Here is a 288,358-nt window from a genome sequence, read left to right as displayed (position 1 = left end):
GTGACAGACTGGGACTCAGAAGGCCTGGGTTTGAATCCCTGCTCAGTCATGGAAACTCACCTCGGGGTACGAAATTGGTAAAACCACTTCTTAAGTATGTCACTTATGTTGAATGCCCTATTAGGATCACTATAAATCAGTTTTGACTTGACAGCATATGACAACCATCCACAACATCTAGAATAAAAACAGTAACAACAAACTGTGAAGATCTATGATCCTATAAAAATTCTTATCATAACTGAAACACTGTACATTATGCCCCAGGTCTGGCTCAGTACTTCATTAGTGTCAAAACAGTACCCAAAATGAATGAATGATGGTTGGTTGGTTGGTTGGCTGGCTGGCTGGCTGGCTGGCTGATCCTTTCTCCCCATAGAAAATCTGAGGCAGCTCACAACAAGCAGAACTATAAAACAAGCTAAAGTTTTAAAATGCTATATAACTATCATATTAAAAACAATTAAACATATATTAAGGTTTAAAACTAAGATTAAAACCAATGTTAAAACATGTAAAAATCTATGAGTTAATAAACAAGCATTCCTGAGACACTTGCTGTTTAAAAGCCTGCCTGAAGAGGAAAGCCTTTGCCTGTAACAGAAGGCAGTGGGAGGACCAACCTGGCTTTTTGAGCAGCGCATTCCAAAGCCTGGGAGCAACCACAAAGAAGGTCTTCTCTCGTATCCTAACCAAACAAACTCGAGAAGGTGGTGTAACCAAGAGAAGGGCCTCTCCAGAAGTTCTTAAAAACTAATAAGTCTCATACTAGATGATATGATCCTTCAAATAGTCTGAACCCAAGCCACATAGAGCTTTATAGGGAATAACCAGCACTTTCATTTGGGCTCGTAAACAGACTAGCAGCTAGTGAAGGTGTTGTAGTAAAGGAGTCACATGTGCCCTCCTAGCAGTTTCGTGTAGATGTTGAATAACTTGGGGAGACAGGACTGAGCCTCGAGTTACACCACAGACCAATTGCCAGCATGTCAAACAGGATTTCCCCAATACCACATTCTGAGTTTGGCCATCCCAAAATGATCAGAACCACTGTAAAACAGTACCTTTAAGACCCATCCCAGAAAGATATCACAGTCAATGGTACTGAAAGCTGTTGAAAGGTCCAAAAGAACCAATCAGGACACACTCCCCCTGTGTAGATCATCCATCAATGTGAAAAAAGCTGTCTCTGTCCTGTAACAAGGCCTGAAGCAAGACTTCATCCAGGAACCTCTAGAGCTTTTCCAGAACATATTGAAACTATGGATAAAACCATGACAATAAAGCCATATCAGTCTGAACACACCAATATCATCTGATTGCATAGCCTAAAGAAGGTCAAATCTGGTTATTAAGGAGAGTTATTCAAAGACAGACTACGAAGGATTAGTAGGGACAGGGCTAAAAAAGAATCCAGCTGCTGATAGTCAGAGTTAACATTGCTGGGCTGGATAGACCTACGCTCTGATTCAGCCCCCTATATTCTTGTAATTTTATCTGCTCACAATTGCATAGTTGGAAAGGCAATCATGAGATGATTCCATAAGAGCTGAACGTTTCGGAGGTCACTCATTCATAGGGTTGCCAAAGTCAGAAAATAAGCTGTTGCACTTAAAACACATAGCAGCCTCAAAAAAAAAAAAAAAAAAAAAAGCCCTATGTTCATTTACCTGTATGCTGATTTATTTCAACAGCTCTGCTCTAAGTATGACTACATCTTGATACAGCCTATTGTGATAGGAACAAGCAAGCATAGTATTTATATTCGCCCATATGAAAAAGGAGGTCTTATTTCAGTCAGTCCAGAGGGATGTGTTTTTGCATAGAACCCAATTTGAGCAGCAAATTTTCCTGGCACCCCTTCCATCCCAGGAACTTGAGACCAGAGAATGCTTCAAAGTGTTGTTCACAAAATACAGTTTCTCTCTGGAACAATAAACTCAATTGCAATGTTACAAGATGAAGCTGTTTCATTTGGTTTCATTCCTCCCAGAAAAAACCCATATTCTCCAGAAAGCTACTAAACACTTAAAAAGGCATCTGTGCCAAAAAAAAAAAAAAAAATCTTTAGGAAGAGCCCTGGGAGGCCACCTCTCCCTGTGCCTTTTAATTGACAATATAAACTGGTGTAAAAATACATTTTCTTATAGAAGCAAACAATGTAAAAAGACTGCAGTTCACACCATATTCACAAATACAGAAAAGAAGTCAACGTAAAAAAGTTACACATTCTGGATGATCATATACACCACTTACGGAATCAGGTGCATGGAGCATATCTTTTGGGTTTCAAAGCAGCTACGCTGACTCAGACTATATTCCCAAACAAAAAAGGATTCTTTTTTATTTGTTTGATTGTGGAGTATGTGTGTGTTTACTTTTGAACGCTAAATAGTTGGGGACGTGGATACTTAACAGAATGGTTTACCCACGTGGTCCTGTCTGCATACAAAGACTTTCTTCTGAGGCCTTTCTTTTGAATTCCTCTGACATCAGAAGCAAGGTGGTTGGTAAGAGGGAGGCCAGGTCAACAGCATCCTATGCCCTGAGATCTTAAGGCCAAAATCGGAGACCAAGGATCTGGCCTTCCTGATGTCATGGCATGTATCCTTGTGGTATCACAGGAAAGGGTTGCAGGGCGGAATAGAAGAGTCTGAGAGGGATCCAGGAATCTGGGTCCACAATCTAGAATGAACCCCAGTTAACTCGGCAACTTAGAATCGGGAACAGTCTGTCCCTTTTCCCCCCGACACCCAGACAGGGACCCAAGTACACAAAATAGTGTAGCAGTTGCTACCATTTCTGTTTGGGCTTGCATGCGGTAAGGCCTTACCCTACAGCACACCAGTTATGTGGGGAGTTCCACAAGGCCCTATGTTACTGTTGGAATTTGCTTGCAGCACTTGTGCAACAGAAAGGCTCCTGAACTGCTAAGCTGATACTCCACTCCTTGCTTTGCTCCAAATGGCACAACAGGTCCAAGGGCAGGTGTAGGGATTTTTTGGTTCAGCCCAGTGGACAGAGAGATTCCTAGGAAAGGACTGTGATTGTAAGATTTCAGTTTAGGAAGTGAGAGAGAATACTGGAGAAGAAAGGAACTTCAATTCCACCTGCATTCTCTCATGGTTTCTGTCACTGATATTTCTGCTTGATGGACAGTTTCACTTAGAAAATCTGGAGCCAGCATAGGTAGTTGGGTGGATTCAGCCACACATCTGGATCTCCACACATTAGGATCTTTTTTGCTTAATGCATTTTTTAAAAGGATTCCAAAGATAGACACTCTGCCAGGGTCTGGTACTGATTTTCCTACAAGCTTGAGGGAATAATGCTTTTATTTTTCACAGGGAAAAATGGAGCTTCAGGTGATGGTGGCCACAGGGAGTGACAGGAGATAAACTTTTTCCTGGGTTGGCATTACATCAAGCAGATAATTGGCTCCTGGAATTTGCAGAAACCGTTGCAAGTACAAAGAATTTGGAACAGAAGGTAAACAATATTGATATTTTTAATCCCTACAAAACAAAGAAGGATTTTTAAAAAGCAATAATTTGACATATTCCTAACAGCAGAATATATTCATAGGACTAGCGAATCTTGTTCCACAAGGCACTGGAATTTTTTGAATTAGAATTTTTGCTTTCATCTTTGCCTACTGGGAAGAACTGCTGCCGAGGCAGTGTGAAAGTGAAGTCCAGAGGTTTGATGCATCAGACATTTTTGTGGTGAGGCCTGGGTTCAGCTCCAGGTCATGTATCCTATCAATGTACTCAGAAGTTTTCCTGCTGCATGAAAATCCAAGCCAAAGCTTCCTCAAGAATCCATCTGTAAGGGAGACTGGGGCATCTTAACATGCATAAGCCTTGAGTGATCTCTTCTGGGAATTAAGAAGTTTTTTTAAAAATTGGGGGGGAAAAGGTTCTGCAATTCAACACTGATTTAACTGCCAAAACTCCACCCTGGGATTTATATCATATCATATCATGCCTATTTACTTAGAAATAGTTCAGGGGGTTGTACTAGGGCTCACTATTAGGGACTTCTAAGTGCTTCCTCAAACTACACATTCCAAGACCTCATATGATGCAAACTATGGTGGTTAGAATGGTGTCAAACTGCTATAATTGTGCAGATGTAGTGAGCATGTAATGTTGTTTCACACAGGAAATATGGGAAGGAGTGACCCTGCAGAAATAAGGAGGATGTTCTCTGCTTGCTGGTGCTTGCTGTAGCATCACAATCTTATGAAAAAAAGGGGGTGGGTGGGAAGAGAAAGAGCTTCTTTAGGTTCTCTTATGTCTGCTCCTGTTTATGTCAATCAATTTTCATATGCTCATCTCTTAAACTGACAGGAAGTATTTTGCTCCTCTTCTGCAGGAGTCTCCTTGCAAAGTTAAGAGAGGTGCAGCGAGCCTTGCTTGAATTCATTAGGCCCCCATGTTATTCTGTGGAGTGTTTTATAATGAGAGACACATGAAAGTTTTCCCTTGCAGCCATTTCTGCTTCATCACTGAATACTACAGGTCCTGCAGAGTGTTAAAGTAAGTGCAGCAATACTGTACTGTATTTAAAAGAAAACTTGGGGGGGGTTTACAAAAGACAGCTAGAAAGTTGGGTGACACTGGGCATCTTGCCCCCCATAGGTTTTCTGTAAATGATTACTTGTGTACTGTTATGTTTAGATCACTTCCTCTAGATCAGTGGTCCCCAACCTTGGACCTCCAGATGTTCTTGGACTGCAACTCCCAGAAGCCTTCACCACCACCTCTGCTGGCCAGGATTTCTGGGAGTTGAAGTCCAAGAACATCTGGAGGCCCAAGGTTGGGAACCCCTGGTCTAGATCACTTCCTCCTTCTTCAGGGGAGTAGCTTGTTCCTTATTCTCTTTTGCTTACTGTTGAAAGGTAACCAAGGAATAGAAGGCTGCCTATGTAGGTCTCTTACTGATGGTATTTTACTCTGCTAAGATAATTATTACGAATTCCTTACACAAAAGAGATCCAGCCATTGCAAAGCTTCTTTGAACACACTGTCAAGCTAGGTTTTGTTTTCTGGTTTGGGTGTTGTTGTGTTTTTTTTGTAAGGTTTTTTACCAAAAGCCCACCTACACAGAATGCATTCATTCAAACTTTCCCATCCATGTTTCTGTGTGTGCAACATGGATAGTCACGAGTTGACTGGAATGTTTGATGTTGCTCACGGGTTTCTTCTACATCTGTCCTCAAAGAATTTTATGAGGCTGAGTCATTTGTGCCTGAGTCTCTGTGCCAAAACACATATTCAGGAACTGCATCTTTTCTGCTCTTCCAATGTTTTTTGCAAGGATAAATGATCTCCTGTATTATGCACATGTCTCTAATTAGACACACAAAGAAAACAGGTGCCTGCTATGTTTTCCTAATTACACCTTTTAACACTCGAGAGAGCACTGCTTCCAAATACAGGACCAGTACAGTGGACCCTCGACTTACAGGCTCCACTTACAGACTTTTCAAGTTACAGACTTCTCTGGCCGCAAAATTTAGGTTCGACTTGCAGAATCGACCTACAGACCGGGGGGGGGGGGACAAAATGGAACAAAAACAGCCGGTTACGGATTAATCGGTTTTCAATGCATTGTAGGTCAATGGAGCCTCAACCTACAGACTTTTCGACCTTCAACCAATATGGATTAATTCCGCAAGTATTTCATCTAGTGGGGCATTCACGCTTTCACTCTTGTCATCATCATACCCAGAGGATTGTATGGGATAGGGGATATCTTTGTCACTGTAAATGGATTAGTACCACCTCTAAGTGTGTAATGTGCTGGCGCCTTTGCCACTGTACCCCATGATTTGGGGGGGGGGGGGTGTTGCAAAGAATGCTGGCAATCCAAAGCTGAGTCTTGGGACTTTGGTCTTTCCACAACATTATTTCCCTCTGTTGTGTGAATGTATAGGATGCAGTGTATGTTATACTATATTGCAGCAGCATGCATCCTTTTTCCAATATTAAATGAACTATACTATTACTCTTCCTACGATGGAAGAAATGTGTGGTTTAAAACAGTTTCTAGTAACTTTCTAGAAGTCACTGTCTGGCTAAAACGTTGTCATAAAAATGTAGGAGAGAATCTGGATTCAATAAAAATCATTGCTATACTGTACAACCTTTAAGCCTTTGCTGTTGCGAATATCATGCAAAGTAGCATTTGGTTTTTATTTTTCAGTGCTTGCGGTGAACCAGAGATATCACTTCACGATAAGCAGATGGATCTTGTTTTGATTTTCATACATAAAATCACTTCTTTAATGTGTTACAGTGGGAAGTAAAACAGGAACACAAAGCTGAAATCTCCCTACAGCATTATCTTACTGCTGTGTGATATTGTGTATTGTGTGTACCTTCCAAAACAGTTTGTTGCTCTGTTATCAAGTATTACCCATGTTATGGCACTTCACATGTTATGGATTTTCAAGGTATGAGAGATATTTCAGTGGCAGTTTTACCAGGACTCAGACTTAGGTCTCCTGAACCATAGTCTGTCACTCTGTCAACCACACAGCACTGACTCTCTTCAAAATGGTGTCTGCCTCTGAAGAGAACAGATTCCTAGTACTGCAGTGTAGGAATGCCCAAGAAATAATATTTCCTATTTGTGACAATGCTTCAGAAAGTATTTGAGACACAAATGTTTAATTATTAATCATGCCCTGATGGCCTCTTGGATTCAAGTCAATTGAAGCACAGGCTTAAAGGAAAAACATGTTTTTTCTGAATAACATTTCTTGGTTGAGTCATGGTGTAAGTCCTTACCTAGCACCTGTCACTGGCATGCTTCCTAGACTATAAGACTATATTAATCCAACTTCTCCTTCTAAACTGTTTAATATTAAGTTCAGTCTTGTATCCACAGTGGAGCTAAGGGATCAAGATAACGAAATTTGGTAGTTATTTTATGTAGGTAGTTCCTCATTTGTATTAAGTGGTTCTCCTTTAATATTTTCATTTATATCCCCTTTAGGGCAATAAAAATTTTAAAAGCATAACCATTTTCCTCTCTTGACATTATCATCATCTTGCCTGTCATAGCACTTATTCCTTTCTGAGCCTAGATAGAATAACAGCAAGGGCTTGTAAAAATTACCCTTTTGAACTGCAACTCCCAGAACTCCCTGCACAGCATGGCCACAGCTGGCCCAGCCAATATGGTTCTCCCAATTCTGTTATTGAACATGATCTTATTAACAGTCTACAGAGAAAGCATTTCCTCAGAACCTGAAAGTAACCAACCTCAGAGTCAAATTAGACAGGATACCAGCTGCATGTGGAGAAGGTGATAGATCATCTCCTCTGTAGTGTTGCGGTTCGTTCAAAACTATATGGCTGAATATTCAGACATGCAAATTAAGGCTGTGTTTACCTCTGGTGTCCAATCCCAAAACAAAAGCAAGCTGACATGAAACATGTGGAAGTGAGGGAACTAGTGTTAGGATAAACAGAAATCTTTTTCCCCCTTTTAAAGGATATCTGCTCTTACTTGGATCATTTGGTTCGATTCTTGAAGCAGCAAACTATGAAGCTCCTTGTAAAGTTTACGTCTAAGCAGTGGCTGCAGATCTTGCATTCCTTGGAGATTAATACATGAAACTGACAATAGGACCTCCATTCTCCCTTGACTACTAGTAAATTTCAACTCCCTACTCTCACCTTTAATGGGCTGGAGCGCACATTAGCAGGTTTTACGAAGGAAAAGGAAAGCTGCAGCAAGGCTACTGCCCTGCAGGCAAAGCCAATTCCTGTCAGTAAGGCCACCTTCCTTTCCCTCTGTGTCTTGGCTCTACATACTCTTGCTTTTCAGACTGAACTTGCAAGACCACCCTCAAGTGTGAGAGAAATCTTAAACCCACATTCAACATCATGCTAGTGGGCATGTACTGGTGCAGCAAAACTTTATTCTCTTCCACCATCCCGTTTACATTGTTAGCTGAAAAGTGGCTCGAAGGGGTTTCTGCAGCAGCAGCCAAAAGATTTTCACCTGATTCTGCTGGTAGAAGCAGTTCCATCAGGGGAAATACTTCTCTGGATCTTGGCCAGTATGTAGGTACAGTATTGCTAAGAAAACCTTAGGAAGGGAAAGGCATTTGTAGAGGAAAAGAATAAGGTTCAAGACTCACCCCTTCTTCCATACAAACCCTGCCCCTACTTCATTATCAGAGCCTATATGCTGGGGACAGATGTGCCAAAAAAGGGGGGAGGCAGAGGGGTTTGCTTCAAATTTTGTACGGGCTTGAAACAATCATCTATATATATTCAATTACTGATGCCTCTTCCATTAATTTTCATTCCTCCTTCATCAGAATCTCATCCATTTTTCCATATGATGTATTCTGCATAAACACTGAACAGACGGGCAGATAAAATACATCCCCATCTGACACCTTTACCAGCGGAAAACTATTATTTTTCATCATATCCTGCCTGAATAGTAGACTTTTACTTAGAGCATAGACTATGCAAAAGGACAATGAAATATTGTGGCACTCATATTTCCTTTAGATTGAGCTGAAGCTTTTCACAGACCATGCAGTCAAAAGCTTTGATGCAGTGTATAAAGCATAGTCCGATGTTCTACTGTAATTCTCTGGTATACTCTATATTTACAACATGATCTGTGGTGCATCTTCCTTTTCTGAATCTAGCTGGAATTCTGAGCTTTTCTCCCTCTGTATATATCACTTCACTTGTAAAGGAAATTAATGCAACGGTTCTTTAGTTACTCGATCTTTGGCATCTCCTTTCTTTGGGAATGGAATGTATATTGAATATTTCCAGTCTTGGAACATTGTTTTATTTTCCCCTTCCCCATATATGTTAGCATACTCTTGTTAAGATATCAATAGACTGAGTCTCTGTGGCTTGATATACTGTAGTCTGTTTCTATCCCATTCGTTCCTGGTAATTTATTTCTGCTGAATACTTCGAAAGTGGCTTTCAGTTTGCTTTCTAAAATTGGACGTTTGTAATTATCATTTTGCTTCTCATGTGTCACTAATATGAGAACTAATAATTTTAACAGCTTCATCAGTCATATCCAAAATGTTTCTTTTCTTTTGACTACAATAATAGTCTATTTACATTTTCCCCTGATTTTACCTCTCATTTCAATCCACTGTTCTTCTGATCTGTGGTCAGTTGAGTTTATTCCAGAGTTATTCAAATAAAAAAAAGTTAAATTCAACAGAAATTTTATTTAAATTATATTTTGGCTCTAAGATTGTTGTAGTGTTTTATTTTTTGACATTAAAAGTTCTGGTCTGGTTTTGTTCTGGCAGAGAATAAAACAATTCCATTTTTATTTCTAACTGTGTTAGCTTTTGATTTCTGTATTTGTCATCCATGTGTATAGATACCTATTTGGTTTGCAATAAGTTGCTGTCCTACTTCATTTCTGACTTCTGCACCAAGTTCTCTGATGATGTTTGGTTCTACTTCGTTTCTTATTTTGCTTTTCTAGTCACCTATGATTATCAGCATAGCTGTTCTGAAGTGTGATCAATTTTCTTCTGGAAACTTGTATTAGAGCTTTAGATTTCTTCTTCAGCATCTGTACTTGAATTACAGTTATTTTGATAGGTTTTCCAAGAAGTCTGGTTGATATTATTTGGTCAGATATTGCATTGTAGCCCTTACCTGCTTGTGCTACACCTTGCTTCACTGTTAAGAGCCACACTATAACAGCCACACGAAGATACCCTTCTTTTGCCCATTTCCTATCTTACTTCCTTCCCTAACTTGGTGCCCTCAAGATGTTCTGGACTTCAATTCTCATCAGCCCCAGCCAGCATAAAGATAGGGAATGATCTTGGGATTTGTAGTCCAAAACATTTATAGAACACTCAGTTAGACAGCCCTGCTCTAAAAAATTGTGGGAAGATAGAGCCTTCCACTGCTGCTGCAGTACTTGCAGAATGCATTTGTTACATACAACTTATACAGCTTATATGAGATATAGAGACACAGAAACACACACATTTTTTAAACAAGCGAACAATGAACAATTTCGTTCTCTGGGAGCTACAGATGATCCCCGAATAGTATTTCCAATTGTGGAAGACAAAAATCTGTGTGTGATTTCATATTCTTGTATTGTTTAGATCCATATGTCTGTGTAAGTGGTATTACCTGTTTCCTGGACTGTACATCATGTGCCTGATCTTTTCCTAGTACTGTAACTAAAATGATTAGGGGATCAGTTGTGTCCTTGGGCTCATGACCTGCATTCCAGAAAGAAGAACAACCATTTGCCTTTATGTGCATAGTTTTCCTAAAAGAATGCTGGCCGCAAATCTAATCTTAAGGTATCACTCTCCAATTTGGGGGATTTTTAAATGATATTCTACAAATTCGGACATGTTATGACAGTATCATTATCCATGGATCTCTGTCAAACATTTGGTATGCAGATGATGCACTATTACTAGCAATTTTGGTCGCAATCCTAACTAGCCAAAATGACTGAAGGCTGGCTGAGCTGAGACGAAGCCAGCTGAGACTGTAGAGAATCCAAACTCCTCCCAGGCTATGGATGCTGGAAATTACTTAGGACTACCCTGACCCCAGTCTAACTGTATGCCAGCATACTGGCTGTGAGTCTAGATCAGGAGAGTTTTGGATGTTGAACTCAGCTCCTCTCCTGCTCCTTCCCTTCTCCCCCCCCCACCGCCTTTTTTGGCTCTTCTGCTGGGAGGATCTCAGCCAGCACAGCAGCTGTGGTAACAGATCCAATTGAGCTAGCAGATCTGAGATCAGCCATGACAAGGGAGTTGTGCCAGCCAGCACAAAGGCAATTCTGCTGGCACAGGAGGCTTCTGCCCATTCCAAACCCACTGCAGCCAACATATCCTTGAGTCTGGACTGCACTGTCTGATGGCCTGCATAGATTACTTGATAAAATCAACGAAGTCAGTGAAGAACATGGTGGTAAAATGTACGAAAATCATGGCAATTAGTGAAAAAGTAGCAATCCAAGAAATACAGCTGAAGATCCAAAAAGGAAAGTGTGAAAGACGTTAATAAAATATAAGTACTTTGGAATTGGCTCCGTAAATGAACAGTGAGAGCATAATAACGGTCAAAATAGTGATGGCCCAGAGCAGCTTCCTTAAGACGAAGAATGCAATATGAAACAAAACCTTAACATTGACACTGAGAATGCACATGGTAGAGTGTATTCTCAGTGCTACTGTATGGCATGGAATCATGAAGTGTAATACAGTATAGGCTGTTAGATATCTAAGTTGGGAGTTCAACTTCACACTGTACCTCCTACAAGTAGAACCAGCCTGTATGCCCTTGGGCAAGCTGCATAATACTAGGATACCCTCAAAAGAAGGGAATAGTAAACCACTTCTGAATACTGTGTACCTAGAAAACCCTGGAAATGATGACCTTAAGTTAAAATCGACTTGATGGTACTCTGTAAAGAACTGTGGATTTATTGCAGGATGCTAAGCATGTCTTGTATCAAGAGTGTGGCCAATGAAGATTTCAAAGTGAAATAAATAAAGACCAAGACCAGTATCCTATTTACAACTACAGAGCAAAGGTCTCCACAGGCATAGTGGCAGCAGAACTTCTCCTATGCCCTCCATTGCACAGCAACATTCACAGGGAAAGGGAGAAAGAGGAAGAAAAGGATAACAGCAGAACCGTTTTTTCCCCTCAAATTTCCACCTGCCCAACTCTATAGGATGGCTGTGTCTTGGCTGGATATCTTGTAATGCCTGGTTTGTGGAAGCCTCGAGGCTAAAGCACTATGGGAGCAGCAGCCCAGGTAGCTTTTTTTGCCCACCCACCACCCAACAATGCCTTGGCCCCCAGGATACTTGAAGGCAGGTGTTGCCCATGTAGTGAGTGCAGAAGCCGTCATGCTATGGAGAAGGCAGTTGAGATTCAGAAAAGAAAACACAACTGCACATGTAACCGATGGGTTGCTTGCAAGGAGAGAGCAAACAGAACACTGGCCCAAGAAATCGTGAGACTGGTAGGCTGCAGAAACGTAGAAGCCTTTGGTTATCGAATGAGACATGGAAAGTACAAACTGCTTCAGCTGATCCTGCAGGGTAAAATGAATGGGAAACAGAGTGCAAGAAGGAGAACTTGGGTGAGAAGCTGTACAAAATGGTTTGGGATGCAGCACAATATCACTGATTGGAGATGCTGAGTCTGAAGTCAGAATAGGCATAGCTTCCAGGATGAGAAGAAGGAAGAGGAGGAGACATGCTAAACAAAGTTACTGTAAAGTTATTTATTGGGGATTTTATTTTTATTTTGCAATCCTTGCTGCAGTGGCCTCCTTGGGACTCATCTGGGGAGCAAAAGTTAAGTTAGTCATTTTATAAGATAAATTCAATAATATAACCACTACTACATTAATTAGCAATGGCTTCCAACAATAGTATGATGTACAGTATTCTTTATTCTTTTAAAATCAGTTTCTGCACATTTTTTTTCTGTTTCTTTTGTTTAGACTCAGAATTTCCAACATACTGCTTTGGTATTTCCATTAAACAATGTATCAGCACTTTTATTTGTTTTGCCAAAATAGAGAAGGAAAAGAAAAGATTTTTTAAAAGGGTACCCCCTCCTTCTTTTTCTTTTATCTTTTTCTATTTTTCTTTTCTTTTTGTCTCTAATTTGTTAGTTCTCCCCCAGGCTTGGAACAGGCTTGAATAAAACATTCCAGAGAATAGGGAATATTGTTAACCAATTAATTTGAGCAATCAGATCCTATGTATGAGTTTCAAAACAATTACTCCTCCTCTGTGGCCTGTCTGCCCATCTCCAATTTCAGCTACTATTTTTACAATTCCCAATAGTTCAAATTTAGGAGGACAGATTTAGTGCCTTCCTTCCTGATGCAGGAGGCCCACCATGTGAAAACTTTATGAACCCAGACACATATTCTGCTCAGTAAACAAAAACAAATGCAAATGGTGCTGGGGAGGGAGACCATCTCTCAGAGGATTCAGGCATACATATGGCTTTTACCATCTGGCACACAATCCTTAAACACTGTAAATCTTCCCAAGTGGAATCTCTTTTATGAACACTAATACATAAAAACACATATGCTAGTGGCTCTTGGAGGCAACCTCATCAAACTCTAGAGAATGCTTTACATCACAAGACCACAACATAGCATTAGAGTATATAATGTGATGTGATGATAAAAAAATTGATGTTCAAGCACACAAATTTAGATCTAAGTCACTTGTAGTGGCACTTTTTCAAGTTGATTACTAGCTTTCAAAAACCATAAAGAGAGAAAGGAATAAATGAAGACTGAATAAGCAAAGGATTTAAATGAAGAAGAGTCCGAGACTCTTGGTGAGATACAATTTACGTTTAATGCATAAGATGCTTACTTATGATTGGTTGTTATATGCCATTATGACTTTTGGGAACTCTATGAATGAGAGATCTGCAAAAGGTCCACTCATTAACAGCCCTGCTTAGCTCTTGCAAACTCAAGGCCATAACTTCCTTTATGGACTCAATCCATCTCGCATTTGAGTGTCCTCTTTTCCTGCTGCCTCCAATATTTCCTAGCATTATATTTCCAATGAGGCCTCTCTTTTCACATGATACGTACAGATACAGAATATAGTTCAACCCATCTCCCAGAAATGCTTGGATATACTGTAGCTAGTAATGGGAAAGACATATGCAAAATGTGTAATTATCAGCAAACTTTTCTACATAAGTCTAATCAGAAGTTGGGTTCATTGAGACTTTCTGTTCAGTAACCATATGTGAGATTGCAGTCTTTGAGTCTTTGAGGACCTTTTCCAACATTTAAATATCTTTACCTTCTATGACTATAACTTTAAAAGATTTAGATTTTCAATTCACAGCATAAAGTGCATGTCTCCAAAGAAAACTATCCAGTGTCATGGACAACTAAATAGCGTATCACTTCCATAGCGCCAGCAGTATCGTCTAAAACTGACGTTTCAATTGATCTCAGAAAGTTCAAGCTAGGAGTTGCTTTCCTTCGCGGACATGGTCTGTTCATAGAAGATACCGCTATAAAGTTTGAAGGGATTCCTTCTGCCTCCTTACCCCCATATTGCAGCTCATTTCATTCAACAGCATCCCCTGCCCCTCTGAGCAGGATTTTCATGAGGCTAGAAGGGCTGCCATGAGCAGGCAGCTCCATTAGCCTAGACATACCTATGGTATGAACCTTCTTCATGTGGTTGGATGTGTTTCAATCACATATGATTATGTCTCACTCCCTTTGTTAACCAGTATGACCGAGACTTCATTCACATCCTATTAAATTCTTCATTCCACCCAAAGAGGATACAACGAGGAGAGAGCAGCTACAAAGAACCTGAGCTTGAGGACTCAAGGGAAAAATTTATTTCTTTATAAAGAGTTTGAACTCTGTTTTTGAAACATTATTCTCTAAGTCTTCCAGCCAGCATGGCCATGGACCATGCCATTTGGGGGATTTTTTTTTTTTTTAGTAGTTTATAAGCCCAGGAGAGTAACATTTCTAAGTATTTGTATTTTTTTCCAGTTATATTCTGCATTTCCCCAGTGATCCCAAGGCAGACACAGTCTGCTTTCTTGCTTTCTTAATCACAACAACCCAACGGGATAGATCAGACTGAGAAATTGTCCCAGTGGGTGTCAGAGTCAAGTGAGGATTTAAACCCAGGTCTCCTGAGTCATAACTCAGTTGTACTCTCTATGGTACCCTGCATTTGAGTCTATTTCTAGCAACTGCATCACACTGGAATCAACAGTACACGTTTTATACACTAAAATGCATATTTTCCCACGTTGTTGTATAAACTTTTGCTATCAGTGTTTGTTTGTTTGCAAGGAAAATTATTTGGAGAGCATAACAGATGATGATATGTTGGTGGCAACCACACTGTGTGTGTGCACACATGTGTGTGCATATATAGCAGTGTTCCAAAACAATTTCCTCATACAGTCTCCAGGATATTGGGAAGGTTACATTAGATGAATGCCACAACTAATGACAAACGTATTAAAATGTAAATCTGAGCTCGGTGGCTTTTGGCATGCACACTATTTGGATGTTGGGTGCCTCAAAAATTCTGGCAGTGATGAGCAACATGCCTGTAACATTCTGCAGCCACAAATATATCTCTTAAATTATTTCTCCACACTTCTCCCCAGCTACATATAAGCAAAGATTTGTGGAGAGTTGCACTTTCTGTTGCAAGGCTATGGATCATGTGCCAGTGTTGTAGGAACCCTCTGCCTATTCAGGCGTGAGTCAATATAAATCTGAAATTTCCCACATAGAGAGGGAGGGCAATTGAAGACACTTTAGCGGTAATCATTTGTAAAGGTCTTTTGCATGTACTGAATGCTGCACAATCTTTCCTTTATTCAGAGCCACCCCACCCTCTGTGAAAATTCATTCCTATTTTCATTTTGCTGAAGATAAACAAAGGGTGTGCACTATCTGAGAGCTACATTTTCAGCCCTGAACATAACCCTGTAGGCAAGTCTCTGTTCATGACCAGAGTTTGATCCTGACAGTTTCAGGTGGCCAGCTCAAGGTTGACTCAGCCTTCCATCCTTCCAAGGTTGGTAAAATGGAACTGTATATAAGTTGAAACAACAATAACGTGCTGTAGCAATCCATTGAGAAATAGTGGAGTGGGAAGAGAGGATACAGAAGGCTGCTGAGTGAAAGATGGGGTCGATTGGTTCTATGTTGTTACACAAGGCAAGGTGAGAACTGATGGGTAGAAACTGCATGGCAATGTTGGCCAAACTTTAGGAGCCATATCTTAACAGAAAATATTTTAAACAGATGGCTTCAGGAGATATCGACTTTCCTTCACTGGTGATACTGAAGCCAAGGCTGGGCAGCTACCTGTCAGGGTTTTGTACCTGAATCATTCAATATATAATTCTGTAATAAACAATGGTTGGCCTTTGAGATTCCTTCCAAACCTGTAATTCTACATTTTCCCCACTTCCACTATAATAACCAGTAGTCTCAGTAGAATTCAGTGGTGCATACATCTGAGCAAATTTTCATAAAATTGGGATGAGACCCTACACTTGGATTTCTATCTTGAACTTTTTCTGCAGAACTTGGGGTAGGGTGAGGGAGGGACTTCTGAAACAATTAACAATATAAGCAAGACAAAACTTTGGAAATGCAGGTAGATATAATATCAAACATTAAAATAATACAATACAATATTATTTACCACAATGGTTGAAATTCTGTTGACATAGTTACAATTGTACAAGTGTGATGATGTTATCAGCAGGTGTGGGTTTTAGTAATTAAAGATCTCCCTTTTTCTCCTGCACGTTTCTGACTTGGAAAGAATCCCTTCCATCAAGCGGAAGCTGTGGGTACTGCAGGATTGAAGGAGGAAGTCTTCCACTACTGAAAATCTACCCCAGTAACATAATCTAGTTACCAGTAACTTAATCTAATGGCTGTGGATTTCAGAAATAAAAGGATTTCTCTTCTCATCCTGCAGCTGCCAGGCTTCCACACAATGGAAATGGTTCTTTGCAAATCAAAAAAGCCATGGGAGAAAAGAAAGAAGACCTTCATTACTTAAAATCTTTCTACTGTTAATATTTTCATCCTCCCATAGGCACATCTACAGCAACAGCAGTTCAGCCAATACACAATAATGTAGTATGTAATACAAAGTATCTTAATAATTGTCCCAATATTGTCAGTACGTTGTTATAAGATTAATATAACATGGAGACTGAAATCCAGGTAGCGCAAGTTAAACTGCAGAACTGTGGAGATGTTATCCGGTATGTACCACTGCATTCAATTGCACTTGGAGGAACAGAAAGGTTCCCACATCCCAAAGACAGAAAATCAGCAACTCCAGTCCCAAAATGGCTGCAGCATAACTGCAGCTTATGACATCCCTAAAGGGGTGTAGCATAAGTTGCACAACAGGATTCTGGCCAGTATGTAATACATAGTTAAAACATTTTATTTTCCATTAAAAAAACAGTGGCAGGAAAGCTCCTAGGGAAGATATATAAAGACTGCAGAGTATATTGTCAAGGAGAGGTGTTTTTTTTTAAAAAAAAAAAAAAACCTATCATACCACTCAACATCTGTTTATATTGTGAAGGGTAGTGCCTCTGAACTCATTCCACGGGTAGTGGTATCACATCTTTTCTTTATTTGTCAAGAGCACGGATGAATGGCCCTCTCATCCCCCCCTCTTGATGATCCTTTCTTTAAAAAAATCATTACACATAAGATGTTGAAGCTTGTTTGATACATAATGAATAGCTAAGCCACACTGCGTACAAGATACAGTGTGGGATACCTACCTGTCTATTTGGCATCATACTAATTCCACAGGATGTAAACAAAGCTACATGGTTAAGGGAAATTTGATGACAGGGAAGGCAGCCTTGATGCTCAGTTCAGGTCATCATCTGTCACCTATTCTTTATTTGTTTGCATGAGTGATTGACTGATAGAAGAGACAGAGATGTGGCGTGCTTCTCTTCCCGCTCTTCTTCCACAGTAGAATCCTTTGGGGCAAATTTGCATAGGAGCCTGCTAGTGTAATGTATGTGCGGAGTCTGTGTACTTTAAAATAGTATGTTTAGGATTCCAAGAAGTAAACCTTCTCTCCTGTCCACACACCAATACTGAAAGGAAGCCTATGGAACACATTTCATCTTCAAGAGCAGTAACCTTTTTAAAGCAGTACAACTTCTTAAGACTCCCAAATCAGATGATTTTAGCAATGAAACTTTAGCTGAAATTTCTTACTGTGTTTAATGCAAAAATACTGGTCATCCTTTGACCTTTCAGGTCCAAAAACAACAACTCCCTAATGAGCCCTCATCACCCTGTAATGGGGCGGGTGGGGGAGCAGGAAGAGAGGGGAAAAGCAACAGGGAGAAAGGCCCTCCAAACAACACTCAGCACCACCTAGTGGCAGTAAGGTTGAAAAGTCTTCAAAGCTGCATTCGTTGCATTTTTAAAGCACTGCAGAATTTTTCAGGAAACGAAAGACCATTTGGTCTCCCCTAAGGAACTGATTGTGTGCTGAGAATATCAGTCCTGACTATCCAGGTTTTTAAAAACCACCACCTTTCTGTGGATTGTTGTTGTTGCTGCTGCTTCATTTGTACTGGGGGGAAAGGTCAGGGGCAACAAGCTTCTCAAATCATAAATTTTCAATACGATGCTAATCTGTTAAACAACAACAATCTAGCAGAGAAGGTGTTTAATGCTAGTAGTAATTTTCTAAATAAAGATTTCCAAAATTAATAAGCAGGGTGTGTCCACTGCCAAGGGCTCCCACTAGAAAATTTCAGTTTGGTGCTAAACTACTAAAGCAAGCAAGCAAAAACAAACAAAATTCACCGGCGAAGATCCTTTTTAAAGCATTTCTTCAAGATTTTTGAAATACTTTTGAACCATATCTCAAAGACAGGTTGATTCCTTAAAGAGAGGAGAAGTGGGATTTTAAGATATGTGTGGACAGAAACTACAGGTACAATCCGCCCTTGAGGCATAAAGGGAAGTAGAAATAAATGTTACAAGATAGGATTTTCAGATTAACATGACTGGGGGAAAATCCAAAAGAGACACTTGTTTTCAATTTTGGATTCTTTTGTTAATTTCTGAAAGACAGCTTCCTAAACCCAAATGCTACATTTTAACAAAAGAGAGGGATATGAACCCTTCTTTCATGTTTTCTTCTTTTGTTTACTTCTTCCTTCTCTTCTTGTCTGTCAAGTCAGTCAGGAGATGTTTAGTCACATAGTGTTACAAAGGCTGCAGTCAGATGTCAATCAGAATGTTTGGGGGAGAAAGGAAATTTTGAGTTGTAGAACCCAATAAAAACATTTTTTTGCTTCAGTCCTTCTCTATAGGTGGGATCTGTGTGCCTTTCATCTTGCTTATATTGTTCATCTGTGCTGTGGATCAGTTTTGCCTTTTTTTTCTGGAATTTGTTTTGGGGGGGATTTTCTGCTATTTGTTTGGATTAAGATTGCTGCCGACACCAGACAGCCTGCTTGTGGTGCCAGCATGCCCCTTGGAATTATGTTTTTTTGATTCTGACTCCCAATTTATTGGGAATTTCACACACACATTCCTTTCTTGGTTTATTTTTGCTGCTTGTTGCTGGGTGCTGATGGGGGGACTGAAGAGAAGACATTATTGGTATATTTTAGTCATTTTGGCAGGGGGAGATTTGACTGAATTTTACCCTTTGTTTCCTTGCAATGAAAGGGTGTTTTTGTTGTTGTTTTTTAATTTGGGGGGGTCCATGTGTATATGGGGGAGTTGTTTCTCTAATCAGCTGATTTTTAAAAAATGTGTTATTTGGTTAATTTATTGTGTATTATTGCCCCCTTGGTCTGCCTTTTTGAAGTAGATTTAAAGGGTTCTTTGGGGCTTTTCAATTGCTTCTCTGGTGCCTTCCTTGTCTGTGCTCCTCTGTTGTATTTTAAATGTTCTTTAGGGCTTTGGAGACAAGTATGAGAACATGAATGAGGAAAAATGAAATGAAGGAAACTGAAAAACTGCTCCCTTTCATGTTTAATTAAAAGACTGGTACAAACAAAATACAAATATAATAATTGTATAATCTTAGAACTGCAGCGTTAGAAGGGACTCTATGAATCATCAGTTCCAGCCCCAGTCAAGGAAGAACAATGGGGAATCGAACTCCCAAGATGCCTAAACCACTGAGCTAGTCAGCAGTTATATAAGAACATAAGAAGAGCCCTGCTGGATCAGGCCAAGGGCCCATCCAGTCCAGCTTCCTGTATCTCACAGTGGCCCCACCAGATACCTCTGGGAGCACACGAGACAACTAGATCCCTGTCTCCTTATACTACTCCCCTGTATCTGGCATTTGGAGGTACCTTCCTTCTAAGCCTTGAGATTATACATCCCCATCATGGCTTGTAACCTGCGATGGATTTTTCCCCCAGAAATCTGTCAAATTGCCTTGTAAAGGCACCTAGGCCTAATGCCATCACCACATCCTGTGGCAAGGAGTTCTACAGACTAACAACACGCTGGGTGAAGAAATATTTACTTTTGTCTGTTCTCACTCCCCCAACATTCAATTTGAGTGGATGTCCCCTAGTTAAATCGATGTGAACCCCCCCCCCCTGAAAGAACCCAAAACTAATAAAACCCCAGGGTTTCCCCTCTGCATATTCCTACAAAAGCTCCACCTGAATGAGCCCTAAGATCTTGTGCTTGATTTTTGTCTCTCGGGGTGGGGTGGAGGATCAACTTGCCCTTTCTTTCTTTCTTTCTTTCTTTCTTTCTTTCTTTCTTTCTTTCTTTCTTTCTTTCTTTCTTTCTTTCTTTCTTTCTTTCTGGGGGTAAAATGAAAGGAATTTATTAGTAGCTCATGATGATACAAGCAATAGGATGACAAAAATGAAGGTAATTCCCTGCCTTATGAAGGAATGCTATGTTGCTTTAAGATCTTTTTTCGGAAATGGGCTGTCCAGAGTAGGGCAGTGGCTGAGGTCTCAGTGAATCACTATGTTTCTGTGGGTATTCTGGGTGGGAGAACAAATTTCAGTACACCAGAACTAAGAGGAGAGGACGTGGAAAAGAAGCAGCCCCGATGGTCCCCTTGGGCCAATTGAAGCCAGCCAGGCACTATAGTTATGGTGCTGCTGATTGTGAGCCTCTTATTGAACAACTCCTGGCATTAGTGGTACAGGATCCTAGGGGTGGACTCCCCACAGTGTGACAAGTATACTCCAAGAAGACCATGCTTATTCATTCATTTCATTTCCGTGCTGCCTTTCTCCCAGAATTGGGACCCAAGGCAGCTTACAGAACTGTTTAAAACAACAGATTAAAACATAATGAAGTCACAAAGATTAAAATGGAACTGCATCCAATTATATCATTAAAATGCAATTAAAATTAAAACTCTTTAAAATTGCTTAATTAAAAGTAGTAAGAATACTTGACCTTAAGATCATGAAAACCAGCACATCAGATGAGATCTTATAATTGGAGGCTCTTAATTGCCAAAGGTCTGCCTAAATAAAATGTTGGTGGAAAGAAAGCAAGGAAGGGGGAAACCTAGCCTGAGCTTCAGCATCCAGCATGTGAAATTTGCCCACATGACATGTACAATATAGCTCAGACCACTTGAGAAGGAAGCACAAGTGGCTAGAGCTGTAGGAAGCATCTTGCTACCTGTTCAACCCCTCATAGCTACTTTTACCTCTGCTTCTGGCTTCTCATATTATTACCTAATCAGCCAGGCTTTGGTTCTGGATCCTTCTACCGGTGCCTCTCCAAACTCCTGCCTGCCCATCAATGACATCACACTGACACACACACCCCATGACATCAGAAAGGCCTGCCATTTCATTGGGTTTTTTTCCCTCAAAACAGCATTGAATAGGATATTGCACACCTGCAACCCTATTACAGTGGACCCTTGACTTACAGACGGCTTGACTTACAGACTTTTTGAGTTACCGACTTCTCTGGCCGCAAAATTTAGGTTTGACTTGCAGACTGAGATTTGACTTACACACCAGAAAAAAACCAAAATGGAACAAAAACGGCCTGTTACGGGATTAATCGGTTTTCAATGCACTGTAGGTCAATGGAGACTTGACTTACAGACTTTTTGACTTGAGAACCGCCTTCCAATACGGATTAAGTTCTCAAGTCAAGACCCCACTGTATAGAGATTTGCAACAAGGGAAGGTAGAGACCTTATAAATAAAAGAGAAATGCCTGAGTCTTGTGGCACCCTGGAAATCCATTTATTTCAGGTCTGGGAAAGTTACGTTTTTGGACTGCAATTCCCAGATTCCCACAGCCAGCATGGCCCATGCTAGTGCTGGTTTGCGGCTGCTAGAACTTGTAGTCCAAAAATAATCTAAGCTCTACATTTATTGTCCCATAAACTGTCATGATATATGAGAGTTTTAAACAGTTACTGTTTTGGATTCTAATCCTCAGAATTCTGCAATGAGCTGTTTAGCATCTGGGCAGTGGAGCCAAATTCCATATTATTCCTATAATCATAATGGTGATCATCAGCTGTTTCCAACCCCCCAGTTTTCATTTAAAAATAGAAGTAATTCTCCAGCCTTAATAGAAATGGGTGGTACAAAGCAAAATCTACAGTCACTGTTTTCAATTAGCTAACAAGTGACGCACTCCACAGTTTGACAGGATCTCCTCTTATGGGTAGTGTTTCAATTGTGGGAACTCCTGCTCCTAGCTGGTTTGCAAACAGCTGAAATGATGAGTGCTGGCTGGATACTTATGGAAATCGAAGGAAGGAAGGAAGGAAGGAAGGAAGGAAGGAAGGAAGGAAGGAAGGAAGGAAGGAAGGAAGGAAGGAAGGAAGGAAGGAAGGAAGGAAGGAAGGAAGGAAGGAAGGAGGGAAGGAAGGAAGGAAGGAAGGAAGGAAGGAAGGAAGGAAGGAAGGAAGGAAAAAGAGTATTTCTAAGCTCTGATATCATTTATATAACTGGTCTCTTAGACTTTTTGCTTAGCTGTACTACATTTAAATGGTCTTTACAGCAAATGTGCATAGGAGATTGATGCATGTTAACACATTATGCAGCAGAGATTGGCAAAGTTACTTTCTTGGTCTATAGTTCCCAGAACCCCCTAGCCAACAGAGCCAATTGATTATTCTGACTGAGGGACTCTGGATGGTATAGTCCAAAAAATAAATTGTCTAAGCTGTACTATTCCCTGCTAAAATATAGCCCCTGGAAATGAGACAGAACAGATGTTGGGTGGTGGGGTGGGAGAAGACAGTTTGGAAGAGTGTATACTGAAGAGAAGTAAAAGCCAAATATGATAAATTTCATATTTGGATGGTACTTACTGAGAGAGAATGAGAAAAAGTCAAATATGGCAAAGAAAGTTAAGCTAGAATACAAAAATATTCAGTCAGTGTATCTGGAGGGAAATGACACTTCTCTCCCCCCAATTTTTGAAAAATGCCCTCACCTTCCCCTGTAAATTAGATGACAGTGTATCAGTCAAGGGGATTCCTGTACTAGGGTCCTGTCATAGATCTGTATAGATTTCTTTCTTTCTTTGGCCTGAAGTAAAAAATGATGGAGAAAGTAACAGCCACCTATCTCATGAGAATATCACCAGAAGCCCTTGTTCATAACAGAATGTTATTATTTATTTATATGCACCAGCAACGTCTATAGAATCATAGAATGACTGAGTTGGAAGGAGTCTATAAGGCCATCAAGTCCAACCTACTGTGGCTCCTTTACATGGTTCCTGTTACATACAGCTATGACATCACCTGCCTGTCACTGCTGAAACTGTGTGTCATCTGCCAATGGCGTGACGGAGGATGGGACATAAGGGGTGGAGCTGTTGTATATAAGGGGAGTGAATGGTGTGAGTGATTCAGATAGGGCTAGATAGGGCTTTGAGATAGGGTTGAGATAGGGAGATAGGGCTTGGAGATACTGTGAGATAAGAACTGTGCTACATAGTGAGAGTCTGTGAGAGTGTGTGTGTGATTGTTTTATTATTATAGTGATTAAAGTATTGTTTATATTCAAGTGATTTACCATTCCTTTTTATTTGTACCCAATAAACCTAAGTTTTTATTTTGAAATCATACTTTGGCCTGAAGCTTTATTTGAAGGAATGGTTGGCGGCAGTGGGAACAAGAGTGATTGAGTGTGACGTAACGGCCCCTTTGTGAGGTATAAGGAGGCTGTTACAATGAAATTGGTGTCCAGTGGCGGGATACGAGTATTCCAGTAAAGCCTTGGCAAAATCGTGCCCAGAGCAAGGGTCTTCAGTTAGGGTCATCTGTAGTGGAGAGTGTGGGTCACCTTCTAGGGCTTGGCTCAAGGGGAGCAAAGCCTAGTAGAGGGGCACTGAAGCTTCAGAGTGAAAAACTGTGACAGGGGAGCTCTGTGGAGTCCATTTTGTGCGTGTGTGGAGTGGCCCAAAGCAAAGGCTGTGGTGGATTGGCCAGCGTGTCCTGAGTTTAGGGAAACTCTGAGGGGACAGAGCGAAGGCCAAGGGCAGCAAAGCTGAGGGATCTCCATTTAAACAGCTAAACCTAGGTCAAGGTAGAGCTGTGTGAATTTAAGATTGTGCCAAAGGCAGAATAATAAAGTGAACTTTGTTTGGCAAGAGGTCCAGCTAAAGGGGCAGAAGCATAGTTACAGTTGCTAGCTTACAGTGCTGGAGAAGGCTGCAACTTTATAACACAGACCAATAGCACAGGAAAAAAGTTACTTTAAACCAAGGCTTGAAAGTTAATATAGGAGCCTTTGGTGAAATAAAATGCCCTTAACCCGAAGTAGAAAAACTGAAATAAGACCATCTGAAATGGCAGCTAGTTCAGACGAAGAAATTAGTGGGAGAGAGGAAAGATTTTCCTCAGCTCAAGAGGAAAGGTCCTCTAGAGAAGATTTAACAGACCTCAGAAAATTTGAGTTAGTGCAAGCACATGAATACAGAATGAAACAGCTAGAATTAGAGAAGGAGGAAAGAATGAAACAGCTAGAATTAGAAAAAATGGAAAAGGAGGAAACAATGAGACAGAGAGAACTTGAGGTAGAAAAAGAGAGGATGGCTTTTGAAATCAGGAGAATGGAATTAATGAACCAGAACAATAACAATAATAGAAATTCCAACTCTGAAGGGCAGTTGTCAAAAGCAGATCTAAAGAAATTCCCTACTTTCAAACAGGGAGACTGTCCAGAAGCATTTTTAACTCTTTTTGAAAGAGCATGTGCTGATTTTTCTGTCAGAGAGTCAGAAAAAATGATTATTCTGAGATCTCAAATTAGTGGAAGCCTCGCTGAGGTTTACGCTGAAATGCCAATCGAAATGATTAAAGATTATTCTGAATTTTAAAAGTTGGTGTTTGCCAGGTATGGCATCAATGCAGAACATCTGAGGCAAAAGTTCAGAACACTAACCAAGAAACCTGATGAGTCTTACAGTTAGGGGCCAATTTGGCTAAATATTTGGATAAATGGTTGGCGCAGGAGAAAGTGGAGACAATTCAGCAATTTAAAAATATTATAGGATTGGAACAGTTTTATTCCCTTCTACATGGTGAAATTAAATATTTGGTAAAAGACAAGAAACCTCTAGATTTGAAACAGGCAGGGGAAACTGCAGATTTCATCTCACAAATCAGAAAACCTATGTATTCTGAGGGAAAGAATATGAGAAAAACATGGGAGGACTACAATAGATATCCCAAGGGACAAGTTAAAAGCCAGCAGAAAGTGAGTGGCCATTTTGTGGGAAAGCCTTCAGAACAGGGCCAAGCCAGAAGCCAGATTTTGGAGGGAAAAGAAAAAGGGGCTGGAAAGGGTCCATGGAGTGATAGAATTTGCTTCATTTGCCATGAAAAAGGCCATATTGCTTCCCAATGTTATAAAGCTAAAGAAAATAAAGAAATTTTACCTCAGAAAATGAATTTAAACAAGACTAAATCTGTTTACTGTATTCAGAAGGGACAGATAACTCCACCAAGGGAGGAGGAGTCTGTTATCATAGCAACGCCAACAGAGGTTTCTACTACAGATGAGTTTAATGAAGATAATATTCCTGTGGCTGAAATAAGACATTATCTACTTATAAGAACTGATCCCCAATTATTTGAAGCAGCTGGTGATAATATAGGAATTTTAGACCACAACTATTTAGCATTAAGAGACACATGCTCTCAGGTTACACTGTGTCACCCTGATATCATACCACAAAATCACATTATACCAAATGAAAGTATGACAATTAAAGGAGTAGTTGAAGAAATAGTTTTTTTGCCTGTAGCAGAAGTGTTAGTTCGTTATAAGGGCTGGCAAGGAAATTGGCGCGTTGGAATTTCCTCGCAACTGCCTTCAGCTGTACTTATTGGGACAGACCTCTCTGAGCATGTTAAGAGAGTGTTAATTCTTACACGTTCACAACAAGACCAAACAGAGGCAGCTGAAAAAGTTACTTTCAAGAGGGAAATGAAAATATACCACAAGCTGAGGCATTTTCACTTGAAATACCCCAAAGCGGTATATTTTCCCAGGAGGAGCAAGCAGATCCCACTTTAAAATGTTGTTTTGAGAAAGTGTCAAGCAAGGAATTATCCCCTGAATCCCCTGAAAGATTCCTTATTAAGCAGGGTTTGCTGTATAGAGAAACACTGATGAACATTTCAAAAGGGGGACATGAGATTCGAAGCCATTTGGTAGTGCCTGCTAAATATCGCCCAATGATTTTAGAAAGGGGACATTCTGATATATTTGCTGCACACTTAGGGATAAATAAGACCAAGCAGAGAATAACTCAAAACTTCTATTGGCCAGAAATAGGAAAACAAATTAAAAATTTCTGTCAGAGATGTGATGTGTGCCAGAGACAGGGTAATAACCGTGACAGGACTAAGGCTAAGCTGTGTCCGTTACCCGTAATCTCTACACCTTTTAAATGCATTGGCGTGGACGTTATAGGACCGTTGCCTAAGGTCACAAAAAGTGGAAACAGATTTATTCTCACCATTGTAGACCATGCCACAAGATACCCTGAAGCGATTCCTTTGAATAACATTGAGACCCATACAGTGGCTGATGCACTTCTAAGCTATATGAGTAGAATGGGTTTTGCTTCAGAGATCGTAACTGACTTACGTAGGACCATCGTTTACTTCCAAATTTATGAAGAGACTATGGCAGATTTGTGGAACCCTTATGAGAATGATTAAAGCCTATTTAGCAGAAAACCCAAATAACTGGGACCAGAAATTGCAATTATTGTTATATGCCTACAGATCAGTCCCACAAGAAAGTACCGGGTTCAGTCCTTTTGAACTGCTATTCGGGAGAAAAGTGAAAGGACCACTTGATTGATTAAGCAAAATTGGGAACAGATTGTAGAAGAAGATCCTCAAAATGTAGTCGCATACATAGACACATTAATGAACAACCTCAAAAGAAATTTAGAGTTCACTGCTGAAAACCTGCAAGCCCAGAAAGTCAAACAAAAAGTTTGGTATGACAAAAAGGCTAAGGAATGACAGTTTAACCCTGGAGATGAGGTGCTGATGTTGAGGCCCATCAAGGGGAACAAACTACAATTGAACTGGGCAGGACCTTATAGGATCATTTCTAAAATGAGTGATCTTAATTACATTATTGAAGGAGATGAACACCTAGGCAGGAGGGTAGTTCATGTAAATGCCATCAAGCCATATTATAGAGAGGAAAAGAGAGTGCTTTTTGCAATGAAAGCAGCTGATAAAGAAGAACATGATTTGCCATACTGGGAAGGAAGGGGTGAAATAAAGTTCAACCCAGAGGAGGTGAAGATCAGCCCTGCACTCACCCTAGAACAGCAGAGGGAAATAAAGATGTTGGTTACTAAGTATCAACAGGTCTTCTCAAACAAGCCTGGTTTAGCCAAGGGAGTGATGCATAGAATCGATACTGGAAATGCACCCCCGCAGGCAGTAACCCCATACAGAGTAACCGGACCATATGTGGACAAGGTGCGCAAGGAGCTGGATGAGATGCTAAAAGAAAATATTATTGTGCCATCGTCTAGCCCTTGGTCTGCTCCAATAGTTCTGGTGGACAAACCGGATGGAAGCATTAGGTTCTGTGTGGATTACAGAAAATTAAACCTAGTAACCAAACCAGACGCTTACCCCATGCCCAGACTTGACAACCTGATTGAAACCATTGGGGGTTGTCGATACATTTCCTGTTTAGACTTGACTAAAGGGTTCTGGCAAGTGCGGATAGACCCTAGAGATCAAGAAAAGACTGCTTTTTGTAGCCCTTTCGGCTTATTTGAGTTTCGTGTCCTCAGTTTTAGCCTTAGGAATTCCCCAGCTACATTCCAAAGGCTGATGGACAAAACTCTGCAAGGGCTCAGTGCATTTACAGTTGCCTACATTGACGATATAGGTATCTTTAGCAACACCTGGCAAGATCACCTGTGTCACCTAGAGTTAGTACTGCAGCGGTTGAAAGCAGTGGGGTTAACAGTAAAAGCAAGTAAATGTCAGCTGGGTAGCCCCGAGATGAAATATTTGGGTCATATGGTAGGGGGAGGTGTAATCAAACCCCTAGAAGCAAAGGTAGAGGCAATATGTAATTGGCCTAGACCCAATACCAAGAAAAAAATTAGATCCTTTCTTGGTTTAGTGGGATACTATAGAAAATTTCTCCCCAGGTTCAGTGAAATTGCAGCACCGTTGACCGAGCTGACAAGGAAAAGGAGTGATAACTGCATCCCATGGTCCAGTGATTACGAGGAGGTGTTCGGGAAGCTGAAGGAGGCGTTAACCAACCACCCTGTGTTGCGTGCTCCAAACTTTGATAGAGAGTTCATCATATACAGTGATGCATCCAACGCCGGGGTAGGAGCCGTGATGTGCCAGTGTGATGACAACGGAGACCAGCATCCTGTGTCCTACCTGAGCAAGAAACTTCAGAAAAGTGAGAAACACCTGTCGACCATAGAGAAAGAATGTTGGGCCATCGTGTACGCAGTCCAGAAGTTGAAGCCTTACATCTGGGGGAGACACCTCATTCTGTGTACAGACCACTCACCTCTGATGTGGTTAAAGACTATGAAGGCCCAAAACAGCAAGCTAATGAGGTGGGCTTTACTTTTACAGGACTATGACTTCGAGGTTAAGGTGGTCAAAGGGACTATAAACTGTTTGCTGTCCTCTGAAGATGCCAGCCACAGAGACTGGCGAAACGTTAGGAAGAACCACTTTCAGAACACGGCCAAGAAGCCCGAAAAACCCACAACAACCACTATAAACTGTGTTGCTGATGCCTTCTCCCGAAGACCAGACGACGACAGATGAACAAAAATTGGACTCTTGAAATTAATAACTGTGTTTAATAAGTTATGAAAATATGTGGTTACTGGAATATTGTTCTATATATATATGCAATTGGTTATATAAGTGTAAGTATATGTTGAATAATATAGTTATGTAAGAATGTGCCTAATATGTTAATGGTAAGTGTTAAAATGTGGGGAAAATGTAATGATTGATTTTGTATCCAGTTGTTTTGGGTGAAAAGCACCTTAGCTTTCCCCCACAAAACAACTTTTAAAGGGGGGAGGTATTGTTACATACAGCTATGACATCACCTGCCCATCACTGCTGAAGCTGTGTGTCATCTACCAATGGCGTGACGGAGGGTGGGACTTAAGTGGTGGAGCTGTTGTATATAAGGGGAGTGAATGGTGTGGGAGATTGAGATAGGGCCAGATAGGGCTTTAGAGTTAGGGACAGTTAGAGTTTGGAGATACTGTGAGATAAGATCTGTGCTATATAGTGAGAGAGAGTGTGTGATTGTTATATTATTATAGTGATTGATGTATTATTTACATACAAGTGATTTACCATTCCATTTGTTGTACACAATAAATCTTATTTTTATTTTTAAAATCATACTTTGGCCTGAAGCTTCATTTGAGGGAATGGTTGGTGGCAGTGGTACAGAAGAGTGATTGAGTGTGACGTAATAGCCCCTTTGTGAGGTATAATGAGGCTGTTACAAACACCAACTATATTTGACACTTATTAAAAAACAATTTTAAGGTCCTTCGTGAATAAAATGTTAAGGTCATTAATGCTTGCATATTTCTGACATTTTAGGTCACAGAAATACTCACCTTAATGATAATAAAGTTAAACACATTGGTAGAAGAATAGTGCAAAATTAAATGTGTTTAATTTGCACAATATAAATATTTACATAATGTGCAAAAAAAAAGGTTACAGATACCTGGAGATCTAGACTATGACAGCCCTAATATCAAATGCAAAACCCACCATTGTTACAGTACTTCTTTTTTCTAATCAGGGAAAATTAGTTTCTTCCCTTCTTCCATTTCTGATATGTTAGAAGTGCTTTCAGGTAAGTAAGTCCCAGATATGTAATTTTCATGATGGAAATTCTAAAACATGCTAGCTTTGGAAGAGAGGTCACTGAACACCAAAGACATTTCTGAAATAATTTGGATTTTAAAAAAATATACGAACCAAAAGTGCTTATATACCTACAATATTACACTCCTACAAAGAGTAGAACAGCTGTTTCACACTAGGCACCTGTAGGTCTTAATTCTCAACCAGAGTGTTCACTCTCTGTGACATTTCCCAGATGCTTCTGTTGCTCTTCATGCAGGGATGTTAGTCCGACCTTTTACTCCATGGGTCGGGGAACAGGGGTAAATTGTAAGTGGGGTAAAAGTGAAAATCCTGGGGGTAATGAGCAGAGTGCTACCCCCTCCCTCCCTTCGCTAATAGGTTACAGCTGGAGATTAGCCCCAGGCAATCAGCCAATCCAGGGCTTCTAAATGACTGCTTCCTCCAGAAGTGAATGCCAGCAAGCAGAAGGTGGGAAAGGAGCAAGCAAGGGAAAGAGGGAAGAAAGAAAGGTGCGAGAGACGGAGGACTTCATCAGGCTTATTTAAATGTATGTAATTGGAGAAAATGGAGGGAGAAAATGGAGGGAGGGAGGAAATGGAGTGTGTGTGTGTGTCTGTGTGTATGAGAGACAGACAGACAGACAGACAGACTCAAAACTGAAAATGAACAGGCAGTCATTCTGAAAAGAGAAACTGAATTAAGGTGGGGGGGAGGGTGGCTTTTTAAGGTGTTGTCTGGGTTTATCATTGCTTTGCTTCCAAGAAGCAGGCATCTTTGAATTTTGTGGCTGCTGTCACCCTCTGCAGTGATCATGCAGCTCAAGAAAGTAAAATCTGTCACTGCCTCCATATCTTCCCCTTCTATTTGCCAGGAGGTAATGGGACCAGTGGCCAGGATTTTTTTTTTTTATGTTGAGCTTCAGAGCATTTTTTGCATTCTCCTCTTTCACCCTCATTAAGAGGTTCTTTAAATCCTCACTTTCTGCCATGCTTTTGTGTAGTCAATGAAGTAGAAGTAGATGTTTTTCTGGAACTCTCTGGCTTTCTCCATAATCCAGCGCATGTTAGCAATTTGGTCTCTAGTTCCTCTGCCCCTTTGAAATCCAGCTTGTATTTGTGGGAGTTCTTTGTCCACATACTGCTGAAGCCTGCCTTGTAGGATTTTGAGCATAACCTTGCTAGCGTGTGAAATGAGTGCAACTGTATGGTAGTTGGAGCATTCTTTGGCACTTCCCTTCTTTGGGGTTGGTATATAGACTGATCTTTTCCAATTCTCTGCCACTGCTGAGTTTTCCATTGATGATGATAAAAAAAGCACACTGGTCCTTTGATATTGGGCTGTGGCACCAGGGTGGGTGACATGACCTTTATTTAGCCTGGTTTGTTCCTTTTTGCACACCACACACAGAATGATTAAAGTGGTAGGGAAAGGCCCCCCCCCCCAATTCTGCATTGGCTGTCTCTAGCAAGCATGTCATTGCTAGCACCACTATGGCAGCCACCTCTGCGAGCTAGCAAAAATTTAATGCAACTTGCTAGGCACGTTGGACACCTTACTACTCCCTATACCACACCATTGCTGGAGTGCAATGTGTTCCAGCAAAAATAGTGCACATCTTTACTGTATCAAATTTGGTGCAGCCTGCTAGTTTGGTACACAGCCTCTGTAGATTCAATAATATTTTTAATTCAAATAATGTATGATTTCTTTCCTTTCGAATCAAGGGGGTAATGTCGGCATATATAAATTTTTTGCGGGGTAAAAGGTAAAAAAGCTCCCTGATCCCTGTTTTACTCAGATAGGGGCAGGGTAGGGGGAAGGACTAATCATGTTTGTCAAAGCAAAGCAACATGGATTCATGTGACACCTTAAAGAGTAACAAGTTATATTTTTTTGTGGACTGTACTCCATATCAGATGCATCTGAGGGAGTGGAGTACAGTGTATAAAAATCTGTGCCAAATAAAGCATCGTAGTCCCTAAGGCAATGTTTCCCAACCAGGGGGCTATGATCCCCTAGAGGGTTGCAAAGCACTTTCTATGGGGTCACAGGTCAACTTATATGGGCTATAGCCCTTGTTAAAGAATTTCTTCCTTGACCTTTCAGAGCAGGATATTAAAGTTAGTGTATATGTGTATGCATGAGAAACAGGCTGTTTGGGAGAGAAGGAAGCCTCTACTTTCTTAGAAGGGATGACCTGGACTGTTTAAAAATAAAAAATAAAGGCAGCAGAAAGTTCTGCCAGAAAAGGGTTTGAACTAAGAGGCATCACTTCAGGAGAGCCTAAAGAAGAGGAGGAGAACGAAAGGGGGGGGGGAGGAGGAATCTCCCTCTCTCTCTCTCTCTCTCTCTCTCTCTCTCTCTCTCTCTCTCTCTCTCTCTCTCTCTCACACACACACACACACACACACACACACACACACACACACACACACAAAAACCCCCAGGAGTGGGACACGAAAACAAACAGACTGCCTCTTCTGTCAGGGGTGCAATTATAGCTTCATGGCAGTTTCTGAGGGGGGATGCCTTTTGGGTGAAGGGTTTGTCATGAGGCCCTTCTACCCCTTTGAAGTTATTTGCCTTCTCTTCTCCCTACCTTTAATTTCCTGCAGCCTGTTCCTTCCCAGCTTTGAAATGGTAGCGATGGACTCAGCAGCAGGAGATTCAGGTGGGTGAGCAGCAGCAGCATTGACGGCACTGCCATGTTCGGGAAATGGCCTTTTTATTCAACTGTGGGTGGGCATAGGTTACTTGGCAATTATAAAAGGGGGCATCTCAAACAATGTTGGGAACCTCTGTTCTAAGGTGCAAAGACTCTGTGTTAGTTTTGCCGTAATAAACTAATATCATTTGCTAGCAATCTGCCTAAATGGCTCTCATTTCCCAGAAGTGTCTTCTGCTTTTTGCTTGCTATTTTGGGCCACTTACCTGTATTTTTCATAATAGTAAATGTAACTGGCAGCTCAGCCACTGTCAGTTCAGAAATTTTTAGGTATCATTGGGCCATTTTTCTGTCCACATTCAGACGTGTTCAAAGCAATTGTGTAATCATCCAGACCTCTTCACAGACTTTTGCCTTATCGTATCTTTGCCAAGAAAACCGCATGGACAGAAACAAAAGACTAAAAGATATGATGCTGGAAGATGAGCCCCTCAGGTCAGGAGGCATCCAACATGCCACTGAGGAAGAGTGGAGGACAAGGACAAGTAGCTCCAGAGCTAATGAAGTGTTTGGGCCAAAGCCGAAAGGACGCTCAGCTGTGGACACGTCTGGAAGTGAGAGGAAATTCTGATGCTGCAAAGGAAAATACTGCATAGGAACCTGGAATGTAAGATCTGTGAACCTTGGTAAGCTGGATGCGGTCAAAGAAGAGATGGCAAGAATAAACATTGACATCCTAGGTGTCAGTGAACTAATGGGAATGGGCGAATTCAATTCAGACAATTATCATATCTACTATTGTAGGCAAGAATCCCATAGAAGAAATGGAGTAGCCCACATAGTCAACAAAAGAGTGGGAAAAGCTGTGCTGGGATAGGATCTCGAAAATGATAGCATGATTTCAATACGAATCCAAGGCAGACCTTTCAACATCACAGTAATCCAAGTTTATGCACCAACCACCAATGCTGAAGAGGCTGAATTTGACCAATTTTATGAAAACCTACAACAGCTTCTAGAACTGACACCAAAGAAAGATGTTTTTTTCATTATAGGGGACTGGAATGCTAAAGTAGGGAGTCAAGAGATCAAAGAAACAACAGGTACGTTTGGCCTTTGAGTTCAAAATGAAGCAGGGCAAAGGCTAATAGAGTTTTGTCAAGACAAAAAGCTGGTCATCAGAAACACTCTTTTCCAACAACACAAGAGGCGACTCTACACATTGACATCACCAGATGGGCAATACCAAAATCAGATTGATTATGTTCTCTGCAGCCAAAGATGGAGACACTCTATACAGTCAGCAAAAACAAGACCTGGAGCTGATTGTGGCTCTGATCATCAGCTTCTCATATCAAAACTCAAGCTTAAACTGAAGAAAGTAGGAAAAACCACTGGGCTAGTCAGGTACAATCTAAACCAAATCCCTTTTGAATACACAGTGGAAGTGAAGAACAGATTTAAGGAACTAGATTTGGTGGACAGAGTGCCTGAAGAACTATGGAAGGAGGCTTGTAACATTGTACAGGAGACAGCAACAAAATCCATCCCAAATAAAAGGAAATGCAAGAAAGCAAAGTGGCTGTCCAACAAGGCCTTACAAATATCAGAGAAGAGAAGGGAAACAAAATGTAAGGGAGATTGGGAAAGTTACAGAAAATGAAATGTGGACTTCCAAAGAATAGCAAGGAGAGTCAAGAGGGCCTTCTTAAATGAACAGTGCAAAGAAATAGAGGAAAATAACATAAAGGGGAAAACCAGAGATCTGTTCAAGAAAATAGGAGCTATTAGAGGAACATTTTCTGCAAAGGTGGACATGATAAAGAACAAAAATGGTAGCAACCCTACAGAAGCAGAAGACATCAAGGAGACCTGGCAAGACTACACAGAAGAACTATACCAGAAAGATCTGGATATCCCGGACAACCCAGATAGTGTGGTTGTGCACCTTGAGCCAAGTATCCTGGAGAGTGAAGTCAAGTGGGCCTTAGAAAGCATGGCTAACAACAAGGTCAATGGAGATGATGGCATTCCAGTTGAACTATTTAAAATCTTTAAAAATAATGGTGTTACTACACTCAATATGACAGCTAGTTTGGAAAACTCAGCAGTGGCCAGAAGACTGGAAAAGATCATTCTACATCCCAATCCCAAAGAAGAGCAGTGCCAAGGAATGTTCCAACGACCATACAATTGCATTCATTTCACACACTAGGAAGGTTATGCTCAAAATCCTCCAAGGCTGTATATTGTCTCCCTGCTTATTTAACTTCTATCCAGAATACATCATGTGAAAGGCTGGACTGGATGAATCACAAGCCAGAATTAAGATTGCTGAAAAAAATATCAACAACCTCAGATATGCAGATGATACCACTCTGATGGCAGAAAATGAGGAGGAATTAAAGAACTCTTAGTGAAGGTGAAAGAGGAGAGTGCAAAAAATGGTCTGAAGCTCAACATAAAAAAAACTAAGATCATGGCCACTGGTCCCATCACCTCCTGGCAAATAGAAGGGGAAGATATGGAGGCAGTGACAGATTTTACTTTCTTGGGCTTCATGACGACTGCAGATGGTGACAGCAGCCACGAAATTAAAAGACAACTGCTTCTTGGGAGGAAAGAGATGACAAACCTAGACAGCATCTTAAAAAGCAGAGGCATCACCTTGCCGACAAAGGTCTGCATAGTCAAAGCTATGGTTTTTCCTGTAGGGATGTATGGAAGTGAAAGCTGGACCGTAAAGAAGGCTGACCACGGAAGAATTGATGCTTTTGAATTGTGGTGCTAGAGGAGACTCTTGAGAGTCTCCTGGACTGCAAGGAGATCAAATTTATCCATTCTGAAGGAAATCAACCCTGAGTGCTCACTGGAAGGACAGATCCTGAAGCTGATACTTCAATACTTCGGCCATCTCATGAAAAAACTCCCTGGAAGAGACCTTGATGTTGGGAAAGTGTGAAGGCAAGAGGAGAAAGGGACGACAGAGGATGAGATGGTTGGGCAGTCTCATCGAAGCGACCAACATGAATTTGGTCCAACTTCGGGAAGCAGTGGAAGACAGGAGGGCCTGGAGTGCTCTGGTCCATGGGGTCGCAAAGAGTCAGACACAACAACTAAACAACAACAAAATCATCCAGACTTGTAACAACTAGAAACCCCTCCATATCTGCTGATGCTAGATTCAGCAGTAAACATCAGCAGACTTCAATGACTGTCTGATGTTTCTGGCTGGGGAACGGTTTTGCCTCTAAATTCTTAGAATGCCGGTAGGCATGTGCCTTCACTACTACTACTCCACCAGAATCTCAGACCCCACAAGGAATCTGTTCAGTAATAAGTCCTGGAGTAGATTTGATTCTATATTTAATGCATTGATTTTTTTTTGCCCCAGTACATTTGATCTAGATGAATTTCAAGCTGCTTGCGCACAAATCTCAAGCAGAAAAAGAGGCAAATTTGTCAGATAAATTATTCATAGTGAATTAATCACTCATCTCTTCTCCAGACGGTCATAAAGAGAGTTCCTGTTGAATCTATGACAGGTTACACCCAAAGCTCTAAGCAGGAAAAGACCTCTGAGACCTATTGTACTGGCTCTGATATGCAGCATATTACTATACCATGCTGCCTTTGCTTTCTTTCTGTTTTTAGTCTGCTCTCGTCTTTCCTTCTCCTCCAGATTTTACCCTTATTGCACAGAGTTTGCGTTCTCCCTTTCTTTTCAACAAATAACAGTAACAAAGCCTAGCAGAAGACAGATCATCTATAGAGGGGCGGAAAGCCTGACACAAGATGGGCAAAAGGTAGCTGATAAAAGCAATCAGGTGCTACCTGTGCCTTATTTTCCCTCTGAGCAAAATGCACAGCAAAAATGACATGGCTGCTTCACAGGCTGCCTTGACAATGCCGGTGCCTGTTGTTATCGGTGGATAAATTGCCGCAACATGGTGGAAACAGCTCTTCTCTTCTATTCTAGGCTGTAGATATACCACACTGTAATTTAGCCTTCCAAATACAATCCTTTTCACTCTGTCATTCTTGTCATTCTCTGCAGAAGTGGATATTGGGCAGGCCAAGGGAAACCCTAAGCTCTAAAAAGAGGTGCTTTTATGCCACAATGGGAGTTTAAGATACAAAATAATAGGAAGAAAATGTCAGGTACTAAAACTGAAAGATTAAATGTAAAGCCAGATGAAAGGCAAAAAAAAAAAAAAAAACAAGGAAATGGGAGACACTCCCCAAGATGTAAAATATGAATTTCTTTAACAGTGAAAATTCAGAAAACAAAATGCTGAAAATGGGAAGTTTAATTCTGCTTCAAGGCAAAAAAGGATATTTTTAAGGGGTTGGTAAACAAGTTAAATAAATGGCTAGAAGCGGGGTATGTGACAGTATGACCTCACACATAAGAACAGTTGTGTTCAGTCTAGGTATCCTGGAAGAATCCTATGCAGCAAATAGTTGCATGTCAGGGATAAATTCCACAAGTGACACTAATTCTCTCATTGCATCTTCATTCTGGGCTTTTCTTCCTATTGACTGCTGATAAAAGCACAGACGCCCTACTAGGAAAAGTGGCAACTCCAATTAAAAGGTTTGGTCTCATTTTATTGTTTTTATTGTTTTAATGACTAATTGTGTTGTATTTGTTATACTATGGTGCCTCCACTTACAACCATAATCCGTTCCAGAAGATGGACATAACTCGAAATGGTCATAAGTCAAAACACCATTTCCCATAGGAATGCATTGGAATGCAATTAATCCATTCCAGCCGAAGAAAAAAGTCTCTCTCTCTCACACACACACACACACACACACACACACACACACACACACACACACACACAAAATTACTGCAAGACTCATTGGAAATGCGATTTATCCCTTCCAGCTGAATGGGGGGGGGAGAAAAGCAATCAAGCGTGCAAGACCCATTGGAAATGCACAGAAAACAAACGGAGCAGATTGGAAATGCACAGAGATCAAAGGGGGCAGGTCAACAATTCAGAGAAAACAAAGGAAAAAGCGAGGGAAGCAATGGGTACTCATCGGAAATGGGGGGGAAACCAAAAAAGCAGCCAAACCCCCCAAGACCCATCGGAAATGGGAGGGAGCCAAAAAAACCCTAAGACCCATCAGAAATCGGGAAACCCCCCCAAAAGCAACCAAACCCCCCAAGACCCATTGGAAATGGAGGGGAACTAAAAAATAAACAAACCCCTGAAGACCCATTGGAAATTGAAAAAAAAAACACTCCAAAAAGCAATAAAACCCTCTAAGACCCATCAGAAATTGGGGGGGGGGGGAACCCAACAAACAAACAAACCCCCAAAGACCCATCACAGCTCAGAAACATAACCCCCCGAGTTCAAAACCACACAAAAACACCCAGAACAATTTTTAAAAAACAGAAAACAGCACCTTACCTTACAAGGCAGCCCGAAGCCTCCCTGCAAAAACACACACACACTCTCAGAAGCAGAAGGAGGCAGTCCCAAGCCTTCTCTGATGCACACTCTCTAACTGTTGGGGAGAAACAGCTACAAAGAAGCAGTATCGTTGCCACCTACAGTTAGCAATTTGAATTTCCCACCTTTTCCCCCTGCCTTTTTCTGTTCGTAAGTGGAAGCTCCGGTCGCAAGTAGAAACAAAATTTTGCAGCTTGAGCTGGTCGTAACTCAAAATTGTCATAAGTAGGGATGTTCGTAATTCAACGCACCACTGTATGTAAAACACTCTGGGATATCCACATGAAAATTGTACAGGAACATTCTGGTATTTAAAAAATAAATTACCCTAGGCAATACCAGTTAAAAGGGTCAGGCAGCAAGCAATGAAAAATACTAGACCTCGTCTGAATTATTTGATCCTTTGGTTGGGAGTGTTGACGTAACAATCTTACACTAACACTAAGGGGGCTTCACAGCCTTTTTCCTTTGCCACTAACCTATTAGAAAAGTTCTTTTCCCCACATCTGGCATTTGAGGCAAGCCCTCACCCCCTTCCTGTTTTGCTTGCTTACATTTACATTTTGTGCCATTGATAATCCTTTCTTTTTCTTCTGGCCTCCAACCATGCAACAGACATTGATGGATCTCTCTTCCACATGGTAGAGATTCCATACTCTTTCCTTTTTATTCCTCTGAATGTAACTGCAGATTGTAAATGTAAGTAAAGATGCCTTTTTTCCTATTAAACTGTATGTAGAGTGGTTTTTATTACATAAAGTGCAGGTCACTGTGAAAGGGGAGTGTGGTGCTGAGATATGGCCTACTCTCTCACATCCTCCTCCTCCTTTTTTTAAACCTTGTATTCTACTAAATATTTGTAATTCTCCAACAGGGATGAAAAACTTACCTGAAAACAGTAATAATCTTTGGGCTGCTGAATGAAAGACATTGTTTTCAGTAGAGAGGAGCAGTAAGTGGTTTAAAAGTATAGGTGAAGCAATAGTTTCTCATTTGCTACAAAATGGCCTAACAGGAACAGTATTGTGTCATAACATACTGTAGTTCCCGGGGGCATTTTTGGAAAAGAAAACTGTCAATAATACAGAAGCCAGAGCTGAACCTCATGAAGAATTCATGGTCTTATCTTTTTACATTCTAATCTGTCTTGGATAGATTTTCCCCCTGTTTTGTTCCTGATTGGCCTAAAGAGAACCTATCTGCTAAACTCTGCTACAGTTGTTTACTGGAAGCTTTTCTACCTCCAATGATTTATAAAGCCTCAAATTTATTTTCAAAATTGTTGCAAATACATATTGCCAATAGAGTTTCTGAGGATGTGGTGTATACTAAGCATTACATTTTTGTTTGTTTGTTTTCTCTCCAGCTAAACATGTCAATGTGAAGTTGTAAGGCAGAATTTTGAAGCTGTTTCCCCCCCCCCTTTTTTTTAGCAGTGGAAGTTGCTACAACAAAAGATAATCACACCAGCTCTCTGCCTCTTCACCCACCCCCGCTTCCTTCACCTCTCCCATCTACCTCCACAAACATCAAATGGCCTTTCCTTCAGGCAGTAGTAAGATACCTACAAGCAGCTTCAAGTCTCAGCTGAGGCACATATCATAAAATCCCCTATCTATATCAGGACATCATTCACCTAGTAAATATCTACCCGAGGGATCAAGATCTAAAGCCCTTAACAGCTGGGATCAAGAACACTTTCTCTGTATGCATAGCCCTTTTCCTCCTAGCTGGCACAAACTACTATATATCCTATAACAGCAGTCCCCAACCTTTTTGGGACTGCGGACTGGCTGAGCTTCTGAGGAAGGCGAGGCACAACCCCCCGTGTGTGCGCGGGCGCAGGCACACTCTCAGATGCATTCATGAAGTGGTGGGGGAACGTGCGCCCACCCGCCAGCACCAGCATGAGCGCTCCCCCACTCCTTCGTGCATATGCAGAAGCGCTTGCACACACAAACACCCACCCCTTCGCTCGGGCACTTGGACGCATGTGTGAAGGGGTGGGGGAGCACTCACACCAGCACTGGCATGCACAAGCATGTGCAAAGCAGCTGTGGGGAGGGGAGTGTGTGCGGGGGGCAGCGGGAGGTCTGTCTCCATGACCTGGTCTGGCTCTGGCCACGGACCAACACCAGGCTGTGGATCGCGGGCTGGCAATCTCTGTTCTATAAGACTGCTCAATTTATTAAGTGAGCCATGGAAAAACAAAACTTACTGCCTGTTTCATAAGTTCTTCAAATTAATCTCACATCTTGATTAATTTTTTTTAAAAATGCTTATTATATGTTATGACTATTATTTTATCATTTTATGTTTTTATGCTTGTTTATATGTACTTACATGAGATGCCAAATACTATGATTGGTTTAATCTATGTGTATAGCCTGACCAAAGCAATGAAATATTCATTCATATCATCTACCTGTACAGGTCTGTGTTGAGGGTAGCCCCATGAATCTACACAAGTTTTGTTAAACTCCCCTGTCTGAACTACTGTAATATGATACATTTCCTAGAAAGTGCAGTATAAGAATTTCCTCCCTCCTTTTTAATTAAGCCACATATGAAAATGGATTTTTTCCACATTTCCACAAATCTATGCAGTTTGCCCTTTTCAACATTTTAAAACTGGAGGCATAGATTTTCTGTTCCTATTTAAATGAATAGGAATGGTTTGATTTATTCTCATGACAGTAAAAACAGAAGACAGTAGACAGCCATTAAGCCAGATATATTAAGCCAGATATAAAGAACATAGAACATATACTTTGTTCTTCACCGGGGTGGGGTATGTGGAATCTTCTCAGGCACTGAATAGCTAAAGGTGGGAACATATTGTCTATATTTCAGGTATGAACCCAACAAGACTTGTGACAATAGCCTGCTGAGCAGATACTAAACGGTTAGCTTCTCTGGTTCCCCTCTTGGTATGTAGGCTACACGCCTAACAAAAATTCTGTGAATTATCAGTTGAAACAAAAATAACAAATCTACACACAGTTTGTTGCCATTGCCATGAAAGAGAAATAAAGAACAGGAAGAACAACCTTCAGAACACGGCCAAGGAGCCCGAAAAACCCAGAACAACCATTAGATCCCTGCCGTGAAAGCCTTCGCCAATATAAAGAGAAATGACCTCGACTCATTTTTAGCTCCCATGTCCTTTTTTAAAATAATAATAATAAGCTTCCCTGTTTGTACAAATACAAAACAGTAGCTTGCAAAAGCTAGGACTGTCATTTGCTTAAGAACCAAGAAGCCAAATATATACTGAATGCTTCCACAGGACCTCACCCAGAGGATGAAATGATAGTGTGATAGTGCACCATTCTTCAGCACTACTGGTAAAACAAGATAGCCTGAACCTAAATATATAAATATTAATGAAGAATGTCAAGCACTTCATATATCATCAACTCAATTATATTTTACAGTCTAGATTGAAGAAGAGATCCATGCAAAGATGTTGGGGGTCAGAACAGGCCATACAGTTAAAGAGGAGGAGATGTCTCTTAGAGCAGCGGTCCCTGACCTTTTTTGGGCCACGGACCAGTTGGAGGGTGCGGGCTGCATGCGCGGGGGGGGCACCCACATGCTTGCAGAGGGCTGTGTCACGCTTGCAGGTGAGCGTTTCGCACTTGCGCGCATTTGCCCAGTATGTATTTTGATTGGAGGAATATTTGGGTCATGAAAGTGGGATGTGAAGACACAAATAACAGCTAGTCTGACCCAAATTACAAATGTGATTTGTATACGATTCTGAAAGTTTTTCTTAGTAATTTGCAAACCTGATTTTTTTTCCAAATTGAAGGAAAAAAAAAAAAAAGGAGTGCTGCTAAGACCTGAAAAATTGAAATGACAATTTAGATGTAGATGACATTGATAAGGTAGTTTGCAAATAGAATTATATATGATCTGAAAAAAAAATGCTTGGACAGAATGCAAAAACTGTTAAATAAGAGCTTGTGAGGGTTCGTCTTTTGTCTCCATTTTTTTTCTCAAATAAATCAGAAGATTTACGTAACTTTGAAACAGGGGAAAGGTTTATTGGAGTGTTCAACAGAAAACCCGTATCTATGAAATTGTCCCGTAACTTCTCGCCTGCCGCCAATGGTTCCGACAGTGGTTTGCAAGCTTCATTCAGTAACGGGTTAGTCTTGGTGGTGTTCCACGGACCCAGTCAATCCACCGATGCATCTGGCTTCAGCGTCTCTCTAGTCTCTCCTTCCAGCAGGGGAATGACCTTGTCATTTCTGAATTCTGTCCACCTGACATCTCCTGCTGGTGTGAAGGTCGCCCAGCGTCCTCCCCTCCTCATCTCGCTCACCCTCCATGCCAAACGCTTTCTCTGTTCTCTTTCCACCCTTTCCTTCTGTTCCCTCAATATCCTCCACCACTCTCGGGCCTTGGCTTCACCCCAATAGGAGGGTCTTGGGGGAATTTCCCTCCTTCACCGGTAGTCTGCCCCCTCCTTTGGCACACTCAGCCTCTCCCAAACTCCTGTCCATGGGTTTGTAGCCAGACCCACTCCCAGTCTGGAGGCAGCTGACTGTGTCTCCCTTTTATCTCTGCTGTCCCTGCCTCTATCTCTACCCTCTTTCTTCTTTCTGTTCCTGCCAACTCCCCTGGGCTCTGTTCCTCTACTGTTAACCCACACACTTTTCTTTCCAAGTCCTGGATGTCTGTTCCCCGCTGCTCTGTTTTTTGGGGAAGTGGAGTGGGCAAGGTTTGTATTTTTCTCTCCACTGTTTGTGGAAGGGACGGCACTCTGGTGAGAGGTCCTTTACTCTCACCCCTGGTCTCACACAGCTTCCCGGTGAAAACATCCTTCAAACAATTTTGTACTATCGGAATATAGGCATTTTGGCTGGATTACAAGAAAAAGAAGAATTCTTATGGGATCAGAACAAACCTAGAAGCAAGGTCAAGAGCCAGGGAGAACATAGGCAAGTCATGTTATTGTTGTTATGCATGTTGAACAACCACAAGAAACAGAAGAGGCAACTTAGAGCATGCACAGAAGCATACATGGAAGTGAAGGATGACCAGGAAAAAGACCTATAGTGCACTGGATCCCTTTCTTCATCAGGAAACATCTGGAATCACCACTAAGAGATGAAAGGCAAATGCAACTTTATGGCAAGGAAAGAGTAGGATTGGACAGATTCCCATCCTACCAGAAACTGTGTTGTAATCTGAAAGGACCAAGCAGCCGTAGTGGTCCAAGAAGCTACAGCAACATTATTGGTAGCAACAGTATGCTCATGCAGAAGCCACTTATAGTAATGTGGTGTAATGTCACTTGTACAGTTACAAACATGTGCATGGCAATAATGTATTTATTTCCATGTACATACACATACAGACTAGAAGTGCAATGAGTCTGGACAAAAATTATAGCATTTCGATGATATAATTTTCCTTAGCCATACATCTCTCACACCATCATAGTACCAAATAACTTACAGTAATCTAAGAAGATGCCTTGTATCAAGTTAAAGACATCTGGAGAACTTGGCCTTGAAGAAGAACTTATGTAGACTCAATGGACACATTCTTTCTACATCCACTGGAAATACTGCAGAGTATTGCTTTTCATGAGCAAACGACATGGATAATGGAACTGAACTTTCTGTCTGACTTCTGGTTTCTACACAAGGGGTTTCCTTCTTCTTTTTCTTTATTTTTCCCTTTTTCTTTTTTCCTTTTCTTCTTTCTCCCTTTTCCCCCTTCCCTCCCATTTTTTTTAGCCTGGCTGAAGCAGGATTTGTACATAAAGGAAAATATGCAGTGACCTTTTATAATATTAAGAGAGCTGTCCAAGCTGCATGGAAATGTCAATATCATAGAGACCAGATCTCACTCCCTCTTATTTTAATATTAAGATATCCATTAGTTGAACAGGTGTTGTGAACTGAAAAGAAAAATGTTGCCAAAGTTAGACCAAATCAGGAAGGAGTTTCTGGAAGTCACCTACAAGAACAATACAGGGCCTGTTGGATCAGTTTCAGACCAATGAGATGTTTGGAGAATAAACATATCGGAAATTCATCTGTGAATGGTCAACAGATGCAGTAAATACTGCCTGCCTACCTCCACAAATGTGTGAGTGGGCTCAATAAATTATTTGTAGTGTGTGAATTGTAGATGGGTGTCTTATCTGAACCACCAATATAAAAGTGCTGCAAGCTGAACTTTTAAATATGTAGGAAGTGAAAGGGAATATTTCTAGGACTCATTTATGTTGCTGTATACTATTCATGGATTGTTGAACAGACTGAATGCTATAAAAATACTTTAGGCATCATTTACCATAGTCAAAACACAAAAACATTCCTTTTTTTCTATAAAATCCCCAGCCAAATTTGGAAGGAACACAGATTACAAGCTGTGGTCTGAAAAGACAGAGGTGCTCCTGACACACTGTTCTTCCTTGATCCAGTTCATCTGATGATGCTTGAATTCCTCATAGAAGAAGACCTAGAGATGCCCTCCTCTTTTGCTAATGTTGGTGGGAGGTCTGACTGTCCTGGCTGAGATAGTGGGAGAAGGAGAAAACTTAACATTTTCTTAAAACTTAATTTCCCTCCCTCCCACCCTCCCTCCCTTACATAAAGGTGAAGGTTCCCCTTGACAAATATCCAGTTGTGTCCGACTCTAGAGCCAGCATTTGTCCGTAGACAGTTTCCATGGTCACGTGGCCAGCACGACTAGACACGGGACACCGTTACCTTCCCACCGAGGTGGTACCTATTTATCTACTTGCATTTACATGCTTTTGAACTGCTAGGTTGGCAGGAGCTGGGACAAGCAACTGAAGCTCACTCTGTTGCATGGATTTGATCTTACGACTGCTGATCTTCTGACCTTGCAGCACAGAGGCTTCTGTGGTTTAACCTGCAGTGCCACCACGTCCCTGTACTTACTTATATACTTATTTAATAAACATAGTGAGTATATTCCATTTCACAAGAGACCATTCCATTTCTAAACCCTCTCCTTTCCATGCCTTTCTCCTTTTTTGGATCGAGAAGCAGAACTCCATCCATCATCCAATTCCAGGTAACTATACCATTGAATTCTCTAATACTTGCCACACATTCTTTGAAAATGTGGAGGAGAAAGGAGATGCATATATTAATTCCCAGTGTTTCCATAGACCTAGATATATCACATTGTATGAATGTATTATGTGCTCTACATGATTGAAAATTCTTTTTTCAATCAGCATTGAATGCTCTTAGATAAGGAATAGGCAAAGTTCAACTCTGGGATACATCTGGATTTTGAAAGCAGCTTTAATGGCACCTGGTCCCATCAGATTCCCCCTTGCTCTACCCAAAATATTGGTTTCCCCCAACAACAAAAATGTGATTTGCCCTTCCTGGAGACTTCCAAGAGCAGTTGTTTGAGTTTTTCGATGGATGGGTTACAGGGCCTGACTGCAGCATTTGAAACCTCAGAAGTGAGTTGATGGCAAATAGCAATAACAGCAAACAAGGACATGCATGTTATATGCAAATATGTTTTTATGATCTCATCTGGTTTGTTTCAGCAAGCCCTGCTATATAGAATCAAGCTGACCGCAAAACTACAGATATAATTGGAAATATTTAAGGCATAATTTACATTGAGTATGCCATGAATCATAACTACAAGATTTCATTGTGACAAGTAAAAATGGAAACAAAACGTCCCACCAGATTGTCTTGGTGTCTGGCAAATCTATATCATATTATGTATCTTATAAAGTAACGGTGTTCTAAATCAATAAGAACTGATTCACACAGATAACTTTCCTCCATGGAGACAAATCTCTGTCTAGGAATGAAAAGATATAAATTTGTCATTTCTAAAGTTCAGCTGAGCTCCGTTGCAAGTATGTCGGAGAAAAGAAGAAGAAGAAAGCCATATGATCCTTGTACACAATCCAAAGACAAGGGTAGTGATACCTTTATCAGACCACCAGAAAATCATAAAACATGTGCTAATTTTTGACCTTGTACAGATCTTGAATAGGCTGGGCACCACAATGGGAAAAACATGTAGGTTCCAAAAATAATGGCCAGATTTATCTGCAAGGCTCCTTTGTTAAATGTAAATTTCAAAATCGGGTCTGCATTTTGACTCATATTAGAGGTGTAGACTTCACATTTTACCTCTGGTGGTATGGACTGGAAAGTATCTCTCAATCTAGTTAGACCACTGGTTCCCAACCTTGGGTCCCCAAATGTTCAAGGACTAAAACTCCAGAAGCCTTCACTATGAGCTATGCTGGCCAGGATTTCTGTAGTCCAAGAACACCTGGGGACACCAGCTTAGGAACCACTGAGTTAGACAAAGGGTTGCCACTCATTCAGTATTCTGCACATGAGATGGGAAGATGGTTTGCAAACATATCAAACAGATATGTTCTACAAAATAAAATCGCATTTCTCCTCAGAAATGACCATGTAAATATAGTTGTTTTGTTCTAAATTAGCTTAATGTAGAAAAAGAAAACTCGTGTGAAAGGCTGGACTGGATGAATCCCAAACCGGAATTAAGATTGCCGGAAGAAGGATCAACAACCTCCGATATGCAGATGATACCACGCTGATGGCAGAAAGTGAGGAGGAATTAAGGAACCTTGTAACGAGGATGAAAGAGGAGAGTGCAAAAAATGGTCTCAAGCTCAACATAAAAAAAAAACTAAGATCATGGCCACTGGTCCCATCACCTCCTGGCAAATAGAAGGGGAAGATATGGAGGCAGTGACAGATTTTACCTTCTTGGGCTCCATGATCACTGCAGATGGTGACAGCAGCCACAAAATTAAAAGACACCTGCTTCTTGGGAGGAAAGTGATGACAAAGCTCAACAGCATTTTAAAAAGCAGAGACACCACAAAGGTCTGCATGGTCAAAGCTATGGTTTTTTCTGTAGTGATGTATGGAAGTGAGAGCTGGACCATAAAGAAGGCTAACTGCCAAAGAATTGATGCTTTTGAATTGTGGTGCTGGAGGAGACTCTTGAGAGTCCCCTGGACTGCAAAGAGAAAAAAACTATCCATTTTGAAATAAATCAATCCTGAGTGTTCACTGGAAGGACAGATCTTGATGCTGAGGCTCCATTAATTTGGCCATCTCATGAGAAGAGAAGACTCCCTGGAAAAGACCATGATGTTGGGAAAGAGTGAAGGCAAAAAGAGAAGGGGACAACAGAGGACGAGATGGTCAGGCAGCGTCATCAAAGCTACCAACATGAATTTGACCAAACTTCGGGAGCAGAGGAAGAAAGGAGGGCCTGGTGTGCTCTGGTCCATCGGGTCACGAAGAGTCAGACACGACTTAACAACTAAACAAGAAAAAGAAAACACATTTTTGTTATTAAATCAGAGTTGCTTCTAAAGTATTAATAATAAAATGAGGGCATTCCAACATCACACTTTAATCAGAGACATATTAAAATATATCAACATTCATTTTTCTAGACTAGAAAAAAATCAACAGCAGCAGCAGAAAAGAATCTTTATCTTGGCTCTGAATGCTATGGACCATTTAATTTGTACAAACAGAAGTATAATAGGGAAATATAGATGAGTGTACCATAGGTTCAAGGAACATTCACTTCCTTTGCTATTGCTAAACTTTTATTATATTTTTGGAAATGAATGTTTCCATTTTGCTAGCCTTTGCTCAGACACACTCTGCTTACAGAGGTGGTTTTCACTGAAGTATACGATAGTCAAAAACATTCCATTGGATGGAAAGAAAATGTATATGAGGTATGGATTTCCATGACTCCTTATTTTAAAATCCATATAAATTAGCATAAAACTGTTCAGTTGATGTGGCTCCCACAGACCTAAGAGAATTAAAACAGAGGTTTGGCATGACACAAAGAATGTTTCTCGACTTGGGAAACTGATTTCCCACTGAAGTTGTTTAGATTCTCTTGGAGCTTGCTATTATCATCAATAAAAATAATACTGTAATAGTAATAATTGTCTGGAGTCAAGTCAATTCTGACATATGATGACCTTTTTAAGGGTTTTCTAGATATACATTACTCACAAGTGATTTATCATTCCCTTTTTCTGGGGTCATCCTGGGACTATGCAGCTTGTCCATGGCCACACAGGCTAGCCATTCTGGGATGCACAGTGGGAAACTGTTCTCCAAACTTCTGGCTTCACCAGCTAATACATATATAACATAGCAAAATCCAGAAAGGGTCTTGTGGCATCGGAGTGGCTAAAACATTTTTTAAAAATTGGCATGAGTTTTCAGAGGCTGCAGCACACTTCTTGAGATGCATCTGCACTGACATTCAAAAACGTGGGCAGCAGACAGCAACCCCTTATATCTGATAAAACTTCTTAGCTTTTAAAGTTATGTGTCATCAAATCCGAACCAGCAACCCTAATGGGATTTTCAAAGAGACTGGTGGAGTTCTAATGTTGATAGCAAAAGACTGTTGAATATCTAATTTAGGAGATTGGCTAGATTAAAACATTTCTATATATCAAATCAAGATGACCTACAGGACCCATAACAACTCTGTATAGGGAGATATAGAATGCAGCTCAGTGTTAACATAGATGCCTTCGGTGCAGAAGATTGCCAGAATCTCTAGTTAAAAGTGTAGTGTTATTTAGTCTCAGGGTGCCAGCTAGAGCCTCAAGAGATGCTATCCACCCTCAGTTTGCAAGGCAGGGAGTGATATATCAGGTAAGCAGTTATGCAAGATGGAAAAGTGTTGATTTTTTAAATATATATGTAGAGACATCTTTAAAGCCTGTTCACCCATCCCCACCTGTTCCTAACTGGTACTAGGGCTTATTGTCTCATGTCTTGAAGGTGTCTGGATGTGTGTTGCACTTCCCCAATGTCACTGCACTACAAAGGAAGATAACAGGGTTAGTGAAAGAACTGAGGAGTCTATCATATCATTTGAAGCAAGGTAGGAAGTGGAGCAGCTGAAGTACAAGATCTCAGTCTGATACCATGGACATCTGCTGCCCAGCTGAGTGGATAATGCTAAACGGACGCATAATCTTGATCTGGTTTTCAGTTTGTTTCCCCTATACCGCCTCAAATTCTTGAATATTTTTGGGAAGCAGAAGTAGCAATATACTGTACAACTGTATAATCATCACTGACCTGTCAATAGCAAGGGTTTTCATTCATTTTTCTAACTGAAGCATTTCAAATGCAATGTACCTTCAGTTCAATATACCAAATTAATCCTTTTTTTCTGCAACACAATGTATTTGCCAAACAAGGTTTAAACATTTCATTTGTTACTTTAAAGAGTTTACATTAATCACAAAATGTTTTTTTTCTCCCTGCATCTTACTCTTATTCTCTCTCCTCATTCCCTCATGCATATTGCTTATACTAATGAGAACAGAATGACTGAGAAGGATGACTGTTACTAGCAAGCCAAGGAGAAGCCAATTCTGGGGAAAGCTCCAGGAAACCTAGTAAATATGGTCACTGTCCAAGTAACAGCCACTGTCAAAACCCTGCACTAGGTTTGGGGTTGCCATTTAAATTTCTGAACAGGAACTCCCTTCTCATGGATTATCCCTATCATTAATCCAGGCAAACGGCCAGTGTTCCATTTGACACTGCAGACACAGCTAAACACAGACTTTGCACTGCCCTTTTAAATATAAGAATGCTTTTGGTCAAACACAGCCTTGTTTACTTTGGTAACACTATATAAGCCATGTGTCATAGCAATGACTGGTTGTAGACAAGGGAATAATATTGTAACTGCTATCTATAAAAAATAATAATCAGAGTTTGAAAACAAAAAAAGAACAGAATTTCAACCACTGCTATTTAAAACAAAACAAAATCTGCACAGGAGCAAAAGGGTTCAATGAACAGGTAAAAACAAAACTCTGATTATTATTTTTATAGATAGCAGGTACAATATTTGACCCAACCCCGGGAGGCAGTGGAAGACAGGAAGGCCTGGCATGCTCTGGTCCATGGGGTCACGAAGAGTCAGACACGACTTAAGGACTAAACAACAACAAAAAACTTGCCCAGCATTACTGTCTTTTCCAGAGATGTGCCCAAACAGGACAACCGCCTTTTCTTAACATTTTTGCTTCCAGAGATAATTCTGATTTGACTTGATCCTGGACCCACTTGTTCATCTTTCTGGCAGTCTGTGGTATCTGCAAAGCTCTCCTCCAGCACCACATTTGAAATGAATAATTTTGCCCGTCAGCTTTCTTAACTGTCCAGCTTTCATATCCATACATGGTGGTCAAAATTATGATAGTGCGGATGATTGTTTTCTTTGTCTCCAGTGACACATCCTTACATTTGATTCTGCATGGTGTCTCTCTCTCTCTCTCTCTCTCTCTCTCTGTGTATTATGTATGGTGGGGAGGAAGGGAGGGAGTAAGAGATATGTGTCATTCCTGCAATGATGCGCACACAATGATATGCAGGCTTCTGTGTGCATATCATCTTTGCAGAGCAATTACTTGCAGCAGGATTAACGGCGAGCTATATCATAAACTGATATAGCCTGAAGTAGGTGAGCGCTTGCATTACGTACAATGTTTAAATGGACATGAAGTTTGTCACCGTTTCTCCCATCTTGTGTAGCAATTGTACAAATGAGCATGGGAAGAAAAAGGAGGAGATCACAAGGGCAGCCATATTATGGTTCTTTTTTCCTGTCACTCCTATAGGATGGCAGTGGGAGGATTTCTCGCAGACAAAAGCTCTCAGGCAAACCAAACACATGCTATTAATCCCTTCCTTTTAGATCTGGGACAGTCTCGCTCTCACATGGGTGAGCAAAATGGTTTGGGTGGATCAGACTGCCAGATGAAAGATAATGTGGAAGCATTTGGTGCATAACAAAGCACAGTTGTTGCATTTGGACATTTATGCTGAACCCCTTCTGTTTTTAATGTCTCCTTTATTGTAAGTTATTGGAGAGCATATCGGTGTGATCTGGGGAGTTTCCTGAGTACAGGTTACTGCTGTTCTTTGGAAATAATGGTACCAGAACTACACTACTCTTTTTGTACAATGGGGCAGAGGCATCACTGGCTCGTTAGCTTTCATCTACAGTGGTGTTGAATAATTCATCATGTATCCCCTGCCATAAAATCATCAGAGTTGCCTTAATGTAACACTTTTAATTGCCTTGAATCTATTTGACAATGTAAGAGGCATTTGGCAAAATGTAATGTTGTTTAGGCATCTCATTTATGTGTCTCCTAGCGTGAGGCTGCCTTCCTGCCACTTGCATATTGGCATTTTCACATGCAATTGCCAAGGCATCCTGAGCAATGGCAGGGTTCCCTTCACAGGTGAATTTCCCATCGGGCACTTGATTTGTGCTGTAACTGTAATACCAAGTCCTTAGGTTAAAAAACGATTTCAGCTCCTATGCAAGTAAGCAAACAGAAAATTTGAGAACCAATGCTACTATATCTTTGGAACCAATTTTAAGCTAAGTACTGTGAAGTCAGGATAGCTATGCTTTCAGGAATTTGAGTACAATTCTATCTAGCCAACAGCTAACCAAGCTAACACCAGGCCCACTGGAGCTGTGCTCAGTCCAACCCATTCTAACCTAGTCATGTTGGAAATTACTTGGCTTTATATGAGGATCGTCTATCTAGCCAGTTGAGTGGAGTACCTGGCTGCAGAGCCAGAGATTAGCAGTTTGATTTCCCACTATGTCTTCTGGGAAAAAAGCCAGCCTGTATAGCCTTGGGCAAGCTGCACAGTTCCAGCTGCCCTCAGAAAAAAGGAATAGTAAACCGCCACTGGAAAACCCTGGGAATGATTGTCATAAGGGACGTGCCCTTATGTTTTTCTATTTGTTCTGGACTCTAAATCCCAGAATCCTCCATTCAGGGAGTTCCACCTGCCCAATCCACACCTAAATTGTGCTCACCTAGAGATAGGCTGGACTGGAAGCCTTCATGAAGAACTCCCAGCAAGCACTGAATCACCTGGGCAGGAATTCATCTTGTCCTAGGCCATAAAGCATTCCTGCCCAGCCTTCCTCCAGGTAACCATGATTTAGGTGTAGATCTGACAGGTGGAACTCTGAACATGGGATCTGGAGTTAAAAGAGAAGAAGAAAGAAATGCAGATGTCTACTATCCCTTACTTGTTCTTATTACACAGGCGGGGGAGGGATCTGCTGCTGCTCCTCCTCCTCCTCCTCCACGCCCTCCCTCCCTCCACCCTGATCCTCCTGGGTCCCTGCTGCCGCGATCGGCGGCTTCGGAGCTCTCAAAGGGCTTTCCCCCAACATCAGAGGAAGCCCTCTGAAAGCTCCAAAGGCAGGAAGGAAGGGCAAGAAATTCAAATTTCCCGCCCTTTCTCCCTGCCTTTTGGGTTCGTAACTCGATCTGCGTTTGCAAGTGGGGTCTACTACTTGCGATGAGATCAGGTTCGTAACCCGAAATGTTTGCAACTAGGGCCGTTCGTAAGTCGAGGGCCCACTGACTAATAATCTTAGGACTGCTGATACCACTTCTTCCCTTTCCTCCCCCCCTTGGGGGTCTGGACGTGAGAAGATATCTTCATTTTATCCTCTAGAGTTGAGTGGCAAACAATGGTTTTCCACAATTCTTACCTTAGTTAGCTAGAATTAGAATTCTTAGTACCTTTCCTATTTGTATTCATTCATTCATTCATTCATTTATGTTTTTATTTATTACACCTCGTTTCTCCTTAAAAGGACCCAAGGCAGCTTATTCTCTTAATATGGATATCCTTGTTTTCTTCAAACAAGCACAGTGAATATGATTTCTTTCCAAAGTGTGCACTGCTAACCATGTTGATACTCACAGGCTAAATCTCCAAGTCAACTTAGTTGAAACTTACTCTAGCAACAAAAGTTTTCCTTTTCAGACTGGCGAAACGTCAGGAAGAACAACCTTCAGAACACGGTCAAAGAGCCCGAAAAACCCACAACAACCATCAGATCCTGGCCATGAAAGCCTTCGAGAATACAAATAGCTAAGTTGATTGTTCTTTTTCAGAGTGGTGGGAAACAAGCTTCCTGAAGCTTTTCCTCTTCTGATCAAGGGGCAGGGTATAAGTGGTCTTCCTCTTCCATGGTGTCCATCCTGGAGGCCAGGAAATGTGAACTTCTGAGCAGCTCATGGCCTCTGGTCAGTGGGACATTCCAGTGTGCAGTTCCTTTCCCAGATAGCTTCTGCATGTGGAATGTGCATGATTAGGGTGTGCAAGACAGCAAATTTCCAACATGTCATTATTAAGTGCTATAATTATACATACTTATTCGGTAAAAGATGGTGCTAGTCTACACTGCTTTGTGTGACATGTTCTCAAATTATCCATACCCAAAGTGATGAGAAGGGGGTGAAATTAATAAAGAATTGTGATGTGGGAAATAGTTAAAGGCACTCAAATGGAAGATGCTGCATAATCATCTACAAGGCAAGTGTAAATAGCATTGTGGAAGGCAAAAAAAGGAGCACAGGCTGTTGCCTCCAGTAACAGGTTTCTCATATGCAACTCAATGTAAAGCTCAAACAGAATTTAAGAAAGCAGTATCACTCATACTGCAAAAATGCCTCAGGCAAAAAAGCTTAGGGTATAGTTGGATAAATGAAACACTAGCTATTAATGCAGGTGAACTAATATTCCATAGAAAACAGACATATTCTTACTCTCTTGTTGAAATCCAATCACAACTAGAGTAGGCCCATGGAACCTGTGGGGATATGGTGAGTCAACTCCTCCTCCATAAGTTCCATTGATTCAATGGACTTACTCTAGTTGCAGCTTAATACCAGATTTCAACCAATGTATTACACTCAAAGCAGACCGCCGAAGAATTGATGCTTTTGAATTGTGGTGTTGGAAGAGGTTCTTGAGAATCCCCTGGACTGCAAGGAGAACAAACCTATCAGTTCTGAAGGAAATCAACCCTGAGTGCTCACTGGAAGGACAGATCCTGAAGCTGAGGCTCCAATACTTTGGCCATCTCATGAGAAGAGAAGACTCCATGGAAAAGACCTTGATGTTAGGAAAGTGTGATGGCAAGAGGAGAAGGGGACGACAGAGGATGAGATGGCTGGACAGTGTCTGCGAAGCAACCAACATGAATTTGACACAACTACGGGAGGCAGTGGAAGATAGGAGGGCCTGGTGTGCTCTGGTCCATGGGGTCACGAAGAGTCGGACACGACTGAACGACTAAACAACAACAACGATGATTACACTCAAACAAACTGCAACCAACAAATGTAGATTTAGTTTTAGATTTCATTTAGCACTTACCAAGTGAATCTTGTCTGCTTCCTGTACACAGAAGCAGTATACATATCTTCATTTGTTTAGAACAGGGGTGTCCAACCTTTCACCTTCCCTGGGCCACATTAGAAGATGAAAATCTGGTTTGGGTCGCACATACATTTGGTTTGGGCTGCATGGGGGGGGCAGCCCTAGCCGTCCTCCGCAGCCCCGCTCCAAGCGTGCTTACCGGCAGCTGTGATCTCAGACAGCAGAGGCTGCCAGCTTCGACTGATGGGGACGGCGCAATACAGTCATGCAGCCCCCCTGTCCCCTTCCCTCTCTCCCCCTCTACTGTTGTGACGTGCCCTGGCCACATTCCGGCCGCAAGCACCGACAGTATAACTTGAAACTTTGGAATTTCTTTAAAAATAAAAAATTGCACTGGGCCGCATTACGAGCTGACCTGGGCCGCATGCGGCCCTTGGGCCGCAGGTTGGACAAGCCTGGTTTAGAACGTGATATTTGTACCCCAAGGCAGTGGAACCATACAGAACTGGTGTACAAATCTGATTATGTTATAGATGAGTATGTATATATATGGATCAAACCAAACAAATATGATGTAATCCTAAACACATTTTACTAAGAAATATACAACCCCTTTCAAATAAAAGTAGAATTGTTTCTATATAAACATCCATACAATTGCACCGTTAATTAGGAATGCCACAAAAATCAAATATACAAGACAGTTTCAGAAAATAACATGCAGAATCTGTAGTGAGATTGTGACTAGACAGTGAACATCCCAAGCTGAATCAGGCTCAACAGTGCAATCTGACATTTAGAATGCTCCTTGCATCCATACACAAGGATCAGCTGGTTTCAGAACAGGAAATCAGACTGCAACTCAAAGTGATCCTGTTTGGTCTGTTCTTCTTTCTCATCCCTGCATCTTCTCCTGTTGCCCTCTCCATACAGAGCAGGGAAAAGCTGGGTTGTGGGTTTTTTTTTTACTTGCCACTGAATTGACACAGCACTGGATTATAAAGAAAAAGAAAGACTCACCTCTACCTCCTTTTCTGTGGCCTCTTCCATGAACAGTAGAAGAAAGCTTAATTTTATTTTATTTTATTTTTATTTAGTGACAAGTGGCATGCAACTTCATTATTTTGCCACTCAAATGGCCCAGTGCATTGTAAATATAAAGAAAGAAAATTGGGAAGAAAACAAGATCATTATCTGCATCCTCTCCTCTCACTTCCTCTGCAAGCAGAAGACAAGAATACGCAGAATTATACCAGAAAGATATGGATGTCTCAGACAACCGAGATACTGTGGTTGCTGACCTTGAGCCAGACATCCTGGAGAGTGAAGTCAAGCGGGCCTTAGAAAGCATGGCTAACAACAAGGCCAGTGGAGGTGATGGCATTCCAGGCAAACTATTTAAAATCTTGAAAGATGATGCTGTTAAGATACTACAATCAATATGCCAGCAAGTTTGAAAAACTCAGCAGTGGCCTGCGAATTGGAAAAGATCAGTCTACATCCCAATCCCAAAGAAGGGCGGTGACAAAGAATGCTCCAATTACCGTACAATTGCACTCATTTCACACGCTAGCAAGGTTATACCCAAAATCCTACAAGGTAGGCTTAAGCAGTATGTGGACTGAGAACTCCCAGAAGTACAAGCTGGATTTTGAATGGACAGAGGAACTAGAGACCAAACTGGATTATGGAGAAAGCCAGAGAGTTCCAGAAAAACATCTACTTCTGCTTCATTGACTACGCAAAAGCCTTTGACTGTGTGGACCACAACAAACTATGGTAAGTTCTTAAAGAAATGGGAGTGCCTGACCACCTTATCTATCTCCTGAGAAACCTATATATGGGACAGGAAGCAACAGTTAGAACTGGATATGGAACAACTGATTGGTTCAAAATTGGGAAAGGAGTACCACAAGGGCATCTTCAAATTGTCTCTATATTGTCCCTTGGCTTATTTAACTTATATGCAGAATACATCATGCGGAAGGCTGGACTGGAGGAATCCCAAGACGGAATTAAGATTGCTGGAAGAAATATCAACAACCTCCGATATGCAGATGATACCACTCTGATGGCAGAAAGTGGGGAGGAATTAAAGAACCTCACTAAAAGAGGAGAGTGCAAAAAATGGTCTGAAACTGAACATAAAAAAACTAAGATCATGGCCACTGGCCCCATCCCTTCCTGAGAAATAGAATGGGAAGATAGGGAGGCAGCGACAGATTTTACCTTCTTGGGCCCCATGATCATTGCAGATGGTGACAGCAGCCACAACATTAAAAGACGCCTGCTTCTTGGGAGGAAAGCAATGACAAACCTAGACAGCATTTTAAAAAGCAGAGACACCACAAAGGTCTGCATGGTCAAAGCTATGGTTTTTTCTGTAGTGATGTATGGAAGTGAGAGCTGGACCATAAAGAAGGCTAACTGCCAAAGAATTGATGCTTTTGAATTGTGGTGCTGGAGGAGACTCTTGAGAGTCCCCTGGACTGCAAGGAGAGCAAACATAATCCGTTGTGAAGGAGATGAACCCTGAGTGCTCACTGGAAGGATAGATCCTGAAGCTGAGGCTTCAATACTTTGGCCATCTCATGAGAAGAGAAGGCTCCCTGGAAAAGACCTTGATGTTGGGAAAGTGTGAAGAGGAGAAGGGGACAACAGAGGACGAGATGGTTGGGCAGTGTCATTGAAGCTACCAACATGAATTCCACACAACTGAACATATCCCAGCAAGCAATTTCCTGCCACACCCACAGGACAGCCACACAAGAGACAATTATTGGCTTTCAGCTGCCATGGAGAATTTAGTTTGAAATTTTCTTTTAGAAATTTGCATTTAGAGCAAAACTGGAGTTTCTGACCTCAAGTGGAGTATCAAGCTGGGAAAATTTATACAGCTTTTTCTGGAGAAACAAGGTAGCTTTTATTTTATTAGCTTGGTTGCAAAAAGAGTAGAATTCTCTGCCACTTTTGAATATTTAGCAAGCTTATTAATGCATAAGCTTGAAGTTTGTTCTACCTTTATTTCCTTTGGAAATTTCTCTGAAGATAGTCATGCTTAGGGAAGGAGTCATGCTAATCATCCCAGCTTAATCTTCTGGCTGGGTCAGATGCTGGCTTTTGCTTAGTGTGCCAGACCAGTTAGTGCTAATATTTAATGGGCCAATCATGTATACCCACATGAAAATATGTTGCAAGGAGGAAGATACTACTGAAGTTACTCAATGGGTGTTAAATAAGCTCCCTTACGGGTTTTTGGAGTGTAAAATCTGTATTCTTTAGAAGTTATAAGATTTCATGGTATCCTAATATTATGTGGCTGTTGAAACTTTGTATTTGCTAAGGTTCACCTATTTTATTTATTCATTTCTCATTTTATTCTTTGGCAGGATCCAGGTCAGCTTACAACGTGAATTTAAAACAGACAACAAAAATAAAAGCACCCATGCTGCAAAAATTACAGTAATAAAATGACCTGAACAAAAAGAAACACAACTTATTTCCTTCATTACTCAATCAGTGCCCAAAGTTCTATATGAAGAAAAGTGTTTCTGCCTATTGATGGAATGACAGCAGAGCGCAGACCAGCCTAGCCTCGTCTGAAGATAGTTCCATAGCTTCTGTCAAGAAGACCTCACCAAATGTGCCTATTTGAAAGGCCTTTTCCAAAGATTTCTCAATTGATGTACAAATTATTCTTGTTTTATTTAGCTGAAAACAGCCTCTAGTCTTTGGAATGGTAGAATATACACATTTAAAAACAAGATGAATGCTATTCATTATTTGCATTGAACAAGAATAGATTATTTTAGAACATTGTGTTATAAAATAGATAATATAAAGCTGCTAGTGCACTTACCTTGGCATTTCCTTGTTTAAGAAGAAAAGAATGGAGGTATATGTATGGAAGAGTGTGCATCTATGTACACCTCTCTCTCTCTATCTCTCTCTCTCTCTCTGTATGTGTGTGTGTGTGTGTGTGTGTGTGTGTGTTCACACATAAATCAGTTTTGCCCACTCTTGCAATTTTATCACCAAAATCGTTCTGGGAATTCACAATCTCCTGCACAACCTCACTGTCACCTCTGATGTCTTCCTTTGAACTTGCATGCTTCAGTTTTCACGAGGTTCCCAGCTCAGAGCATTTACTTAGGTGGGCTGAACTTTCAGCTGTTTAATGAAACTAATGGTGCAGAATTACAGATCACAAACTAGCTTCTTTAGTTTCTGTGTAAATCTACCAATGATATCAATATGCAGTGGTGCCTTGCTTAACAATTGCCCCGCATTACGACGAATCTGCTTTATGACAATCTTTTTGCGATCACAATTGCGATCGCAAAACAATGATCTAAATGGGGGAATTTCGCTTTGTGATGATTGGTTCCCTGCTTCGGGAAGCGATTCTTCGCAAAATGACTTTTTTTAACAGCTGATCAGCTGTTTCAAAATGGCCGCTGGGTGATTAAAATCGCTCCCCGCTGTGTTTAGGGATGGATTCCTTGCTATACAGGCAGTGAAAATGGTCGCCGTGTGGAGGATCTTCACTGGACGGTGAGTTTTTACCCATTGGAATGCATTGAATGAGTTTCAATGCGTTTCAATGGGGTTTTATTTTTGTTTTATGATATTTTCGCTTAATGGCGATTTTCCTGGAATGGATTATCGTCGTTAAGCGAGGCACCACTGTATTTGAGGAATGAGATCTTTTAATGAATTACGCATGCAAGTTGCAGCCTCAGGGTCCCCATCTTCTCAGTCTTCAGCCTCCCTGTGGTGAGAGGGAAGTTTCTAATCACATCTGTTTGAACACATATAGGCCCTTAGTTACATGAGGGTTAACCATGAAGAGCAGGTATGGGCACATACATGCATGTAAGCCTTGTTCCAAGTATGTTTGCTTGGCCCCCAAGCATCTTTGCTGAGAGGAAAGCATCGAAGGGTATTTACATTCATTTAAACATAGGCAGAAGCCTCTTGCATATCTTTTCCTTGATGCAACAAGGGCAGGGGTGTTGGGAGCAGTGTCTGTTGTCTGTGTGCATTTCCATCTCCCATCCCAACTTGCTTCCCTCATATGAGTCAGATGCACAGCTGCAAAGGGGTAAAGTTATTGGGAACATATGTAAGATCAAGAATCAGAACAGGAAGGAACCTCCCCTGAGTATCTCATCCCACCATTGCTCCAAATATTTTGCTCCAAATCTTTCAAATACTTCCATACACTGTGGCCATGATTTGTTTATAACAACATGACCCTGGCCTTATAAATATTATCACTTTGATGTAGGAACTGTCATTACTCAGCAACAAAAGAAGAGAAAGAAAATACAGTAATCCCAGACTATGTACGCTACAAAGTGTACACTACAAAGAAGACATAAAGTACTGTAAAGCATACTGTAGCTGGGCATCGGTGACTCTCTAAAGGGATGGTGGTGGTGGTAGAAGAAAACGAAAAATACATGAAGCTTTTCACTTTTCTGAATCCTCCCCCTTGAACTGAAATATCTTAGCTTAACCTGAGAGCAGACTTTGGAAATTTTACTCTGGGACTAGTCTCTGGATGTAACATTTCCAAGCTTTGACTGAAAAATAATGGCAACAAAATACAAGACCACCAGCATGTCCCATGTTAAATGATTTTTTCCCAAAGAAAGCTAATTCTGAGATGCATCTAATTCTGCAACATGGCTTTACAGTTCATAATCCTGTCCCTGCTTCAGTTTGATGAACTATTTTATCACCCATTCCTCCTTTAAATATGTGCTGACATATGTGTGAACGTTGGGCACTGTTGCAAACAAGGCTTTGTTAGAGACAAACAGCTGCCAGGTCTCTTTACTTTCCACCTCGCCTCTTGGGGGCTTGCTTCTTCCCTGAGAGCTAAGCAAACAGGCATTGTGTTTGTTTCTAATATTTCCTGTCTCTTACTACTCACTCTTATTTTTTCACCGGGCTGCAGTTCAGATGTTCAATTCAATTGGGTTTTTATTCCTCCATACACAAATCTCACCCCCCCTTCTCTCTCTGTTAATTATTTCATATCCTTGTGTTCCTTTGGAGAAATGTTCTGTTTTCATTCAGACAAGGGCAGGAGTGGTTTGACAGGAAGATTTACCAATCATTTGGAAAGATTCAGAGACTGATAATATGATTGGGGACTGCATTTGTTAAGACCAAGGCTTAAACACACACACACACACACACACACACACACACACACACACACACACACGCACACGCACACACACACAGAGAGAGAGAGAGAGAGAGAGAGAGAGAGAGAGAGAGTTTTATGTTCTACCTTTAAAGAGACAGTGAAAAGCTTAGGGAAAAGGCAGAAGGTTGGTGTCTCTGAAAGAGTTATCAGGACTTAAAATGTTAGCTGACAGGCAGTGTAACAATGTATGAAGTGCCCTGATGCATCAGAAGCACTCCGGCCTACAGCGGTCAACCACATGCAGAAGGAAACTTATGTTTCTACATCAGACTATCAGAGGCACATTGCATATAGAAATATTCCATTCTGATGCCAAATAGCCACTGATAATCAAGTTCTTCATAAGCATTTGTCTGTTGCTTTTGGCAGGGGTGCTATGGGAATCCTTCGATGTTTGGTTGCTTTGGATGACAGGGGAACAGGACATGGATAAAGGTCAAGGGTGGAAAACCTCTTTCACTTGAGGACCAAATTCAACTTCAGATCAATCTAAAGTATTGTGTCTAAGTGCCAATACCATGGCAAAACAGGGGGACAACAATGCTACCATATTTTAATGGAAACTATTAACAAAGCCCTAGAAAAGGTACCTTAACTTTTTAGAATGGGGAAAAACTCACTAAAGAGCTGAGACAAAAAAAATGGAGATGGTGGTGTAGCCATCTAGAGAAAGACAGGAGGGCTGGATTGAATCCTAGCACCTTGTTCCCACATTATTTCATAAGACAATTCACAGCTAGTGTAAAACAAATGTACTTAAGAAGAAGAGGGGATTGGACCTTCTGATTTATTCTATTCTAGTCATTCACTGTGTAGAGTCATCTATTGATTCACATATTTTCTTGTGTTATTTTAGGAAAACGTTTTCATCAATTTTTAGCTCACTTTCCTACTGCTGCTCCAGCAGTACCTACTTCTCAAGGCACCCAAAGAAGCACTTTATGAGATATAGTGACATTTCAATAATTAAGACAACACTAATATCATTTATAGTTCTTCCTTTTCAGGCTTTGCCTGAAAAACAGGGTCACCTGTTACATAAAAAAAATGTCAAAAAAGATGCTTTCTTGGGAAAGCTTTATGAATCATTTGTCAGAGGGTTGATATTCTGAAATCAGAAACATTTATTATAGTGTATTATCTGATTGTTTAAAAATGAGTTTTCTTGCAACCCATGAGATAAAGAAGGAATGGGGAGAGTCAGCAGCCCATGTATTACACAGAAAAGGGAAAACATTAATCTGAAGCCATAGGTATTTGCAAGAGCCATGCTTGGATGTGTGAGCCCTCAGGCCCTTTACAAAAACATGTCCTTTCTTCTACTTCCCCCTGCATTTAGGGTGCCAAACTAGACATTAACAGGAATGTGTATTTTCTCCAATTAAGGTTGCAACCACTTTAGCAATAAATAAATAAATAAATAAATAAATAAATAAATAAATAAATAAATAAATAAATAAATAAAAGAAAATTTAAAAAGTGGGAAATACTATAAATTTGGAGCAAGTTGACTTACATTTTTCTGTTGATCGCATCACAAAATGAGAAATGCAGATCAGCCTGGAATCATCCCCCAGCTCTACGAGTAAGGCTTCTGTTTTTTAAAAATACAAATCTTTTGCATCAGTTAAGATAGGTGATAACGTGAACCCATGTAGAAAGGGTAGACAAGCTGTGCACACACATGCACACAAAGCGCCTTCCTCCTTATTGCTTGCCTCTTACCTCATGAGAGAGGTCAAGCACATTCACACACAAGGCAGTGCCAGCACATACTCTCCCCAGCAAAGCCTCTCTCCGAAGACTCTTCTTTATTTTAGTTTATTAAAAGATTTTACTCCCAAGCAACATTCCTGTTTTTTTCACAGTTCAAAAACCAAGAACCAAGCTCTACGTGGGAAGCAACAACTAAGGAAACGGAAAGAGGAAAAAGCCTTATCACTGGTTGTTAATGCAGTTCTTAGAACAGTGCCACCTGCAAGGCTTTGAGTAGAACTGCAAGCGAGCAGTTTAATTTAAGCGTGGCCTCTTAAATCAAACAGACCCAAATTTCTTGGTGCAACTTCAAGGTAAGTAGGTATGAGTGAATTCATATTTCTCTCACTGTGTAGTCACACCACAAGCCAGGGGTTTTGTAACTGTGTACCACAGCTCTGTGGGATGCCTGGGAACCAAGCTGGGGCACCATGGGAAAAGGGATGGGACACAGAGCTATGAAGGCTATAGAGGAGGCTATTCATGACTCTTTGTCAAACAAGAAAAGGATGTGAAGGCTATGTACCTGCCTCTCCTTGCCCCATCTGTTCAGTCTTTGGTGGAGGCACTAGCCAGGTGGCCTTGTGAGTTTCCTGCACCAGGACCTGGAAGGAGGTTGGCCCTTTGGGATATTCAGGGAGGGGAGGAGATGGAAAGGCTGGGATGTCAAGATTCTGCCCCTGGTGGCAGTGAGACCTCTGGTGGTCCCTCTGAGCAAGGGCAGCTGTGGCCAATAGTCAATAAATCAAGGGAGCCACAAGTCCAAAATGTTTGGGAACCACTGCTGTAACTCACTTCTATCCCACAGAAGGAATGGCTCAGAGCTAATAAAAATAATTATAAAAATTATTACAAAATAACTGGTCTCTTGAACAACAGGGTCTGGCTAAATCCATGGAGTGGAGAGGGCCACAAACTAGCTATCTTTAAGAGTCCTACCTAACTGAGCTGTTGTGAATTCTAAGGAGTCACAAAGCCCATGTGTCTGTATTTGCAAAGTACTGGGTAAAAGTAAAGTGTTATTTTAAGGTCAGAATTGTTCAAGGGACTTACGCTATGCACTGCTGAGGTCTTGGGACTTGCCTCAGTGCAAAGGTAGTAGGTAAGTGACCTGTTGAACTCTCTGACTGAGCGTTAAATGCTCCTTAGGGAGGCCTGGGGCACCACATGGTGGCAGCATGCGAGACATACAATCTGAGCTGCTAAGAGACCATTCTGTTGGAATCAGTTTTGCATATTCAAAGAAATACAAAATAAAGTGACTTTTCCCTAAGTTGATATTTTGCTAAGGTAGAATGGCAAGGGAGGAATCCCAAGCCGGAATTAAGATTGCCGGAAGAAATATCAACAACCTCCGATATGCAGATGACACCACTCTGATGGCAGAAAGTGAGGAGGAATTAAAGAACCTCTTAATGAGGGTGAAAAAGGAGAGTGCAAAAAACGGTCTGAAACTCAACATCAAAAAAACTAAGATCATGGCCACTGGTCCCATCACCTCCTGGGAAAAAGAAGGGGAAGATATGGAGGCAGTGACAGATTTTATTTTCCTGGGCTTCATGATCACTGCAGATGGAGACAGCAGCCCCGAAATTAAAAGATGCCTGTTTCTTGGGAGGAAAGCGATGACAAATCTTGACAGCATCTTAAAAAGCAGAGACATCACCTTGCCAACAAAAGTCCGAATAGTCAAAGCTATGGTTTTTCCTGTCGTGATGTATAGAAGTGAGAGCTGGACCATAAAGAAAGCAGACCGCCAAAGAATTGATGCCTTTGAATTGTGGTGATGGAGGAGACTCTTGAGAATCCCCTGGACTGCAAGGAGAACAAACCTATCAATTCTAAAGGAAATCAACCCTGAGTGCTCACTGGAAGGACAGATCCTGAAGCTGAGGCTCCAGTACCTTGGCCATCTAATGAGAAGAAAAGACCCTGATGTTGGGAAAGTGTGATGGCAAGAAGAGAAGGGGACGACCGAGGATGAGATGGTTGGACAGTGTCTGCGAAGCAACCAACATGAATCTGACACAACTCCGGGAGGCAGGAGAAGATAGGAGGGCCTGGCGTGCTCTGGTCCATGGGGTCACGAAGAGTCGGACACGACTAAACGACTAAACGACGACGAGAATGGCAATCAGGAGAAGCTCATCCATGTCTAAGCTTCCATTACCTGAAGGAATTGACTTACTTTTGGACAAAGAACTGCAACGCGTTACTTTGGATGAGTCCTTAGGCGCGACAGGAGGCGCCTGACCCCAGATAACTGGGGTGTCCCTCCTCGAGCCAATGCTTAGCGATGTGGAATTGTTTGACATGACGGTCAGAATGAGGCACTGCCAGGAGCGAACCATTCGAGACGCCGTGAGAGCTCAAACAACATGGGCTGACTTGCCAGACAACAAGGAGGATGAGGGAGATGATGATCCAAGTAAAACTCCAAGAATGCCTATTCTTCAAGACGAGACTGGAGAGGATGCTACAGATGGTGCCACTGGGGGAAGCCCAGCTCCGAGGCATTGTACCATGAATCAGACAGACAAGCTGACTTTGTTGATGGCTGATTTCTTGTCTGCCCGGAGAGAGCTGATTATCACCCAAACCAGAAAAGAGAGACAAGGAGAACTGGAGGTGGCTTTCCTAAGAGAGCAAGCAGAAAGAAAGGCTGAGGAAAAGAGTGCTAAGCGCTCCTTAGGGTGGCCTGGGGCACCACAACAGTAACCATAAATAAATTAATTATAATACTCCACAACTATATCTTGTAAAGTCTCTCATCTAAGGCAAAGATTAGGAGTACACGACCTTAAGTGACATCTTTCCCATGGAACCAATGATTGGAATTGTATTTGAGGTATGTAAGGTAAAGTTAAAGGTTCTCCTTGACATTTAGTCCAGTCGTGTCCGACTCTAGGGTGCGGTGCTCATGCCCGTCTCCAAGCTATAGAGCCAGCGTTTGTCTGTAGACAGTTTCCATGGTCACGTGGCCAGTGTGACTAGACATGGAACACCGTTACCTTCCCACCAAGGTGGTACCTATTTATCTACTCACATTTACATGCTTTCAAACTGCTAGGTTGGCAGGAGCTGGGATAAGTGATGGGAGCTCACTCCATCGCATGGATTTAATCTTACGACTGCTGGTCTTCTGACCTTGCAGCACAGAAGCGTCTGTGGTTTAACCCGCAGCGCCACCACTTCCTATGCTCATTTGAGGTATGTACATTTCCTTAAAAGATGCCCTGATACAGACACTGTTAATTATTGCCCTTTGTCACCGACATCCTAATCTGACACTAGGATTTTGTATAATCTTTGGGATTTAGTTTGAGAGGAAATTTCATAGTCTGGTAGTTGCCATAATTTATTAGGCTGTGATTCTTTTGTATGTTTGTAAGCATGCAAATATCTGCAGTTACAACATGTGTGCTGCCTTTTGAACTATCACTCAGAATTTGGAAGATGCTGATTTTACCACAAGCCTTAGTATCCATATTTTCTTTGTAGGTTTTTTTCTCGATACACAGGCTGTATCTATTCTGGATAGTATTTCTCTCAGGCCAGGGGCCTTTGCTTGAACAGCAGTAATACCCAACTGATTTAAAGCCATCTCCTCTACAGTCTTCTCCCAGCTCAAAAAATAGCAGATTTTCCTGTACAGATGGCAAAGCTTTGATTCTGCATCCCATCACGATGTGTGCTGGACTAATTTGTCATCCATCTTGGGAGCAGAGAGGAAATTAAGCATCTGATTCTCAGGTGACTGCTTTAGGCAGCAGATACATAGCCCTAATTCGGGGGGGGGGATGCTCCGAAGGAGGACGTTAGTCAAGTTCCCTTTGCTGTGAGGATACTCTGAATTCTCCACAGATATGAGGGACATTAATGACTGTGTTGCCTAAAATCTGTCTTTAGCTTCTGAATCACTTCTCTGATTCCTGTATCCTTCTGATAAAAATTTCCCAGAAGTTTTAGTACAGTAGTAGAGTTATGAGGTGCTGCTTTTTTTAACAATATTATCTTTCTTTAAAAGTAAATACAGTACCAAAAAAAGGCATTTTGTGCTATAAATACCTCAGTACCAATCTTTCTCCATAGCTGTATGGTTAAAGCATCTGTTGATGTTTGTCTCAGAAACAGCATATGTACAGTGGTGCCTTGGCTTACGACCATAATCCATTTCAGAAGATGAACGTAACTCAAAATGGTCGTAAGTCGAAGCACCATTTCCCATTGAAATGCAATGGAACATGATTAATCTGTTCCGCCCTGCCCCGCCCCCCGAAAAAAGCACACAGCAGCCCCGTTGGAAGGCACTAGGGCTTGAAAAGACAACAACCAAAAATAAAGCACACAGCAGCCCTATTGGAAGGCACCAGGGCTTTAAAAAATAACCAAAAATAAACAGCACAGCAAGGCCCATCGGAAGGCGCTGGGGCTGAAAAAATAAACACACAAAAACACACAAAAAACACAGCACAGAAACATAACCCCCCCAGCCCAAACCCACCCTGCAATGCCCTGTAAATGTACTTACTCAGAACCAGAAAGCAGCACCAGGCAGTCCCAAGCCTCCTCTGATGGACACACTCTAACCATTAGGGTGAAAGAGCTACAAAGAAGCTCTTCGGCGACCAACGGTTAGCCCTCTAATTTGAATTCCCCACCTTTTTTCCCCTGATTCTTTTGATTGCAACTCGAAGCTCTGACTGCAAGTCAAAGCAAAATTTTGCAGCTGGCGCTGGTCGCAACTCAAAATGGTTATATGTCAGGACGGTTGTAAGTTGAGGCACCACTGTATGCCCTAATCTGTGCACTCATTCCAGGCCAACACATCCACTTGTAAACCTAACACAAGTGCCTACCAAATGGCATGTGAGGCAGAAAGGTTCCCTATGACTCTAGTGTGGTGCAGTACCCTGCGTGGCGTAGTGGACAGAGTGACAGACTAGGTCTCCAGAGAACAAGATTCTATTCCCCCTATGACTATGAAAACTCACTGGGGAAGTGGAACTGGTAAAACCACACTCCTTAAATACCACACTTACCTTGAAAGCCCTGTCAGAGTCACTGTAAGTCAGTTTTGACTGACAACAACGTGACTCTGGTGCAGTGGTTCCCAACCTTCGGTCCACAGGCGTTCTTGGACTAAAACTCCCAGAAGCTGGGAGTGCTGGCCAGGATTTCTGGGAGCTGAAAGATTGGGAACCACTGCTCTGGTACAAAGAGGCTAGAATGACAAATATCAGGCTATGACAGAGAAGCCAGCCTTGGATCCTGAATTTTTCCTAAAACTCACTGTATGCATCTGCTTCTACAGGCACCTGGTTTCATTAGTAGAAATCAGAATTATCAGCCTGAATCCAGAATTATTGGCTTGACCACTTCCATCTCTTATAAGATCTAAGGTAAGATGATTCTCTCTCAGCAGTGTTTTTGCAACTGGTGACCCAATAAGCCGTAGGCAATTTTGATCCACAGTCTTTTAGCTCACCAAGAGTACATCTGCTGGTTAAAGTTCACAACCCTGTTATCCATCAATTTGCTTTCTCCTTCCTGGTACTTTCTTGAAAAGAATTTATATCTCCCCACTGTGTCAGTCTTGTTGATATGGCTGGCCCTACATAACTGAACAAAGATATTTATTCTGACCTAAAGTCTGGAGTTGCTTTACCTTTATGAAACACAGTAGCTCTGCCCCTTTAAAAAAACATCTCTGAAGTAATTTTCACAGCAAGCAAACATGAGCAAGCAAGCAGACATGGAAAGGAGCAGCTCAGTGGTTTAGGTATCTGGCTGCAGAGCCAAAGGCTAGGAGTTTGATCCCCCTCACTGTGCCTCCTTGACAGGGGCTGGACTTGATGATCCACAGGGTCCCTTTCAGCTCTGCAGTTCTAACGGTCTAAGGTTATTATTATTATAGCCACAAGATTCTCCCAGTCATTTGTCCTGATGTCTCACTCATATTAGTCAAGCAGGGTGCCTTGGGATATATCAAAGCTGTACTAGATTATCTCTTTTCCAATTACAGCTCTCAGGATTTCTAGCTAGGGTTGGAGAATTCTGAGAGTTGTAGTTCAAAACAGTAACTTCCCCAAGTTCTGCTGGGTACAATCACAACAGCTGCTTTGCCTGGATATTGTGCAAAATCAGGTACTACCAGTTCTCATAAGAATGCATGAGACTGCCTCAAATTTGAATCAGGTCATTTGTCTGTCTAGTCCAGTGGTTTCTAACCTTGAGTAACCCAAGTGATCTTGGACTGCAAGGTTTCTGGAAGCTGCTGTCCAAGAACACATGAATAGCCCAAGGTTGGAAACCAGTGGTCTAGTTCAGTGGTCCCCAACCTTGGGCCTCTTGGACTACAGCTCCCAGAAGCCTTCACCACCACCTCTGCTGACCAGGATTTCTGGGAGTTGAAGTCCAAGAACACCTGGAGGCCCAAGGTTGGGGACCACTGGACTCTAGTTCATTCTGGGCATTGACTGGCAGTGGATCTTCAAAGCTTCAGACACGTATTTCCTAGCATTACTGGGAGATTCTTGCTGGTTTCCCATTCAAGTAATTATACTTACCCGTAATAACCCTCCTCTGAAGAGCCTGTGTGGCATAATGGAAGCCTTGTCAGACTAGGACTCAGGAGACATGACTTTAAGTCTCCTTCCAATGGGAACTCCCCAGGCAGTCGCAATAGCAAGCAGCTCCTGGAATATCTCACATACTGTACCTTGAAAAGTCTATTAGGCAAGAGACTTGTTATGTAATATCAAGATGCTGCTGACTTACAGAGAATTCTGTAGATATCCCATAAATCTGAAGTATCCTACATCCATACCGCCCGTCCAGTTGCTATGCCATTCTGGAACTGGAACATAACTTTCGCCAGTATCACCCAGGGCACCCTGAAGACAAGTCAGCCCAAGGAATCAGACAAGCCAAGGTTCTGTGCACGATGGCTTAAAACGAACCGCACGACGCCTAAACAGAGGTTTCCCAACAATGCAGTGAAGGCATTAAAAGTATCCGGAGGCTCCGCTTTCCCCTTGGTGACTTAACTGTCGGGAGTGGACCTGCGGAAGGGAATGTTCTCCAAGACCTGCCAATGTCTCTAGTAGATTATACGGGACTTAAAGACTCCGGTCGGTCAGTCTCGGGGCCTCTAAAATCTCCGAGGCGAGAGCAGGGGATGGGCCCAGCGCGAGGTGAGAGGAAAAGCGGGGGCGGGGACGAGCAGGAGGGGGGGGGAAGCGGCAAGCGCCGTAGGGCCCAAAGCCGCGGCGCTTTTCCTAGTTTCGCTAGACTAGAGAGTGAAAGGCTTGGAAGGGGGCGGAGCGAGGCCTCCAATGAGGGCCAGGGAAGGGAGCCGTGGGCGGAGCCGGGTGCGCCGCTGTCCAATGGCGACGAACGAGTCGAGGGAGGGAGTCGAGGCACGAGAGCTGGGAGAAGTCGGGGACGGCCAAAGAGTCCGGAGTCGGGCTGGAGAGTCGGTGGGTGGAAGCGTTGTGGCTTGTCTCGTGCTCTCTCTGGCGCCCGTTATAGGAGCTGCGTAGTCGCCGCCGCCGCCGCCGCCGCCGCCGTTGTTGCCGGGGTGCGCGCGCGCGCGCCGCCGCCGCCGCCGCCGAAGGGAAAGAGAGAGAGAGAAAAAAAAAGACAGAGAAGAAGGACCGAGGACTTCTTAGAGGGAGCGGTCGAAGCAGGCAGGCGGCCGGCACCGTGAGGAGAGAGAGGCGCTTCCTCACAGGGGCGAGGAGGGAGACGAGCGAACGAGGAAAGGAGCGGGAAGCTGCCTGGAGTAGCAGAAGTTTGGCCGGAGCCGCCGCCGCCGCTGCCGCTGTGAGGAAACTTTTCTTGAGGGGCCGGAGAAGGCGGCGGCGGCTGAGGCGGCGGCCCCCTCCCCTCCCCTTCCCTCCGCAGTTGGGTCTGGGTCGCTTTGCCCCCTGCAGGACCCGAGGACTGCGTTGGCGGACAGCCGGGGCTGCTTCTTCGGCCCTGGCCAGGATGTACCTGGCAATGGTCTCCGCGGGTCGGAGGCGCCGGGGCGGCGGCGGCCGGCCTTGGTCGGTGGGGTGGCTGCTGTTTCTGGCGCTGCTGGTCTTAGGGGAGACCGGGACGTGGGCCTTCGTCTGCCTGCCTTGCGACGAGTCCAGGTGTGAGGAACCCAAGAACTGCCCCGGCGGCGTCGTGCTGGACATCTGTGGCTGCTGCTTCATGTGCGCCCGGCAACGCAACGAGAGTTGCGGGGGGTTCTTCGGGCTCCACGGCGCCTGCGACCGCGGGCTGCGCTGTGTGATCCGCCCTCCGCTCAGCGGGGACTCGCTCACGGAGTACGAAGCGGGCGTCTGTGAAGGTAAAAAAGAAAAAAAGGGGGGGGGGAGCCGATCGTCGCCTCTTTCCTCTCTCTCCGCACCCCCCCCCCCGACCCCAGTCCTCCCGGCGATCGAGCCAGTTTGCGTCTCCGTCCCTACGCTGACTGCAGAAAGAGAGAGTTGAAGGGGCGCGTGTCTTCGGAAGTCGGGGACGACTGAGAGTTGGCTGGCCTTTCCAGGAGAACAGGGGGCGGCTGTGATGGTGGCAGTGGTGCTGGAAGGAATCGGGATCTCCTCTGAGATCTTGCCGTGTGCTGGTTTTCACTCCCCTCCCCCAGATTGCGGTGCTGCGCGGTTTCCGTTTCTGGCCAGCCGCCGCTCCATGTTTCAATACGTAGTTGGTGTGAAAGGAGGTTGCTAACTACCTTGCAGTCTGGCAGCTGAATTCCAAGGAAAGGTGGAGGCTGCCTAGTGTGGTGGTGTGTTGATTCGGCTCTGTGTTCTGCCCCTTCTTGCGCACATACCTCACCGCGTACAGTATTCTCATAGTTCTTTTCTATTCTTGCCTCCATCGAATGGATGTTCTTTCCAAGGACCCATCGTTGGGGAAAAATTGTGGAGAAATACCTCTGAACTAGTGTTCTAGTTGTGGTAGTCTGAAAAAAATAACTTTCCCAAGTACTGATTGTGGACTTTCAAGGACCAATCCCTGCTCAACTCAGAGTGTCAGACAGTCCTGTCAGAAATGAGGGTAGAGGTGGTATGGAACCACTGTCAGCTTTGCTTGCTGTCCAGGTGGTATAAGGAGAAGATACCACGCTGGGAGAAGGAATCCGCCAAGTGCTGCAGTGACCAGAAGGCGCCAACAAGTGAATGTGTAGGTTTAGCAGAAGAGATCTCTGATAGCTGCCCTCTTGCTCTCTGTCCAGGCAGTGACTCATTTGGGGAGAAGGCAGGTGAGAGGCTTTTTCTCTGTTAAGATGTTTCTGACTTATGATGAACCAGCAGAATTCACTGTAAGTCAGACACATCCACAGACAGAAGCCGTGGTTCCATCCTTGCACTGGTACAAAAATATAAATCCGCCACAAATCCTCATAGATCCATATATGATTTTTATGTAGGATCATCACTATTAAATCATAGCCTTCTATATGTGACCACAAACTGCAAGACAGAAATCATAGTTCTATCAGCACATTTTTGGAGTGATGCAAAAACACTAAGGTCTGGATCCACATGATTTTTACATAGGATCATCCCCAAACCACTGTCAAATCACAAATCCCATCTGTGCCCATTGACTGCCTGACAAAAATCATGGGTCCTTCAGCACATGGTTTTGCAATAGTGGGAAAACCCCAGTAGAAGACATGGATCCACATGATTTTTATGTATGATCAACCCCAAACCACTGTTGAATCACCATCTGTGCCCACAGACTACAACACAGAAATCATGGATGCATCAGAACACTGATGTACATATCCACATTATTTTTTATGTAAGATCATCTCCAAACCACTGTTGAATCATAGGCCTCTCTGTGCCTACAGATTACAACACAGAAATCATGGGTCCTTGAATGCATGGCTTAGCAGTGGTGCAGAACCATGGAACCTCATTGATCGGATGCACAGATCCACATCATTTGTGCATAGAATCATCCCCTACCACTGTCAAGTCACAGGCCTCATTTGTGCTTACAGACTACAAATAAATAAATAATAAATAATTTATTTATTGTCATTGTAAGTCTATACATAGTATATAGATGCAACAAAATTCACACAGACACCCAGAGACCAGACCCACATGCACACACATAAAAAAATCCCCACACTCCCCACCCATTAAAGAAATCATCAAATACAAAAACACCAATCCAAAGTGTTTGTCCTCATGGATCCACAAATCTCTCAAACTATACATCACACCTGTTCACACACACTGAACCAAAGGCATCACAGAGCCTTCATCTGTGAGGCAAAAATATGGATCCACATGATTTTTATGTCAGGTCCTCACCAAACCAGCATCAAATCATAGTTTGCATCTGTGCCTACAGAGTGCACCACAGAAACCAATTCTCTGTTCTGCCACTGTGAAGAGCCAGTCTGTTTACCTTGGATAATCAGTACAGTCCCGGGGTGCCTGAGAAGAAGAAAATGGAAAATCTTTTCTGAACACTGCATCCCTAGAAAACCTTGGAAGTGATCACCATAAGTCAGAATCAATTTGACAGCATGCAGTTATTACTAATGTTTACTATGGTGGAGGAACATGTGGCCAAAAATGTTAATTGTGACTTGGTTCTGATCTCTCTAGTATTAATTGTAAGACTAAAGGGAACTCCTGCAGCCATGTCCAAGTTCTAGGTCTTTGCACCATGACATTCAAATTAATGTCAAGTTTCCAAATTTGCAACCATTGTACCTGAGTCCATTGGCATGAAAGTGTGCTCTGATTAACTGTGGTGGCTGTATGGTGTCATGGTTGCACTGGAAAAGTCCTCCATCAAGAATAGAGTGACTACATGAATGGAGGACAGGACACCCATTCCTTTAATAGTTATTTAACAGCATTTTCACCAGGTGTAGCTGAAACAATGGAATCTGTGTCCCACATCCATATTTTTGCAGTACAGCAGTGCTATGAATTGAGCTATTTGTGATGTTTATACTTAAGCCTATTGGCACAGAAGTGTTCAGAGAGTTAGCAGGGTATCTATATTAAAATCAGTTAGGATGCCAGCCATGGAGCTGTGTTTTTAAAGCATTATAGAGTTATACAGCAAGGAATAGCCAATTTGTAAAGTTCTATCTATGGGCCCTGCTAAATCTATGTGAAGGCCTCATCAGGTGGGTCCCATGTAAAAATCATGTGGGAATTCATGCCTTGTGACCAATGTTTGTGCTGTGAATGAAGAGGCCGATGGTACAGTGGATCCTCTACTTACGAACTTAATCCGTCCCAGAAGATGTTCGTTAGTTGAAACGTTTGTAAGTAGAAGCAAAATTTCCCATATGAATGCATTTGAAACCATTTAATCCATTCCGGTTGTTTTTCGTTCTTATCTACAGTGGAGTCTCGACCTACGGACTTAATTTGTATTGGAACGGTGTCCTTAGGTCAAAAAGTCCGTAGGTCGAAAATGCATTCCCCATAGGAATGCATTGAAAACTCATTAATCTGTTCCAGCCCTTTCTCCCCCACCGGGCAGCTTCTCCACTGCTGAAACCACCATCGGGGAGCCCTTTGGGAGAAGCCGGGTGGTGGGGAAGAAAGGCAGGAGCCGATACGGTCTTTTCCCCCCACCGCGAGGCTTCTCCCAAAGTGCTGCGCCCGATGGTGGTTTCAGCAGCAGAGAAGCCGCGCGGTGAGGGAAGAAAGACCGGATCGGCTCCTGCCTTTCTTCCCCACCACCCAGCTTCTCCCAAAGGGCTGCCCCGATGGCAATTTCAGCAGCGGAGAAGCTGCCCGGTGGGGGAGAAAGGCCAGATCAGCTCCTGCCTTTCTCCCCCACCACCCGGCTCCCTCCCTTTTCCAAACCGTTGGGGCGAAAGAGCTAAAGAAGCAGCCTCTTCACCACCAATGGTTTGAATTTCCTGCTCTTTTTCCCTGCCTTTTTCGTCCGTACGTTGAAGCTCCGGCCGCAAGTCGATCCAAAATTTTGCAGCTGGAGCTGTACATACGTCGAAAAGTCCGTAAGTGGGGCCATTCGTAGGTCGAGACTCCACTGTAGAGGCGCCGTTCTTAAGTCGAAGCATTAGTTCCCATATGAACTAATGCAGAGCCGGTTAATCTGTACTCTACCACTAGGGGGAGAATTTTTCTTCTTTTGACTTAAGATGAACTTGGGTCAAAAAAAGGGCAGGAAAGGAGGGAGAGGGAGGGAACACCTTCTAAACAGAACACCTTTAAAAACAAGCACCTTTTAAAGAAAACCAAGCACCTTTTAACTTTAAAAAAGGCAGGAGAACACCTTTTAAACAGAACACCTTTAAAAAAAGCCACAGAATCCAGCAAGCATTATTCCAGCACAGAATTCCTCATCAGAAAAAGAGAGCATAGAGGGAGAGAGAGAGATAAGACAATGGGGGGGGGGGGGGAAGAGCCTTGAGTCTACAGTAGACTCCATTTTAAAACTCCATTTTAAACTCCATTTAAAAGCCTGCCTGCCTGCATCAACAACCAGCAACCATTATTACAGCAAACAGATCCCCAAAGAAAAAAAGACTTTGGAGTCACATTTTAAACCCACACATTTTAAAACAACAGAGAGGTCACAGTACACAAACCCTAGAAGCCACAAAATGCAAAAATAAATAAATAAAATTTACATTTTTAAATTACAGTCTAATTTTCACATTCAATTTAAATTTAATATTACAGTCTACATTCCACATTTTAAATACACGGTGAAAGACCCATAAGGGCACAGAAACATAATGGCTCATCTAGCCCTACCCCCCACCAAGCTGCAAAAAAACCCTGTACAGTGTATGTACTCACCCAGAACAGGCAGTCTCTGTTTTTTTTTAAAATTCAAAAATCCAAAAATTAAAAAAGCCAAAAAATACAGTCCGTACAGTACAGTACCAGGCAGTACTGTACCAGGCAGTCTGAAGACTCTCTCCCTATCGACTCTCTAACCACTGGGACGAGCCAGGTAGCAGACAAACAGCCTCTTTGTTGGCCAACGGTCAACTGAAAGTTTCAAGTTTGCACTTTCCCCACCTCCCCCACGGTTTTTTTTGTTCGTATGTTGAAGCTCTGTTTGCAAGTAGAAGCTAAATTCTGCGAATGCAGCTGTTCGTAAATTGGATTGTTCGTGGGTAGGGACATTCGTAAGTAGAGGTTCCACTTATTTGCTGTTTAGCCTGAAGATACAGATGGGACCTATAAATGTCTGGTTGGTTTCAGTTAAACACCTACAAAAACAAACAACAAAAAATCTCATGAAGATCCATGACAATCTGTCCCCTAGATCTATGTTTCTATGCCTTGGTGATGTGGTAAAGGGGGGGGGGGGGATCTCTTAACTTGTGGCAGTGCCTATTGCCATGGAGAAGATTTGTGAATTCAGACTTTCTTGTATTCTCTGTAAAGTCCTTTAGATCCAAGGGGATCTGTATCTCAGATCCATGTATTGTACGTAGATAGCACTTTGAATGACTCTGTGATTTTGTGGTTCCATTTTTGGGCACAAATACGATCAAACATTTGAGAGTCCTGCTTATGTGAAATTCGCATAGCTCCAAGAGAATCCATACCTAAGACCCATAATTCTTCTCCTTTTTTCCTTTTCTTTTTTCTTTTTCATGTCTTTTTGGTTGGTTCTTTTGGTTCAAGCTGGTAGGCACAGATGGGGTCACAGACTGTGAATAGGGCTTGGGTAGACAGAAACAGGAGTTTAGGGATCCATATTTTTTTGCTGTGTTGTAATGTGAGTGCCAGGTAACAAGCATGCGGATGTATAAGGAATCTGTACCTCGTATCCAAGTGTTTGCATGTTGATAGTACTGTGAGGTGAGGAATCCATGTTTTTTTAATTCACTCTGTGATTATGGACCAGATGTATGATTCAATTGTGGTGTTCTGTGGAAGCCCTTTAAAATTCCAATAGATCCAGGAGAATCCGTGCTTGAAATATATGTTGCCGCAACAAAGCAGTGTACTACAGCAGGACAAATGTGATTGCTATGGATCATTCTGTAGACTAAGGCAAAATCTGTGATTTGAAAGTGGTTTGGAGAAGCCTTTATGGAAAAATCTAGTGGACCCCTGATCTTGGACCTCAGTGGTATCATACAGCAAGGGATCAGTGATGTTTGTGGGTTCGCTGTGTACACCAGAGAGGATTGTGATATACATGGTTTGAAGCAGGTGCCAAATAAAACAATGCGGATTGATGAGGATCTGCGATTACAATCCATGTTTTAGAGATGCAGCGGTGTGGGTTAACCTTTTTTTGCCATAGATTTGGAAAACACAGATGAAATATATTTTGAGAAGATCCTTACTCAGATCCATGTGTTTCTGCCACAGTAGTGCCATGAAATAGTGGATAGGTTGTTTTCCTGCTTCCCTGTATATGGATATCATACTTTCGCACTATTAAAGAGCAGGCCGGGTAGGTGGAGCTCGTCAGCCATGGAAGGCAGCCCATGTAGGAGAAGGAAAACTCCGATTTCAAACCTCCACTGCCTTGTGGCTATATCCACTCATGGAAAAGGCTTCAGGAGTTAACCTTGAGGCAAAATCCGGAGCTGGAGTCCCGAAGGCAGCTCGTGTCGTTCTGCCAACTCCTGCGACATTGCTGGAACCAGTTGTATTGGCTCTTGCCTTTCCATTGGACCATTTCAGCAATGTGGAGAGGGGGGAATCTGCTGCTTGGGTAACAGCCTATCCTCCATATTACCTTACCCGGGTTTCATGCTCTGGAGAGGACACTCCTCGATTCAGAGCATGTTACCATAGTCTCTCGAGACTGAAGGATGCCTATGACATGACATGTATATGGATGAGATGTTTAACGTAATGGTGAGTACCTATGAGTGTTGCATAAATAGTACGTTGGCCTCCTTGAAACCTTACCCAGAACCCATGTTCAGCTTCCCCTCTAAGCTGCGGGGTGTGTAGCCATACAGCACTGCTTGGGTGCCACACACCTGCAGCCAGTATTGCTCCCCATTTGGTTCCTGGGGGGAGGGACATTGTCCGTGTTCATGTTGCATTGTGGCAATTTGAGTTTTTGATGGTTTAGTATTTTGGCAGATATGGGATATATATCTTGATAGCTTGGAGATGACCCCAGTTTAAACTCGTATGGTTCTCAAGGATCTGTGTTTCAGGTTTGTTTGTTTGGTTTGGTTTGGTTTTTTGGCATCCTGGATATGCTGTGCATTGAGGCTGTGTGTTTTATGCTTCAGTCTATGAAAACAGATGGATCAAGAGTTTAGCTATTCATGTGGATCTGCAGTTTGGATCCATGAGTTTGGATCAATGTTTTTCGGTTATAGTGGCACCTTGAAGTGAGTGAGCTGTGATTGTTACAGTTCAGTACAACACAGGTGAAACATGATTTTATGGTGATTTCAAGAGGATCCATATCTTGGATCATCTCATTGTATCATGCCATTTTCTTGAAATATGGAATTTATGCATTTTGTATGCATATATGAAACCAGTGCTTTGGCAGTTATTCAGTGAGGGTGACATAAAAGAATCACATGGATCCATGAAGAAGCATTCATCATAACCATATTTTACACCATATCTTCTTTTCAGACATCCTGGGACTGTGCTTGTTGCCTAAGGGTACATAGACTGGCACCTTTAAAATAGACTAGAAGGCGGAAATGATTTGTGTGCTGTAGTCTGTGGCTACAGATTACTTAACACTTTGCAGATATATTCTCACTTAAAACGTAGATAGAGGCATGAAGATGCCTTGGATCCATGTTTTCTGCCGGTGCTGTGTCATGCACAGAAATAGGACCTATGAATTGATAGTGGTCTCAGGAAATTCCATGAAAAATTAATGAGGATCCATGCCTTGGATTGGTGTTTTTGCATCACTTCAAAGTCATGGGCCGAAGGACATATGTTTCTGTCTTGTAGTCTGTGAGCGCATATGGGATCTGTGATTGGACCGTGCTTTGGGGATGATCCTATGTTAAAACTTAAGTAGATCCACGAGGATCTCTGCCTCCTGTTGGTGTTTTTGTGCCACTGCAAAGTCATGGACCAAAGGACATATGATTTCTGTGTTGTAGTCTCTGAGCACAGAGAGGATCTGTGATTTGATGATGACTTGGTAACTATCCCATGTAAAACACATGACGATCCGTTTATTATTTCTTGGACTCTCCTTTACCCCACACCCCTCTACTAGGTTATACGAGAATAAAAGTCTGTTTAAGTGCAAAGGGAACGGATGCTGTGCAATAGATTTGCACCTTTACACTCCAAAACCCCGCCATCTCCATTTCTTCCCGATCAGGCGGCCCTGTATTTAAAGGGGGGGGGTTTCCTCCGACCCATGATCACCTCTCCCAAACTGGCAGGGCATCCCATTTGACCTCCGGTCGGTCAGTCTCGGGGCCTCTAAAATCTCCGAGGCGAGAGCAGGGGATGGGCCCAGCGCGAGGTGAGAGGAAAAGCGGGGGCGGGGACGAGCAGGAGGGGGGGGGAAGCGGCAAGCGCCGTAGGGCCCAAAGCCGCGGCGCTTTTCCTAGTTTCGCTAGACTAGAGAGTGAAAGGCTTGGAAGGGGGCGGAGCGAGGCCTCCAATGAGGGCCAGGGAAGGGAGCCGTGGGCGGAGCCGGGTGCGCCGCTGTCCAATGGCGACGAACGAGTCGAGGGAGGGAGTCGAGGCACGAGAGCTGGGAGAAGTCGGGGACGGCCAAAGAGTCCGGAGTCGGGCTGGAGAGTCGGTGGGTGGAAGCGTTGTGGCTTGTCTCGTGCTCTCTCTGGCGCCCGTTATAGGAGCTGCGTAGTCGCCGCCGCCGCCGCCGTTGTTGCCGGGGTGCGCGCGCGCGCGCCGCCGCCGCCGAAGGGAAAGAGAGAGAGAGAAAAAAAAAGACAGAGAAGAAGGACCGAGGACTTCTTAGAGGGAGCGGTCGAAGCAGGCAGGCGGCCGGCACCGTGAGGAGAGAGAGGCGCTTCCTCACAGGGGCGAGGAGGGAGACGAGCGAACGAGGAAAGGAGCGGGAAGCTGCCTGGAGTAGCAGAAGTTTGGCCGGAGCCGCCGCCGCCGCTGCCGCTGTGAGGAAACTTTTCTTGAGGGACCGGAGAAGGCGGCGGCGGCTGAGGCGGCGGCCCCCTCCCCTCCGCAGTTGGGTCTGGGTCGCTTTGCCCCCTGCAGGACCCGAGGACTGCGTTGGCGGACAGCCGGGGCTGCTTCTTCGGCCCTGGCCAGGATGTACCTGGCAATGGTCTCCGCGGGTCGGAGGCGCCGGGGCGGCGGCGGCGGCGGCCGGCCTTGGTCGGTGGGGTGGCTGCTGTTTCTGGCGCTGCTGGTCTTAGGGGAGACCGGGACGCGGGCCTTCGTCTGCCTGCCTTGCGACGAGTCCAGGTGTGAGGAACCCAAGAACTGCCCCGGCGGCGTCGTGCTGGACATCTGTGGCTGCTGCTTCATGTGCGCCCGGCAACGCAACGAGAGTTGCGGGGGGTTCTTCGGGCTCCACGGCGCCTGCGACCGCGGGCTGCGCTGTGTGATCCGCCCTCCGCTCAGCGGGGACTCGCTCACGGAGTACGAAGCGGGCGTCTGTGAAGGTAAAAAAGAAAAAAAAAGGGGGGGGAGCCGATCGTCGCCTCTTTCCTCTCTCTCCGCACCCCCCCCCCCGACCCCAGTCCTCCCGGCGATCGAGCCAGTTTGCGTCTCCGTCCCTACGCTGACTGCAGAAAGAGAGAGTTGAAGGGGCGCGTGTCTTCGGAAGTCGGGGACGACTGAGAGTTGGCTGGCCTTTCCAGGAGAACAGGGGGCGGCTGTGATGGTGGCAGTGGTGCTGGAAGGAATCGGGATCTCCTCTGAGATCTTGCCGTGTGCTGGTTTTCAGTCCCCTCCCCCAGATTGCGGTGCTGCGCGGTTTCCGTTTCTGGCCAGCCGCCGCTCCATGTTTCAATACGTAGTTGGTGTGAAAGGAGGTTGCTAACTACCTTGCAGTCTGGCAGCTGAATTCCAAGGAAAGGTGGAGGCTGCCTAGTGTGGTGGTGTGTTGATTCGGCTCTGTGTTCTGCCCCTTCTTGCGCACATACCTCACCGCGTCCAGTATTCTCATAGTTCTTTTCTATTCTTGCCTCCATCGAATGGATGTTCTTTCCAAGGACCCATCGTTGGGGAAAAATTGTGGAGAAATACCTCTGAACTAGTGTGCATGCTCCTGTTGCTGATGTTATAAGTACTTTTCTGTCATACTGGGTGGGGTATGGTTTCACTGTTCTATATTCCTTTAAGATTACTTCCATTTTTCTTGTTTGTAGTTGTTGGATTGGGCATTCCAGGTGCTTTTGACTTGTAACTGAAAAATAAGGACATGTTAATGTATCTGAGAGGGGAGAAGGGGAGAAGTTTATTGTATGTAATGAGGTGTTTTTATGTTCAGTTTTTTTCTTTGCTTTAACTTTGATATTTTTCAGTTTTCTTTTGTATGCCACACCGAACTAGTATTATATGGGTCTAAGATGCGTTGAGGTATTTGTTGGCAGTTGTATAAATGGCTGCTGCCTTAATCTAGATATGCAAACATATGGCTATTAATGACCTATTAAGTAGCAACTAAACTTTCTTTTATTTTCAGTACTGTACCATATAATGGCCTGATTATTTCTTTTAATGAAATAAGAATGTTCAGAACATTATAGACTACTAATAAGTCGGATGGTGTACGTTTTGTGCAGTATCTTAAAGCACATTGCTTATCTCATCCAGCAAAAATGTTTAAAAAATGTCAAATTGGCACCAGTCCTTTCAGTCTTTACATTTGGACTGAGCTGTGATGGCTCTTGAATCTCTTAAGCAAAGCAGTGTGATTCTATACTGTCAGATTTCCACGTTATCATCACAAATATGTGGAGTAGGGAGGCCTACTCATTTTCGTTTTCATATACAAAAAAAGGTATCCTATTGGTCATTCATATTTTATCTTAATTCTTTCATGATGTGGTGAAGTTGTATAATTGGAAGTGTATGCATATTTGTCTCATAACTGTCAGCACAACTGGCATGAGAGAGTTCAGTCTTTTCATTACCACATTCACTCAATGGAAAAGTTTGAGAGAATACAGTGCTGATGAGAATGAAAAAAGTGTATGGAAATTTTCCTCTCTTCCCCCATTATTCAAAATAAGGGTGATTATTTTATCCACTAGAGGGCCACACAAGGCTCAAATGCCTTTGAATAATTGAGAACACAGGCAGCTAAAGCTAAACGCATACAGTACAGTACTTTACAAACCTTTCTTTTTATTCTTGTAATTTATATTTGAAAATAAAGTTTGTAGTGTAAATATGTCTACAACTGCAGTATCATTACTCCTGGTTATGCAGCAAATAAGATAATACAGTTTTGTGTATATTTTATGATTTCCCCTCCACCCATTTGGGTTTTATAGATATAGTGAAAAATTACTATAGACCTACTATTTTTGCTCTATCATAAATAAACAGTCTGGCATTGTATTTTATCTGAATATATGTAAAGGGCAAATTTAGACAATATAAAGGTGCTGGATGAAGTAAATAGCTGTCGAGGAAAGATATTCCACCCTATTGTTGCATGCAACATGTCATCTTCATGACCGTACCAAAGGGAAATTATGTAGAAAACCTATTTCAATACTTTGATATTTTGCCTCCTTGAATGATTACACCCATTGCGTAGGAGGACTTTGAGGTGATGTACAACAGGACATTTAAACTTGAGTGGGAAAACTTTCTATCAGTTTTAGGACAATTCTGATTTTTTGCAAGTGATGCAGGTTATTGTTAGTGTTCATTTTCAAATATATCTGATATTCTTTGGGGAGAATAATATGGAGTGTCCCTGAAGAAGCGACTTCAGTTAGTGGTGGGCTTGCTGTTCTCTTTTAACAGAAATATAGTGTAGGGCAGGGGTCAGGGAACTTTTTTACCTTTTACCCTCTAAAAATTTATATACGCCAACATTACCCCCTTGATTTGAAAGGAAGGCTCTTGATCACAAATGGCCAGTCAAGCGCCACTGCTGAAGCCTCACTGCCCAGGCCACCGCCTCCACTGCTTGGCAGAGCCGCACTCAGTCCATGGCCCCGCAGGGGCAGCTCCTGGGCAGCCTTCAAAGAGCAGCAGGTGGCTCGCCCTCCGGGGGCACTCGATGCCGCCTGCTGCTCCGGCTCTGGCGGCTGCTCGCCGGGGTGGCCGTGAGCCTTGCGATCGAAGCACTGTGACAGCTGCCGCCTGGAGGGGAAGAGGCTCCTCCAGGCCTAGCTGGCCAGCGCAGAGACACTACCGAAGGAAGCTGCAAGGCCAGGTGAGCCCTGCTGCCACCCGACAGGCTCCTCTGGGGATGAGGCATGGGGCAGCAGCCCAGCACCAGGAGGCTGAGCCTGGCCTGGGCTCCTGTCATGGCCGCGCCCTCCCTCCTCTGCCACAATCCACCTCTCCATGCACTGAAAGAAGAGGCTCCTCCTGGCTGGGGCGCTCCAGCCATTTGCCCCAGCCTTGACCTCCACCATGGCCAGCCCTGCCGCTGCCTCGGCTGCCGTATGCCACCGGCTGGGGTCCATTGCCGGCCACCATCCACCGTGGTTTGGTTGCAGCCAGGCTGGAAAAGGGGGTGGGAAGGGGGCGATTGGGCTGCTGAGGACCCCCCTCCAGGCAGAGGAGGAGGAGGAGGGAAGGGGGTTAGGGTCATGTCCTCATTACCCCCAGGATTTTCATTTTTACCCCATTTGGGGTAATTTACCCCTATTCCCTGACCACTGGTCTTGGGAGATTAGCTAAACTGGCTAGACAAATTACCTAGCTGGAGAAGTGTATGTAATGTTGTAGTTAAAGCTTTTTATAAACAATTTTGCCAAGTTATTGGATATGTTCACAAGATTGTTGTCAGCTTTCAAATAAGAACATAGTTTAATACTCCAAGTCGCCTTGGCCCTTTGTAAGGAGAAAGGCAAGATAAAAATATTTTAAATAAATAAATAAAATAAAAAGTTCCAACAAATGCCATGTTTTCCCGAAAATAAAACAGGGTCTTATATTAATTTTTGCTCCAAAAAACGCATTTCAGGGGATATTTTATTTTACAGTCATGTGATCTTCTGCACAATGGTGGAGGGCGGGGTTTCATTTAACTAGGGCTTATTTTGGGGGTAGGGCTTATATTATGAGCATCCTGAAAAATCATACTAGGGCTTATTTTCAGGTTAGGTCTTATTTTTGGGGAAACCGGGTAAATTGAGATTGGTCATGAGTTATAACTTGTTTTATTCCATCGATTAATTAAAGAAGGTTTGATGGGAACAGTCTTGATGTAAAAGTTATTTGCATATGAAAGGTTATTTGGTGCAAAATCATAAGTACTGTATTAGTATTTCAGCTGATCCTTTCCTCCTTGAGTCAACATCTTCCAGCACAATTTTTATACTGAAATGACCCCTACTGGCCATTATGTAGAACTGTCTTTAAGCTAAAGGTTAATGGAACATTTTTGGCAGCATCAAAAATGTTTTTCCAGCAACATTCCTTTTAATTTTCAGTCCCCTGGGTGTGTACAATTCCAGCCTCCTCATTGCAGAACCAAAGGGACTAAAAACAAATCTGTGGGTAGGTGAAGGAGAAACATTGCACGGAAGGTGGAGTCATGCAAAGTTTAAAGGGAATCTTGGTTCTCAGTCCAATTAGTAAACAGCTTATTAGTCAACTTTTTCATGTTGCAATTGGCCATCAATCACACAAAGTTTTTAAAGGGTTAAAAATAAATCAAGCACAATGACAGACATGATTGTTGTAGTTTTTTAATGTTCTGTTTATGTGCTATGTGTTACAAAACATTTCACATGGTAGTGTTAGGTGTGTACACAAATCTGTCATGGTGTCTATGACCTCTTGTCCCTGCTGCTTTTTAGCTATAGATGTGTGCAGCTGTTTAAATTTGTGATCTTATCATTCTGTCCTTTTTAAGCATTTCTTCAGCTCTGGTCAATAGAGCTGCAGTTCTTCTAATGTAGCTACAATACCAGTTTTATACTTGCTACGTAAATATTTAGATTCATAGAAGCAATGGGAAAGGAACAGTTTTTCTAAGTTTTCTGAACAGAGTTGATGGGGGACATTCCAATAGAAATAAAGCTTCGCACACAACGTTGTTAGAAGCAAACAAACTCCAAAGTGATCTGGTTATATATATGTATGATAACTTACAAGTATATACTTTATACTTTATATACTTTTAAAAACATGTAGTTTAAAAAAGTCATTCTCCAAACCCATTCTCCAAACCTTCACCTGGAATGAAAAGCAAAACAAGCTGCTCAACTCTTGTGTTGTTAGGGGCTTTTGTGTCAATAATTTATTAGTTGTTTTCCAAGATGGAGAATGAAGATTTATCTTCCCCTACTGAGGAAGGGTGCTGCACTAATTGCTATGTTGGCTTGTTAATTAGTTGCCTGGAACTGTGAATAAACATCTTTGAGACATGTCCTTAAATATATTTAAAGGTAAAGGTTCCCCTTGACATTTTTTGTCCAGTCGTGTTCGACTCTAAGGGGCAGTGCTCATCCCAGTTTCCAAGCCGTAGAGCCTGCGTTTTGTCCGAAGACAATCTTACATGGCCAGTGCGACTTAGACACAGAACGATGGTCACATGGCCAGTGCGACTTAGACACAGAACGATGTTACCTTCCCACCAAGGTGGTCCCGATTTATCTACTTGTATTTGCATGCTTTCGAACCGCTAGGTTAGCGGGAGCTGGGACAAGCGACGGGCGCTCACTCCGTCGCATGGATTCAATCTTATGACTGCTGGTCTTCTGACCCTGCAGCACAGGCTTCTGCAGTTTAGCCCGCAGCGCCACCACGTCCCTTAAATATATTTTAGTTTCCATTTAATCTGATAGATGTTTGGCTTAGTATAGTGTCATGAATCAGTCTTCATCTCTTCTATAAAAGTAAAAGTTTCTTGTGCATGCATGCTCCTGTATAAATGAACCATGAAAACTAATATTGTAATACTGTAAGTCTTTAAGATGCCACAGGACTCTTCGCTGTTTTTACATTTGTATTTAGTAGTGAATTTCTCAGAACTGGATTGTGTTGATTCACTGTGGAGATGTTTGTGATTAGAATTCCATATGAGGACATATTCACACTGTGTCTGTCCTTTCATACCACTCTGCCTTGGTTTTCCTTGAGGAATTCTGGAACCTGCAGAGATGGAATATGCTGAAAAGTATACAAGATCTTCAGGAAAAAGGATTATTAAATCATGAATGTTCAATTACTCTAATTATCTAACTTTGTTTTCCTTGTTAAATTTTTGTGTTGTTTTTATCACACATTTCTAAATAACCACAAGGTGAATGTACGTAAATATCACATGGATTTCAAAATGCTAACTATGAAATTTTGTAACTCCGAATGCAGTGTGCTGCAACTGGTTATTAATACTGCTATTCTTGAGAAAAAACACAGATAAAACAATGTTTCAGAAAATTAACAAGATTATTTGGCAGCCTGTTTGGGTAAATCCATTTCCTAGGAAATCAGCCTTGCTTGCAGTGTTCAGAAATGCATTGCTTGCAGTTATCGGAACTTAAGTACGCAACTATGTTTAAGAACAGTCCTTTCTAACTTTTCTTCAGAATTGCTGTTATTAGCCGCTTTGTGTTAGGACAGCTATGCAGATTTTCTCAAACACACCATGTTCCCATGTATTCATCATCATCTTAGAACTGCAGACCTGGAAGGGCCTCTAAGAAAACATTTAATCCCTTTCCATATAGTTATGCCAAAAATAGTTTATAATAAAAAGTTGCACAACTAACTTTTTGACAGGCTGAACTTTAAATATTGTGTTGTCAGCCCCTCTTATTATTGGAATTGTGCTTCAGATGAGTATTTCTGTTGTCTCTGTCTTTTTCTACAGCCCTAGTCTAATAACAGTTGTATGCTGACTAGTCAATTCTGATTTAGGGGAACCTTTGCCAAGATTTTCCAGGTATAAAATACACAAAAGTGGTTTCCCAGTTCTAAAAGCTATTAGAATAAGATCTAATGGGTTTCTTGATTCTGTTGCAAGTACCTGTATAATTATGCTCTCAAGGTACCATGGGAATCTACTTACATGTTATATGTATTATTTTGAGTTGAATGTTTTGTTATTTGTTCTTTTGTAAGCTGCCCAGAGTTCTGGTTTGCCACTAGATGGGCAAGATAGAAACATACATACATACATACATACATACATACATACATACATACATACATACATACACACACACACACACACACACACACACACACACACACACACACACACACACACACACACACACAGAGTTATTGTTCAGTCGTTAACTCGTGTCTGACTCTTTGTGACCCCAGGGACCAGAGCACGCCAGACCCTCCTGTCTTCCATTGCCTCCCAGAGTTTGGTTGAATTCATGTTGGTAGCTTCAATGTCACTGTCCGTCCATCTCATCCTCTGTCGTCCCCTTATCCTCCTGCCTTCACACTTTCCCAATATCAAGACATTTTCCACGGAGTCTTCTCTTCTCATGAGATGGCCAAAGTATTGGAGCCTCAGCTTCAGGATCTGTCCTTCCAGTGAGCACTCAGGGTTCATTTCCTTCAAAATGGATAGGTTTGATCTCCTTGCAGCACAGGGGACTCTCAAGAGCCTCTTCCAGCACCACAATTCAAAAGCATCAATTCTTCAGCGGTCAGCCTTTATGGTCCAGCTCTCACTTCCATACATCACGACAGGAAAAACCATAGCTTTGACTATGCGGACCTTTGTCAGCAAGATGTCTCTGCTTTTTAACATGCTGTCTAGGTTTGTCATTGTTTTGCTCCCAAGAAGCAGTTGTCTTTTAATTTCATGGCTGCTGTCCCCATCTGCAGTGATCATGGAGCCCAAGAAAGTAAAATTTGTCACTGCCTCCATATCTTCCCCTTCTATTTGCCACGAGGTGATGGGACCAGTGGCCATGATCTTAGGTTTTGCTGGATGATGTTTTCGCTTAACAGTGATTTCAGGGGGACGAATTATCATCGTCTTGCGGGGCACCACTGTAGTTCAACTGGAATGCCATCACCTCCACTGGCCTTGTTGTTAGCCATGCTTTCTAAGGCCCATTTGACTTTGCTCTCCAGGATGTCTGGCTAAAGGTCAGGAACCACAGTATCAGGGTTGTTCAGGACATCCAGATCTTTCTGGTATAATTCATTTGTGTATTCTTGCCACCTCTTCTTGATGTCTTCTGCTTCTGTGAGGTCCCTACCATTTTTGTCTTTTATCATGTCCATCTTTGCACAAAATGTTCCTTTAATATCTCTGATATTTTGGAGATATTAATATAAAATCTCCAATTTTCTTGAACAGATCTCTGGCTTTTCCCTTTCTATTATTTTCCTCTGTCTTTGCACTGTTCATTTAAGAAGACCCTCTTTTCTCTCCTTGCTATTCTTTGGAAGTCCGCATTCAATTTTCTGTAACTTTCCCTTTCTCCCTTGCATTTTGTTTCCCTTCTATTCTCTGCTATTTGTAAGATCTCCATGGACAGCCACTTTGCTTTTTTTCAGTTCTTTTTCTTTGGGATGGTTTTTGTTGCTGCCTCCTGTACAATGTTACGAGCCTCCGTCCATAGTTCTTCAGGCATTCTGTCCACCAAATCGAGTTCCTGAAATCTGTTTTTCACTTCCACTGTGTATTCATAAGGAATTTGGTTTAGATTATACCTGACTAGCCCAGTGGTTTTTCCTACTTTCTTGAGTTTAAACTTGAATTTTGCTATAAGAAGCTGATGATCAGAGCCACAATCAGCTCCAGGTCTCGTTTTTGCTGACTGTATAGAGCTTCTCCATCTTTGGCTGCAGAGAATATAATTAATCTGATTTCGGTATTGCCCATCTGGTGATGTCCATGTGTAGAGTCACCTCTTGTGTTGTTGGAAAAGAGTGTTTGTGATGACCAGCTTTTTGTCTTGACAAAACTCTATTAGCCTTTGCCCTGCTTCATGTTGAACTCCAAGGCCAAACTTGCCCATTGTTTCCTTTGATCTCTTGACTCCCCAGTTTAGCATTCCAATCCCCTATAATGAGAAGAACATCTTTCTTTGGTGTCAGTTCTAGAAGGTGTTGTAAGTCTTCATAGAATTGGTCAATTTCAGCCTCTTTAGCATTGGTGATTGGTGCATAAACTTGTATTACTGTGATGTTGAAATATCTGCCTTGGATTCGTATTGAAATCATTCTGTCATTTTCGAGATCGTATCCCAGCACAGCTTTTCCCACTCTTTTTTTTTACTATGAGGGCTACTCCATTTCTTCTACGGGATTCTTGCCCAATATGATAGATATGGTAATCGTCTGAATAGAATTTGCCCATTCCCATCTGTTTTAGTTTACTGATGCCCAGGATGTTAATGTTTATTCTTGCGATCTCCTGTTTGACCACATCCAGCTTACCAAGGTTAATCTTATATTCCACGTTCCTATGCTGTATTTTTCTTTGCAGCATCGGACTTTCCTTTCACTTTGAGGCATGCCCACAGCTGAGCATCCTTTCGGCTTTGGCCCAACCACTTCATTAGCTCTGGTGCTACTTCTACTTGTCCTCCACTCTTCCTCCGTAGCATGTTGGACACCTTCCGACCTGAGGGGCTCATCTTCCAGCATCATATCTTTTAGCCTTTTGTTTCCGTCCATGGAGTTTTCTTGGCAAAGATACTGGAGTGGTTTGCCAGTTCCTGCTCCAGATGGATCGCATTTAGTCAGAACTCTCCATTATGTCCTGTCCATCTTGGGTGTCCCTTCACAACATAGCCCATAGTTTCTCTGAATTACTCAAGCCCCTTTGCAACGGCAAAGGAGCAATCCATGAAGGGGACATAGATAGATACACATCCTGTTTCTCCACAAATAAGACCTAACCTGAAAATAAACCTTAGTATGATTTTTCAGGATGCTCGTAATATAAGCCCTACCCCCCCAAAGTAAGCCCTAGTTAAGTAAAACCCCACCGTCCACCGTTGTGCAGCATTGTGCATCAACCAGAATATGACATGAATGTAAAATATAACATCCCCTGAAAATAAGCCCTAATGTGGGTTTTTTTGGAGCCAAAATTAATATAAGCCCCTGTCTTATTTTCATGGAAACACCGTACGTACGTATGTACACACACACACACACACCAAATGGGTTCAAAGAGGTTTTGTTTCTTGCCGATATTCACTTTCTCATTTTTAAAAACGTAAGAAGTTCACTTTAAAGAAGACACAGGAGACTAACAACTTGAGCAGCCACTCCTCCTAATGTTGGAGAAAACTCAATCCACTGAGTTTCAGCCTGGCAATCAGCTGATACGTAATACAGCTACACAGTTTAAAAAAAGATGATATTCAGAAATATCTGAATTGTAATTTCTATAACTGAAACGTAGTTTGTTCCATCATGCCTAGATATTTTTGTTTAAGTTCTGAGTGATGGGCATACATTTTCTCCTGGACTTCGAAGTGGGAACAACACCCATTGAAGTTCTGGCTGATGTGCTGCTGAAGGACAGTAACTGCTATCTCTCTGAAGTACAGGCAAAACAAAGGAATCAGGTCCTTATTGAAGAAATGTTCTCTTTTCGCAGTGGTTGAGGAAAGATGTATCAGATCTTTGCAGCTCTAACATAATCTCTTGTCAGCCATTTCCAGGACCAGAGATAAAAAGGCAAGTACTGATTGCCTCCTTTCTCTTTGGACAGATTTTTTAAGAGGGAATAATTTTTTTTCCTTCTCTGACATACCATATTAGAGAGCATGAAAGGAGGCTGTTATGAAAGCAGCTCTAACACTATTTCTGTGGCCTTCACTCTTCTTGTCTCCACTCTTATGCAATACATATTGTTAGTCATGCAGGGACCTGGAAGTGATAGATTTCTTGAATTGTTTTTAATCAATCTGTTTTTAGTAATTTTAATGAGTTGTGAAATGAACTAGCTGCCTACATATATATTTCTCAGAGAGCAGCAGAGTACTACCGATGTCATAATGGACCCAACCATTGAAGGAATGTTTTTGCTTTTGTAAGAAACAGGTTTATACAGTGGACCCTTGACTTACAGACGGCTTGACTTACAGACTTTTTGAGTTACAGACTTCTCTGGCCGCAAAATTTAGGTTTGACTTGCAGCCTGAGAATTGACTTACAGACCAGAAAAAAACCAAAATGGAACAAAAACGGCCTGTTACGGGATTAATCGGTTTTCAATGCACTGTAGGTCAATGGGCGGCTTGAGAAGGGTGGGCGGCTTGAGAAGGGTGGGAGGCATGGCCGGACTCCTCGCCAGGCACCGCGGCTCCGATCCGATCTGAGCCGCGGTGCCTGCCAAGGAGTCCGGCTATGCCTCCCACCCACCCCACCTCCTGCGGCTTGAGAAGGGTGGGAGGCATGGCCGGACTCCTCGCCAGGCACCGCGGCTCCGATCCGATCTGAGCCGCGGTGCCTGCCAAGGAGTTCATCGTTAAACGGGGCACTCGTTGTATGAGGCACCACTGTACTCATGAACAGAGTGAATGCTACAGGTCCACCTGATCCTTACGTGGAGGAAGGAAGTCTAGTTGTGTAATCTTAGGAAAGTAGAAGGTTTCTTGTAGGGATAATGCCTGTATTATTCACTTGTTAGCAGGGTTTTGGATTGATTCTGATCTGGGTTTGATCCCACCTCAGAGCTGTTCTGGATGCTATTTTAGAGCTGTACAGTATTCTGAATGGACAAGCTAGTTGCACTTAGTACAATTGTACTGATTAGTTTCCAGCAACTTTGCCCTTGTCTCTTGCACTATAGCAGACTGCTAATGCAGGCCCTGCAGACAAGTCCCCAGAAACCTCAGGTGACAAAATACAGTAGATTGTTAACCAGTCTGCATACAGAAACTTGTGATATGCCAGTACAGAAAAAAGGAGGGGAAAATATTTGCAAGTTTTACAAGTTTCCTGCCTCATCACCCACATGTTAATCCATATTTAGCGGAGTTGACTACAAGGGTGGCTTCAAACATTTGTCAATGAAATCTGCTTAAATGAAAGAGTGGCTGAGGCTAAGGCAAACTGATAGCTGGTACTTTTCTATTCCTCCCACCCTCTACAAGATTCCTATCCAGAAGTGAGTAGGAAACACTAAATTCAAGGGCATGAACCCATTGGATTTTGCAATATTGGACAGCTTAGCATTAGGAAGGGCTATCCAGGCTATTGAACAAGAATGATCTCTCTAAATTTCTTGATGTTTGCAGATTCCAACATGTTTGCAAAGTCTAACATAAATACTGGGCTTCTCACACCTCAGATGTTTAGTATCTGTGTATGACGTGGGTGGGTGGATGTGTTCTCAATATGTCTGAAATTTGTTCTTGCTATAGTCAAGTGAAATTCTGTGCAGTCTCAGTCTTCCAGATCTGTCAGGATTTAGTCCAGTTTGATCAATCTGTGAATTAAATTCTTCCTTCACAGTCACTAGTCTATTGTCTATTCAGTTCTGATACGTTGCATGATTTCTGATAATTTTTTAAAATGTATTAGATGATTTATTCCTTGCATATTCCTGTTCACAAAGATTTGAAAATTTTCAGTTCATTGCATATAGGTCCCATTGAAATTATGAGAATTGTTAGCTATGAGTGAAGTCATATCTGTTTTAGTGTGAATTAATTGCAAGTGTTGTAAATTTTTGGATTGGTGAATGAATGTAAAAGTTGCTGTCTAGGATGTTTAACAGTTACTATGCGAATTAAAATTACTATGGTGTTAATGTCTTAACTTCCCAGAACCTTCAGGAAAAACACTTACAAATTCTAACTGCCCCTTTCAATCTACGTCAGAGTGGATAAAAATCAATGATTTTTTTTTAAAAATCAGGATTTAAATAAAAATGATTTTTTAGATTTAAATTGTCAAAAAATCCATTTTAAAAAAATTTAACAATGATTTAAATTGATTTGCTTTAAATCAAAGCCACCCTAATCTCTGCTAAGTTTTTTTAGATACAAAAATTTAATACATAATATTTGTAATGAAGGATTTTTTTTCCCAGACTTTAGTACAGTAGTTTGTTTTATATGTGTCTACATCCAGAAGCATTTCCATGACTGTCAGTGACAGATGACAAACCTACCGTATTTTTTGCTCCATAAGACGCACCGGACATTAAGATGCACCTAATTTTTAAATACCAAAATTTAAAATAAAATAAAAATAAATAAATAAAGTCCCATACTGGGACTGCCAAAAAAAATAATCACTAAAAAACAAAGCAACATAGAAACATACCCCCCAGCCCAAATCTACCCTCCAAAACCCACCCAGAACATTTTTTTAAAAAGTAAAAAGCAGCAACTAATTTTTAAATACCAAGAAATAAAATAAAAATAAATAAACAGAAAATCCCACGCTGGGACTGCAAAAAAATTACCAAAAAATAAAGCAACATAAAAACATACCCCCAGCCCAAATCTACCCACCAAAACCCACCCAGAACATTTTTTAAAAAGTAAAAAGCAGCATCTAATTTTTAAATACAATAAATAAACAAAGAAACAAACAAACAAACAAACAAACAGAGCAAGTCCCACGCTGGGACTGCAAAAAAATTTACCAAAAAAAACAAAGCACCATAGAAACATACCCCCAGCCCAAATTTACCCTCCAAAACCCACCCAGAACATTTTTTAAAAAAAGTAAAAAGCAGCACCTTACTGGTCCAAAGCCTCCTGGAGGTCCTCGGAAGCCAGCGATGGTGGTGTGGGGACCTCTGCGGGGCCTTTGGAGGCCTCAGAAGCCAGCAATGGTGGCCTGGGGGGACGTCCGCGGGGCCTTCAGAGGCCTCCGAAGCCAGCAATGGTGGCGTGGCCCCCCCACGGGGCCTTCGGAGGCCTCAGAAGCCAGCGATGGTGGCCTGGGGGGGACCCCTGTGGGGCCTTTGGAGGCCTCAGAAGCCAGCGATGGTGGCCTGGGGGGACCCCCGCGGGGCCTTTGGAGGCCTTCTGAGGCCTCAGAAGCAAGCAATGGTGGCCTGGGGGGACCCCTGTGGGGCCTTTGGAGGCCTCAGAAGCCAGCGATGGTGGCCTGGGGGGACCCCTGCGGGGCCTTTGGAGGCCTCCGGAGGCCTCAGAAGCCAGCGATGGTGGCCTGGGGGCCCTCCCGCAGGGCCTTTGGAGGCCTCCGAACCCAGCGATGGTGGCGGGGGGACCCCCACGGGGCCTTCGGAGGCCTCTGGAGGCCTCAGAAGCCAGTGATAGTGGCCTGGGGGGACCCCCACGGGGCCTTCTGAGGCCTCCGGAAGCCTCTGAAGCCAGTGATGGTGGCGTGGAGGGGACAGTATTCGCTCCATAAGACACATACACTTTTCCACCCAATGTTTTTGGGTAAAAAAGTGCGTCTTATAGTGCAAAAAATATGGTAAGTATGCTATGGTATGCTGTTTGACTTCTGGATAGTGCTGTATGCTGGAGACTGTTCAGATACTTTTTTGAGTGATGTTTGATTCTGGAAGCACCATATATCATTAGGGTCACTTATTCAGCATCAGTGTTTTTATGTAACTTTATAATAACTTCTTTTTGCATCTCTGGCTTCCGTCTGAACAACTTCAGTTTGTTTATTCCTTGATACTATGGCTGACATTCTGTGGATGCTAATGTAAAGTGTGCACAATTTGCTAAGGCTAATTGAGGCTAATTAGTATCAAGGTGCATCTTTGTTTTAGAATTATTTGCATGCTGAAATACACTACTGGGACACACCTAACATCTTAGCAATTAGCCATAATTAATTGCAGCAAATTATGCATTATGTGATCCCCAAAAAGATTTGAGCAGTGATAAACTATTATGGAGGAATGTCTGAGACATTTATTTTGGGAAGTATGTAGAACTGCATTTGTATTAATTGGGTTACTCAGCTAACTGTGTCTCAGAACAGAAGTCCTAGTCTCCATTAGAAGTACAAAAGAATAGGGAAACTACAGCTTACTTAAGAGAGAAAACATGGGCAGTACACAAAAAATTACTTTGTGTAATTAAACAAAAAGACAATGCAACCTAGTAAACATTAGTAAGCCCAACATATTTTGAAACTTACTTTTACTTCATTATTTTCATTAAGCCATCATAACAGACTATACTAGATATGGGCTATTCGTATCCCCAGAGATATAAATATGACCTACAACACCAAAGGTGCTGTGAAGGCCCAATTCCTTTGCACAGAACCAGCTGGCTCCATGTGACACTGGGGTCCTTCATCGTTGTCATTGTGGCAGGAGCCTGGCTGGCTTTCCCCATCTCCCTGCAGAGCTGACCACTTCAGCGAGAAAGCAGGATGGGGAGTCTTAAGTGGTTGGCTGCGTGGGGAGATGGGGAAGACCGGTCAGGCTCCTGCTGTGATTGGCCTGACAATGACAAATAACCCTAGTGCCAACTGGAGCCTGGTGTGTGGGTTAGCCAGTTCTGGGGGAGGGACTGGGCCCCCACAGCACCATAGGAGATATGAATAGCCCTTGTCTATTCTATACTACTGCAATGGGAGCTCTCTTTTTTTAGAAATTAGAAAAGAATATAAGATTAGAAAAGAACAATGCAAGAATATAACATTCAAAACAGTGTTCATTGTTTCCAAGACTTATCTCTGAACTTCCCCCACCTATTAGAGATACAGTGGTGCCTCACTTTACGATTGCCCCGCATTACGATGAATCTGCATTACGACGATCTTTTTGTAATCACAAAACGGTGATCTAAATGGGGGAATTTCGCTTTGCAATGATCAGTTCCCTGCTTCGGGAACCGATACTTCGCAAAATGATGTTTTTTAAACAGCTGATGGACGGTTTCAAAATGGCCACCGGGTAAATAAAATGGCTCCCTGCTGTGTTTAGGGATGGATTCCTTGCTATACAGGCAGCGAATATGGCCACCGTATGGAGGATCTTCGCTGGACGGTGAGTTTTAAGCCCATTGGAACGCATTGAAAGGTTTTCAATGTGTTTCAATGGGCTTTTTATTTTCGCTTTACGATGTTTTCGCTTAACGGCGATTTTCCTGGAACGGATTATCGCCGTTAAGCAAGGCACCACTGTAGTGTATGCACAGAATTGTCTACATCTTTCTCTTTTATTTTCATTTTAATATTGAACCTACTGGAGCAGTACGTTTGTTAGCCCTCCCCCGCAAAACAGAAGGCTCTGTGGAAGCTTTCAAGATTACTGGACTCTTTTTTCATCAGTCAGGCTGTTAAAGAGCAGGGTGAAGAAGAGAGGGAGCACAAACAGTGGCTGAAATCCAGTAATACAGTGGTGCCCCGCATAGTGAGGTTAATCCGTTCCGGATTAACCGTCGCTATGGGGAAACATCGCTATACGGAACGGAAAACCCATTGGAACAATTAAACTTCGTTTAATGCATTCCAGTGGGGCCCAAAACTCACTGTTCTGCGATGTTTCCCCATCCGGCCACCATTTTCGTGCCCTCAGTAAGCGAGGGCAGGGCGTGAAAAAGCTGCGCGCGGCCATTTTGGGCGTCCGGCGGCCTTTTTGGAACTGCCGATCAGATGTTTTAAAAAATCGCTATGCGAAAATCAGTAAGCGAAACGCTTACCGATCGTCGCAAAGCGATTTTCGGCCATAGAAAGCATCGGTATGCGATCGCATTAGCGATCCCAAAAAACGGATCGCTATGTGTATTCGTCGTTAAACGGTGCGCTCGTTGTGTGAGGCACCACTGTATGTTAAAAGAAGAGTGGACCTGTAGAATCAGTGGAATTTTCATATGTGTTGGCTTTTCAAATCCCCACTGTTTCCTATTCCAGTTGTGACTAGAGATGGGAAGGGAGTGCGGACCCAGCTGCAGCAGCGGACTGGCAAGTGCAGGGGGCTGGACCCTTGTTATGTCCAGCTGTGCAGGGGTATTTGAATACTAATACCCCCATCTCTAGTTGTGACTTACTGTTGGATTTTACCCATTAGATCTTGTCATCAGTTTTCACCCTGTCTCTTTTGTGGTCGATGAGAAGAAACAGCAGGTATACCAAAACAATCTCTCAGATGACTTGCTGCTGCTGTTAGATTTCAACAAGAAGCAGCTGATGTATTGGCCGAGAAAATTAATTACCTTTTTAAAAGATAAATGCTAGCTGTTGATACAGGCTTGTCTCTGAGTAAATGAATAGATGAGAGGAAGGTTATACTTGAATGACCCTATCTTTAGTGTGGAAACAGCATGTGATGTTACAAAAAAAGCAGATTAACAAAATTAAACAAATTTAAAAGACATTTATTTTTTTCAAGTATTGGGGAAAACTAAATGTCAAGGACATGTTAAAACAGGTTTCTTCTCTTTCTTGTTCCCCGTACTGTAAGTGTCATTGACTTGACTAAGTACTATTTGGTAGTACATTTTACCAACTTTGTTGAAGTAGCTTTTTCAAGCTTCCATCTATATTCTCATCTATTCTGGTTAAGTGTACAGTATATAGAATTGACTCCTGGTCATATAGCAGTAATGCAAAGGAACCCAGTTCATGAAGGCAAGAGAAATCTTGAAGTCTGTGGTCAGGATCTCCTTCATGTTGTATTGAAACACTGCAGCGTAACACATTTTTACTCTGTTCCTTGAAGTAGCAAAAAAAAAAGGCCAAACTGGAGATTAGTGAATCAACAGTGCTTTCAGACTTACTTTCATTTGCATAGCCCAGCAAAAAGAAAGGAAAGAAAGAGAGAGGGAGAAAGAAAAGAATGAAGAAGAGAGAGAGAGAGAGAGAGAGAGAGAGAGAGAAAGAGAGAAAGAGAAGTCATGTGGGCCTGTACACAGTCTGGAAACAAGGATGGTCAAGTAAAGGTTTTGTCCACATTTATTTTCAGTGTTTCTATATGTTTGAGAATTATATACAGTACCACTAATGCAGAGGACTATATGTTGTGTTCGCCACATTAAAGCCAAATTATTTGTTGGTTTACAGACACTGAACCGCTATATATTTTGCCAAGTGTGAGGGAAAAAATGAAATTGGGAAAATATTTGCAGTTTGAAATATGTCCAGTATGCTTCTAGAGGCCCTTTGCCAGTAGTGGTTCAGTCTGCTATTGATCTTTTCATCAAGGGACAGAACTGAGAAGTCAGTAGGTAGGTAGAGTAGTATATTACAGAGCGGATTTGCATAAAGGCATCTTTGCTTGATGTCTATGTTTCACTTACACTTTTGAGGTTTGTGTAAAATATAATTGAAGCTACAATAATAATGGGGTTTTTCCAGCTTTCTGGGATATTGTGAGCAAGGATGTTCTAGAAGGTAGAGAATTTCTTTCCTTTTTCTTCACTGATTGGCCTGAAGTTATCCTGTGCAAATTCTCCCTCTCCCTCCATCTCTCTCTCTCTCTCTCTCTCTCTCCCCCCCCCCCCCCCCGTTCTTGTTCACTGTAAGCAATATATTGTAGCATTTTACTAGATTAAGGTACAGACATACAACCAATGTAAGGCTACTGGTGTGTTTGTCTGATTTGTCTGCTTGCCCCCTCATCTTGTGATGCCTGCTGGCAAACATAATGCCCAATTATTTGTCCACTACCTAGTAAAACATATCTAACTAGGGAAAACTGAAAACATGATGCAATTTAACATTTTTTCTGTGCCACAAATGATGCAAAATTTTGAGGTGAGAATTTACCCTTCCCTAAGAAATTGAGGTCGGATTTAGCGTAAATTACTTATATTTAGGGTCCATGGGGTCACAAAGAGTCGGACATGACTTAACGACTAAACAGCAACAACTTATATTTAATAAATAAGATTTTAATGATACTTCATGTTATTTGTAGGAACTGGATCAGTACCTGAAAAGCAATAACCAGACTTGTTAATCAAATACTGGAGGAAAGCGATTCATAAAATTTAGTGCTGCTTACGCTGGCGACCTTTCCAAACTTATTGAAAATTTCCACTGTATTCTGTTAGATTTGTTTCTGTTTAGACATAAAACATTCATCAAATTCAACATTTTCGTGAAGTTTATTTTTATAGGAATCCTTGTAAATATTTGAGATACAGTAGTTCAGGTAACACCTGCCCACCTTATCTATCTCCTATATGTGGAACAGGAAGCAACAGTTATAACTGGATATGGAACACCTGGTTGGTTCAAACTGGGAAAGAAGTACAACAAGGCTGTATATTGTTTCCCTGCTTATTTAACATATGCAGAATACATCATGTCAAAGGCCTGACTGGAGGAATCCCAAACTGGAATTAAGATTTCCAGAAGAAATATCAACAACCTCAGATATGCAGATGATACCACTCTGATGGCAGAGAGTGAGGAGAAATTAAAGAACCTCTTAATGAGGGTGAAAGAGGAGAGCGCAAAAAATGGTCTGAAGCTCAACATCAAAAAAGCCAAGATCATGGCCACTGGTTCCATCACCTCCTGGCAAATAGAAGGGGAAGATATGGAGGCAGTGACAGATTTTACTTTCTTGGGCTCCATGATCACTGCAGATGGGGACAGCAGCCATGAAATTAAAAGACAGCTGCTTCTTGGGAGCAAAGTGATGACAAATCTTGACAGCATCTTAAAAAGCAGAGACATCACAAAGGTCCACATAGTCAAAACTATGGTTTTTCCAGTAGCGATGTATGGAAGTGAGGGCTGAACTATAAAGAAAGCTGACCACCGAAGAATTGATTATTTTGAATTGTGGTGCTAGAGGAGACTCTTGCGAATCCCCTGGACTGCAAGGAGAACAAACCTACCCATTCTAAAGGAAATCAAGCCTGAGTGCTCCCTGGAAGGACAGATCCTGAAGCTGAGGCTCCAATACTTCGGCCATCTCATGAGAAGAGAAGACTCCCTGGAAAAGATCCTGATGTGAGGAAAGTGTAAAGGCAAGATAAGAAGGGGACGACAGAGGACGCGATGGTTGGACAGTGTCATCGAAGTTACCAACTTTCATTTGACCCAACTCCGGGAGGATGTGGAGGACGGGGGGGGGGGGCTGACGTGCTCTGGTCCATGGTGTCATGAAGAGTCGGACACGACTAAGCAACAATAAGTTCAGTAACAAGTACATTGTTTAGATTTTTAGGACAGGAAAGAAATTGAAAATTGGTAGCACACTTTCAGTCTTTGAAGAGCTGTACACTTAAATATGTGAACTTTGTAGAGATAGTTGCCTGAAAACAACTTTGCCAGAATCCTGTTCACTTGCCTGACTGCCTGTGGGCAGTCAAGAACCTGGTGGAGAGTATTTTCTGGACTGTCTGCCATGTGTCTGGTTCTCAAACCAGTTTGCAGTTGGTCAGGTAAAGTAGTGAGAAGCAAAAAATGCTTGTGTAATCATTATCATCATCATCTTGGAACTGCAGAATTGAAAGGGACCATAGGGGTAATTGAATCCAACCCTTGTCAAGGAGGCACAGTGGGGAATCAAGCTCCAGACCTCTGGCTTTACGTCATGATACCTAAACCACCACCATGTTATCCAGCAGCTCCTATAATTGCCCTGGTGTGTGCAGTTTTCCTTAGTACAATTATGACCTTTTATTTATTTGCACAGGGAATTTAGGTAGCATTTTCCAGTTGCCCAGTTTCTACCTTGTGTCCATTATGTAGTTGATTTTATGAATGAATTTTATTTTTAAAAATGGGCAGTTGTCTGTCCATTTACAGTTAAGGCTAACTATGTAGCTCTTTATAGTACATGACATGCTCATTTACATCTAGTTAAGATTGCTCATTTGTGTCATCCTATTTACTTTACTGAAAATAAGGCTAAAATGTGGCCATGCGTGTTAACATGGACTTTAGAAAGGTAATGTACTGTTGGCACATGAGTGGAGAGGTCAGAGCAACGTGATCTGGGCAGGATGGCACCTTCACAGTAGCTGGTATGAAAAAGAGAGAAATATAAGCCCAAACCAGCTCAGTCCACCATTATCAACACAGTACCACATTGATAGTGCAAGAACATAAGAAGAGCCCTACTAGATCAGGCCAAGGGCTCATCCAGTCCAGCTTCCTGTATCTCACAGTGGCCCCACCAGATACCTCTGGGAGCACATGAGACAACTAGATACCTGTAACTAGAATATGTATGCATTTGCAATTTGACACATAAGCCAACTCTGTGGTTTTGGAAATAACTGCACGTGCTGCTGAGCCTTGAGCCATGATTTCTACAGTTCTGTTGCTTGATCGGTTATACAACTAAAGATAATGTTGTAAACATAATGACGTACAGTATTGTAACCTCGATATAGGATGTGTATACAGTGGTGCCCCGTATAGCGAGGTTAATCCGTTCCAGATTAACCTTCGCTATGCGAAAACATCGCTGTACAGGCAAGGAAAGCCTATTGGAACGCATTAAACTTAGTTTAATGCGTTCCAATAAGTGTCCAAACTTACCCCTCCAGAGATGTTTTCGCGTTCGGCGGCTCCAAAATGGCCGCCAGATGACCCGAAATGGCCCCCTATCAGTGTTTTCGCGCCCTCCCCTTGCTTACCGAGGTCGCAAAAACGCTGTGGGGGGGATTTCGGGCCATCCGCGGCCATTTTAATGGCCGCGGATGACCCGAAATGCCCCCCGCAGCGTTTTCGCGACCTCGGTAAGCAAGGGGAGGGCGCGAAAACACTGATAGGGGGCCATTTCGGGTCATCTGGCGGCCATTTTGGAGCCGCCGATCAGCTGATCGGCGGCTCCAAAATGGCCGCTGGATGCCCCAATCGTCGCAAAGCGAGTGCGGCGATTGGGGCAGATCCGTACAGCGATTCCCAAAAAGGGATCGCTGTACGGATTCTTCGTTAAACGGTGCGCTCGTTAAGCGAGGCACCACTGTATAGCATGTAGTTCCAGTTCTGATTCAAGGGATCATTAGTGAAATAAAGGTGATGATGGTATTAGGTAATAGTGATGGACATATAGCTGATACTGCTTTTCTCTAATGAAGCTGACAAGTTTTGCAGGTTTTTATTTTTCAGCAGTTTGGAATTCCTGTGAAGAAGTGCTGCTTAGTAGTGTTGCAGGCTACTTCCAGTAACAGCATTATTTTGTGTATATCCTATCCTTACGTCGCACTAATTGATTCTTATTAGATGGGATGACATAGACAATTAGAATATTCATATATTCTGAAATCAGTTTGATTCGGCACCCCTGCAACAGTAAAAACTAGGGTTTTACTGGTGTTTCTCCTTCTCCCAGTCTTTAGAATGCTTTGGGTTTCATGATGTCTGTTCTGTTCTGTGATAGAAATATCTTCTCCCCCCGAAAGGAACGAGTGTACTGAACTTCTTAGTCTTTTGCACAGAATGGAAGTGCTCTATTTCCACATATAGGTTTCAAAACTCTGCTGTAGTAATAAACATGTGAGGTGTAAACTGTTTGGATTTTACAGAATTTAATAGTAAATTCTTTAAAGATAAGTTTTTAAATCATTTGTAAGCTGTTTTGAGTCCCTCTACAGGGAAGAAAGCAGGATAGAAATTAATTAAATAAATATATACGTGTAATACTTACATTTTAGGTGTATAGGTATAGGTGTATGGCAAAATAGATCTCTTAAATAAAGCAAATCAATGAGCTGCTGGTATTATAGTTGTTTCATTTTGGTTTTTAGATGAAAACTGGGATGATCAGCTACTTGGATTTGAGCCTTGCAATGAAAACCTCATAACAGGCTGCAATATAATCAATGGAAAATGCGAGTGTGATACTATTAGGACCTGTAGTAATCCCTTTGAGTTTCCAAGCCGGGATACTTGCCTGTCAGCTTTAAAAAGGATTGAAGGTAAGTCTGTATTCACAAGTATTTGACATGTAATTATTTATGGCACATCATCTTGAAAGCCTGAGATGCATTCTTTTTACTTTCTCAATGTTTGTTGGAAGATATGTTAGCGTAGTGGTGTTGGCCAGAGAGAAATGCCTGTTTTTGTGACTCACTGTAGTGATTAATTCTTTTTTCTGTTGCAACTGAATGAGTGCTCTATATTTTGTTTGGCTGTATATAAAGATGGTGACTCTTTATGTGCTAGGCAGCTTTTATGAGAAGGCAGACTGATCTGACAAGATTGCCTACCTGTGAAAGTTGTAGTTTCTAAATGCATAGTTTATGAACTATCACCAGAAACTTTTCCTTCTCTAAGCCAGGCATAACTGGAATATGTGAAGGGAGGACCAAGAAATTTCTTTCTGACTAAAGTGTGACTTGGTGTGTAATACTTGCTGGGGTTTTGCTAAGGTTTTGTCAATTTCAGGTGGGCTGCTTTGTGGTGCAGACTTCTCATTTTGCTGTCTGTAGGAGCATCTGGATTTTCATAGCTCTACAAATGATACCTGGAATGACACCCAGAACTTTTAAGTTTTGATTTAAATGGATTCTACTGAGATGAAAAGAGTTGAAACACATGGAGTTTTACACTTTGTAAAAACGTTCTTAAAAAGTAAAGTATTGGCTATATCTCTTGTACTTCAGATTGTACTTCAGATTGATTTTTCAGTCAGATAGAAGTAGTTGTCTGGCACTTGTTTCTTATGTGTAGATAGTCACGAAACACATAAATGGTCATATGTGGAATAATGCATAGCTGCATTACACTGTGTGAGTATATGAGTAAGGAAAGTGCAGTGAATCTGTGTATGTGTGATAAAATCAGTTGTGGTCATTAGGAAAAGCATATGTATGTGTGTACATAATACTGCTGCAACAGAAATAAGGTATTCTGCAAGTTAAGTTGCTATTATGATAATATGTTATCATCCATGGATATCTTTCAGGTGTATGGATTGTGTCCTAAGACTGCAACATTATGAACGTGTTAAAATTAAACTTTTTTATGGATGGTTCACAGTTCCTCTTCAGTGAAATTGTAATTAAAAAAGGAGAGAGTTTGTGGGATACAACATCACAGTACCTGAACATTGTAAACAGGGTTTGACTATTTGAAATAAACCAGTATGCTGAACTTTGTTCATATTGTCTGTAGCTTTTCCTTATACAGTATTTGAAGAGTATTGCAAACTTCTGTTTTTCCATACAGAAGGACATGGATTTCATTATGAATACTGCTTGGGTTGTAACTTACTGAGATCCAGTAGACTGGAAAATCAGTCTGGGGTCTCAAGCAGGCAAGAGCATCTGGACCAACAGTGCATTCTGTATTCTGTGTCTTTTAAAGATTCTTTCCAGTACAGTGGTGCCTCAGCTTATGAAATTAATCCGTATTGGAAGGGTGGCCGTAACTCAAAATTTTCATAAGTCGAAGCAGCATTTCCCATTGAAATGCATGGGAACGGGATTAATCCGTTCCAGCATTAAAAAAAAATACCAAAAAATTAAAGCACACAGAAAGCCCCATTGGAAGGCGCTGGGGCTTTTAAAAAACCAACCAAAAATAAACAGAGCAAGCCCTGAAGGCTACAAGAACAACAACACAAAAATAAACATCAAGCAATCCCCATGCTGGGACTACTAAAAACAACACAGCACAGAAACATAAACCCCCTCAGCCAAAACCCACCCTGCAAAACCCACCCAGACGTTTCTAAAAAAGAAAAGGCAGCACTTTACCAGGCAGACTGAAGCCTCCTCTGATGGCACTCATTCCCGGCGGGGAGCCTCCTCCTGCGCCGCCACTGCACGCCCCATCCACGGAGGAGCCCCTCACACCTCAGCCCAGTGCCTTTGGCTGCCGTTACTCATGAGTAGACCTGCACCTTCCGTGAGTCTTACTCATGAGTAGACCCATGCCAGCACCGGCTTCCTGTGCCTGGCGGCGATCTGGAGCTGCCCCCGCCTCTCTTTCCTCCTCCTGCCTCACAAGAGTAAAAAAAGTTCCCTGACCTCCTGCTCTAACCATTGGGCAGAAAGAGCTACAAAGAAGCAGCCTTTTCACCACCAACAGTTTGATTTTCCCACCCTTTCCCCTGCCTTTTTCTGTTCTTAGATCAAAGCTCCGGCCACAAGTCGAAGCAAAATTTTGCAGCTGGAGCTTTTCGGAACTCGAAATTTTTGTAGGTAGTGGTGTTCATAAGTCAAGGCACCACTATATTGGCCTATTACTTGGAATAATTTTCAGGAACAGAAACACAATACTGTATATATGAATACCTTAAACTGATGTACTTCAAAATAGTTCAGAATGTTTTCCAGGAGTTTTATTTTTTTTAACAGAGGAGAAGGGGAAAGTTTCCTCTCAGGCTTCTTTTCTCTGGGTCATCCCATCTTGATCAAAAAATAGTATGTTTTCTTACAGGAATGTATTGTGCATAGCTTCAGATGGTTTAGTCAAGGCAGTGGTGGATCCTTATTAGATCAGAGCAAAAGACATGAGAGCAGAATGTTTTAAGAGCAATTCTTAAAAGACTGTCAAAGAGAAGGGGGCAAGGGAAAACTGATCTGCTAAGTATGTTGTACTATGACTGTTGTGGTTTCCACTGGAACATGGAAACTGCGGTGGGAGTTGAAAAGTTCAGACATAAACATTTTTTACCTCTGTCAGAAAAATGGGGAAGAAATGTAAGGATCAGTATAATTCTAAAATGAAGGTTTAAAAAGTGTCTTTCTTCAGTAAAGCTTTACTGTAGACTTTACAGGAAGTGATATTGAGGCCTAAACTAAACTGTACAGTTAATATGTCATTAAAAGCTGAAGGAGATGAATACAGGGCATATTATTGTCTTAGCAAAATCCATATCACCATATGTTAGCTTTTTGTGTGTGAGAGATTGGTGATTAGGAGATAAATATGAATTTTATATACAGGTCTGACTTGCTTTACATGCCTGGAGGAAAATTTTTGTAACAAGTAATGGTTTTAGTGTGTGACTTGACTCTTACTTGTACAAACATTCATTGTGTTTTGAATCTATAATATAAAGTTGGCAGCTAGAGAGGCAGAACTTTTAAGAGAACTGCAGAGTTACCTGGCCTGTTAATAGGTGATGTAAAGGTCATGGGAATAACTCATTAAAAGTGTATGTGTGTAATATATCCCAAAGGCTCAATATATCATATATAAATGTGTTCATTATATAAAAATTATGCATAGAACAGCTTTGTACATTGGCAGTAATCAAGATCACTTTTTGTCTCATCAAATATTAAAAAAATTAGAATTCTGCGTATTTTACTTTTTAAAGTTTTAGGTTCCTTTTTTACAGAGATGAACAAAAGCTAAATGTTTACTAAATGCCATCTCATTCAGTTACACCTTCTCATGTTTCAAGTTTGATGTTCCTTCTATCAACACTTGAAAGGCTGTATCTTTAGGGAGTCTTTTGGAGAGTCAACATGCAATTAAGATGGGGAGGGTTAGGGCTGCTTTTAAAATCTGTTCTGTAGTTTTCGTGTATTTTTAAATTTTTATTTTTATAGTTTTAAAATTTTAATTATGTTTTTCACTCTTGGAAGATTTTAAGCATTTTTTAAAAAATCACTTTGGGCCCCTGCAAGTGGAGGAAGGCAGGATACAAATTAAATATATAAAATAAAGACCAAAGGTAATATCTGAGTAAGTGACTAATAATTTATAATATTGGTAGCTTAAAAGGAACTATAAATTATGACTTTAGTTAGTGGCAGAAGTGACTAGAGTGAACAATGAATCCTTTTTGGATGCAATAGTAGCATTTTGGCATTATTCTGTCACTAATATTTGTCTCTTGAGTTAACAGAAATCAAATGGTGTGTAAAGAAAGCATGAAGTTAACTACTTTAATACTCAAACTTCTTATATTTTAATAACCATAGTTTTGCTTTTCTAATCATACACTTGCTTTTAGCAAAGTTCTGTAAAGTCGCTCCGTTGTGACAGAAAATTCAAGTACAAAACCTACTAATCGATTCTAACATTATTTTTCTGAGGGTCACCTGAATGTTGTTTGTGAACCAGCTGTGGTCTGTGGATCACCACATGAAAATGTTTGGTCTAACACATGGCCAACACATTGATGAAGCTGGTACCCTAATATAGCACAAAATTACCTTGCCAGATATGCTTATTCAGATAGCTGTACATGGCCATCTGAAATACTGCTTCTTGTCTGGGTTGCACTGTCTGGCATAACTGCATATTTCCAAGTTTTGTTATGTGCTTTCAAGTCATCTCCGGCCTATAGTTATACTATAAATGAACAATCTCCAAAATGTGTTGTCCTCAACTTCCCTGCTCAGCTCTCATAAACTCAGGCCTGTGGTTCCTTTATGGCAGTGGTCCCCAACCCCCGGTCCGTGGGCTTCCTGGAACTGGGCCACGGATACGGCTCTCCGCCTCCCCCCCCACGCACGATGGGTATGTTGTGCTTGTGGAGGGGTGTGTTGCGCTTGTGGGCAGGTGTGTTGCACATGCACAAGCGTGACACGCCCCTGTGCGAGCACGACACACCTGCCCACAAGCGCAACACGTCCCTCCGCAAGCACAACATACCCACCCGTGAGCAATACCCATCCATCCATGAGCACGGGGGAGCCCCGCCCACCCACACACAGAGCCCGCACCCCCAACCAGTCCATGGTCCCAAAAATATTGGGGACCACTGCTTTAGGGAGTCAGTCCATCTCATATTTGGTCTTCCTCTTTTCCTTATGCCTTCTATCTTTCCCAATGTTATGTCTTTTCTGGAGAATGTTGCCTTTTCACTATATGCACAAACTAGAGCAACCTCAATTTCATTATTTTTGTCTTCAGATTTGATTTGATCCAGTATTCACTTGTTTATCTTTCTGACCATTGAGGGTATCTGCAAAGATCTCCAGCACCATATTTCAACAAATCATTTTTTCCTGTTAGCTTTCTTTATTGTCCAGCTTTTACACCCATTCATGGTGACTGGAAATATAAAAGTGGGTATGATCTTGTTCTTGGTCCCCAGTGACACATCCTTACAGTTGGATATAATCTTTAATTCCTTCATTGCTGCCCTTCCTAGTCTCATTTTCTGATTTCTTAGCTGCAGGTTCCATTTGGATTGATGATTGCACCAAAGTATACAAACGCTCTTAAGTTTATGTATCTATCCACCCACCCACTCTGGTTGGTTTACAACATGAAAAACAAAAAACAATCAAAATTAATTTCTAATCATAAATCATAAAATGATGCATCTATAACTTATACAATAGAAATAATAAACCATTAAAATACATACTAAAACACACTAAATAACAGCTAAACATTTAAATTGGTGGTAATTTTAAAGTATTGTGGCTGTAGCAGCTGCTCCATAGATGGTATATTTTAATATGCCTGCCAAAATAACCAAGTCTTAAGCTGCTTCTTGAAGATACCCAGTAAAGAGACCAGGTGACTAGTAGGTGGTACCTGATTCCATAGCTGAAAAACAACCACCGAGAAGGCCTGGTTCCTTGTTTTTTCTTTATGGCCCTCTTTTTGGGTTCAGTATCCTCAGCTGTCCTGCCTGGAAAGAACAGGTAGGATGGGCAGTCCCAGTTGGGAATAGGCATTCTGCCAGGTATCACGGTCCCAAACTATTTACTTTAGGGCTTTGTAGGTAACACCATCACCTTGAAGCTGGGATGGAAATGGACAGGCAACCACTGTAAGGTAGCCAAAATTGAGGAAATTTATTGGTATCTGTTGGCTCCACTTAGGGGCCTGGCCTCCATGTTCTGGACCTGCTGGAGTTTCCATACCATCCTCATGAGTAGCCCCACACAGAGAAAGTTTCAGTAGTCTAATGAAAATACCACTGCATGGATCAACATGGTGAGGGACCCAGTGTCAAGGTAGGGGCAGAGCTGGGCAGTTTGCCTGTGGAAGTAAGCGAATTGAACCACAGATGCTATTTGGGTTTCCATTGACCAGTGGAATGCTGCGTATCTCATCCTTCATGGAGAGGATAGCCTCACCAGAGGAGGCACCCAAACCGCAAACAGCAGAGGCACCTACTTGGATCAGCCTCATTCTGTTGTCCCCCATCTACCCTAGCACAGCGGCTAGGCAATGCTTAAGGGACAGAACAGCATCCACTGCAGAAAGATGGAAGGAGAGATAGAGTGGGGTGTCATCCACATATTGATGACACAAAACTCGAAATCCCCGAAGCTCTCCCCCCACCAGTCTCGTATAGATAATAAATAACAATGGGGAGATGAGCAACCCCTAAGGGGCTCTACAGTACAGAGTCCAAGCTGCAGAGACCATCTCTTCAAGTTGGACTCTCTGGGCACCAGGAGGAGGCCAGTGCACTGATACCTAACCCCTAAAGACTCCCCAGGAGTTATGGTGGCCCCACATAAGTCAAGCACTCTGTTGACCTCAGATGACATTAAAGGCTGAAATTAATCTAATAGAGCTGGACAAGCCAACACAGTGAATGTCTTTGTCGATCTACTGATGAAATATGGTGGTCAAGGTCCTGGTGAATGGCCTCCACTAAAGTTGTGTAGTTCTTCAGTAGTCATTATTCTGTAATTTTTCCATTTAGTTCTGCATATTTTTGCTTTTCCATTGTGTTCAGAAATCTTCCTTTATGCCATGGAAGAAACATAGGAATCACTTGGTGAACCTTTCTCACAAAGTGGCCGGTGTTCAAAGTCTCTGTAAGTTTGCATTTTTCATGTAGCACACAACTTGGTATCATAATATTTGATTGAATGCTCTGGGAGTTTCCTGTTCGACTTTAAGCTTAGCTGAATAAGCTATAGCAGGGTGAAGAGGAATGCATATACAATGGTACCTAGACTTACGAACTTAATCCGTTTTGGAATGACATTCGTACATCAAAAAGTTTGTAAGTTGAAGTACCATTTCCCATTGAAATGCATGGGAATGGAATTAATCCATTCCAGCATTTCAAAAGGCAAAAAGGCAGGGGGAAAGGGCTGGAAATTCCAATTTCCTACCCTTTCTCCCTGCCTTTTTGCCTTCAGAGCTCTCATACGGCTTCCTCCGATGTCGGGGTGGGGGAAAGCCCTTTGAGAGCTCCAAAGGCACTGATCACGGCAGCATGGACCCCCAGGGAGGTCTCCCATGGTGGCAGGCAAGCCCTGGGAGACCTCCACAGGGGTCCCCGCTGCGGTGATCGGCACCTTCGGAGCTCTCAAAGGGCTTTCCCTCTGACATCGGAGGAAGCCCTTTGAGAGGTCCGAAGACAAAAAGGCAGGGAGAAAGGGCTGGAAATTCGAATTCCCCCCCTTTCTCCCTGCATTTCTGGCTTCAGAGCTCTCAAAGGGCTTCCTCGAATGTTGGGGGGGAAAGTCCTATGAGAGCTCCAAAGCCAGAAAGGTCGGGAAATTCGGATTTCCAGCCCTTTCTCCCTGCCTTTTTGCCTTCGGACCTCTCAAAGGGCTTCCCTCCCGACATTGGAGGAAGCCGTTTAAGAGCTCTGAAGGCAAAAAGGCAGGGAGAAAGGGCGGGAAATTTGAACGGCTTCATTGGCAAAAATTGGCATTGACTTGCAAACAGAGCCTCGACCTCGTTCGTAGGTCGAGGCTCCGTTCGCAAGTTGATGCCAATTTTTGCCAACGGAGCCGTTCGTAAATCGAAAAGTTTGTATGTAGGGACGTTCATAAGTTGAGGGTTGACTGTATTGAGGGTATTTAAACTCTAAAGCAGTGCTTCCCAACCTTGGGTCCCCAGAGATTCTTGGACTGTAACTCCCAGAGATCCTGGCCAGTACAGCTAGTGGTGAAGGCTTCTGGGAGTTTTAGTCCAAGAACCTTTGGGGAAAACTGATAAAATAAGTTTTCGATGTTTTGGGGTTGGGTGTTGAAATATTTTATAAATATTTTATAAATATAAATATTTAATGTTGAAATATTTTATTTTGTCATAACATGTTACTAGAAAGAAGTTTATATCCATAAGTAGTACATATCACATAACTGTGTGACCTAGTTAATTTAGGAAGATAGCAGTAACTCACAGTAAAAAGATTTGGTTGATCAGAATAAAGTTACCAGAGTAAACAGAAAGAACAAAATAGACATTTGTATATCATCAAAAAGCTGGATGGACACAACGTATCTTTTTACTTCTTTCCCAAATGAGATTGTTGCTATATATTTCTACATGGGGCTGCCTTCTGCCCAAATGTTCATAGCTAAGTTGCCAGGATAGGCAAATTAGTCCGACCCTGTTGAAATAGAATTGTAACTGCTGTAGCTGATTAAACCAATAAAAGACCTCTGAGTCACCAAAGCCACTTAAGCCTCCAGCAAGTGCAGGATGGAAGAGCATGCCAAAGTAAGTACAGTGGTGCCTCGCATAGCGAGGTTAATCCGTTCCGGATTAACCTTCGCTATGCTGAAGCATCGTTGAACGGGGCAGGGAATTCCATTGGAACGCATTAAACATGGTTTAATGCGTTCCAAATGGGCCGAATACTCACCGTTTAGCGATGCTTCTTAATGGCCGGCAGCCATTTTCGCGCCCTCCCCTCGCTTAACGAGGGCGCGAAAACGCTGCGCGTGGCCATTTTGGACCATTTCCGGGCTTCCGGCGGCCATTTTGGCTGCCTAACAGCTGATCGCCGGGCTTCGTTTTGCGAAGATCGGTAAGCGAAACTCTTAGCGGTCTTCGCAAAGCGAATTTTGCCCTATTAAAAAAACGTTGAGCGATCGCATTAGCGATCCCAAAAAAGGGATCACTATGCGATTTCATCGTTGTACGGTGCGCTCATTAAGCGAGGCACCACTGTATTTGATTGTTTTGGAAGTATGCAAACCTTTCCAAACCATATTTGACACCAGCCAAAGGGACCCACAAACCAAGTACTAATAGTATATCCCTCTTAATCTGGATTGAGTTGTTTTGCTCCTTCCCTATCCATTAAAATTCAAGACATTGGTTTAAAATATGTTCACTTATATTAGATGCAAACAAAAGGCAACACTACATATGATATATATACCAGTTGTGTTTTGCCAGTGGGCACAACAAATAGGATTTTGGTCATCAGTTAAAACTACATAGAGCCATCATTGACTTTACAGTCCATACGATGTTCACCTTTTAAGTCCCTTTGATTTGAAATGTACAATTCTACCTGTTTACAAAGCACAGATTTCCAATTGGCTTTTATATATACTTTTAAAGTGGTTCTTTTTGAAGAGTTGCATATTGTGATTTTTTAAAAATCTGCTTTTATTTGCCACTTGCAGGTGTATTTTACCATTCATTTTGTATACTTCTTCTTAAAGCCACTCAGAAAAGTTATCCAATTAAGATTTTATAAATGCGAAATACATTCTCAGATTGTTGCAGATTATGAAGTTAGCATATGCATTGGCTACACCAAATGCCTTTGCTAACTTCTTAAGTTGTAGCAACATTACAGTTAAATAGAATTATTGCCAGTATGTTCTAATTGTCATGGCAGTCAGTGAACATGCCTTTGGAAAATATGTAAAACGTGAAAAATAGTTTTTCTCTCTCTCTCTTCCTACTTCTTTGGTAACATTAAATCTGTCCATATTATACAGGTTTTAACCAGCCCCCTGTGTTCAGAGTTTTGCTTCTTTGTTGTTGAGTATAAATAACTGCCATTTAAATAGACTTTATATTGTGAAACTGCTGCAGTGGGTTTTGGGAAGAAGTCCATCAAGAATAGCCAACTGTCACATGTATAGTTTGGAGTGAACTGATTCAGCCAACAAATGCTGGCCCAAAACTGTTGTCTGACTTAGATCAGTGAAGATAAAATTATTCTTTTTACTTAATTTTTATAAATCTAAATAAAAACACAAAAACCCTAATAATACAAATCTAAGAAAAAACTTAATAGACACAAAAGCACAACCTTCCACCAGGACCATTTGGAGACATATTTAAATCTAATTTTTACCATTTATGAAGTCCCTTTCCCCTTCTAAAACTGCATTGAATCTTGTGAAGGTACACAACCTTAATGCATAATCAATAAAAATTCATAATATTATTAAAAATACTCCTATCTATCAAACTCTTTTTGACTTTCATATTACAAGTTAATATATCATTAATGGCTATACTCCATATGGCTTTATATCATCATGTAATTGAAAATCATGCTTTACTTTCCAGTTTTTTTGCTATCTTTAGTCTTGCCAGTGTTAATAAATTTGTAATTAATTCTTTTACTGTCCAATCCCATTGTTCCCTATAAAATATTACCATATTTTTCCATGGTCATGTTATACACGGAAGTAAGCTGAGGAGAAAACAAAAACAAGTGGAGGGGAAAGCAGGGATCAAGTGATCCTGCAGGACTTTGATCCCTGCTTTCCCGTCCACTTGCTAAGCCTTAGCAAAAGGAAAGCAGGGATCAAAGTGCTGCAGGATCACTTTGATCCCTGCTTTCCCCTCTACTTGCTAAATCCCATAGGGCTTAGCACAAAGAGAGAAAGCAGGGATTGAAGCGATCCTGTAGCACTTTGATCCCTTTCCCCTTACATTTGCCAAGTCCCACTTAAATTTCTTAATTTTGGGTTAGAAAAGTGGGGGTGCCTTATACATGGAAAAATACGGTAATAAAGCCTCTATTCTGGGGCATACCACTACATTTAACTTCAATATTTCATTAATATCTTTAAAAACCAGCTTTCAAAATTTGAATATATTCTTGCACTCATGCCACATGTAAAAGTACCTACATCCTGGTCATATATCCGACATAAATAACAGTATTTATTATCCATACAATTGAGTTTCACCAGGTTTAGATACCATCTCCAAACCAATTAGATAAAATATTATTTTATTTATACTGACACACACTTTAATATTCTACACCTCAGTACTTACTTCCCGTCCCAAATCTGATTCCCATAACAATTTAAAAACATCATGTTGGTCCTCCACTTGTATCATTATCTTTCTCATTCTACTTTTCTCTTTCATCTTTTCCCTTTTGTACTATCATCTCTTCAGAAATGATGGCATTTTAGAGGGAGATTACTGCTTCTTTGTTGCACGTGAGTTGGGTGGCTTTATGCATGACATGGATTTCAGGTCACATGCACAGTCATCTAGCTTGTGTACATTGAATAATTCCATGAGGAGTTGCAGTGGGGACTCTTAATAGGTTGTGATCTGCCTCTTGAGATGACATTGTTCCACTGTGCTGGCTTAAATTATATGACAGGTGTTGGCCCGCAGTTTGTATTAGATCAAATAGTGATGAATTGTGGAATGGTCATTGTATGTTTTCAGTGTGTTTGTTTGCATCACCAGTGTTTTTGATTATATTAATAGCAAAACCAACAACTCAATGGAGTTATAGTACATTAATTTAGACCTATGTAATTCCATTTCATTTCAGACTCTTTTGGTTGAAGTCAGTTGGGCTGCGAGGCATTCTATGGCTACTTTTGTTTTAATGAATTAATGAACTTCCATGGAAATACTTGTGAGTTGAAAGATTACTAGCTTTTTCAACATGTGTGAGCATTACAATATTCCTTAAAGACAAAGACTGTCTGTGTTCTATATAAGTTAAAAGGTTACATTATAAATCTATACCAAATGCAGAGATTGGTAAAACTGAAGGATAGTGTTGCAGGTAAATACACTTCTTCCTCTTCAGAATTTACTTAATATATAAGCAATGGCTTCCTCAGGTTGGATTTGAGAAAAGCAGTAATAGTTTATTTTTACCATGTCTTTGATATAAGGAAGTATCATTGCTTCATGGTGAAGGATACACTTTCTATTCATAATGACTCAGTTTCAGTAATCTACATGTGGGAACACGTTCCATATGCGCTGTCTCCAATACATTTTTTTGTATCATCTGGCAGGATAAAGTTCCAAATAAGTAAGTTCTAGAACGAGCTGGAATTTTTAGCATATATATATTACTGAAACAGTGACGTCTATACTGGCTCAGGCATGTTGTGAGAATGGCCGATGGTCCAAAAGATCTCCTGTATGGAGAATTAGTGCAGGGAAAGCACCCCAGAGGGGGAGACCACAGGTGCGATACAAGGATATCTGCAAGCGGGATCTGAAGGCCTTAGTAATGGACCTCAACAGATGAGAAACCTTGACATCTGAGCATTCAGCCTGGAGGCAGGCGGTGCATCATGGCCTCTCCCATTTTGAAGAGACCCTTGTCCAGCAGGCTGAGGCAAAGAGGCAGTCCCGAAACCAGCAAAATCAGGGAGCTGGACAGGGGACAGACTGTATTTGTCTTGAGTGTTGAAGGGATTGTCACTCTCGAATTGACCTTCTCAGCCACACTAGATGCTGTTCCAAGTCCTATATTCAGAGCACGTTACCATAGTTTCTTGAGACTAAAGGATGCCTAATCTAATGTTGGAAGTGAAATGGTCTTTCTCTAAAACCCTACAGTGTAGACAATACTTTACATCAGAACTAATGTAGAGAGGCTCTGAATGTTCCTGGAAACCTGATAGCTGTAATTTTGAACTGTGTAATAGAGCCCCCAAAATTGTAACCACCTGGAAGACCAAAAAAGGAAAAACTTTTAATGAATTCTTTCAAGACAAGATGTTGAGAAAAATGTCCTTTAATTCCTGAGAATACCAAGAACAAATGATTAGCTGCCTTAACAAAGTTTCCTTCATCTTTTAAAAGACTCCTTATTAGAAATGGGGGTATTCGTATATGAATATGAATATCCCCCCACAGGTGGAAATAACGAGGGTCTGTCCACTCACCATTCCGCCACTGATGCCACCTTGACAAAGCCTTCCTATCGCACCGCAGTAGAATCGCCACTCCTGGCAGGAGGCGAGATGTCATTCCTTTCTGTCATGTTGCAGAGTGGCTAATCCATTGCAGACAATGGTGGGATAGGAAGGCTGTGTCAAGCTGGTGTTAGCGGCAGAATGGTAACTCTCATTATTTCCACCTCTCGGGGATATTTGTTTGTTTGTTTGTTTGTTTGTTTATATCCCGCCCATCTGGTCTATACGACCACTCTAGGCAGCTGTTCGTATACAAATACCCACATCTCTACTCCTTATCCCTTCCAGAAACACATATATTCTTGACCTGGCTTTTGTCCTCTTCCTTTATATGATAAAGTCACCCAGTATCTCATTAAATTTATTAACCTATCACTCCGTTTTAAACTTAACTTCAGATGTCAGTTTATCATTAATCACGATATTCCAATTTCATTATACCATTCATGTGGTTGAAAAATCAAGTTCTTCTTCCAGTTTTTTTGCTGTAAGTAATTGAGCAGTTGTTATCATGTTTATAATCATCTCTTTCTTAAGTTATTTATGTTATGGTTATCTTTTAATAATAATGCTATTCTTGATGATGCTTCAATGTTGATTTCTAATATTTCTCTGATTTCTTTAAAAACCTTCCTCCATGTACCTAATTCTTTATTACATCTCCAGCACATCTTGGAATATTTAGAATCTATTTTGTTTAATTTTATCAGTGTTAAATACCATTTCCATATTGTTTGATAACCATTCTCTTTTATTCTGACATGTTTTAAAAACCCTTCTATTCGATACATTTTCCATTCCTCGATCTTTTTTCCTAAATCTGTGTTCCATATTATTTTTAACTCTCCCAACTGATCTGTCTCTTCTGTCAATATTCTGTCAATATTACCAATTGTTCCTTTCCTCTTTTTTCCCATTTGCCTCATTCTTCATATCTTTGATATATTCAAACTTTGTCAATTGTCTATCCTTTATTTTTTCTCCTCCTTTCAACCATTGTTCCAGTTGTATTTAATCCATTTAAGTTTTCTTCTGCAAGAACACCTCTTAATTGATCCTTATTTTTGATTTTATGCTTCCAATCCAATGAAAGCATTTTATGATATTTAAGGATTTAAGGATAGATTTTTTGTGATGTAATTAAAGAAAACCATTTGTATTCAGTTTACTGGTCCAAATTATGATGTTTTTAAAATCTGGTTTTTAACCAACCCTGTAATGCATGTTGCACAGAGGGGTGTTTGTGGTTCTGGAAAACCAGAAAAAATATTCATATGAAGTTTAAGAATAGTAAGTGTCAAATTCTTGACCTTTGGCTAGAGGAAAGGAAATGTTTAACATTCTAGCATCTGGATTTGAGTTCTAATATCACTTGGCACAGTTATTCAAGCAGGTTTTTGTTCTTCTGCTAATGTAGGTGCTGTACAAAAAGCAGACAGGCCGAATGCAACATGTTTGTGTTGTGCTCTGCGCATCATCTAAACGGAATAATTGTAGAAGGTTAGCATGAAAGAAATGTAACTTTCTGAAGTTAAGGAATTAAACATGAATGCAATGTGATTTCTGGTTTCAGTTCCTGGAAAATATCAGCAGTTTAAAGCAAAATTGTCTGTGCATACCTTACAGAAGAAAATTCCCCAGAACACTGCCATTATTAGGTGTAGCTGAAATATGAACAAACTTTGGGGTTACCCAGAGGAATGCCTTGGGTTATTTTAAAGAAGAAAGGAGGGATAAAAATATTTTAAGTATGTAAAACCCAGGGTGGTTTTCATTTAAATCAAATTGATTTAAATTAGGATTTAAATTTAAAAATAGGATTTTTGATTATTTAAATGAATGAAAAAAATCGATTTTTATCCACCCTGGCTTCTTCATGGCTTCTTGAGCTAGAGTGGAGGAGCACTTTTCTGTCTCTTTTGTTTGGTCATAATAAATGCACACATTGTTTTTGCCCTCTTGTGCATCTTTGTCGCTAGCAAGTACAGGTTCTTCCTGTACCTTTTCTGTCTCTTTGTCTTTCTAGAGGCAGGTTTAAGTTTAAAATAATAGTTTTTAAAGAAGCTGTGTAAATATTGAAGAGCGTGTGTATAAGCCTGAAAGAGAAGCCAAGTAATTAATTATCCTGCTCTCACCCTCTTTGAAAATACAGTAATCATAGTTCAGCAGATGGATGTGGCTGGTTGTTGTATGTGTGTATAGACAATTTCATATGCATGTGTCTAAATTGGAGACAAAACTTGAGCTTGACAGTTGTCAAAAATCCTGTTATTACTTATATTTCAATCTTGCTGCTTATTCTACAATTTAAAAATCTTACCGAAAGTCACTTTTATCCTCTTACTGTATTGCAGTAATAAGTAATTAATAATTAATAATCATATGTTGTCAAATCAATTCCAATTCATGGTGACCCTTTTCTAGATACAGAGTACTCAGTGATTTACCATTCTAGGGGTCTTCCTGTGATTGTTCAGCTTGCCCATGGCTACGCAAGTAGCTCTACTCTCAGAAAGCACAGTGGGAAATCAAGCTTTCAACCTTTGACTCCAAAGCTAGATGCTTAACTCATTGAGCTATCCAACCAGCTACTACAACCGAAACTTCGATTTTGTTGTCACTTTTATCTTTGTAATCTTTATTTACTTGGCTGATATAAGTATACTGTTAATGACTGCTTTAGGAAGCTTCAGTGTTTAAATTACTGAAATAATTAGATAGATAATTTTACTATTAAAACACTCTGTTCCACTTTATTGTCAGTAGCTACAGCCAGGTTCTCAAGAGTCTGTATCTTTTCTAGACTTTGCGCACAGTCACATTAGCGTTCATTGGGTTGCTAATGGTATGTAGTCAAGATTGTTGCAATGATGTCTGAAATTATTTCTCACATTTAATCTGCTGGACGCTTTATAGACATTCGCTAAAATGAGACTGGTGTAATCCTTTTACACCCTTGGTAGATAGATTTAGCTTATGACTAATAGAAAGAAGGTTACCTACAAATTATTTTATTTAATTATTCAAACATGTATGCCCTACTTTATAAAATAATTGCTTCACTGGCTACAGAATGAAAATGTTAACTATTCAAAAGCATGAACACTACACTTCTTTCCTTCTTTATTTCATTTCAGTTTAACTAATCTTTCAGTCCATCTTTCATAAAAATCAAAAGTATTGCTACGACATAAAAATAAATCTACCAGTTCATGTCTTGAGACACCTGCAAAGATAGGACCTAAAGTTTAATATTCTAAAAACACACTTAATAAGTTGTCCCAGTGATCTTGTACTTTAGTATGCCATGTTTTATTTGAAAATATTACATTTGCCTTGTGTAAAATAGCAAAGGCAGTTTTCCTTCAGAACCTTCAACACCCAACTTGAATTCACAATCCTAGGTTGAAACAATGTATTTCAGTTGAACTTCAGAGATTGGGCATATGAAATTTTCTTTCTTTGTATAGTATTATATCATTATACTTTGTTTTCAACTTGAAAAATAGGTAGGTGAAAACATAATAACCAAAATCTACCTTTGTGCAATGAAATACTTAAAGTAGAGTATAAAGTGGGGTATGCACATAGTAAAACCTACCATATTGTGACTAAACATATGTCATACCATTCTGCTATCAAGTTGTATCCAACTTAGAGCAACCTTGATTGGGTTTTCAAGGTACAGTATATGATATATTGAAGGAGCGATTTTGCCAGTGGCACCCCACATTACACCCTTGGTGAGTTTGCATGGATGACCTGGGATTAGAGCCCAGCTTTTCCTTAGTTCATCAATATATCTACTGCACTATACTAGTTCCTGAGTAAACATATATATTATCTTCAACTATTATGGATAGTTGATAAAAATATTTCAGCAGTTGTGTTGAAATATTTTATTATACTTAAGCTGCAGGCTATTGTATTGTTAAAAAGGCTGTAGTTCTTTTTTGCTACTTCTGTTTTCCTTGCTGCTATTCATAGAATTCATTGTTGTATTGAAGTCTTGCCTACTGATTGGGATTTCATGAGCTTTGCATAGTCACTGTTTCATTCTTTAGTAAATATTTTAAGGACTGAGGGAGAAGAAATTTATGGAATTTTGAAAGACTTTAACTGCCCCAGTGAATATTCTTTCTCTGTTCTCCAAACATCACTTCCTTAGTAATTCCCCCCAAGAGACACTTAATAATATTTTTCTCACACATTTGTAGTATGTACTTACATTTCTGAAGAAAATCTTTAACTGAATTGAAAGTAGGCAAAGTGGTACCCTGTGATATTCTTGATTGACAATTCTTTTGCTTCCTGGTAGGTGGAGCCATTACGCTTAGTATAAGGACTCAGTTGTAGGCTGAAGGAAGAGGAAGACCACTGTTTAAAAGAACTGCTGGTAAGTCTGTCTTTCTTTTGTACAGATCATGCAAAAGATGATGCAGAGGACTTCCTGCATGTAAGAATAAGAGTGCTTCCTTAAAGCCTTTCAGGGATCATGCTATATGTCAAAGAGCAAATATAAAATGTATTGATCTTACAAATATGCAGTATATACAAAGGTTGTAATTTTATATATTGCATGCAGGAGTGCTCCTCTCAACATGTCTGCAGCGGGATCTTATGAATACATATCTTGAGAGTCTGCATTTTAAATGTAGAAAGCAGACCTTGCCAATCCTGCCTTGCTGTTTAACTCACCTAGAACTTTATTACAACTAATGTTTCTTGTTAACCAATCGTTGTGTGTTATCTATACATAGAATTGCATAATGTTTTGTACATAGCATAGATAGTGTATTTGCAAAAATAATGCATACAGTTGATAGTGAGTCCTGTACCTCTGCCAGTATTGCATGATGCAGTTGCTTCATACATAAAGTCACACATATGGCTTTCTCTAATTACAGTGGCTAAGGTATGTTCAACATTTCTCCATGACAGCATGTTTTTATTTTAGGCACTAGTTATGGGTGTTTTGGTCTTTTCCCCCAAGATTGATAGATCTGATTTTGCCACCTTTTCTTTGTTACTTTTTCTATCTGGGGAAAACATTTCTTGTTCTGAAAATGTTTTGATACAAAGCAAGACAAATCCAGTCTGTGATGCTGTATGCCCCAATCATAATGAACTGTTAATGCAGTTTCACACTGTAAGTTTTGCTGTTTGTTAAGACTGCTTCTGTTCTTCTCCTTTAGCATTTCTTGTTAGCTGAATGTTACAGTAGTTGTCTTACTCTGCAAGATAACTTTGGGAGAGATGACTTTCACTGAAATCAGTGAAGTTTGTCTTCATTTTTCTTCTTCCTCATCATATTGATTGAAACTAATCTAAAAGAACCTAAAATGGAGAGTGTCATAATAAAATAGCTAAAGGCAAAAATTACAATCTTGTCACTCAGTGCTTATAAAGACAAATGAGAGCTCCTTGTATCTCTCCTGTCCCTTAAAAATAACAAAACCTGTTGAGTGACTTCAGTTGAGTGCTTTCATATGAGATAGAACTGGAGAACCTGAGAATTGCTGGTGCAGCCATTTAATGCAGCTTCTATTTCATGTTTGTTAAGACTGTGTGATTCACAAGTCCACAGAATGGTATCCAGATTTCTAAGAAAATACAGACTAGTACAAGTTACATATTCAAAATTTGTACTGAAAAAGAGGAAAGAAACATCAAACTAGTCAGAATCCTATTATTTGCATAAGGTTTGTGTAACTTTTCCAGGCTAAATTGTGATTAATTGATAAGATGATGAAGCACATCTAAATTGTGCAGTTGACCATGTGATGAGGCCAACAATGTGTAACCAGAATACCAGTGTTTTGTAGTGTTGTAATCATGATGGACTTTGCCTCTGTATATGTTTAGTAAAGTCCGATGTGAAAAAAAAATTAGTAATGAAAAAACAAGATGCAGGTTGATTAGGGCATATTTTTTCCTTGAAATAGTAACTGTTTGGCCTCACTTGAAGTAGTTTTTGTAATGGCAGACAAGTCACTGGAGAAAAAGTGATGATGCCTAGAATACTAGTGCCCAGATTTTAACTGTCAATATTGCATCCTTTTTGTTGGGGGAAAAAATCCACTAACCCTCTTAATGGTTTAACTTGCCTTAACAATATATTCAGAGATTCTAGAACTTTTTACATTGGGTTCTGTGCACCTTTTCTAGCCTTCTAAATACACTGTATGTAGATGGTACAACTGTTACTACAGTATTTTATTTTTGAGAGTAATGAGTGCATAGTGACATTTATTTAAATAACAATGTTAATTCTTTGGTAGCATTTACTTGTTAATTCTGAAACATTTTCTGTTGGAGAATATAGGCCAGTTTTCTATTTCCAGGATTTAAACATTAAGAAATAAAAGTAATACATTAGTAATGGGTAACAAGTAATGTAGTAACAAATAATGTGTTACTTTAAAAAAGTTATTTTAAGTAATCTCACAAGCTCTGATTGTAACATAGATTTGTGCACTTTTTGTGGCTGTTAGGTGTGCTTAGTTTGTAGATTATGAAAGAGATACCAGAAAACACCATGGTTTGTTTTCTAGCCTCATCTAGTGTTCCACAGAGTTTATAATTTAGAACTTCTGTATTAGCTTTGATAAATTGTCTCTTAATAGTCAAGAGTTATACTTAAAATATTTTTATAATAATAATGAATTTAATTTCATAATAATGTACTGTATTGTGGTTTTTTTCTGTGATTCAAAGAAGTCAGATTCTGATTCAGCATATCTTATACTGTGGACACTTTTTCTGCAGTCATAGAAACCAAACAAAGGGAGGAAAAATCCAAACCCTGTATAGAGCACTGTCTCAGCGTTCCTCGTCCTTATTTCTTGGCTTTTAGTATACAACCTCACATTCTCCACTTCTTTTTAAAATTTCTGTAATATTAATCAATGTCTGTATGGCCCGTCTCGGCCTGTGTTCTTCTGAAAGACGCTGCCATCACTCAGGTTTTAATAGCTTATGTCCTGGATATGCAAGAAAGCAGAACCTAAATTCTCTTTAATTCCTTTAACATGAAATTAGTGTAATCAGCATGTGGCTGAGACAATTTAGCATGTTTCCAGTTCAGTACTGTTTGTTAAAGAACCAGAGTAAGAGTGAGAAATACTCAGTTGCTTGCAAGGTAAAAAATGAGTAAACAATCTGTAAATTAATTAAACTTTTCAAAATGCTAGTAATAACTCATCAACTTTGGCTTTCAGCAAAAGGACATCCTTGGGCCTTCTGGCATACCTCAAATCTGATTTTACTTGCTTTGTCTTCATATGGGTAGTGAGGATGTCTCTTTTACATACACAGGTATCTTCTCCTGGAAATGGGTAGCTCCTAGGAAAAAAAATGCAAACTGACTTATCAGTTGCCTTGGATTCTCTCAACAGAGTGCCTTTATGGGAATTCAGTAGAAGTCTTGTGTTATGAAGGGATTTTATGGTCTCTACATGTCTGTGTGTGGGCTTTATTGAGGCATTTCTGAAAGTAGGTTGGATTCATCAAATCCTACCTGTACTGTCGACTAATAGCAATCACAGGAATTGACTGAGTAGCTTTGTGGCTTAAGAATGTCAGGCATACTGATTCAGTTTTGCTCATATTGAAAACTTCACCGTCTGGAAATGATTTTAGGATCAGTGTAGACATTATGTTAAAAATATAATTGAATCCCATCTGTGGGATGCTTTTCACAGTTAAAACAAATGAATAAAAATGGCAGTTCCACAAAAGAAAGAGTCTAAACTAAGGACATGAAGTGGCTAAAGCCTAACCCTTTCTTGCTGCACCATTTTCCTACTGAAAATCATCCCAACTGCTATTTGCTGAAAACAAGCTGAAGTAAGGGTTGTGGGGAGAATAGTGCATAGTATGCCTTTTCCATCCACTGTTGGTCTTTGCTATTGCTTTTAAAAAAGGAGAGAAATCGAATGCTTAGTTTTTGTCTCAGTTATTTTGAGTTTAGCCCTTTCCTAGATTTCATCTATTATAAGATTTGTTTCCTCTTTTTTCCCAGAACTGGAACCTAAACAGTATCTTGTAGTTTCTTTAGCTGAGAAGAATTCAAAATCAAATTCCCTGGTTCGTTTTCAGTCAGGAATTAAGTCATTTTACCAATTAAGATGTGCCCAGAAATGTGTACGCAAACAGAAACAAGAATCAGATCCACAAACACAGGATGAAGCACACCCATTTCAACAGCAGTACAGGGGAAAGGACAGAGCATTTTTAATAAGTCGAAAACTGCATGTAAGTCCCCAGTTTCAGAAATGCCTCAAACAGGCTAAAGCAGTTCCAGTTTACATCAACAGAAACATGGTGCCCAAGTCACAAGAAGGTAATGTACTGCTATTTTACATAGGTTAGACCTGGTCACCATTTAGATTCTGAAGAAACAGATTTCTTCCGTCAGTGGCAAGTTGGCCTATATTATTTAGTCTGTGCAGATGGCAAACTCCTAGTGCTGGTTAGAACCAAGTAGTCCAGTTTTTTAAATACTTATGAAGTATTTTGCTAAATAAGGCAGTAAAGAAGTAGGAGGAGGCCTAATAATGCAGCTGGTCAAAAATCACTGCCAGTTTTCTACACAGTGTTGTATGCTTGGCATATCTACCATAGGATAGAGATGGTACATAGGGGTAAGCTTCTGTGCTGGTTGGCTTCAGCAATTGCCCAAGCTCTGTGATCCAAGCCAATGTTGCATAATTTGGATTAGCTGTTTTGCAAAAACACAGTTGATCTTTAGCTGAATAGTATTGATGTGTCAGGATTTGGTTGCATGGCCAATACAATAGTAGTAGATTGGAGTGGGAAGTACTGGTATGCCAAATAATTGCTCAAAACTATGTATCTTGACATTATGATACTCCATGGTTTGCTTGGGCTATTTTTCTCCTGTTAACGGGACATTTTTGTGGTTCCGACTTTTCTTTTTCTATTGTCTGTTTATGCTTATTACAGTTCAGTATAGTAATGTAGTGATGGCAAACTTCCAAACTGCCAGCAAACATCAAAGTGGGAATTGTTTTTATGTGATGCTAGTAGGAGCAATGTGCAATTGTTGAAAAACATTGATAATCCCATATCATGTGGAAGTAGGGATATCTGATAAATTATAGCTTGGTTCTCATCTCCTTCCTTCTCCACAAATAGAGAGAGGAGAAATTATTTAAAGCGGAGGTATCAAATTTAAATACTTCTTTAGGGAAGCTTCACATGACCCAATTACAATGATGCACAACATTTTGTAAATAATTACAGGTACAGTACTCTTATCTGGGCTAAACTTGTATGAATTAGTTACTCAGATATTTTCTTAACAAACGAACAGCTTGCATAATGTTAGCTAGTAGTAAATTTGCATCTTAGATTATAAAATGTAATGTCTGTTGTGCTCTTTCTTAGTTGTACATTTTTCTATCTGACTTCAAGAAAACACAGAAACCAATTTATCCAGTATTTGGAATTAATGTAAAACAGTAATGTTTCCACTTTGGTATAATAAATGACTACTAGAAGTTGAAATGAATGCTTATGTACAAGTTAATGGCACTGAAATTATGGAGGTGTGAGACACAAATGATAGTAGAACTGCACTGGACATATTTTGAAACACATACTGTTGTAGTTTGGATTTTAGATTACAAGGACTTTGAAAACATATCAGTAGTGAAGTGCTACTAAGATGTTGCTTACAGTTATCATTTTATATTGAACTTGCATTCCATTGGAAACATCAGTTTGACATCTCTTAACTTCTCAAGCAGTCCAACATGTAACCTGACATATTGAATCTGCAGTTTTTAAATTAATGGCTTAAGTGTGTTTGTGAGGAATAGAATTGTAGGGATCCTTTGAAATTAAAAGCACAAATCCTTTATACATGTACACATCCATCCTGTGATTACTTGGAGCTTACTCCCCAAGTGTTTCCCTGTAAAGGGTTTCTGTTTTTGATAGACACTCATATGTATTCATTCTTCTCTCCAGTTAGAGAACTTAACTTACCTGTACACTGGGAATCCACTCTGGACGCATGCATAAACTTGGGGAGGGGCTAGAACAAAAAGTTGCAGTATGGAGCACTCATGAACAGTGAGTGGTCCAGCTGTCCAGCCATATCTTCCAGAATGCCCCATTCTGTTCTGTCATTAACCCTAGTTTTATATTCCTCTTTCTTCAACAGTCCTCAACTATTTTTGAGAAGTGTTCATTTTTAAGAAAGTTGAACAGCATTCTAATACTTTGGTTTACCTGGCATTTGCTTGAATATTTTATGCTAATACTACGTTACACAGGAGGTACAAGTTTATATATGTTGATATTTTTCTCTTTCTGAAATCACTTGTGGGGGAGGGTAGTTCTTCATTCCATAGTTGTTCATGCAAATCAGGACTCTGGAACAGCTGGTAATCATAGAGAGGATCATACATCCAGGGGTACTATTCCTTTTTGTCTTTTTATGTTTTCTTGTTAAGGCTAAAAACAGTTCCTGGAAAGCACATTGTGCACCTATGAAGAAAGGCTAAATAGGAATCTACTTGCTCCTGATGTTTTTGGGAGGGACAGAAATGTGCTTTCCTTTAAAGGAAAGGAGAAATTATTATGTTTCCTGTCTAATATGAAAATCTTTTGATCACAAAAATAGTATTGGGCAATGTTGATAAGAAGATTGTCTTTACCAGGAATTTTGACATTGCATTGCTGTTAGTTGCTCAATGGCATTCAGAGCTGGAGAGAGGCGCATAGTTTCAGTAAGTCAGATTGATGTAGTTAAAATATCAGACTGAGAATAAAAACAATACTCCAGTTGCTTTTTATGTGATATCCACCGCTTCTTGTAGAACCTCCCAAAGAGAAGCAGTCTAAATGAAGCCAAACACTCTAGTGTGTTATAGATTGTTCAACTGTAGTAAATTTTGGTGAAAGGCTGTCAGTGATATGATATGTACAGTGGGGTTTCTACTTAAGAACGTCCCTACTTAAGAACAGTCCAACTTAAGAACAGCTCCATTTGCTAAATTTTGCTTCTACTTGAGAACAGAAATCCAAGATAAGAACAGGAAAAAAAAAACTTTCCTGCTCTTTTTTTAACCTTAGGTCATCTTAGGTTAAAAAAAAAATTCTCCCCCTAGTGGTAGAGTACGTATTAACCAGCTTTGCATTAGTTCCTATGGGAACTAATGCTGCAATGTACGAACGCGCCTCTACATAACAAAAAAAAAACAACCAGAACGGATTAATTGGTTTTCAGTCCATTCCTATGGGAAATTTTGCTTCAACTTAAGAACGTTTCAACTTAAGAACACCATTCCAAAACGGATTAAGTTCTTAAGTAGAGGTTCCACTGTAGTTTCTATGGACGGAAAAGAGCAGATACGGATTAAATGGTTTTCAATGCATTCCTATGGGAAATGCAGATTCAACATAAGAACTTTTCAACTTGAGAACCACCTTCCAATACGGATTAAGTTCTTAAGTAGAGACCCCACTGTACCTTGTAACATTAAAAAAAACTTGGAATAACATGCAGTTACTACTTATATTTGTAGCAGAGTGGTAGCATTTAGCAGGCTTGTTGGTTGTTATGAGTAAATAGAAATATTAACCTAAATAATCAATTTAGGAACCTCATAAAATTAAGGCTCAACCCAAGAATAGATTGCTTGTAGTATTAGCATTTCTGATCTCTCCAGATGGCTATTATGTCTTGGTAGTCAAAGTAGTTCTTTTCTAGATGTAAATGTCTTGTGTTTGCTATTGTTTCTTTAAAGGGGATCAAAGATGTTTTTAAGATTCTATCAGTACAGTATGTTGGACAAACAAAACAAAAATTAAAAAAGACATTTTCATTTTTGTTTTGTTTTTGCCTGACATGCTAGCATAGGCTATAACAGATACCTCTTCTAAAATGTACACCCAAGCTGTGAATCTGAGTTCTCAGGAAACATGTTACCTCATCCAGCATAGGGTGAATTCCAGTTCCCTGATCTGCATTCCAGCTCACCAGGAGCCACCATTGTTTTGTCTTGATTCAGATTCAGCTTGTTTATCCTCATCCATTCTGTTACTCTCTCCAGACACTGGTTTAGGACTAAAACAGCTTCCTCAGATTTAGACAGAAAGAAGAGATGGAATAGGATATTATTATCAAATTAATAGTGGCACCAAACTCTAAAACCTGAGACCGTCTCTCCCAGTGGTTTCAAATGTATGTTTAAATAGCACAGGCCTAAAAAGGACTTTGAAGTACACTACAGGTAAATGGCCAAGGTGTTGAACAGGAGATCCTGAACACCAGCAACTGGCAAGGACATATTCAGACACCTTGCTGAAAACGAAATGCTGGATATCAGCTAGTTGCTAAGTAGGTATGATATAGTACCTGTCTTTTAAATGTCTTGTGCAGAAGGAGATAAGAGTCAGTGAAGGTAGACCATGACTGGAAATTTTTCCAAATTCACCTTTCCATTGGAGAAATGCTTAAGGGTATTGACTGGTATCTGTTAGAGTTGTGTACATTTGTGTTTTGTGGCCACAGCTCCCAGAATTTCTCATGGTGCCTCGGCGTTCTGGGAGATGTCATTTAAAAACACAAATTTGCATGTTCAGTTTTCCTTCCAGTATCAAATGTGTGCTCAGTTGTTGTGAATGTTTGGGATTATAAATTGACTTCTGTGGTTGATTAGTCTTGAGTATTTTCTTCTTTTTCTTTCCCTTTTTCTCTCTCGTTTGCTTTCAGGGGCTACATGTTGGTAGAGGCCACTGGCATGGTCCTGCTAACAGTTAACTCCAATGCATATACATATTACACATAAATAATTTTGTGCAAGAAACTGGCAGTTTCCCACAAATGTGCATTCCCCCCCCCCCAATAAAATATCATTTTTCTCCATTTGAGAAAGCTATTGAAAGCCTCAGGAAATTCACCAGCGTTTTTACTAGCAGTGAGAAAGCTGTTGCAAGTTCTCATATTTGCCTGCGAGGATGAGACGAGAGGATTTATATGCCTGTTTATAAATATTCAAATGGGCAAATCTCAGTTAAAGTAATATCCATTCTGTAGAAGGTTGTCTTCAGACTGGGAAGATGAAGATGAGAGGCCATTAATTTCTTAAGGCTCAATGATCAGTTTGTGTCTGAAGTGAAGTATAAGTTAGGGGCTTTGTAGCACACACCACTCACTTAACAGCCCAACCATATATACCTACACCTAATAAGTCACCAGGTAGTTAAAGTTTGCAATTTGATCCGTGTACCATCTTAAATTAGAAAGCTTTCCTTAAAGAGTTTTGATCATTTTATGTTTATGCCACTCCCTTCTCTAATCTAATGTTCCAGAAAGATAGCTGAATTATTCTATTGTAACAAAAATTTCTCTTATGGTATCTTAAAGACTTAGAAATTTCTTAAAGCTACAAAACCAATACAATAAATCTGTAACTCCTTGTAGTATGACAGATAAGGAAAGGGCAGAATCCATTTGCTAAGTTATATAATAACCTTTGAATTGCAGAACTAGAAAGGACCATATGGAAGATCGAATACAACCCATGTCAAAGAGGTACAGAGGAGAATTGAACTCTCAACCTCTGGCTCTGCAGCCAGATGCCTAAACTACTGAGCTTTCCAGAAGTTCAGCACATGTATAACAAATTCACTGCAACGAATTGAGACTAACTTACAGGTGCAAGTTTTGAATGTGCAACATATGTACACCTATTAGTACTGTATGTCTGTCATTTTGTTAGTTTAGGAACACTTTACTGATGAGTTACATAATTTAACTTGTGCACATGTAAATCACCAACATTCTTGTGAATATTTATTTTTAAAATGTAAATTAGATTTTAAAATTTATAATAAAAATCTGTTCTTTTTAGAAACCTTTGTGATTATATTTGTAATTTAAAAGGTGTTATAGCTCCAACATCTCATTATGGAATTGGGATTATATGTCATAATCCTGTTCATTTCACCTATTGGCACAATGCAATCAGCATAACCTTCTGGTTGTTGTGGGTTTTTCGGGCTCTTTGGCTCGAAAAACCCACAACAACCATTAGATCCCGGCCATGAAAGCCTTTGCGAATGCAGCATAACCTTCCCTGGTGAATCGCTGCAAGCCATGAAGTTGGTCTAGGCATTTCCTGTCACATGCAGCTGGTATGCAGTGGGATGGTGTGTGATAGGTAATACGTAGAACAGCTGCGTAACTTGTGGTAATTCACTGCTGAAAGTTATACTGAAGATGTTGCAGTGGAGAATGTAATGAATAGGATTACTTCTGTGTTACAAATGTAGTGTTTTCCTGTAGTCTTTCTTAAAATGCTTTGTAAGTAGGGTCCAGCAGTTCTTGGGTTGAGCCTTAATTTTATGGGGTTCCTAAATCTGCATTGATTATTTAGGTTAATATTTCTATTTCCTCAAAGTGGTTGATCTAGCATTTAGTCTCAAAGGATAGAAAATTATGTAGTTCTCAAGCTGAGGTTTTGCCTCCAGTGCTAGTATGTTTTTAACTGTTGTATAAAGATGAGAAATTAACAAATCTGTTAGCCCAATTTTCCAAATCCAAGTGAAACTGTTCCTGGAACTATTTTCCTCTCTCAACATGATATGATGTTGGAAATTCTTGGAAGCTCTGTTAAAATCTCCAGCTTAACTTTTAATAGTTTCCTTGTGTACCGTATTTTTCACTCTATAAGATGCACTTCCCCCCCCAAAAAGTGGGGGGGAAGTGTCTGCTTCTTATGGAGCGAATACTGTAAAACAGCACTCCCCAGGGCCCAGTGGGGGGATGGTGGGGGGAGCCTCAGAAGGGTCTGAGAGTGCCTTCCAGGACACTTCTGAGGCTTTCCAAGCCTCAGAAGGGTCTTTGAAGCTGGTGATTTCACCCCCACTGGCCCCGCGGGGGGGGCAGGCGAAGCCTCCAAAGGGACCTTCCAGAACCCTTCTGAGGCTTGGAAAGCCTCAGAAGGTCCTGGAAGCTGGCTATTTCACCGGGCCCGGGGGGGGTGGGAGTATCCTCGGAAGGGTCCGAGAGTGCCTTCCAGGACCCTTCTGAGGTGGGCCAAAATTGCCAGGATTTTTTTTCCTGTTTCCTCCCCTGAAAATGAGGTGGGTCTAATGGAGAGGTACGTCTTATGAAGCGAAAAATATGATAATACTGATTTTTTTGAGGGGGGGTAACGTTAGCTATTGTCCCTTTACAACTTTGTGTAGACCTTACGTGACTTTCTCAAAATGGTCCCTTACAGGCACTGGAGGTGTGAATGAGTAGATGACTTTTAGAGATGGATTCTGCATGGGCACGTTGTTAATGAAAAATACATATCAAGGTTTACATTTTTTTTTGACACAGGATCAGGGTATTAAATCCAGTCTTTCCAAGTAATGATATAAATACGTATTAAGATTTTGGTATAGTGGTTATAGTGACAAGCTAGGAATCAGGAGGGCTAGGTTCAAATCCCTGCCCAGCCATGGAAACTCCCAGGGTTTTAGAACTGGTAAAGTGCTTCTTAAGTATCTAGCCATCCAACACAGATCCCCTTAGTTTGTTTTTTCTCCAGCCAGAGAGAAATAAAATCCTCTGTTATAAATCTCTATTATAAAACTGACATTTTAGGCAGGTTTTGATAACTGGAGTTATCCTAACAGTATTAAACTACTATTTGATTTAACATCAACACATTGAAATAGAGTTCATTTCTGAAAGTATTTTATGGGGCTCTTCTCCTAAAATCAGAAATATCTAAGTCACTGCTACTTTTACATAGACTTCTTATAATAGAACCATGAATTATGTTAATAGTTTTTTGAATTCAGGTATTAGTGTACTCTGCTGAAATGGCCTAACTGCTTTCAGGCAAATAATTAGATTCCATTTTGTAAGTGTGTTGCTTCCAATCTTTTTATTTCTGTCCACAGATTAAAAATCCCTTATGACATCATCGTGCCAATATCTGGATACAGATATTGTGTATAGATTTTAAATGAAGAAGTTTGAAATTGCCATTGTCCTTTATGTGAATGGTACAGAAATAGGAAGATCTATTCAGATTGCAGTGACTAACATTTAGTCTATCCTACTGCTTCCTATAAGGTCAAGGAAGGAATGCTGAAGTGACCAAGACATTCATCATTTGTCAGAACCATGTGATGTGTCTGGGAAAACCAAGAACTGGGTTTGCATGTTTCTATTACAGACAATTTATAAACTGTTGTCTGATATGGAATGAGTTGAGTTTATGTATATATATAATGATTGGTCTTCTAAAAACCAACAAAAAATAAAACAAAAACAATTTATATATAGTTTTTGTTTGTTTCATTTTTTTGTTTGTTTTTAGAAAACCAGTCATTTGTGTAACTTAGAAAAGCTTTTCAAATTGTTAAGTTCTATAATTTATTCTGTTCCTACTGCAGTGGAATGACAAAACCAAAACTTTTCTGTTTGGAAATTTTGCATTCAAGACTGATATTTGTGGGGAGGTTTATCCACTTCTATAGTAATTAGCATGGAGGGCAGCCAACGACGACCTGTGATTTAGATTGATACGAAATAATTTTTCCTATTTCTTTTGCTGCTAAGAAAGGTGTTCAGTTAAGTATATAGAAGACATTGTCTGAATTAGGCATAATAGTAATTAAGAATCAGTTAAGAAGGTAGCATTAGAGCAAAACCTCATATTTGGTGAATATTTAATTCTGTTTCTAATGCTTATAGTCACCTGTATGACTTCTCAGATAGCAACTACATGAAATTCACATGTTGAGTAGGGATAAGGAAAGCATGTGTTGTGCGCTCCTGTAAATTGCTGATGAGGACACCTTTTACAAAAGCAACAAATACTGAAAGTGACTATAGTATTTTCATTTTTAATAGGAACCAGGCCTACTAGAGAGACAACTGGTGGTAGCATCATGCTGAAATTTTATTTCAGATGTTGCTTTTGAATTTGGATTTCGCTATGTGGCAGATTATCTATAAAATTTCTAATAATCTTTTTGGGGTTGTAGATGGCCAACCTGGGGTTGTTGCTGAAGGCAAGAACCAGGATCCAAACAACTGCTTAGGTTTCACAAGGTGGTTTTCCTTTGTTTTGTTTTTACATGGAGACAACTTTGTGTAGCTGTGTAGTCTAATACATCAATTAATAATTTGTGAATTAGTACTTATTAATTTAACAAATAATAAGTTTTCATCCATTCTGTCAGTAACTAGAAGACAGTTGTTCGAAAAAAGTGCTGTGTTGGGAAATGTTTTTCATCATTACCTATCACCAGTTGTGTAGTTCAACATACCTTGGCTTGTGATATAGAATTTGGTGTAGCACTCTTACCATCCAACACTCATATTGGCCGTTAAAATTAAACTGGCTTTTTAAAATTTAAACTTTCATTCTGTCTCTTTTCTTTCTTTTCTGTTTAGGTCTTCGCCCCTCCCCTACAACCTGGCTTTAGTGTGGGACCTCTCCCACTTTGCCGAGGACATCTTAGCTGGATCCATAGTGGGGAGGAGCAGCATCAGCAGTTCTGAGGGTGAGTAGAGGCTGCCAAGTGTTTTGGCCTGGGCTATAGTGCCTCTCTTTCCCAGTTCTCTTCCTGTTTCCTAGGAAATTGTAGCTATTCTAGTACCATGTCACACATCACAGTTTTCGTATTAAAAAATAGCACAAGTAAATATTCATGGAGCCTCAGTACTTCTCTGCAGTGGTGAAAGTATGACCTGTTGATTGTTAGCATCATTTCTGTGCCACTCACAGATACATTTGTCTAGATAATCTGCAAGGAAAAAGCAGATATAAAGAAGAAATTATAAAATCAAAAACTTCATAAATACAACAGAAAAGAAATTCATGGCAATTTATAGTTAGAAAGTTTGAGAGTATAAGCATTTGTATTTGGAATAAATTAAAACAATCATGCCAGTCTTTAGAACTAATTGAGATTCTCTGTGTAGGAGAAAATGATGTGTGTGAAGTATTTTGAATCTCTGACATTTTTCCCACTGTACATTCCTCTTACATCAATACTTTGTCATCTCTTTTCTGGGTCTAGTGTGCAGAGAATACAGTGGTGCCTCGCTTAACGAGCACTTCATTTAATGATGAATTCGCTTAGCAATGACTTTTTCAGAGCATTTTTGCGCTCCGTTTAACGATGGTCCCTATGGGCAATTTTCGCTTAGCAGTGCTGGGACCATGCTTCGCATAACGATTAAATATTTGGGTCCCCTGTTTCGCTTAACAATGGTTTAAACAGCCTCATGTTTGCTGTTTTTTAAATGTTATAAAGTTAAAGTTTACTGTTTAAAATGTTTGAAATCATAAAGTGCACTTAATAAACCCTTTGTTAACTAAATTTGACTTTGTTCTGACTCTTTTTTAATTTGTTGTTGAATTCCCCCCCCCCCATTGAGATGTATTGAATAGGTTTCAGTGCATTTCAATTGGGGAACTGCGTTTCGCTTAGCGATGTTTCCTATGGCGATTTTCGCTTAAGGACGGCAATTTCGTTCCTATTGGAACAGATTATCCAGTTTTCAGTGCATTTCAGCAGAAACCGTGTTTCGCTTAGCGATGTTTTAGCGACAAATTTTTTTGAACCAATTAAAATCGTTAAGCAAGGCACCACTGTACTTGAAAGGTTCTCTGGCACTTAGAATGAAGATATGACCATAAGAACGTAAGAAATTCCACAGACATTATATTCAAGAGGTGTTTGATAAGAATTCAAAATGCTGTCATTTTGTATCATATTTAGACTTCACGTGAATTAGATGTTAAGAATCTGTTAAATTTCAAATTCACAATGCCAAATTTTCTCTCTTTACTTTCTTTGTTCTTAAGAACAATATTATTGCCCTTTGCTGTTGATTTTTTAGACAAGCAAGTGATACCAGCATTTTTATTAAAACTACATCAACAGCAACTTAGGGCAGGGATAGGAGACTTGAGCGGGCAAGGCTTCAGGACAAATTCCAGGTTTTGGAAGGATCTTGGGGGACAGGGGAGAGACTGCATACAAGTGCTCAGTGAGTTAAAGTTGCAGATGGGCCAGGACAAAAGAAAAATATGTACAACCATATGAAATTCTGATAGATTTGGGCATTTTCTCTCTTACCAGGCATAAAATATACAGTTAAATTCAACATGAGCACTTGTAAAGTATATAGCTTAGTTCTTTGTATACTTGTTTAAAGCTTAATACCCATTAATAGTGATCACAATGTGTTGAAAAAGTTTTAAACAGTTGAACGTCTGAAGAATTTTCAGAGGTTGAAGTACGGGAAACAGACGTGTCTGGCCCATACCATTTTATAGTCAATTTGCCAGCTTCACTACTGTCCTTTCCTATGGGTTTGCTTTGTCATCCCATATAGTTTACCAAACCAAATTTAGCCTGAACCACCTCTATCAGATTAGTAGTCCAATATTAAGATTTCATGTCAAGGGAAGATACTTCTTCCTATCCTTAATCTAAATTGTTTTTGGGCTTACCTACCACCACAACCCCTTTTCCCCAGTTGAAATGGCATAAAATGCTCCTTCCATAAGGGATCAGGCAGGGAACTTGAGAAGTAACTAATTGCATCATTTTCCAAATGTCAAAGGAGTTTTACTCTTTTAATCAATAGAAGTATGAGTTAGTGTTGAGATTCTGAAAAGAGTAGATGTTTAGGTGTGCTCTAGCAATGGTTGTTTACGATAGGTTTTGTTCATGCATCAAGTGCGATAGACCAGAGGTCGTCAACCCTCCAGTCTGTGGCCCGGTGTCAGTCCGTGGCCTGAGCTGGAATGGCGGCGGAGACAGAGCTCCTGCCCCTGCATGTTCTCCTTTCCCCACAGCTGCTTTGTGTGTGCGCATGCCAGTGCATGCATGAGCACTCCCCCACCCCTTCATGCATGCACCCGAGTGAAGGGATGGGTGTGTGTGCATGCAGACGCTCCTGTGCATGTGTGAAGGGGTGGGGGAGAGCTCACACTGGTGCTGGCGGGCGCACATGTGTGCCCCCACCGCTTCTCGCATGCACCTGTGAGAGAGCACCTGCGTGAGCGCGGGGGTTGCCCCCCTTCCTCAGAGGCTCAGCCGGTCCGCAATCTCAAAAAGGTTGGGGACCGCTAGACTACCTGGTTGGGAGAATGGTTTGGGGAAAAAGTTCTCCAGGACGGGATGATCCAGTTTCCTTCTGGTCTTGTCAACACAATTTGCAAGAAATTTTTACTTAAATTACTTTTTGTGTTTGCACATTGATACGACAGTAGATTGTCTTGGAGATGAGTATAAATATAGCTCTGGAGAACTGTTTTATATACATTGATCTCAGGTGGCAAAATATGCCCTTTAACTTTTTGTCAAGTGAATTATAGCTCCTGGAATCCTCCAGTAGAGGTGGTTCACTTTTAAAATACAGTGATACCTCAGTAGACGATGATAATCCATTCCACTGAAATCGCTGTTTAGCGAAATCATTGTTTAGCAAAAAGCATTTCCCCTTTGGAATGCATTGAAACCGGATTAATATGTTCCAATGGGGAAGAATCGTCATTGTCTAGCGAAGATAGGCCATAGGAAAGCCGCTTTGTGAACCACCGATCAGCTGTTTAAATCACTGTCTTGCGAAGCTTAGGTCCCGAAAACACCTGTTTTGCGAGCGCGGAGGAAGCTGTCAAAATCGTCGTCTAGCAAAAATCGGTTTGCGAAGCAAGGACCAAACATTGTCCAGTGAAATTCCCCCATAGGAATCACTGTTTTGTGAATCGCCATAGCAATCGCAAAAATTTAATGTCTAGCGAAAAACTGTCATGCGGGGTAACTGTCTAGCGAGGTGTCTAGCGAGGCACCACTGAAGGTCACATCCCCATGCTGGACTATAACCCAAAATACAATTTTCAAAACTGAAACTTGACTTTTAGCCATTATTGTGGCATTTTCTTTTTTTTTTCTTTTCTTTTTTTGCATTCTTGGCAATCTGTATGTCCCCTTGGAATGTCCTGGGGACAGAATATTAACATACGAACCCATTAATATTCTCTACCCTGTCCTATTCTATGCCAGGACAGCCATGCTTTCTTCTCACTCTCTTCGATCATATACAGTGGTGCCTCGCAAGACGAGCGCTCCGCTTTACGACAAAATCGCATTACGATGAATTTTTGCGATCGCAAAACGATGTTTCCTATGGGAGAATTTCACTTTGTGATGATTGGTTCCCTGCTTCGGGAACCGATTCTCGCAAAACAACGATTTTCCTACAGCTGATAGGCGGTTTCAAAATGGCCGCCAGGTAAAAAAATGGCTCCCTGCTCTTTTCTGGGACGGATTCCTCGTGGCTGCGCTATGGAGGATCTTTGCTGGACGGTGAGTTTCAAGCCCATATGAACACATTAATTGGGTTTTAATGCGTTTCTATGGGCTTTTAAATTTCACTTTACGATGTTTTCGTTCTACAGCAATTTTGCTGGAACTAATTAACATCGTAATGTGAGGCATCACTGTATTGCAAATGCAGCTGTAGTCAAATCCAGAATAAGAACAGTCTTGTACTGTCATGAACTGTTCAACAGGCATAAAGTTACAAAACTAGGACTTACTTTTTAATGTGAGAATACTCTTTTCACCTTTGCATATCAAAGCATGAACACTGGCCAGAATCCTGCTGGGGATTTACACTGTTGTAAGAGCAATTGTGTACATCACAGTAATAGTTTGCTACTGCAGTTTACACAGTTAGAATTAACACAAGCATACAGTGGTGCCTCGCTTAACGAGCGCACTGTATAACGACGAAATCGCATAGCAATCCGTTTTTTTGGATCACTAATGCGCTCGCTCAAGGTCGTTTAGATGGGGCGAAAATCGCTTTACGAAGATTGGTAAGCGTTTCGCTTACCGATCTTCGCAAAACGAAGCCCCAACGATCAGCTGTTCGGCGGACAAAATGGCCGCCGGAAGCTCCGTAATGGCCGCACGCAGCGTTTTCGCGCCCTCCCCTCGCTTAACGAGGACGCGAAAATGGCTGCCGGCCATAGGAAACCTCGCTGAACGGTGAGTAAAGGAGCCTTTTGGAACACATTAAACGATGTTTAATGAGTTCCAGTGGCTTTCCCTGTCCCGTTCAGCGATGTTTCGCTATAGCAAAGGTTAATCCGGAACGGATTAACCTCGCTATGCGAGGCACCACTGTATATCCGTAATAGAATTCTGGCCATTATATTAAAACAGTTGTTAACATTGCATGTTTCACGATTATGTATAAAATATATTAGCTCTAATGTTATTTCTTCTTGTTCTAGTAACACATTATATATGTTATTCGTTACTTGAAAAACTTCTAAAAATTAGGAGAATAAGGTTAAAAAACCTTTCAAATGATCCTCCCTGAAAGAAAATAATTTTTTATTGAAATACGTTTTAATGTGTTGTTCTCATATATAACTTTATTACACACCCAGACACAATAGATAACATAGTCACATACAAAACATTGCTTCCAGTCTCTACTACAACCTCATCTTCATCATACAGTAATTGTGTGCCATCAAGTCACTTCTGACTTATGGTTACACTTTTCAGGGTTTTCTAGATAGAGAGTACTCGGAAGTACTGTAGTTTATCATTTGCTTTTTCTTTGATGGCATCTTGGGACTGTGCAACTTGCCAAAAGCCACAGATCTTCTGGGATATACAGTGGGGATTTGAACTCTCAGTCTCTGGCTCTGGAGCCAAATAAACTATCAGTAAACTTATTAAACTATCTAACTGGCTAATACATACTGATGGCAGAAAGTGAGGAGGAACTAAAGAACCTTGTAATGAGAGTGAAAGAGGAGAGTGCAAAAAACGGTCTGAAACTCAACATCAAAAAAACTAAGATCATGGCCACTGGTTCCATCACCTCCTGGGAAATAGAAGGGGAAGATATGGAGGCAGTGTCAAATTTTATCTTCCTGGGCTCCATGATCGCTGCAGATGGAGACAGCAGCCCTGAAATTAAAAGACGCCTTCTTCTTGGGAGGAAAGCGATGACAAATCTTGACAGCATCTTGAAAAGCAGAGACATCACCTTGCCAACAAAAGTCCGAATAGTCAAAGCTATGGTTTTTCCTGTCGTGATGTATGGAAGTGAGAGCTGGACCATAAGCAATTTCATCGTCAAACGAAGCGCCCGTCTTGCGGGGCACCACTGTAAATGCAACTTATCTATGGGATGCTTGCTACATTCTAAATAATTAGAATGTTAATTTTTCCTAGTAGATAATTGTGAAATGGTGCAAGATGGATTGGGTTAATACAGAGTCTGTTGTCTAGGATATAACCATAATTTTCACTTGTTTCAAGGTGAACAGAAATAGATACTCTTTACACTCTATGGAAGAGAATAAGCTTTAAAAATAGTTGATGGAAAGAAAGTTATCTAACAAGCTACAAGTTGAATTCCAGCTCATCATCTGAAGTATAGTTATGCTTAAGAATGACAACTGACCATTAGTATTCTGGGACCCAGAGTATCATCTTGTCCCTAGTAAAGGCTTTGAACACCATCGTACCACTACAACAGAGTGTCATCCCTCACTCAATACTTCATGTTCTGTGGAAGAAAAGGAATATTTTTTTATAAACATCATCAAACATTTGTAATAATGGTGGTTATATTTTATCTGCCTTTTCTTAAATCTGAACCAGGCGTTGCAAGAAATGAGACAGCCCTGAAAAATGGCAGTTCTACCCCTTAAAATCTGGCAAATGAAAATGTAATGCTATAGTGTCATTCTTCAACACCCTGCTCCACTTCATTCAAAGGATACAAGGAAGCAGCATAATATCACATTCTATGTTTAGTAACTAAAGGAAGAGAGGTGTGACACACCTGAAAATTAGTTTTCAGTAGCAGTCACACACCTGTATAACTTCAAGTCTAATCAAAACACAGATGTTAGTTCCTAAGGGGGCATTTTTAAAAAGTTGTGCTTTCAAGACCAGGTACCAAGATAACATTATAGCACCTCGTTTTATTTTGCTATGCATTTGAATATGATCACAGCATATACAGTAGTGCCTCGTTTAACGACAAATCCGCATAGCGATGTGGATTTTGCAATCGCAAAAGCGATCGCATTGCGATGTTTCCTATGGGGAAAATTCGCTTTGCAATTTTTCCCCATAGGCCCCATTTTCCCCCAGCTGACCGGCGGGTGCTTCGGAAGGACGGCGGGGGAGGGCTCCCTCGCGGTCCTCCCAAAGGCCCGCCGGTCAGCTGGCCCAAAAAGCCAGCGGGCGCTTGGGAAGGAGCGCGGGGGAGGGCTCCCTCGCGCTCCTTCCCAAGGGCCGCCACTCAGCTGGGCGAAAATGCCGGCTAGGGCTTTGTGAGTACCATGAGGGAGCCCTCCCCTGCGGTCCTTCCCAAGCACGCACCACTGAGCTGGGCAAAAAAGCTAGCTAGGGCTTTGTGAGGACCGCGGCGGAGCCCTCCCCCGCAGTCCTCCCGAAGGCCCCATTTTCGCACAGCTGATCGGCGGTTCCAAAATGGCCGCCCGCAGCGTTTTCGTGCCGATTCCTCGCTTACCGAGGTGGCCAAAATGGCGGCCCTATGGAGGATTCCCGCTTAGCGTTCCTATGGGGTTTTTCTTTCCGTATAGCGATGTTTCCAGATAGCGACGTTTTTCGTGGAACGGATTAACGTCGCTATGCGGGGCACCACTGTAATCTTCGGAATTGCTGATAATTTAAGTACAAGTGTAACAAATGTTTGAGTGGTCTTAATCGACTAGATAGGCGGGATATAAATAAAACAAATAAATAAATAAATAAATAAATTACCCAGTTGCATTGGGGTTGGAGCTAAAATGTGTTTGATATGCTTTATCCTGTTGAATCCACACAGTCCTGTGGTGTTTGACTTTTGCTATATTCTGATCCTTTAGTATGGAGAATACTATATAGTACTTGATAAATTTCTTTGTTGATACGTACTTGTTTTTATTTGCAGACCTTGAGATTTTAAAGTAAAAAATGTATATTTCTCTCTCCTATGTGCACTAAGGTGCTGCTCTCTTGAGCTTCACTATGTCTTTGTTTCATTATACTTAAAAATCAGCGAAATATGTTGCCAGTTTGAGTTCCATTTGTAGCTGATGGACAAATTATTTTCACATACCAAAGAAATAACCTACTGTAGGCATCTCCCTTCTTTGAGCTACAGCCAGGTAACTTGGGACACTTGCCATTTTTGTTTTGCTTTTGCTAAATTAGTGCTTGTTGGTAGCTAGCACAGGTGGGTGTGTACACATAAAAGAATGTAACCTGCTATGTCAGTATTGGTATGTGAGAGTGTGTTTTGTACTTAATCTGTGTAAGCTAGGCCTATAATTTTTCATTCCTGTTTTTTGTTAACTCTTCTAACACTTGTGAGAGTGGAAAACTTTTGTTAAGGAAGTTAACTCTTGTGAGAGTGGCCTGTAAGGAAATGTCAAAAGAAATTTACTTTTCAAAATATTCAGGCCATACATAGAATATTTTTATATCATACTGTACCTTTTGAATTTTATAAAATTCAAAAATAATACAGTAAGGACACACTCTGTTACAATTAAAATACCTGTTCCTTTTCTGTCTACAGCCACTATGTTTCTTCCCTAACAATGTTTCAATTTCATTTTGAGAATCCTGTATCTTAAATTATGTTATATCATTTTCTCCGCCTACAGGCTATTTAAAAATAGAATTCATCAGTGCATTTAGAACTACTTCTCTGTCTTTTCCAGCAATTCTTAATGGAATTTAATTGAAGATAAAATCCTGTGTTTGCTTCAATTTTAGCCACTTTTCCTTGAACCTATTTTACTTTTAACATAATATCTCTGATTGTCTAGCATCACCTGACTTAGTGGTGGCATTTGACTCATAAGTGAAGCAGTTGTGTGGCAATAAAGGAACAAGTTGTGAAAGGCTACTCATATGGTATTGCACATTAATGTGCCACTAAATATACACTATAGTGATCTGAATTGGTCATAGAGCTGACTCTTTATTTATATGATTCTGTAGAATATGTTGTTCTCTATATTTTAAGCACATATGTTACTCTCATCCTGTTTAAAGTTATAGGGTGATGTATATTCAGTGGTATAATAAAATAATTTATATCCTTAAAAGTAGTAAAATTACAAAAATAATTGAAATACTTTGTATACGTACACGTACATTTTATATTGAAGCATAGAAAACAATACTTGTGTTTCTAAGGACCCAAATACCTAACAACTCAAATTTTCTGAAACTTTGTCTTAGCACTCAGTAGGATTTAGACAGTGTCAGTGCTTTCATATTTGCACTTCATACTACAGGTATTAGCACAGGAATTAAGGAAGTTGATTTAGTTGTTCTACTTTTCGGCTACAAATAATTGTGCTCAGTGTCAGGCAGATGACAGATCTTTCACGTGTCTTCTGGCAGAAAGAACAAAGTGCAATAATCTTGTACAGTTAAGTAAGTTGGTTGAATGGCTCTGTAAAGGCACTGGTCCTTTAAGACAGAGGACACACAAAAAATCAGAAGACAGATTGAATGCAGAACGTTGAATGCACAGTAGCACTTACTATCACTTAAAGGTTCTTGAGCTCTGTAATAGCACTTTTTGGGTGTAATGTTCACAAACCAGCAATCTATGGTTTGGGGAGAGAAGCTGTGCAGTCATAAGCAGGTTGATCTCACTTTAAGCAAGTCATAAAGTATGCGCAGAATTCTATAGGTGTAGGTACTTTTTGTAAATCTTGTATCTAAATTAACCTTAAATACAATATGTGTGTGTGTGTGTGTGTGTGTGTGTGTGTGTGTGTGTGTGTGTGTGTGTATATATGTGTATATATATATATATATATATATATATATATATATATATATATATATATATATATATATAGAAAACACTGATGTATAGGCAGGCTTTCCCAACAGATAATCCCTGATGATTTTTCTTTTATATTCTTTGATTTTCATTTTTGTCTATTTGTAATGTTTTTAATAATTTTATTGTTGCTCCAATTGTAAGCCGCCTAGAGTGGTCTAGTATGACCAGATAGGCGGGATAGAAATAAAATAAATAAATAAATAAAATAAATATGTATGTATATATATATATATATGTATGTATGTATGTATATGTGTGTGTATATATGTATACACGCTGTAGTGTGTGTGTGTGTGTGTGTGTGTACTGTTCTAGATTTCAGACCAGGTGAGCCAATTTTCTCCTTCATGGATTGCTGCCTTGTCGTGCCAAAGGGGCTTGAGTAACTCAGAAAAGCTATGGACTATGCTGTGCAGGGACACCCAAGACGGACAGGTCATAGCGGAGAGTTCCGACTAAACACAATCCACCTGGAGTAGGAACTGGCAATGCCACTCAAGTAACTTTGACAAGAACACCCCATGATCAGAAACAAAAGGCTAAAAGATACGATGCTGGAAGATTGGCCCCTCAGGTCGAAAGGCGTCCAACATGCTACTGAGGAAGAGCCGGAGGATAAGTACAAGTAGCTCCAGAGCTAATGAAGTGGTTGGGCCAAAGCCGAAAGGACGCTCAGCTGTGGTCGTGCCTGGAAGTGAAAGGAAAGAAAAGAAAAACATTGCATAGGAACCTGGATATAAGATATATGAACCTTCGTAAGCTGGATGTGGTCAAACAGGAGATGGCAAGAATAAACACCAACATCCTGGGCATCAGTGAACTAAAATGGACAGGAATAGGTGAATTCAACTCATATGATTATAATATCTACTATTATGGGCAAGAATCCCGTAGAAGGAATGAAGTAGCCCTCATAGTCAACAAAAGAGTGGGAAAGCTGTAATGGGATTTAATCTCAAAAATGATAGATTGATGTCAATACGAATCCAAGGCAGACCTTTCAACATCACAATAATCCAAGTTTATGCACCAACCACCATTGCTGAGGAGAATGAAACTGAACAATTTTATGAAGATTTACAACACCTTCTAGAACTGACACCAAAGAAAGATGTTCTTCTCATTCTAGGGGACTTGAATGCTAAAGTAGGGAGTCAAGAGATAAAAGGAACAACAGGGAAGTTTGGCCTTGGAGTTCAAAACGAAGCAGGACAAGGGCTAATAGAGTTTTGTCAAGAGAACAAGCTGGTCATCAGAAACACTCTTTTCCAACAACACAAGAGGCGACTCTATACATGGAAATCACCAGATGGACAATATCGAAATCAGATTGATTATGTTCTCTGCAGCCAAAGATGGAGAAGCTCTATACAGTCAGCAATAACAAGACCTGGAGCTGATTGTGACTCTGATCATCAGCTTCTCATAGCAAAATTCAAGCTTAAACTGAAGAGAGTAGGAAAAACCACTCGGCTACTCAGGTATAATCTAAACCACATCCCTTATTGAATACACAGTGGAAGTGAAGAACAGATTTAAGGAACTAGATTTGGTGGACAGAGTGCCTGAAGAACTTTGGATAGAGGCTTGTAACATTGTACAGGGGGCAGCAACAAAAACCATCCCAAAGAAAAGGAAATGCAAGAAAGCAAAGTGGCTGTCCAACGAGGCCTTAGAAATAGCAGAGAGGAGAAGGGAAACAAAATGCAAGGGAAATGGGGAAAGTTACAGAAAATTGAATACAGACTTCCAAAGAATAGCAAGGAGAGACAAGAGGGCCTTCTTAAATGAACCATGCAAAGAAATAGAGGAAAATAACAGAAAAGGAAAAACCAGAGAGCTGTTCAGGAAAATTGGAGATATTAGAGGAACATTTTGTGGAAAGATGGACATGATAAAGGACAAAAATGGAAGGGACCTAACAGAAGCAGAAGACGTCAAGAAGAAGTGGCAAGAATAAACAGAGGAATTATATCAGAAAGATTTGGATATCCCAGACAACCCAGAAAATGTAGTTGCTGACTTTGAACCAGACATCCTGGAGAGTGAAGTCAAGTGGGCCTTACAAAGCCTGGCTAAAAACAAGGCCAATAGAAGTGATGGCATTCCAGTTGAACTATTTAAAATCTTAAAAGATGATGTTGTTAAGGTGCTACATTCAATATGCCAGCAAGTTTGGAAAACTCAACAGTGGCCAGAGGACTGGAAAAGATCAGTCTACATCCCAATACCAAAGAAGGGCAGTGCCAAAGAATGCTCCAACTACCATACAATTGCACTCATTTCCCATGCTAGCAAGGTTATTCTCAAAATCCTCCAAGGTAGGCTCCAGCAGTAGGTGGACCGAGAACTCCCAGAAGTACAAGCTGGATTCCGAAGGGGCAGAGGAACTCGAGACCAAATTGCTAACATGCGCTGGATTATGGAGAAAGCCACAGAGTTCCAGAAAGATACCTACTTCTGTTTCATTGACTATGCAAAATCCTTTGACTGTGTGGACCACAGCAAACTATGGCAAGTCCTTAAAGAAATGGGAGTGCCTGACCACCTTATCTATCTCCTGAGAAACCTATAAGTGGGACAGGAAGCAACAGTTAGAACTGGATATGGAACAACTGATTGTTTCAAAATTGGGAGAGGAGTACGACAAGGCTGTATATTGTCCCCCTGCTTATTTATCTTATATGCAGAATACATCATGCGGAAGGCTGGACTGGAGGAATCCCAAGCCGGAATTAAGGTTGCCAGAAGAAATATCAACAACCTCTGATATGCAGATGATACCACTCTGATGGCAGAAAGTGAGGAGGAATTAAAGAACCTTGTAATGAGGGTGAAAAAACGGTCTGAAACTGAACATCAAAAAAAAAAAAAAACTAAGATCATGGCCACTGGTCCCATCACCTCCTGGGAAATAGAAGGGGAAGATATGGAGGCAGTGACAGATTTACTTTCTTGGGCTCCATGATCACTGCAGATGGGGACAGCAGCCATGAAATTAAAAGACAACTGCTTCTTGGGAGCAAAACAATGACAAACCTAGACAGTATGTTAAAAAGCAGAGACATCACCTTGCCGACAAAGGTCTGCATAGTCAAAGCTATGGTTTTTCCTGTAGTGATGTATGGAAGTGAGAGCTGGACCATAAAGAAAGCTGACCTCCGAAGAATTGATGCCTTTGAACTGTGGTGCTGGAGGAGGCTATTGAGAGTCCCCTGGACTGCAAGGAGAGAACAAACCTATCTATTTTGAAGGAAATCAACCCTGAGTGCTCACTGGAAGGACAGATCCTGAAGCTGAGGCTGCAGTACTTTGGCCATCTCATGAGAAGAGAAGACTCCTTGGAAAAGACCTTGATGTTGGGAAAGTGTGAAGGCAAGAGGAGAAGGGGACGACAGAGGATGAGATGGTTGGACAGTGTCATCGAAGCAACCAAGATGAATTTGACCCAACTCCGGGAGGCAGTGGAAGATAGGAGGGCCTGGTGTGCTCTGGTTCATGGGGTCACAAAGAGTCGGACGCAACTAAATGACTAGACGACAAGCCAGTTTTGATCTGCTGGTTAATATATTGGGCAAAATCCTACTGCATAACTTTGCGCTGTTGTAAACCAGATAGTAGTACCAAAAGTAATTAAAATGGTGTAAAGCTTCCCATACCCCCCCCATTTCAGCTTCTGAGGCTCCCCAGGGTTCTTCCGTGCCCTGAGGAAGCTTTTGGGAGCCTTAGGAGGGAGGCAAGATAAGACTTGCAAGGTCAGGAATTGCCACTGGGCCACCACCAGTGGTCCCAATCCCAGTGGCAGTAATCCAGTGGTGTTTTTGACTTCTAAAGTCCCCTTGTTTTAGGTTCCCAAAGGATTCCCCAAAGTATCAGAGGGAAGCCCCAAGGAGCCTCAGAAGCTGAATCAGAGACATACGAAACTTTAAATCAGTTATTTCCAACACTCCAGTCTGGTTTACATCAGCACAAAGTTATGAAATGGGATTTTGCCTGCTATAAAGCTATGCAGTTGCACTAAGCTTTTTTAAAAAATTTGTGTTATACAGTGGTGCCTCGCTTAACGATTACCTTGTTAAATGATGAAACCGCTTTACGATGAAGTTATTGCGATTGCAGAACGATGTTCCTATGGGGAAAATTGCTTAATGATTATCGGTTCCCTCCTTCAGGAACCGATTTTTTGCTAGACGATGATTTTAAAACAGCTGATTGCCTAAAATGGCCACCCGCTGTGCAAAATGGCTCCCCGCTGTGCTTTAGGACAGATTCCTTGCTTTACAGGCACCGGAAAATAGCCACCCTATGGTGGATCTTCTCTGGACGCTGAGGTATTTAGCCCATTGGAACACATTGAACCGGTTTTCAATTCATTTCAATGGGTTTTTTAATTTCGCTTGACGAGGATTTCGCTTAACAGCGATTTCAGCGGAAGGGATTATCCTTGTCAAGTGAGGCACCACTGTATACATATTTTCAAATACTTTGTCCATTCATTATAGCTAATTAAAATTTTAAGCATTGGTTAATCTACAGATTTATAGGCATACCTTGGCTGTGGTGAAAAATACTTTTTCCTTTTTAAAGATCATGTGTGTCTGTGTGTGTGTGTGTCTGTGTGTGTAGGTCTTTGGTAACAATCCTGAGAACAACAGTGACACATCTTCAAGAGCTTGTTTAAAATAAACATATAATAGTTTTAATTTCCTACTACCTTTATTGGACATTTAATGTATAAATGTATACTCTTAAATGTTTAATATAAAGATGTATTGGTAATGGAAATAAGGAACAGATTTAGACGGACATGAGTTATATTCTCCTGAACTAAAATGTATTGGTCTTAATTGCTTGATGCAGCCAATTAAGAATTTACTGTAGTTCCCAGGAATATAAGATATTCTGTATTTCCTGGGTCTGTTAATTTAAAAGCTACTTTTTTATTTTCCTGTGAAAGAATCGGAATTGGAAGATAAGTGGCTTCTCTAAATTACTTTGCACATTTCAGTTTTATTATCTGAATATGTAGTTTTCAAATACAGTGGTGCCTCGCACAACGGACGCCTCGTAGAGCGATGAATGCAATCGCAAAACGGTGCCCGTATAGGCGGGAAATCGCAGAACGATTTCGCTTTGTGACCCAACAATCAGCTGTTCCGCGCCTTCAAAATGGCCGCCGGAACAGCCGAAAGGGGCCGGGGCGCAGCGTTTTCGCGCCCTTGGTAAGCAAGGGGAGCGCGCGAAAACGCTGCGGAATCCCCGAAATGGCTGCGCGCAACCATGGGCGCGAAAACGCTGCGCCCCGGCCCCTTTCGGCTGTTCCGGCGGCCATTTTGGACCCGCTGGACAGCTGATGGCAGCCATTTTGGCGCCCTCGTTGTGCGAGGGGAGGGCGTGAAAATGGCTGCCGGCCCCTGGGAAACATCGCACAACGGTGAGTATTCTATTAAACGCTGTTTAATGCGTTCCAATGCCTTTTTGTGTTCCGTAGTGCGATGTTTCCCACAGCGAAGGTTAATCCGGAACGGATTAACTTCGCTGTGCGGGGCACCACTGTATGTTTTTTGTCATCCAGAAAGACCACTTACAGTTTTCACAAGCATTAAAGTATATATTTCACCACTTGAAGTGAATGTGTGGTTTTAGCAAAGGACTTCCACTTCTCCATGGTTACTACTTGTGTTGTTGTAACCCCACTTCGGTTCATACTGGTTACAATAGTGTGTGTGTTGTAGCAATTTTAGAAGTTTTGTCTTCCCAATGTTAACCTTGATTCTTCAAAGCTAAAGTACCTTGTTGAGCTTCTGCTGTATGGAAATCCTGACATCACACTAATTTAGGATTATGCCATTTATGGAAGTTGTGATCTCATTAAAGAAAATCTGCCTTCTGATTGCACAGCAGCCGTGCTTGCGCTAGCCATATGATCTGCATTGCTATGCTAATGGGCCTTTTTCTCAGTGGAACTTAAGTAGGATATTGGCCTGAGTCTTTCCACTTTTGCAGGCTATTGGTTTGATTCAGCCCATTCTGTCATGTAACACTAGTTATTTTAATATTCCATGTGACAGTTTCCTGTTTTCACATCAGTGTTATCGGCTTTTAATGGTTCCATTTTATTAGTTTAAGAGTATGGGCAATCTTGCTGTGGAAGTCTAAACAGAGGAGAGGGAGTTGAAATGTGAGAAGCTTGTGGTGTAGGAAGAGATGCTAAAATATAATGAATATAATGAATTTTAATAAATGAGAGGGATATGCAGACAGTACAAGGCTAAGTGCATCTGTGTATCTATGTTTTGAGTGAGAATTGAGGTATGAATTTTCTTGCCTTTTCAGGTATACTTGCAAGCTTCTTTTCTTTAAGGAGAAGCTTTTGTTTTCCTTCCTTGGAACTTTTTCATGCTTTTTTAAAATACATAGACATAGATGTTGGGACAGAAAGTCTGTTTTTACTGAACAGTTTAAGACAAGAGGGAAAAATAATAAGCCATCATATAAATAACAGTCAACAAGAGCATAAATCTAAGACTTACTACAAGATTAGCCTGGTGAGAAGCTCTTACTTAGAGAGGTTAAGAGCAGAACTCTTGGTAGCTTGCCCTAACAAAACTGTTATTGGCATTTCAAGGAGCCGGTCATTCATATAGTTGGTCAGAAGTGGGTGCTGCAGTTTTGACAGTATGAAAGGAAGTGTCCAGAGTGTGCTTCTGTTCAAGATGGCTGTGATCAGTTTCAGTTATTGTGGACTTACAATGTGGACAGGACACTTGAATCTGGCTGGTTCACTACATGTCAGCTCAGTCCTTACCTACCTAGGCTTATAAGAGCTAGCAGAAATGGATTGGGGGGTGGGTCTAGGAAGATAGTGAAATGCTATTGGGGGTAGTGTCTGTCACTTTGAAAGAAGCCATATTGTGCCCTCTCCTGAAGAGGCCCTCTGGATCCAGAGATATGTGGAAACTATCATTCCATTGTAAGCAATCCTTTTTTGGGCAGGGTGTTTTGGAGTGTAATTCCCTGGACAGTTTCAGACATTCTTAGGGGGAAATTATTATCTAAACCCATTCTAGCCTGGTTTCAGACCACGTTTTTGGACCAAACCACCATTGGTCTGTTCTGAGAGCAAGATGTGTGTGTGTTTGCTGTCTTGTTGATTCCCTTATACAGTGGTGCCCTGCATAGCGACGTTAATCCGTTCCGGAAACATCGCTAAACGGAACTAAAAACCCCATAGGAACGCATTAAACTTCGTAAGCAAGGAAAGCGCACGAAAATGCTTGCGGCGGCCATTTTGGGCACCCGGCGGCCATTTTGGAACCGCCAATCAGCTGTTCTAAAAACATTGCAATGCGATCGCATTAGCGATCGCAAAAAATAGATCGCTATGCGGATTCGTCGTTAAACGGTGCGCTCGTTATGTGAGGCACCACTGTATCTCTCTGTGCCTTTTGATACCATTTGTCATGGTTTCTTCCTGTAGCAGCTCTGTGGAGTGGGAAGCGTTGTGTTTTCAGTTCAGATCCTTTCTTCTGGGATGACTAAAAATAATGGTTTGGGTGCATTTCTGTCCAGCTATTATTTACCATGGGATTCTGTTTTCTACTGCATGATCTTTAACATCCATATAAATTTGCTTGGTGCAGAACTTGGACATTTTGGATTTAGGTGCCATCAGTATGCCAGTGACAACCATCTTTATTTCTCCTCGTTGGAGACAGTTAAATTGTCCAGCTGCTCAACCAATGCCTTTATATTGTAATGGGCTAGTAAACTGAAGCTGAATTGACCAGTGGAAGTTCCTGTGATTGGTTGGTCTCATGTCTGGGAGTTGTGTTAGCAAGCTGTTGTATATGGAGTTGTCGTTTCCATGAAGGAGTGAGTGCATAGCTTGGAGGGTCCTCCGGAAGCCATTTCTGTCATTGAAGGCCAAGTGAATTCAGTGTTCCAGAATGCTTGGGGTCACTTTGGGTAGTCTACCAGATGTGACCATTCCTGGACAGAGAAATCAGGTCACAGTAGTTCATTTACTGGTAACTGCCATTTAGAGTACTGTAGTCACCCCAAGGGAGGCCCAAAACTCCTCTACAAGAGGTAGGGCCTTCTTCATGGTGGCTTCAACTTTGTGGAACCAGCTTCTGGAGGAGCTCTGCCTTGCCCCCTCCTTGTGAACATTCAGGGAGCAATTAAAGACATTGTTTTTCAAGGAGGCTTTCCACACCAACCCAGGTGACGACCTCCCCCCCCCCATTTTTTCTTTTCCCCTCCTCTTCTTCCCTCTCCTCTGTTCCTCCATCTGCTCTGGGGATTAGTTGGTGCCGTCTGTTTTTTTTTAGGGTTATTGCCACTGGTTTTAATGTCTCTGTTTTTATTTTTGTTTTCGGTTACATGTGTTGTAACCCACCCAGAGTAGTGTTGTGATATTAATAGGAATAGGATACAAATTGAACAAAGTAGTGCACTTTGTGCGGACCTGCTCTTGAGGACAACACAAATGTTGCAGCCAGTGCAGTAGCTAGACTGCTGGCAAGATCACTGTTTGAAATCCTTGTGACACTGGTTCTGAAAACATTGTGAAACTTGCCAATTTGTTGAACTCAAAGTATTGAAAGATACTGTTGAAATTCAAAGTGGCTTCAGACTCAGATGGGTGTTGAACTGCTTCTCCTCATATCTGTGTGTGTTATGGCCATAAAGTTAGAATCAACTTACTGTATATTGGCCCTATATTGGTTTCCTTGTGAGTTGTTTTAAAGCGGAGTTTTACCAATACCACCACACAGATCTCATGAGTCCTGGTCTTTCACTGTATACTACATTACATTGTGTATCCATACATGTCATCATTAACATGAGGGGAGGGCTTTATCCCAAAGGACAGATAAAAATAAATTATTTTTTAAAATGATGTTTTAATTTAAATTGTGGTTTACATTAAATCCACCCTGGTATCCCACCATAGAAAACTGTACCTGGTGTAGTGGCATGGGAAAGAGCTTTCTAAGCATTGTTTCCCTGGTTATGCAATATCCTTTCCTTGGAAGCCCTGCTTCCCAACCCTCTTTATTTCAGCACCGTGTTAAGCCAAATTGTTTCCTCATGCATTAGGTAATAAAATAAAACCTAAAAGTATAAAGGAGACCAACTATTCCAATCAACTATAGCTGGGTGTCTGTGGAACTAAAGAAGTGGAGGAATTCTCATTCAAGCCTGTTTTTAAAGGAGGTTGCTCCTGCATGCTACAAATATTGCTCTAAAATCTACTCTTCTACGATGGTGCTGTGCCGCTCAAGCAATCCTCTCCCCTCCTGGAATAAATTCCAGGATAACACTTGTTGCACTTAGTGTTACCTAAGATGGCAAAGGTTAATAAACAACATTTTCACCCCCATAATTGACACTTCAAGCTTTCAGAAGGTGATAGGATTGAGAGGTAGAACTAAAGTATGAGTGAGGAACAGACATAATAGAAGGGTTCTGCAAAAAAAGAAATTAAAAACTAGAGTTGTTTCTATCCTGTTTCTCCCAAAATAAAACAGGGTCTTATATTATTTTTTGCTCCAAAAACCGCATTAGGTCTTATTTTCAGGGGATGTTTTATTTTTTTCATGTACAACAATCTACATTTATTCAAATACAATTATGCCATATTCTTCTGGTTGCTGCACAATGGTGGAAGGCGGGGTTTCCCTTAACTGGGGCTTATTTTGGGGGTAGGGCTTATGAGCATCCTGAAAAATCATACTAGGGCTTATTTTCAGGTTAGGTCTTATTTTCAGGGAAACGGGGTACTGTACTATTTGTTTCTGTGGTGGAGATAATATGGAAACCCCTCATAAATCATAGCTAGAGCCACTGTATGATATTTATAAACCTTTGGTGTTCATGCACACATAATTTCTTTCCTTCTGTCATTCCTTTATTTTTATCAAATTAGCAACATATACTATATATCAGATTAGGAACCTTTACTGTATACCTCCAAAACCAACACACAGTAGTATATCAGTTTTTTAAAGTTGATTGTATCCCAGTATTACATCGCAGTTGGATATGCATTATTTTAAGCTGCTTTAATTGTGCAATGAATGCAGCAAATAAAATAAAATTAGATTCTGATCAAGAAGTGGTTGCTGCTGTCACATTGCTCTTCAAAGTGTTAAAGTGGCATCAGAGCTCACCTAAGACTTGAGATATCACCGCTGTAAGATACCCTCTCCCAAAGGTTCATACAGTATAGTCAGCTAAAGCCATTTGAATGTGATAGCCACTATGATAAAGTACCAGTGGTGCCTCGCTTAACGGGCGCCCCGTTTGACGAATCCGCATAGCGATGAAGATTTTGCGATGTTTTTAAATGGGAAAAATCACTTTGCGATGATTGGTTCGCTGTTTCGCTTACCGATTGTCGCATAGCAATGATTTTCCAACAGCTGATCGGCGGTTCAAAAATGGCCGCTGGGTTAAAAAATGGCCACCCGCTGTGTTTTTGCGGTGAGTCCTCACTTACTGGGCAGCGAAAATGGCCGCCGTATGGAGGATTTTTGCTTAAAGGTGAGTTTTAAGCCCATTAAAACAGGTTTAATGCATTCCTATGGGCCTTTTATTTTCGCATAGCGACAAAACTGCTGTGCAGCGATTTTTGCTGCACGGATTATTGTCGCTATGCGGGGCACCACTGTATAGTGGTGCCTCACTTGATGAGGATAATCCATTCCAGCGAAATCCTCGTCAAGTGAAATAAAAAAGCCAGTTGAAAACTGGTTCAATATGTTCCAATGGGTGAAATACCTCAGCGTCCAGCGAAGATCCTCCATAGGGTGGCCATTTTCCGGTGCCTGAACACAGCGGGGAGCCATTTTGAACACCTAGCAGCCATTTCGAAAACCCGACGATCAGCTGTTTTGATCATTGTAATGTGAAGAATCGGTTCCCGAAGCAGGGAACTAACTGATCATCACAAAGCAGATTTTGCCCATTAAAAGCAGATTTGTCATCAAGTGGGGTAATCGTTAAGCGGGGCACCACTGTAGTCAGAACAGTAGTCAGGCTAGGAATAAGAATATATGAGCTTAAATTCTCTGAGCTGTGCAACTCACTGTTTAGACCTGAAGTCATAATTTATTATTTTAACAGTTGTTATAATGTTAAGGAGGAAACATGTACACTGTCTTGAACTTCTTGGATGAGTAGTAGTATTTTACTAACAATCTTTCCAACTTCATTTAATTATGGGTTCACTGAGGTGCCTAGCTCAGAAAAAAAGTGGCTACTACTTTACTCCCAACATCATGGTTACGTGTCAGATACAGAAGAGAGGGTGTCCCCCAGCACCCTTGCATTTAATTTCATACCTGGATGCCTTCATACTGATGCAACTTCAGTGAAATCCTCCTTGGTTGATTGCCATACTGCTGTTAAATGTAGCTTGGTACTTAGAATTCCAGAGACATTTGGGTTTCATTCTGCTAGGAGCTGGAGGAAGTGGAGCCATTTCGAGTCCTTTTCATGTTTCCAGCCATGCTGTCTAATTGACCCCCATTTTCCTTCCACATATAGTAGTGAGTATCCTGTACCTATGTCATGTGGTGTCCTATCCTCATTTTTAGTTGTTTGCTTTTTTCCCTAATCTTTGACTTGGGGGAGGTAACATGTGTACTGGATCCCATTAACATTAAAACCTTTAACTATTTTTGATTGTGAATGGCTGGTTTCTGCCTTGGGCAACATTCTTTAACAACCTAGCCAGATGGATGGTTCATTCTACCATTACATTTACTCTGTTCTTAATATTTCTTACTTTCTTTATGCCAGTTGATGCTAGTTTTTGTTTTAAGCGTTACAATACTTTGTGCTGTTGAGGTCCTGTCTGGCTGTTTGAACTATGTATTTTTGTCCTTTAAGGGAAAGTTATATTAGTGCACATTTTCATTGCCATTTTATTGGCATTAATAAACTTCGGTAATTGTTGGAAATAAAATTTTCAAGTGGTTTTCAGGTGAACTTGATTGAAGTGTAATTGTTTAATCCTGCCATTCTCAAACTTTTTTGGCCACAACCATAAACACAGTATGAAAGAAATGTAGGCCAAATCAGGATTTTATAAGTTGCATAAAGATCCTTATAAGGTGGTGTGTGAAGAATTGTTACCAGTCTGTATCCCTTCAAATGTCTCAGAGATCTCCAGGGGACCATATGGCCTCCATTGAGAAAGGCTGAATATTTCCTATTGCAAACATAATTGATAGCAGTATACTCGTTATAACTGAATTTGGGACTCAGTCAGGGAACATTTTTGGATGTCAGTAAATAGATGTGCAAAGTGACAAGGACAACATATGTCAACATGTTTTGGAATATATTCAGAATAGACAATGACATTTTAAGCAGGTTGTATGCAGGAATAAACAGAATCCTGTTGCTTAGTAAATTGCACTAGAGTAGGCCCATTGAATTTGGATTTGGTGAGTCAACTCTAAGTTCCATTGGTTCAAATTGGTCTACTCTAACAACGACCTACTTTAACTTAGCAAGTCTCAGTTACAGTAAGCCCATTTGAATCAATGTAACTTACAGAGTTGACTCACTAAACCCCATTGATTCAGTGTGTCTACTCTCCTGTGATTTACTGCACAAAACAACAGGACTTTGTCCAATATATACAACAAAGCAAAGAAAATAACATTTAAAGAGAAGTTTGAAATGGCACACTTCACACACAATATAGGTGATGGAGAAGGCATGGGACCTGTGGTTTCATCCATAGTTTAGGATAGTTAATTGTTAGAATATTATGATTAATGATGCTTGGAAAGATTTTGGCTTAAAATTCCCAGCAATTCTGAGTAATGTTTAAAAAATTCGGTTTGACATCCTTGAAAAAATGTTCACATCATTGTTTAGAGAAGCTTATTACTGTATAATCACTAATTACCCTCCCTTTCCAAATTTTAATTTTCTGTTGTGTGGAACATAATGTAATGTCATGCCTAATACTATTGTTCATTATTGTGCATGGCAAATGGGGGTGGTGGTGTTTCAATGAGTTAGATTCTTGCTAAATCCCAGTAGTTCATATTTTAAGTGTTGGTTTGTAATTGCTGCCTTTTAGAATGAGGTACTTTTGTATAGATTGTTATAGATAAATCTTAGGAACAAATCATTGACAATGTGGACAACATGACCACTTCATTAATTGAGGAACTGAAGATGTAAATAATACACACATTTTCCCACCCTTCCCAAAAATGATGCCTTGACCTATGCTCTGTTGAAGACAGTCATCTGCTTCAAGGCTTTATAATCCCATGCAAGAGTGCATCGGTATAATCAGCAAAATATAGTTGTGTAAATTATCTTCATTTCATGCAAAAAGATTTTGTGCCAAATGCAAGGTTTTATGCAAAAATTCAAGTGTTTTTGTGCAAAAACATTATTTAATTCCATGATTTTCAAAGTCACAAAAGGTAAAAATGCACAATTTTTTTAAAAATGCAATAACTAAATAAGCAAAAAAAATTACATTATATGGAGCTATTTGTTCTGCCTCAGTCTATGTCTGAAAAAGGCCAGCTGTTGCAAATAGGGTACCGTGTCTAAGTAGAAGCAGCTATGATTTACAGCAGAGAAACATTTGAAGTGGATGAATGAATTGTTTAACTCTTCTCCAACCACCATTTTGCTTTGCAACCCTAAGTCCTTTTTCCCTGCTCAGTTTGTGAATGAAAAGAGAGGGCTGTATTTGGAGGAGATGAATAGTTACTGAGCACTTTCTGCACAAGAAGCTCTAGGTTTGAACCCTGATGTCTCAAATCAAAATGGGTATGTGACAGTGACCTATGAAAAGGTTTTGGATTGCAGTTCTTTTAATCTTTTTAAACAATTGACAGTTTTGGCTAGGGCTTCTGGGAGCTTTGGAACAAAATGATTATTAGGCATTGCAGAGCTAAAAGAATCATGGTATAAAACTTCGAGAATACATATAAGATTTCTGTTTGACAACATAATACATGAGTGGCCAAGAGACAAGGTGCAGACTCCATGTAACCCCCAAATTGTTTCTGTGACCTGCCAGACGCATTGCAACCAAAAAGATTTGTTTGTTTGTTTGTTTGTTTGTTTGTTTATTCTTCCATTCCATTTTATATCGCTCATCTGGCTGAGGCTACTCTGGACAGTTTACAGCATGTAAATATCACAAAAATTAGAAATAATTAAATATATATAAGCAGTACACTCAAGACATAAACTACATCAACATAAAACATTTAAAACATTCAAATCAGCTAGAACATTTAAAACATTTAAGATTACATTTCTTAATGTAAGAAATAGAGCAGAGGTCGTCAACCCCCAGTCCGTGGCCTGAGCCCGACCAGGCCATGAAGACAGACCTCCTGCCTCACCCCCTGCATGCACTCACCCCCACAAAGGCTGTTTGCGCTTGTGCGCTTGCGTGAACAGTGGCACTTGTCCAGGCAGGCATGCTCTTGTGTGCATGCGCGAACGGCAGCACATGTGCACGAGTGCGGGGGTGCCTTTCCTTCCCCAGCCGGTCCGCGGACGAAAAAAGGTTGGGGACCGCTGAAGTAGAAGACTACCAAATCTGTGCAACCAAAATCTCCAGAAAATTTGATTCCTTCATTTCTCCGTGCCTCACTTGTGACTTGCTTTACTGAAAACAGTGAGATTGAAATAGAAAGTAGATCTTCAGTCACTTCAAGATTTTGTTCAGAGAGGTGTGAAAATTGTCTCCTAGACTGCTCCCTTAAAGAATTTTTAACATTCATGGGGAAAAAATACCAGCCTGGATGGTCCAAGGGCCTGAGTAATTGATCTCCAATGTCTCTAATCAAAATGGATGTGTGACAGTTACAATAAAGCAGCTTCATATATTTTATAGAAGGAAAGCCGAAACCAATTTTGGTGTTTTACTCTGAAAGGCTTAGGTATAACAGTTTCTTCTCTGTGGTATCATCCTGCATTTGTCATTGCCTTTTCTCTCATGCTCACAAGTAATAAATTTACCGTGTGAGCTCTCACTTTTGCACTGTATTCAAAAGGCAGGGGGTTACAAAACAAAACATTTTTTGAAGTTCTAAAATGGTTCTGATTGTACATGCTGTGGATAATGCATTAGTGGTCCAAAAAGTATTAGCTCTACCTCAGTTAAAAATCAATATGGTAAACTATGTGGAGATATTTTTCAGGGCTTGCTATGAGAAGAAAAGCATAATTATGTTTAAATTACTGAAGGTGTTTTTGCACATTCTTACTACTTTTATCATCAAGTTCAGTTACGAAAATTTCAAAACATTATTATAAGTTGATGTTGTATGTCATGAGACCTCCCTATTTTACCTTTGGCCCCAAAGTTAAGAGTGAGTCCCACCCCCAAATCACCGTTAGTCCTACATTTCAATGGGCTTTTTTATTTCGCTTTACAACGTTTTCGTTCTACAGTGATTTCGCTGGAACGAATTAACGTCGTCAAGCGAGGCACCACTGTAGTATGAAGATTTTTGTGTACAATAATCAACAGAATAAGAATAATATTTCTCTGATATGCTGCAGGCATATTCCAAAAGTCCGTAATTTCTGCACCTAGCGAATGCTGCCACTATCTTCATGAGAGAAGCATACAGGGAAGTTTTTGCATTTAGATTGCTGCTTGCCTTCTTATAATGACTTCTGTTCTAATTTGATGCAGGCAAGTACAATAGAACCAAATGTTTTACACTTCTCTTGGTTATTTAGACCACTTATTGTTTCCCCATACACACACGCTTCTCAGATGGCAGAAGCTAAGATACAGGTTCTTAGGCATCAGAAGTTTGCATCTCTCTCTTTGATGTCGGGCATATCCACAGTTTTGTTTGGACAAAAGTAAGGCTTATGTATACAGTGGTGCCCCGCATAGCGACGTTAATCCGTTCCAGGATTGTGAAATCGTCGCTAAATGGAACAAAAAACCCCATAGAAACGCATTAAATCCTGTTTAATGCGTTCCTATGGGGCAAAAACTCACCGTTCAGGGCCTTGCCCTGCCTCCCGGCCTTCCCCCAGCCACCCCCTCATCCCCTCCACCGCCGCCGCCGGTGGTCAGCTGGGGGAAGCCGAAGCCGGCATTTCAGCACAGCTCCGGAGGGGGGAATCCCTTCCCCCTCCCCTTCCGAAGCCAACACTGAAGCTGGCATTTCAGCACAGCTCCGGAGGGGGGGAATCCCTTCCCCCTCCCCTTCCGAAGCCGACGCTGAAGCCGGCATTTCAGCACAGCTCCGGAGGGGGAAAATCCCTTCCCCCTCCCCTTCCAAAGCCGACGCTGAAGCCGGCATTTCAGCACAGCTCCGGAGGGGGGAATCCCTTCCCCATCCCCTCCCGAAGCCGACGCTGAAGCCGGCATTTCAGCACAGCTCTGGAGGGGGAAAATCCCTTCCCCCTCCCCTTCCAAAGCCGACGCTGAAGCCGGCATTTCAGCACAGCTCTGGAGGATGGGGAGGGGAATCCCTTCCCCCTCCCCATCCGCCCGAAGCCCCGCCCATCAGCTGCGCGAAAATGGGGCGTAGGGGGAAATCGCAAAGCGATTCTTCCCCATTGAAAACATCCTTTTGCAATCGCTTTTGCAATCGCAAAATCTTCATCAGTATGCGGATTATTCGTTAAACAGGGCGCCCGTTAAGCGAGGCACCACTGTATATTTAAATTTCTTGAATTATTCAAAATAGTAAAATTTGAACTAATTAGGAGTGAGACATTTTATGTTTATCGAACAGTAGTCGTTAGGGTAATTTGAAAGTACATATTGGAAAATTAGAATAAAGCTGAAGAATGCTAAAATGATTATTGCCAAAGTATTATTTTAAAACATCCTTGAAGAATTGAAACACCATATAAAGAACAGATATGCATTTTTAAGCTGGGTTGATTGCAAACTAGAAGAACTTGGATTGAAACAATACATATGAATAAGAAGAGGAAGCCAAAAGTCTATTGTTTTGTAGCCAAAACAAATTAGAATGTCTCATGGATGACTGATGGATCTCTTTTAATGTTTTATAACAGATTATATGCAAAGGTTAGCAGTGACAGTAATAGGGTCAGAATCCTAGGTACAGTTTTTTAACAACTTGCAAGAGAACTGGGAGAAAACATCAGAAAGGGGGGAACAAGAAATGTCTTCCATAACAACCGAACAATTGAAAGGAAATTTAAAAGTAAGATTAGAGATACTGACAGATCAACAAGGAAGCGTTTTATTGGATCAGGATGAAATAAAGACATGATAGAAGCAGCATACAAAGAACTACAGTGGGGTCTTGACTTGAGAACTTAATCTGTATTGGAAGGCGGTTCTCAAGTCAAAAAGTTCTCAGGTCAAATCTGCATTTCCCATAGGAATGCTTTGAAAACCATTTGATCCGTATCTGCTCTTTTCCATCCATAGAAACTAATAGGAAGCTGCTATTCCACCTTCGACCACTAGAGGGGGATATTTTGTTTCTTTTTTTTTCTTAGGTCAAAAAAGGTTCGGGGAAGGCAGGGAAAATACAGTCCAGGCAGTAACAATACCAGGCAGTTTGAAGACTGTCTCCCAATCCACTCTCTAAACGCTGGGAGGAGTGAGGAAGCAGACAGGCACCCTTTTCACTGGCCAACAGTTAACTGAAAGTTCACATTTTGCACTTTCCCTGCCTCCCACGTGGTTTATTTTCAGTTCTTAACTCAAATCTAAGTACTTAAGTCAAGTCAATATTTTCCTATGAGAGCGGTTCTTAAGTCAAAATGTTCTTAACTCAAGCCGTTCTTAAGTCAAGACCCCACTGTATACAGGAAGAGATGCAAGGAAGAGAAATTTCTTCAAAGAAGAATCTTTTAATGCAAAATCAGCAATTTTGGAAAATGACATGAAAGGTGCCTGCAGATCATTGGAAGATATGAACCTCTAGGTGTAGATGGGATGCCAGTAATATCATTTCAAGCAGGAGAGACTGAATCTCTGTCAAAATCCTAGCAAGAATATGCTAATAAATGTGGGAAACAAAACAAAGGCTCAGAGGCTGGAAATAGTCAACATACAGTACCTTTCAGTCCAAAGAAAGGAGATACCAAAGAGTAGAGTAATTATGGACCTTGGCAGTATTTTCCAATGAGTCAAAAGTGAAACTCAAGATTTTACAACAAAGACTTCTACCAGAGTAAGAAATACAGATATTCAATCTGAATCAGAAAAGAAAGAAGCAAACAAAGTCCTCCATTACTGTGTCCATAATGGCTGTGTGGCTGAAAAAGTGTTGCTTATCTCAGCCCTTAAAGGAAAGTTTTCATGAACAGGCAGAATTGACCACATGACAACCCTGCAGTTACTGTCTAGCAATATTATCCAAGCATTTAGGCTCATTGTTTTTAGAGATGTGAAATTGATTATGGAAGCAGTGGGGTGGAGGGACTGGCAATAATTCTTTTGATACTTTTGATGAAAATGTAAGCAAATTCCAGGCTGAGCTTCGAAAGCTGCTTCTAAGAGAACGTAGCAGCATGCTAACGCCATCCATAGCCATGGCATCATACTGGTCAGTTATTCATGGCTTCAGCATGCTGTTAGTTTTCTTTTTAAAATAACATTTGATTATGCTATCTGCATTTCCATGCTTTTAAATTGTAAAATCAGTTTGACTAATGCAAAATTGAATAATACTGTTACTTCCTTTGATCTGTACATTGTATTTCTGTTGATTTGGCCTAAATTTGCATTCACTTCCTACTGTGTTGCACTGTTGATTCATGTTTAGCTTGTGGTCTGTCATAGTTTCTTTTCACACATACTATAGTGAAGCCAGGTATTTACAACCCTGTATATGAGCATCTGATTTTTCCTGCCTAAATGTAAAGTAGGTTTATGCCGGTTGAACCTAATTTTATTTTATTTTTTGTACACAATTTTCAAATCGTTAAATCTGTCTTCTGATATATTAGCTATGCCTATAAAATATGCAACCTTGACTCTTAGTAATGGTTTTTATGTGAAGTTATAAAATAGATTTTTTAAAATGTTCATATTCCTTTAGGAGGGCTGTGATAGACCTCTTCTGAGTCTCTAAATAACCCGTATTTCAGATGCCCTGTGATTAGAGATGGACATTAACCAGGATTCGGCCTAGTTTGGAGCAGCAGAAACATTCCCTCTAAGTTATGAGGACATGAAGTGCTTAATTGGTGTCAAGCAGTTTCAGCCAGTGCTGCTGCCCATTTGGTTCTGGTCACAGCCAGAAATTTGTGAGTAGTATAAGGGTGTGCATGGGACAAGGTTTCTGCTGGTTAAAAAACATTGGGTTTTCAACCAGCACTAAAGCAAATGTCTGCCTTGTACACATAAGGTTCTGGATATGACTGGAACCAAATGGATGGCAATATTGGCTGTGGGCGCTCAGCACTGATGCAGCACTGTACAGCCATGCAGCTTAGAAAGAAGGTTGTGCAGTGCCCCATAGAGGTGCTCCACACAAACGAGTGGAGCTGATAGCTGAATTATGGTGGTAATCAGGAAGAAAAAGAGAACATGTACAGAAAAAGTTAAGTATCACAGAGACAGATGGGCATGAACTGTGGTTTGGAGCGATGCCTGCACAGGTGTTGCACGGACGCTGCAGGCTTCCTTCCCCCACCACCTCTGGGTGATCACCCACTCACTAGCATGTTTCACTCCTCTCTGCTTCCTCAGGCGGCCACCCATTCAGATGAGAATGTGGGGCAGGGAAGCCTTCAGTGCTGCCTCTGAGTGGGTGATCACCCAAAGAGGTGTGGGAGGGAAGTATCTAGCACCCATGGAACAACTGTGCAAGCACTGCTCCAAGCTGCAGTTCATTACCATTTCTTTCTGTGATATTTAACTTTTTCGGTACATGTTCTCTTTTTCCTCCTGATTACCACCATAACTCAGCTATCAGCTCCACTTGTTTGTGTTGCTCTTAACACCAGCTGTTAGTTTAAATGGAGGGTGTTACTTTTCTGAAAATTTAGAAGCTGTTGAAAACCTTTTTTTTCCTCCTATTCGTGAGGTAAAATTTGAGGAAAAAATGGGGGGGGGACTTGTGATACTAAGCTTTTTAGCAACTGGTACAACAGAGTGTGGTTCTGAGGACCAGAAAAAGATTGCCCCAAAATTGCAAATCATGCCCCTAGAGTCTTTTGCAGCTTGTCCTTTTATGTATAACCATCCATCTCTTTTTAAGTCCTGAAAAGGGCTGTGATGCGAATTCTGTTTTAGAGGAAGATCAGACCCTCATACGTCTGGTTGGAAAAAGAGATTCCTACTTGGCTGTAGAGGTTAAAACAAGGAAATAGATAGTTCTCTGAATTTGTTCTGTAGAAAATATGAGCAGCCGTTTGCTATTCATCTCAGCAAATAACGCTAGGTGTAAATTGATGCTTTGAGATCTAAATCTTCTTTATCTCCTGTGCAGTCTCATTCTTGAAACTAGGGTTACAAAGATAATGGTCTAACTGGAATAATTCTTTCTTTTGGGAGGGGGGATTGATTTATTTGTTTATTTTAAAATTTGACAAGAAAACAAAAAAAGAGAGAAAAGAAAAAAAAGAAACTAACCCCTAAAACTAACCCCACCCCCCTTTGGAGTCCGGGACTCCAGCTTCGTTAACCTATCTGCTCTCCCAATTTCATTTCCAGTATGTACTAAGTGAGTATCCGTACATCATAAACTTTGCCCTACACTCCTGTCTTCTTCTGGGCCCAAGAATATATTAGTTCCTGGAATAATTCTGACATGGTTTATATGCTTGTTCAAATAAAGCTGATATCTTCTAAAGAAAGAAGGATTTCTTAGTTTTGCCAGTTTATGAGTAACAAGGATAAAAGTTAAATTTGAAATCAAATAAAAAAACCACTAGTTTCAGATTAAAGGTGTGATTACAATATTGAAATGAGTTGGTAGCTGAATTGGGATTTTGAAATTGATTTAAATTCATATGGTTTTTGTGCTTGCGCTTGTGTCCCTTTCTGAAAATGTATAGTCTTAAGTTCCATGGTGTATCACAGCAGAGGTCAGGGAACATTTTTACCTTTTACCCCCCAAAAAATTTATATACACCGACATTACCCCCTTGATTCAAAAGGACGGAAATCGTACATTATTTGAATTAAAAATATTATTGAATCTACACAGGCTGTGTACCGAACTAGCAGGATGCACCAAATTTGATAAAGATGTGCACTATTTTGGCTGGAACACATTGCACTCCAGCCATGGTGTGGTATAGGGAGTAGCAAGGTGTCCAATGTGCCTAGCAAGTTGCATTAAATTTTTGCTAGCTCGCAGAGGATTTAATTATCATCAGTGGCTGCCAGAATGGTGCTAGCAATGACATGCTTGCTAGAGACAGTCAATGCAGAATTTGGGGGGGGGGAGCTTTCCCTTCCTGGCAAATAGAAGGGGAAGATCCTGGCAAATAGACGGGGAAGATATGGAGGCAGTGACAGATTTTACTTTCTTGGGGTCCATGATCACTGCAGATGGAGACAGCAGCCCCGAAATTAAAAGACGCCTGCTTCTTGGGAGAAAAGCAATGACAAACCTTGACAGCATCTTAAAAAGCAGAGACATCACCTTGCCGACAAAAGTCCGCATAGTCAAAGCTATGGTTTTTCCTGTAGTGATGTATGGAAGTGAGAGCTGGACCATAAAGAAAGCTGACCGCCGAAGAATTGATGCTTTTGAACTGTGGTGCTGGAGGAGGATCTTGAGAGTCCCCTGGACTGCAAGGAGAACAAACCTATCAATTCTAAAGGAAATCAAACCAGAGTGCTCACTGGCAGGACAGATCCTGAAGCTGAGGCTCCAATACTTTGGCCATCTCATGAGAAGAGAAGAATCCTTGGAAAAGACCTTAATGTTAGGAAAGTGTGAAGGCAAGAGGAGAAGGGGATGACAGAGGTTGAGATGGTTGGACAGTGTCATTGAAGCAACCAATATGAATTTGACACAACTGTGGGAGGCAGTGGAAGATAGGAGGGCCTGGTGTGCTCTGGTCCATAGGGTCACAAAGAGTCAGTCACGACTGAACGACCAAACGACAACGAGCTTTCCCTACCACTTTAATCATTCTATGTATGGTGTGCAAAAAGGAACAAACCAGGCTAAATGTCATGTCACACACTCTGGTGCCACAGCCCAGTATCAAAGGACCAGTATGCTTTTTTTATCATCATCAATGGAAAACTCAGTAGTGGCCAGAGGATTGGAAAAGATCAATCTACATCCCAACCCCAAAGAAGGAAGTGTCTAAGAATGCTCCAACTACCATACAATTGCACTCATTTCACACTCTAGCAAGGTTATGCTCAAAATCCTCCAAGGTAGGCTTCAGCAGTATGTGGACCGAGAACTCCCAGAAGTACAAGCTGGATTTCGAAGGAGCAGAGGAACTAGAGACCAAATTGCTAACTCTTAGTTCTTTTTCATAGTTTTCAGTCAGTCAGTCAGTCTCTTTCACACTCTCTCTCTCACACACACACACAGTTACTGTATTTGCCTGCGTACAAGGTGACTGGCCGTATAAGATGACCCCCCCCCAACATTTCCTCTCAAAATATAGAGTGGACGGCTCTGCTGCAGTGCCAGCGGCAGATGCCAGGGGCTCTGCCCGGGCCCGCCCTGGAAGTTCATGGCTGGTGGGGAGGAGGGTGAGGAAGAGGGGAAGAGGCTGGGCAGGCAGCAGCAGCAGGAGGAGGAAGAGGGGTAGCGGGCGGGCAAGTGGCGGGCGAGTGAGCGTGCAGCTGGCTCAGCAGCAAGAGGACGAGGAAGAGGGGAAGAGGCTGGGTGGGCCGCGGCAGGAGGAGGAGGAGGAAGAGGGGTAGCAGGCGGGTGGTGGGTGAGCGAGCACGCAGCTGGCTTAGTGGCGCGGGGCGGCGGGCAGCCCGGCGGCGGGCTCTGGCCGCTCAGGCAGGGCCGGCTCTGCTTCCCTCCATCCATCCGGACCAACTGCCTGCCTGCCTTCCTCCCCGGCCAGCATGGCCCCACATCACTCAGCGGCGGTGGTGGCTCCTTCCTGGCCCAAATGAAGTGCACCCGGCATACAAGATGACCTCCCCCCCACTTGGAGGCATGTTTTTTGGGCCAAAAAATTCATCTTGTACGCCGGCAAGTACGGTACATACCTTTAAATAAGCTTGATGAAGTCCTCAGTCTCTCGCACCTTTCTTCTCTCCTTCCCTTGCTTGCTTCTTTCCCTCCTGCTGCTTATTTGCAGTCATTTCCGGAGGAAGCAGTCTGCTCATTACCCCCAGGATTTTCACTTTTACCCCATTTGGTATAATTACCCCTGTTCCCCGACCTGTGACTTACAGAAACTACAAGGCCTTTAAAATCATTGCATTTTCAAGTGGATTTATATCCTGACATTCCAGATCTCAATGTTTCATTATCCCTCATCATGCCCCAAAAGCCATGTTTTTCTGCTGTGCTGTATTTTTTCCTTGTGTACAGAATTCTTTACCACTGTTATTAATCATCTTTTTATTATATTCAATTGTTTTTAAAACATTTAATGGTTTTATGTATCATTTCAAAGTGACCTAGATCTAGTTAAGTGTTACAGGTTGTCTCATTTCATAAAATTTGAGTTCAAATTGATCTGTCTTTTATGTAATAAATACTGTGTGACTATCTGAAAGCCACAGGAACAGGAAGATAAAATGAAATAAAGGATCAACAAGGTTAGCAAAAGGTGAGAAAATGTTCAGCATCTAAGTGATACAGAGCTAAAATAGAAACAGATGAGGAGGGGAACTAAGAGTTTGGACTGCAGAGTACCCTGCAGACTATTATATGCCATGATCCTGGCATATAATACCGTATTTTTCGCTCCATAAGACGCACCTTTCCATAAGACGCACCGATTTTTTAGGAGAATGTATTATATTTTAGGAGGAAAATATAATCTGTTTTCTTCGCTCCATAAGATGCACAGACTTTCCACCCCCCTGTTTTGTGGGAAAAAAGTGAGTCTTATGGTGCAAAAAATACAGTACTTTGCAAACGCCATGGATACTATTTACATTGACATAGTCATTCACATATGCCAAAATGATTCAAAATACATTGGCTTCATAATGAAGTTGAAATAAACAAGCCCCTTGCAGCTGTTTAAAAAAAAACACAAGCTTTTTGACAAAAAAATTGCACTACATTGTAGAGGCAGAATTTTTAAAATTGTTTTCAAATGTACTAAACTGAACACAAAAACAGGTCTTCTGTTTTTTAGGAAACTACAGTAATGAAATTAAAGTCTTAGGTGTGGTCCAAATGTTTCTCATTTTTCAAGAATGTCACATCTCTAATCTCCATTCTGTATACACATCCTGTCTTAAAGTACTGTGCTAAAATGCTAATACTGTTTTACTTAAAAAGAGGGAAATTCCGCACATGTGCCAAAACCCATTGCTTTGAGGCTATTAATTGGTGGAAGCTTTAAAAAAAGACTTTGCCTGCTGACGGAAGGATAGCAGAGGGGATAAAAAGTTCAAAGAAGAATTCGAATATACAACAAAACTTTCACTTACTTTTAAGAGCAGTAAGTGGTGAAAGCGTCTAGTAAGTTAAATAATATATATTTGTTGCAGTGGTATCAGAATCTGAAACAAAAACACTACCCAAAAGTGTTAAGGCTTACCAAAAAAAAAAAAAAAAAAAAGTACCAACCTGCATACAGAGAAGAATAATATAAGGCATAGATCAGTGGGAAGTTGATCTAGTTGATCTTTTAATAGATCTGTAGAATATTCACTGTTTTATCCTCCATTTCCCATTCCAGATGTTTTATCCTCCATTTCCCATCCACCCATCTAATATGGCTTATGTTAAGGGATTGTCCAAAAGATTCAGAGGGCCAAAGATTGTGTCCCTCCCATCTTTTAGTTTATATAGCCACTAGGGGTTTGAATGTTACTTGTAGTCATTTCTGAGGAATAAAACAGTATTGAAAGGGTTAATTTGGAGTGAAGAATCAGGGTAGGGAGAAGTGCTTGTTTAACCCTTTCCCAACAAATCCAAATGTTTGCTTCATCAATAAATACAGTGCATAATATGCAAATGAAGCTCCATGGTTAGCCAGAATAAAGTAGCTCCAATGTATTGAAGTACACACATCTTCCAGGGAAAATTTTAGATGCTTTAATGGCATATGAATGTGTTTTTTTGCTTGAAGTACATAAATACCAGTGAATTTTTACACAAACGTCTATATTCTATATTCCTTAAAAAAAGGTTACAAGGAAATGACAAAAATATAGAAAATAAGATAAACATTGGTGTTTTCATTTTTAATGTTTGGTTTGCACTGTAATGATTCTGTTATACATACAATTGAGAACTTTAAGAACTCAGAAGTCCCAATTCTAGAGAATTTTTAGATGCCTCCAGAGAAAGGATTCAGCTAGCAGTTTGTACAACATAGGTTAGGTCCAACATTTCCTCTAATTTTCCAGAGCACTGCACAGGAACCCCGCTTGTGCACATAGAGTTATGGCTGCAACTGGAAGCAAATGTGCAGCGCTGATACAGTGCTTCGTGGCCACATAGTCTCAGTGCTTAGAGAGAATGTTGATTGGGTCTGGGCAGAAAAGGGGTGACAAAATGTTCTTGCTGGTAGATGGAATTTTTAAGAGTGGTACCTTAACCAAACAACACAATATACTAAATAAACTATCAATATACAGCTTTGAAAACCTATTACCAATGTTCCCTCTAATTTTCCGCTAGCACTGGTTGAGGACCTGGCCCAGCACGCACAGGGTTTCAGCCACAACCAGGAGCAAATGGGCAACAACACTGGCCCTGCTCCATGGCCCCAATGCAATGCCGCATGGCCACATAGTTTAGAGGGAACATTGCTTATTGAATATATGCTAAAAGTGTTGCCCATTTAACTTATTTATATTTTCTTTGTACATTCTGAGATACATATATAGTTTCTAATATTCTTATTGCACATAAAAATATATATGTATGCACATATATGTATATTTTTATGACTGAAATCCTGTTGTTTTGTTGCACATACAGAAAGTAAATATAACATCCTGTGACTTTTAGCTGGCAGTTAATAAGTCACTGCTTAGATCCTTGGAGAGGACATGCCCACTGACTTGTCAGATGCTTAAAAATTGCAGCAGAGATTTGTTAATTGTCAGCTAGATTGTCTTCAACACGAGTAACAGAGCTACAGGATCTCAGCATCTGTGTCATTATAATACAAACCATCATCCGTCAGCAAAAGAAAGTAGTGGTACTTCATTTATGATTACAAAGAATAAATCTTGCAGTAAACATATAAAATATACGTTTCTTTTTCTTATTCATGACACGGTGCCATAATGGTACACTTGTTCAGGTTGCTACCTGTGTTCTCCATTATCTCCTGCTATCTCTTACAACTTGTCCCTGTTAACATAATCTCTTATCTGTAAACCAGAAGGATAGTGTTCAGCAAAGGTCCCAGAATGTCCTGAACTTCAGTGGTCCCCCATCCTTCAGAGGAAGAGTACTGTATTGTGATTGTAAGAACAAGGAAATGTAAATGTGTAGAGGCTCGAGTTAAAATTAAAGTGTTCCAAATATATTTAATATTTTATTTTTTACTTATATATCCTGCCCTTCCTCCAGTGAACTCAAGGGAGTGAACATGACTGCCGATCATTTAATGAAGATGACTTAATTTACGTGACTTTTTCTATGATTTCATAAGTGTCTTTAAATGCCTTAAATGAAAGTGGTATAGGCCTGAAAATCCTCCTTTTGTGTAACTGCTGTGGTTGATTGCTTCTACCTGCATAATGGACATACAGTTATTTCAGTTATTGCATGTGTTTCCTTATTTCTGCTATGCTTTTTCCCTGTTTTTCTGTTGCTTATTTATGAAAGGAAATGTGTGTTTTGGGGGGTTAACAGAGAAAACCCATTTAAAAACTTTTAAAATCTTCTTAAAATGTAATTTCTCAGCCTGTAGATTTCACTTGATTTAAGATAATGGATGGATTCTGATGTCAGCATTCTGCTTCAGAGCATGATGGTATGCTAGTATACAGTGTCGGGCTGCTCCCACTTGGGAATGACTGAACAAATATGAATCTCTTAAACATAATATATTTATTGTTAGGCAAACACTGCATTCTTCCTTTTTCCCCAGTAATTTTTAAATCATTTGAAGTTAAATAATTACATATTTTTGGTGCAAGAGCCAAACAGCACATCTTTTCTATGCATTTTACCAATTACAGTTTTGTAATTGGCAATCCAAAATCAGCCAATTCAACTGATCCCCCCCCCCCTTTTCCAATATATTTTGCCTAAGTGGCAGTTACACTTGTCTGTAAGTTTTGGAGAAAGGAATGGAAGGTGCTTTTTGGAAGGTTTCAAACTAAAGTCCTTATGCTGTTTTTAATTATGTGTAGTCAAAGTTCAGTATACATCAATGAACAGGAGTTTGTAATATTTGTGACAGACCTTTAAGTATTCTTGAAAATAAAGTGTAGAAATTGACTGAGATCATTATCTACTTAACTTGATTTACCCTATAATTTACCTTCAAAGCATGTGTCTGTATGAGCCTCGCCATCTTAATCTATTACTGGTAGTGAAAGGTTCTGCTAGACAAATTAGTTAATTTTGAACTTGCCAGATTGTTAATTGTTGCATAATTTTTTAAATCTAAATTCAGGGTATATCTGTTTTGAACCATAGATGTTATGTAAAAGGCCCCTGTAGTTCCTTTTTATCTCAGTTAATTCAACTATGTGATATGCTACACATATTGTGTGTCCAGAATAATCTCTTTTAAAAAATCTAATTAACAGTCCTTTTGATATCCAGAAAATCCTTTTGGGTATTTTGCATTCCTGTAGGATGCCTGTCTGCCGGACTGCTATAGCTGAGTAATCATTTTTCTTGTTTATTCCTAATCCTTTTAATATTTCCTTCCTGCCCATGTATAACTGTACAGTACTTCTATTGTTTGGCATCTATTTCAATGACAACTGCAAGAGCATGCCAAGTGGAATAAAGGTGTTTTGTATTTGTCTGAATATAGCAAAGGATAGAAATCAAAGAAGCAAAACTTATTTTCATTGCATTGACCACAAAGAATGCCATGTGTAATAATATACATAAGTCACAACATGTCTTTTATTTATCTTTGTTGGACTTGTGTTCTTTGGGGGTTTACTCTGAGGTAAGCTTTTGTTAGACTTTAAACTCTGAATAACATCAATTATATAATCAAAACATGATGTAAACAAACATTGCTTTGTTTCAGTTTAAATCTTCCAAATAATACTTTGAAGCTTTAATAGTTTGCTTTCAGAACAATTGAGTTGGGAGAAGTACTCAAAAGCATAATACAGTACTTTAGTTGAAAACTGTTAATGGGTGTATCAGAAGTGTTGCAAAAGAATTGTTCTGCAATTGACATCTGCTTTCATGGAAAGCTTCTTAGTGATAATGAAAAAGAAGACAAAACACTGCTAATGTTTTTGTTACTTGCTTTCAAGATCTGAATGAGATCTCAGCAATGTCCAACTGTCCTGCTCAGCTGTTCTAAACTCAAGTCTGTAGCTTCCTTTAGGGAGTCAGTCCATTTCATATTTAATCTTCCTCTTTTCTTGCTGCCTTCAACTTTTCCCAGCATTATTGTCTTCCAAAGAACCTAGCATTCTCATGTTATGCCCAAAGTATGATGATACTCTTCTGTTTCATTATGTTTGTCTCTAGAGCAGCAATGGTGAACATATGGCACACATGCCACAGCTGGCACACAGAACCCTTTCTGTGGGCACGTGTGCCATAAATCACCGGATCGCTGCTCTCCACCCCACCTATGCAGCCAAACCTGGGAAGGCAGCTGTAGCTGCGGTACTGGCACTTTGACAGGTGGATCCAGAGCAGTTAGCACTGGAAGCAGATCTGGAGTGGGGTCTTGAGGCACCTCCATACCCAGGATTTCCCCTTCTGCTGCTACTTCCAGTTCCGCCAGTGCCGTGGCACACACTGGTGTTTTTTGTTTATTTGTTTTTTGTTTTTCAGTTTGGGCACGCAAGCCCAAAAAGGTTCGTGGCCACTGTTCTAAAGATGATTCAGGCTTATTTTCATCTAGGACTCAATTTGTTCATCTTTCTGACGGTCCGGGGTATCTACAAAGCTCTCCTCCAGCACCATATTTCAAACAAAACTTTTCTTCCCTGTCAGTTTTTTTACTTAGCAGCTTTTACAAGGTAATCTGGAATACAAAAGTTTTAAAAAGTGTGAACAAGGTTCCCTCTAAGCTGGGCTCATGCACGACTCCACCTTCCTCTACACAGCTCTCTTCCTGCTCTGCACAGCGATCACTTTTGGTTCTGGTTGCAACAGAATCCCAGAAAGAGGTGCACGCACATACAGGGGTGAAGTTATGAGAGAGGAGGAACCCCACCCAGTGAGGCTGAAAATTAGAGTGTGAATGATATTGATTTCCTGTGACACATCCTTACTCTTGGTGATATTTTCTAATTTTAGAGAGGTGAAATAGGGATTGGTTGTGGGTTTTTTGGGCTGTTTGGCTGTGTTCTGAAGGTTGTTCTTCCTAATGTTTTGCCAGTCTCTGTGGCCGGCACTCTGTGCTCTGGTCTTCTGAAGATGCCGACCACAGAGACTGGTGAAATGACAACAACCGTTAGATCCCAGCCGTGAAAGCCTTCACGAATATGATATAGGGATTGTTGGAAGATCCACTAAAATTGTGATGGTTAAATACTGTATTTGATATGGAAGCTGCTTTATGTCATTTTTAAGGGGAAAGATGAGATAAAATACTTTAAATTAAATATAAATGTATGTGTGTATGCATGCATGTTATATTTTGACATTGATTTTGATCATTCAGTCATCTTGCTTACATTTACATGAAAGAGGCACTTGTAGGTCAGAGAAATATAACCTTAAGTTTATAATGAAATAACCACAAATGTCTTTTCTGTGCTCACATCATTATTAGTTTTTATTCAACCCCCAAGTGACATTCAATCTTAGTACTTAGTACAACATCCTTTTACAGTTATAACAGCTTTTAAACGTGAAGCATAGCTTGACACAAGTGTCTTGCAGCAATCTACGGGTATCTTCGCCCATTCTTCATGGGCAAAAGCCTCCAGTTCAGTCAAATTCTTAGGCTTGCGCACTGCAACTGCTTTCTTTAAGTCCCACCAGAGGTTCTCAATCGGATTTAAGTCTGGTGACTGCGATGGCCACTCCAAAATGTTCCAGCCTTTCCTCTGCAACCATGCTCTAGTGGACTTGGAGGTATGCTTGGGATCATTATCCTGTTGAAAGGTCCAACGTCTCCCAAGCCTCAGGTGTGTGACGGACTGCATCACATTTTCATCCAATATCTCCTGGTACTGAAGAGAATTCATGGTACCTTGTACACGCTGAAGCTTCCCTGTACCTGCAGAAGCAAAACAGCCCCAAAGCATTATTGACCCTCCGCCATGCTTCACAGTAGGCAAGGTGTTCTTTTCGTCATATGCCTTGTTCTTCCTCCTCCAAACATAGCGTTGATCCATGGGCCCAAACAGTTCTAATTTTGTTTCATCAGTCCACAGAACACTATCCCACAACTTTTGTGGTTTGCCCACATGACTTTTGGCATACTGCAGTCGACTCTTCTTATTCTTGGGAGACAGCAAGGGGGTGCGCCTGGGGGTTCTGGCATGGAGACCTTCATTACGCAGTGTGCGCCTTATTGTCTGAGCTGAAACTTCTATACCCACATCTGACAAATCTTTTTTCAGTTCCTCAGCAGTCACACGGGGACTTTTCACCACTCTACGCTTTAGGTAGCGCACAGCAGTCGAAGTCAGCATCTTCTTTCTTCCACGACCAGGTAGCATTTCAACAGTGCCCTTTGCCTTGAATTTGCGAATGATGCTTCCTATGGTGTCTCTTGGTATGTTTAACTTCTTTGCAATCTTCTTATAGCCATTGCCCTTCCTGTGAAGACAAATCACCTCTTCTCTTGTCTTCCTGGACCATTCTCTTGACTTCACCATGTTTGTAACCACACCAGTAAATGTCTAGAAGGAGCTGAGTATCACAGTCATTTTAAAGCTGCCTAATTGGTGCTTATTATGCTTGATTGGTGCTCAGTGACATCCACAGGTGTTTTCAATACCTGATCGAAAACACCTGAATGAACCTCTCTTCTTCAGAGTGGTAGTCTTTAAGGGGTTGAATAATTGTGGCAATGAAGAAACCACAAAAGAAACATTTACTACTGTATTACATAAACAATTGATGTTATTTTAGTTGCATTTGGTTCTTTAAAACGTCCTTGTAGGATTTCATTCTGAATACAATTCCAAAGGTACACTATAGTCCCTAAACCCCTTTACAGCATTGGGGGTTGAATAATTTTGAACACAACTGTATGTTTGCTCCCAACCAACTGAAAATCAGAGGCATATTGCCTCTTAGGATGAATATGATGCCCTCTAATCATTATGGCTAATAGCCCTTAATATCTTATTTAACAACAAAAACTTCTTCTGTGACCTGGAATCAACTTAGGGAAGATGGCTACTGTCCTCAAAGGCTTATTCTAATTTTATTTTTCAATTGTTAGATCAGAATTCTGCTTTTTAAAAAAGAAGAAAACAGGGTATTCATTAGTAATTGCACAAGCAGTACCAGACCTGTTTCCTTCTTATTTTCTTCTAATCTGTCTTGCTTTTTTTCTTGTGAAAGCCTAACATAGATTAAAGCAGAGCAGATTTGATTTAAATCAAATCAGTTGACATCACAATTTAATTTTTAAAATTGGATATTTTTGACAATTAAAGAATTGATTTTCTTAGATTTAAATCGATTTTTTAAAAATTATTGATTTTTATCCACCCTGTATTAAAGCTTCTTATGGGAATACTGCAGTATTCATTCTGATTTCCTGTTTTCTGGTTCTGTAAGATCCATTGTTAAGTGCCATCAAATACATTCTAACATTCTCATAGCTGCTCTGAGTAGACATTGGCTAGAAGGGCGGGATATAAATCTAATAAAGAAATAAAATAAAATAAATAGAACCCTATGAATGAAGGACTTTTAAAAAGTTCTAGGAATAACAGCTCTGCTCAGGTTTTGCAAATGAAATTCAATGGCTTTCTTTGCATCTCACGTTGAACATTCCTTTTTTCCTGCTGTCTTCAGTTTTTCCTAGAATTTAATATCTGTATACATATTGTTCCTAGCTTTAATTATTGCCTTTTAATGATGTAAGATGCCTCTTTATACTCATTGTTCTTTGCTTTAAATATTGTCTTTTAACTTTAAATATTGTCTTTCAATATTGTAAGCTGTCTTGGATCCTTTTCAAGGAGAAAGATGGGCTAAAATATTTTAAATAAATAAATAAAATTATTATATTTTCTAGTACCTTTTGTCTTCTCATGCTGTTTTGGAAATCATCATCATCATCATCATACGCCATTTAATCAATTCTGACTTATGCCAGCGTTTTTCAGGGTTTACTAGGCAGAGTACTTAGAAGTGGTTTAGTATTCCATTCTTTTGGTGGCATCCTGGGACTGTGCAGTTTCTCCAGGCCCACGAAGGCTGGCTCTTCCGAGAAGCACAGTGGGGAACTGAACTGCTAATCTCTGACTCCACAGCCAGATACCTAATTCACTGAGTTTACAAGCCAACTCGTACAGCAACAGAGTTACTACTGAATTTGAGCAGCAGTATCTTTTTGTTGGAGCAGCTCTCTCCAGTGCTTTAAAGTTTGAGGGTGGAAGACATTAGGTGGTAGATACAAAGTTCTGACAGCAATGGAGATTTTTTCCTGGGCAGTTAACTGAGTGGCAGCAACTATTTTTAACATCACCCTTTTGTTGGTGACAGTGAGAATCCCTCCCTTTCTTTGCAGTCTGTTAACACCAACTGCCCTGTGGTAGCTAGGCAGCTCCTCCCTTTATAGTGCCATTTAATGAAGTTTGTGTGAGGAAAAGGCTGCATTTATTTATGACATACCTTGAGATCCTTGAGTATAATGAAAATCATGATGCCTAATCAGTAAACCATCATTCTAAATGAAAAATATTGTTTCATGTCAGTTACTATGCTCAAAACACACAACTCCAATGTGATGGTATATGCAGGTTTTTAGAGCACTCTGCAGATGGTAGTGAGTGGTGTTCTCTCTAAGCTGCATGGGTGTGTGGGCACAGCCAGTGTTGCTACCCATTTGGTTCTGGTCATGGCCAGAAGCCTGTGTGTGTGGGACGGGCCCCCATCCTAGCACTGGCAGAAAATTAGAAGGAATGTTGATAGGGTGAGGCACTGAAATCATTGTTTGATTTTTGATGTAAGTAGCTTGCTTTGAGTAGTACTTCAGTTAGTGTATTTCGTTGTATCTTATTGAACTGTTCTGTTAGTACTTTATAAAAAAGAGTCAACCATGAATATGAGCCTGAAATAGAGATAAATCAACGGACATCCAACAGGGCTTGGCGCTCTTGTGTACCCAGTGCACTGCAGTAGACTAGCCCTCAGGAAAGCCAGGTTCAAATCCCTGATGTTTATTATTTGTTATGAGCCCCAGAGAGCAGAACTAATGTAGAAAAACTGATATAAGCCACTTTGTAGTACTAGGGCACAGCACTATATAAATCAAATAAATCAACAGTAAGACTGCACCCTAGTATTATAACAATTAAGCCACCTAACCAGCCTTGGTTGGTTGGTAAGTAAGTATTTTTACATTTTTATCCCACACATCTAGTAACAGAACACTGCTCTGTAGGGCTAACATCAATAAAGAGAATAAAAATAATAACCCACCCACAACATAAACCCATAGTTTATAAAAACAAAAAAATCTAAAGCATTAGCAAACAAATACATGGGTCTATGAGAATATCAAAAGAGTGAGGTTGTAAGCCGCCTAGAGTGGTCCTAACCGACTAGATAGGCGGGATATAAATTGAATAGATGGATGGATGGATGGATGGATGGATGGATGTTACCAAAGACCTTTTGGAAAAGCTCCTCTTTCACATATTTCCTGAAGGTTGGAAGGGAGGAAACTTGGCATACATCAACAGGCAATGTGTTCCATAGCACTGCGGCCATTACAGAGAAAGCCCGGTTCCTGTTAATAGTTTTACAGGCCTCTCTCTAGGCTTGACCATTCACAGCTGCGAAGCCTGGCTACAGCAGGTGGCCTTTGCCTTTGTCATTAACATTGGGAGAAAAGAAGCTGGGCATTGAATTGGTGCCTGCTTACCTACCACTGATCCCAACTATGGCTTATTTACCTGTAATATTCTCTTAAGTACTGTACAGCACTTTGCATACCAGTTGTTATAGACAGGGGGTTCCGAACCTTGGGTAACCCAGGTGTTCTTGGACTGCAACTCCCAGAAGCCTTCACCACTAGCTGTGCTGGCTGAGGTTTTTGGTAGTTGCAGCTGAAGAACACTTGGGTTGCCCAAGATTGGAAACCACTGCGATCATCAGTATTAACCTAATAAGAAACACAATTACATACCCAGATTGCAAGAGCTATTGTAATAACATGACATTCACCTGCATACTCCTTTTTATTCACTACCTTATATATATAACTGCACATGCTGTTGTTCTTTGCTTTACCTTAGTCAGTCTTATTCCTGTCTTGAAAAAAAATGAAACCAGAGTGGAAACATTTCAATTTAATGGGAGGTTCTGTCACTGGACTCACACCTAAGCTGCTGCTGAGAATTAATTAATCAATTGAGTCTACCTCTTGGCCTTTATAAGGGCAACAAGTGGGTGTCTCATTACATAAAGTGATAGTACTTCGTAGGATGGGAGCTGTGTGATTGTTTCAGTATTTATATTGCTATGTTCCCGCATATGCAGTTCAAGCCCTTTTTAGAACAGGTGGATATATCTGCATCTTAGTGGGTATCAGAGATATTTTAGAATTGTATCTGTAAACAGGATTATTATTTTCTCTTCTACTTGTAAAACTGTCCCTTATACCCAAATGTATGAGAGACTACTTGTGTGACAAAACAGAATATAAAAATGTGTGACATAGCTTGGCATTGAGAAACATTTGCAACAGTAGATTAATTTCTGAGGTATTCAACTAACCATTTTTCTGCTATCTGCCATGGCAGACACCAGTTAACAGAGCTGATATCTTCTTTGAGGGAAAGGCCAGCCAATAGTATGTGTAGTAGTACCTTTCTCTTTGGCAATCATGACCAGCTAGTGAAGCTTTATATACCAGGACAGCTTATTACTGATATCCACACACTGTCTTGTTTTCAGAAGAAAAGCCTGACTGCTCCAAGGCCCGTTGTGAAGTACAGTTTTCTCCTCGCTGTCCAGAAGATTCTGTTTTGATTGAAGGGTATGCTCCACCTGGTGAATGCTGCCCTCTACCTAGCCGCTGCGTGTGCAACCCTGCAGGGTGTTTGAGGAAAGTTTGCCAACCAGGCTATTTGAATATCTTGGTTTCTAAAGCATCAGGCAAGCCAGGGGAATGCTGTGACTTCTATGAATGTAAACCAGGTAATGTGTACCCCCCTCAATTTTTAAAATGTGTATGTATAAATCTAAAACTGAAAGTTCAGTATGGGCACCTTTGTGTGCCTGACTGCTCTTACTACTTTAGCTGTATCAGAGAAAATGGCCCCCAGTGTGCACCTGCTGTATGGCTTATCAGGATTTCCTTAAAATCTTGCAATAGTTGCCGTCATTCTCCCTGCACTTTTCAGAGAGGAGAACATTCCAGTCAAAGCAGGAAGAGACCTTGCACAGCTTTACTTCACAGCCTTGATTACCATAACCCATCATGTTAACCAACAACCCCAGTTAACATAATAGTTTGAGAATCCAGTATATGTTCTTTCAGGCCAGTGGCACTCAAGAGAAAGTGATCATTTGGAAAACACTGCATGACAGAAGTTTTGAATAAATAGATCATAACTGTATTGTGACCTTGTGAACTGAGCCCAGCTGCCTGATTAAAAAAAACCTGTCACATTTGCTTGCAGTCTGGCCATTTGGAATATCAGACATAGGGGAGTACGTACGTAAAAAGTATCATTCCATTGGCAAAGCACAGAGGTATTCAGCAGAATCAGAAGGAGGACCCTCTTTCTCACATCACACATACCTATGTATATGCAAAATGTGTGGTGGGTCAGTGTCAAGGGCCAGAAACTGACTAGGCTTGAGAGCAAATAGTTGTATCTTACTATTACAATGGTTTCTCTGTGACTTTTCATCTTATTTGATCCTACTTTCTTATGTAGGCGTTTTAGACCAGTGGTGGACAGAGTTCATGATCCTTGTCAGATCAACTTGGTATTCTGTTTGAATTCTGCCATCAAGACCTAAGTGTAACAGATAATAATAATAATTGTGTGTGGTCAAGTCAATTCTGACATGGTGACCCTTTTCAGGTTCTTCTAGGCAGTAGTTTTCTATCTACACAATAGTAGTTTATCATTCCCTTCTTCTGAGTGCGTGCTGGGACTGTGCAGCATGTCCAAAGCTACGCAGCTGGCTCTTCTCCTAGGATGCACAGTGGAGATTGAATCCCCAATCCATGGCTCTGCAGCCAGTGGCTCCACAACAGTTTAGAACAAAAGCACATGCTGGATCTTAGGAATTAATTTATTTTATGTATTTTCAGTAGCAAAAATGGATTGGAAGTACTTTTCAGGCCTCTTCATTTCAGCTGGCTCATATTGTTGTAAGGTAAAAGTAAAGGTTCCCCTTGAGATTTAGGCCAGTTGGGTCTGACTCTAGGGTGTGGCGCTCATCCCCGTCTCCAAGCCGTAGAGCCAGCGTTTGTCCATAGACAGTTTCTGTGCTCACATGGCCAGTGCAACTAGACACGGAATGCCATTACCTTCCCACCAAGGTGGTACCTATTTAAGTACTCACGTTTTTACATGCCTTCGAACTGCTAGGTTGGCAGGAGCTGGGACAAGCGATGGAAACTCACTCTGTTGCATGGATTTGATCTTACAGCTGCTGGTCTTCTGACTTTGCAGCACAGAGGCTTCTGCAGTTTAACCTGCAGCACCACTACATTCCACTTTTTGTTGCAGCTATGATTAAATGTGTGGGAGTAAAATCCTAGTCAATATACTGTTAATTGCCCAAATATGTACCATTAGATTTTCCAGTCTGCCTTCTTTCCACTCCTGTTCTCAGCTGTCACTGTCCAGTTTTAGTACAGTACATGTGACCGTTCAGTTTGGCTGACCTGGAACACAGTTTTCATTGGACCATAGTAATGGAAAAACAAAGGACTTCATCACTAGCCATTTTCCCTTACAGAAGGGGAATAAATGCTGTTGCAGTCTTTGAGTTAATAATGGCAAACCCAAATCTCCTCTGGTCCATATTATTATTCATTTATATGAGAGACAATGTGTGTTGACATATTTAGTTATGACAAAGGCAGCCTCTGAACATACAGAGCAAAAAAAAAGTATGTCACAAATACTCATGGAAACACATACAAGTTGAAGACAAGTGCCTCACACAGCAAGGGGAATCTGCTATTGTGGAACACTGACAGGGCATCACGAAAACTCTGCTCTGCTCTTCTCTCTGTTATGCTGCTGTTGACTCTGATCATTGTCTCTCTCCACACTTGCCATGATAAACTTCACAAATTGACTATACTGTGTTGCACATGGATTGACTACTAGATGGGCAACCTGGAAAGCTAGCCTGTGGAATTGTCAAATTCCATATTGGCAATGCATTCTTTGCACAGTAGCTTTACATTATGCTAGAATAGAAGTACTCATTTTCGGGTTCTACAGCACTGACTGACAAATCATATGACAGGTATAATTGTAGGCAGAAACAAAAGAAACAGTCTTTAACATACCACAACATTTTTATCTTTTTTATTTATTTATTTATTTTAATTTTTGCCTGATATGCTAGTACAGATTAACATGGCTACCTCTTCTAAAGGTATAATTTTTAGACTAATAAAAATAAATCACATATTTTGTATTTGCATTAGAATTCACATTCATATGTCATATTTTCATGGAAGCCAGTTGCCATAATGTTCCATCATACATTTAATATGTTTCTAAGTATGTGTAAGAAAAAGGCTGCTGAGACAGATCTGAGAATGCAGGCTTTGAGATGATTGGTTGCCTTGGTTGTCTGCATTTGAAGTAATTCGAGACTGGTCTTGAAATGCCATGTTTACTCCTCAGCAATTTGTGTATAATGAAGTTAATTTTTGTATTCTGTAATTAAGACAATAGGGCTCTTTACTATATTGCAAGGTAAATCTTAACCATATCTTTCATTTGCTTTCCCAACAGTGTTCAGCATAGACTGTAGTACAGTGGAATGCCCTCCTGTCCAACAAGTTGTTTGTCCTTTGGATAGCTATGAAACTCAAGTCAGGCTGACAGCTGATGGATGCTGTACTCTTCCTACAAGGTTTGTCATGTATTTGATAATAGAGTACGAGTCATGACATTTAGGTTTTCTCCTTACAAAGCTGTTAGTGATAGAATGGTTAGAAACAGCTAACTTATTGATTGTTGAACATAGCTATCTCAGTTAATTTTAAAGGGAAGTACTTTTTCTCAGCTAAATTTGGAATTTAGCCTAGGAATACCATCCCAACAGAAATTCGGCTGGCACCCTTGCTGGGTGTTTTTAAAAGCCAGTTAAAAACTTGGCTATTCAAGCAGGCCTTCCCTCCAGTCAACTAAATCTTTATTTTTTCCTTTTTATGCTATTCCATCTTGGTAATCTATTCTTTAAATTAACTGTTCAAACTAAAATTGTAATCGAAATTTTTATGATTTTATTTATTTTTATACAGTGCTGTTTTATTTTGTAAGCCGCCCCAAGTAGACATGGTCTAGAGGAGGTAAAAATCTAATAAATAAATAAATAAATAAATAAATAAATAAATAAATAAATAAATAAATAAATAAATAAATAAAAAATTGCTAGATATATCCACATTGTTATGTGAGACTGTTTATGGCAAAAAATAGAAGCAGTAAGATTGCTTCCAGTTCTGGAACGTGTTTTATGAAAGGAGTTAGTTCCTAAAGCTTTTCTTTAACAAATATAGGGTGTCCTTGGTATATGCAGGTCATCTTGAAAGTCTGGGAAGGAATTTTTTCATGCCTACCAGACTCCTGCCTAATGTTGGCCATGTTTTTTGTCTTCCTTTGGGCACTACAGCTGAAAGCTATGGTTCTTCATACTGGCCTCTGTGAATGCACACAAATAGGTTTATTCCACGCCTATGCAGGACGTTTGGAAGATTCTAGAGCTTAGGAAAAAAGAAACAATTTAGTTCCCCCCCCCCCTCAGGGCGTGGGCTCCGCCTCCTCAACCTTCCTTTCAGTTCCTTTTTTTTCTGCCATTAGGGTAGGACATGAGGAACAGCAGTGCAATTAAGGAAAGTGATAATAGCCCTTTTTTCTATTCCTATCTTGATTTCTATTCAATATTGTTTTTTTCTAGCAATAGAACCACCCTTTAAGTTCTTTCGCTGTCTCCCCCAATTCCCTGTCCCTTATTTTATTCCCTTTCCCCCCTGTTTATGGCCCCTCAGGGTTTTAAGAAGTGCTCCATTTGTACTCAAAAAATTCCTTTGACCAACGGACACAATTTGTGCTTGTTTTGCCTGGGGGTATCCCATCAAACCCAGTCGTGCTCTTCGTGTAGAAGCTTCTCTGAACAAGCTATTAAGCTCAGACTGCAACGCCTAAGGTCCTTTCTCTACAAAAAGACCCTTAATCCAGCCATGGAAGGGCAGCCTGTTCCTTCTCCCACTCCACGATTGGAGGTTGCAAAGACTGCCCCCAGCCTGGCTGCACAGTCCTTGTTGAGCATGACTTCTTTTCTTACCAAGCCCAAGAATTCTCAAAAATCAGCCAAACGAGCCTCTTCTAAGGCTTCTGCAAGGCCAGCCAAGTCTGCAAAAAAGAGGAAAGATAAGGACAAAATTAAGAAACAAAAGACAACCTTTAAACCGGCCATTACTCCGCTCCCTCCAGCTCCAATGCATTTGGAAGAATCTTCAAGAGACAATCTTGGGCTTTCAGATAGAGAGGAATGTGCCATTCCTCCAGCTCAAGCACCTCATGCCTTGCTCCATTTTTCTCCAAGTTCAGGCCATGGTGAGGCTGATGCATCATCCAGCCCGGCCTTAGCCCATTCTAGCCCTCGATCTTCAGGGTGGGCAGGTACTGATGCCAAATCCAAGCAGGAGTCTGCAGTATGCACTCCAGAAAAGAGAATGGAGAAACGAAAGTATATTTCGCCATACCAACCGTGGGGCCATGAGGGCCAATACTACCATCCCCAGGGGCCACTGCATTACGGCTACCATTATGATCGATACCAGCCATATCCGTACCATGGCTATGCTTACCAAGAACACAGGGGATTTAATTTTCTGCCACCATCTTGGTACCCCTCCATGCCGTCTCCGCTTGAAACCACTACTCGACACCGAGGGAATGTCCCTACCTCCCCAAGTCGAACCATCATGAAAGAGGACTATGGTACCAGAACCCGTAGTACCAGCACGAGCTAGACGCCTTAATCACAGCAAACGTTGTCCCTCAGGACCCTGATACCAAGCCTTTCTCGACATCCACACAGTCGCATGTCAAACCCCATCCTAGGGTTTGCACGAGAGGTTTCCACCATTCACCTTCAAGGACCTCTGTTTCTTCCAATAAGGACGGCTCATCCTCCACGGGGGCATCTGACACTCAACACCCTCCAGAGAATATCACGGACAGTCTATTTATTTATTTATTTATTTTTATTTATTTTATTTATATCCCGCCTATCTGGTCTTGCGACCACTCTAGACAGCTTCCAAACAAATAAAAAACAACATATAAGTATAACAAGATAAAGAAGAAATTTTGTCAACCATTTACATCTTCAGAAGACTAATCGTCTTACGCTCAACTCATACTGCGTATGGCGAGGACCTTACAACTTGACGCTCAATTATCAGCACAGCATGAAAAGGATCTCGTGTTCCACGACATGGACCAGGACAAGTCACCTCTGCCTAGCTTGAGCCTCATCCCAGCGCTCCTTAAGCTCGTTGAGTTGTGGGATAAATTGTCCTCTACAAGTTTACCGAAAAATTGAACACCATTATAAGATACATGGGTTGGATGTGGACTTCCTAATCAAACATCCAATCCCTAACTCTATTGTGGCCGAGGCCACTCAGTACAAGTCCCACAGCAGGTCTTTTACAACTCCTGTAAACAGAGAGGAATGAAAAATTGATTCCTTGGGGAGAAAACTTTACTCTCTAGTGGCGCTGATGATCCAAATTTCCAATTACCAGGCGGCAATGGGGGCCTATTAGAAACATCTGTGGGACAGAGTTCTCCCCACTCTGCAAGCCCTACCAGAACCATCAAAGTCTGAAACTCTGAATGTCTATACATTGAGTGAATGTCAGTACTCTCGCCAAACAACAGAGGGTCGCGTCAAAGCCATGCTAGCTTCAGTAGCAGTCAGGCGGCATGCTTGGCTCAGGGCAGCTAATATTGTGGATGATACTAAGAATAAGATTGAAGACCTCCCCTTCGACGCCGTGGGGCTGTTTAATTCAAAAACGGATGATATAATGGAAAACATTCACAAGATGAGAAAGACGGCCAAATCATATGTACTGTACCAACCATATAAATACCAGAAGCCTTCTTACAAGAGGCCCCCATACCAACAGTAGTACCAGTATCAGCCCTTTCGGTACACCAAGCAGCAGCCGTCCAAGCTGAAGTTGAGGGCACTCCAATCCTGGTTCTTCTCTCAATTTGACCCTTCAGTGGACAGCCTGCTGAATAAGTTACAGATTCCACCGCACCTGACAGACCAACTTGTTTGGTGGAAATCCGTACACAATCTATCAATTGGCAGACCACTCAAGCCGCCTTGCCTCTCAATACACATAGCAGCAGACACCAGCCCCTCGGGATAGGGGTCTCATTGCCAAGAACTACAGATGCACGGCTTGTGATCAAAAAGAGAAAAAGTGCTCCACATAAATCAACTGGAAATGTTGGCCATCATGAAGGCCTTTCAAGCCTTTCTCCCACGTATTGAGGGAAGGGCAGTTCAGCTCATAACGGACAACACGACACATGCAATTATGTAAACAGGGAGCGACCCGCTCCCTACCCCTCCTTCGTCTAACCATGAAGTTTTGGCAATGGTGCCGCACTCATCACGTTTTCCCTCAAGCAATCCACATTGGACAACAACTATCTTGCAGATCGCCTCAGCAGACTCCCCGCTCGCACACACAAGTGGTCCCTAAACGAGACAGTCTTCCGAGATATATGCCTCAGATGGGACCAACCAACAATAGACCTCTTTGCATCCCGTTACAATACCAAGTGCCTCAGATACTGGTCGAGAGCCAGCATAGATACTAGGAGATGCATTCATGATACCCTGGTCCGGAGAACTCACTTACCTGTTCCCTCCGATACCCATGCTCCTAAAGACAGTCATCAGAATCATCCAGTACCGCACGGACGCGATACTTATTGCCCCATGGTGGCTGCGACAACTGTGGTTCACCTACCTCAAGAAGATAATGAGGGAAATGTTTCACCTACCTTCCATACCGACTCTCCTCTCCCAGAACGACGGGTCCATTCTCCATACACACATCCAATCCCTCCACCTGACAGCGTGGAGGATATCCCCAAGTTTCGGGCAGTCCTAGACCATGCTCGGAAACCATCCACTTCCCGACTCTATCAAAACAAATGGAAATCTTTCATTAAATTCACTCAATCCAAGGGACTCACACCAGTCCCGCCCTCCGTTAAAACGATACTTACCTTTATCTTGCATCTATTTCGTCTGGGACTTGCACATTCTACGATCAAAGTATATGTCTCAGCTGTTATAGCCCACCAACCGACCCGCTCCCAGTCTATCAAACTTTTATCTGATACCACTGTCAAAAGATTCCTCAAAGGCCTACAAAACATCAGGCCCCCAATAAAGCGTATTGTACCACAGTGGTCTCTTCAGCTAATCTTGGAAGCACTTACCAGACTGCCATTCGAACCCATGGCCGCCTGTAATGAGAAACTACTTTCTCTCAAAACCGCCTTTCTCATTGCAGTTACCTCCATGAGAAGAGCTAGCAAATTGGCCACTCTAAGAGCAGACTCTCCATATTTTCAGATGCATCCGGACAAAGTTACCTTGTACTTGGACGTCTCCTTCCTACCTAAGGTGATATCAGACTTTCATCTAAACCAGTCTATTACACTTCCAATGTTATTCCCATCTCCGTCCACAGCAATTGAGTGAAAGCTTCACACATTAGACGTAAGGAGAGCCCTCACTTTCTACCTTACCAGGACAAGGCACTTTAGAAGTTCTCCCAGACTGTTCTTATAATATCATGGACCCAACAGGGGTGCTCATGACGTTATCGAGATGGATAGTGCAAACAATTCAGCTAGCGTACCAACTTGCAGGCAAGCCAATACCACGCCACTTGAAGGCACACTCTACTCAAGCAGTTTCAACATCGACCGCTCTCCATCGAGGCATACAGATACAGAACATCTGTAGAGTGGCCACTTGGTCTAACGCTCTGACATTCGCGAAGCACTACCACCTGGACGTCAGAGCCAAGAATGATGCTGCATTTGGAAGGGCGATACTGTCATATTTGCTACCATGATGGCCCTCCATCTAGTGAGTAAGCTTGCTATTCACCCATTTGTGTGCATTCACAGAGGCCACTATGAAGAAAGTTATGTTTACCTACCTGTAACCATGGTTCTTCTAGTGAACCTCTGTGAATTCACATATCCCTCCCTTCCTCCCCTCTGTCTGTCATGTTGACTTCCTTCGGTACCTACTCTTGGTAATGGTGGATTTAGGGAACTGAAAGGAAGGTTGAGGAGGCAGAGCTCGCGCCCGGGGGGCGGGGACTAAATTGTTTCTTTTTTCCTAAACTCTAGAATCTTCCGAACATCCTGTGCAGGCGCAGAATAACCCCTTTTGTGTGAATTCACAGAGGTCCACTAGAAGAGCCATGATTACAGGGAGGTAACCTAACCAGTTGGGGACTGCAGGCTCCATGCGTGGGGGGGCATGTCACATGTGCATGAGCACAACACACCCCTCTGCAAATGCAACACACTCACTGTGCATGCAGGGGGCAGAGATCCATCTCCATGGCCCAGTTCCAGGAAGCCCATGGACCGGCACCGGGCCGTGGACTTGGGGGGTTGGGGACCCCTGTTCTAAAGGGTAAGATTATTAACTTTAAGCATTTTTCACATTCTGGTACCTTGTTTTTGTGCAACAAATTATTATTTTGTACAACATAGAAATTCCTTACACATACTAATTTAAGTTTGCCAGTCCTGTTGTTGATAAAAATTATTGGTCCTTTTACTACTGTATAGCAGCAAAAAAAAAAAAAAAACCCTCACAGTTTACCATGTGTTCAGTGGGGTATCTTGAGGTATTCCTGAGCTATCAAACATACTTTTTCTTGGTGGAGGGGAAAATCAATGAGTTTTTATTACATCTTTTTATAGAACACATAAAACATTTGTTTTACAGAGAGGATCAACTGCAAAAGAAGAGCAGTGGAGTATTAAAAAATTATATGTATCATTTTTATCATAGTGCTACCTCATTGGGTAAATTGTGACCTGCACTAGTTTTTACCAGTCATTAGGACATCATGACATAGATACTTCTCCCTCTGTTCCACTATATCTGTTTTGTTTCTACTGTAGTTCTGAATTGTTCCTTAGATACCAAGATTTAGAATGATATAATTACTTAAGATGTGTGGCTCTCTAGACATTACTGGATTACAGGTCACATTAGTCCTGTCTTTCATATCTAGTGGTGAGGGATGATTGGAGATGTAGTCAAGCAGTGATAGGAAGGATGCCAAATATGTGTCTTTCCCTACCATCCTTTAAAGTTATTTTCCACATTAAAATGTCTTTGCATAACATCGGCCCAGCACATTGTTTTCATTTTCATAACTGCATATTGTTTTCTCTTTTCATAACAGTGGTCTTGGCTGCCAGATGGGCAGTATATAAATCAAATAAATAAACAAATACATAAATAAAACAAAAGTTATTGGATAACTACTACTACATTGTATTCAGAACACCTAGTAGAAAAAGAAACCTTGTCTCCTTCCAATCATAGTGATCTCTAAGAAACATTCAGAACGGTAGCTGTGTTAGTCTTTAGTTGCAGCAAAACTGACAGGTAGTCCTGCAGTACAGTGCTGCCTCCACTTACGAACGTACCTACTTATGACCATTTCGAGTTACAACCAGCTCCGGCTGCAAAATTTTGCTTCTACTGTACTTCTGACCGGAGCTTCCACTTACAAACAGAAAAGGGCAGGGGGGAAAGGCGGGAAATTCAAATTGCTAACTGTAGGTGGCAAAAAAGGCTGCTTCTTTGTAGCTCTTTTGCCCTGACGGTTAGAGTGAGTGCGATCGAAGAGGGACTGCCTGGCTTCTGTTTCTCAGTGAGCATGTGTGTGTTTTCAGGGAGGCTTGGGACTGCCTGTTAGGTAAGGTAAGTTGCTGTTTTCTGCTTTTTAAAACTGTTCTGGGTGTTTTTGCAGCATGGTTTTAGACTGGAGGAGGTTATGTTTCTGTGCTGTGATGGGTCTTGGGGGGTTGTTTGTTAGGTTTCCCCCCCCCCATTTCCGATGGGTCTTGGGGGTTTGTTTGTTTGTTAGGTTCCCCCCCATTTCCGATGGGTCTTGGGTTTGGTTGCTTTTGGGGTTTCCCCCCATTTCTGAACAGTCCTGCATGCTTCCCTGCTTTTTCCTTTGCATTTCTGACCTTGTCCCTCTGTTCTCTGTGCATTTCCAATCTGCTCCATTTGTTTTCTGTGCATTTGCAATGGGTCCTGCATGCTTCCCTTGCTTTTTCCTTTGTTTTCTTTGCATTTCCGACCTTTTCCCTCTGTTCTCTGTGCATTTCCAATCTGGTCCATTTCTTTTATGTGCATTTGCAATGGGTCTTGCACACTTGGTTGCTTTTCTCCCCCCCCCCTTCGGCTGGAAGGGATTAAGCACGTTTCCAATGAGTCTTGTAGTGAATTTTTTTGGGGGGGGATGATATTTTTTTCCTTGGCTGGAATGGATTAATTGCATTTCAATGCATTCCTGTGGGAAATGGTCCTTTGACTTATGATCATTTCGACTTGCGTCCATCTTCTGGAACGGATTATAGTTGTAAGTCGAGGCACCACTGTATTTTAAAGGCTAACATGTTTTATTTGGCATAAGCTTTTGCGGACTGCCCATTTCTCTGCATCTGAAAAAGTAGGCTGCAGTTCACAAGGATTTCTGCTAAGTAAACCCTGTTAGTTTGAAGGTACTGTAAAACAGTTGTGGGTTTTGCTGAAACCGACTTCATACTAGCGGCCAGGTGTTCAAAGTCTCTTCATATTTCTATTGGTTCCAGTCTTTTGTTTGTGTGCTCACTCTCTCTCATTTTAGTCATATTCACTTCTCTACATGCTTGGTTTCAGAACTCTTGATAAGCTTTTCTATGTTATACCAATAACAGAAATATGTTTTTAGTTTCTCTAGTTTTTCCTATTTTTCTCCATTTACAATATGTAAACAGAAAACTCTTTTTTCATATTAAACTTTTACATTCACCCTATGTTTCCATTTGTTAACTATGTAGTATGTATATTTATTTTATTCTCGTCTTCTTTTATTAGCGGTCATCTTAATGATTGTGAAAGGCCCCTCACCCCAAAAGATAAAGGATAAAACCCAACTTTATATCATCATTTGCTCTTTGTGATCAGATTTTAATTACTTGCATTATCATTTTATTAATATTATTTCCTCTCTTATAAAAATTATTCATCTTATTTCACTTCCACTGGGCTTGCCCAGATGGTATATAACCCACACAACACTAACCAAAAAAGGGCAGGCTACTCTGATAATGCCATATGCAAGTGCTGTTTAACATTCCTGTCTGGATCGAGGCATCTTGCTTTCCCCCCATTTTTATAGCTGGCCCTAGTTAAAAATAGCATTTTGATGTTTTTGGTGTTCCAAAATGCCTGTCCACTACAGGAATGGATAGAGGAGAGAAGCCTTCCAAAAGGTGGCAGAAGAACATAGTATCAACAGTTGTTGCCTTATCCCTCACCAGTCTCTTTCTCAACTATCCAGATTCATTTTTCATTTTCTTCAGCCATTTCAAGCATTCCCAAACTGAACACTGATTTTTGTGCTCTCTTAATAAGTGCAAATTTGAATATTCTGGAATTTGAATAGATTTATACTGTAATAGTGCTTAAATCCTCTTAAGCTTAAATACAGTTAACATATAGCAGAATATCATTAAGATGGCTATAGACATACAAAAAGAGAGTAAGCCACATCAGCCCTTGTTGATCAGGCATTTGAATTATTTTTAAAACAGTTTAAAATCTTGTTCCCAAACACCCAATAAAACCCTGAAACACAAAAAATAGACTAGGTAGACAGGGATCCAGGAATATAGTTTAATTCCAGTTAACAGTATTGTTTAACTCACTTCTCTCAGTAAAAACAGTACAGTGGGGTCTTGACTTGAGAACTTAATCCGTATTGGAAGGCGGTTCTCAAGTCAAAAAGTCTGTAGGTCAAGTCTCCATTGACCTACAGTGCATTGAAAACCGATTAATCCCGGAACAGGCCGTTTTTGTTCCATTTTGGTTTTTTTCTGGTCTGTAAGTCAATTCTCAGGCTGGAAGTCAAACCTAAACTTTGGGGCCAGAGAAGTCTGTAACTCAAAAAGTCTGTAAGTCAAGCCGTCTGTAAATCAAGGGTCCACTGTATAAGAGTTTATGTAGCACTGAAAATGTATTCGTAAAGTTTCAGTAAACAATGACTTGTTTTTAATTATATCTCAGTTTTCTGTCTTCTCTTTAAAGAAGGGTTTGTTTGTGACCATGGTTAATTAAAAAATATATTCCTAAATATTCCTTGATAAGTAGGTTAAATGTTTGGACTGATCTGGAGAATTCAAGATTTTACTATGTATTTTGTTTGTTTGTTTAATTTTTTTTACCTTACCCATCTGGGTTGATCACACAGATAAACACATAAAAACAATCAGACAAATATAATTTAAAAAGAAATAAAACCCCAACCCCCAAAAGACACCCCAAGGACAACAGCAATTTTTAAAAAAGATAAACATAATAGCCAGTCATGCACAGGAAGTCTACAGAAAAGCTTGTCTGAAGAGATGGGGTTTGAATGACCTTCAGATTGCTAGGAAGGAAGAGGCCTGGCCTACCTCCAGTAGCAACGCATTACATAATGTGGCAGCCACCACAGAGAAGGCCCATTTCCTACACATAGATTTTCAAGCCTCTCTCAGGGTGGCAGCCCACAGCATCATCACTTGAGTGGAGCATGTGAAACAGGCAGACGATCTCAGGGAGAGGCACTTTGGCAAGTACTGAGGTCCCAAACCAAAATGTCTGAAGTAGGGATACAAAAACATCTAATATTGCTCATCCTGTGTTGAATTGTATTAAAATGGGATAAACAGGTAAACTTTAAACTTAATGTTGACAGGTAAATTTGTAATAAAACATGGAACCTTATAGAAGTCCTGATTATGTCATCTACTTTATTGTATATTCTCCTGCCATTTCAAATTAAAAAACACATGTCCACCGTTGATGAAATAACATTTTAAAGATTATGATAGTGAGAATGTTACAGAAATATTTAAGGTAAAGAGTCGTTTTTCGACTTCATTTTGGTAACCTTTGCAACAATCTTGTGATAGACAGAGTGATTATCCATCTAGCATCCAGGCTACTCTTTAAAAATCTAGAACTAAGGTATTTTCAACATATTTACTCAGACCCCTAAGCTAAGTACAATTTAGAGTATTAGAATTCTGATTAAAGCCCAGCATTATTGTTTAGAACAAGTATTCAGCTTTGTTTACTGTGTTGTGTTTAAAGTAGTCATGTTGTCTTTTTTAATATATTAACAGCAGGAAATCAATTTGCTATCACCAACTGGTTTTCCCTGTTTGTTTTTCCACATCATGTGTTGCTTCATTTATTTATGGAGCTTTCATTGCTTTGGTTTCAGGTGCGAATGTCTCTCTGGTTTATGTGGTGTTCCAAAATGCGAGGCAGGCTACATCCCCCAAATAGTATCACGTGGAGACAGAACACCTGGCAAGTGCTGTGATGTCTTTGAATGTGTCAATGGTATGTTTTGTTCACAGTATACTTGGACTAAGTATTTTGAGGTTTTGATAAATGGATAGTATTAAAGTGTTATCCAGTGTGAAGCATAATAAAAATAGAAATTATCCATATACTTATGCAGAACTAGTTTCCAAACAAATCTTTAATGTGAGTAGATCTTCTATTTATACATTAAACATGAATGCCAGCATTAAAATTCATTTACCATATGCAGGCCAAAATCTGTTGTGCCACACATGCGTGCAACTCTAAGTAGTTGCACTATGACTCAGTTGGAAATCCTGTCCATGTAGCACTTCCACTGGTATGTTGTGCAGTTGATCACATTGGGGACACATTGTGCAGTGGCATGGTGCAATTCTTAGTTGCCAAACATAATGCCGTATGCCAGTATATGCTGGTGTGAACAGGCCATGGAAGTTCTGCCCCTTACATATTCTATTTTTAATTTTTCCACTAAGAGGGCAAGAATTATGGCTTCTCCTGCCCCACCACTTTCTACCTAGCAAGATTATGACCTTCTTCTCAGCTTAAGCATTCCTCTTTTTATTCATTGGAATATCTTGCATTTAATAACTTTTGTGATCATCAGCTGCCTAGCTGTGCTGCTGACCTGGCTTGTGAGAATGTGACCAGGATCTGTACGTGTAATTTATAGTTATTAAAGTATATGAATAACTTCTAGAAAATTCAGATATTTAAAAAAGTTGATTGTCATCCCAGGTGGTACCATTTGATTTCAATTCTGAACTGGGTCGATGAACTAATTCCCTCAGTTGTTTTAAGAAGCTTATTACAGGAATTTATTCTTCAAATTCAGCAGTTACTCTATGAATTATGCCATGTCGTAAATTATTGAGGTGATTGCCATTAATTAAAAATTAACTGCATCTTTGTTATTGTTTTCCTCCCAAGAAGGAGGAATTTTGTGGCTGCTGTCACCATCTGTAGTGATCATAGAGCCCAAGAAAGTAAAATCCATCATTGCCTCCATATCTTCCCCTTCTATTTGCCAGGAGGTGATGGGACCAGTGGCCATGATCGTAGGGGTTTTTTTTTATGTTGAGCTTCAGACTATTTTTTACGCTCTCCTCATTCACCCTCATTAAGAGGTTATTTAATTCCTCCTCACTTTCTGCCATCAAAGTGATATCATCTGCATATCTTTGGTAGGTTACTAGGTTATTATTAAGAGCCATCAAGTCACTTGTGACTTAATAATAATTGTGTGCTCCTAAGTCTGATTTACAGTGACTCTTTTCATTTGTCTAGGTAGAGAGTACTGAGAAGTGGTTTGCCAATCCCTTCTTTAAGGGGCATCCTGGGATTTTCCCAAGGCCCATAGGCTGACTTTTTCAGGATTCACAGTGGGGCTCCAAAGCTATCCATTCAGCCACTCCTGATTTACAGTGACCATAACAGAGTTGTGGTGGTGTGTGAGGCATTTAAGGGGTAGTTTACTATTGCCATACACACATAAGTATCCATAGTTGAATAGAGATTTGAACCCAGATCTCCTAAGTCCTAGTCCAGCACAATGTCTGCTACACCACAATTGCTTTCACATAGGTTACCGTATTTTTCCATGTATATGACCCCCAATGTATAAAACGACCCCCTAATTTTGATCCTTGATGGAGGTGGAGGAGAAGTTAATGGGCAACTGCTCCTCCATCTCCTGCTGCTGCTGTCTCTGCTGCCCATCCGATTACCTCCTCCAGTGCAACTGCCAGAGCCCACCTCCAGCTCACGTCGCTGCCTTGTCCCCTGCCCTAAGGAGATCACTGGAGGAGGTGATCTGGCGACGGCAGCAGGAAGAGGCGCCCGAGTGCATGCAAGTGCTTGTTTGCCTCCGCCTCTGCCTCCTGCTGTCTCCACCACCGGAGGTGACTTGAGCTGAGCCCGTCAGTCCCACTGGAGGTGGTGATTGGGCAGGCTGGGGAGGCAGCACTAAGAGGCGCCCAAGCACGTGTGAATGCTCCTTCGCCTCTGTCTCTGCCTGCTGCTACTGGTGCTGCTGCTACCTCGGCCACCAGAGGGGACAAGTCGTGAGCTCTGGAAGAGGCAGTTAGGCAGCGGCAGCAGCAAGAGGCATCCAGGTGTGTGTGTGTGACTGCTTTCTTCCGTGTATACAACAACACTCATTTTTTTCTCTGATTATTTTAGGGAAAGTGTCATTTTATACACAGAAAATTATGGCATATAGTTATTTCAAAAATACATCTCTTCTTATTCTCTACACTTAATGTAAATAATGGAAAGTTTTTATGAAGAAATAACTTTCACAATATATCAGTAATACAGTGGTGCCCCGCATAGCGACAATAATCCGTGCAGCAAAAATCGCCGCAAAGCGATTTCATCGCTATGCGGTTTTAAAAAGCCAATAGGAATGCATTGAAACCCCATCAATACGTTCCTATGGGCTTAAAACTCACCTTAAAACGAAAATCCTTCATGCGGCCGCCATTTTCGCTGCCTGGTAAGCGAGGAATCCGGGCGAAAACACAGCGGGCAGCCATTTTTCCCCCAGCGGTCATTTTGGAACCGCCGATCAGCTGTTGGAAAATCATCGCTGTGCGATGATCGGTATGCGAAACAGGGTGCCGATCATCGCAAAGCGATTTTTTCCTATCTATCTAAACCATCGCAATGCGATCGCAAAAGCAATTGCAAAAAAACGTCGCTGTGCGGATTCGTCGTTAAACGGGGCGCCCATTAAACGAGGCACCACTGTAGTTTTATTTGTGGGAAGTGTCCAGAAAATTAATCAGAGAGGCCTGAAAGCAGTCTATCTTTAATCTATACATATCTCAACATGTAATAGGATATAGCGAATTTTAGTAGTACATCATGGGTGTATTCCAGATTTGCCTCTATATATTCACCAGCTAAGTAAGTGTTTTCCAGGAAAAACAGTGAAAACTTCCAGGAAAGGAAAGATGTTGACATAATTCATATAGAATACAGGAAATGTATGACATCTTTATCGGTCACACATTTTGTGAACACCAGTGTTGTTTAAATGGATTCATTATATGTACTGTCATATTGACAAGTAATATTAGAACATCTGTGATTGATGATTCAACATGAGCTGGATTATAGTTTGTGATATGACAAAGTAGCTGGGCCATATGTTAATAGTATTTCGTGAGGGAGTCATGGCAGCAAAAACAACAGTATTGTGGCACCTTAAAGACTAACATGTTCCATTATGGAATATGACTTTGTTTATTACAGCTCAATTCATCATCTGCATAATGCAATATGTCTATCTTTAATGTGTCAGAAGACTCTTAGTTGTTCTATTAAAAGCTATTTAATTTTTTGAATAAATTTCAACAATGTGATATTGGCTACTGCAAGAGTAGTTTAATTAGGTCTGTAATTTGATTTCTAGGTAACAACAGTGACATCAGAATTATCTTGTGTAATGCAAATGTTAGGGTCAAAGAAACAATCCAGTGCTGTTAAATTTATAAACTGCTTAAAAAATCATTAATCCTTTATATCTTGAGCTTTACAAATGAGGGAAGTTATTTTACACATAGATAAATAAAATTAATTAGGCAAAAGTCATGGTTTTAAAATAAAATAATCTGCAACAGTCAGTGAACAAAACAATTGGGGTTATTAAATATCTGAATCAGATATAATGAATTATTTGAAGTACTGTGACACAGGCCTCCTGATGGTAGTCTTGGAAGATAAAAGTTCACCTATAAAATAGATTTTAGAAATATTCGGCAATATGCTATTGTGTAACTTGGCAGTGGCATAAATCCGATTGGGGCATTGGAAATAATTAATTGAAATTAATTTAACACCTCCTGCTTTTGATATTTAAAGTTTCTCTCCCCCCCCTTTGCCAAAACTCCCAGATGTTTTCCCAGGGCAAAAGGGACCCCCGGGGAGTGTGAAACGGGAGTATAAACAGCTTTAAATTATTTTAATTAATTGTTGCTATCACCCTTATCCAGTTTATGTCAGCACAAAGTTATGCAATTGGATTTTGTCCCGTATCACAAGCCACCAAGTTTTAAATAGGTCCCCTTATCTTTCTTTTCAGCATTTGACGCCATATATTTTTATTCATTTTGATTGTAAAATCATCTGGAGAAGCATTATTTTAATTAATTATGGCAGAGCAAGTAAAACATAAGTATGATTTTTCAAAGCTCTGGACCTAACAGTAATTTTGCCCTTATAAACATTAAATTAAACTAATGAATCTACTTTATTATTTATTTATTTATTGACATTTTTGTGTTATACACTGTTGTTAAATGAGTGAATGTTAGCCTAAAAAGTGTGTTAAAAAATTACAGTTCTAAAATAAATATAAAGAAACATATAGTGTCTACTATGTTCTAGCACTATGTATAAAGTTGTATATAGTGCAATTCCAGAATTAAGTCTCACTGTTTTAAGTAGATCGTAATTCTTGATTAATGTGCTTTAAGCACCGTAATTTACACTATAACCGGTATCATTTAACACTCTACTTGTATTCTCAAAGGCTTTCACGGCCAAGATCCAGTGGTTCTTCTAGTTTTTGGGGGCTGTTTGACCATATTCCGAAGGTTTTTCTTCCTAAGGTTTCACCAGTCTCTGTGGCTGGCATCTTCAGAGGACAGAAGTTAGAACTCTGTCTGTGTTCTGGTGTAGTGTGTGGGGTAGCTGAGAATTTGTAGCTGCAGGATCAGCTTTTTGTCCTGTTCAGGAGATTGGGTGATTATGGTGATCAGGGTGTTTTTTGTTATGGGTGTATTGTTGTGATAAAGGGGGGGAGATGGTCTGTCACTGTGATTGATGGGTGTTGTTGGCTAGTCTTTTGTGTGCAATGATCACTGGTCCTTGTGACTCTGTAGAGTTTGGTGATCTTTTTGCAGGCTGTATTTTTCAGTGCTGGGAGCCAGGCTTCATTGAGTTTTAGACTTTCTTTTTTGTTGAAGCTGTGCTGATGTTTGTGGATTTCAGTGGCTTCCCTGTGTAGTCTAACATAATGATTGCTGGTATTGTCCAGTACTTCTGTATTTCAAAATAGGATTTCATGTCCAGCTTGTTTCAGGGCATATTCAGCTGATGATGATGTTTCTGGTTGTTTTAGTCTGCCGTGTCTTTCATGTTTTTTGATTCTGGTGTGGATGTTTTGTTTTATGGTCCCAATATATACCTGGCCACAACTCAAGGTATCCAGTATATTTCTGCAGTGGTGAGGGGGTCCCTTTTGTCCTTTGCTGACCGTATTTTTTTTGTATTTTTGTGGTGAGCCTGAATACGTTAGGAAGAAAAACCTTTGGAATATGGCCAAATAGCCAAAAAAACCTACAACTACTAACTCTCTATTTGCTATTAAGTGTTCAAAGAATACCTGTTTTTAAAAGATCAAAGAAGAGAAGTTTTAAATACAGTGGTGCCTCGCTTAACGAGTGCACCGTTTAACGAAAAATCCGTATAGCGATCCCTTTTTGGGGATCGCTATACGGATCAGCCCCAATCGCCGCACTCGCTTTGCGACGATTGGGGCTCCGGCGGCCATTTTGGAGCCGCCGAACAGCTGATCGGCGGCTCCAAAATGGCCGCCGCATGACCCGAAATGGCCCCTATCAGCGTTTTTGCGCCCTCCCCTTGCTTAGGGAGGTCGCGAAAACGCTGCGGGGGGGCATTTCGGGCCATCCGCGGCCATTAAAATGGCCGCGGATGGCCTGAAATGCCCCCCCGCAGCGTTTTTGCGACCTCCGTAAGCAAGGGGAGGGCGCGAAAATGCTGATAGGGGCCATTTCGGGTCATCCGGCGGCCATTTTGGAGCCGCCGATCAGCTGATCGGCGGCTCCAAAATGGCCGCCGGAGCGAAAACATCGCTGGAGGGGATAAGTTTACACACTTATTGGAACACATTAAACTAAGTTTAATGCGTTCCAATAGGTTTTCCTGCCCCGCACAGCGATGTTTTCGTATAGCGAAGGTTAATCCGGAACGGATTAACCTCGCTATACGGGGCACCACTGTAGTTGTGTTCTTGGGGACTATGTAGTGTCAGGTAAAATAAAATTCATCCTACATAAAAAGGCACATGTTTGTGGTAGGTAGGTAGGTATACTTTATTACGGTCAAAGACCAGTAAAACCAGAACAGTATAAAATAGATACATACAATTATTGTTTAGGAAAGTCGAGCAGGGTAATAAAATTCCATTAAAACATGATAAAACAAACCCTTAATTCCAATTAATAACATAATATATCCTTGATATAGATAAAACCACAGATAGTGTTGTATTAAAAATATTATATTGTCGATCTAAAATCACCTACCCAAACATCTGTTTACGAATAACCATTGCTGCAGCACAGAATTTGGCCACTTGTCTAGTAATATAAGGGGTACTGTCAGAGAGTAGCCACTGCACATAATCCTCCTCTGATCTCCCAGGAGATTTACAGATAATAGATGATAAAAGCTCCATGCGAAGATCCCGATAACAGGTACAAAAAAGAAGAACATGACCAACTGTTTCAACTTTATCACTATTACAGGGGCAGAGACAATCTGATGCAGGCAAACCTCGAAATCTTCCCTCCAGAAGCTTAGAAGGTAGTACATTAAGCCTAGCTAGCGTAAAAGCCCTTATGGCTTTAGATGACATAGTGCTGGCTAAATACGAGGAGGTGATAAAGGCAGATTTCTTAAGGAAGTTATATTTCCCTAACTGGCCAACATGGTCCTGTAATTCAATGTCCCATACCCTTAACTTCACCGCTTTAATGGCATCTGTAAGACCCATTGCTATAAGTATACTGTGGGAAAAGCCAATTTTCAATATCTCTTCTGTTATGTGCTTCTTCCACTCCGACTGAAAAGAATCTAGTAGGATCAGTGGGGCCAAGCCTTCTAATGAAAAAATCAGTTTAATCCAGTATATCAGCATAAGGACTTTAGCCTGTGCTTTAATGGATTTTAACCCGACCTCTAGGCGGAGAGCCACATTGGAAGTACAAGGTGGGACTCCAGGGATGGCTCTCACAAACTTGGTCTGAACAATCTCCAGAGGTCGTAAATTAGCATAGGCGAACAGTTGAGAACCATAAAGCATTTGTGATATAGTCCTGGCCTTGAAAACTTGTAATACCGAAGGTACATGTTTACCCCCAACAGTATGAAAAAATCTTGTTATTGCCACAGTATTTTTCTGGGCATTCATTGCAGCGTGGTTTACATGAGTAACCCAGGATCCTGAAGAGTGAAAAACTATGCCAAGGTATTTATAGCATGCTACTTGCTCTACGGGGTGACCATTTAGAGACCATTTGTGTTTTATTCTCCTTCTACTCACCACCATAATCTTGGTTTTAGCATAGTTAATTATTAGTTGTTCTTCATTACAGTAGGTGGAGAAGGATCTCAGAAGTCTTCTAAATCCCACGCACGTAGTTGACAATAGAACGGCATCATCAGCATAAAGTAGAGTTGAAATTGGGCGAGAGGCAAGTTTTGGTTGGTGAAAGTTGGGGTTACTTAAATTTCCAACCAAGCCATTGATATAGAAATTGAACAATGTGGGGGCTAGTAGGCATCCTTGTCTCACCCCATTAAGTACAGAGACCTGGTTGGATAAGATCCCCACGGAGTTACAAAGAACCCGCAAATGTGTATTTTCATGAAGTCGCCGCATTAACAGAAGAAGCCGTTTATCAATACTTGTGGTCTCAAATTTAGTCCAAAGGCGTACCCCTTATATTACTAGACAAGTGGCCAAATTCTGTGCTGCAGCAATGGTTATTCGTAAACAGATGTTTGGGTAGGTGATTTTAGATCGACAATATAATATTTTTAATACAACACTATCTGTGGTTTTATCTATATCAAGGATATATTATGTTATTAATTGGAATTAAGGGTTTGTTTTATCATGTTTTAATGGAATTTTATTACCCTGCTCGACTTTCCTAAACAATAATTGTATGTATCTATTTTATACTGTTCTGGTTTTACTGGTCTTTGACCGTAATAAAGTATACCTACCTACCACATGTTTGTGAAATTTAGCATTTATTGATATTTTTAGCCACAAACACAGGATTATGACAGTTTAGATATAACAAGCAGCGAATACCTGAAAAGTATGCCACAAAATTTATTGGAAGAAAAAGGGTCTTCCTATTTATAATCTGCTGAATTCAGGATGGATAAAAATCATTTTTAAAAATACTTTTAAATCAAAAATATTTTTTTTTAATTTAAATCATCAAAAATCTGATTTTTATTTAAATTCTGATTTAAACTGATTTGGTTTAAATTAGAATTTAATCAATTTAATCAATTTAAATCAGAATTTAAAAAAAAACAAAATTTTGATGATTGAAATTAAAAATGATTTATTAATTGAATTCAGCCAGATTTATTTGATTTAAATCAAATAAATGTTAGCCATGATTCACAGTAAAAGAGACACTGCTGTCACATTTACAGTTTATCTCCAATGGCTATCTGTAATGCTGTTTTCCTCTAAACATGAATCTGCTTCTAAATACAGTATTGTGTTTCATTAGTGTCTGAGAGTTCATCCCATAACTCACTTCAGAATCAAAACATTCTCTGGTCAAAGTCCTGCTGGCATAACTTTGTGTGGTGTAATCCAGATCAGGCACCAGAAACATTTAATTTATCCCCCTCCTTTTAGTTTCTGAAGCTTCCTCGGGCTTCCTTTTCCCTTGGGAAGCCTTTGGGAGCTGTGGGGTTGGGGAGGGGGCTTTAATAATAAACAATCACTACTGGATTGCCACCAGCAGTCTTAATCCTGTTGGCAGCAATCCACAGCAATGTTTTTGGCTATTAAGGACTCCCCCCAGCCCATGTCTTATGGCTCCAAGAGACTTCCCTGGAGGAAAGGAGAGCCCTAAGGAGACGTGGAACTTAAAAGGAATGGGATAGAAAACTTCTAATTGCTATAAATTGAATGCTTCCAGCTCCTGACATGAGTTACTCTGGTGAAAAGTTATGCAACAGGATTTTGTCCAATGTCACTGATCATGTGCTTTTTGTTTGAGGACTTTGGGGACATTGGTTTTGAAAAGTATTATGTTGCAGCATTTCTCAAGGAAAGTAATAGGTAAAAGTTGATGCCTTGTTCCTTGTTCCATTCTTAATTGTTGGATAGATGTAGAATGTTATGGGGAGGAGATTAACTCTAGTACTTACTACAGTGAAAAGAGCAAAAATAAGTGTTGCCTCTGTTTCATAGTGGCACAAGACTCTGCTGTGTCTGTCCACATTTTAGAGTGACACAATGCTTGCTCAGAACTCATTCCAGGAAGTGTAATCAGTTGCCACCTACTAACATTACTGGTCCCCAGCCAAAGCAGCAGTTGAGCATTTAGATCTGGTGTTCTGGATAGGAATCCAGTCTTATTACCTCTTTCCTCTGTGAGAAAGGAGGAAAAGGAATGAACAACTTTCATTTAGTGCCCACAAAGCCCAGCTGAGTGATATTGTCTTTCTATACCACTCTGCCTCCCACCTGAGAGGGTGAGTGGCAAAGGGGAAATATATCTTCAGTTACTCATTAGAGATAACAATGAGGACTTTTCACTCCAATCACTTTAGAATAAATAGTCTCAGCGGGACAGTCTCCTGAGGGCTATACAAAAGTAAGGGTAGGTAATACCTTTGTTAGACTGCTAAATAAATAAAGTTGCTAGGCCCTTCACGGTTTGCTGCCTTGTCATAGCAAATGGGCTTGAGTAATCCAGAGAAGCTATGGGCTTTGCCATGCAGGGACACCCAAGACAGACAGGTCATAGTGGAGAGTTCTGACTACAAGACTTACAACACCCTCTAGAACTCACACCAAAGAAAGTTGTTCTTCTCATTATAGGGGATTGGAATGCTAAAGTAGGGAGTCAAGAGATAAAAGGAACAAGTAACTTTGGCCTTGGAGTTCAAAATGAAGCAGGGCAAAGGCTAATAGAGTTTTGTCAAGAGAACAAGCTGGTCATCACAAACACCCTTCTCCAACAACACAAGAGGCGACTCTACACATGGCCATCACAGATGGGCAATTCCAAAATCAGATTGATTATGTTCTCTGCAGCCAAAGATGGAGAAACTCTATACACTCAGCAAAAACAAGACCTGGAGCTGATTGTGATTCTGATCATCAGCTTCTTATAGCAAAATTCAAGCTTAAACTGAAGAAATTAGGAAAAACCACTGGGCTAGTCAGGTATAATCTAAACCAAATCCCTTATGAATACACAGTGGAAGTGAAGAGCAGATTTAAGAAACTCAATTTTGGTGGACAAAGTACCTAAAGAACTATGGATGGAGGCTCATAACATTGTACAGGAGGCAGCAACAAAAACTACCCCAAAGAAAAGGAAAGAAAGCAAAGTGGCTGTCCAAAGAGGCTTTACAAAGGGAAGAGAAGGGAAACAAAATGCACAGGAGATAGGGAAAGTTACAGAAAATTGAATACAGACGTCCAAACAATAGCAAGGAGAAACAAGAGGGCCTTCTTAAATGAACAGTGCAGAGTTAAAAACAATAGAAAGGGAAAAACCAGAGATCTGTTCAAGAAAATTGGAGCTTTTAAAGGAACATTTTGTACAAAGATGGATATGATAAAGGACAAAAATGGTAGGGACCTTAGAGAAGCAGAAGACATCAAGAAGAGGTGGCAAGAATAAACAGAGGAATTATACTAGAAAGATCTGGATGTCCCGGACAACCCAGATAGTGTGGTTGCTGACCTTGAGCCAGACATCCTGGAGAGTGAGGTTAAGTGGACCTTAGATAGCATGGGCTAACAACAAGACTAGTGGAGGTGATGGCATTCCAGGAGAACTATCTAAAATCTTAAAAGATGAGGTTGTTAAGATGCTACACTCAATATGCCAGCAAGTTTGGAAAACTCAGCAGTGGCCAGAGGACTGGAAAAAATCAGTCTACACCCCAATCCCAAAGGACAGTGCCAAAGAACGCTCCAAGTACCATACAATTGCACTCATTTCACACGCTAGCAAGGTTATGCTCAAAATCCTCCAAGGCAGTCTTCAGTAGTATGTGGACTGAGAAGTCCCAGAAGAACAAGCTGGATTTCGAAGGGGCAGAGGAACTAGAGATCACATTGCTAACATGTGCTGGATTATGGAGAAAGTTCCATTAAAACATCTACTTCTGCTTCATTGACTATGCAAAAGCCTTTTACTGTGTGGACCACAGGAAACCATGGCAAGTTATTAAAGAAATGTGAAAGCCTGACTACCTTATCGATCTCCTGAGAAATTTATATGTGGGACAGGAAGCAAGAGTTAGAACGGGATATGGAACAGCTGATTGGTTCAAGTTAGGAAAGGAGTACAACACGGCTGTATATTGTCTCCCTGCTTATTTAACTTCTACACAGAATACATCAAAGGAGTACAACAAGGCTGTATATTGTCTCCCTGCTTATTTAATGTCTATGCAGAATACATCATGCGAAAAGCTGGACTGGAGGAATCCTAAGCGGGAATTAAGATTGTCGGAAGAAATATCAACAACCTCCGATATGTAGATGATACCACTCTGATGGCAGAAAGTGAGGAGGAATTAAAGAACCTCTTAATGAGGGTGAAAGAGGGGAGCGCAAAAAATGGTCTGAAGCTCAATATCAAAAACAACTAAGATGATGGCCACTAGTCCCATCACCTCCTGGCAAATAGAAGGGGAATATATGGAGGCAGTGACAGATTTTACTTGGGCTCCATGATCACTGCAAATGATGGCAGCAGCCACAAAATTAAAAGATGCCTGCTTCTTGGGAGGAAAGCGATGACAAACCTTGACAACATCTTAAAAACCAGAGACATCACCTTGCCAACAAAAGTCCGCATAGTCAAAGCTATGGTTTTTCCTATAGCGATGTATGGAAGTGAGAGCAGGACCATAAAGAAGGCTGACTGCCGAAGAATTGATGCTTTTGAATCGTGGTGCTGGAGGAGACTCTTGAGAGTCCCGTGGACTGCAAGGAGAACAAACCTATCCATTCTGAAGGAAATCAACCCTGAGTGCTCACTGGAAGGACAGATCCTGAAACTGAGGCTCCAATACTTTGGCCATCTCATGAGAAGAGAAGACTCCCTGGAAAAGACTCTGATGTTGGAAAAGTGTAAACGCAAGAGGAGAAGGGGACGACAGAGGATGAGATGGTTGGACAGTGTCATTGAAGCTACCAACATGAATTTGACCCAGCTCTGGGAGGCAGTGGAGGACAGGAGGGCCTGGTGTGCTCTGGTCCATGAAGTCACGAAGAGTCAGACACGACTTAAGGACTAAACAACAAGTCTTCATCATGCTATGCACCAATAAATTATGGATAATGCAGAAAGAAAAATAAGAAAATACCCCAAATTATGGCAGATGCCCATGGCAGGTATTTTTCTTAAAAGTGAGTTCCAGAATGCAGGCTGCAAATACAAGTCAGGAGTGTAGATTTCCAGTTCCACCCCAGGTGCCTATTGGATGGTTTATATCTCCCATCTTATCAGACAGAGGGCTGGTAGGTATTCAGTATTTCCTCCTCCCTTTTTGTCTTCACTAACCACGGTATTATGGTGCAAAGACTCTTGGAGACTAATGTAGGCCAAAAAAGAGTTTTAATAAAGATTTCACCTGTTCTTGTTTTTGTATTGTGTAAGGGGCATGTGCCTCTGTTCGTTTCTTGAGGACCGTGGAAACAAGATTCAACTTTTCTCCCTTCATGCAGTCTTTGGTCATTTGTGTCTTTACCATCACATTTTTTTAACTCCCAGCCACTGTATGCTGTTTTAATCAGAAGCTGATAATTTTGAAATAATGAAATGAATTGGTTAAATAATCAGCTATTGTATGTATGATTCAGCCACATAAAGCTGCAAAAGGCTTGGTTGGTTAGGTTTATAAAAGATAAATAAATATTTTCTAGATGGGGAGACACTTAAAACCAGTGGTATTTAAAGGTATTTTATTTCTGTAGAGTCTTTTTTCTGACTTTCAGTGAGTGTTTGCACTATAAAAAAGCAGAATTAGTTTTGACATATCCTTTTAGGCTCAGACAGATGGCAAGAGCAACTGTTAGAAAGGTTATGAAAGTTTGTATTACATTTCAGCCAGCAAAAGAAATTATTCCTTAGAATTCCGCGGTTATGTTTCTACTGGAAATGTGTAGTCACAAGCACTTTGATACAGAACCTCAAGCTTCCCTCCACCACCACTCCTTTTTTTTAAATGGACTTTTGAGGTGTGATGAAAGCCATGGCTATCTCCAGGATAAGTGGTGGCTTTCTTTATATAAGAGCAAGATAATCTTTCTCCTATTCGTCTGCAACTAACATTCTTTTTATATCTCTGTCTCTAGATGTATACAGCATGCTCTGCAATGGTCAACTGCTAGCCCAGGGGCAACATTTTCCTTCATTTGCCTCTATAGTAGAATCTTGGCCCTCAGTTGTGTTGAAATTGCTGTACTTCAGTATGTTCTGAGGAGAAAACTGAAAATGAGATTGTTTCCCATGTGCAAATGTACTTCCCTGTTTCTACACAGTCCTTAAGTATTTGTCATAAACCTATACTTAATACTTATAGTTTGTGCTATTATGTGTTTTTCTTCTCTTTGTATACTTTTAAATTTTATCAAATTCCAATAGTGATTCCTGTAAGAATTTTGGATAATTTTTTTTAAATGATAAATTCAATATTGTGATGTTCTGTATTGTGGCCTGATTGATATGAATGTGTTTTTATTTGCACAACTGGGATGCCTGGTTTTCATTGATCCTCAGTATTTCCTTCACCCCCTTTCCACAAAAATATTTTTTCTAAAAATGTGGTATCCACCAGAGCAGTGACAGATAAGGCATGGATAGCTGTAATAGATTTTTACCCACAAGTGGACTGGCAAAAAATGAGTGTCTAAGTAAATGAAAGCTGTTTCCTCTAAACCAAAAATACTACTGGATGTACTTTGGTATAAATTTTCTAAGGAGAAATTCTGATTTCTAAAATTTGAATGAAGCCTATAAAATCAGGAGTAGCTAAACTTATAGAAGACATTTTAGGAGTTGAGCTATTGAGCATACCATTGCCAAACACTCATAAAAAGTATTTTCATTCTGTTTGCTGTTTTCAGAAGCAAAGCCAGCATGTGTATTTAATAGTGTGGAGTATTATGATGGAGATATGTTTCGAATGGATGCTTGCCGGTTTTGTCGATGCCAAGGTGGTGTATCTATTTGTTTCTCAGCACAGTGTGGTGAGTTACATTGTGACAGATACTATGTACCAGAAGGAGAATGCTGTCCAGTATGTGAAGGTAATTTTCTTTCTATGTTATTATTGTTACAATTCTGTTTTAAAGTAGATAAACTTAGTTCAGTGATTAATACCATATGTTTTATTAATAACTGAAATTCCTGCCAAACTGTTTTGGAATGGAGCCAGTCTCTCAGAATACTGTTTACTTTTTTGACACCACTGAGCTTCATTAATAATATGAAATCTGTTACAGTGGTGCCTCGCATTACGATGTTAATTCGTTCCAGTGAAATCGCTGTAGAACGAAAACATCGTAAAGCAAAATTAAAAAGCCCATAGAAACGCATTAAAACCCAATTGAAACTCACCGTCCAGTGAAGATCCTCCATAGCGTGGTCATTTTTGCTGCCCATGCAGCGAGGAATCAATCCCAGAAAAGAGCGGGGAGCTTTTTTTTTTTTTTTTACCCAGCAGCCATTTTGAAACCGCTGATCAGCTGTAGGAAAATCGTCGTTTTGCCAGAATTGGTTCCTGAAGCAGGGAACCGATCATCGCAAAGCGATATTCCCCAATAGGAAACATCGTTTTGTGATCGCAAAAATTTCGTCGTAATGCGATTTCGTCTTGCGAGGCACCACTGTATATAGAATTCTATTACACAGGTGAAAGTTTGCAATCAGTTATCTGGAAGTTGAGTGATGCCATGACTCAACTTCCAGATAATCTCACATGGATGATAGAGTCTTCACAGATGTGCAACCAGTTCTACATAGGGTGTACTCTCTCTGAAAAACCAAGTACAGTGGTGCCTCGCTTAACGAGTGCACCGTATAGCGATGTTTCCGTATAGCGATCCCTTTTTCGGGATCGCTATACGGAAACATATCCGATCGTCGCAATGGGGAAAACCCGCATTGCGAAGATCGGGTATTGCGGCGGCCATTTTGGAGCCGCCGAACAGCTGATCGGCGGTTCCAAAATGGCCGCCGGAAGCCCGGAAATGGCTGCCGGCAGCCGTTTTCGCGCCCTGCCCTCGCTTAGCGAAGGCGCGAAAATGGCTGCCGGCACCTGGAATCCTCGCTGAACGGGTAAGTAACAAAGGTATTGGAACGCATTAAACGAAGTTTAATGCGTTCCAATACATTTCCCCTACCCGTTTAGCGACGATTTCGCATAGCGAGGGTTAATCCGGAACGGATTAACCTCGCTATGCGGGGCACCACTGTACACAATTTTTCTGGGCTTGGGGGTATCTGCCGAAGGTCAAGCAAAGACAGTGACCTTGACCAAGATTGCATTTTGCTAGTTTCGCTGATCTACCAAGCACAGCTCTATCCAGAGTAGACCAGGCGTCTTTTAATTATCTGCCCTGGAGATGTCTAGATCTCATCATGAGGTTGTCTTCAAAGATAGTTCAGAAACTTCAGCTGGTAAAAGAAGTAGCTACAGTATTTGAATACTGTTTAGAGGCTAGGTGGTCTTCTGTTATACCAGTTTGCATTAGTTGCGGAGGAGTATCATAGCTCAGTTTAAAGTTCTTCTATTAGCACTTTAGTATCTTATGGAACTTGGGTTTGTATTACTTGAAATCCAGTCTTTAGCTGTACCAACCTGCCTACACTCAGATCAGTATTAGAGGCCCTACATGTGTGCCCAGCTAGGTAAAGGTAAAAGTTCCCCTTGAAATTTTAGTCAGTCGTGTTCGACTCTAGGGGGCGGTGGTCATCCCCGTTTCCAAGCCGTAGAGCCAGCATTTGTCCGAAGACAGTTTCTGTTGTCACGTGGCCAAAGCGGCTGTACACGGAACACTGTTTATCTTCCCACCAAGGTGGTACCTATTTATCTACTCGCATTTACATGCTTTCGAACTGCTAGGTTGGCGAGGAGCTGGGACAAAGCGATGGGAGCTCACTCCGTCGTGTGGATTCGATCTTACGACTGCTGGTCTTCTGACCCTGCAGCACACAAAGGCTTCTGCGGTTTAGCCCGCAGGGCCGCCACCACCCCTGCCCAACTAACTGCCCAGCAGTTACACTGCATGGCACAAAAATTACACTGCTTTTCTCCAGTTAACAGTCAACAGGCCCCCATCATCACATCTGTTCAAGCGGACACAGAAAACGTACTGATTCAATATGTTACGTAACTGACTTGCTTTATTTGGTACCATAGTATGTAGGATGCTAGCTAGTTGAAATAGCTAGCAAAGGCCAACTGAAAACCTGGCTATTTAGGCAAGCCTTCCCTCCAGCAATTTCTTGATTTATTTTGTTTTTCCATCTTGAGTTTTTGTCTATTGATGTATTATTTTATTCCTATACAGTGGTGCCTCGCATAGCGAGGTTAATCCGTTCCAGATTAACCTTCGCTATGCTGAAGCATCGTTGAACGAGGCAGGGAATTCCATTGGAACGCATTAAACATGGTTTAATGCGTTCCAAATGGGCCGAATACTCACCATTCAGTGATGCTTCTTAATGGCCGGCAGCCATTTTCACGCCCTCCCCTCGCTTAACGAGGGCGCGAAAACGCTGCGCGTGGCCATTTTGGGCCATTTCTGGGCTTCCGGCGGCCATTTTGGCCGCTGAACAGCTGATCGTCGGGCTTCGTTTTGCGAAGATCGGTAAGCGAAACTCTTAGCGGTCTTCGCAAAGCGAATTTTGCCCTATTAAAAAAACGTTGAGCGATCGCATTAGCGATCCCAAAAAAGGGATCGCTATGCGATTTCATCGTTGTACGGTGCGCTCGTTAAGCGAGGCACCACTGTATTTTAAATTGTTTATTTCATATGTTGTTAGCCGCCCAAAGTAGTCGACTAAATGGGCGGGATACTAAATAAATAAATAAATAAATAAATAAATAAATAAATAAATAAATAAATAAAGTTTGTGGTTTTTAAATCTTGTTTACAGATTTAATTTTGTCTTTTGTCACCCATGTTTTAACCTTGAAGGTATCTGCATACCTTTTACGTAAATAAAAGGGAAATAAAATAGAATATAATCCCTCAAAAGAGGAATATCAATGTGACCTTATCGTGTACTACTCTTTATCTTACTCTGATACTCAGAATTTTTAAAGCACTATAATAAGTATTGTATGTGGATTAAATTATCTATTTGCTTTTGCTTTTGCTTTTTTTTTTCAGACTCCCTTTCTCCTGTTAGTAACCCTGCTGGTTGCTATGCTAATGGTCAGATTCAAGCACATGGTGATCGCTGGAGGGAAGATGACTGCACTTTTTGTCAGTGTATCAATGGGGAATCTCATTGTGTGGCCACAGCATGTGGACAGAGTTGCCTGAATCCTGTAAAAGTGCCTGGGGAATGCTGCCCAATGTGTGAAGGTCAGCTGTGGAAAAAGCAAATGTTGACATGCATGGAAATTTAAAATCCTTGATTATTATTCTGGTAGTATTTTTACAGAGAAAAACAATCAGTCTTCTGTGACAATGGAGAGGCTTTTAATTTAGCCTCAGCTTTCTCAGCACTGAAGAGAACTCCATTGTTTTTGTGATGTTTGATTACCTTTGCAAGATGAGCTGTTTCATGGGGCATGAAACTATTTGGGAAAAAAAGTCTTTACTATTATTGAACATTATTTTCCTTATATTTGCAGTACAGCTATATTATCATATGTTAGTATTTTAGCACTGTTTTTCTTTGTATATATTGTTTTTACTCAAAAGGATTTTTTGTTGCATGAACTCAGCAATGTGTCAATCACACAATGAACATGATTTCTTCAGAGCATCCTTAAATTGGTTAAAAAATAAATATTAATTTTTGGGAATTTGTTTACCAAACAAAGGAAAATAAGACAAAATAAGATCTTTGTTCGGCATATTTATTATAGGACATAATGATTCATGGTCAACACTAAGTTAAAAGCACAGCTGAAGCTGAAGTGTAACTTCAACTAGGACTAGGACCCAAGTTAGCTGCAGTGCTGTAACGACTGGAGGATCAATCCAGAGGCAGTCTGCTGTAGAAAAGGGCTGCAGAATCTATCTGAAATAGGAGATGACAGACTAGAAAAATAGCAGTTGGGAAAGAATATAAAGGAGGACTTAAAAAAAAAGACAACAGGGAAGATATTTGAAGCACAGTTAGGGAACCTCAATAACATCAAAGGCAGGATGTTGCCCTGTTCTTGCCAGGAAGCCAAAGCTAGTGGGAACGGGCCAGTGAGAGAGGCTGGAGACACATCTGCACTTCGGTTAACACTACAGCATATTTTTCTACTACTCTACACCTTCAGGTGACTCATCAAAAGAGAATAACAATGTGGATACCAGACAGTTATCAGTTTGATTTGTGAATGATCCTGACATTGTCATCATTGTAGCTCTAGCTCTTATGGGTTGATTGTATAGAAAAGAGCTTCCTGTTTCAAGGAGGCATGTTAGTGCCTGCATTATAGAAGGATAATGGGTTTCAATTTTTTCTTCTGCACCATTTGAAATAGTTCTATGTTCAGTAATATTTGGAAAAAGTATCTAGAAAATGAAGCCCTATTTTGTGATCAGTGCTCATCATTACCAATATTATTCTTATTGGATCTTTAATTTAAGAGATACATGGCAAGGCTGAATTGATTTGGCAACCATTATTTTACAAAACATTACTTTTAAAATATTACACCCTTTCTGAGTGGTTGTGGACAAGATTTTTATCACATCTTTGTACTGACTTACTCTGAAAATTTTATGGAGGCTCCTTTCCTTTTTTCTGGGTTTGGGAGATCTTCAAGACCTAGCGTAGACCTATTTCTGCCCTAGTTTCCTGTGCCAAAATGAAACTGCTCCACTGCTAACTGGGAGTGTCCTTTCTGAAGAGGTCGTTAGGGCCAAAATGGGCTTATGCTAGTTCTTCAACGTGGTTCTCTATGAATCCACACCAGTGGGTAAAGACAGCGCTTGCGCTGGTCTCGAATCTTCTAGAGCTGAAATAGAAAAGTAACAATGTTTTAGGTTGCCCTGTACAGCGCATGCTCCACCCGCCAACAGCTCAGTTCCATTTTTCCGCTTGCGAAAGTTGGAACCTCTCGGATAGAGCTCCTAAAATTCTACTATTTTACTATATTGACCTTCTTGGTTTTTGACTTGGACTGACTATCGCATATCTTCTCACTTTTGCCCTGACTACGAATCGGTTTTTTGGCTATTCTTTGCCTCTGGCGCTTCTTTTCGAGCCTGTGTGGCCTAATAGGCCTTTTCCGGCCTCCTGCTGAGGCGCCACGCGCCTACCGAACTCATCCAATTAAGCCTAATTGGCCCCTGTTGAGCCGCCATGCGCCTTCAGGATACCTTCACTCAGCCTTGTTTGCTTTACTCAGGCAAGCTCCCGCGCTCTACCTTTGCTTAGAATTCTTCTCCAGTCGGTCTATGCCTCCTAAAGAAAAGCCATCTCTGAGGAGAGGACCCTTTCGACTCTGCACCGCCTGTTCCAGAAAGCTTCCCTTCCAGGACGGACATTCTCTCTGTTTGTTCTGTCTGGGAGAGTCGCACTCGGTCTCCCACTGCAGACATTGCAAACATTTCACAAAAGTCACCCTCAGGGCTCGCCAGCAACGCCTGAAATATTCGCTGTGGAAGCAAACGTTGTCGGCATCTCAAGCTTCCGACATGGAGGTAGTCCCCTCCACTTCTTCTGTGCGGTCAGAGATCAGAGTGGTCCCATCCACATCGGCTGAGCCATCCAAAGACAAACCCTCCAAGACCAAGTCTAAAAAGAAGGCTTCGTCAAAAAAGTTACTTACCTCGGCTTCGGCTGAACCTTCCAATCAGTCGACATCGGAACACCTGAAAAAGAAGAAAGAAGTAGTTAAGTCAAAGTTGAAGGAGATTACCCTTGTGGTCCCTCCTATCTCCACTTCGCTCCCTTTGCTGATTCTGGAAGACTCCTCTTGTGATCGAGAATCCATGTCGGATCTCAGAGCCTCTCTCCCGCCAAGACAGGAACCGCCTGTCGTTGCCGAGAGGTCTCCAACGGCAAGCCAGATCGGAAAAATTATTTCTGGCTTGACCGATGCCCCTGATAGCCCTATTCTGACCGGGCGGGCGTCTCGATCACGGTCATCGACACCGGAGTCGCGGGCCACTAAGTCTCCACCATCCTCTCCACGGGGACCGGTGCGGCCTACCGAACCTTGCCCTCCTCGACGCCCAGCGTCTGATGTGGAGGAGGAGCTCCCTTCGAAGAAAGGCCGGCAACATCGTAAGCGCAAGCGCGTTTCCGATGCCGACAGATGAAAAAAGCATCGTCGAAGGGACTATTCGTCCTCTGACTCCGACGATAGCTTAGAACGAAGAAGGTCCCGCCGGCGTCGACGTCAGAGAGATTACTCCTCCGAGTCTTCGTCGACGTTGAGAGACAGAAGGCGACAGAGGAAGAGGGTACGATATTATTCTTCATCGTCGCCCCCGAGGAAAGATCGACACCGCAAGCGTTCCGGTGTCAACAAAGACCAACGCTCTCCGTCGACGAATGGATGTCCTGCTGAGCCCACGATGCCGAATGTAGTGCCTCCCTCTACTCCTGTGGCACCTGCACCACCTCCTGGGAATCCCCCTCCTCATAAACTGAGTAAACCCAGGGAGACACCACATCAACCCATCGTGCTACAGTCTTCTGGGGATGATGGTGGTCCAGACTCACATCCTTCTTTGGACCAAGAGGATAACTATGATTCTGAGGCCTCTCTAGAAAGTCCGCCCCCTGGGGAACCTTTGGGGTTGGATGCAGCTGACATCCATCCCTCCTCCCCCTCTGAAGATTTCTCCTCGTACCCACAGATGGTCTCTAGGATGGCTGCTGCTTTGAAGTTAGAGGTGGAAAAGTCACCTGCCCGTGAGGATGACCTCATCTTCGGTGATATTCACAAGGAGAGGTCATGTCCTGTTAGCTTGTCCTATGTACCTGAGCTTATGGACCTTATTACAGAATATTGGGAACACCCGGCGAATTCCACATCTTTCTCCCGGCGTACGGAGAATATGTACCGTGTTCATGGACCCAAAACCGCCTTCCTTCTGAAACATCCTGCTCCTAACTCTCTTGTGGTGGAGTCTAGTGCCTCAAGGCTTCCCATCAAGGGTCATCCGACCCCTACTAATAAGGAAGGTAAGGATCTAGAAGTACTCGGCAGACGGCTTTATTCTATGACTACCTTCACTCTCAGGGCCCTCAATTATTTGGTTGCCATGGGTGCCTATCAAAAGCAACTGTGGGCAAGGGTTCTTCCAGCTCTCCAAGTCGCGCCGGAAGACATTAGACAAACATGTCTTAATGCTCATGCGGAAGCACAGATGGTCTCCAAGCATCAACGTTTGGCTTCGCGTCATGTTGCGGATGCCGATGCTAGAAACCTCGCCTCTATCATAACACTAAGGCGGCATGCATGGCTACGATCAGCCAACATAATGGAGGACATCAAGGCTAGAATTAAGAACCTGCCTTTTGATGCCTCGGGACTGTTCAGTGAAAATACAGATGAAAATTTGGAGAACTTGCACAAAAGCAAGAAAACAGCAAAATCCTATGCTATACAACAGCAGCCTAGACCCTCCAAATTTCAATGGCGTCCTCGTCCTCAACAACAGGCATACCAGCAGGCCACGACGTCTACATATAGGCCGTTCAGACCTCAACCAGCTACAAGGGCTTCCCAGGCATCTTCTTCAGCGTCCAGCTTTAAGCCCCAGGGTAATAGGCGCCAGTCTTTCAAGCCTTCTAACCGGAAGTCTAAACAATATCTTTGACTTCCCCGTGCGCATCCGGACCCCTCACCTACCGACACGTCTGTCTCCTTATCTTCAGCATTGGCTAATGATCACTCACGACACCTGGGTCTTGAACATTATAAACTCAGGCTACCGCCTGGAGTTTATAGAATTGCCTCCTCTAGGATGGGTCCGGCCTACATCCTTCGATCCCATCCTAGAAGAAGAGATTCTCACCCTCTTACAGAAGCAGGCGATCCAGAAGGTATATCACAGAGACATCCTGAACGGGTTTTACTCTCGATACTTCAGGGTACCCAAAAAAGACGGGGGCCTAAGGCCCATACTGGACTTGAGGGACCTCAACACCTACCTCAGGCCTCGTCGATTCAGGATGGTCACTCTAGAAGGGATCCTTCACCTGCTAAAGAAAGGAGATTGGTTTGTGGTGGTGGACCTCAAGGATGCCTATTTTTACATTTCAATTCACAAGACCTACAGAAAGTACCTTCGCCTGATGTTCAGAGACTCGATATACCAGTTTGTAGCTCTCCCATTCGGCCTCTCCACAGCTCCACGGACCTTCACCAAGTGTATGGCTCCGGTGGCCACCTACCTGCTCCTCAAAGGGATTCAGATCTACCCGTATATTGACGATTGGCTGATTGTGTCAAAGTCCAAACAACAAGCTTACCTGGACACTCAGCAGGTCCTGCATACCTTACGAACTCTGGGCCTATCCATCAACTACGAAAAGTCCCATCTACAACCTTCTCAAGTGATGGACTATATAGGTGCTCGTCTGGATGCCATACAGGCACGCATTTTTCTTCTTCCAGAACGCATTCAAAAGATAAGCGCAGCAGTTCGGAAGTTCAGACCACAACGGACAGTTTCCGCGAGACTAGCGCAACATCTGCTAGGCCTTATGGCTTCTACAACAGCTGCGCTACCCCACGCGCGTCTCAAGATGCGCTCCCTTCAGTCATGGATGCTAACCCTATTCAACCCTGCAATAGACACTCAGAGCAAGCGACTCCGTGTTACCCCGGAGCTTGCGGCCCAACTACAGTGGTGGACCTTCCTCCCACACCTTTTGATAGGACGACCCTTCCGTCCACTGGAACCCACCAGGCAGATGACCACGGACGCCAGTCCAATGGGATGGGGAGCTCACTGTCAGGGGTATCAAGTACATGCTCTCTGGTTCCCACAGGAAGTATCTCTACATATCAACCACCTAGAGATGTTGGCAGTGATAAAGGCGTTCAGGGCCTTTCTTCCCCTTTTCAAAGGTAGGCTGTTCAGGTAGTAACGGACAATACCACCACCATGTTCTACCTGAACAAACAAGGAGGCACGAGATCAAGGTCCCTTCTGTTTCTGTCGGTCCACCTCTGGGAGTGGTGCTACCAGCAACACATTTTCCCAGTAGCCATCCACATCTCGACGTCGGACAATCAGGTGGCCGACGAGCTAAGTTGCCGTCCCTTTCATTCCCACGAATGGCAGCTAGACAGGAGTGTCTTCTCCACTCTTTGCCAAAGATGGGGTCAACCAGTCGTGGACATGTTTGCGACCGAAGACAACAGGAAATGTCCACTCTATGCATCTCGCGCAGGGAGAGGGAAGGAATCTCTCGGAGATGCCTTTATGGTACCATGGAAAGGGGGGTCTACTTTATCTTTACCCTCCCCTTCCACTCTTACAGAGGACCATTGTCAGGATTATACAGGCGAAAGCGGAGGCCATATTGATTGCTCCCTGGTGGCCACGTTGACCATGGTTTTCCATGCTTCTTCAAATAGCAATGGACAAAGTGACACTGCCATTGCATCCACATCTACTCACTCAGAGCAACGGAAACATCCTTCATCCAGACCTCGAGACGCTCCACTTGACAGCATGGAGGATTTCCCCTCGTTGACTGAAGTCATTGATAAGGCCAGGAAGCCGGCTACGAAGTTGCTTTATCAATACAAATGGAAAGCCTTCTTGAAATTTACGGAAGAACTGCTTTGCAGCCCTCACCTGTTGCCCTTTCTACTCTGCTATTATTCCTCCGCCATCTTTTCGATTTTGGCCTGTCTAGGTCCACGTTGAAAGTTTACACGTCAGCTATTGTGGCCTTTCAACCTCCGGGTTCAGAGTCATCCAGATGGTTTTCTCATCTAACCCTCAAAGCTTTCTTCAAGGGCCTTTACAACATTAGACCACCATTAAAGAAACCAGTACCTCAGTGGTCGCTACAGACTGTCCTACATTCTCTCACCAGACATCCCTTCGAGCCTATGGCTTCGTGTGACCTGAAGTTCTTATCCTTTAAGACTTTATTCTTGGTAGCCATTACCTCGGCTAGGAGGGCCAGTGAGTTAGCTGCCCTCCGTGCGGATTCCCCTTACCTGCAGTTTTTTAAGGACAAGGTGGTCCTCCATCCCGATGTTACTTTCCTTCCCAAAGTTGTTTCTGATTTCCATGTTAACCAGCCATTGATTTTGCCTACGTTGTTCCCTGATGCAGTTACGGACGTTGAGCGCATGCTCCCTTCTTTGAATGTTCGGAGAGCATTGGCCTATTATGTCACCAGAACTAAGGATTTCAGAAAGGCCTCGAGACTTTTTCTGTGTTTCTATGGTCCCCATAAGGGGTGTCCTGCCTCCTCGTCTTCTCTCTCTAGATGGTTGGTTTCCACCACCTCCTTGGCCTATGAACTGCAAAAGAAATCTGTTCCAGACGGCCTCAAAGCCCATTCCACCAGGGCCATTGCCAGATCCACGGCCCTTCTTCGGGGGATTGACATGCAAGAAATCTATCGATCCGCTACATGGTCCAACGTATCCACCTTTGTAACACATTACAAACTGGACCTTCGGGCTAAAGCTGAGGCTAAATTTGGAAGGGCTGTTTTAACTTCACTGCTCCAGTGACAGCCCGCCATCCAGTAAGTGTGCTTGCTAATCACCCACTGGTGTGGATTCATAGAGAACCACGTTGAAGAAGGACAGGTTACTTACCTGTAAACATGGTTCTTCAAGTGGATTCTCTATGAATACACACGTCCCGCCCGGCCTCCCCACATGCCCGTCACTGGTAGATACCTTGGGTTCCAACTTTATGTGGCGGTCATATGGAACTGAGCCGTTGGCGGGCGGAGCATGCGCTGTACAGGGCAACCTAAAACATTGTTACTTTTCTATTTCAGCTCTAGAAGATTCCGAGAGACCAGCGCAAGCGCTGTCTTTACCCACTGGTGTGTATTCATAGAGAATCCACTTGAAGAACCATGTTTATAGGTAAGTAACCTGTCCGTTTTAAAGCTTCCAACTAGGCTTTTTCCTCTAGGTAAGCCATATGTAGGTGTCTGTAGATGTGTGCCCATCAGGTGGAACTCCTAGAATGAAGAATTATGACATATGTAGTCCAAAATGTTCAAGAGACACCCAAGATCATATTGCATATATATCTGCTGGCTACTGGAACACACCAAAGAAGAAAATCTGTCTAGTCTTTATAGATTCTACAGCAAAGCCTTTGACTGTGTGGATCATGAGAAGCTTTGGAATGTTCTGAAACAAATGGGTTTGCCTCAGCAGTTGATTGTCCTGATGCATAACCTGTATTATGGACAAGAAGCTACCGTTAGGACAGAATATGGAGAAACAGAATGGTTCAGACGAGTGGTACATTTTAACTCCTTTCTGTTCAATCCATACACATAACATATCATATAGAAATCTGGATTAGGTTCAGATGAAAGAGAGGTGAAAATTGGTGGGTGAAACCAGTAATTTAAGATATGCAGATGACACCATCTTACTGGCAGAAAGCAGCAGTGACTTGAAACAACCTTTGATGAAAGAAGAAAGTGCCAAACCATGAATGCATTTGAACATTAAGAGGCCGTACTAGAGCAGTAAGTCAGTGAAACCGTTGCCTCAAGAAGTGGTGAGTGCTCCAAAACTGGAGACATTCAAAAGAAATTTAGACAGCTACCTGGTGGATATCCTTTGATTTCTATTCCTACACTGAGTAGGGGGTTAAATTTGATGGCTTTATAGGACCCTTCTAATGTCATGATTCTGTGAAAATCATGACCACAGAAGAATAAACAACTTCAGTGTTGACAAAGAAGAATTTAAAATTGTTAAAGATTTAGTATACCTTCATTCAGTCATCAGTCCAGATGGAGACTTCAGCCAAGAACTGCTGGATAGCTCAGTGATTTAGGTTTCTGAATGCAGATCCGGACGTTCAATTTCTCATTATGCCTCCTTGATAAGGGCAGGGCTTGATGATCTATAGGGGCCCTTCTGATTCTGAAGTTCTATCTCCTTTGCCTTTTGTTTCCCTTCTTTTCTCTGCTATTTGTAAGGCCTTGTTGTAGAGCCACTTTGCTTTCTTGCATTTCCTTTTCTTTTGAATGGTTTTTGTTGCTGTCTCCTGTACAATGTTATGAGCCCCCATCCATCGTTCTTTAGGCCTTTTGTCCACCAAATCGAGTTCCTTAAATCTGTTCTTCACTTCCACAGTGTACAGTGGTGCCCCGCATAGCGACGTTAATCCGTTCCAGGATTAACGTCGCTATACGGAAACATCGCTAAATGGAAAGAAAAACCCCATAGGAACACATTAAACCCTGTTTAATGCGTTCCTATGGGGCAAAAACTCACCGTTCAGCGAGGATCCTCCATAGGGGCGGCCATTTTCGCTGCCTCGGTAAGCGAGGAATCCATCCAGAAAACAGCGGGCGGCCATTTTGGAACCGCCGATCAGCTGGCATTTCCCCCCAGCTGGCCGGCAGGCGTTCAGAAGGAGCCTCCGGAGGAAGAGGAGGAGGTGAAGCGGGAGACGGGTAGCCAGACGCCCGGCCCTTTCCCTTCCCCTGCCGCCGCCCCAGGAGGAGCGAGCCGGCCGAAGTGCCACTCGCCGCCGGCCCTGGGCTGAGCGCCGGCCTCCTCCTCCTCCGAGGAAGAGGAGGAGATGAAGGGGGAGATGGAGCCAGGCGCCCCGCCGCACCAGGGCCCTTTCCCTTCCCCCTCCGTTGCGCCGGGAGGAACAAGCTGGCCGGCTGCTGGCCTTTCGAAGAAGAGGAGGAGATGGAGCCAGGCGCCCAGCCGCGCCAGGGCTCTTTCCCTTCCCCCGCTGCCGCCGCCGCCTCAGGAGGAGCGAGCTGGCCGAAGCGCCGCTCGCCGCTGGCCTGGGGATGAGCGCCCACCGGCACTTCCTCGGAGGAAGAGGGCTCCCCCGCGGTCCTTCTCAAGCTCCCACCGGCATTTTCCCCCAGCTGACCAGCGGGAGCTTGAGAAGGACCGAGGGGGAGCCCTCCCCCGCGGTCCTTCCGATGCCCCCACCGGTCAGCTGGGGGAAAATGGGGCCTATGGGGAAAAATCGCAAAGCGATTTTTCCCCATAGGGAACATCGCAATGCGATCGCTTTTGCAATCGCAAAATCTGCATCGGTATGCGGATTCGTCGTTAAACAGGGCACCCATTAAGCGAGGCACCACTGTATTCATAAGGGATTTGGTCTAGATTATACCTGACTAGCCCAGTGGTTTTTCCTACTTTCTTCAGTTTAAGCTTGAATTTTGCTATAAGAAGCTGATGATCAGAGCCACAATCAGCTCCAGGTCTTGTTTTTGCTGACTGTATAGAGCTTCTCCATCTTTGGCTGCAGAGAACATAATCAATCTGATTTCGGTATTGCCCATCTGGTGATGGCCATGTGTAGAGTCGCCTCTTATGTTGTTGGAAAAGAATGTTTGTGATGACCAGCTTGTTCTGTTGACAAAACTCTATTAGCCTTTGCCCTGCTTTGTTTCCAAGGCCAAAGTTACCTGTTGTTCCTTTTATCTCTTGATTCCCTACTTTAGCATTCCAGTCCCCTAGAATGAGAAGAACATCTTTCTTTGGTGTCAGTTCTAGAAGGTGTTGTAAGTCTTCATAGAATTGGTCAATTTCAGCCTCTTCAGCATTGGTGGTTGGTGCATAAACTTGGATTACTGTGATGTTGAGAGGTCTGCCTTGGATTCGTATTGAAATCATTCTATAATTTTTGAGATTGTATCCCAGTACAGATTTTCCCACTCTTTTGTTGACTATGAGGGCTACTCCATTTCTTCTACAGGATTCTTGTCCACAATAGTAGATATGGTAATCGTCTGAATAGAATTAGCCCATTCCCATCCATTTTAATTCACTGACGCTCAGGCTGTCAATGTTTATTCTTGCCATCTTCTGTTTGACCACATCCAGCTTACCAAGGTTCATAGATCTTACATTCCAGGTTCTTATGCAGTATTTTTCTTTGCAGCATCAGACTTTCCTTTCACTTCCAGGCACGTCCTCAGCTGAACGTCCTTTCCGCTTTGGCCCAACCACTTCATTAGGTCTGGAGCTACTTGTACTTACCCTCCGCTCTTCCTCAGTGGCAGGTTGGACTCCTTCCAACCTGAGATACTCAACTTCCTGCATCATATCTTTTAGCCTTTTGTTTCTGTCCATGGAGTTTTCTTGGCAAAGATACTGGAATGGTTTGCCAGTTCCTGCTCCAGGTGGATCACATTTACTCACAACTCTCCGCTATGACCTGTCTGCCTTGGGTATCCCTGCACAGCATAGCCCATAACTTCTCTGAATTACTCAAGCCCCTTTGCCACAACAAGGCAGCAGTATGTGAAGGGGCAACAACCGTAAGCCCATTGAATCAGTGGGAACTTGGTGAATCAACTCCTCTCTAAGTTCCATGAGGGTGTGCTCTAGTTATGACTTACTACACTAAGCAATAGGATTTCAGCCATAGAATTTTAGAGTTGGAAGTTACAGGAATAATCTAGTGCAACACCTGCCGATACAGGAAACCCACAGCTACACATCCCTGACAACTAACTACAGTACTGTAATCTCTGGTTAAAAAACGTCTAAGATAAGAGTTTTTAGTGACTTTGCCATCATGGTTTCCATTCCCTAAACATAGTCCTTTATATTTTGCACTCCTGATCCTCTTAAATCTCTTAACTGTTACTCAGGACTTTGGCAGTTTTTTGGATTTCATTAAGGGACATTTCCTTCATTAATTGATTAAGGGCACATTTAAAATAACAGGAGCAGAACTCCATGGTAAAAAAAATATTTTATGAAAATGCTGACCTCTGTGTAGATTGCCATGAACTTTAGGATCATATTTTTTCCAAGTGCATATCAATCACATGGTTTCAGATACTTTTTTCTAGAAATGAACAGATAGTGTAGCCACAAAAATTAAGCAGTTGAGAAATAGTTTTTAATAAAATATTTCTCTATTGATCTAACTGTTGTCATAATAGTGAAACCACACTGTACCTCATATTAGAAACAGATTATGAAGGGTTTGAGATGAAGAGGCAGGTTAAGAGATAGAAATGAACTCAACCACTGTTTGTTAATTTTCATTCCAGTATTTGTTTTGAAGAAAGGTTTCATGTTCTTTTCACTGCTTAGTGTTCCTGGATAAAATAATAATATTTTTCGTTAATTCCTTGCTTTTATTTATCATCTCAATTTTTAATTAAAAGATACTGCCAGTCAGTACAACCCTAAAACAACTTTGTTAGATGATTTGTTATTGCTACAATAGGCATTTGGGCACCAGGAAAGGAAATTCTCTAGCACTGAACTTGGAACTGGTATTTTTCATGTAATGAACTCGGGGAAAAGAAAATCTGTCTGGAATGCAAACTATGAGAATGGAAAACATTTAGTCACCCTTGGAATGATATGAATGTTTTTCCAGGAAGCTTAAGTAAACACATAATTCTGCAGATCAGGAGCAGTATTCAGCTCTTTTTTTAAGCAGACAATGTTCTATAAAGAACATAGACATTTTCAAAGTTCATTAGGGGACAGATTTGTCAGGGACAAAATAAATAATTTTCTTCTGCTAGCCACATTTGTCTGTATTAGAGTACATTTTGATAAAATTGTAGTGGGGAAATGGGTATTTTGAAACTTTTTAGAGAAATATTTGCTACTGTATCTTATGACCAAATAATAGTCTGTTTGAAAAAAAGGCAGTAGTTTCAATTGCTTAGTAAGGTAACCAATTTTTTCTCTTCCTCACACCTTGCTGTCTTTCCCAATCCACAACCTCCTCATCTCTTGCTGATCTTGAGAGCCCTGAGGACCCAGGAGTACATTTGGGGAGGAGCACTGGGGAGGCTGAGTCACACAGTACAAGGATAGAGTAGGGTAGGGTTGCTTTCATAGACTTCTTTCATTTTAAATTGCTATCATTATTCTTATTAGGTCTCATATATTTACATTTCTCACTTCCTGTGAGATTATTGGATACCTTATTTCTGGATTTCTTTACCATATATATAGGGACGAGTATAAAGTATGCTAAACCTGCAGATTCAAGGTAGTGGGTTTTTTCTTCAGGCTTTTCTTGAAATTTGAACAGCATTTGCACTTACCTTGAAGAATGGGGAATGAAGTATATTTGGGAAGGATTATGTACATTTCTGGCCTCCAACTAAATTAGAAAATAATCTGAGCTTACTCTTTAGGGTCTGCTCTTCTAGGAACTGAGCAGAAGAGCATTATCACAGTAAATCCATCTCTAGTTCACCTCTTGGTTGGTGAAAGAGTTGTGAGTGCTGTGGTAAAAATTTATGCTGATGGGTGTTCTGTACCCTGGAACATGAAATTTTGCATTTCTTTTAGCTCTCATCAGGGTACATGAACTTTGACAAAGAACTGTTCATTATAGTATGAGTAGCTTTTAGATTAATCATTTTAAGGTTCTTTTGTTCAGTCTATTGCTGTCAGTTATTTTTTTGCAGTCACACTTAGCATTCTTTGCAGAATTCTTCTTTTGGACATCCTTTGTTGTTTGATAATGTAAAACATGGGTATGTATAGTGTTCACTTAGTGATGTCACACACTGAAACAACCAGAACTTACTTGCTTTCAGGGTCATAACACACAATTATCTGGCACAGTCTGCCCTGTAGAAAACTGACAAGGGTATATAGCATGATTAGATTGTTTTATCCAAAGCCTATTTAATTGAAAGTAATGAACGTGGAAGCCTGAGTGTCTAGTCTAATTAAAAGTGGCAGTTCCTTAACGCCTTCCCTGTGTTTGTGATACAATATTGTCTAGATGATGGGGTCAAATTATTTGAGGAATTTTGTGCAATAGATCCTTTATACATAAAGGAACGAATTAGTTATGTTTTGGTACATTTTGAGATTTCTATTTAAGATTCAGCTTCTTTAAAATTTAAGAGATTCAAGTCATGAACTTAAATTATCCGCTAATTTCAGTGGAGAAATTTCATAGTGGGTACATATACCATAGCCTATTTGCAATTCATGTAACTGATTTTATGACTCTTGAGCACTTATGTTATAAGACAAAATGATGATGTGTTCTTTAAAAGAAAGATAACACTTTATATTTGCATTACATTTTTTCATGGTATGAAAAATACCGAAGGCTTAAAAGAAGATAGTGCAGAATTATTGTGGCTAGTCCTTAACCACTGCTGTGCATTATTGTTTCTATGTTGGCCATTATGCTGATGCTGAGAATCTCAAGTTTGATGCTGGAAAAGAGCCAGTCAGCTGATAGTATTTTTGGTGGCCATGAAGCAATAGTGAGATAACTTAGTAGATTTAGGTGCTTGCGCTAATAATTAAAGCAGTAAAATAATAATTTTGCCTTTTCTGAATTTAATTGGCAACATTTCTTGAAGGAATCTCTAGATGAAGTTACACAGATACCTTTAAAATCAGTGTTGCTGCACAAAATCCTGTACAATAAAAATATTGTATAGCTTTAACTGCATTTGACAGAACTTATGAAATGTCTGAAAAAAACTTTTAGCTAGGATAAAGCTAAAAATTATGATACATTTTACAAAATGTTATGGACATGTGGAATAAACAATTTTAGTAGCTACCTGTTGTAGTTAAGTTTACAGTGATAAATTTATATTCCATTATAATCTATGTTAGCAGGTCCCTGCAAGCATATGTTCACTTCTAAAATATACAGAGACAGAATGCTATTTTCCCATCCATTGTCTCGTCATTTGTGCACTATTTCTTTCTTCTACAGTTTGTCAAGTGCAGCAGTGAAAGGCTAACCTAAATCACATGTCCATGTGTGCTTTTTCAAGCTTAACTGTTTGCGTATTCAAATAGTCAGAAGCCTGGCAGTAGCTGAACTGGCTTTATTTGTTGAGTCTTGTTCAGTGAAGTGAAAAGAGTTGGGTATTTTCCCCCATTTTTGAAGCTGCATTTTTGGTTCATGGGGGTAGGGAGTGAAATTATGTCCTTTGTCCTCTTTTGCAGCTTATTGGGAATCAGGCATGCATATAAAATTGCTATATATTGGCAGCTACCTTTATGAATAAGAGAAGGTAGTCATTGATAAGATTGCAATGAAATATATAGGCTATATAGATTTTGAACAGAGATGGAGAAAGCTGCAAAGATTTTGAAATGCTATAGAAGAACAGTTACTTACAACTGCTCCTGTTTTATCTTGTACAGATCCTTAAATTCTCACACATCATTTGAGAAGAAGGTGTTGTTATCTTTCAAGAATAAAACCATTATTAAAAAGCCACATAAATTACAAAGGTTGTAAGAAGTAGATTGCAAAAAGTAATTGAGAACGACACTTGCCCGTTCAGTAGATAAATAAAATACTTAAAACACATTTTGAAGTTTCTTCAGCATACAACATAGACTGAAGAGGGTTTTTTTCTATTAGTTTCAGTGGCAGTTGAATCAGTTTAACTATGTCAACCAGAATCTTCATGTGTAAGATGTGTAAAGCTTGCCTTGTTTGATTGCAGTTTATTAGTGAAATGCTGGACCGTATCTCAGTTGCATGTCTGGTTATGCATCCAGTAATGCAACTGAGAAATGCTCCTACATTTCATTCATTAGCCACAGTTAACCATGACAAGTTACGCCAACTTCATATGAACACCAAGTACGATTCTAGACATTATTTGTTTATTTGCCAAATATTCTTAGAGGTTTAATCAGTGTTAATCAGCATTTCCCAGTTCTGTTCAGAATGCCTGCATATATCTGCATCTTCCTCTGAGGCAGCTTTTCAACAGGTCTTCAGTTAGTCAGGAGTGATTGAAGTATCTGATGGAACTGTTCTCAAACACTAGTTGCTGGTATTTTTCTTGAAGTTGTATATGAAACAAAACATACATTCTACTGTATTTTGGATTCTGAAACAAAATCAATATTGTGAGGAATATTTTTTACATTTGTTTGTTACTTGCAACTATATTCATTTGATTGCATTTGTATAATTTATAATGGGTTTGTGGTTTATTAGTGTTTATTGCTTTAGGATATTAGGCTTCTGAATGTAGTTTACAAGACTTCACAGATCTCTGTATCATCTATCATAACATATGATGTAAATGTAGTAGTGCACTGGCAAGTACAGACTGAACGCTTAATCTAGAAAAAGATTGACAGCTTTATTTCTAATATACTTCAGAGATTTTACTTTTGCTAACATAGTGGGCATGTTTATCGTGCATTGCAGTCTCATTTTCAAGCATTTGTTTATATTATTGGACACTGTAAAAAATTACTGATCTTTAGTTTTTGAAGTTTTCAGTACCAAATAATGAGTTAGCGAATTTGATCTTTCTCGTCTAAGATTTGCTGTGTGGAGTCAGTCCTCAGAGTATCCGAATGAAATCTCAAACTCATCTAAGATCTGTAGAGACCACTGGGACAGTAGTAATAAAATACTTGAGTTTTCTGTTACAATAAATACAGAAGTTAGTACCAAAACATGAGACTCTATCCGAGTCAATAATGGTTTAACTAATATGTACTGCCTCTGCTGGCTTTCCTTTGTGGTTCATCTGTGATAGGTCTAATTGAATTGAAATGCTGTAATTTGTTCATAGCATTTATCAAGTAAGTGCAGCTTTTTCAGAATTTTAAACATTCATACAGTTTTTAAGAATCCATGACTATTCTAATTACAGTAAACTGTTCCTTGTATTTCTCCTTCAAGAAAGCTGCATTTTTCTGAGTGAATGAAATCTTTGGTGGGGTTTTCTCATTTTATGTGTATAAACTCTAAATTTAAAATTCACAGATTAATAATGTTAACAAAGGAAAAACTCTGACTGTCACTCTTGTATTTTAAAGGAGAACCTTGTGGAAAAAATGTGCATGCTATTTAACACATGACAGGCTGTACCTTTTTAGTGTTTAGGCAAATGTGCCTGAATAATAGAAATGTGATAAATGTGTAAAATATCTTGGAGATACAGTGGTGCCTCGCACAACGAGTGCCTCACACAACGATAAATTCACACAACGATGGCTTTTCCTGAAAAATTAGGCGCCTCACACAACGATGTTTCCTATGGGGAATTTTCGCACAACGATGTCCCTTTTTGCTCCTGTAAAAGTGCCTGAAACTGTTTGAAAAGTGTTTTAAATGCTTGCTATCGTTAGCCCACCTCCTGAAACCTATGCAAACTTAATTTGGTGTTGTTCTGAGGCATCCTTAATTTTTGGTGATTTTTTGTTTTCTCCATTGAAAGCCATTGGACGGACCGTCCAATGGCTTTCAATGGGGAAAACCAAAAATCACCAAAAATTAAGGACGCCTCAGGACAACACCAAATTAAGTTTGCATATGTTTCACAAGCTGGACTATCGATGCCAAGAATTTAAAACACTTTTCAAACAGTTTAAGGCACTTTTACAGGAGCGAAAAGGGACATCGGAAAGAGCTTCAAAAGCAGGGAAACGGAGATCAAAGAGCCCTTTCCGATGTCCCTTTTCGCTCCTGTAAAAGTGCCTTAAACTGTTTGAAAAGTGTTTTAAATGCTTGGCATCGATAGTCCAGCTTGTGAAACATATGCAAACTTAATTTGGTGTTGTCCTGAGGCGTCCTTAATTTTTGGTGATTTTTTGTTTTTTCTCTCATTGAAATGCATTGGACGGACAGTTCAATAGAGTTCAATGAGGGAAAAAACAAAAAATCACCAAAAATTAAGGACGCCTCAGAACAACACCAAATTAAGTTTGCATAGGTTTCAGGAGGTGGGCTAACGATAGCAAGCATTTAAAACACTTTTCAAACAGCTTAAGGCACTTTTACAGGAGCGAAAAGGGACATCGGAAAGGGCTCTTTGATCTCCGTTTCCCTGCTTTTGAAGCTCTTTCCGATGTCCCTTTTCGCTCCTGTAAAAGTGCCTTAAACTGTTTGAAAAGTGTTTTAAATGCTTGGCATCGATAGTCCAGCTTGTGAAACGTATGCAAACTTAATTTGGTGTTGTTCTGAGGCGTCCTTAATTTTTGGTGATTTTTGGTTTTCCCCATTGAAAGCCATTGGACGGTCCGTCCATTGGCTTTCAATGGAGAAAACCAAAAATCACCAAAAATTAAGGACGCCTCAGAACAACACCAAATTAAGTTTGCATAGGTTTCAGGAGGTGGGCTAACGATAGCAAGCATTTAAAACCCTTTTCAAACAGTTTAAGGCACTTTTACAGGAGCGAAAAGGGACTTCGCAAACCCATTCAAATGCATTGAGTCGGCTTCAATGCATTTCAATTGGGGAACCACGTTTCCCTCAACGATGTTTCCTATGGGGATTTTCGCTTAAGGAGGGCAATCCGTTCCAATTGGAACGGATTAACCGGTTTTCAATGCATTCCTATGGGAAATGGTGTTTCACAGAACGATGTTTCACAGAACGCTTTTTATTTTTGAAACAATTAACATCGTTGTGCGAGGCACCACTGTACTGCATATGTACAGTGGGGTTTCGACTTACGAACTTAATCCGTATTGGAAGGCAGTTCTCAGGTCGAAAAGTTCTTAAGTCGAATCTGCATTTCCCATAGGAATGCATTGAAAACAATTTAATCCGTATCTGCTCTTTTCGGCCATAGAAACTAATGGGAAGCTGCTATTCCGCCTTCTGCCACTAGAGGGGGATATTTTTTCTTTTTTCCTTTTAACCTAAGATGACTTAGCTTTTTTAAAAGGGGAAAAAAAGAGTTCGTAACTCGAATCTCAGTTCGTAAGTCGAGTCCATATATTCCTATGAGAGCGGTTCTTCAGTTGAAACGTTCGTATGTCGAGCCGTTCGTAAGTCGAGACCCCACTGTACTTATTTGTTGTGCTTTATGCTGATCTGGAAATAAATAAATTTGAATACTAATGAAATAAAGAATGAGGGTCTATTTCTGATTAACTGCACCATGCATGTTAGGATATCAATATTTCACATGCCTTAGCCGGTGGAGATACTTGTTCTGCTAGGCATTGATTTGCATTTTGGTGTCTGGAGAGAAAGCCTCTTTAAACAGCAAAAGGACAGAAGAAGTGTAACAAATCTCATCATCTGACTATATGGGATTTGTGGACTGACTAATTAAACCTTTTGTGAAGCAAATATTACCAAGCTTTTTTGATTATCCTTGTCATAGCATATTTTACCAACAGACATTTGCACTAATAAATTTCAGATCACAAGTTTTGCATTGTGCAGTATATATGTTATAACTTCTTATTTCTTTTTTCATTAGAGCCAACATACATCACAGTGGGTCCACCCACATGTTATCCACTAGTGAACTGCAGCTTAACTGAGATGGATTGCATTTATGATTTCAAAGTAGACCAAAATGGTTGCCGTATCTGCCAGTGCATAACTCGTAAGTATAACTGTGACGTTGAGTTTATAGTTCTGAAAAATATCTATCTGTTCTACATATTTCAAATAACCATCTCAAATCACTCTTACCAGTCTGGTTCATCTCACACACAGGATTGTTAATTCTCTTAGTCTTATCATGCTATCAGATATTTAATTTGTTAAATGTAGTTTCAGTGGGGCAGTGTGCTTTCAGAAGCATTTTTATAATACAGATATTTTTCAAAATATATTGTATTTCATATACTTTTTAATTGTGTTTTAGAGCATTGCAGGCTTATTTCCATACTAATACAACTCTAAATAATTTTTGATCATTTGAACTGCTCTGTATACAAATAAAATAATAACACTTTTTAATTTGTCGTGTGTTGATGATGCACAGTGGTTCAGTTGACATGTCTTTGCCCATGAAAAATAATACTAAAAACCAATTGACCCAGTGACTAAAAATCCTGCTGTCCACCTCAGCATGGGCAATAGTAATGTCAGAAGTAGCAGCAGTGAATCACCATTGTTTAAAGGCTTCCTTTGGTGAGTTTTGAGCGCATCTGATCTTGTCACATTGTGTACAAGTCATAGTCACGTGCAAATAACCTTTTATCAGTGACATTTTATCATTTATGGTGATGTCATTACTGTTGTGCATGAAGAGCTGCACAAACAAGATTTTAGCCACTATATATGGTTATCGGTATTGGCTCAGTCATCAACCGAAATGGAGACTGTAGCCACGAAATGAGAAGACTGGGACTTAAAAGGGCAGCAATGAAGGAATTAGAAAAGATCAGTCAGGTGTAAGGATGTGTCACTGGAGGCCAAGACCAAGATCATCCACACTCTTGTTTTTCCAGACCCCATGTAGGGGTGTCAAAGCTGAACAGTAAAGAAAACTGGCAGGAAAATGTAATGTAATGCTGGAGAAGAGTTTTGCAGATAATCTGGACTGCCAGAAAGACAAACAATTGGGCCCTAGAACAAATCAAGCCTGAACTATCTCTGGTGACAAAAATGTTGAAACTGAGGCTATCCTCCTTTGGGCACATCATGAGAAGGCAGGGTTCTCTGGAAAATACCAAAGGTGGAAGGCAGATGGAAAATAGGAAGACCAAATATGAGATGAACTGACTCCATAAAGGAAGCCACAGGCTTGAGTTTAGAAGAGCTGAGCTGGGCAGTTGAAGGCAGGACATTTTGGAGATTGCTCATTCATAGGTGTTGTAGAAATTAACAGTTTGAACACCTTGCTAGGCCAGTTCTGATTACCTACCAGGTGGGAGAAAAAGATAACACCCACTACAAAAATACTTATTTATTCTGCAGAATAAATGAGTATAGTGGGGTCTTGACTTACGAACAGCCCAAGTTACAAACATTTTGACTTACGAACCGCTCTCAGGAAAATATTGACTTGACTTACGTACTTAGATTTGAGTTACGAACTGAAAAAAAACTGAAAAAAACCACATGGGAGGCAGGGAAAGTGCAAAATTTGAACTTTCAGTTAACTGTTGGCCAGTGAAAAGGGTGCCTGTCTGCTTCCTCACTCCTCCCAGCGTTTAGAGAGTGGATTGGGAGACAGTCTTCAGACTGCCTGGTACTGCCTGGACTGTATTTTCCCTGCCTTCCCTGAACCTTTCTTGACCTAAGAAAAAAAGAAACAAAATATCCCCCTCTAGTGGTCAAAGGTGGAATAGCAGCTTCCCATTAGTTTCTATGGACAAAAAAGAGCAGATACGAATCAAATGGTTTTCAATGCATTCCTATGGGAAATGCAGATTTGACCTGCAAACTTTTTGACTTGAGAACCGCCTTCCAATACGGATTAAGTTCTCAAGTCAAGACTCCACTGTACATATAGGCTAATACACAAACAGTGTGTCTCAGAGTTTACAAATGTGTGCTAGCTTTTATATACCCTACTAGACATGTATCACTGACCTTATTTGTGTTAAGTAACATGTCTAGTATTCAAGAAATGTCTATGCCCTCCTCTTAACTTTTGGCACCTTACCATTGAAAGTTATGCTGGTGGTGTTATGCTGGCAGACATAACAAATAGTTTGGACCAGTTAGATAAATAGTGCCATCATTGTACATAGCATCTTAGAGAGTGTGAGGAAGAAAATTACAAGGCTGGAAGGTAAATGTACTGTGTGATATGTTCTCATAAGAAGTACAACTCCCATATTCCTTCAGTTTCTGAATTTCCTGAACAGAGACAGGAGATACCTTTACGTATTGGCTTTCAGAAAAAATGTAGCCCAAGCATCAGAATACCCAATGTCATTGAGATACACAAGAGTCATTTGAAACCTGTGATGTTAGTTCCAGGGATCAAAACATAAGTGAGTACATGCGTTAAGCTAAATGCAGAATACACAAGAAAATTGATAGCAAGCATGAGCATCTAGGCACTGTGTCTAAATATTTTTCTGCTAATCATTTAATGCATAGTTAATATGCTTGAATGGTTATAAATATATTCTGCCAGAAACATGAGCTTTATACAAACAGATCTGAGGAAACTGAAGAATGTATTCGCGAAGGCTTTCACGGCCGGGATCTAATGGTTGTTGTGGGTTTTTCGGGCTCTTTGGCCATGTTCTGAAGGTTGTTCTTCCTAACGTTTCGCCAGTCTCTGTGGCCGGCATCTTCAGAGGACAGCACAAACTGAAGAATGTCAGATTATCCTCCAGTTTTTCAAAATGCAATTTTGCAAAGAAGATGAAGGATAAAGGGCAGAATGTGCTACAGTTTTACTGGCCCCAGAGCAATTATGTTTATGTACCAGGCAAGTCTAATGAGATGAAGCACAGGGAGGCACAGTTAAACTCACCTGTGATAGCTGTTTAAAATATATTTGAAAGTAATTAAGAAAATCCTACTAATTTAAAAGGCTTGTATGAACATTTAAAATGGAATTTAATACCTTTAACGTGCAGAAGGTTGCTAATTTTCATACCAAAAAAGAGTGAGGGAGTAAAATCTCATAATATTTTGTAAGAAATATAGAGAATCTCTGCTTTGGGAAGCCATACATATTTTTAGGAAACTTTCTCAAGTACTCTTGTCACAAAAATCAAAACTGTTATACCATGAACATTGGTGGGGGGGATGACTCATGTGCTGAAAACTCAGAATTCAGTTTTTTCCATGTTAAATAGAACTTAAAACATACTTCCATCCATTTGTTGGTTTCCAAAAAGCAATGATGTCATGAGATTCCTGTGGAGATTTCTGGTTTTTACATACTTAATATATATTATTCACTCTTGTAAAAAATGAATTGCAAAGAACAGTTTGGTGAACAAAAGTGTCTTTGTATCTGCTGTAATGTATAATATTGCCACTGCATGTGTTTAAATGAATTTATGTTAGCTATAATAATACGTATATGAATACTACATATATAAGCTGTGTTTGTAAGATGCAGTCTGAAGGATTTTGGTTTCACTTTATGTTAGTGGGATATGGTGTTGGAAGTTCTACATGTCTGTGTATGATACTTTCATTATCATGACTGCTTTTCAAGAGAGCCTCTGAAGCTATAGGTTTGCTACTTAGAGTTATGGAACAAAATTGGCTATAAATAGGTGCAGTATGATTAGCTGGAAGCTTTTTTTCATGCAGCACATATTTGTTTTGATTAAATTCTTTGCCACAAGATAGTACAATGCCCATTGTATTGTCTGCCTTCTAAAAACTATTGCAGTAATTGTCCAAGATAAATTTGTTGGTGGTTATCCTCATAAAAAGTGGCAGACCATATTAAAGCAATAAGCCTGGATTCTCATAAATGAACAGCATAATGTCAAATAACTAGTGAGAAACTTTTCTGGATATATAGTTTTGTTTTCAGGGTTGAATAACTGTTAAAAACCTTTGCTAAGCTTAATGTGTTCTTCACAGGAGAGGAGTTCTGTGCTGACCTCATGTCAGGTTGTACCTTGGATTGTGAATTTGGTTTCCAGATGGATGTCCACAACTGTAAGATCTGCCAGTGCCGCCCACGTCCTAAAAAATGCAAATCTATAGTTTGTGACAAGTACTGTCCATTTGGATACTTGTATGTATTCTTTTTTTTTTAAAGTTGTCTTGTCTTATAGTATAAGCAAAGCCCATTGTCATTTAACATGTTACATATAGAAGAAGAGAATTCTATAGTATTGAATGAATAAGCTCTTCACTGGTAGCAATCTTTAATGTCTGTTAAAAATGAACTTCAGAAACAGAATTGTGACTTGAGTGCCAGTTGCGTCTCTTTCGTTCAGTCAGAATTAACGTGTGACTCTTTAAATACCAGTTTGGAGACTGCTCGTGAATCTATATAACACTAAATACTATGTATTAATTTAGCCAAATTAAAATGTTCTCTGAATTGTACTTGACAAAGTACCACTGATGTCATTTCCTATTAGGTCATCATTGAAACACAGCTTTTCTTCAACGTGGTTCTCTATGAATCCACACTGGTGGGTTGAACAGCACCTGCGCTGGTTCCCCTCGGAATTTTCCAGAGCTATGAGGAAAAAGATACAAAGTTTAGGTTGCCCTGCACTGCGCAAGTGCAGCCCGCCAAAAATCCCCAGTTCCATTTATCCGCCTGCGGAGTTGGAACCTCTCGGATAGAGCTCTTGAGATTATTCTCTCTTTTCGCTATTTTTGAAAATTTTCTGCTTGACCTGGCTTGTTTTTCATCTACCCGTAACTACGTTGCCCTGAACTCGGACCGGCTGACCTTTCTTTGCCTCTGGCGTTCTGATTGCAAGTACTTTCGCTTCCCGCTTGATCCTAATAGCGGCCTATTACCTCCTGCTGAGGCGCCACGCGCCTACAGGACTTGTTCAATTACCGACTGTCTCTGCTGTTTCTCACCGCCTGGCTTATGTCAGCGAAGAAAGGACCTTTTCGCCGCTGTTCTGCCTGCTTCGGGAAGCTTCCCTTCCAGGATCATCATTCCCTCTGCCTTTTCTGTCTAGGCGAGGCCCATTCACCCACCAATTGCAGGCATTGCAAGGAATTCACCAAGGCCACCCTAAAATCTCGTCAGTAACGCCTCAAGTATTTCCTTTGGAATCAGACTCTGTCTGCTTCCCAACCGTCGGACATGGAATCTGTCCAGTCAATCTCCACCGTCCATTCGGAGGTGACTTTAGTTTCTTCTTCCCCTCCTTTGACGTCCAAGGAAGTTCCTAAGAAGACTTTAAAAGGGAAATCCAAAAAACTCCCTGCAGGGAAGAAGTCATCTGCCGATGTTCCTGCTTCTTCGGCCTCGGGGACTAAGAAGGCACCATCCACGACTGCGTCGAAGGTTAAATCGAAGACCAAGGAGATTACTTTGGCTGTACCGCCTGTTTCGACGTCGGTGCCTTCTCCCTTCCTCGAGGACTCTTCTCGGGACTGGGATTCGGTCTCCGATTTAGGCGCCCCCATTCCACTTCGTCAACCTCCACCGGTGGACTTGGGAAGGTCGCCTACGGTTAGCCAGCTCGACAAGCTCGTTGCTGGCGCCGAGAGCGTTCCGCTCAGCCCGATACTTACCGGGCGAACAACCCGATCTCCTTCGCTCCTCTCGGAGTCGGGTTGTTCTAGGTCTCCTCCCCCTCCACGGGGTCGACCTACCAAACCGCTTGAAGAACCAGTCCCTCGGCGCCCAGCTTCTAACTCCGCCGAAGATGAACCATCGGCAAAGAAGCGCCGTCACCGAAGGAAGCACCGACGAGGCCACCGACGCCGAAGGGACTCCTCACCGTCCGACTCAGATTACAGTCGGGGTCGGAAGAGGTCCCACCGGAGACGGCGAAGAAGGGATTCTTCCACCGAGTCCTCTTCGACCTCGAGGGAGAGGAGACATAGGAGAAAGAGATCTAAGTACTCCTATTCGTCATCCTCTCGGTCACATTCTCCACATCGAAGCCCGTCCCCGAAAAGACCATTGGACACGGGCTCCGGCAAACCCACGGTGCTGAAGGATGCCCCTACTGTACCTCCTGTCTTGCCACCTCGACAGCCTGAAGAGGGGTGTCCTCCAGGCCCAAAAAAGGCGCCTTCGGGGCCGAAGGTACCTCGTCCTCCATCCTCACCATACCAATCGGAGGAGGAGCATCCTAGGGATGAATCTTCGGATGCGGAAGAGGACGAGGAGTCTGAAGTGTCCTTAGAAGTCCCAGTCCCTGGGGAACCTTTGCCCCCAGAGGCAGCTAACTTAAAACCATCCTCTCCTTGGGAAGATTTTTCTTCCTATGCTCAAATGGTTGGTCGTATGGCCCAAGCTCTGAAGCTGGCAATTGAACAGTCACCAAGAAGAGAGGAACATCTCATCTTTGGGGACATCGAAGCTGAAAGGACACATCCAGTCAGTCTGTCCTTCATACCAGAACTGATGGACCTTATAAAAGAATTCTGGGAGAATCCTGCTAATGCTACCTCGATTTCAAAAAGGACTGAAAATCTCTATAGCATCCATGGCGAGAATACCTCCTTCCTCGTCATGCACCCAGCACCCAACTCTTTGATAGTAGAATCTAGTTCTATTAAGACTCCAACAAAGGGTCACCCTACCCCAACCAACAAAGAGGGAAGGAAGCTTGAGATCTTGGCACGTCACATGTACTCCATGACCACCTTCATTCTACGTGCAGTTAACTATCTGGTGGCCATGGGTGCCTACCAAAAACAACTTTGGTCCAGGGTTCTTCCAGCCCTTCAGATGGCTCCAGAGGATATAAGGCAGCTCTGTCTGGATACTCATTCAGAAGCTCTCACTGTATCCAAGTACCAACGGCTTGCTGCCCGCCATGTGGCCGAGGCCACATCTAAGAATTTTGCCTCTATTATCACCTTGAGGAGACATGCTTGGCTCCGCTCAGCTAACATCGTTGAAGACATTAAAACTAGAGTGGAAAACCTGCCTTTTGATGCCTCAGGCCTCTTCAGCCAAAACACTGATGAGAACCTGGAAAACTTGCACAAGAGTAAGAAGACAGCCAAATCATATTCGGTGCTACCTCCACCTAAACAATCCAAGTCACAGTGGCGTTCAAGATACACCACTCAATCTTACCAACAGCCATCCACTAGCACTTACCATCCTTACGGGGGCAATTCTTCTCAACGTCCTCCTCAGGCCTCCTCTTCTTCATCTGCTGTCTTCAGACCCCAACCACCTCGTAAGAAGCAGTCTTACAAAACACCTGGAAAAAAGCAGAAACAGTACCTTTGACTTTCTGACCATTCCGGTACCACCCTCCCACACCACCCGCCTCTCTCCTTACCTCCACAACTGGACTCTCATAACCAACGACATCTGGGTTCTGAACATTATAAGCTCCAGCTACCGCCTGGAGTTTATAAGGTTGCCTCCTCTAGGACAGGTCAACCCTACATCATTCGACCCTGCCCTGGAGGAGGAGATCTTGACTCTTCTTCAGAAAGGGGCCATCCAGAAGGTATCATCAGAGGAGGTCCTCAACGGTTTTTACTCCCTATATTTCTTGGTCCCCAAGAAGGACGGGGGTTTAAGGCCCATCCTGGATCTGAGAAGCCTCAACAAGTTTCTCAAAGCACGCAAGTTCAAGATGGTGACCTTGGAATCCATCATTCACCTTCTGAGACAGGGAGACTGGTTTGTGGTACTGGATCTGAAGGACGCATATTTCCATGTCACCATACACAGGAGTCACAGGAAATATCTGCGTCTACTCTTCAACAGCACCATTTATCAATTTGTGGCCTTGCCCTTCGGCCTTTCCACAGCACCCAGGACTTTCACCAAGTGCATGGCTCCGGTGGCAGCATACCTGCGTCTTCAGGGGATTCAGGTGTTCCCCTACATAGACGATTGGCTGATTGTCTCCAAGTCCAAACATCAGGCTTTAAAGGACACTCATTATGTGCTCCAGACGCTGCAGTCACTAGGTATCACTATAAATTACGAAAAGTCCAAACTGGATCCCTCTCAGGTGGTGGACTACATTGGAGCGAGAATAGACTCAGTACACGCTCAGATGTTCATGCCTCCAGAACGCATCCAGAAATTGAACAAAGCCATAAAAAGATTCAGGCCCAAAGCAAGAGTAAAAGCAAGTCTTGCACAACACCTGTTAGGCCTCATGGCTTCTACAACGGTGACTCTGTCTCATGCTCACCTCAAGATGCGCTCCCTTCAAACTTGGATGCTGTCCCTCTTCAATCCACTCCTCAACAGTCAAAACAAGCTCCTGACTGTCACCCCGGAGCTGTCACGGCAGCTGCAGTGGTGGACTTTCTGACCTCACCTATTAGTAGGACGTCCTTTCCGCCCTGTCCATTTGACAGCACAGGTCACTACAGACGCAAGTCCTCTAGGATGGGGCGCTCATTGCGAGGGTCACCAGCTCAATGCTCTGTGGTCCCCTCAGGAAAAACAGTTACACATAAATCATCTAGAACTGTTAGCTATCATAAAGGCCTTGAAGTCCTTCCTACCTCTGGTGAGAGGCAAGGCGGTTCAGCTTGTCACAGACAACACCACAGCAATGTTCTATGTGAACAAGCAAGGAGGAACAAGGTCAAAGTCCCTTCTACTTCTCTCGGTACATCTCTGGGAGCGGTGCTACCAGGAGCACATTTACCCAGTAGCCATTCACATAGCCACCACAGACAACCTCATTGCAGACGAGCTCAGTCACCGCTCCACTCAGAACCACGAGTGGGAGCTGGACTCAGAGATTTTTCAGGAACTCTGCCACAGGTGGGGGACACCGATGGTCGACATGTTCGCCATGGTCTCCAACAAGAAATGTCCCCACTATGCATCCAGGGCAGGAAGGGGCCCCGGGTCATTGGGGGATGCTTTCATGATCCCTTGGAACGAGGGCCTTGTGTACCTGTTTCCTCCCATTCCCATGGTGCAGAAGTCAGTGGTCAGAGCTCTCCAACTGAGAGCAGAGGCAATCTTGATTGCACCTTGGTGGCCCAGACAACCTTGGTTCTCTCTACTTCTGCAAACAGCGGTCGACAAGGTGAAGCTTCCCCTCGTCCCACACCTAATCACTCAGGACTCGGGGTCGATCTTCCACCCAGATGTGGACTCCCTCCAATTGACAGCGTGGAGGATATCCCATCAATAAGGGAAGTCCTTGACAAGGCAAGGAAGCCTTCTACTTTGCGACTCTACCAACACAAGTGGCAAGGTTTCCTCAAGTTTGCTACAGAGCGGGGTTTACAAGCATCTCCCGTCTCTTTATCCACCTTACTACTGTATCTCAGACACCTTTTTGACCTAGGTCTAGCTAAGTCTACTTTAAAGGTGTATACGTCTGCAATAGTTACCTTTCAGCCTATGGGATCACAGTCCTCCAAATGGTTTTCCCATCCGACTGTAAAAGCTTTTTTCAGAGGTCTATCCAACATGAGACCTCCTGTGAGACAACCATTGCCCAATGGTCATTACAGACTGTGCTACACTCATTGGTTCGTCCACCTTTTGAGCCTATGGCTACTTGTGATTTAAAGTTTCTTTCCCTAAAGACTTTATTCCTTGTGGCAATCACTTCTGCCCGTAGGGCTAGTGAATTGGCTGCTCTCCAGGCTGATTCTCCTTACCTTCAATTCTTCAAGGACAAGGTGGTGTTACACCCAGATGTTTCTTTCCTCCCCAAGGTTGTGTCGGATTTTCATGTCAATCAGCCCCTGTTGTTACCTACTCTCTTTTCTGAACCCTCTTCCGATGTTGAACGCACGCTCCACTGTTTGGATGTTCGTCGTGCATTATCCTTTTATGTCTCGACCAAAGACTTTAGACAGGTCCAAAGACTGTTCTTATGCTACTATGGCCAACGCAAAGGGACTGATGCTTCAACTTCAACTTTGTCCAGATGGCTGGTCTCCACCATCTCTTTGGCCTATGAGTTGCAGCATAAACCTCTCCCTGAAAATCTGCGTGCTCATTCTACAAGAGCTGTTGCCACATCCACGGCCCTGCTGCGAGGGGTAGACATCCCCGACATATGTAGAGCAGCTACTTGGTCCAGTGTGTCTACCTTCATCAAGCACTACAGACTGGACCTCAGGGCCAAGAATGAGACCAGATTCGGGAGGGCTGTCCTTACATCACTGCTGCAGTGACGGCCCACCATCCTGTAAGTAGCTTGGTAGTCACCCACCAGTGTGGATTCATAGAGAACCACGTTGAAGAAGAACAGGTTACTTACCTGTAAACATGGTTCTTCAAGTGGATTCTCTATGAATACACACGACCCGCCCAACCTCCCCACGTGTCCGTCACTGCTGATTGAGTTCCAACTCTCTCTATGTGCGGGCACATGGAACTGGGGATTTTTGGCAGGCTGCACTTGCGCAGTGCAGGGCAACCTAAACTTTGTATCTTTTTCCTCATAGCTCTGGAAAATTCCGAGGGGAACCAGCGCAGGCGCTGTTTAACCCACCAGTGTGTATTCATAGAAAATCCACTTGAAGAACCATGTTTACAGGTAAGTAACCTGTTCTTCTCATTCATGATTAGATTTTTGGGGGCTTGCAGAATTTGGGTGAGAGAATAGAGCTCCAAAGAATGAATCAACATATTTTCAAAATGAACCAAAAGACTTACTCAGTAGCCTGTCTAGCCTGTATAGGCAGTAAATATTTATATTTTCCTGTTTAGACTGATAATCCAAACAGCTGCATTCCCCTTAAAGTTTGTAGTAGTTTTATCCATTTTCTTTTAATGTAGCCATTCCAGCTTTTCACTATGACTGCTTATCTTTTAGACATTTTAGGTTTCCCAATTAAGATCAGACTTGTGCTGAAATTCAGATTGCCATCCTTTGTAGACATAGTACATATGCAGCCATTATTTTGTTAATTTAACTGACATTTTATTCCTTTTGTGTATTGCTTCAAACATTTAGCTGTCATATAGCAACCTCCTTTCATCTGTTGTATCAAATGCTTTGTTATCTTTGTCAAATTTGTTAGTGGGTACAATGTTTAGCCTACATCCAGCAAGCCAAACCTCTTACTGTCATTGCCTGTAAGGCAGTGATCCCCAACCTTGGGCCTCCAGATGGACTACAACTCCCAGAAGCCTTTACCACCACCTCTTCTGACCAGGATTTCTGGGAGTTGAAGTCCAAGAACATCTGGGGGCCCAAGGTTGGGGACCACTGCTGTAAGGAGCATGTGGAGGGGGGAATGGAACACAAGTGGGAAAGTGACATGCTCCCAGGACCTGTAAAGTGGAAGTGCAAGCATGCAGCAATAAATTAGGAATAAAAGGGGAGACAGAGGAGAAGAAAGGGGATTCTAATGGGATCGTTCCTCAAGGCAGGAGAGTTGCCCATAACTGTGGTAAGAGCAGATTTAGAACAAAATACAAAAAATGGTTTTAAAAACTCTAAAATGTCCCACAGAAGCCTATGTTTAGAAGTAACAAATAAACAAATTAATAATGTTGCAAATCACTATGTTATTTTTTAAAATTGCTGTATTTACTGTTTTGTTACCTTAAAGTACCACATTGTAGTTAGTTGTAATGCATTATTTCCAAACTGTGGGTAACTGGCAAAGAAGCTTATACACTGGAATCTTCCTGTCAAAGGGTTGCTTTATCTGTGCCAAGCTAAAGTAAGCATGGGAAGAAATAGGCTTGTTTCTCTAAATGATGGGTGACCTTTATTTTTTCAAGACAAAAGAGAATGGATGGGGCATATAAATTTGGTCTAGCTCTGTACTGGTACCCCATCTAGTGGATAAGAGAATGGTGCTCTTTAGTTTTAATAGAGGCTGGTCACTTTCCTGTTCTTACTTGAAACATTTTCCTTAATCTTTTGAACTTCTGGAAGAAAATAAATCTAGCAATATCAGAGCCATTTTTATTGTGAATGTAAAACAGGCATTGTGGTATCTGAGGTTTGTGTGCTGTCTCATGATTTGCAGCAAGGTAAATGATAACTGTTAGGTGCATAAACCTGATGGCTGAGGTTTGGCATACGATTAACACATTTCTTAGGTTCCCAGTAGCCTATTTTTCTTTTTCGTGGCCTCTGTGAATGCACACATATGGGTATTGTCTGCGCCTGCGCTGACTCTCTCGGAAGATTCTAGAGCTAAAAGTAACAATTTTATGGTGTGATCCTCCACGAGGTATATGCTCCTCCCACCCACCATCTTTCCCAGTTCCTTTTTTCCGCCGAGCTGAACGGTTCTCAGGAAAGATTGAGCGCTTCGCTAGTTGCCTTTTGGCTATTTTTCTAGGCTCCTTTGAGCTTTTGTTTAATTGCCTACTTAGTGATCCTCCGCGTCTTTTGTTTGCCTAATCAGCTCCCCACGGTCTTTTTATTCCCTTTCCCCCCCCCTTCCCCACTTCCCTTGTTCTTTGCTTATGGCCTCTGCTGCATTCGGCAGAGCTGTCCTGTCATCCTTCTTACCGTGACGACCCACCAACCGGTAAGTGCAGCTTGCTAGTCACCCATATGTGTGCATTCATAGAGGCCACGAAAAAGAAAAAGAGGTTACTTACCTGTACCCATAGTTCTTTGAGTGGTCCTCTGTGAATTCACACAACCCACCCATCCTCTGTGAATTCACACAACCCACCCATCCTTCCCCTCTCTCCGTCACAGGTTAACTATGTAATTATTTAATTCATTCTTTCCTTCATACCCAGCGGATAAAATTAAGGAACTGGGGAAGATGGTGGGTGGGAGGAGCATATACCTCATGGAGGATCACACCATAAAATTGTTACTTTTAGCTCTAGAATCTTCCGAGAGAGTCAGCGCAGGCGCAGACAATACCCATATGTGTGAATTCACAGAGGACCACTCAAAGAACTATGGTTACATGTAAGTAACCTCTTTTTCTGAGTGATGGAGGTTCACAATGGGATTTGTACTTAATAATGTTAGAACTGCAGAGCTGGAAGGGACCCTGTGGTATTTGTATTGACTACAAATATTTAGACTTTTTAAAAATAAATATTTTATCTCTAGGAAAAACAAGCACGGATGTGAACTTTGTCGTTGTAAAAAGTGCCCAGAACTTTCATGTGGTAATATCTGTCCAATGGGCTTTCAAAAAGATAATCAAGGATGCCTTGTCTGCAGATGTATAGGTAGGAGAATAAAAATCTGTCAGTCTTATTTTTCTCAGAATCACATTGGTATTCTTGTTCTCTGCAGATTGCTTATCAAATCACAGAACACTTTGTCTTTCCGAATGGAAATTCATGCACATTTTTCTGTGTGTTGTTTTCTTATTGATATAAATGTGTTTGTACACATTTTTATATATTCAGTCCAGTATAAGCATAGTTTTGTGGCACTGTTTCGTACCAACATGAATGGCAAGACCGTGCATTTCAATGACAAACTATGGAAATACATGGTCTTCTGAGATAAAATGCACTAGTCCCGTGAGGTGCAGGATGGATATCTATCTGTGAAGATTCTCAGTCATCCAGGTGCAGTTGTCTGGAAGTTGAGTCATGCCAACTGAACTTTCTTGTTTCTTGAAACATTTCAACCTAGCAAGAAAGCTGGATATCCTGTCTAATCCCAAATTAAAAAAATAAATAATGAAAAAAACTGAATTGGCAGATTGGTTTCTCGACACGATACTTCTTTCTGCCAGTAACTGTTGATTGCTTACTATTTGTTATATTTAGTATAGAAAAGTAAAAAAAAGTTTGGCATGTTAAGTTTAAAAATTAAAAAATTAAACTTAAACATTCAAAATTAAGAAATGAATTAATTGCTGTTAGTTTTTAAAATTGAAAATATTTAACTCACTAAACTGGCATTGTTAATATGTTAAATTAATATGTTGATTTAAATGGTACATTAATGGTTTCTTTATAGAGCATACATGCAACAATACCATATTTCTCTGAGTTCTGGGAGTTAACAGGTAACTAGTGCCCATTAAAGAATTAACTGGCTCCTTCCCATACATTTCTTGAGCACCGTAGAAAGCATGGTCTGAGAGTATAGGCCTGATTGAAAGGTCTCTCAGTGATCTCTTGACCTATGTGATCTCCAGTAGCTACTGAAGTTATAGTGATCCATTCCTGTTGCACCCAAATCCAATCAGTAGCACTGTCTATGGAAGAAAAATATTCACTTCAGTCACCTCTGGACAATTTTGAAAAATAATTTTATTTGAAGCAAAATCACAACCCAGCAGTCCTACATAAGGTGAAATATGTTTGATTTGCATGACACCTTCCGTAAAGGTACAGAGGAAAAGAAGGTCTATCTGCTGAAGCCCTATCTGAACTACCTATTTAATGGCTGCCTGAAAATTTGCCTATTTGAATGCAACAGTAAATGAAATGATGTATTAATAAACATGAAAAAGAAAAATAATGAAACCTGTTCTTTTTCTTATTGCTGGGGCTGTATTTTTGAATTGGGAAAGACAGACAGCTAGATTATTACATTTGAATCCAATTCTTTCTGGACATCCCATAATTAGATAGTATGGGGGTCTTCAGGGTATTTGCAAGGGCCTCAGGGGTCTCTTCCAGAGTCTCTCAATTTGACGATCATTGGGCCGGTAAAATAAATGTTGGGCATTTAGTCCATCATACTAAAGCATTGTATTTTTATTTTTTTAAAAAAATCACATACAGAGTTGTCGGGCTCTATAATGCCACCAGCCAAAGTGGGTTCTTGCTTATCAGTTGATGGGCACCGTCATGAAAATGAGGAAAGTTGGCATGATGGCTGCCGTGAATGTTACTGTCATAACGGACGGGAGATGTGTGCTTTGATAACTTGCTCTGTGCCCAACTGTGGCAATCCTACCATACATCCAGGACAATGTTGTCCATCATGTCCAGGTATTATTTCATGTTTTATTATTGTATTATTAAATATATTATGTAATTATGCTTAGATATAGATTCTTTCTTGTGTTCTCTGTGAAATTGTGCATATGGGGCATTTACAGAGGTTGCCTTCAAACGCCAACAGTCCTGCTTGAAATTTTACTTGTGGGAGAAATCATTACAGACAGGTAGTCACGCAAACCAAAGCATTCCAACAGAGCTTCAGTTCCAAAATTGCCACCTCCAATTCTGCAATCACCTAAAGCCAAGATATCTCACTGTGCTATTCTATCTCACTCAGCATTGAAATCTTCCTTGAGAACTGCACACCATGCCAGCCACCACACTCTTGATTTCAAACACCCCAGCTTGGTTTCTATAGCAGGATCTTGAAAGCCAGACATAGATCAGTAGATGTCATGCCAACTTGTTAGCGCAAGAACGCGGAAAATTCAGCAGAGTTAGTAGAATAAAGTCCAGTCCAGGAAATCCAAAAGAATCACGCATATGCAGGCAGCTTCACCAACACCAATGTGTATTTACAAGCTGTATACAGCAGTGCAGTCCGACAGCATAACACTCATCAGAACAGGAGGAAATACATCTACTGTACAGAATAGACATATATACTTATGGACAACTATCTGTGTCCAATCATATTAGACATTGCATCATACATGAGTCAGCCCTCATGAGTCATCATGACTCAGCATTTCTACACACCTGTTCATTATGGCTGCTCATTAACACACCTTATTCTGCTTAGGCCTGTAAATTTACCTTGACACAACTGGACTATCCTCTGTCAGGGTCATTCTGTATATCTCTGACCAGCATAACCAAGCTCTAACGCATACACCAAGCCAAATCAACAGACCCAAAGCCAAAACATGAGGTTTTGATACCAAAGCCTTTGGTGTTGACAAATCGTCAGTCACATCCCACCTTGCCTTCCTCAGAATTGGTTGTCCAACACCACAATCTACAACTGAGACACAGTCTAAACCATTGAATCAAATCTGAATCCAATCTTCAGTTTCTTCCAGCCCAGCTGAAGTGGCTACATCGGTAGATATGAGGCATAGGTACTGAAACCTCAGGACTTTACTCTAGGGATCCTCCAGCAAAGCAACACAAAACATCCAAGGGCTGTCACAGCCTGGCCCCATACAACAGGAAAGGAAGGAAGATGGACATGATTGGGAGATGGATCTGTTCTATGACTGCCTTAAGAATCAGGGTCGCTAATCATCAGAAGCCATGAGGCCATATCACAGAATTACTTGGGACAAAATTCAGTCCATTTCTAGTAGTGTTGTTGTTGTTTAGTCGTGTCTGACTCTTCGTGACCCCATGGACCAGAGCACGCCAGGCCCTCCTGTCTTCCACTGCCTCACGGAGTTGGTTCAAATTAATGTTGGTAGCTTCAATGACACTGTCCAATCATCGCATCCTCTGTCGTCCCCTTCTCCTCTTGCCCTCACACTTTCCCAACATCAGGGTCTTCTCCAGGGAAACTTCTCTTCTCATGAGATAGCCAAGGTATTGGAGCCTCAGCTTCAGGATCTGTCCTTCCAGTGAGCACTCGGGCTGTTTTCCTTTAGAATGGATAGGTTTGTTCTCCTTGCAGTCCAGGGGACTCTCAAGAGGGACCAGGGGACTCTCCAGCACCACAATTCAAAAGCGTTGATTCTTCGGCGGCCAGCTTTCTTTATGGTCTAGCTCTCACTTCCATACAAAACTACAGGAAAAACCATAGCTTTGACTATGCAGACTTTTGTCAACAAGGTGATGTCTCTGCTTTTTAAGATTCTGTTGAGGTTTGTCATCGCCTTCCTCCCAAGAAACAGACATCTTTTAATTTCGTGGCTGCTATCACCATCTGCAGTGATCATGGAGCCCAAGAAGTTAAAATCTGTCACTGCCTCCATATCTTCCCCTTCTATTTGCCATGAGGTGATGGGGCCAGTGGCCATGATCTTGGTTGTGTTTTTTTTTATGTTGAGCTTCAGACCAGTTTTTGTGCTCTCCTCTTTTACCCTCATTAAGAGGTTCCTTAATTTCTCCTCACTTTCTGCCATCAGAGTGGTATCATCTGCATATCTGAGGTTGTTGATATTTCTTCCGGCAATCTTACCGTATTTGCCGGCATATAAGATGACTTTTTGGCCCCAAAAACATGCCTCCAAGTGGGGGGTCGTCTTATACGCCGGGTGCACTTCAGTGGGGCCAGGAAGGAGCCGCCACCGCCGTTGAGTGAGTGACGTGGGGCCACGCTGGCAGAGGAGGAAGGCAGGCGGGCGGTCCGGAGGGAGGGAAGCAGAGCCAGCCATGCCTGAGCGGCCAGAGCCCGCTGCCGGGCTGCCCGCTGCCCTGCGCCATTGAGCCAGCTGCCCGCTCACCCGCCTGCAACTGGATAGCCCCTTCCCCTCTTCCGCCGCCCGCCCGGCCACTTCCCCTCCTTCTCGCCCTCCTCGCCACTGAGCCAGCTGCCCGCTCGCGCACCGCCGAAGAGCTGCTTTCCCTCCTCTGCCGCAGGCCCGGCCGCTTCCCCTCCTCACCGCTGAGCCCACTCGCCCACCCGCCACCGGATAGCCGCTTCCCCTCTTCCGCCGCCGCCACCCGCCCGGCCACTTCCACTCCTTCACACCCTCACGGCTGAGCCAGCTGCTCCCCCGCCTGCCGCCGGAGAGCTGCTTCCCCTTTCCCTCCTCCTCCGCTGCCGCCACCCGCCCGGCCACTTCCACTCCTTCACACCCTCGCGGCTGAGCCAGCTGCTCCCCCGCCTGCCGCCGGAGAGCTGCTTCCCCTTTCCCTCCTCCTCCGCTGCCGCCACCCACCCGGCCGCTTCCCCTTCTTGCCCTCCTCGTCACCGCCCATGAACTTCCAGGACAGGCACAGGCAGAGCCCCAGGCAGCCGGCGGCAGTGCTGCAGCAGAGCCGTCCACTTTATATTTTGAGTGGAAATGTTGGGGGGTCGTCTTATACGCCCAGTCTTGTATGCCAGCAAATCAAGTAATTCCGGTTTGGGATTCCTCCAGTCCAGCCTTTCGCATGATGTATTCTGCAATATGTTAAATAAGCGGGGGACAATATACAGCCTTGTCATACTCCTTTCCCAATTTTGAACCAATCAGTTGTTCCATAGCCAGTTCTAACTGTTGCTTCCTGTCCCATGTATAGATTTCTTAGGAGATATATAAGTTGGTCAGGCACTCCCATTCCTTTAAGGACTTGCCATAGTTTGCTGTGGTCCACACAGTCAATGGCTTTTGCTAGTAGTGTACCCAAGGACAAAAGGGTACTGGCCCTCACTTTTGAGCAGGAGACCACAGCACTAGCAATTCAGAAGATGCACACTGTCATCATGCTACAGATTGTGCTGCTAAAAATATACGTGCTGCAATAGCCCATATGGTACTTTTCCTCCCATGGTTCATGATCTGGAAAATTCACCTGGCCTGAAAAGAATTTTATGCAAAGTGAGAGAGCCATCTACCAGGTGCAATTATAAATATATATGGGGGAAATTCAAACCCTTATCTAAATGACTGGACAAGTCTTACCTTTCACTTGTGTTGCATACTGTCCTACATTTCTTGTTACATATAAAGGAGAAAAGTCTATCTCCTTCCTCAAAGTACAGTGGACCCTTGACTTACAGACGGCTTGACTTACAGACTTTTTGAGTTACAGACTTCTCTGGCCGCAAAATTTAGGTTTGACTTGCAGACTGAGATTTGACTTACAGACCAGAAAAAAACCAAAATGGAACAAAAACGGCCTGTTATGGGATTAATCAGTTTTCAATGCACTGTAGGTCAATGGAGACTTGACTTACAGACTTTTTGACTTGAGAACCGCCTTCCAATATGGATTAAGTTCTCAAGTCAAGACCCCACTGTACATTTTATCAGCCACCAGATTCAGCAGCTTCGCTTTTTTTTTTTTTTGAAAGCCAGTCCTTAAGAGGTTTTTGAAGGGTTTGAAAAATGTTTATGAGACCGCTATATAGTTGACCCTCAACTTACGGAATTAATCTGTAGTAGAACGGTGGCCGCAGGTCAAAAAGTTTGTAGGTCGAGGTTCCATTTCCCATAGGAATGCAGTGAAAACCATTTAATCCGTTCCAGGCAAAGAAAAAAAATCCTAGGCTTCCAAAGCTGCATCCGCTGCCCTCTGTCTCCCGTCCCCGGTGCCCTCTGCCTTCTGTCCACACAGGGACAGAAGGCAGAGGGCACCGGGGACGGGAGACAGAGGGCAGCGGGTGCAGCTTTGGAAGCTGAAAGCCGCTCCACGCCTGCTGCTGGCTTTCGGAGCCGCTTCATGCCTGCTGCCGGCTTCCGGCTTCCTGAGCTTCAAAACCCCCTTCACTGCCCTATCCCCATCCCCTGTGCCCTCTGCCTTCCGTACCTGTGGGGATGGTAGGCAGAGGGCAGCGGGGGCAGCTTTGAATTTCCTGCCCTTTCCTCCTGCCTTTCATAAGTCAAAGCTGTGACTGCAAGTCGAACTAAAATTTTGCGGCCGCAGCTTTTCATATCTCGAAATTTTTGTACGTAGGGACCGTCATAGGTTGAGGGTCCACTGTATTAGCGTCCATGTTGTCTTCAGATCTCAGGCTGTTAATGCACAAGGCTGTTGTACATAATGTGTGAATTCACAGATGAACATTTGAAGAACTACAGTTACAGGTAAGCAACCTGTCCTTCATAGGAAAAAATAACTTGTTTTTAGCCTCATTGTTTTGGGATTTTGGTTTTTACAGATGAATCCGCTGTGGACAAACCTGACCTCAGTGGTCCAACCATTTGTTACGTTCCAGGAGGAGAATATTTTGTGGAAGGAGATACATGGAATATTGATTCTTGCACACAATGTACATGTCATAATGCACAGGTTTTGTGTGAAACTGAAGTGTGCCCACCTCTTCTTTGCCGAAATCCAACTCGTACTCAGGACTCATGCTGTCCACAGTGCCCAGGTGAACATTCAATGTAAACATTGTAGTTGTTTTGCTCTCCCCATGCAAGATGCTACTGAAAAATAATGTAGTGGCTGAAATTCTGTTGCTTTACATTGTTAGTTGCAATGTATAATCTTTAAGTAGGACTATTGAATAAATGAAACTTACAGATCAGTTGTTTCACGAAATCCCTACAGATTCAATGAACCTACTCTGTTTGCATCTTACCGTATTTGCCGGCGTACAAGACGACTTTTTGGCCCTGAAAAACATGCCTCCAAGTGGGGGAATCGTCTTGTACGCCGGGTGCATGTCCAGCAAACCCTCCCTCTCTCCCAGCGAAGTCACTTAGCTGGTAGTAAGACCAAGTAGAGCCCGGCTCCTAGCCTGGGAACAGCCTGACTCTAGCGCCGAACAGCTGACTGTCGGGAACAGCAGAGAGGAGGCAGCTATTTTGAGATGCGACCATTTTTTTATGTATGAAGGCTCTTTCTGTGATACTGAGCACTGCATGATCAAGAGGAGAGGCTCTGCATATAGAGGAGGTTCTCCTCTTCAGGAAGTTGTTCTCCAAGTGCATAAAACAAGAAAAACTTACAAGTGGGGCTTATGTGCTTTTTCTCATTGTATTTTTATTTTCAGTTGTTACAGAATGCCTCAATAGGGTTGTGTTGTAAGAACATTTGGAAAATGCCAAAATCCAGAAAATCCTAATAGCATACATGATCATCACTTCATTGATAGAAAACCTGCAAACTTCCTTTAATGTAATTTCATATTCTGAAAGATAAAGTGACCTAGTTGATAGTTACATTCAAAAAAACAGTTGATTCATATTTAGAGAATCAGATCCAAAATTCACAAACACATGGAGAACATTCACACTTCATCATGACAAATTTCCTACCATTTTCCTTTATTGCTTACTGTCTTGCATCTATGTATTTTAGACGAACCTGCTCAACCTTCCTTGGCAAGCAATGAGAGCATGCCCGGTTATTGTAAAAATGATGATGGCGATATTTTCCTTAGTGCTGAGTCTTGGAAACCCAATGTTTGTACCAGTTGTATTTGCATGAATGGTGGAATCAGCTGTTACTCTGAGTCTTGCCCACCAGTATCTTGTGACAGACCTGTTTTAAGAAAGGGACAGTGTTGTCCATATTGTATAGGTGAGTAAATGAAAGGAGAAGAAATGATGACATGCTGGGGCATTTTTCAGTCATATTTACTCAGAATCATCATGCCATGTCAATTTCTACATTCATTTTATTTTGTACTTTGTTTCTGACAAATGAAAATACCTGCTTCTGCTTGGGTTAATCCCATTGCAGTGCTTTCTCTTCTCCCCCCTCCGCACCCAATTTCCTTTCATATGGTTTTTCTCTCCCTCCTTAATATTAAGTGTCACAAATGACGTCTTCTTTCCTTTCACTAGACATTGAGGAGAAAAACAATATGGTTTTATTTATTTATTTACATTTCTGTGTTGCCTCAGAGCAACTCAGAAATTATTTTTAAAAACCAAACTTAAACCACAATAAATAATGACAATAAAAAAAATTAGACATGGGATTTTATTTAAAAATTAGTTAAAGCTGCTAAAAACATCTTTGAAACACTTTAAAAATACACACAAAATAATAATAATAATAATGTCCAGCACACAAGACCAAAGCCTGCTAAATTAGTTAAAGGTTTTTCTAAAATATATGATCTTCACTTGTCATCGGAAAGACAAGTAGAAGGAAACTAATTGGGCTCCCAGGGGAGGGCATTCCACACCCTGGGAGCAGCCACAGAGAAGGCCCTTCTTATGTTCGTATCATATGTGTCTGCGAAGGCTGTGGGACTTGAGTAGGATCTCCCCTGAAGATTTTAAGAGTCAAGAAAGGTCATATAGGGAGATGCAACCCCTGCCATAAAGTCCAGTTCAAGCCTGGGTCTAGATTAAATTTACCATAGACTATTTTCAGTGATCTTGTTTGTTGCCTGATATCAGAGAAATTGTGTCCTTGTGTCCTTAATTTGGGTTTTGCAAGAATAATGTTACGGAACAATTATGTGCCTTAAATTCTCATTTTAAGTGTTATTTAATAGGCAAAATGTGCAATGGTAGCTTTTCCCTCTGTTATTTATTTATTTATTTAACTTATATGCTGCCCACACTACCCAAAGGTATCTGGGCGGCTTATAACAATTAAAATACAGTAAAAAAAAACAATTAAAATATATACTCTAAAAATTGCCATCAGGATCCACAGCTGATATTATTTCAGTTAAAAGTCTTCTGGAAAAGGAAGGTTTTGACCTGGTGCCAAAATGTCATCAGCATCGGTGCCAGACAAATCTCAGTTGGGATGGTGTTCCATAGTCTGGGGGCAGCTGCCAAAAAGGCCCTTTGTCTACAAGTCATCCCTCTTACCTCCTTGAGGGACGGCTCTTTCAAAAGGGCCCCCTGGCTAAATCTTAACTGCTGGGTAGGTTCATATGGAAGGAGGCAGTCGTTCAGATGTCCAGGGCCCAAGCCATTTAGGGCTTTATATGTCAAAACAAGCACTTTGAATTGGGCCTGGGGAGCAACTGGTAGCCAATGTAATTTAAACAGAATCGGCTTGATGTGTCCCCTAGTGGCCCCACTATTCACCAACTGCGCAGCTCGATTCTGGACCAGTTGCAGTTGCGAGACCGTCTTCAAAGGCAGCCCCATGTAGAGCGCATTGCAGTAATCTATAGAAGATGTTACCAGTGTGTTTGTAACTGTCATGAGACTTCGCTCATCCAGGTAGGGCCATAGCTGGTATAATTTCCGCAGCTGAAGGAAGGCGCCCTTGGTCACCATGTCCACCTGGGCTTCCAGAGTTAGACTGGGGTCCAGGAGCACCCCCAGGCTGTGGACCCTGTCCCTTAGGGGGAGTGTAACCCCTTTCAGGTCAGGGAAATGGCCCTCCAGCCTGTCCGGCAAAACACTCACTAACAGCATTTCTGTCTTGTCTGGATTGAGTTTTAATTTATTAACCCTCATCCAGTCCATTATCAGGTCCACATCTATGTATTAGAAGGCCTTTTCTCTGGTAATAAACAGATTTAGGTTTCCCCCCCCACACACACACACACTGAGTTCATCCATTCTGTGCTTCTACCAAAGAATTACTAAGGAAAAGCAAGGGCAGACCAGAAGCCTGTTTATAGGTGCCTCACAAAGCTTAGAATCTTGGTAACCAACCAATCCAGGGATGCTTGTTACAAAGTAGCTCTAGATTCGGAGTAGACATTTTACAATATACAGTAGTGCTTCACTTAGCGATGTTAATCCGTTCCGGAAAAAACATCGCTAAGTGATTTAATCGCTAAGCAATTTTAAAAAGCCCATAGGAATGTATTAAAACGCGTTTAATACGTTCCTATGGGCTAAAAACTGACCTTAAAGCGAAATTCCTCCATAGCGGTGGCCATTTTGGGTGCCTCTACAGCGAGGCAAAACAGCGGTGGCCATTTTGTTTTTGCGGTGGCCATTTTGGAACCGCCGATCAGCAGTTTAAAAAAGTTCGCTTTGCCATGATCGCTTCCCAGCGATCATGGCAAAGCGAATTTTAGCCATAGAGGACATCGCTAAGCGATCGCTCCAGCGATGGCCAAAAGTCCATCACAGAGCGATTTCATCGCTCAACGGAGCAAGCGCTAAGCAAGGCACCACTGTAAATTGCAATGATTGTATATCTGTGCTAGAAGAACATCTGTGTTTAAGAATCCCATGTTCAGTTCCTTGAAGGAAAGGTGGAATAATAATGCACTACATAAAATAACATGATAGCAACGAATCATACATTGTTTTGGGTGTCTGATTTTAGGAACTTCAAGGAAAGGTTCCACACATCCATGCTGGAATTTCTGGAGCTTTTAAAATATGTTGTTGTGCCCATAATTATTAAGATAGAGATGTACTGTTTTTCTTCTGAATGTCTTAAAAACATAATGGGGACAAAAACTGGATATCTTTTCAGTTTGATGCAGCTTGATGGATGAAAGTGCAGGGTGGATTTTAAGACATAGGCTAAAATTCTGTCTGTGTAAGATATGCTGCATAAGGCTGACAATATCATTAGAATGATTTCCAAACATTTCCTGCTTCTGTCCTGAAAAAAGCAGTGTTTGTGAAAACTTATGCCAAGTAATGTTACTTAATCTTTAGGGTGCTAACTCTTCATTGTTTTTCACTGTAGTTGGGAATATGACTCTGAACATGTTTTGATCTTTTTTCAGTGATAGAGTTATGTTATTAGCATGAAGCAGAATGGTCATTATAGCACCCTGCCAAGCAAAAGCCACTGACGTTCAAAGCAGGCACATGATGTTTTCTTCTTCTTCCAACTACTTTGATGGCTTTCTGACCTCCAAATTGTATCATTATTTCAACAGAAGACACAGTATCAAAGAAAGCAATGTGTCACTTTAATGGGAAAACATATGCTGATGAAGAACGTTGGGATATTGACAGCTGTACTCACTGCTATTGTCTGCAAGGTCAGACCCTTTGTTCTACAGTTAGTTGTCCTCCACTTCCATGTGTAGAACCCATTATTGTGGAGGGAAGTTGCTGCCCAATGTGCCCAGGTAAGTATGTGTGTGTGTGTGTGTGTGTGTGTGTGTGTGTGTGTGTGTGTGTGTGTGTGTGTGTGTGTGTGTGTGTGTGTGTGTGTGTGTGTGTGTGTGTGTGTGTGTGTGTGTGTGTGTGTGTGTGATGTACTTACTTGCTTACTCAATTTATATACTGCCTTTCTCCAATAAAGAAACATGAGACATTTAATACAGTGCATTTCGGGGAGCCTATGTAATGTTAATCAGGAATTTTGGCACATGTGGAAAACAGAAAATCATTTAGCAAAAATAGGAAAATGCTGTACAAAATGTAATGAGTGACAAAGTGACTCTTTGGGAATTCCATGTCAGCTTTCTTATAGTTCAGCCACTAACCACCAAGAAAGATGTCAGGCAGAATAAATTTCTGATAAGCTGAAAATTAAGTAAAGTTGTTGGGTTAGTTCAAATAATATTTGGCCCTAGAAAATGATTGCTTTTTCTTTTCCTATACTTCCTATTAAGTCAGTAAGATATGCTTTAATTAGAACTACCTTCAATTTCTACAGCAGTGAATCAGGATTACATCTCTTGTCTCGGTTACAAAATTTTAGCACCAAGTAAAGGCAGCATTTTCTTCAGTGTGGCAAGGGAAGGTCTAATCTCTGATCTGTAGCCTAGCACTACAGAAAGGCTGACAGTTGGCCAGACAGAAATGGATAGAGTGCTGTGTTGCATCTACCTAATGCTATATAACACTAGGCATCCATTATTGTCAAAATCTAGTAACCTCTTTAAGAAATTACTGATGGTACTGTGATCTGTTCTGATTTTCCCCTTTGCATTCTTTGGTCTCTCTCTCTCTCTCTGAAAACAGAATTAGAGCAATCTCAGAAAGAACAATATTAACAGTGCTCTAGTTTGGACACTCTTGTTTTGTGAGCTGTGTGTAACTTTTCAGCTAGGATGGGAAACTTCATTTCTGACTGCACTATGCTGTTGTCTTTTGTTTGTCATCTATCAATGTTCAGAAATATTGTCTGCTTAAAGCCTACTATTTTATATATCAAATTAGACTTCCTTTATTGATCCCTGTGATCTTTTAAAAAGTGCTTTTCTAGCTACTGTCATCAGACAGTAATTACAGTGAAATGTGACACAATAGATTAGTGAAAAAAAATCAGGAAAAGGCTACATGGTTGTGGAAACTGTACGAATGCAGGGTATAAAAAGATATCTTGGACAACAGTCTCTTAGTTCTGTGTAGTCTCAAAAGCAGAAACGGTATAAAATAAAACAGTAAGAATCATACAAAATAAAGGATGTCTGTGAGCTTAATTGATGTGGTTAAGCAGAGGTAACTTTTCTAATGAGATCATATGACAAACTATTATGTTTTATAGAGATGTATGTACCTGAGCCTACCAATATTCCAATCGAGAAGACAAATCATAGAGGAGATAATGAACGGGAAGTACCAGTTCGGCCTACACTCAATGAAAATGATATTCATATCCATAGAGGTAAATTGTATTTCATCCAGGCAGAAGTACTATGTACCATAGATTGTTTAGATTAACTTACAGTTGTTGTTTTTCTTATATAGTGGTGCTTCGCTTGATGAGGATAATCCATTCCAGCAAAATCACTGTAGAACAAAATTGTCATCAAGTGAAAGTAAAAAACCCATTGAAATGCATTGAAAACCGGTTCAATGTGTTCCAATGGGCGAAATACCTCAGTGTCCAGCGAAGATCCTCCATAGGGCGGCCATTTTCCGGTGCCTGTAAAGCGAAAAAGCCTTCCTAAACACAGTGGGAAGCCATTTTGAAACAATGGACGGCCATTTTAAAACCCAACAATCAGCTGTTTTGATTGTTGTTAAGCGGAAATCAGTTCTCGAAGCAGGGAACCGATCGTCAAGTGATTTTTTCCTATTAAAACATTGTTTTGCGATAGTGATCACAAAATACTCATCGTTAAGCGATTTCCTCGTCTAACGAGGTAATCGTCAAGCAGGGCACCACTGTATTAATGTTTGCTCCAAAAAACACATTAGGGCTTATTTTCAGGAGACTTTTTTATTTTTATTTTTTCATGTACAACAATCTACATTTATTCAAATACAGTCATACCATCTTCTTCTGGTTGCTGCACAATGGTGGAGTGCGGGGTTTCACTTAACCAGGGCTTATTTTTAGAGTAGGGCTGATATTACGAGCATCCTGAAAAGTCATACTAGGGCTTTTTTCAGGTCTTATTTTCAGGGAAACGGGGTAGGTGTTGATATGCTTTAGCAAATGTATAATGCACTGGGTAATAAACAATGTGGGGCAAAACAAATATTCATTAAATAAATAGAGATTTAAATACCCTATTTATATAAATAAGAGGAGATTTAAATATGTATTCACGAAGGATTTATGTATTCACGAAGATAATATGTATTCGCCAAGAGACTATGTATTCACGAAGAATATGTATTCGCAAAGATTTAAATACTCTATCCATATGTAGACTAATGGTTGATACATCAGCCTAAACTAATAAAGGTTGCTCCAGGACCACCTGTGCCTCCAGTAACAATATAGTATCCAAGGGCAACTCCCACCTATGAAACTGATGCTTAAAGGGGTTACACAACACCTTCCGAACATCACTTAGTTGAGCAGATGCACCATGCTAATAATATCTCCACATTATCTAGACTGAGTCTCAGTTTATTGATACTCATCTAGCCTACTATTATGCCCACACAGTCATTCAGAACAACTGTGGCCTCTCCTGCATTAGATGAAAAGAAGAAATGAAAAGATTTAAGCTTGAATTCCATAGACAAAGCTAGGAAAATATTTTCTTAATTAAGTGGATGGAGTAAAGCATCCGAAATGAATAATTACGATACAGGGAGCTTAGGAAACCATTAGAGATGTCATACAATGGTATCAGTAGGGTCACGTTATAAATCTGCCAGGGTAGAAAATAGATCATGATCTAGCTAGATTCTGAATGATTTCCTGTAATTCGACTAAGTTTTCTGACTCACTGAAATTATGAAGAAAACTTTAACCGAAAGTATGTTTTCTATATTAAAAGATCTGTGACTAGTTCAGTTGTGGTATAGAAAACAAATTCCTAGCCTCGGAATGTGCTCAGATGCACTCTAATTATGTCTTTCACATCTGGTTCTGGTAGGTGAATCTTAAAAGAGCTGTAATAATGATAACTGAATTTTAAATCCCCCCTCCCATCTACATAAATCTTATTTGAACCCTGAAGTAAGTTCTTACTGAATGAATTCTTGTTGTGCATTGGGAATGATGTCAGCAGCAGCAGCAAATCGTTACTGATTAAAAAGGCAAATTGTTCCTGTTTATAGATGGTTTCAGGGTGAACACAAAATCACACAAAAAAGCCTTTAATTGTCAGGAATTCGTTCCTGATAATGACATCTTCCGTGTTGTGCATGCAGAGATATGCAACAGGATTTTAGCCACTGAATATTTTGTATAGTAATTGCTTGTAATATATGGGCAACCAATTTGGGGAATGTTTTTGTTGCTCAGAATAATTGTATCATTTTCAGGATTAAATTTAGAAAGTACTGAAATTGAACTACTCTGGAACTGAATGATTATGATATGATCTAGATATTTGCTGCTAACATGCTTATTCATACTTTCTAGATATGGGTCACCTTCAGGGGGATTATAGAGAAGCCAGAGGATCACAGCTGACTACAGAGGCATCTCTTACTTCTCTTGCATGGGTGACAGTGCCTATTATGACAGCTCTTGTTCTTATAATAGCACTTCTACTTCTCAATCAGAAAAAGCAATGGATACCAGTATTGTGCTACAGAACACCAACCAAGGTAAATGACTAAACAGATGCAATATATGCATGATCTTGTAGTTTTCCTCTAGTTGCTTTGTTTAAACAGACAACATACAATTGCATAGTTTTTAATTTGCATATTGGCCAGGTTCCAGCTGAATTTTTATGCCTGTGTAGGTGCCGTGGTGTAACTCAAGAGTGATGAATTGCCACTAAGCAGTGAGTCCTAGTTGAATTCCTAGTTCTGTGCTAGAAATTCCCAAGTTACTCCGTTCTACTTACACAGACTTAAATATTCACTTGGATTCAGGCCATTATATTCTTAAACTGCCCAGAAAACAGTTATATTAGAAATACATTATATTTCTAATAAAAAAGAATACAACAGGAAAAAATTGATGAGACACATAAAAATATACAGTGGTGCCTTGCATAACGAGCGCACCATTTAACGACGAACCCGCATAGCGATCTATATTTTTTTAGATCGCTAATGCGATTGCATTGCGATGTTTTAATGGGCAAAACATCGCATTGCGATGATCGGTAAGCGTTTTGCTTACCGATCTTCGCATTGCAATGTTCCTAAAACAGCTGATCGGCGGTTCCAAAATGGCCGCTGGCTGCCCAAAATGGCCGCCACAACCATTTTCGCGTGGTTTCCTCGCTTACCGAGGGCGCAAAAATGGCGGCGCTATGGAGGAACTTCGCTGAACTGTGAGTTTGGGCCCTATAGGAACGCATTAAACGTTCCGTTTAGCAATGTTTCCACATAGCGACGATTAATCCAGAACGGATTAACGTCGGTATGCGGGGCACCACTGTATATAACTAAAAACAGGAACAAAGAATAGACATGCAATAGCTTATGACAGCAAATCAATGTTAGTGGCAGGAAAAAATGCAAAGATCTAAAAGCATAAGAACAGTATTAAATTGCCTTGAAAAATGAAGGATCTTTGCATGACACAAAAGTGACCATACAGTAGGTGCTATACATTCTGTATTTTACTGAAACTATGTCAGATATAGAAAAATATTTCTCTTGATTATAGCCACCCATATTTGATGGTTAAGGTCCTGGACACTTCTTTGTATGCAAATTTCTCTCACAAATATTAAACATCTTCCAAAAAAATTAAGCACACCTTTTAAAGTTGTTTGCATTCACTCGGAAAACAGAAAACTTGAAGTATCTAGCCTTCCAATTTTCATTGAGCCTATTGTCTGTGGCAGGTGAAATCTTAACACCATTGTATCACTGCTGAGATCCATTTCCTGGTCTGCAGCCTCTTTCCCCCATTAGAAACTAAAATTGTATGCAACAATTCAAGATCAGTGTTCTTCACCTTTTTCACTTCTTTCCACTTTCTTCCTTCTAACATCAAGTGATGAAAACAATATACTCGCAAATGCTTGTGCATTTTTATTGTACCTTTTTAGTTGGCCTGTAAAGATGTCTGTTCAGTATAGAATTTGTAATGTGTTTTATGCCAGCACAGTTATCACTGCTTTCGTTTATTGACTTACCTTTTTTTACTTGATGAGATGTGTGCTGTAGCTTCTGATTCCAGTCATTATGATAGGGAATAGCTAAAGAAGTTCACATTGAACTGAGGTGTTGCTCATCATATTAAAATCTGCACTCTTTTAAATCATAAGCACACTGAAAACCGTCTTATACCAGGACATACTGCATGCTTTTCTTGCTCTGATTTGCAGGAGCTCCCTGGAATCTCAAACAAACATCTTTCATACCATGAAGTTTCTGTATGCATTTGCTGATCCACTGAATAACCTGATGCTTGTAAGATCAATACAGCCAAACAAAAATACTGTTTCACACTGTGATTATAAATTATGCAAACTATATCAGGGGCTTGTGTCACATTTTAAATGTAGTAGGCATATTAATCACAGATACGTTGCTTGATGGTGATTAACCATGACAATAAAATAGAACATTTAGTGCCTTTTTGTGTTTAGGTAGGCAAATCTCTTCGTGACCTCATGGACCAGAGCATGCCAGGCCCTCCTATCTTCCAATACTCCCCAGAGTTTGGTCAAATTCATGTTGGTACCTTCAATGACACTGTCCAATCATCTCATCCTCTATTGTCCCCTTCTCCTCTTCCCTTCACTCTTTCCCAACTTCAGGGTCTTTTCCAGGGAGTCTTCTCTTTTCATGAGATGGCCAAAGTATTGGAGCCTCAGCTTCATGATCTGTCCTTCCAGTGAGCACTCAGGGTTGATTTCCTTCAGAATTGATAGGTTTGTTCTCCTTGCAGTCCAGGGGACCCTCAAGAGTCTCCTCCAGCACCATGATTCAAAAGCATTGATTCTTTGGCAGTCAGTCTTCTTTATGGTCCAGGTCTCACTTCCATACATCACTACTGAAAAAAACCATAGCTTTGACTATGCGGACCTTTGTCGGCAAGGTGATGTCTCTGCTTTTTAAGATGCTGTCTAAGTTTGTCATTGCTTTCCTCCCAAGAAGCAGGTGTCTTTTAATTTCGTGGCTGCTGTCACCATCTACAGTGATCATGGAGCCCAAAACAGTAAAATCTGTCACTGCCTCCATATCTTCCCCTTCTATTTCCCAGGAGATGATGGGGCCAGTGGCCATAATCTTATTTTTGTTGTTGTTGTTGTTGTTGAGCTTCAGACCATTTTTTTTGCTCTCTCCTCTTTCACCCTCATTAAGAGGTTCTTTCATTGCTCCTCACTTTCTGCCATCAGAATGGTATCATCTGTATATCTGAGGTTGTGGATATTTCTTCCAGCAATCTTAATTTTGGTTTGGGATTCCTCCAGTCCGGCCATTGACATGATATATTCTGCATATAAGTTAAATAAGCAGGGGGACAATATACAGCCTTGTCGTGCTCCTTTCCCAATTTTGAACCAATCAGTTGTTCCATATCCCATTCTGCCTTTTGCTTCCTGACCCACATATAGATTTCTCAGGAGATAGATAAGGTGGTTAGACACTCTCATTTGCCATAGTTTGCAGATGTTTTTCTGGAACTCTTTGACTTTCTCCATAATCCAGCACATGTTAGCAATGTGGTCTCTAGTTCCTCTGCCCCTTCAAAATCCAGCTTGTACTTCTGGGAGTTCTCAGTCCACATACTTCTGAAGACTGCCTTGGAGGATTTTGAGCATAACCTTGCTAGCGTGTGAAATGAGTGCAATTGTACGGTACTTGGAGCATTCTTTGTCACTGCCCTTCTTTGGGATTGGGATGTAGACTGATCTTTTCCAGTCCTCTGGCCACTGCTGAGTTTTCCAAACTTGCTGGCATATTGAGTGTAGCATCTTAACAGCCTCATCTTTTAAGATTTTAAATAGTTCAGCTGGAATGACATCACCTCCACTGGCCTTGCTGTTAGCCATGCTTTCTAAGGCACACTTGACTTCTCTCTCCAGGATGTCTGGCTCAAGGTCAGCAACCACACTATCTGGGTTGTCTGAGACATCCAGATCTTTCTGGTATAATTCCTCTGTGTATTCGTGCCACCTCTTCTTGATGTCTTCTGCTTCTGTTAGGTCCCTACCATTTTTGTCCTTTATCATGTCCATCTTTGCACAAAATGTTCCTTTAATATCTCCAATTTTCTTTAACAGATCTCTGGTTTTTCCCTTTCTATTATTTTCCTCTATTTCTTTGCACTGTTCATTTAAGAAGGCCCTCTTGTCTCTCCTTGCTATTCTTTGGAAGTCAGCATTCAATTTTCTGTAACATTCCCTATCTCCCTTGCCTTTTGTTTGCCTTCTCCTCTCTGCTATTTGGAAGGCCTAGTTGGACAGCCACTTTGCTTTCTTGCATTTCCTTTTCTTTGGGATGGTTTTTGTTGCTGCCTCCTAAACAGTGTTACGAACCTCCATCCATAGTTCTTCAGGCACTCTGGCCACCAAACTATTTCCTTAAATCTTTTCTTCACTTCTTCTGTGTATTCATAAGGGACTTGGTCTGGGAGCAATCCAAACAAAAAGCTATTACTTTTAAATAGATTCTTGAATTAGGAACATCTTTAACAGAGTGATAGTTGACAGTATGGGCTTCTATACCAAATTTGGAGAAGACTGACCAGGTCCTGTTTCTTTTTTCTTTTTTCTTTAATTTATTAAACAAATATTCAACCTAAACAACATAAACCTAACACCACAATAAAATACGATTATATAATACACTAGTGCTACCTTCACCCTCAGTGCTAGCATTAATAATATTTTTACAATTCATTCAATCCATTTTCTCTCCAAAAGTTCATTGTTTCTTCCCTCAGCATATAGCCCTTCCCTCTCTGAAATACATATTTGTCAGTTTTCTCAGCAGAAATAACGGTTTTAGCAAAGTATTTGACGGTTCAGGCAGTCCAGGAATAACTCACACATAGTCCAGCAGCATTTCCTTCAGCAAAGTGTATTTACAGCAAATATACAGCAGTCTGGCAGTATTACGAGTAGATGCGATCTTCAAGCAGGTCAAGATACAACTAACTGTACAATCATTCATATATACATATACAGAACCAATCAGGTTACACATTATCTCATCCCTGGGTTGCATCATCCCTGGATTACATCATCACTGCTGAGTCATCCTGACTCAGTTTCAGCACACCTGATCATTATGGCTTCTCATTAATACACTCCATTCTGCTCAGGCCTGCAATTTTCCTTGACACCCCTCCAAATTTAAGGTCTGACCAGAATGTATTCCCAGCTTTTCTGTTATTTTTGTGTGTTTCTGTACATTCAGGGGTTTTGTAAGAGTATCTATGTTTCTCTCTGACTCACAATATTGTAACTCAATTAATTTCTCCTTTATTGATTCTCTGACATTATGATATTTAATATCTACGTGCTTACTTCTGCTTCGCATTTTTTCAGTTGTCGCCATCTGGATAGAGGTTGTATTGTCTTCAAATACCATAATTGCTTGGTTTACTTCAATTCTCAAATCTTTGACTTCAAATCTTCCCTTTTTCTTCTCTCCTAGTGTTTGTCCCATCTTGTCTAATGTTTTTCCCCTTATTTAAAATTGTTTTAATTATATTGTTATATGCCTGTTGTAAGCCGCCTAGAGTGGTCCTGAGGGACTAGATAGGCGGTAAATAAATAAATAAATAAATAAATAAATAAATAAATAAATAAATAAATAAATAAATAAATAAATAAATGTTTATGCCATATAATCTCTGAGCACAGCTCAGACAAAGCTGCAAATTCGTCTTCACTCGTTGATGTAGCGATGGAATTTTGCTTTCTTGATTTCCATCCTACTAAGACATCAGCAAACAATATTGCAAATTCTGATATTGACTTTCTATCTGTTATGTCACCTGCCCAATGACTATCCACAAATGCTTTTAACTTTAACTCATTTGAGGGTTTTATAACTAGACATTTGTCAAGTGTTCCTTTTAGGTATCTAAACACTCTTTTTACCCCTTGCCAATGATTTTGTTTGGGTTTTGATACGTGCCTACTCAGAATATTTACTACTGCAGCAGTATACAATCATACATATATACATATACAGAACCAATCAGGTTACACATTACCTCATCCCTAGGTTGCATCATCCCTGGATTAGATCATCTCTGCTGAGTCATCCTGACTCAGTTTCAGCACACCTGATCATTATGGCTTCTCATTAATACACTCCATTCTGCTCAGGCCTGCAATTTTCCTTGACAATATTCCGGAAATACACTCCATGTTTTCTTAAAATCATTATTCTTTGATAGGCCTGTTCTTATTTTCATATCACATGTCAATTAAGCATTAATTGCCATATCCCATAATTTTCTATACTATTCCTCTAAATTAATTTGGTTATCATTTTTCCAATATCTTGCAAATATTAACCTTGCTGCTGTAACCTTTATTACAATTAAATCCTTATTTTCTTTCAACAATTCATCTTTCTTAACCATATTCAATAAAGCCGTTGACAGGGACATTTGAATATTTAATACAGCTATTTCCCTTATTTCTTTAAAATTTGCTTACATTCTTTCTTACTTCACATAACCACCACATATCTCAATACGTCCCCTTCCCTTTTTTACACCTCCAACATATTGATGATAATTTTTTATTTATTCTATTCAGTTTTACCAGTATTAAATAATACCTCCATATTACCTTACAACAGTTTTCCTTTATCCTTACAGACATATTCTTCATAATTCTTTGATCCTACATTTTATCCCACTCTTCTCCTACTGCTTCTTTATCCAAATCATGTTGCCACTGTGCTTTTAATCCTTGTGTATCCTTTTCATATATTTGACTTACAGTTCTTTCTTTCTGTCTTTTCCTCTAATTTCAGTCTTTTTTCAATAATCTCTTCAAATTTTGCCATTTTTCTACTTTTCCCGTCCTTATTTTTACATTCCTTTGTCCACCTTTCTATTTGAATCTTGTTAAACAAAGAAATCCCCTCTCCTCCCAAAATTTCTTTTATATTTCCTTTATCTTTCATCTTCTCTATCCAATATTTTGTCCTATTTATCCCTTTATCTTTTAATATAGTCTTAAGAGGGTTTTTAAAAAAGATTTTATGGAAAATTCTTTAAATCAACAGCCTGGGATAGGGGAGAATTCAGTGGACTCAATACACCCCTAAACTTTTTCCAATTTTCTAACATATTTTTAAGGAAAGGGTTAGGAACATTTTTAACCTCTTCTCCAATCTTTTCTTTAAACAATATACTTTTAATTTTTTCTTCCTTACCTTGCATTTCTATTTCTGTCCAAATTAAATTTTTATTACTTTTAATAATATATGTAATATGGCTGAGTTGATTTGCTATTTAATACAATTTTAAATTGGGTAATCCATGATCTCCATTTTTTATGTTACACAGAATCATTTCTTATTAATCCTCACATGTTCATATCCATTACAGTAACAATTTATCATTGTCTGCCATTCTTTCAATTGTTTTTCTTTAATCTTTATAGGAAGCATCCAAAATATAGAAATAATTTTCATTTCACATAATGCTTCTCTACCAAACCAGGAAATCTTTAATTTCTGATAATCTTTTAGCCATACAGTTATCTATTTTTTCAATTTATCCAAATTTATTTTAATTATATCCTGTAAGTTCCAGGTAATATTAATCCTTAAATACTTAATAACATTTCCCATTTTCCCTTCAAATATTGTTTTCATTCTTCTTTTCTCCACATCCAAGTGGCTTAACAATGAACATTCTGACATTCCCCAATTTACTTTTAATCCATTATATCTTTGAATTCTTCCAAATGTGATTTAAGCTTCTCTGTTGGTTCTATTCGATTTTTAACTATTAATAATGTGTCATCAACAAATTTATCTTATTGTTTTCTTTATGTTCTATCCCTATAACCTGTTTATCATCTCTAATTATCTGTGCCAATAATTCTATTATCAATGTAAATAAAACTGGAGATAAGTGCCAACCTTGTTTTGTACCATGGCCTAGATGTATCATCTCAGTTATTCCATCATTAACTATTACTCTAGCTGTATTCTGTGAATATAATTGGTGAATTATCTGCCGAAAATTAGGTCCAAACCCTAATTATTTAATTAAAAGGTTTAACATATCCCATTCCACTGAATTAAATGCTTTAAATATATCTGACGATATTACTCCGGCTTTAGAATTAGTTTCTTTAGCTAAATGCATTAAATTAAGCACCCTTCTCATTAAATCTGAAATTGTCTACCTTGCATAAATCCATTTTGATCTTTTTTTATGTAGCTCCCCATAAAATCATTTAATCTCTTTGCCATTATTGCCATGAATATCTTAGCTTCTTCTTCGTGGCCTCTGTGAATGTACACAATTGGGTTTAACAATGCCTGTGCTGGCCTTCTCGGAATCTTCTAGAGCTTTTCTAAAAAACGTAACAAAATTTAGAGTTGCCCCTATCGCAATGCTCCACCAGACTCAGCCTTCAGTTCCATTTTACCGCCATTGTGCTTGGAACTTCTCGGTTAGAACTCTCTTCACACAACTCCTTTTGATTTAAAAACTGGGTTTGACACGGATTGTTCTTCGATTCTGAAATTCCTGTTGCCCCTTGATCACGGACTGATTCTGAATACTCTTAGGATTGTGGATTATTGTCCCACGCTTTGAACTGCCGCGTTTGTGGATTGCCACCGCTGCTTTTGTTGATTGCCACTGTGGTGTCCTAATTCCCTTCTTCAGGATCCTATTTTCTTCAGAAATCACCAATTCTCCAACTAATCTCCACTGTGAGTCTTCTTTTCTCCATTCCTTCCCTGCTTTATGTTCCCCTCATGACCATTTAGCAGGTGCAAGTCGTGCTCCCACAAGTTACCATTCTTGGACGGCCACGACCTCTGCCTTTTCTGTTTAGGTGACTCACACCAGCCTCAATTTTGCTGGCATTGTAAAAAATTTAGAAAACCTGCATTGAAAGCTTGCCAGCAATGCCTTAAGCTTTATCTTTGGGATAAGACCTTGTCTGCCTCCAAACCCTCAGATATGGAAACGGCCTCTAATCCCTCAGCTACATACCGTTCAGAAGCTAACATCCCTTCCCCGTCATCGTTGGCACCAGTCGACAAGTCATCAAAAAAATCATCCACTTCAACCAATAAAAAGGTGCTTACTTCAACATCTAAAGCCTTGTCGACCGGACTACCAAAGGAAGCCCTGAAACAGAAAAAAATCGGCGTCGCAAGATAAGAAGGAAAACGCTAAAGAACAAAGTGAGGCTATCCCACCTGTCACGGCTTTGTTGCCGTCTCTGATCCTCAAAGATTCTTCTCAGGATTGTGAGTGTCTTTCAGAGGCTGCTCCTTGCCTCCACACCAACGGGAAACATCACCCACCAGGCCCAACCATTCACAGAGCCCAGGTCACCTAGAAGAAGCAGTTCTCTCTAGCCCGACCTCTGCCCATCGTAGCCCTGTTTACACCGGGCGGGCATCACCTGTACCTCTTTCGCTGTCAACTTCATCGAGGTAGAACTTTCCACCCCGAAGGAAGACGGCAAAGAGAAAACATATCTCACCAGATCGACACTGCTCCTCCCATAAGGAGGTAGTCGTCCTACCTAAGTCATCTCGACATCGTAAAAAGTACAAGCGAGACGATTCTGTTTATGTCGAGGTCGACAAAAAGCGATGTCTGCATCAACGTCGACACAATGACTTTGACTCGTCTTCAACGTTGGGAGACTACAGTAGATGCAAGAAAATTCGTTACATCTGTGCTTCAACGTCAGCATCATCTTCTCCATCTCCACCTTGATGTCGTCACCGACACAATGTCAATATTGACGTCAGCTCCAACGGAAGTTCTAAAACTACTTCCAAACATACTACACCATTGAAGTTGGTGTCGAAAGGGGTCCAATCTACAGACCAGCATCAAATTCCCCAACAACCATCAACACAAACTAAGCACAAACCTAGGAAGAGCACTCACTTACCTTCTCCTTCAGAACAAGAAGAAATTTTCTCTTCTGTCTCTTCTGGTCAAGAGGAAGAGGTCTTCTCTCCAGCTCCCGCAGAAAGACCTGTTGAGGCAGAATCATTTGAGTTGGTGACCCACATCCATCCTCCACTTCAGAGGACTTCTCTTCTTTCATCCAAATGATCTCTAGAATGGCAAAGACTCTTAAAATGCAAACGGAGCAACCTCCCCCTCCCGCAGAGGACCTGATATTTGGTGACATTGACCAAGAAAGATCACAACCACTAAGCTTAGCCTTTATTCCAGCTATTATGAACCTCATCAAAGAATCATGGAACTAGCCATCTGCACCTCAACCAGTTGCTCGCAGAACTGAAAACTTATATTGCACACACGGTGATGACAAAACTTTCCTTGCCAAGCACCCAGTTCCTAACTCCATTATAGTTCAATATAATTCCTCCAGGACATCTGGACGACAACATGTAACACCTACAAAAAAGACATCTAGGAAGCTAGATGTCTTAGGGAGAAAGATTTACTCCTTTGCTACCTTCATGCTCCGTGTTGCGAACTATCAAGCGGCCCTGGGAGCGTATCAGAAATAGTTATGGTCCAAGATCCTTCCAGCTCTGGAGGCATCCCCAGAGGAAACATGCCAAGGCTTCTTGAACACATATGCCGAAGCCCTTACAGTGTCAAAACACCAACGCTTGGCTTCAAGACATTCTGCAGATGTCGCTTCCAAAACACTGACATCTGCTATTACATTGAGGCGCCACGCTTGGCTCCGTACTTCTGGCATCATAGAAGACATCAAAAAGCAGATTGAAGACCTGCCATTTGATGCCAAGGGTCTTTTCAATGAAAAGACTGATGATTCTCTAGAAAACCTCCATAAAATCAAAAAGACGGCCAAGTCCTACACCATTCATCAACACCCCAAATATCAAAGGAATCAGTAGCATAAGCAATATCCACAACAACAATATCAACATTCTTCCTCTCAACTTACCGGGCTTTCAAGAATACACAAGGTAGATCTTCTCAAGCTTCTTCTTCTACTCCATCTTACAGACCTCAGCAGTCATCTCAAAAATGCCAGTCCTACCAACCTCCTGCCAAGAAATCAGAACAGTACCTTTGACTTCCACACTCCATCTTCCATAAATTCTCCAGATACTCGTTAACTCCCTTCTATCGAAATTGGGCAAATATCACAAAAGATACTTGGGTACTAAGTATCATCCAATTCGGCTGCAGATTAAAATTCGTAGAACTTTCTCCTCTAGGACACATCTAGTTTACATCCTTCGATACAATCCTAGAAGAAGAGGTTCTCACTCTTCTACAAAAACAAGCTGTTCAACGGGTACCACACCGAGACATAGCCAATGGATTTTATTCCCAGTATTTTGCAGTACCAAAAAAGGATGGCAGGATAAAACCCATCCTAGGTTTGAGACTTAAACACCTACCTGCATCCACGACGTTTCCGGATGGTCACACTGGAATCCATTGTTTACCTATTAAGAAGGAAAGACTGGTTTATACTGATAGACCTGAAAGACGCATACTTTCATATATCAATACACCAACTTCACAGAAAGTTTCTTCGGTTCATCTTCCAGAACATGATTTATCAGTTCTGTGTCCTCCCATTCGGCCTGTCAACAGCTCCACACACTTTCACGAAGTGCATGGCTCCAGTAGCTGCGTTCCTACGTCTTCACGGCACAAAAGTCTTTCCTTACATTGACGATTGTTCTATGTACCCTATGAAATCTAGGTCTCACAGTAAACCTAAAGAAGTCAGCTTTGATACCATCTCGAGTCATCGACTACATAGGAGCGAGACTGAACTCCCTCGAAGCGCGAATATTTCTGCCACCAGACCGCATTCGGAAACTGATATGTCAGCACTCATATGTCTCAGCACACCATGCTCAGCACCTACTGGGCCTCATGGGCCTCAACAACGTCAGCACTATCACACGCGCATCTGAAGATGAGCTCCCTACAAGCATGGTTCTTACATCTATTCAACGCTCTTCGAGACAGTCCGAGGAAAAGATTGCTAGTTACCCTGAAACTAGCAAAGCAATTACAACGGTGGGCTTTCAGGCCACATCTACTAATCGGCCGCCCCTTCCGACCTCTACAGTTGTCTGTTCAAGTCACAACAGAGGCCAGTCCCATAGGATGGATGGCACACTGCGGGCATCACAAGATCCATGCCCAGTGGTCTCGTCAAGACAGACGTTTTCACATCAGTCACCTCAAATGATGGCAGTTATAAAGGCATTCAGAGCATTTTTCCCGCTGATACAGGGTAATGGTGTACAAATAATCACTGAGAACACCACAACCATGTTCTGTATCAACAAACAGGGAGGAACGAGATCCATGTCCCTCCTCTACCTATCTGTGCATCTGTGGGAATGGTGTTACCTTCACCATGTCTTCCCAATAGCTCTACACATACGAACAAGCGAAAACCAGATTGCAGACGAACTGAGTCGCTTGATGGGACAGTCCCATGAACAGGAGCTGAACGAGGACATCTTTCAAGTGCTTTGCAACCGGTGGGGTCGACCCTACATAGACATGTTTGCAACAAGCATCAACAAGACGTGCGAGAAGTATGCATCTTATGCAGGCAGAGGTGCACACTCCCTTGGGAATGCGTTCATGATTCCATGGGAAGCACATCTACTATATCTGTTTCCTCCAATCCCACTAATCCAAAGGACTCTGGTCAGAGCGAGGCAGCTACAAGTGCAGGCCATCTTCATCAACCCTGGTTTTCCACCCTCAGGGAAATGGCTGTAGATGCCCTCAGATTGCCAACGTTGTCACACCTTCTAACTCAGAACTCAGGCAATATCCTATATCTGGATCTACAGTCTCTGCACTTGACGGCTTGGAAGATTTGCCATCAATCCAGGAGGTCTTAGACAGAGCTAGAAAACCGTCTACTAACCTCCTCTACAAATATAAATGGAATAATTTCCTTAAATTCACTGAATCAAGACACTTACAGGTATCTCCTGTCTCACATATTTGCGTTACCTGTTTGATTCTGGGTTGGCTTTATCAACTCTCAAAGTTTATATTTCAGCCATCTTTTCTTGTCAACCTAGAGACTCTGAATCAGCACGTATTTTCTCTCATCCGACGTTTAAATAATTCTTGAAAGGACTTTCAAACATTCATCCCCCTATTAAACCTCCAGTACCCCAATGGTCTCTTACACTTGTCCTACGTGTACTTACTCGCCACCCTTTTGAGCCCATGGCCTCTTATGACATGCATTTACTGTCATTTAAAACTTTATTCCTGGTTGCTGTTACGTCTGCAAGAAGAGCAAGTGAGTTGGCAGCTCATAGATCAGATACTCCTTACCTGCAATTCTTCAAAGACAAGGTTATGTTATATCCAGATGTTTCCTCTCTGCATAAAGTTATTTCTGATTTTCACCTTAATCAATCTCTATCATTACCAACGTTATTTCCTCAACCCTCCTCGGATGTCGAACACATGCTCCATTCTCTGGATGTTTGAAGAGCCTTGGCCTATTTCACCTCTAGGACAAAATACTTCCGTACAGCTCCAAAGCTTTTCCTCTGTTTCCAAGGACCACACAGGGGTTTTCCTGCTTCATCGTCTACTATATCTAGATGACTTGTCTCCACGATTGCTCTGGCTTATGAACTGCAAGGCAAAACTGTCCCAGAAGGTCTGAAAGGACATTCCGTTAGAGCTGTGGCAACATCTACAGCTTTGCTCCATGGTGTGGACATTCCTGACATCTACAGAGCGGCCACTTGGTCTACTGCGTCCACCTTTGTGACGCACTACAGACTTGGCCTTCGGACCAAACAGGAGACAAGCTTTGGCAGGACAGTTTTGACATCTCTTCTGCAATGACGGCCCTCCTTCTGGTAAGTGAGCTTGCTAGTCATCCAGTTGTGTGCATTCACAGAGGCCACGAAGAAGAAAGACAGGTTACTTACCAGTAACCATGGTTCTTCAAGTAGACCTCTATTAATCTACACATCCCACCCAGCCTCCCCACTATCCGTCACTGATTATACACATATTAAGCTCAGGCTATTGTGGCAGATAAGTGGAACTGAAAGCTGAGGTGGGTGGAGCATGCGCGATAGGGGCAACTCTAAACTTTGTTACTTTTTAAGAAAAGCTCTAGAAGATTCCGAGAAGGCCAGCACAGGCGCTGTTAAACCCAATTGTGTGAATTCACATAGGTGCACTTGAAGAACCATGGTTACAGGTAAGTAACCTGTCTGTCTTGATTTATCAGTGATACGGATCTATATGCTTCCATATTTATTGGATTTTTATCTGGTTTCAATATTAAAACAATCAATGACTCTTTCCTAGGCTGTGGGATTTCTTCTCCCATTAATATCTTATTAAATAACACTTTTAACTTTGGTATGAGAATCTTTTTAAATGTTTTATAGTATTCTGGGCCTAATCCATCTGTTCTGGAGGCTTTCCTAGCTTTAGATTATTTATAATATTATCTATTTATTTATCTGTAATTAACTGTTCCATTTTATTTTTATCATCGTCTGACATTTTTTCTTTAAATTATTTTTATATAATTTTTAATTTTAATTATAGAAAGATTTTTACCAGTATATAACATTTTATAAAATATTTGAAATACCTCTGATATCTCCTTCATTTTATTACATCTTTTTCCATTCAGATCTTGAATTACTTCTATATTACCTTTATTCTTTTTGTAGAAGAGCCTTTAGCTAATAACTTGGTGTTCCTATTACTACATTCAAAAATTCTCTTTTTAAATAAATTAAATTTCTTTGCACCTTTTCCATATGGATCCCTTCCAGTTCCTTCCTCTTTGCCTGTAATTCTATTATAGCTTTCTTACTCCTAGTTCTTAGAACTATTTTTTCTAATTCCCTTATTTTATCTTCTAAATCCTGTATTCCTTTCCCCACTGTTTTTTAACTATATAAGACGGTTTACATGCATACCCTCTTGCACAGACTTCATAGTGTTCCAGATTATCTTAGGTTGCCCTCCTCCCTTCTTGTTTATTTCCCATGTCTCTTCTAAATTTTTGTGAAAAGTTTCAATCAGGTTTGGATACCGAAAGATATTTGTATCAATTTTTCACCCTGCCATCTCATTATAATCACATTTAACCATCAATTCCATGTTTACTCTGGCATGATCCAATATGTGAATGACTTCAATATCTGTGTAAATCTTTAGAGACAAATATATAATCTATTCTTGAATATGTATTATGCACCTGTGAGTAGAAGGAGAACTTTCTTTCTTCACTCTTTCTTCTCTCCAAACATCTTTCAAATTTGTTTTGTTAATTAGCTTATTTAATATTGTACATTTAATTCTCCCTTCCCCAATTATAAGATCATCCCAGGCAGGGCGGCTGAGAGTTCTGACGCTGAGAGAGGGCCCGAAAACAACCACTAGAAATTAGGCCTTCTTGGTGGTAGCTCCACAACTATGGCATTCTCTTCTGCCCGAAGTCTGCCTGGCCCCATCACTGGGCACGTTTAGGAAGCTGTTAAAAACTTGGCTATTTAAGCAGACCTTCCCTGAACAAGCAGCTGTATGATACAACAGTGTTTGCTAAAATAGCATCCATCACACCGCCATGCTTCTTGTCTTTTATATTTTATGCTTTTAATTCTAATTTATTGTATTGTACTTGTTTTACTGCATTTTATGATATTTGATTTATGCCCCAATTGTATTATTATTTTTATATGTACTGTATTATTTTGTTACTTTGTTGTTTTGTTTATCTGCTGTAAACCAGTGGCCCTGGCTGCCAGATGGGTGGCATATAAAGCAATCAATCAAACAAACAATTTGCACTTTTGATTTATCCTTCTTCATATCCATTAACATATTAAAATCTCCTGCTATTCACATAACTTTTCCTTAGTTTATTCAGCTTTCTTAATATATTTTCAAAAAGTTCTTCCTGCCTCTCATTGGGTGCATAAACATTCACAAGTGTAATGTCTTCTTTTATTTTACCTTTAACAGGTCCTATTTCTTTAAAAAAAAATCCTTCTACCTGCATGACCTCATTTTGATGTCAATTTTTCATGGCTCATAGTGAAATTTTGTGTTACAAATGCCTACTACTGCTTCCAGAAAATAAAATGATTCCTGCAACAAGCTTGCTTTTCTTAAGTTGATCCATCCTGTCATACAGGATACGGGACCTCAAAGAAGCCTGTTTCACACTGGAAAATATACATATACAGTGGTGCCCCACTTGACAACGATAATCCGTTCCGTTAAAATCTCTGTAAAGCGAAATCGTCGTCAAGCAAAAGTAAAAAACCTATTGGAATGCATTAAAACCCGGTTAATACGTTTCAATGGAGGAAATACCTCATCGTCCAGCGAAGATCCTCCATAGGGGAAGGCATCTTTGATTGCTGTCTTCCGGAAATAGGTCCGGAAAACAGCAGGAGGCCATTTTGAAACCCCGACGATCAGCTGTAAAGATCATTGTCAAATGAAAAATCGGTTCCCAAAGCAGGGAACTATTCAACGTAAAGCAAAAATCACCCATAGAAACATCGTAATATCATCGTAAAGCGATTTTGTCATCTACCGGGGTCGTCATCAAGTGGGGCACCACTGTACATAAATTCTGGCTACACAAGCTTATTGAAATATAATGTCATAATTGCCCAGGTTTATTACTAGTACTTTAGGAAACTATACAGACTCAGAAGGAAGTCCTCTTGAATTCAGTGGGACTTTATTTTCAGGTGTGTATGGTAAATAGCCAACACTCAGGATGATCTAAAAGATTTCCTCTTTTCCTTTCTACCATTCACAAGTAGTTACCAAAGTTGTGAATGTCACTTAACAACAAAACAATTATCCCAGGAGGGGTGTTTCAATGAATTTTCTAGCTGTTCATAGATTGTGTTTATATAAGGCAGCTTTATATATTGTGCCTTTTTTGTTTTCAAACAGCCGTCATGTCTAAACAATCAGCTGGTATATGTGGACTGCAAGAAAGGTACTATGGTTCAAGTGGACAGTTCTCAGAGGATGCTCAGAATTGCTGACCCTGATTCAAGATACAGTGGATTCTACAGCATGCAAAAACAGAACAACTTACAGGCAGATAATTTCTATCAGACAGTGTGAGACATTATATCTTCCCAAGAAGTTAAGAAGAAACAAAGACTGAATCTGCTATTAAAATGAAACTAGAATTGTGCACTTGCTTAGTGGATTGTATTGGGTTTGTGACTTCATGTACAGCTCTAACACTTACTGGAATGGGCTCTGACTCCTGCAGTATGCTGGAACAGGCATTCCCTATTCTCCTTGCAGTAACTGACCATGTGTTTCCTTGGAACCAAAGTTCTAAAACTTAAGCGGTTGTAACATAGTAGATGAGATCATTTAGGAAGGGGAAATTAAGTTGAGCTTGTGTGGTTGTAACAGGAAGCCTTTAAAAAGTGAAGCTGGTGAGCTTACCTTGGAGTCAAAAGTATTTAAGAATCCGCTTTTTCCTGACACTCCAGAATTGCATTTATGACAGTGAAGTATAAGCATACCCCCACCTGGATTTAAATAATAAAATCTAGGCTTATTTTCAGCTATACTACAGAAACACACTCCCAAAAGAGTACCTGTCACATCACAGGTGCAGTCTATCTACAACTATGTTTTTCTGCCTAAGCTGTAATAGCTAATATCATATATAGCAAGGAATATATTAAAGCAGAAAGACAAAAGAGCAAATTTACTGACAATGTGTACAATTATTCCTTGTGCTGCTTTTTGGTTTTCCTTTTGATGCTGATTGACCAGATTTTGGCAATTAGCAAATGGCTAGGCCCTCTATAATTCCTCATATGAGCACTGGATCTTTTAACAACAGTATTGGAAAAGGAGAGAAGGTAAGGAAAAGTTAAACACCATCTGATTTCAGAAGTTTGCGTGTGTGCGTGTGTGTGTGTTTGTTTTCTTTTATCATTATCAATTTCAGGTTGTTCAGCTTCCAATTTGTTATTGGAACACAAAAAAGAGATTTTGTTGAATGATCTTGCTCAGTTTTAAAAATCATGTTAAGGTTTTGTGTGTGTTTTTTTCCTGTTACTGATTATGCAGACTAGGAGCAACTTCATACTATGAAGCTGCTTAATTTTAATTGTATATTACTCAAGCACCTTTTTGGAAGCTCAAAAAGAAAGGAGGACATGCTTCTTTAAAACTTTAGCTTTATAGAAATATTTATGTAAATATAGTTATGCTTCAAACAAAGCATTTGTACGTCTCTGTGTATATGTGTATGTGTGTATGTATGTGTATATGTATATGTATAGATACATATACATGCATACACACTGTGTATATATGTATATATACAGTATATATATGGTATTTATATATACAGTATATATCGGTATAATTTTGTATTTTTCCCAGTTGAATGTATTTTTACCTGAGATTTTTTCCAGAACAAAACACAGGCATTCCATATTATTGCTTATCATTTGTGTTTAGGAAAGACAAAACGAGAGTATCTCATTCTACCTAGTTTTATTTGATTTGAAATTGTTTGTGTGTGTGTGTGTGTGCGCGCGTTTGTGTGCCTTTGTGTTTGCATATGTGTACAGTAGGTGCACAGTTTAGCAGTAAGCATTACTCTTGCTACTTGCTACATTTCAGGGTTCGTTTGTTTTTTCTTTTTTCTTTTCCTGTGTGGCCTTAAAAAGGCCGTTAATTCAATGCATTGGCTAGATAACACTGATGACATACAGGCAGCACTAACCATTTCATAGAATAATAGCATCAAAGCTTGGACAATTTGAAAACTGTTGTCTGCAACAACTACTGGAATATAGTATGCAACTATCTGGAGGTCTGTTGCAGCTTGACTCATAACTTTAAATTTTCATACAACATTAACTTTTCCAAACAGGCCTTGGCACTTTTATACTAACTGCCCACTTGTGTGTTGCCTTTTTCTTTTACAATTGCTTGTCATGAGACACGGATACCCAGTATGCTTAATGTGAAAAGAAAATGTATTTTTTGTAAAGGAACTCTCAAGTATTGTTGTAAATACTTGGCCAGAGGTTACTGAACTTTAAAACTGAAAAGTTAATTTATTATATGACCTAATTTATTAATCTGAAGATTAACAAATGTCTTGTTTTAGAATATCAAAAAGTGTTCTCACTGTTCACATCAAAGAGAAAAATAGCGTATCATAAAGGTGCAGCATTTTTTTCTGTTACGAATTCAGTTTCCAAAAAAAGTAGCCTCGCCCCCAACTATGAAACAAACATTAATATTCAGTTATTATCCAGATTCTGTCAAGATAAATCATTCATTCCTCCATAAGAGTGAGCAGTCTTTATCCAGAAACTGTAAATGCTTGCTTTTATTTTACAATCAAGGCCATATTCTGAGAAATATTAGCAGGATATAGGACATGGTGTAAAATGTTATTATTTTAATATTATTTTATTATTATTTTTAAGATATTATTTATCCTATGTGCTGTATCCATTACACTCTTTTACTTTGGTTCCTGTCGTGCTCTTGTAAGAGAAATGCAGATATAATTTTCTGAAAATTAAAATAGATGCATATGTGGCACTTGGAGTGCACTGCAATTTGGCAGATTGCTTGTTTACTTTTTAAAATGTAAGATGATTTCTTGTAATTTGGCTCTTGGCAGCACAATAAAAATTAATTTGAACTTTTTATACTTATCAAAGGAGTTTCTTCTATGAAATTTTGCTTAAAATTCTGGTATTATGTCCCTCCACCTGTGGAGTGGATGTCCCCTGGTTCTTCTTTGTGGCCTCTGTGAATGCACACAAATGGGTTATTCTGCACCTGCGCTGAATGTCTCAGAAGTTTCTAGAGCTTAAAGACATGTGATTAGTGGGATGCTCCCCCGTGGAGCGCATGCTTTGCCCATCCTAGATCCCCTCAGTTCCTTTTTTCCGCCATGTCATTCAGACCTGTTTTGGAAGAATAGAGCATTCTGTCAGTTTGTGCGTTCAAATCAATCGCATTCCATTTTGATCATCTTTATTTCCAATCATACCTTCAATCAAAGTTCCCCTGTGAGTTCATTCTCGTTTTTTATTTACCCACATTTTTTGCTCCCCCACCCCCCATCTCAAGCCATTTTTCCTTCCTATTTTCTTTATGGCTTCACCCAGCCCTTTTAAGCAGTATGTTGTTTGGCCAACAAGATACCATTAACTGACGGGTACAATTGCTGCTTGTTTTGCTTGGGTGAACAACATCCCACTCACTTTTGTGCCACATGCAAGAGACTAATAAAAACGGCCCTCAAATTTCACCTCCAAAGATTGAGGCCCTACCTTGGGGAGAAATCTCTCAACCCTTCCATGGCTTTGATGGAGTCTACGCGGTGTCCAAACCCACAAGTAGAGCAGCAAATTCCACCAGCACCAGCTCCTGGCTCTGTGACTTCTTCTCCACATCCCAAGGAGAAATGGAAGTCCACGTCTATGTCAAAGACCTCGACTTGAGCTCTAGCCTCTCCCAAAAAGAAGGAAGATAAAACAACTTCAAAAAAGACCCAAAAAAGGTCAAATCTACTCATATTGACCCACCACAACCAACTCTTCCATCTCCCATCATGGAAGAATCATCCAGAGATGCTCCGGGATCTACATCTGAGAGGGAAGAACCTCCCTTACCTCGGGCCCAAGCTCCAGTCTCAACTGGTAGCTTGTCGCCTCTTACTGGCCTTTCTCTGGCTGATGTGCAATCCAGCCCAGCCTCAGCCCATTCTAGCCCTGCGTTATCAGAGCAGGCAATTCCAATATAGCTTTCTGGTTCGGAATAATCTCAACACTCCCAGGAAACACCGAGAAAAACGAAAACACCTTTCAGCTCCTCGGTACGACCCTCCACATCGGGAGTACTATTACTACCCACAACCATCACGATACCAATCTCGTGACAAAGAAAGAGATATCAATATGATCCCTACATAATTGAAGACCCTCAAGAACAACTTTATTATAAGGAACCCAAAAGAGTCATATCTACCATACCCATCCCGATATTCACCATCACCCTCTCCGTCTCCACCCCGACACTGATACTGATCTCAACATTCCATATCAACCTATCCTTCTCTTCCAGTCAAACCAACTTTAAAACGTTCTCTACCAGCTGTAGAGAACAGCTCACACTTCAAACATTCCAAACACTGTTCCAAATGTCTGACATCACTTCAGGTCACCACTACATATAAAGGTCCCCCTACTCCTACCAAAATGGAAAGACATCCTACACATCCTCCTCTTCAACTTTGGGCCCCTTCTCCAAGACTATTGATACTGAGGCTTGGAGAACTATCCCCATCTTTATCGTCTTCATCTATCCACGACCTAGGTTCAGACACATCCACTGTCACCGTCGGAGGACTTCACCTCACACTCCCAACTAGTTACGAGAATGGCCAAGTCCCTGCAACTCAAAATCAAGGAGCTGCCACCATCCAAAACCGACCTGATCTTTGATGACATCAATCAGGACAAAACACCTCCACTCAGTTTATTCCGGCTATGCTAGACTTAATTAAAGAATCTTGGGACAAGACTCTATCATCATTACAGATTTCTAGACACACCAAAAATAATTATAAAACACATGGACCCGACACTGGCTTCCTCACCAAGCATCTTACACCTGACTCAATAATAGTTGAATCCAATCAATCCAGAGCCAGAAATAAATCTTCCATTGCTCCCACCAATAGGGAAGGAAGAAAGATCGATATACTTGGCAGACGAATTTATTCTCTTACTTCATTTATATTGCAAGTGGTGAACTATCAAGCAGTAATGGAAGCATACCATAGACAGTTATGGAATAGGATTCTCCCTATACTAGAGTTGGTTCCTGAATCAGTTAAATCAGAGGTCATCAACATTCATACAGAAGCTACTACACTGGCTAAACAGCAGAGAATTGCATCTCGCCACACTGCAGATGCTGCATCCAAATCTCTAGCCACTTCTATTGCATTACGATGCCACGCATGGCTTCGGTTTTCTGGACTTTCCGATGATGCCAAATCAAGAATAGAGGATCTTCCATTGGATGGAGCTGGACTGTTTAATCAAAAAAACTGATGAGGTAATAGAAAATCCTCATAAAATACGCAAAACAGCCCAATACTACTTGATGCAGCAGACATTCAAATACCAACGTCCTCAGTACCGACGGCAACCATTCTTTCAACAATAATATCAACATCCATCATACCAGCCATATCAACAATAGAAACCTCAATCATCAGACAAAACATTCCAAGGCCCTTCAGCACTGTTTTCATCCTCCTTTCAGAACCAACAACACCGCAAGCCCTTTCGTTGGCTTAAAAGAAAAGGTAAGCAATACCCATAAGCTTCAACTACCATTCTACCATTCTCAAGCTCGATTCTGAACAAGACTAAACCCATTTTTTCAACACATGGCAGGCTATAACTAATGATCAGTGGGTCCTCTATCATCAAGTATGGTTATCTTAGAGAATTTAAATCCCCTCCACTATTTGGAAGACTCAAAAACAACCCATATTCTACAGTTCTTCAAGAAGAAGTCTCTCTTCTTCAAAAACAAGCTATAATCACAGTCCCTTAATCTGACCTGCATGACAGTTTTTACTCAAGATACTTTACAGTTCCCAAAAAAGATGGATGACTCTGCCCCATACTCGATGTCAGACACCTCAACAAATTTATTCAACCTCAACACTTCAGAATGTTAACATTAGACACTATCATTCCTCTACTTTCGCAGGAAGACTGGTTCGTTGTGATCTGTCTCCAAGATACCTACTTCCACATATCAATTCATCCATGTAAGTACAAGTTTCTTCAGTTCTGGTTCAACAACACTACATACCAGTTCTGCGCTCTTCCTTCCAGTCTATCCACAGCACCGCAGACCTTCACGAAATGGATGGCATCAGTTGCTGCATATCTTTGACTTCAAGGTATCAACATATTTTCTACATAGATGACTTGCTAATAGTCTCAACATCCTATCACGATGCCATTAGAGCCACCAACCTTACTCTCAACACGCTTCGAGATCTCGGCCTCAAGGTACTTGATTCTGACCAACAGAGATGACTTGGTGGGGGAAGTGGCAGTAAAGGGAATTCTAGGTGAGATTGACCATGTCCTTCTGGAATTCTTGATTTCAAATGAAATGAAAGCAGATTCTGCTGGATTTTTAAAAAGCCAATTTTAATAATCTCAGAACAAGGATGAGTAAGGTCCTATGGCAGGAGATCCTAACAATAAAAGGAATCTAAGAAAGGTGGGAGGTTTTAAAAAAATAAATTCTAAGGGCACAACTACAAACATTCCAACAAGAAAAAAAGGGGGGAGGTGGCAAAAAAAGGCTAGTGTGACTTCACAAAAAGCTCAGGAAGGACCTAAAAACTAAAAAAGACATGTACAGGAAGTGGAAAGAAGGCCAGGCTATCAAGGATGAAAACAGACAAGTAGGAAAGAAATGCAAGGATGGCATTAGGAGGGCAAAAGCTGAGAATGAGCTGAGGGTAGCTAGAAACACTAAAAGCAATAAAAATTATTCTTCAAGTATGTGAATAGCAAACAACATTCAAAAGAAATAGTGGCACAGCTCCGCAATGGGGATGGAAAAACAATAACAGAGGACAAAGAAAAGGCAAAAGTGCTCAATTCCTATTTTAGTTCCATCTTTTCCCATAAGACAGAGTATGAACTTCCAAACAAATTGGAAGTGCAAGTAGGGGGAAAACAGGATTGCAGCTGGAGATTGATAAACAAATAGTCAAGGAATACCTTACCACCTTGAACGAGTTCAAATCTCCAAGGCCAGATGAACTGAAGGAACTAGGTGAAGAATTGTCAGAACCACTATCCAGTATTTTCTTGAAAACAAGGGAAATGGGTGAGGTGCCAGAGGATTGGAGGAGGCCCAGTGTTGTCCCTATCTTAAAAAGGGCAAAAAAGAGGAACCTGGGAACTACAGGCCAGTCAACCTGACATCAATCCCAGGCAAAATTCTGGAACAGATCATAAAGAGGTCATTGTGCGAGTACCTAGAAAACAACGTAGTAATAACTAGAAGCCAACAGATTTGTCAAGAACAAATCCTGCCAAATTAATTTGATCTCATTTTTTGATCAGGTCACCTCCCTGATAGAGGGAATGCTGTAGACGTAGTATATCTTGACTTCAGCAAAGCTTTGACGAAGTGCCCCATGATATTCTGATTAGCAAGCTAACTAGGTATGGGCTGGATAATCAAGTGTCAGGTGGATACACAATTGGCTTCAGAATCGTACTTAGAGGGTGAAGATTAATGTGTCCTTTTCTAACTGGGAAAAAGTAATGAGTGAGGTACCCCAATGCTCAGTCCTGAGCCTGGAGCTCTTCAATATTTTTATTAATGACTTGGATAAGGGAGTGCAGGGAATGCTTCTCAAATTTGGAGATGATACAAAGTTGGGCGGAATAGCTAATACCCTAGCAGACAGAAACAAAATTCAAAATGACCTTGATAGGATGGAGCACTGGACCAAAAGCAACAGAATGAAATTGAACAGGGATAAGTGCAAAGTACTGCACCTCAGAAAAAGAAACCAATTGCACAGTTACAAGATGGGGGATACCTGGGTCAGCAAAACTATAAGCAAGAAGGATCTTGGAATTGCTGTAGATCACAAGCTATGTAAATATGAGCCAACAGTGTGATGTGTCTACAAGAAAGGCAAATGCTATTTTAGGCTGCATTAATAAAAGTATAGTTTCCAAACCCACAAGGTGCTAGTCCCCTCTCTCTTCAGCAGTTAGGCCTCACCTTGAGCATTGTGTCCAGTTCTGGACACCACACTTCAAGAAGGACGCTAACAAATTAGAACACGTTCAGAGGAGGGCGACAAGAATGATCAGGGGGCTGGAAACCAAGACTTATGAGGAAAGGCTGAAAGAATTGGGCATGTTTAGCCTTGAGAAAAGAAGACTGAGGGGAGATATGATAGCACCTGTCAAATATTTGAAAGGCTGTCATAACGAGGAGGGGCAGGATCTGTTCTCAGAGTGCAGACCATGCAACAATGGGCTGAAGTTAAAGGAAGCCAGATTTTGGTTGAATAGCAGGAAAAACATCCTGTGACGCACCCTAAGTTCCCCCGGTTTATTTCTCCATACAACCCAGGTTCACTTTTGGGAATGACACTTGTTTTCAACCCTTTCCGCCGCCACCAGAGGATTTCTCCTCACTCTATCAAATATGATTCTTAATACAGTGTTATTCAATCAAACAAAATTTATTAAAGTGTTCATAAGTAAATCATATAAAGTAAATCATGGATGGACTTACTTCATTTAATCAATCAATTGTGCTTTAGTAACATTTATATTTGCTTATGCAGAATCATGTTAATACAAGTATTTATTCATTTCTTTTCTTATTCATTTCTTTCTCTGTCAGTCAGTCAGTCAGTCAGAAACCTTTATTGGCATACTGAATACAGTAAAACAAACAAATACAATAACATACAACTAAAATGTTCACTGGGTAACGGGTAGGAAGGGCCAGCCAAGAGCATATTTAGGGCTCTTCATTCTGCGAGACCGTGCTACGACGTCTCTGCATGATGGCATATACGTATCTGGCAGTTGACAGGGTAAGTTCCTTAATATTGCCACTTAGAAGATGCTGCATTTTCCTCATATCATCCCATCCGGAATGGGAGGAGAGAAAAGCGCACAGATGGGACAGGCGAATATCCTTGTACAGAGTACAATAAAATAGCATGTGCTCTGTCTCTCTGTCACTCTTCACTAACACAAGACCGGTCCTGACTGAAACTCTAACTGATCCCTGACTGAAGTCCTCTCTAACTCCTAACTCATTTCTCTAACTCTCAACTCAGACTCTAACTGATCTTTAACTGTCATCCATTCTCTTATATATCCCCAGTTCCGCCTTTTCTGTCCAGCTATTGGCTCTTGAATCAGGGTTCCATTGTGATGGACAGGAGTGGTCCCTGACCTGTCCGTCACACTTCCTAACTGTTAGAGCAGTACAACCATGGAACCAGTTACCTTGGGAGTTGGTGAGTGCTCCAATGCTGGAGGCATTCAAGAAAATTTAGATAATCACCTGGCAGATACTATGCTTTGGTTGTATTCCTGCATTGAGCAGGGGGTTGGACGTAATGGTCTTGTAAGCCCCTTCGAACTTCACTTTTATATGATTCTATGAAGTCCTCCCTTATGAATTTGCTTTAGCTATTTATGTAACAATTTTACACACACACCAGAGTCGATTTTCTTACTCCTCTCTTCTGCCACAGTCCACTTACAACAGCATTGATACAAGTGGCGGTCAAAGAGCAAAGCACCATCTTAATCCTTAACCCATTATCTTTTGCTCACATCACTATTTGAGGGAAGATTCCACTGATGTTACTGCCTTTGGCATTTCATCAGAACAGACAATTAAGTCTTCGAGATCATCTGGACTGAATATGCCATAGAAATTTATGCAGTACTTGAACTGGATACCATCAAAACTACATAATTATCTGCTGTCTTATGGCTGAGATCAACAATCTGCTAATGAAGGAAGCCATCAGATCAGTGCCTCGACCCACCATCCGCTTAGGATTCCACTCAACGTTCCGCAAAAGAACAGTGGACTGCATCCTATTCTGTACCTCTGCAATGTAAATTACTTCTTCACCAACAAGCACTTCTACATGGGAACCCTTAAAACCATTCTGCTGCTTCTAAAATCAGGGGACTGATACACATCCATAAATCTTCAGGACACATACACTACTTTCATGTTGATATCCACCACAGTTATCATAATTTTCTCTGTTCCTGAATTGGTTCCCAGTTCAGCATATTCTACTTCATACTCTTCACAGCCCTCCATGTGTTTATAAGGTGTATGGCGATGGTGGGCACCTTCCTTTGCACATGAGGCATTGTCCACACTTACAGAGATGATTGGTTTCTGGCTTCTTGTCATGTCATCTCAGTCTACTTTTATCTACATCAACTACATCCTTCACCTCCTTAAAACTTAAGCCTTCACGTGAATATGGCAAAGTCCTATCTACGTATTTTTTAACTTAATTGATGGGAAATATTGGTACCACTTTAGATTCAAGAGTGGACAGCAACAGGGTCATTGCAATACAATACAAAGCACAGCATTTCATTCACATCTGCAGTACAAGAGCTCGCCAAGTACGAGCCGGTGGTGAGAAGTATTGAGCCTTTCCCAGAAAAAAATTGAGCTAGGAAGCTATAAATTGCAAGGTGTGTTGGCCAGTTTGTCTGTATTCAATGGTGCAAAAATCAACTACCTATGATTTTAACTTATCTTTCATGTTCAGGTCCAAAGTGAACATGGAAGCACCTCCAGAAAAGTTCATTGTGGGAGAGCATAGGACCATAATCAAGTTCCTGCTTCTCCAAGGGAAAGGTGCAAAGCAGATCCATGATGAAATGTCACAAACTATGGGTGATAGTGGCCCTTCATATGCAACAATTAAACATTTGGTTGTCAAATTTTTAACTGGCCATTTCAGTGTTGAAAGTGAGAAACCCAGTGGAAGGCCTGTTTCTGTCTCTGTGCCAGCAAATGTGAAAGCCACCCATGACATGATCATGGAGGACCACCGAATATCAGCCAAAAGTATTACTATATATCTGAGAATATCACGTGAGAGAGTTGCTGCCATTATCCACAACGATTTGGAAATGAGAAAGCTGGCAGCAAAGTAGATCCCCAAAGTTTTGACAACTTTTGACAAAAAAGGAAACGTGGAGTCATCCGTGGCTGTTTTGAAACATTTTGCAAACTGGCAACTGGTGATGAGACATGGATCTGCTGTTATGATCCTGAGACAAAGGAACAGTCTAAGGAACGGAGGCAAGGTGGTTCCCCCAGGCCAAATAAGTTCCGAGTGCAAAGGCTGGTGCAGAAGAAAATGGCAACAGATTTTTGGGATAAGAAGGGAGTTCTGCTGGTGGATTACCTCCAACATGGTTCAACCATCAATGAAAAATATTACTGTGCTTTATTGACGAAGTTGAGGTAAAACATCAAGGAAAAATGTCGAGGAAAGCTCCCCAAAGGTGTCATCCTATTGCATGACGCCTCGTCACACACTGCAGTGGCAAAACTGACATCCTTAGGCTTTCAAGTGATGCCCCATCCACCCTATTCTCCCAACCTGACTCCTTCTGACTATTATCTGTTCCCCAAACTCAAAAAACACCTAAAGGGACAACAATTTGGGAGTGTTCTGAAGGCAACTAATGCTGCAAATGAGTAGTTACACCAGCAGTTGGAAGAATTTTATTTGCAGGGACTTAAGAAGCTGCAGGACAGATGTCACAAGTGCATAGACTTCCTGCAGGAATATGTAAAATAGTGTGGCAGTTACAGCTTCCTAGCTCAATTTTTTCTGGGAAAGGCTCAGTATTTATCAGCACCCCCTCGTAGTCAACACCAGACCACCAAAAAAATGTAAACAACCCCTTCCCTCCTCCAAATTCCTCTGCCAACTCCCCCCTTTTCTATTATGCCTTTCTCACAAACCTCCCATTTCTGTGACTAATCCAAAGCAGGTATCATTGAAATAATCACCTTTCCTAGCTTACCCATGCCATTTTCCTCCCCTTTTCTTTCCTCTTTTGCTTCTCTGTGTAGAATTTTGCATATACAGCCCATTGCAGTAGAGACCTTTCTGCTTGTATTCTCTAAACAAGCACACTGTCTATTCATGTCCCTGCACGCTGACAGTGCTATATAGTAATAATAGCAGAAGTGGTTATACTGTAATAGTAGTAGTAGAAGTAGTCATTGTAAGTAGCAATAACAATAAGAGGTTGATTTCTGATGGAATCATATTTTAGTTTGATTCATTCAAATACTGTAAGTGGGACTTCAGTTACTCTAGAGATGCAACCACAGAGACATACTATATGTCTTGCAATCTGTTCTGCGTTCCTCACTGATCATGTCAATATTTTCTCTGACAATTAAACAATGTTATTGCTAATCTTGAGTAGACCTGATCTTTTTTCGGAGTATCCAGTATATTTTGTTCACTCCATACTGAATCCGATTTTCTTTTCAACTTTTGGGAAAAAAATGCTGTTTCCTCTCACATTTTTTGTCTCGAAGTTGTATTCTGTTAACCATTTTTTTGGTCCTTCCAGAATGTTGTTGAGCATGTCTCAAGAACCTAGATCAAAATGTATGCAGACAGGCATGGTATGGCAGCAAATGCTTTTGCCTGTTCCATCCCACTGGTTTGCACTGCTTCTAAAATAACAGCTGCTTTTCTTTGCACTTTTATTTTACAATGTACAATGATTCCAGCAGTACATTGGTTTACAGTTTAAACAGGATTTGTGCTGCACCCCCTCATACAAGTATCCTTGGGCTTCATGCCACTGACAACAACAGTTCTGCTGTGGAGGAGATGTGTAAATCTGATTCATCCACATGATCCAACACTTGTGTGGGAACTAATATGCTCACATGCTATCTAAGATTATTATTAGTCTTAATGTTGTTACAAGACTCTTTGAGCTCACTTGCACTGAGCATTTGTTCAACTTTTTGCACCAGTACTTTTCCTAGCATCCGTAAGATGTAAGGCTGAAACGAGCATCAGCAGTTTTAAAGTGGGACAAATAAGCCTTACTTTCCAAGGGTTTTCATTTGCATTTGTATACATCTTTACATGTAGACCCTATTATTTTTATTTATTTTATTTATTTATTTAATTTATTTAATTTATATGCCGCCCACTCTACCCAGAGGTCTCTGGGCGGCTTACAATAATTAAAATTCAATACAATAAAAATAAAATGATTAAAATACAATTAAAATACAATTAAAATTGCCATCATCAGGACCCACAGTTGATGTTATTTCAATTAAAAGCCTTCTGGAACAGGAAGGTTTTGACCTGGCGCTGAAATATCAGTGTCGGCGCCAGACGAATTTCAGTCGGGAGGGCATTCCATAGTCTGGGGGCAGCTGCCGAAAAGGCCCTTTGTCTACAAGCCATCCCTCTTACCTCCTTGAGGGATGGCTCTTTCAAAAAACAAGCACTTTGAATTGGGCCCGGGCAGCAACTGGTAACCAATGTAAATTAAACAGAATCGGCTTGATGTGATCTCTAGCGGCTCCACCACTCACCAGCCGCGCAGCTTGATTCTGGACCATCTTCAAAGGCAGCCCCACGTAGAGCGCATTGCAATAATCTATACGAGATGTTACCAGTGCGTGTGTAACTGTCATGAGACTCCGCTCGTCCAGGTAGGGCCGTAGCTGGTATAATTTCCGCAGCTGAAGGACGGCACCTCTGGCCACCGAGTCCACCTGGGCTTCCAAAGTTAGACTGTTTTGACCTGTAGTGCTCTGTGCCCTTGTGGGTATGTCATTTAAGGCAGTATTTAATTGTGCTGAGTTTCCACCAGTCATTATTTTACCTTTCCTTTTCTTGTTCCAGCTAATGTCTCAGAATAGCACTAGGATAACAGCTGCTGTTGTCTTTTGCCCCCCCCCCCCCTCTTTTGGACATTAGTTTTACACTAAGGTGGATAGGAACTTTCAATAAGAGCATTGCTAACATTATGGAATATCACAATGTCGCATTTTCATTTTTGTAATATGAATAAAGGTTTTGTAAGTATTCTTTATACTTGGCACTGTGATGTCTTGTTCTCTTTTCATACAAGATACAGTATACACCAGATAGCTCAATAGTATAGGTATCTGGCTACAGAGTTCAATTTCACACTGTGCCTCCTTCACATGGACTGGACTTAATTATCCATAGGGTCCCTTCCAACTCTGTACTTCTAAGAATATTTTTATTGTTAAGTTATATTTTTCAAAGAACTAGTAAAAAAAACCACTGATTCCCAATTATTGCAAGAGAGCTATGAACCTCTCCTGTCAAAAAGTGAGATTAGCAGCTCTCAGAACAGCCCTAATGCCTGCCTGCCAGAAAGCAAAAAACAAAATCCAGCAAAGGCCAGTACTTTCTGACAGAGTGCCCCCCCCGGCCATGTTTTTCAGAGTTTTTGTCAAAAATGGTGATTTCTCAGTTACCTTGGAAAAGATGTATGCCTCCATTATCAAAGAGAGAGGGCCCTGCTAGACAGCACAGTTGGGGGCAGCCTAGTTTCCTGTGGGAGGGAATTCCAAAGTCTTGGAGAAGCAACAGAGAAGGCCCATGTCCCCACCAAGTTCACCTGTGAGAGTGTCAGGGCCAAGAGAAAGCCTCCTTGTCTTATCTTGAAGCCTGGGCAGGCCCATAGAGGCAAATGTGGTCTTTTAGATAGCTTGGACCCAAGCTGTTTAAGGCTTCATAAGTTAAAACCAGCACTTTGAATTGAGATGAGATGTTCAACCTTACAAAGTGGCAAAGCAGAGGTGGCAAGGCCCAAAGTATTAAGCCATCATATTTGTAGAATTAGCACAAGATTACTGTTCAAGAAAAAGCAGGTAGCAATAGCAATTATTATTTCTTTATTATCTATTTACTTCATTTATTATTTATTTCATTTTTATACCACATCATCTGGCCGAGGCCATTCTAGACAGTTTACAGCATTTATATATAACCTATCAAATACAATTTAACATAATAAAGAACAGAAATAACAAAATACGAATAGGCAGTAACTCAAAGCATAAAAATGCATTAGAGCAGGGGTGTCAAACACAAGGCCCACGGGCCAAATCCGGCCCGCCAGACCTCGTCTGATGGCCCGCGGAGCCGACACCAGCCTTGCAGCCTCCCCCCTTTCTTTTTTCAATGGTGGTGGAAAAAAAAACTTGTCGGCGTCTCCTCGGCGGCTGGCTCGCTCGCTCTCGGGAGGAGGGGAGCGAGCGCGCGTGTGCGTCAGCCGGAGAACGCAAGCGCGGGAGAGCGAGCAAGAGAGCGAGCCATGGCCGGGAGCTCCGTGACTGACTGACTGACAATAGGAAACAGCGGGCGCTGCAGAGTCAGGAGAGGAAGGCCGCCACCGCCAAGCCTAAGCTAAGCCGCCTCAGCCACCGTTTCCTCCTCCTCCTCCTCACCGCACCCCGCCGGCAACCCGGGCCTCGCTCGCTTGCTTGCTTGTTTCCTCGCTCGCTGGCTCGGCGCCCCTCCTTCACCAAGGCCGACTTGCCGGGAATGTGAGCGAAGGCAGCCGCGCCAGGAGGCGGAGGAGGCGGCAGCCGCAGCGGAGGAGGAGGCCTCTCTCAGCCTCCCTCAACCAGGCGGCACCCGTGTCTTTGGGGCGGGCGGGTAGTGGCGGTGGCAGGAGGGCGGGAGAGGGGCCTGGCGGAGCCTTGCATGGAACCGAGGGGAGGCCTCCGCCGCCGCTGCTGCTCCTCTGCTTGACGCCGCGGCTGCCGGCGCCGTTGATCTAGGAGCCCGATTTTATTTTAATTTCACATATTCGTCCTGGCCTCCGAGGGTAGGGAGAAGGGGGCTCTTGCGCCTTGACCCTCCGGTCCTGCAAAGCCCAAAGCTCTGCTGTC

At 41.2% G+C, this 288,358-nt stretch overlaps 1 protein-coding gene across 4 annotated transcripts; it reads left to right on the top strand.

The window, feature by feature from the left end:
- The first annotated feature begins 78,828 nt into the window (after nt 1–78,828).
- Nucleotides 78,829–275,494, top strand: CRIM1 (cysteine rich transmembrane BMP regulator 1). Of its 4 annotated transcripts, XM_072992639.2 has the most exons (17): nt 78,829–79,961; nt 102,042–102,212; nt 177,348–177,590; nt 180,389–180,509; nt 191,227–191,348; nt 205,501–205,683; nt 208,774–208,971; nt 227,936–228,064; nt 231,976–232,132; nt 241,041–241,162; nt 242,681–242,890; nt 247,644–247,859; nt 248,792–249,013; nt 252,261–252,455; nt 253,823–253,942; nt 256,106–256,293; nt 272,741–275,494. In XM_072992639.2, exons 1-17 carry the CDS (start codon nt 79,607–79,609, stop codon nt 272,915–272,917), a joined length of 3,129 nt encoding a protein of 1,042 aa, XP_072848740.2. In that variant the 5' UTR covers nt 78,829–79,606; the 3' UTR covers nt 272,918–275,494. The 4 variants fall into 4 exon arrangements, with proteins under 4 accessions (XP_072848740.2, XP_072848747.2, XP_072848752.2 ...); XM_072992646.2 differs by lacking the exon at nt 102,042–102,212 and having other exon boundaries at nt 78,830–79,961; XM_072992651.2 differs by lacking the exon at nt 177,348–177,590 and having other exon boundaries at nt 78,831–79,961.
- The last annotated feature ends 12,864 nt before the right edge of the window (nt 275,495–288,358 follow it).

The sequence above is a fragment of the Pogona vitticeps genome, chromosome 1 (genome assembly GCF_051106095.1).
Source record: "Pogona vitticeps strain Pit_001003342236 chromosome 1, PviZW2.1, whole genome shotgun sequence".
NCBI classification, from domain to species: Eukaryota; Metazoa; Chordata; class Lepidosauria; order Squamata; family Agamidae; genus Pogona; species Pogona vitticeps.
Note: the sequence above shows the minus strand (reverse complement) of the source record. Positions and strands in the feature narration are given on the sequence as shown.

Excerpts from the sequence above, each read along its gene's own strand:
- CRIM1 (XM_072992639.2), top strand. The coding sequence starts at position 79,607 with ATGTACCTGGCAATGGTCTCCGCGGGTCGGAGGCGCCGGGGCGGCGGC. Across the intron at positions 208,972-227,935 it reads ATGCTGCCCAATGTGTGAAG|AGCCAACATACATCACAGTG; the intron begins GTCAGCTGTGGA and ends TTTTTTCATTAG. Across the intron at positions 247,860-248,791 it reads ATGCTGTCCACAGTGCCCAG|ACGAACCTGCTCAACCTTCC; the intron begins GTGAACATTCAA and ends TATGTATTTTAG.